The sequence below is a fragment of the Rhamphochromis sp. 'chilingali' genome (assembly GCF_963969265.1).
Source record: "Rhamphochromis sp. 'chilingali' genome assembly, chromosome: 22".
Lineage (NCBI taxonomy): Eukaryota > Metazoa > Chordata > Actinopteri > Cichliformes > Cichlidae > Rhamphochromis > Rhamphochromis sp. 'chilingali'.
The window spans coordinates 11,416,457-11,699,271 of record NC_137950.1 but is presented as its reverse complement, the minus strand read 5'-3'; the positions used below and the strand labels follow the sequence as shown (position 1 = coordinate 11,699,271).

At 41.4% G+C, this 282,815-nt stretch overlaps 17 protein-coding genes and 2 long non-coding RNA genes across 44 annotated transcripts; 10 read left to right on the top strand and 9 right to left on the bottom strand.

Moving 5' to 3' along the window:
• Nucleotides 1-13,259: 13,259 nt before the first annotated feature.
• LOC308391137 (uncharacterized protein) lies at nucleotides 13,260-14,673 on the top strand (the record flags this gene model as incomplete). The annotated part of the gene is made up of 6 exons (XM_080873606.1): nucleotides 13,260-13,390; nucleotides 13,848-13,944; nucleotides 14,064-14,093; nucleotides 14,219-14,272; nucleotides 14,440-14,511; nucleotides 14,639-14,673. Exons 1-6 carry the CDS (start codon nucleotides 13,277-13,279, stop codon nucleotides 14,671-14,673), a joined length of 402 nt encoding a protein of 133 aa, XP_080729732.1. The 5' UTR covers nucleotides 13,260-13,276.
• Nucleotides 14,674-14,678: 5 nt separating this feature from the next.
• On the bottom strand, nucleotides 14,679-20,486 carry kat7b (K(lysine) acetyltransferase 7b). The gene is made up of 14 exons (XM_080871963.1): nucleotides 20,299-20,486; nucleotides 19,214-19,364; nucleotides 18,865-19,113; nucleotides 18,672-18,754; nucleotides 18,198-18,281; nucleotides 17,967-18,065; nucleotides 17,756-17,866; nucleotides 17,301-17,492; nucleotides 16,992-17,081; nucleotides 16,749-16,889; nucleotides 16,550-16,643; nucleotides 16,267-16,413; nucleotides 15,587-15,693; nucleotides 14,679-15,339 (listed from the first exon to the last, which is right to left on the bottom strand). Exons 1-14 carry the CDS (start codon nucleotides 20,314-20,316, stop codon nucleotides 15,238-15,240), a joined length of 1,668 nt encoding a protein of 555 aa, XP_080728089.1. The 5' UTR covers nucleotides 20,317-20,486; the 3' UTR covers nucleotides 14,679-15,237.
• A 1,742-nt stretch (nucleotides 20,487-22,228) lies between these two features.
• On the top strand, nucleotides 22,229-24,083 carry ptges3l (prostaglandin E synthase 3 like). The gene is made up of 7 exons (XM_080873197.1): nucleotides 22,229-22,431; nucleotides 22,541-22,654; nucleotides 22,757-22,823; nucleotides 22,909-23,007; nucleotides 23,396-23,485; nucleotides 23,609-23,671; nucleotides 23,847-24,083. The coding sequence occupies exons 1-7, from the start codon at nucleotides 22,397-22,399 to the stop codon at nucleotides 23,853-23,855; spliced, it is 477 nt and encodes a 158-aa protein (XP_080729323.1). The 5' UTR covers nucleotides 22,229-22,396; the 3' UTR covers nucleotides 23,856-24,083.
• A 598-nt stretch (nucleotides 24,084-24,681) lies between these two features.
• On the top strand, nucleotides 24,682-27,842 carry aarsd1 (alanyl-tRNA synthetase domain containing 1). The gene is made up of 12 exons (XM_080873916.1): nucleotides 24,682-24,801; nucleotides 25,343-25,471; nucleotides 25,623-25,782; nucleotides 25,875-25,932; nucleotides 26,012-26,168; nucleotides 26,254-26,370; nucleotides 26,456-26,586; nucleotides 26,674-26,740; nucleotides 26,910-26,998; nucleotides 27,157-27,211; nucleotides 27,292-27,386; nucleotides 27,469-27,842. The coding sequence occupies exons 1-12, from the start codon at nucleotides 24,763-24,765 to the stop codon at nucleotides 27,605-27,607; spliced, it is 1,236 nt and encodes a 411-aa protein (XP_080730042.1). The 5' UTR covers nucleotides 24,682-24,762; the 3' UTR covers nucleotides 27,608-27,842.
• A 46-nt stretch (nucleotides 27,843-27,888) lies between these two features.
• Nucleotides 27,889-54,996, bottom strand: LOC308391321 (myoferlin-like). Of its 2 annotated transcripts, XM_080873914.1 has the most exons (54): nucleotides 54,739-54,996; nucleotides 54,110-54,165; nucleotides 53,741-53,832; nucleotides 49,736-49,844; nucleotides 49,539-49,632; nucleotides 49,253-49,416; nucleotides 48,775-48,903; nucleotides 48,513-48,575; nucleotides 48,385-48,435; nucleotides 48,265-48,295; nucleotides 47,697-47,812; nucleotides 47,434-47,560; nucleotides 45,637-45,740; nucleotides 45,454-45,522; nucleotides 45,244-45,287; nucleotides 44,529-44,611; nucleotides 44,273-44,311; nucleotides 43,855-43,979; nucleotides 43,633-43,746; nucleotides 42,955-43,132; nucleotides 42,743-42,867; nucleotides 42,477-42,586; nucleotides 41,075-41,267; nucleotides 40,668-40,823; nucleotides 40,428-40,559; nucleotides 40,147-40,310; nucleotides 39,403-39,517; nucleotides 39,124-39,226; nucleotides 38,904-39,046; nucleotides 38,487-38,657; nucleotides 38,174-38,267; nucleotides 37,998-38,075; nucleotides 37,676-37,857; nucleotides 37,167-37,325; nucleotides 36,715-36,813; nucleotides 36,456-36,617; nucleotides 35,596-35,761; nucleotides 34,751-34,827; nucleotides 32,857-32,868; nucleotides 32,655-32,753; nucleotides 32,394-32,522; nucleotides 32,112-32,267; nucleotides 31,934-32,025; nucleotides 31,672-31,842; nucleotides 31,421-31,569; nucleotides 30,590-30,729; nucleotides 30,414-30,502; nucleotides 30,238-30,333; nucleotides 29,946-30,087; nucleotides 29,707-29,806; nucleotides 29,438-29,628; nucleotides 29,033-29,142; nucleotides 28,794-28,941; nucleotides 27,889-28,661 (listed from the first exon to the last, which is right to left on the bottom strand). In XM_080873914.1, exons 1-54 carry the CDS (start codon nucleotides 54,824-54,826, stop codon nucleotides 28,623-28,625), a joined length of 6,168 nt encoding a protein of 2,055 aa, XP_080730040.1. In that variant the 5' UTR covers nucleotides 54,827-54,996; the 3' UTR covers nucleotides 27,889-28,622. The 2 variants fall into 2 exon arrangements, with proteins under 2 accessions (XP_080730040.1, XP_080730041.1); XM_080873915.1 differs by lacking the exon at nucleotides 44,273-44,311.
• Nucleotides 54,997-56,648: 1,652 nt separating this feature from the next.
• LOC308391184 (cilia- and flagella-associated protein 337) lies at nucleotides 56,649-80,087 on the top strand. 5 transcript variants are annotated; one of them, XM_080873661.1, is made up of 19 exons: nucleotides 56,651-57,043; nucleotides 57,964-58,201; nucleotides 58,389-58,535; nucleotides 64,274-64,396; nucleotides 64,475-64,646; nucleotides 64,730-64,776; nucleotides 64,863-65,015; nucleotides 65,162-65,350; nucleotides 66,297-66,488; nucleotides 66,607-67,074; nucleotides 67,180-67,341; nucleotides 69,944-70,128; nucleotides 70,654-70,793; nucleotides 71,498-71,646; nucleotides 71,724-71,938; nucleotides 76,235-76,365; nucleotides 76,914-76,966; nucleotides 77,097-77,215; nucleotides 79,957-80,087. In XM_080873661.1, exons 1-18 carry the CDS (start codon nucleotides 56,973-56,975, stop codon nucleotides 77,184-77,186), a joined length of 2,925 nt encoding a protein of 974 aa, XP_080729787.1. In that variant the 5' UTR covers nucleotides 56,651-56,972; the 3' UTR covers nucleotides 77,187-77,215; nucleotides 79,957-80,087. The 5 variants fall into 5 exon arrangements, with proteins under 5 accessions (XP_080729789.1, XP_080729787.1, XP_080729786.1 ...); XM_080873660.1 differs by lacking the exon at nucleotides 79,957-80,087 and having other exon boundaries at nucleotides 77,097-77,968; XM_080873662.1 differs by lacking the exon at nucleotides 79,957-80,087 and having other exon boundaries at nucleotides 56,652-57,043; nucleotides 67,180-67,329; nucleotides 77,097-77,968.
• Nucleotides 80,088-84,309: 4,222 nt separating this feature from the next.
• On the top strand, nucleotides 84,310-95,563 carry fam20a (FAM20A golgi associated secretory pathway pseudokinase; the record flags this gene model as incomplete). Its single annotated transcript, XM_080873665.1, has 11 exons — nucleotides 84,310-84,683; nucleotides 86,058-86,251; nucleotides 86,676-86,726; nucleotides 87,948-88,026; nucleotides 88,316-88,408; nucleotides 91,043-91,158; nucleotides 91,545-91,725; nucleotides 93,354-93,463; nucleotides 93,583-93,664; nucleotides 93,747-93,806; nucleotides 93,947-95,563. 11 exons carry the CDS (start codon nucleotides 84,310-84,312, stop codon nucleotides 94,215-94,217), a joined length of 1,611 nt encoding a protein of 536 aa, XP_080729791.1. The 3' UTR covers nucleotides 94,218-95,563.
• A 2,879-nt stretch (nucleotides 95,564-98,442) lies between these two features.
• LOC308390930 (cAMP-dependent protein kinase type I-alpha regulatory subunit) lies at nucleotides 98,443-107,551 on the bottom strand. Its single transcript, XM_080873297.1, has 11 exons — nucleotides 107,393-107,551; nucleotides 105,614-105,829; nucleotides 103,397-103,567; nucleotides 103,216-103,307; nucleotides 103,058-103,119; nucleotides 102,912-102,958; nucleotides 102,649-102,807; nucleotides 102,334-102,394; nucleotides 101,972-102,093; nucleotides 100,331-100,412; nucleotides 98,443-99,141 (listed from the first exon to the last, which is right to left on the bottom strand). Exons 2-11 carry the CDS (start codon nucleotides 105,785-105,787, stop codon nucleotides 98,969-98,971), a joined length of 1,143 nt encoding a protein of 380 aa, XP_080729423.1. The 5' UTR covers nucleotides 105,788-105,829; nucleotides 107,393-107,551; the 3' UTR covers nucleotides 98,443-98,968.
• Nucleotides 107,552-109,478: 1,927 nt separating this feature from the next.
• wipi1 (WD repeat domain, phosphoinositide interacting 1) lies at nucleotides 109,479-123,440 on the top strand. Its single transcript, XM_080872517.1, has 12 exons — nucleotides 109,479-109,978; nucleotides 111,028-111,110; nucleotides 113,373-113,542; nucleotides 113,638-113,734; nucleotides 114,920-115,017; nucleotides 115,120-115,212; nucleotides 115,292-115,362; nucleotides 115,906-116,013; nucleotides 117,694-117,858; nucleotides 117,964-118,071; nucleotides 119,837-119,976; nucleotides 120,203-123,440. Exons 1-12 carry the CDS (start codon nucleotides 109,902-109,904, stop codon nucleotides 120,322-120,324), a joined length of 1,332 nt encoding a protein of 443 aa, XP_080728643.1. The 5' UTR covers nucleotides 109,479-109,901; the 3' UTR covers nucleotides 120,325-123,440.
• A 169-nt stretch (nucleotides 123,441-123,609) lies between these two features.
• On the bottom strand, nucleotides 123,610-140,298 carry arsg (arylsulfatase G). 10 transcript variants are annotated; one of them, XM_080872513.1, is made up of 12 exons: nucleotides 140,231-140,298; nucleotides 139,376-139,461; nucleotides 134,045-134,284; nucleotides 129,735-129,970; nucleotides 128,217-128,331; nucleotides 127,867-128,013; nucleotides 126,328-126,539; nucleotides 126,160-126,240; nucleotides 125,963-126,071; nucleotides 125,605-125,725; nucleotides 124,623-124,713; nucleotides 123,610-124,181 (listed from the first exon to the last, which is right to left on the bottom strand). In XM_080872513.1, the coding sequence occupies exons 3-12, from the start codon at nucleotides 134,269-134,271 to the stop codon at nucleotides 123,901-123,903; spliced, it is 1,620 nt and encodes a 539-aa protein (XP_080728639.1). In that variant the 5' UTR covers nucleotides 134,272-134,284; nucleotides 139,376-139,461; nucleotides 140,231-140,298; the 3' UTR covers nucleotides 123,610-123,900. The 10 variants fall into 10 exon arrangements, with proteins under 10 accessions (XP_080728639.1, XP_080728636.1, XP_080728633.1 ...); XM_080872510.1 differs by having other exon boundaries at nucleotides 140,099-140,236; XM_080872507.1 differs by lacking the exon at nucleotides 140,231-140,298 and adding an exon at nucleotides 139,914-140,041.
• On the top strand, nucleotides 136,759-143,640 carry LOC308390466 (monocarboxylate transporter 7-like). 3 transcript variants are annotated; one of them, XM_080872504.1, is made up of 7 exons: nucleotides 136,760-137,048; nucleotides 138,877-139,047; nucleotides 140,460-140,685; nucleotides 140,789-140,932; nucleotides 141,037-141,165; nucleotides 141,387-142,388; nucleotides 142,744-143,640. In XM_080872504.1, the coding sequence occupies exons 3-7, from the start codon at nucleotides 140,463-140,465 to the stop codon at nucleotides 142,932-142,934; spliced, it is 1,689 nt and encodes a 562-aa protein (XP_080728630.1). In that variant the 5' UTR covers nucleotides 136,760-137,048; nucleotides 138,877-139,047; nucleotides 140,460-140,462; the 3' UTR covers nucleotides 142,935-143,640. The 3 variants fall into 3 exon arrangements, with proteins under 3 accessions (XP_080728632.1, XP_080728630.1, XP_080728631.1); XM_080872506.1 differs by lacking the exon at nucleotides 138,877-139,047 and having other exon boundaries at nucleotides 136,759-137,048; XM_080872505.1 differs by lacking the exons at nucleotides 136,760-137,048; nucleotides 138,877-139,047 and adding an exon at nucleotides 140,235-140,374.
• A 21-nt stretch (nucleotides 143,641-143,661) lies between these two features.
• amz2 (archaelysin family metallopeptidase 2) lies at nucleotides 143,662-147,917 on the bottom strand. 2 transcript variants are annotated; one of them, XM_080872519.1, is made up of 7 exons: nucleotides 147,786-147,917; nucleotides 146,974-147,052; nucleotides 146,293-146,466; nucleotides 146,023-146,151; nucleotides 145,649-145,812; nucleotides 145,291-145,467; nucleotides 143,662-144,555 (listed from the first exon to the last, which is right to left on the bottom strand). In XM_080872519.1, the coding sequence occupies exons 2-7, from the start codon at nucleotides 147,050-147,052 to the stop codon at nucleotides 144,400-144,402; spliced, it is 879 nt and encodes a 292-aa protein (XP_080728645.1). In that variant the 5' UTR covers nucleotides 147,786-147,917; the 3' UTR covers nucleotides 143,662-144,399. The 2 variants fall into 2 exon arrangements, with proteins under 2 accessions (XP_080728645.1, XP_080728644.1); XM_080872518.1 differs by having other exon boundaries at nucleotides 143,665-144,555; nucleotides 146,764-147,052.
• On the top strand, nucleotides 147,870-150,119 carry LOC308390470 (protein VCF1). The gene is made up of 3 exons (XM_080872520.1): nucleotides 147,870-148,465; nucleotides 148,846-148,951; nucleotides 149,177-150,119. Exons 1-3 carry the CDS (start codon nucleotides 148,449-148,451, stop codon nucleotides 149,432-149,434), a joined length of 381 nt encoding a protein of 126 aa, XP_080728646.1. The 5' UTR covers nucleotides 147,870-148,448; the 3' UTR covers nucleotides 149,435-150,119.
• Nucleotides 150,120-151,179: 1,060 nt separating this feature from the next.
• Nucleotides 151,180-156,796, bottom strand: tepsin (TEPSIN adaptor related protein complex 4 accessory protein). 3 transcript variants are annotated; one of them, XM_080872501.1, is made up of 13 exons: nucleotides 156,686-156,796; nucleotides 156,316-156,388; nucleotides 155,936-156,027; nucleotides 155,734-155,827; nucleotides 155,573-155,640; nucleotides 155,384-155,465; nucleotides 154,962-155,033; nucleotides 154,693-154,884; nucleotides 154,379-154,562; nucleotides 153,822-153,935; nucleotides 153,402-153,480; nucleotides 153,185-153,319; nucleotides 151,180-153,065 (listed from the first exon to the last, which is right to left on the bottom strand). In XM_080872501.1, exons 1-13 carry the CDS (start codon nucleotides 156,722-156,724, stop codon nucleotides 152,448-152,450), a joined length of 1,842 nt encoding a protein of 613 aa, XP_080728627.1. In that variant the 5' UTR covers nucleotides 156,725-156,796; the 3' UTR covers nucleotides 151,180-152,447. The 3 variants fall into 3 exon arrangements, with proteins under 3 accessions (XP_080728627.1, XP_080728628.1, XP_080728629.1); XM_080872502.1 differs by having other exon boundaries at nucleotides 154,693-154,881; XM_080872503.1 differs by having other exon boundaries at nucleotides 156,316-156,443; nucleotides 156,686-156,771.
• Nucleotides 156,797-156,949: 153 nt separating this feature from the next.
• ndufaf8 (NADH:ubiquinone oxidoreductase complex assembly factor 8) lies at nucleotides 156,950-158,152 on the top strand. Its single transcript, XM_080872646.1, has 3 exons — nucleotides 156,950-157,236; nucleotides 157,759-157,869; nucleotides 157,956-158,152. Exons 1-3 carry the CDS (start codon nucleotides 157,156-157,158, stop codon nucleotides 157,974-157,976), a joined length of 213 nt encoding a protein of 70 aa, XP_080728772.1. The 5' UTR covers nucleotides 156,950-157,155; the 3' UTR covers nucleotides 157,977-158,152.
• A 49-nt stretch (nucleotides 158,153-158,201) lies between these two features.
• Nucleotides 158,202-177,937, bottom strand: slc38a10 (solute carrier family 38 member 10). Of its 4 annotated transcripts, none has more exons than XM_080872643.1 (18): nucleotides 177,739-177,937; nucleotides 177,302-177,551; nucleotides 176,034-176,151; nucleotides 175,565-175,610; nucleotides 175,282-175,375; nucleotides 174,993-175,136; nucleotides 171,947-172,071; nucleotides 168,133-168,235; nucleotides 167,081-167,263; nucleotides 166,621-166,732; nucleotides 165,346-165,452; nucleotides 165,099-165,252; nucleotides 163,190-163,363; nucleotides 162,652-163,113; nucleotides 162,453-162,560; nucleotides 161,043-161,063; nucleotides 160,494-160,634; nucleotides 158,202-160,347 (listed from the first exon to the last, which is right to left on the bottom strand). In XM_080872643.1, the coding sequence occupies exons 2-18, from the start codon at nucleotides 177,389-177,391 to the stop codon at nucleotides 159,077-159,079; spliced, it is 3,453 nt and encodes a 1,150-aa protein (XP_080728769.1). In that variant the 5' UTR covers nucleotides 177,392-177,551; nucleotides 177,739-177,937; the 3' UTR covers nucleotides 158,202-159,076. The 4 variants fall into 4 exon arrangements, with proteins under 4 accessions (XP_080728769.1, XP_080728768.1, XP_080728770.1 ...); XM_080872642.1 differs by lacking the exon at nucleotides 171,947-172,071 and adding an exon at nucleotides 172,810-172,934 and having other exon boundaries at nucleotides 177,739-177,936; XM_080872644.1 differs by lacking the exons at nucleotides 161,043-161,063; nucleotides 171,947-172,071 and adding an exon at nucleotides 172,810-172,934 and having other exon boundaries at nucleotides 177,739-177,936.
• An 11,210-nt stretch (nucleotides 177,938-189,147) lies between these two features.
• On the bottom strand, nucleotides 189,148-196,943 carry LOC308390212. The gene is made up of 2 exons (XR_013970416.1): nucleotides 195,870-196,943; nucleotides 189,148-189,341 (listed from the first exon to the last, which is right to left on the bottom strand). It is a non-coding gene; the product is annotated as an uncharacterized lncRNA (long non-coding RNA).
• A 1,006-nt stretch (nucleotides 196,944-197,949) lies between these two features.
• LOC308391013 lies at nucleotides 197,950-201,135 on the bottom strand. Its single transcript, XR_013970543.1, has 4 exons — nucleotides 201,009-201,135; nucleotides 200,717-200,928; nucleotides 198,355-198,472; nucleotides 197,950-197,973 (listed from the first exon to the last, which is right to left on the bottom strand). It is a non-coding gene; the product is annotated as an uncharacterized lncRNA (long non-coding RNA).
• Nucleotides 201,136-205,221: 4,086 nt separating this feature from the next.
• bahcc1b (BAH domain and coiled-coil containing 1b) lies at nucleotides 205,222-269,119 on the top strand. 4 transcript variants are annotated; one of them, XM_080873068.1, is made up of 29 exons: nucleotides 205,222-205,492; nucleotides 205,605-205,643; nucleotides 216,898-217,231; nucleotides 236,300-236,458; nucleotides 240,250-240,360; nucleotides 240,625-242,622; nucleotides 243,306-243,417; nucleotides 243,984-244,177; nucleotides 244,303-244,443; nucleotides 245,465-245,637; nucleotides 246,251-246,635; nucleotides 247,533-248,453; nucleotides 251,352-251,533; nucleotides 252,810-252,946; nucleotides 253,232-253,336; nucleotides 255,350-255,428; nucleotides 255,581-255,755; nucleotides 255,843-256,010; nucleotides 257,264-257,428; nucleotides 257,978-258,222; nucleotides 259,875-260,037; nucleotides 260,236-260,353; nucleotides 260,811-260,886; nucleotides 260,977-261,085; nucleotides 261,175-261,291; nucleotides 261,909-262,037; nucleotides 262,569-264,010; nucleotides 265,683-265,919; nucleotides 266,400-269,119. In XM_080873068.1, the coding sequence occupies exons 3-29, from the start codon at nucleotides 217,060-217,062 to the stop codon at nucleotides 266,607-266,609; spliced, it is 8,223 nt and encodes a 2,740-aa protein (XP_080729194.1). In that variant the 5' UTR covers nucleotides 205,222-205,492; nucleotides 205,605-205,643; nucleotides 216,898-217,059; the 3' UTR covers nucleotides 266,610-269,119. The 4 variants fall into 4 exon arrangements, with proteins under 4 accessions (XP_080729194.1, XP_080729196.1, XP_080729193.1 ...); XM_080873070.1 differs by lacking the exon at nucleotides 205,605-205,643; XM_080873067.1 differs by lacking the exons at nucleotides 205,222-205,492; nucleotides 205,605-205,643 and adding an exon at nucleotides 212,961-213,166.
• Nucleotides 269,120-282,815: the final 13,696 nt, after the last annotated feature.

The window sequence follows — 282,815 nt, the reverse complement described above, 5'->3', positions numbered from 1 at the left end:
GTCTTCAAGTCTTTAAACACTCATTAATTCTGATCTGTTGTTAAGCTTACTGGGAAATATGTGGGACATGCAACAGAGATCCATGCACAAAAGATATGCAACTACATTCTGTCTAAGACACTGTCAAGGAAACAGTGGGTGGGAAGATGGGAGGATGCATGTGGTGCATGTTTGTGTGTTTGGTTTGTATCTGTGAGTGTAGGAGGTGATTAGTTTGCTTTACTTTTTGACTCTAACTATTTTTGACATTGGTTTGTATTATATATGTGTGTTTGTTGTGAGGGTAAATCTCCACAGAGGAGAGATGGAAAAACATCGGAATGGAAGAGGTTCTTTCCACCACCACCACAGATTGCTTCAACTTTACGGTTATATGTTCACATTGCAGGTATGCTGAACACTGGTAAAACTGGTAACTCAACTCATTACTGGCACTTTAACTTTTTAAAGTCTGACAATGTTTTCAATTTTTTCTGGTTTCATATGTTTCATTTACACTGCTACTTTGAGCACTAAGCTTTGATTTGTTTACGCCCACTGGAGGGACTTCATAGTTTGCATTTACATGACCCTGAAAAGCAAAAACACCATTACAGCTAACTGGCCAATGCTGGATAGTAATTTTTCCAGCAGTTTCAAACAAGCATATTTAGACCACGTCTTGAAAGAAGAGCAACATTTAAGTATTTATAATCCACATACTGGATCTTCCAAAGCATTTCCATAGCTAAAAACAAATTTACTGCCAGAGGAGTGAAGAATCCCACTTCTTACACTGTCACTAAGATAAAAGCAAAGTACAAACAGTCATGCATATTTTCTGTCAGGATGTGTCAATAATGTAAAAGCTAATTAGCTAAGCATAGCTAGTTATCAAATGTTCATCCATTTGTCATTCAGAGTGCTTGGGGTAGTAGTGACAAGATGCCAATATGACCTACTCCTATAATAATAGGATATGATAATACTTATTTCTTATGTAAGTATGACTCACCATTAACAAACTGGGATTCTCTGGAGAAGGAGAGATTTATGCTAGTATAACAGCATTCCTGCATATAATGTAATACTTGTAAATAAACGGTTTGGCTTATAAATGTATCTTATTGAACAACTATTCACCCATTTGAAAAGAAAGGCAGCAGAAGGAAGCCTTGATTTCCTCCTACAGGTAAGTAATCCTATAATAAATCACTGTAACGTAAAATCAAACCATAAACACTGCTTAACACAAACAGTTTTGATTAGGCACAGGTTCCAGTGGTGTTTCTGAGGGATGAAAGATAGTCATGAATTGTTTTACCCTCCATTATGGATGCTACTAAATTGCAATATCTCTCTATAAGAGAAGACAAATACTTGTGTCCTGTTTTTATGGAAAATATTAGTGGTAATTTTACAGAAAGGCAAATAGAGACAATGTCTGCCTTTCTGTAAAAAACAAAATAGAAAAATCTTTGTCACAGAGTACTCATTTACCGCCTAATGCTGGGCCAGTTTCCACACAATGTGCAGATTGTATTGTAACTGATCTCAGAGTGGTGAAAGCTGTGCCAGCAGCAGCTTGTCTAGCACGCTAGTCTCCCATGAATTTCACGTGAAAGACCAGAGGCTTATCCACAAAAACTTGTGTCTCTTTGGTAACCCATCAAATGACAAATATGATAGATTTTAGTGTGTCAGAGTCAAGCTCAGTTCCACAAACATTAGCCAACTACAGTGATACAAAAAATGGCAGTAGTTCAAATAATGAAACTAGAACTTTTATGACCAGATCATGTTTGAGCTCTAAGAAAGGAGATCATTTTTACTTAGGTTTTAATAGGTTTTAATTTGATGCCTTTTAGATTTCACTGGACAAGCACAGCTGACTTTGCTTGCCCTGACACAATGATACTGGTAAATAATATGTAATACTTTTTTGAGTTTGATCATTAGCATTTAACACCTGAAAAGCTTGGCTAAAGGAGCACCACGAAGCTACATCATTAATTTTTCCCAAACACATTTGGCTGTTATGCAAATAGTCTGGGTTTTATCATATACTTTTACTATATTTCCAACTGATATAAAACTGTTTAAAAAAAGCAATCACGTGGATTTCACAGACCAAATTTTATAAGTGATGATATTTCCAATAATTTGAAATCATTACTATACGGAGGTGATACTAAACAGTTAGAAGTACTATTCTTTGGGGTTATTAAACCATATCATGCACAATATCTCTGCAAGAAAGCACAGAGCACTTACTAACAACATAAAATGAACTATGAGAAAAGCAAAACATAAGCGCCTGAGCAGCAAAGGAAGAAAAAATAACAATGACTACCCAGTGTCTGTACTTCAAAAACCCCTTTGTTTGTAGTGGAGAAACTGAATGTTGCCATTCACCTCGGCCATTTTTACCCGGGACAATATTTTATAAGCCCTTCAGAGAGAACCTTTTTGCTTCCTTTTCCTGTGGTTTGGCCTGGGCTGAGCTGTCGGTAGAGGGGAACAGCCAAACCCAAATGTAGATGCTCAACTTGGCAGGCTCTCCATGGAGTGTCCTGACCAGACAAAAGCAGAGAGAGAAATACAGCCATTTATTTATATTCACTGTGGTTTTGCGTGCTGCGTCCTAGACTTCCAGACCCCGGGTGGATATTCCGTCTGAAGACGAAGACAGATGGATAGCTTTCCATTGACATACTTAAAGGAACCTTGAGGATTAATGTCAGATCCATATGTGTTAATCGAGTGTGAGCATTTGATGTGTGGTCCACCCTCATCCACCAATGCCATCCTTTTTTTTTCTAAACAGAATGCTGTAGGTCTATCTTTAAGACAAGCTTATGGCTGACGACAGACTATCCTCTTGCTGTATGATGGTCTATAATAACAGCACTGCAAAAAGTATGAAATTTGAGCATTGTCAGAATCACTGGCTCTTTTTTTTCTGTGAGGGATGACCTCATCACTGTCAGCCTGTATGGAAGCAATTTAGAGGAGCTCCCCTGAATTGCCTGTGTTCATATTTGTCAAACTCCAGTACATCTGGGCTCACTTCCACTTAAGTTACATGCATACTTTACTATTGCGGAGACTGTGTGTATGGATTGGGGGTTATAACAAAAACTGAAAATTCTTCCAAAAGAAACTTTACTCGAGCCTCTCTGACTCACACCTGGGTACTGTGTCTATGTGGGAGAGCCCATAAACGAGGCAACCGTAGCTATTTCTATATAGTCTTAGAAGCTGGAAGGGGGAAAGGGTATATATGTTCACACACAAACACACACACATACACACACAGTGGCTGCGGCTAGCTAGACCTCTCTGGTCAGGAGTCGATGCCAAGACCAAGCCGAACAGTGGAACACTGGGAGTCTTGTGACTGATTTTGGAGCCTCTGGCTCTCTCCCGACCTTGCTTCAAAATACACTGCGGCTTCGAGGAACAGCACTCTCAGCAGTAGGGAGGCCAGGCATGGAAAATTTAGACGCAACAAGAAAGAAGGAGAGAAAAAAGAGGCCGGCAAAATTTATGTGCTCATTCACATTTGCGGCCACGGGCATTTTCTTAATGCTTTTAACACACTTACTGTAAAGAGAAAAGCTCACAGAGGAAATTTCAAATCTGAAAGTGAAAGAATAAAAGTGCACTGTAACAGCAGGCTGGTTTGTGACTTTATCCAAACAATCAAGAGACTCTGTATATGCTGCAATGCGATGACAGGTTTCATAACTAGGCATTTCAAAATGTCATTTTGTATGAATTTTGATTTATCTTTGAATGTTTTATTCCAAAACCAACCATATTTTCTCCAGAAAATATCAACTAATCAAGCTATGAAAACAAAACATTACTTTTCATTTAGAAAAGATTTATATATTTGCCTCTTTGTTAATGTATTTCAGAGAGCAGGTTGACTCGTTACTCGTAAGTCTGCTGATCTAGCAATTGTAAGCATGACACACAGCCGCTGCTCTGACATCTCACCTGACACCAGAGGCATAATAACACCTTGTCTTGCTAATAGTGTGTGTTATTGCTGCTCTACCCTGTAATCTCTTCCCTTTCTGACGCTCGCAATGGCTTGAAATATCAAACTGGCCTGCAGTGAAACAATCCATACAAATGCATGTAAACACAAATAGTATGTCATTCAATGATATAAACACACACGCACACACACATACATGTGAGTGTTTTAGCAGCAAGTGAGCTCATCTGATGAGAGAAGGCCACATATTTTGGTCAACAAGTGACGCCTATTTTGTTTTGTATCCTCGGGAGTGTTATTGTCGTAATCTAACTCTCAGTAGTTATCTGTTTTTTATTTTATTTCAGTATGTATAAAAGCATGTACTCAGATTTGCATGTTGACTAAAGAATCTGCATTAAAAGCACTTCACTTCAAAAGAATAAAACCAAATTTCAATCTTAGATCCAGTATATCTCAGTTGGTTATCTCAACTCACTTTTAAGATATGCAAATGGAAAATGTAGGGAAACAATGTATTTGTATTTGTTTTTTGAGATAATACTAATAATACGTTCTGTTAACAAGGTTGCCAAATTTGTGTGCACATGCCAGCATTTTGAAGCCATTTTCTTTCTTTGGAGCTCATTTAGATCAGATGAATTGTTATCAGGCTGCATTAGCTAGCTTGGTTAGCAAGCTACATCCATAGAACTGTGGGCTAATGCTAAAAAAACTAAAAATTCACTCACCAAAAGAGTTGCCAGGTACACTTATCAGCTCTAACTAGGGAGAAAACAATTTATTTATACATTTTTTGTGCTAGGTGGTTTAGTTCAATGCTGACGTTAGATATTTTAACACAATAGTCAATATGGATTTTGTAAGCCTCAAGTGGCCACTGGCGGAAATACAGTTTTGCTGCTTGGCATATGGTGTTGCATATGGTCTGCAGAAAAACAGACTGTGAGTCACCACAAAGGAAATGCAGCATGATTTTAGACCTGACAAAATAGATAAAGATGATGCTTAATTTTATGAATGATGAGAGCCAAAAATGAAGCCACTGTAGCTGTCTGCATTATAATTTATCAAAGCATAATAGAGTCAGCTAGGGCTAAATGTAGTAAGAGCTACACTTAAAAATACAAACATACTAGTGAGTACACTGAGGCTCAACCAAAACACTCAGTAATTTTGGATAAATTTAAAAGCATGTCAGTGTCTCTTTGGGCACTAACCAGTAAATCTTTGATCACAGCTCAGACATTTTAAAACTCTGTCTGTGTTTTCATGTGTGCTTTACATGTGTAACTGATATGTCACTGCTTTGAAAGAGCACAGGTGAGAAGGCAGCCACAAGAGTGGTGGTGTGGTTGTTAGAAGCACATATCAAAGTTAGTGGGATTTTTTTAATGCCACGGTGAAGACTTCTGTCTTCCTTTCATCATTTTATTAGCTTGATTTGGAGAGTCACTGTGAGCGTCTTCTGTTTTCTCTGTGAAACAAACAAAGGCAAGACTACCTCTTTCATTCACCAGAGCATATCTGACAGGATGTTTGATCATTTGTGTGCGGCCCCATCCTGTCTACCTCAGTGCTAATCCCATTGCTCCGATACACATATTAGTACACAAACCCCACATTCCTCCAGTGGGAATATAAACAGTTAAATACCTGAAAGCCCAGATCACATTTGCTGGTATTTTATTAGGATTTTGTTTTATTAGCCTTGCTCTGTGGGAATTTTACAGTTATTTTAATGGCACCGGCTTTGTGAAACATAGCGTATTAAAATGCAGTGTAAGGCATGTATGGTAGCTATGTATTCATGGAAAAAAATACACCTAGATTTTTTTAAAGGAAAGATGAGTAATACCAAAATCAAACATGTTTTGTCTGCTAGTCACTGACAGTTTACACCTCAACACACCTCAACACACCTCAGCACACTTCAACACCAAGTGAGTTATGATGCACAGGCACGCCTGTGGGTGAGGAAGACAGACAAAGCGAAAGAAGGGGATGAAAAGGAAAAAAAAGACAGTTTACGAACAGAAACTTGGCCCTGAGAAGGGAGAGAAGAGGTGCAGAGAGGGAGGTGGAATAGGAAAGAGGAAAAAGGGGTGGCGAAGCGGGGAAGACATGAGGAGTGAGCGGAGAGCTAAAGGAGGGTAGGAGAGGATGAAGGGAGGAAGGAGGAGGGGTTGCTTCCTGTCGCCATTCCTGCCTGCCCACATAGACAGCCCGAGAAGGAGAGAGAGAGGGAGAGAAAGAGAATATCTGGGCGGACTGCAGGCCACATGACATTCTCTCTGGGTCCCTTGCTTTTCCTCCGCGCCGAGTGATGTGCTCCTTCCCTTCCCGTTCCCTCCCCCTCTCCCTCCCTTCCTCTGCCCTTCAAAGCTTCGACATGTCATCTCCCACCACAAAAACAGAGGTGGGAAGACTCGCTGGCGCTACCGCTGCCTCAGGGTGTCTGGCACTAAAGCTGACTGCAAATACAGCAGGGAGAGGAGGAGGAGTGGGAGGAGTGAAGAGACAGAGAAAGACAGAAGGAGGGAGGGAAAGAGGAAGAAGGAGATGGAGACAGAAAGCTAAAGAGAGAGAGAGAGACTGAGGCAGCAAGCAGGACAGTGTGAATTAAGCAGGACTCATAAAGCCGTGGGCATCAAAGTGTGTGTGTGAAGAGGAGCTGTTATTAAGGTGGAAAGACTGACATGAGTCCTGTCTGTTCTTTGTTTTTTAAAGTGACACTGTGACAACCGTGCTGGCTGCATCTTCTGTCTCGCACACAAACAGAGTGAAGTTTATGAAGAGGGATTTAGGGACACATCTCAAACTATGTGGTGGGAAACCTGTCAGACACAGAGCTGGGACACTTTTCTAGCTGTGTGGTCTCTCCCACTATCAGAACCGCAAAAACACAATGATGCCCTTAAAGGTTAACAAAAAGGATGAATTGTACTAAGGCTAATATGAAATGCATGGAAACCACAGGCTTATAATTGAATGTATCATCCCCAATTCACATGTAATTTCCTCCAGGACGCTGTAATATTTTCTGCGACTCTAAATGCATACTATGAACAGCTGTTCCTTGTGAATAAACGATTCCAGGCCAACTTGCCGCTCGGATACCACGAAATTTGCAGATTGATTTAAGGAGCAATTATGCACTTGGCTTTTGAACCTCTGAGGCTTTGGGAATGAATTGGTGATTGGCTCCCCGACAAAGTAAGCAGATCTGACCAAAAGAGGCCTTGCCATAGGCTGAGAGTGTCAAAGAAGCCACAAGAGCCCAGCAAACAAGAAGACCAGTAACGTTGTTTATTATGGGCCTCTGGAGACCAGTGGGCACTGACCGACCAACTGATGTTGGAGAATGCTAAAGAGAGGCTGGGAAAAGACAACAAATAATCACACTGAGACAGAGGAATCCAACATATAAATGACACAGACAAGTTCAGTACAAGTCTAAAGCCTTAATACTAAAAATGAAGCTATTCTGCATCCAGTTCATGTCAGAGTTAGCATAATTTCCAGTTCTCCCCACTGGTGAATGGGGAAACAGCTAGCATGCTTCAAGCCAGAGCTATATCATGAGCACACCTCTTTGTTTATATGAGTAAAACATGAAAAACATCAATTTTAGAGGTTCTAACATGTAGATTTAGTTGTCTCGGACCGAGTAGAGCTGAGGCTCAAAAATTAGGCTAATAGATACCAACCCAAATGCTAAAACTGCAGTTCATTGTGTGGCCACTTGGGGCTGGTGTCAAGAGAAGACAAATCTCATAGACTCTCATGTTCAAGTTTTACAGTATTAAAAAGTTAAAATGCTATATACATAGCCTGGTGCAAAGCTGTCACCAAATCTATGGCTCACAAGAAAACTTCATAAAAACTCTTCAGAGGTTAATGTTTTTCTAAAGAGCTGTTTAGATAGCTTTTCAGTGTGAATTAGAAGGTATCTGCATACCTGGGTTTATCTTCCTAATGAAGTGTGTTTATGTTAGCAACATCCCTCTGTTGTAGATAAACAGAACCAAGTAAACTGGTTCCCTTGTGTTTAACTAAGAGCTAAATTATACTTTCCACATCTGCAATTCCAATAAGGTCAGCTTGAGTCCAAGTGACATAAAATGTATTATCAATTAAAATCAGTGAAGTATCTGTACTTTCACAATAAGCATACAGATGAGTGTGACATTTATCCTCTCTTCACAGGGCACAATTGACAAAATGTTAGCTTATCCCTTAAGGCAAAGGATGTGTAGTTAAATCCAGTGAACAGAGTAAAACAAACCGATTTTGAATGGAATCTAAATGATTTGACCTACCTCATATGGAAAAGAAATAGTAAAAACTTGTAAGAGACTTGCATAAGATGTGGCCTACTTCATATAGTGAATCATATAAGGCTTATATGATTTACTCATGAAAGTGGCCACTTTCTCATTGCTTTCATATATTGTTTTAGTAAAGTATCCAAAACATACAAGTTTGATTTATATAATTTTTCAAGGGATCTTATATCTGTTTTCACTCTTGTATGCTTTTCATACAAGTTTCACAAAAGACAGATACAAACTTTATAAGATTTATATATATCTTTTCCATATGGGACACATCTGAAAACTAGTATTAAGAACACTTTGTTTCCAACAAAGGTTAATCATTATAATGATCAGAATAACCCAGTTGTGTAATGTCAAAATCAGCTAACATGGCCCACAGAAGTTAGGGGTGGAACTGGTCTAAACCGGTAAGACAACGGCTATGTTCAAGCTCTGCAAAGGAAAAATTTTTTTTTAAAATGTGAGGATTTTCATAATACTAAGGGAATGATGATTTCTTTTTTGATGATTTTATGCGGTAACACTGAAACACCTCTAGTTGTGATTTTGAGGAGCTCCAAAGTAAACAATCAGCTGCTTCCAGCACACGCCTCTCAGAGAGAACATGTTTCTGTCTTTGACAAAATTTCTCCACCTGACATCACTTCCAAAAAAGCGTGACCACTGCGATAAGATGTATGTGTGAGGCAGTGGAATGCCTTTATCATCTATCAAACAGGAAACGGCTCTTTATAATCTGTTTACATTGAAGACTGCTTACTTTTTAAGTTGTGTGAAATGCTGCCATCAATCATGGCAAAGGTATCTGTACTTTTATTTTTTTCCAATTTTTTCAAAAGAAAGTTGAGATGACAGTGCTGGAGCAGCTGGTGTGGTAGAATCAAACACATCTTATGCTTCTTTTGGTTCAATCCCATGACACCAGGCTGTCTCACACTACTGGAGAAAGCTAGAGCCACCACGATCAGCCTGAAGCCCCCAGTCTGAACATGCAAAGGCAGACAGTGGTATTTCATTCTCAGAGAGCGTTGAAGAGCCAAATTTATGCCTCTCTAGAGAAACCACAGTAAAGTGCCACAGGGCACCAAACGAGAAAAACAACTTGGGGAACAAGAGAGTTAAGAGAGGCGTTCAGACTAAGTGAAATAGTGAAATGTTTAATATTATTTATAGTTACGTGTATACTGCTTTGTAATGCCTAACGTATGAGTGGACTCTTTCACACAAAGGTTGTTCCTGTGTGATTCATGAAAATGATGGGCATCAGGTCTGTGTGGGAGTTACTGACAAAACCTGATCTCTCTTATATCTTAACAATATTTTTATATGCACTTGTGTTTTTGCTTTTAGTTGTGCCTTAGTGTGCTCAGAATCTGAGCGAAATATATAGAATAATTAGCATTATTACATAATTTCCTACCGGTGCCAGTTTTGAAACTTTCTGACTCGGAAAGTGTTGAAATGTGTTTCACATTTATCGACACTGCGGCCTGAGCAGATGCCATCACACAAAGTCTCAAGCATTTATTTATGCAAAATGGGTACTTTCGCAGCAGCAAAAGTTTCATGTTTTAATGGATGTGGTTTAATGCCACTTCACAGTGTACAACAACGCACAAGCAGATGTCTTTGTAGTGGTAAAATATTGTTTTCATTAAAAAATGAAAAAGGAAAAAAGACACAAAAAAAGACAAAAAAGAACCACAAAAATTAAAGACAAATCATAACATGTGTGATGATGCCCCTGACCAAAACAATACAATCACATTCTTTCATTTTTGACTATGTCATATAAATAGACAAAAACAAGCCCATGGGGAGGAAAATATACTCATCAAGCCTGGTCTCTCCAGTGAGGTTCTGGTGCTTTGAATTTATGTGTTAGACAACACTGACACCTGCTGGATAAGATGTTCACTGTATACAGGTACACATACGTTTATATAGACGTAACATGACTTCTTCAAATTCATACTTCTGCTTTCTAGTCAAATTGTTCCAAGTCCTAATGTATGATCATGATCATTTTGTAGGAGGTAGTTTGTAATAAACTAACCATCTTAATTCAATGAATTCAGTTTAATTACATCACTTTTTTATGGAGCTACATGCTTCATGAAAAAAATACATTGTGATGTGCAGTACTGTGCAAAAAATTAGAAATAGGTGAAATGATTTATTGAAATATGCAAACATTCATGAAAGTCCAATTTATTTATATAGCACATTTAAAACAATAACTGCCCCTTGAGTTAAGTGCCTTTTTATACTTGAATGAATCATAGATCAGTGTTAAATGGCTTAACAAACAAGCACAAATCATTCCTTTGGAAATGATCAATGCAAGAACTGGACTGAAAATAAGTGAAAAAGCAGCCAAAGTCCAAAGAAAGAGAGAGAGTACCTTTGGAGAAGTCTGAAATGAGGGGCAGCCAAAGACTTTTGCACACTATTGTAGCTCCTACACATATTATACACTATTTTATTCCAGCACAGTGACCATGCTTTGCCACATTTTTTAAAAATGCATTCACTGGTTCATTCAGTTCAACAAAACCCACTTAGTTCCAAATGAATGGACCAACTTGTTAGTATTAAGACGGATTAAGATATGCAGATAAGAACTGTGACAACCATAAAACCACCCCAAGGCAGGAAGAGATAGTATCAGTCCTGATGACTAAAGTTACCACAGCGAGACATCTTACAATACAGTGTCTGTCAGCAGGATATTATGACCCCCAGCTCTAATGAGAGATCCGTAACTGGTGTTGTCAGGTTGCACCACCTTGTTTCATGTATTGGCATTTAGGTATGTGCCTATAGCCTTTTAAAGCCACTTTAAAGTCTATCTGAGCTGTCTCAGAAAGTACCATCCCTATTAAAAGAAGAGCGTGGTGACATGTGAACACCATATGAAACCAGTTATGTAATGGACTCAACAATACAAAAGAGTATGGTTTGCATTAGTTCAGACCACTGATAAATTATCCACAGACACAGCATATTGGTTTCTGTCATGCATAATTTCCCTGCCTGATGTTGATTAGTGTAATACAGTGGATGTGTTTCAGTGCTAATATAAGGAATAGCCCCCTCTGATTACTGCTTGAACTTTTTTGATTATTGAACAATGTTTACACATGTGAGGAAAGTTCTAGCAGTCTTTGTAATGCGGATAAAGAAGTAGATGAAGAGGATTTACTGGGAAATGCTGAATGCACAATTAGAGGCCTGGGTAAACATGACATCAGCATGGTTACTTGCTGTAGAAAGCTCCCACCAGAGACACAGAAGACATTAAAAATGGTTTTCAGAGGCTGCGTAGTACTAACAACAGTGTGTGTGTAAGTTGTAGTTGTATGTCTCTTTTAATATAATGAAAAGATAAGAACAATGAGAACAGTCCTAACCCATATTTTACTTATTTAAAGGTGAAATGGATCACAGGTGAAGTTCAAACTCAGCGCCCCGCAGTGAATCACTGTCAGAGCAGCGCAGATCCTGAAAAGGCCTCTACCACTGCGTCACATGCAGCGTTCTGTCATTACGGGAGCTCTTTGTGACTCAACCATTTCATATGCAAATGCCGTGCCTCTGATTTCTTTTGATTCGCCTCTCCACGTTAGCCGTGGCTTAGACTACGTGCACACGAGGGCTTTTCAGGTGTAATTGCCTTTCAGGGATAATTGTCCTGGGCTCGTCTTCCTACAGAAGCACCTGTGTGTGGATCAAAGCATTTGATGTGTGTGTCAGCTTTGTTTCGAGTGGGTGTCTTTGGAGCACACAGATTGTCAAGTAATTGCCCCTCCAGAAATTTCTATGACCAGAGTGTGTGTGTGTGCGGGGGGGGGGGGGGGGGGGGGGGGGGGGGTCAGCTTTCATTAAAACAGAGCATTTAAATGGCTAAGTAAGTAAAGAGTATCAAAAGGTTTAATAACAGTGTAATTATCTCAGGAGATGGAAAATAAATCACCCTGCTGACATATCGCTTAATGGAAAAGTTACAAATATTGACATTGTCAGCATTTTCCACACATCTGAGGTCACAAATGTCATGTAACACAATTCATACAGTCTTCATTGCGCTTGAATTTCATCTGCGTTTTTGAGATTTCATCCATCACCTTGTCGTGTATGACTTCTGACCATCAGGTGCACTACACAACCTTCAGCGCTTCCACATGTGTTAAATCGTAATAAGTCAACGCACTTTTATTTCAGTCTACTTGACCTTTGAGGTCACCGCTGTGCTCTCCTGCTTAATAAATTCCCAGCTAAACATTCACCAAGTCAACTGGCAACCCAATAAAACCTTCAAAGTAGACGGGTATATTTACAAAGCATCACTCAAAGACCCGACACACCTGCCCTCTTCCTCTGTAATATCAAAGAAGCATGTGAACATCACAAGGTCACAAATGAGCAAGAGGAGAATATTTTTAGACCAACCACAATCTAGACGTCTAATAAAGATGGAAATGAAAGGCGACCTTCTCAAATGTAAATATTTGATATTGAAGAGGTGGGGTTTTTTTCTTAGAATTGACCCCTGCCTGTAAGTTTTTAGATGACGTCTTATAGGTCCAACTATTTCAAAAAAAAAAAAGTTTAATTGTTAATTCAATCACATTTTCTCCCATTTAATGACTACAAAATATGAGGGAAAGAATTTAAAAGCTTGATCTTTTACAAATACTCCAATACAATAAATTAGGGAGTTGTAATAAATTGAATGGTGGCAAGTGAATAGTCCTGTTTAGAGGGGAGGGGTCTATTAGCAGGGGTTTAGAGGTATAAAGGCGCCATGGATGCAGTTCGCACAGACTGAATAATACGAAAACCCATCCTGCCAACATCATCTGTAATGTATTATTAGCTTTGCTGGGATAAACAATATATTTGATTAAAAAGAAGTAGAAGCAGAGCTTTTCTCTTTGAGATAGCAATGGATAACTGGAAGATCCAGCTGGTTATTGTGACTTTTTGTGCTTTGGTGCAAACCTATCAGAGATTCTCGTGCAGTGCAGAAGAGCAGAGAGGACTTCTGAAAGAGTGGAAGGTGAGAAGCACTATTGTTTTTATAATGGGTTGAGCAATGGACAAATTTAAATATCAAAGCATTGAGTTCATTCACTTATTCTGTTCAAGCTTAGGTGAAGAGGAGAAAATCTTAGATGATTGTTGAGATTTCTTGCTTATATACAAGAAAAAAATATACTTTCAAAGAAGTCTGAAAGCTGTGTGTTTTAAAATTCTGCATTTGTTTTTGTTTTTTACAAGAGGCAAAGTTCTGTAAGTAACACATATTATAATGGTGCATAAGTATTTTTAACATTTTTGCAAATAAATCTGTATTTCTTTTTTTTTACTAATTTGAAAGAAGATACAGAAAGAAAACTCAAAATGTTAGACGACCATTGCATTAACAATGCGTTTGCTTGTAGACTCTTGTAGATATACTTTTTAAATATAAAAACTGGTTTACTTTAAATAAAATAGTGAAATGTTTCTTGCAGGATGAATCACTGCAGACAAGCCTGACCAGTCCAATGTCCAGTGTAATAAAAAGATCCAAAGCCCTTCGATTCTACGGACTCATGGGGAAACGCTCAGGTAACCTTAAAACATATCCATGCATAACATAATGTCTCATTTTTGTGCTTATCGCCATTTTTATGTCTCATAATAAGTATTAAAGCCTGTTGCATGACAATAAATTTATCTCTTCACAGATGCAAAAAAACCCTACCAAGTAAAAAGACGTGAGTGGCTTGATCTTATTGAAGCAGAACTCTTATCATACTAATGGTTTTGAAAACTAGTAGTTCCAGAAATTGGAATCTAATATTTAATCACAGCATCATTGCATTGTTTCTTATTCTTATAGGAAATAAAGGAGAAATGTTTGTGGGCCTGATGGGAAGAAGCATCTCCAGTGGTGGTAAGCATAAAATCATCAATAGACCACATGTAAATTGTAGATATTTCAAAATATCAAGGCAGCTTTATTGATATTAAAAATATCAAAGTGCTAATACACATTACACAGCTATGATTCAAAGTACAAGCCGAAAACCATCCTAGTCAAACGTTTCCTGTTTATTACAGAATCTCTACCCAAAGTAAATCGTTCTGCAAAGACCACTGCGATCCATGATTCAGAGAACCCATACAAGCAAGGTACGATTGTACCAGTATAAAAACCTGAGGCTGTTTTGTTTCTATGTGCATTCATATAGTGGTGTTACATTTGTATTTTATATCCTCAGCAAATTAAAAATCTCCTCTTTCCCCTCATCATTGGCAGGTTCAGCAAAGGAATGGATCAGAATCCTGTATTGATGGAATTAGGAAAAAAAAAAAAAAGACATTATGACGAAGATCTATACAATTTTATACCAACCAAAGGCGTGTTGCCATAAATCATACTCATTAAAAGTACACCCTGCTCAATTTCATGTTTCGATTCATGCTAACAGTTACTGTATTAACGCTCAAAAAGAATAACCACCATTGTCAAAAAGCACATTTCTCATAGTAAATAAAAATAACCTCTAAATGCACTCAAATGTAGCTATTCTAACATTAATGTTATCCATCACATTGGACCGTTCATCATTTAACATTCAGCACACAAAGGCAGTTTTAAAGCAAATCCTCGACACTCATTTTTCACAATGCTGACAAAAAGCATTTGACTTGGAACGTATGCTGGTTTGGCTAGAAATGACAGTAAAATATAAAAAGGTGTTTAAAAAATTCACATTACAGACAAGAAGAAATAAACAGGGTCAAAGGGATGAAAGAAAAAAAACACTGATCTTTATTGACAGTTCATAGGTCTAGGCTACTTGTGGCTGGTGAGGCTAGAGGCGAGTGTTTTCAGTAGCCTGAGCTTCTCAGTGTTTATGTCCCTTTGGGAGGGGTCCATTTTAGCGAGCTTGGGTCGATGGTTTTGTTGCTATTGCCTCGCTTGATCTCCTTTGCTTTCCACTCATCAATCAGGTCCTGGGATGAGAAACAGGGTAACGAGCTAGGTTATCACATCTAATTTTTCCAGTAAGATAGAAATAGAAAGAAGGGCCTGGTATAAAACGTGTTTTACAGCATTAACGTAAAATTTTACTTCCAAAATTAATCAAAATATTAGAAATAGACAAGTAAATGATCTCAGTAACCCAAATAATTTGATACAAAAGCAATTATTTCAATAAATAAATACAAGCATAAATAAAATGGAGAGGAGCCAGCTTACCTGACGCTTCAGTACTAAGTGCTTTCCCTTCCAATACTTCAGCATCTGAAGAGACTGCAGGGTGCTCACAATGTCCACCGGGTTGACAGCAGTTTCCTGACTGATCTCTGTGCAGCACGCAAATATTAAAACAAATATTAATTGTATGCATTTGTCTTGTTTATTAAATGCATGAATCTTCTTGTGCGGATTCATTATGCTCTTCCTTTTATCTATCATCGATATACATATTCTGAGATCAGTGTATGTACAAGTAATCTTTAAGGGCCTAAAGCTCAAGCTTCAGACTTCTCTAAACACTCTGGTTTAGGCATTTTTTCCTGCTCTTGACTGTCAATGAGAGGGAATTTCTTTAATATGGTTATCTGAGGCACACAGCTCAGACTTTGAGCGCAGCACTCCCACCCAGCTGCTGCTGCGCAAATCTTTTACTTGCAAGGGACAGCCAAACAGAAAAAAAACATAGCTTAAGAGGTGAGCTAAGAGGGAAAGAAGCTAAACTGTCTTGTTACTAGTCAGAAGATGGACTTTGGGACTTCACCAAGGCCAATATAAGCTAAAATTAAGATTATTTTAAACTGGTAATTGGTAACTGGTAACAAAGTACAGAGCCACTTTCAGCTTTTTTTGTAAACATATAATTTAAGCTGCCAAATTATAGGGTTTGTGCTTTCACTTACCTTTGATGGAGATCTCCTTGCCTTGAAAGTTGTACATGTATCTGAGTAATACCTCCTTCCAGTAACTCCTGTAACTGATGAGGCCCAGATCAGAGAGAGGTCTCTCTGGCGAGCCCACCTTCTCCTCAACTTTTGACAACAGATAACCTAAATAAAGCACAGGACAGTCAGAATGAACGCTTTCAGAAGGAAGAGAGAATTATCTGTATTTCATTATGCAAAAAGACTAAAATGCAATTTAATGATTACATTGAGAATAGAATAAATTAACATATATACATACTAAAGTCAATGAGCATCTTTCCAAAGCCTTGTCTCATGTACTGTGGCATTGTCAGGATACAGGATACATTGTAGTTCAGGAAGGAATTTTTCTCCTTAAAGAAATAAATAGAAGGAAAAAACACTTTTTAGACATTTCTGTTCTGGAACATAAAATCAATCATTGTGTGGGTAAAAACAATAACCTTGTTCTTCTTTACCTTTGAAAAATAGCCTACTAAATGGCAGCCAGTGTTGTCAGCTTCAGTCATGACATAGAAGAGAAAAGGCTCCACGTCATAGTAAAGTGTTTTGTGGTCCAGGAAAAGCTTGGCAAGTAAACACAAGTTCTGACAGTAGATCTGGGGATGATATGGCCCTTGATTACTTTAAAAGTGGCTTATATATTTGATTACAATTTAAAAAGAAAAGAAATGCCAGTGTTCACTAAGTAAGACTCTTACCTTATTCTTTTTGCCATCGACTTCAAACACAGATATAGACCCCTTTCTGTACACCTCATCTCCTGGAGGATGCTTCCACACACATTTGGCCTGAAAAGACAAATTATATACAGTACTTCCAAACCAGTGAGTTCATAAAGATAAATTATTCTTATTTAAAGGCCACCGTGCAGTAAAAATATATAATGTAATAAGAGCAACGGCTGTTTGCCAAAACTGAACTTTAAAAAATGAATGTTTAGAATGTTTTTATAAAAATCATTTCTAAGTGTAGCACGACTCCAATGACTTGGGATTAGGCTCTCTCACCATGTGTCGCCTGAGGATGGTCTGGCTCTTCATGTATTTGAGGCAGAATTCACAGACGTACAGACGACCTAGACGCGCATACTCCTCAGGATAGGGCGAGTGGTACCAGGTGTCCAGCTCGTAGCGACCAAACAAGATAGTCTTGATCATGTTACTGCCCTCGGTGATCTGACCCTGGATGCGCAGCTTCTCCTGCAGGCATGAAGATGGGAAACATTAATGTCCAATGTGTGTGATGAGGTTATCAATCAAAAAACTAGAATGCTAACATACTGACAGTTTAAAAAATAAATAAATAAATAAATAAATAAAACAAAATAGTGACAACTCAGTTTTTAAAGAAAAATAATGTACCTGGAACAATGAAAGGCACCAGTTCTAGCTTCATTTCCTTTTATCTTATTCTAAAATGCTAAAAAGAAAGTACTTATGGAGATGTGAAACCCCATCATTACCAGGTCTTCAGATGCTCGGGCCTGTGCTTTCCTGAACAGCTCCAGGTCATATTCACTGGTGATGTTCTCCAGCAGAGGCTCTCTGGTGTTGCCGTGTGTTTGCCGATGCTCCTGTGGGCCACGAGAAAAGGCAAGCAGGAAATGAAGTAACACGCCAGCTATGAGGTGGAATAAGCTTAGAAATAGCAAAACAAAAGTACTGGTGACGTACCACATGCTTTTCTTTCTGCTCCTTCTGCAGGCCAGAGTTTCGACCCTTCCTTATCTCAGCCACTTGCTCCTTGTATCGAATCTGTTTCGGTGTTGGTGTCTACAAATAAGGATAAATAACCAATTCACTTTCCTGGTATGAGAAATTACTGACAATAGTTAAAATAATAAACAGATAATTAAGCAAAGTGTAAAATTCAATGTCATGCTCTCATTTCTAAAGCAGACCTACCTGGTGACGAGTTGCATGGCGCGAGTTGCTGTCCTCCTGTGCCTTTACCTCCTCCTCTTGTTTCTCACGGCTAATGGCTTTTACCTGACAAATAAATAAATAAATAAATAGATAAATAAATAAAGCATGGATTATATCTCTTCTTGGTCTCTCATTTCTCTCTGATACGGCTCAGGCAGCCAAATACTCATACCAGCCACTTCAACCTACAACATTAATAACATTTGCTGGGAACATCCCTGTTTAAGTGATGAAGTGTTACTTGTGGCTGTTTTTACTGATAGCAAAAGACATTGTGTACTTGTACTACAGCTGAAATTGTCATTTACTACACTCAACCTTTGGAGTATCAGTTATGTCCCAAAGAAAGTTGTACAGTCCAGCCACTGCCAGTGTTTCAGGTTAATAACTGTATAGATAAAGTAAATTCACATAATATTGTAAAGTATTCTGAACATGATTTATAATAATCACCTTGCATTCATCAGCAGAAAGATTGTGGTAAAGAGGACAGCCTGACACAGCAAAATGACGTTCATGCTTTCCTGTGAGGTGACCTAAGAAAAAAGAGAAAAATAAGCATGATGTTTGCTGATATGCCATATTTCCAATGTTCAAATTTTTAATAACACTTTTGACGTTTGGCAAAAAAAGTAATATATTTTACCAAGGGAATTGCACCCCGGGGTTGGACATTTCATGTTGAAATTATAGGTTTCGTGACAGCGGCGGCGTTTAGGTCGGTGGGAGAGATCTTTATCCGAATCTCTGTTGGCTTGGTCCTTGGCCTGGCTCTCATCATGTGAGGCATTGGGACTGGAGATGTCCAACTCTGATTCAGAGGAGGGTGCATTTCCAGTGGGCGTCAGTGGTGGAGATTCATCGTGATCCACAGCTCGCTTTAATTCCTGAGTATCTAAGGGAAAATAAAATAAAAGTAATCTTCAAATCACTGTAAAAGTATATATATACATATGTGTGTGTGTGTGTGCATATGTATAGGCTATGTTGCCAACCCTGAGAGCTTTGGCTAAGGCGAGTAGAGGCTCTGGTGAGGCGCTGTCTCTTGGGCACAGTCCCTTCACTTTCTGAGCTATTGGTCTGTTCTCTTTCAGCAGAGGAGTCAGAGTCTTCAGTTCCATCTGAACCACTCCCAGCCATGTGTCTCTGTCAGGGGAACAAACGGTAAATGAAAGGCACCTTTTACTAAATAATGTCAAATAGAGGTGCGGAAAAAAACAAGCATGGATAACACTGATGGTGTCCACAAGCCAAAAAGACAGAGTTGTTCTGGCGATAGCAACTACAGTTTTACAGAGCAGTTAATTCAGCATTCACAGTATATCTATTCATTGTTGAGTCATAAATCCACCAAATTAAAAGCGTAGCTGAGGTAACACTGTAAAAGTGCTGTTTGTGGACATTTTTCTTTTCGATTTCTGACTGGCTACAATCAAATGATAGCTCTCCATTAGCTGTTTAATTATTATTATCAGCATAAACAGGTCTTAACACCATCTACCCCTTACTAATACCAAAGCAATATATTCCGCCAAACTAGTGTTAAAAACTGGCCAAATACTGTCACACGTGTAGTAATTACCACGACAAAGTAACCAGTCTGCTTAGCACGTCAACTGTTATTGTTGTTAGCTTAGCGTTAACGGTTAGCTCTGCTCTTGGTTTTTAGTATTTGTTTTTTTCCCAGCCAATGTGGCACAACACTGTATTCACAAACAGCAATTTAAGCAGGACTGATCTTGTTTTAGTCTTAGGGCAAAGCCTACATATACATGAACCGCAAAGCGCCGTTACATTTCACCAAACGTGAAGTAAAAGTTTTAGCTTCTTTTAGCTGCTTTTAACTGTACACTGGGTGTTTAATGAGCTCGAACAATACCGACACAAGCTGAATGTGGCAATGCAGTTAAAGTCAGTATGTTTAAATTATTCTGTGCAGATTTATCAGCTGATGCTAACACCGTGTTTTAGCGCGTTACACTGTCAGAATATTGAATGGAATATGGTGGAACCTCCTGGTTAACCATTAGCGCTAACTTAGCTAACGTTACCCTCTTGTGCGACCTACATGCACTCTTACCTGTCTTCTACGAGGCATGTTCTTCTTGATGGCTACTACTTCACGATGGTCTAAAGCAGCAAATGTAAACGTTACGTTTAAAAAATAAACTGTTTAATGATTTATAGATTTTTTACTTTATTAGTTTATATGTACACAGCGTTTAGTAGCTCGAGGTGCATTCCTCGCTCAGACAGAGCGAAGAAATGAATTTCCGGTAACCAGTAGACCAGCAGGGGGCGACTTCCGGATAAAATAAATGTATTACTAATGCCTGTCTAAAATCTGAAGTGGGCTGGGTGGGGGTTAATTTGAAATGCACTGTCGTAGTATCGTGTCTTTTTTTTCTTTAATAAAAATATGACTCCCAAGGAGCCAATCTTTCTTGCCATTTTGAAAAAAGTGCTCTTGTTCAATAGATCCCAAGGCTTTCTCTGGGACATTTTCAGTTCAGTCCTTGTACCTGACCATTTTCAGAGGAATGCTTTTTTGTTTGTTAAATCACTGAAAATTGAGATTTACAGCAGATGAACAGTATCTGAAAAATCATGTGCTTAAGAAAAAGGGGGGGGGGGGGAATCCATCAAGGACCTGACACAAGACCTGATATATCTGTTACTTCAGCGGATCCATTTACTGTTGGCCTCAGAAATTGCTTTAGTGCTGTGGTGGCTGTCAAGAAGTTATTCTTAAGGAATAGTATTGGATAACAGCCTTTATCCAAAGAAGAAGCCTTTAAAAACCCCGGAGAACTCATCCTGAAGGTTACTTTAAGAAGTTACAAGATACAGTAGCTTGACTAGGAGAGTTCAGGCTGTGTTGGAGAATAAAGATGGCCATACCAAATATTGACTTTCAAACTCGTAAAAATTATCCAAGCTGCCTTTTAAACTTGTTGGATTTTTTACCAACTCTGTTTTTGGCCTATCTATGTTTACACATGCTCCAGTCAGTTCCTGCACATAGTTCCAATTTCCTTACCAAAATATAAAAAAAAGGCTGACTCAAGACTTTTAAATTGTATCTATTAAATTTTGCTTTGTCGAATTTACTGACTTTACTGAGCTGTTTCACTTAGAAGAGCCACGTTCTTGTATATTCATATTTTGTTTGGTTAACTTCAATTTGGTCATATCGTTATCATCATATATTGTATTTTATCAACATGTTTACTTATTGAGCCCTGTTATTTCATTTGACTGTATTTTTCCTTTTTTTTTTTTTTTTTACATTATTAAGTTATTGTGTATTTGACACATACTTTATTGAAATATTCTACTTTATTTAAACTTTTATATATATATATATATATATATATATATATATATATATATATATATATATATATATATATATATATATATATATATATATATATATATATATATATATATATATATATATATATATGTAGTGGATGTTCTGGCTGGTCTACCACAGGATTTTTTTTTACTTTTGGAAAATAAATAAAGTATTTTATCTTTATTATATCTACCTTCCTATATATAAAGTTTACATTTACAATTCTACTCTTTAAACAATATTGATGGCCAAAATACTGATTTTAAGTAATTTAATTTTGTTGCATAACTAAGATTTAAACTTAATGAAATGCTGTCAAATGAAATTCACTTGATTATTCATGTATGTGTATGTTGGTAAATGATTCATAAATTCAGCAAAATCAATTTTAAAATTATCAATGTGTCAAGATTTTGTCCAAAATTCTTAAAGTTCCATTGCATCCCTCAGGCAATGTTGGTCAACAACCTCCCAAGTGTTGAAGTGGGTCCCATTAGGTAATTTTCTTGTTGGATTCTTTCTGCCCCCACCTCCATCCTCTTAAACAATCAATTAAAGGTGGCTGAACCACTTTGAGAACCCAGAAAATGCATCTGTTTTCCCGAGTGTTCCACAGTCAGGCTATAAAGGGCACGGAAGGGGCTGTGGCAGGCAAGTCTCCTAGCAGCTGATACCAGATGGTCTATATATAGCTTTTAGGGCCTGGCCGCTGCATCAGGGCACACTACTAACTCAGCTGGACACGTGTGAGTTAGCTTTCTCTTGGTAAAAAGGAATTGTATAGCAACTTCTCTTTTATTTAAAAACAACAACAAGAATGAACAAACCTAAAATTGTCAGACCAGAGGAAAGGTAAGTGCTGCCAAACTCACTGAGCAATAAAGCATGTTTTTTTCCTAAATCTTTCATTATGAAAAGGTTTCAGGTTTGATTCCTAAGCAGTTTCTTGGTGTTTTAACAGCAAGCCAGCACATGCGCTGTGGTTTGACAGGAAGAAATACGTCACCATCAACTTCATGGTTCAGAAACCTAAAGATGTCCAAGTTGATATCCAGCCAGACAAACTGATTCTGTGGTGAGTTTTTAAAGACGTTCCCTCTCTTGAAGTCACATGTGATTCAGTTTAGAAAATGTCTAAAATGGTTTCTTTGACAACCCCATTGCCTCTCTGCAACAGCTGCAAAAACGAAACAGATGATGTGTACTACAACGAGCTGCACTTCTATGACAAAGTCCAGATCCACGTAAGCATCCGCATTATATTCTGTATTCTTCAATGTACAGAAAGCAGGCTGTTAAACGCTCCTTTAACTTGTCATCACTTGAAAGGACTCCAGAGAAAGGGTCTATGACCGCACCATCAATGTCTTGCTAAGGAAGATGAAACCTGATTGTGCTTGGCCTCGTCTTCAGAAAGATCCAGCTAAGGTAAGCACACGTGTTTGTGTCTGTGTCCTTAAACCGATCAGTATCAAGGTATTCTATTCTTCTCATCTGGTATTTACTCAGGTTCATAAAAATAGCATGGCTCATGTTAAGACTGTTTTTATGAGGCTGAAGAATTTTTTTTTTTACCAATGATACTTCCTCACTATTCATTTACCAGTTTCAATCACAAACCCTAAGTTGAAAAAGTCTTAGCTCACTGTTTCCGTCTCATAAAAATGCATTATATAAGCAAAGAGAAGCTTTATATAAGTATTAATAGAGTGCCTGAGGATATTACAACTAACTAAGTAGGATGTTCTGTAATTCTTGCAACTTTACTTTTAGTAAATAATACCTAAAATGGTGCTGTTATGTCTTCATTCCACAGGCCAGTTGGATTTCAGTTGACTTTGATAACTGGAGGGACTGGGAGCACGAAGACGATGAGGGAAAGGAGGAATATGACCGTTATGTGGATGTGAGTGAATTCAGTCTTCTTAGTAATAAGATCAATCAAATTCCAATATTGCTTCTGATCCCAGTGCATGTAATATGCAATACCTTCCATTATTTTTTTGTTTAAATGGCTTTCCTTTTACAGATGATCCGAGAGATGGCTAACAGTGACAAAGGAGAAGCTCCAGATATGGGGGATCTTAGTGATGTAAGTGAAGTGTTCTCCATATAAGTGAGGAGTGTACAATGTAAAATTGGGAATTGCTTCTGCAATAGTCTATATTTAAGTATTCTACAATCAATGCCGACTGAAAATCTGTAACTTATATTGATCATTTTATTGCGGAGACTGACCATTCATCCATTTTTTTCCCTTTCAACAGTCTGACTGATACTTTATCCTCTCTGGTGAAGCCTGCTGTAAATGTATAACTCAGGATACTGAGGACAACAGTTTGTTTACTGAAAGCTGTATTATATGCTAAAAATGGATGTGCTATTGTCCAAAATGCTGTTTTTAAATGTATGATGATATTTTATGTGAGATTATTTATTGCTCTGTAATTGTTTACTGTACACCGGCATGTGATTGATAATAAAAGTTTTATTAAACACAAAATTGCATTATGTTGCTTGAGGTAATAACACTAGCTGAATGAACTGGGGGATATAGAACATGATTGTGTCGGTAACTCCAGAAGATGGCAGTAACGTTGCAGTAAATTTAAAAGTCTCAATCAGTAGCCCAAATTTAGTTTACACTCGTAGTAATGCACTAAAAACACAGCCTCGCTTTTTATACGTAGTCATATTAGTGACCTGTTGCCGGTTAACATAACTAGTTGTAAAAAAAAAACGTTTCCAGCCTTTTGTTGAAATGCTGTCTAATTTGAAATTACCCCATTTCCTCTTAAATCGGTTCATTTCATCACTTTCAACGTTTGGTATGTTGTCTGCGTTCTACTGAGAATCATTTATAGCTGTATCAGATTTAAAAAATCATTGCATTCTGGTTTTATTTACATTTTACAATTCGGGTTGCAATTTATTCGATTTTATAGAGCACATCCTAAGGTTTTCTCTTCCTCCTGTTAAAAAAAAGTGCACTTAAAAGATGATTAAATAATAGTGGCTTAATTAATCTTTTTCGCTTAAGTTAAAAAAGTTATGAAGCGAAAGTCGAAGTCATTAAGTTTGGGCTATTATGGTACCCGTAGGCGTCAGCTGACAGCTGTAGGCTTCACCTCCCCGTGCTCGTGCTACCGGCTGGCGCAGTTTTCCTTTCAAAAACAGGACAAAATGGCTTTTCAGTGTCAGCGAGACTGCTATATGAAAGAGGTGCGAAGCTTTTAAAAGCATCCGAAAAGACCTCCCGGAAATTTATCAGCAGTTCGGTGCAGAAGTGATTAGCATGCCTGCTAACTGATGCACCTGCTAGCTACCTTTGTAACCAGAGCAAGGGCTGGCAACTGATTTATAGGTCGTTTATATATAGTCTACGAGTCGCACTTTTATCTTACATAACCTTAGATTTATTCAGTTTTACTTTGTTAGAGGTTGTAATTGTGTAATTTCCACACTCTATATTTCAGATCGTATCATTTTTCTCCTTTAAAACGCCGCTTAAAAGTAATAAATCACCTTAAATGCTATGCATTTAGAGAATTTAGGATACTGTCTCCTTTTTTAAGTCTTCAGTCTTTGTACTTGCTGTCACATAAATTGTCCTTTACAAAGCCAGACCTTTATAAAGTCTTGTATGAGACTGAAATCTTGCACACACTTAAACAACTGCAGTCCTTTAAGAAGCATGTAATGTTTCTGGTTGTAAATTTTATATGACACGATTATTATCGTTATTTCTCTGGTCCCCTTCCAGTTTGTTACCTCTGTAGTCTCCTGCTGCCCGGCGGAACTAAAACAAGAAGTAAATGGAAAGAAAGAAACTATTAAAGGATTCCACATCAAGCTACAAGATACCATCTTGTTTCCTGAGGGAGGTGGCCAGGTAAGCATGTTCATTTTCTTTTTCTTTCAAGTTCTTACTCCATTATTTAAATGTGTACGTCACATGTTCCTTCATTGCAAATGTTTATGCAAATGCGAGACTGTACAATGTCACTTGCAAAATTTGCATGCTTTACGTTGTCCTCCTGCAGCCAGATGACCATGGATTCCTTGGAGATGTCCCAGTTTTGAGAGTGACAAGGCAGGGACCGGACGCCCTGCATTTTGTGGCCTCACCTCTGGAGGTGGGTCAGGAGGTTCAAGTGAAGGTAGACTGGGAAAGGAGATTTGATCATATGCAGCAGCACTCGGGTAATAATCACCACAGAGACAGGAAAAAACGCCATCGCACATTTTGTTTTACCTGTTGCCTAAGCAGTAATTGTTTTCTTCTTGACTCTTAGGTCAGCATTTGATTACAGCTTTGGCAGACACAATGTTTGGATACAAGACCACATCCTGGTACTTTACCACTGCATATGTTCTTTTCCATGTAGCCACTAAGCCTTGTAGGATTACAGATTTTCTGGGTTTTTATCAGGGAACTGGGTCGTCAAAGAAGCACCATTGAGCTGGACACTCCCTGTGTGAAACCTGGCCAGCTTCAGGAACTGGAAGAATGTGTAAATGAGAAGATCAGAGCTCACATTCCTGTCATGGTTCAGCTTCTCTCTATAGATGACCCAGCTGTGGAGAAGGTACAGATATTGCACTTACTGGTTGTAAAAGAGACCTGTTGCCCTGTGTTAAGTGTATTACACAATATGTATTTGTACAAATCAGGTGAGAAGTCGAGGGCTGCCAGAGGACCACGCAGGACCCATTCGGATCATTGATATAGAGGGCATAGATGCCAACATGTGCTGTGGAACCCACGTCTCCAACCTCGGTCACTTACAGGTACAACATTGACACTTTCACAATTATATTTAGTGTTTGTGCCATTAACCGTTGTGTATCTAATTTCTTTGTATTCAAATTTAAGGTAATAAAGCTGCTGGGAACTGAGAAAGGAAAGAAAAACAAAACCAACCTAATTTTCCTGGCAGGAAAAAGGGTACTAAAGTATGCAGAGAAAAGCTACAACACAGAGCGTTCACTGGTGTCACTTCTAAAGTAAGTTCTAAATCTGAATAGTCAAAATTTAACTTTGAATCATTCAGAAATTTGAAGTGAAAACTCCTTTTGGTCATTTATCATCAGAACGGGACCAGATGAGCACGTTGAGGCAGTCGACAAGTTGCAGAAGTCTGTTAAGCTGCTACAGAAAGTAAGAACAGTTTCTTTCTAGATTACTGTTTGACAGATTTGGTAAAAAAAATGGTATGGTAATAATAAATTAATAATAGTAGAATTAGATTTTTTGACAGGGTAAATATGCTTCAGCTTAAGATATTGCATATAAGGCTCCTCAACTACTACAAAACTGTCTTTGGCAGACTAACCTGAGCCTGCTTCGTGATATGGCGGTTCTCATTGCTCAGAGCTTTAAGAATGATCCTCACAAAGACTTCTTCACCTTCCACAAGTAAGAGGTTCTGCTTAGAGATGTCATTGCACACTGCACTTACCAGTTATCCATTTAAAAAAAACCCTCAGAAATGATCCATTCTTTACAACCTGGTGACGTTTTGGCATCAAGGTGAGTATGTCAATAACAAAACAGTGTTCTTGTTCTTCTTGTAGAAAAGAGGGAGACAATGAGTTTATGAATATCATTGCCAATGAAATAAACACTGAGGTAAGATCACAATTTCACTGCTTTACTGCTAGGCATTACCACGTCAGTATATTTATTTTCAATCCCTACTCTGGTTATAGGAAACACTGGTTTTCCTGACTGTTGGAGAGGAAAAGGGACCTGGTTTGTTTCTGCTGGCTGGACCCAGTGAACTAGTCACTGAGATGGGACCACAGTAAGAGTTTTCATATTTATGTAGCTTCTACTGTTAAAATCTTAATGTAGGTTGGCACTGTATCTGTGTGTTTACTTTCCAGAGTGTTAGAATTGCTCCAAGGGAAGGGAGCAGGGAAGAACGGGCGATTCCAAGGCAAAGCCAACAGCCTGGCACGGAGAGGAGAGGTGGAGGCTTTACTGAAGCAGCGCTGCAATCAACGCAGCTCACAGGAAGAATAAATTTTCATTAGAAAGAAACGTTTTATACTTCCAAAAGGGGAACATTAAGGTTGGCTTACATGGCTGTTTTATACACCCATAATCTGTGGTAATCACTAAATGATGTGTTGGGTTACACATCATGAGAAAGTGACCATTTTGTGAAAATGTATATAATTCAACTTCTGTACAACATGTGCTGTACATATTTCAATATTAAATGTAAAGTGCTGGTTTTATTCAGTCAAAATCCAAATTTTTGAACAATTTATTTTTTTAATCCCATCTTTTATCCAGGAAGGAAATCTCAGAAAGTTGTTTCTGTCTTTGTGGTTGTGGCATTTTCAGTGGGAGAAACGTTTCATCACTTGTTCAAGTGACTTCCAGCTGGACAATTGTCAAAGCTTGGAAGGTACCTAAAGAATGCTCCAGGCGATCCAGGAGGGGAAAAAAGAACAACTGCTGCCTTAGTAAAATCCGTAGTGAGTCCTCAAGTGTGAGGAGTATCAGAACATCTAAGACACATTTTCTCAAAACACAGCATCTCTGTGGCTTTTAAAACCCAAAACACACTACGCCCTAAGGATCAGGTCTCCATTGCGAGATGAGAAAGATGGAATTTTCCACATTGCAATTTTGCAATTTTTGAGCAGTCAAGTAATACAAATACACTTTAAGAAACTTTGAGCTATTAATTGTGATCCCATTTATATATAATATCCACAAATATGGAAACATTTTAATAAAAAGGAATATTCTGTTTAATAAAAGTAATCCCTAAATATCACCCAAACTGGGCTAATGGGAAACACCTTTTCCATATAGTGTCTTAAACAAAACCCTTTCAAAACTAGACTGTAATGGACTGTATTGTCACAGTTCGGTGGTGTAGAAAATGTGTTCATATGTTGAAATAGTGCAAATGTGCAAGCTCCCCATCCCATTTGTTGAAAAAAACTAAAGTTAAAAAAAGGTACAAGTTGAGATAATCTGGCAGTATCTGTGTGGAGTTCGTTGCTCCTGGTGGTCCTTATTGCTAACTTAAGGGTTTCACGATCTTCATTGAGATGTAGTTCTGTAAAATGCAAGAAAGAACAATCAATCACACATTGACAAGTTTCCTATAAGTACAAAGATGATAAGACTGAACAATTTTATAATATGAGAAAACTTTGGTGTCCAGTGGTTCGCTTTTGTCTGTCCTTACCGGTAAAGAATACAACAGGATGGCGATGAAGAGGACCACTATGATGAGGATGATAAGTCCAATAAAGACCCACTTGAACCTTCTCCACACAATGAACTTCATGGTCTTACATGGGTTGGTGAACCAGAAGAAGGATGTTTCTGGGCGACTAGTAGTTGACAGAAAATGTATTTAGTAGACATCTTGCCTGTATACCTTTCAAAATTCAGCCCAGCTAATCTTGTACAGCAGGCTCTTACTTTGGAAGGTCCAGTTTTGGATTCATGTTGGGTTCATCCCGACCTTTTCCTGCAGGTCGCTCGTCTGCATCCACTTCACTCACAATCTCCAGTGTCATCTCCACTTTGCCCTGAAAACCCAACACAAACAGAGTGACAAGACGACAAGGACCTGTGATATTTTTGGAATACTTCAACTAAATTAAGACCAATTTATCTGACAATCTTCTGCAGGTAACACATTTCCAATTTAGGAATTTAGGACTAGTCAATAGAAAATAAAGTAGAAGTATAATGTTGTTGTCCAAAGCTCTTAATCTTTTCTCTTCATGGTACTTTGGGAATATTGTATTTTAACTCTACATTTCCAAATGTCTTGTGGTTCCATCTTATCAAATGAAAACTGAAGTTTCTATTCATACTTACACCCAGGACCTTCTTCCCATCTTGTTCAATAGAGCAAGGCCACCAGCCTCTGACTGACTGCTGAGCAAACAGAGACTTGTTCTGCTCTGCCTTGTGTGGACCTATTTCCACATTATCCATCATATCCAGAGAGCATTTCTCTGGGGTCTTCGCAGGAGCAACCAGGTTACGCAAATCCAGCTCCACAGTACCTGGGATCACAGCACATTGTACTCAGGTTTTATAAAGGTTAGGCATAGACACACAGGTTGGACTTGAAAGTTTCTTACCTAGGTAATCATCCAGTGAGAATTTGTCATTATCCCAAATCTGAACAATCAGTTTGGGAGGAATCCGGAACTCTGTTTTATCAAGACTCCAAAAGTGTTCCTGTTATAAAAAAAGAAGAAGAAGACATTCAAACATGCTTTAACTTAATTCCAACAATACCTGTGTTATTTTTTTTTAAAATGGTATTAAAATAATCTTTGATCTACAGTATGATAAACCAACTGTCAACAAGCCTCACCTTCTTGGATACAAGGCAGAGTTGTTCAGCTGGCAGGTAGTCAAGCCCAAAGACGAATCGCCAGTTAAAGTTACCATCGCCATCCAGAGACCTGTAGTGGACATCAGTCTTCTGCTTGTCCTCCTCCATTCCTGGCATCCAGCTAGCACATAAACAACAAGCATGAATAATCATTGGCCTTTGACAGTAACCCTCTAACACAAAGTGCTGCTACCTCCTAAAGGAAGATTTTGGAGAAAGTAAACAACAATAGATTTGGACAAACAAGGGCTTTGATGCAGAATTAACACACCCTTTCACATAGATGTCGCTCATGCGCTCTCCAGTGATACTGGTCTCATCCAGAGTCACATCTGTGGTGTTCCAGATGACAGCACGCAGGAAATACCTGAATATTTGAACACAGTCATTGTTAGCTCTCAGTGACATCCGCAGCGATGAAGTACTGAAGAGAAACACAGCACTTACTTCTTTGGTTTGCGTGGTGTGATGTCAAAGGGAGGCTCGGGGAGGCCTAAGCTTTTGGGAAAAACATCCACCCACATCTGAAGTTGTCCCTAAACCAATGCAATATATACATTTTACAAAAATAACTGAGCCTGAGTCATTGCAGCCAGAAACAGGTACAGTATGAGATGTCTAACCTGAGAGAGGTTGGGCTGAAAGGTGCTGTAAAGCGTCCTAGTTTCCACATGTTCAGGGACGAGACCCTGTGTTCTGAGCACGTGCAGACAGAGGCGTTCATAAGGTGGACCCAAGTGCTGATGAATTTCCTTGTTGCTCTCTTAATGTAGAAAAAGAAATCGATCACTAGATTGGTATTAAAACAATCTGGTGTTATAGGGGCAAAACAGTTCAGTCACAACAATATTGTATTGTTGTTGCGACCTACGCATCTACTAATCAGAAGGTTGGTGGTTCGATGCCTGCCGTTGCATGGCAAAGTATTCTTGGGCAAGAGGATGAACCCCAATTTCCTCCCAGTACATTCATCGGAGTGTGAAAGTTCGATATAAAGCCCTTAAATGTAGAATAAAGTGCTTGTGTGAATGTGTATGTGATTGGATGAATGAGACATGCTGTACAAAGCACTTTGGTAGCTGAAGTAGGATACTAATGTGCTGTATGATGATCAGTCATTTATCATTTAAACAGTAAGAGATTCAAATGAACTGATTCATCTTCTTGAAATCTGAAAGTTGGAGACACATCTGAATTTCAAAACAATTCTGCTGTTTTAGCTGCATTCAAATAAATTTTGTTTAATTAATAAAACATCTAGTATTAGATGTTTTAGGGAATTAAACTATAACAATATGTAGCAATGTGAAATGTGCTAAAGACAAAACGTACTGTTAATCTTTGCCAAACAATGAGGGCATGTAGACGGGCATAATAGGGCTTAATTGTTGCTCATTTTTCAACACAAAACATCTAAATCACTCATTTATACTATTATACTTCTAACCCCTTACCAAACTGAGCCAGTGTGTATTCTTTTCCATTGAAGGTGAGTGAATTTCCATTATCTTCCGTCCTGGGCTTGGAAAGTCCTTTAAGACGAGCCAGATTCTCAAGAATCTGAGATGGCTTCAGCTGGTCCCGCCACTGGTTGATGCCAGAACTAGATGACAGGACAGTTGGAATTAATATTTCCTCAGCTCTGACTCCATGTTTTCCAAAAAATATTAAAAGGTTTCCCACTCAGGCACATCTGCTTCCTTACATGCAGTAGCTTTGAGGCAAGCCGCAGTATGAATTATATCGAGACAGGAAGCGGTTCTCCAGGTCGATCACTGTCTCGCCGACCTTCTCGTCACGAGTAAGCAGATCATAGTCATAAACAGAGATCTTCAGGTCCTTGTCCTGGGGCAGGAAACACGTCATCTCAAACATCCTAAACAACAAAAAGGACAGTTATAGAAATCTTAAGATGTAATAAATTTTCTATTTATACCTGTTTGAATCCATTGACACATAAGGTTTACCTTCCAAACACAGGGTTGAGGGTGTTGGGTAGGTAGTGGTCTCTGTCATCGATCGTGTTTTTTCCCAGTGATATCTTTATGTATGGATCGCACTGAGCAGAAAAGACAAGAAACGGTACTGACCGTACTATGTTTGACAAGATTTGTATTACTGTAGGTAATGCAGATTAACACTCACACTGCCATTATTGTCTTTGGGCTGGAGGTCCATGCCCCGAACCACATAAATCCTAACCAGACACTCCTGAGGTCCGCTATCTGGGAGTTCTCTGAACTGACGCGGTGGAGGAGCTACACCTGGGTCATCTGGCAAGGGGTACACTTTGAACGAACCCTGCAGGTACAAGAGTAAACCCCACACTCAAACAAAGAAATCAAGTTCACTGTAGTCCCCCCGTTGTAGTTAATTAACGTTTTTCTCTATCTCCAAATATTATTGTTCTAAATGATGTTAGACAACCTTAAACTCTCCAACCACAGTGGGATCATCATCGCCATTGTCGTTCTTGCCTTGCTGGAGTTTGAAGGTGTCGCAGAAATCAGTAAGCCCTTTGAATTCTGGGACATCTTCCAGTTCGCAGTCATAGATCTGAAAATGAACAACACTCACATTCAAGTTGTCTGTAACAACCAAAGAGGAGCGTACGTACTATTTGAAATACATAGACCAAGATGAATGATTAGTTTATGAGTGTTGTGTGAGGAAATGGAGCTGGCTTACTTTGAGGGTATCGTATCCTTTCTTGAGGTAAGGACCACATTTCTCCTGGTCTCCTAGCGAGACGTAGAATTTACTCCACCAATCAACTGTCTCTTTTTCCTAAAGATGGAATTGTCCTGCATTTTAATCTCACTGCATTTGGGAAAAGAAGTTGATTTGTCTGCTATTAAATCTTATTTCATCAACTACTAATAAGTCTTACCTTCTCAGCAACCTTTGGCGATTGAAGATGCACCAAAAACAAAAATAAAAACAAGTCAAAAATATTTATAACAGTAACAAAAAAAGTAAGAAGACAAACATTAAATGGAACAAAACTGAAAAGATAGCAGAAAATCGAAATGCAAAGAAGTTGATAAAGTGCTTTCAGCCACAGTTTGATGACTGACAGTGATTCTGTGAAAGGGTGTAGCAACAACAATGAGCTTTTAACACAGCAGACATTTTGACATATCAAACTGAGATCTAAATGATTCATTTCATTTAGTGTATACCTTAATATTCGACATTGCTGTTTTAATATCTTGTGTTAACTTACTGAATCAATATTGATTTTATTTTTCATATATGCCCTTCATGCTATGCCAGTTTAAAATGTCTGCTGTGAAAAGGGTGCTAATAGCAGGTAGCGTGGCTCTGGTGGTGAGGCCCATTGCCTGCCATGACTGACATCTGTTTTTAAATAAATCAAAGGACTAAATTTTCACGTCATTCATAGATTTCATTTTTCACTAAGTTTCTTTTGTGGTCAGAACAACAATTTATTTATTGGTCAACTGAAAAAAAGACATTTTGGGAAATACAGTATTGTCTAAATGTCTTGAGCCACCCCTCATTTCTGCATATTTTACTTCCAAGGATAATTGTCTGCGCTGTGTCCTTAAAGAAATTTAAGGACACTGGACGAGTGGAATACAAAACAAAACTAGGTGCAATGCCTCTTCTAGTATCCGAAGCCTCATTAGAAATGGTCTCGATGTAAGGATGGCTGTCAAGAAGCCATTCTTAAGGAAGGGAAACAGGGAGAAAACATTTGGTTCAAATCTTTGTCACCACAAACAAGAGAGAGGTACAACAGTGGCTGTCTACAGCCATCTGTAAAACATGGTTTGGAGCTGCATTTAAGCCAGTCAGGTTGAGCATCCTGTCAAAACTGATGGAATTATAAATGCAGAAATATAGCTTCTGATTTTGCTCCCATATAAAATAGCATGTGGAAAGCACTGAATCAGCAACAGCCTCATATATGAATGAGAGGTGGCTTTTGCACAATACTGTACCTTTATTTTCTTGAGTCACACGATTTAGATGCAAACAATCATTATGATTCCACACACGTCTATGTGCTAAATTTGAGTCTACTGCCACCACCCAGTTATCTCTGCATAAAGACTGCTGTTGTTAGTAGTATTTTTTTTACAGATTTAATACTGGCTACTGTTTGAACTGTTGAATGAATTAATAATAGCACTTAGACTGTACCCACGGACAATCCCAGACTAGCTTTTTCTACCTAATTTGAGTCTGAACTTGAGTACTAGCAGTAGCATCACATTTAGCATTTAGAGCAGTTTCATTTTTAAACTCCATGCAGGAAAATATAGGAAAAATAAGGGTATTTCCCAAAGTATCAAACTTTCTTTAAGTAGGAAACTTGTAGGCATGTTCTTTTTGAGGTTTCAGTAGCAGCACTAGCTTCTAAGTTTAGATGCCTGAACATCTATGCTACAATCGATGCTACAATAACAATGTGCTCAATAAAATATGCCAGATAAGACTGCAGTTACTGTGGCAACTCCCCTGTAGATTCATGGCTTTGTGATAGGATTTTTGTTCAGCTTTCTTTAGCTCTGTGATTGTCAGCCATTCAGCATCATTGGAGCCCCGCCTTATGAATTAGAAAGCCATAATAAGTAACCATACATACAAAATGGGAGGTAGGGGATGCCATTTTGTCGACAGCAGCTGACATGCTGTACATAAACTGTAAGCCAGAGTAATCAGAGTAAGTTTGTCAGATTTGACTTGATAGTCAAATTCTGCTCTTAGGTGAACAGAGGAAACGTCTGAGTGTTAGGAAAGGTGGTGGGGCGTACCTGAGCTTCTAGCAGTGGCCTTGTCTCCTCCATGGTGATAGAGACATGTTTGTGAGGCGACGCCATCATCAGAGCCACTGTTAACATTGAGCAGTTACTTTTATCTCTGTGCATAAACTGTATCAGAGTTTGTACCTAGCGTTTCTCTATTAACATACTACAGGCTGTATAAACAACCCTAATTCAAAAAAGATGGGATGCCGGGAATAAAAAAGGATAAATAAAGATTCAGAAATCTCATAAGCCCAATAAAACATATCAAATGGTATAATTTAAGAAAGAAAATTAGTTCCTTTTGAATTTGGTGGCAGCACTGTTCACCACTGTATAGCATCCCATCTTCTTTTAACAAACAGATTGTAAACATCTGGGAACTAAGGAGACCAGTTGCTGAACTTTTGGGAGGGGAATGTGGTCCCACTCTTGTCTGATGTTAGATTCTAGTTGATCAACAGTTCTCAATCTTCTGTGTGGAATTTTTCATTTCATGATGTGTCAAATGTTTTTAACGTCTGGACTGCAGGCAGGCCACATCCAGACCCCAGATTCTTCTCCTAGGAATCCATGCTGTTGTTATAGCTGCAGAAAGTTGCTGCCATCAAAAGTAATTTTTTTTCTGATAAACACTTGATAAGTTTTCTATTTTCTGTTGTGATGAGATTTTGAAATCATCACATTATTTTTCTATTACATGGTTGCACAGTGTCCCAGCTTAAGTGCCTTAAACTTAAATTCCTTCTAATGGCCGTAGGGACCAATTCCTCTGGTCGCAAAGCAAAAGTTAACTGCTAGTTTTTCAACATGACGTTCATTGCAGGTTGCTGCAGTCTATGATCTGCTCTTACTTTTAGATGACATTGCTCCTTCGGCGGTGATGACATATGGATCACATCTGAACTGCTCCAAAGAACTGATAGTGCACTGGCCTACCACGGGCTTCCTGCCAAATGGACGGTGGTCTATTACCTTCAGCACAATTGGAGGCGTGTACATCTCTTCCTTCGGAAGAAGCTGGATGGAGAGTAATGAGGAAATGGAATAAATAATCAGGGTTTAAATCAATAATAAATAATAATTGAATATTAAGTTGAATGATTCGGGTGTTGGTGTTTTTTTAGACTTTTTCAGAGCAAGAGTAAAGTTTCCTTTTTTTGACAAAGCATATAGTTGGTGCTTGATCGGGTGACCTCCCTTAGTTACACTGCAAGAGGTCTAGGCTGCTACGGGCTACCCATGATGCACTGGTTTTCTTCTTCACTCACTGAGTGTTTATACACAACTCTGCATTTAATCATTATTTACTTTTAATCTCTGGCTCTCTGCCATAGTATGTCTTTGTTTTGTCTTCCTCACCTCACCCACGACACATACGGTAATAGCAGATGTGCCTGGTTCTGCCCCAGGTTTCTTCCTGTTAAAAGGGAGTTTTCCCTCTCACGGTTGGAAAAGTGCTTACTAATAGCGGGTCTTCTTATCGTTGGGGTTTTCTCTGTTTTTTCTATTTTATTGTAGGGTCTTTACATTAAAATATAAAGTGTTTTGAAGAAACTGTTGTGCTTTTGGGCTATATAAACAAAACTAAACTGAAATGAATCGAAAAAAGTTTCAAAATTAAAAGTTAATTTAGTTAAATTATTCTTTCTTTCAGACACTTATTTTCCTAATTCTTATGCATAACATAGAGCTTGTGTAGTACTGCCATTACCACTTTGATGAAGAGGACAGAGCTCGGGAAGTTTGGATTCTTCTTCATGTTCTTGATGACGGCCGACTCTACCCTCTGCCCCCCACATTCCACCACGAGGCTGGGTGACGATATTGCTGCCAGTTGGTATGGCTTCATTTTCCTCAGGCCCCATGCAAGAATCTGAAATCAATTATAGATTGGGGAGTTTTAATGAGGTCAAATTCCATGCGTGTCCATCACTTTAGAAGGGAAAGTTATATATAAGGCTGTATTTTACCTCCACAGCAGTCAGCTGCACCACAGGCCGAATGCCCTGAGGTACCATGTAGATGTTCTCTCTCTTTGGGGGAACTAGTGGAAGATCTGAGTCTCCTGACTACAGAGACAGAGGCATTCATTAGGCTTTATTTTTTTCTTGTTATTTTTCCTACAAGATTACACTTGGTTCCATGGGAGTTATAAAGGAATGACGAAAACAACATTACACCTTACATTTCATATAAGAAATGTCAACAGTAATCACCAAAACTACATGGACATGATAAAAGGAGACGAAAAGATGAAAACATTGTTTAAGTTAAGGATTTATTACTCAGTATGTATGTATGACAGACTGCGTGCGACGGAGGTAACACAGTTTTGAGGACGTCTCACAGACCTGAAGGCCCAGAGAACAATTTTTAAACAATGCTATAAAACAGACTATTGTCCACTACTTTCTTTTCAAACCTTGTTTTTAAGAATGAGTTCAGCAGCCACAAGAGCCTCCCCGGCCACCTTCCCCTTCTGGATGATGGGATGCCACAACAGTTTTGGTGTCTGATCCATAGCAGAATTCAGTTTTACTATTGGGGTACAAATACTGCGGCCCAGCATTTCGTCCTTCCCCTGAAACAGAAACTTCCAAGATTACCATGCATATTCTGATATGTGTGCATAATTAAATAAACATGAGTTTTACAGAGGATGTTGTAAGAGTAACAGATGAATGATGTATATTGCTTTAAAGACAATTAAAACTGTGTAAAGGAAGATGTCAAATGTTTTTTCTTATAATTTAAGCTGGAAAAGTAAAAAGTTTCACTGAAGTCAACTTCAGTGTGATTTCAAAATACAGTTTTACTGTAAGTATCTGCACAAAATCATCAATCAGGGATCTTACAACACTGTAAGCACTGAACAAACAGATTCATTGTGCAGAAGACTTCTCTATATACGCTCTATATCCCTCAGCGTACCACTTGGTCACTATCGTAGAACTCCAGGACAACATTGGGAGGGCGGTAAGCAATCTTCTGGGGGTCTCCGTAAATCTCTACATCATTAAAAATCAGAGTCTGGTCCCAGGTTGGGTTCAGAGTTGCTCTTAGCTTCTCTGTTGTCTTACTGACATGCAGGAAGGAGACATGTGCATATGGATCTGTGGTGGAAAAAAAAAGTAGTTTTACCATTTTATTTAACAAAGGGCTTTTGCAGTGATACTTATTTAAGTTCAAATCTAAATCCACTCGAAGTCTTAGGTTTTATATGCATTAAATTTCATTCTTGATTTAATCTTACCAGAGAAACTATCTTTGTCCATGGAGGTCATGTTGCGTGCCTGATGGACGTAGACACGGAGATGGTACATATATGACCCTAAAGAGGAACACAACATGAATGAAGCGGACAGTCAAAAATCCTTCTATGCAAATGCGAAATGCATTCATATGTTCACTTGTATGTGCATCACTCACTGTCAAAGGAGCAGGACACAGTAGGCGTGTTGGCACCAAATAGCTTGGTAGCGTCACCCTTGGAATCTTTCTCGTTCTCCTCTGTGTCAATACCCTGCCAAGAAAACCAGAGAGTTATTACACATTCATATTTCACACGCTCCCAGGAACAAAGAAAACACACACACACATGACAGCTCTGTAGATGGGGTTAATTCATAAGCAAATATTTGGTGACTCAGCAAGATCAGGTTGACTTCCAGCTTTGTATAACATCCCATCCTCTCTGGCTTATTCTCGCACTATTACTACTATGCCATTTTCTCATTCTCACCAATGCTCCCTCCAGCTGGAAGATGGCAGCTGCTCCGAGGCGACTTTCCGGTGCCATTTTTCTCCTCCAGCGCCTTCGCCGAAACGTATCTGATGACCTCTCATTTCTGTGGAATTTCCAGCCAATCAGAGAAGAGAATTCCCAGCCCTCAGGGTTGCCTTGATCCCGTCTCTGCGTGCAAAAAGGGACTTGTAGTTAACAGGTAGAAACATTTGTTCTACCTGGATCTAAGAACTAAATTGAGCATAGCATTAGTTCAGGCAGGCCACCAAGTCAAACACAGCCACAGCCCTGGCAAATTATCTCATGTATGTGTCAATACGCATGGAAGTTGCAACTGTATTTTACAAAATTAGAATCAATTATAAAAGAAATGGCAAAGCAGTACATAGTCCTGCCCTACTGTGCAGTGCTGACCTCCACAGCTGCTCCTCCGGGGACTTTACTCCTCTTGCGGGGTCGAATCAGCCTTCTTCTGCGGTGAACGTGGTACATCTTCTCTGCAGGAACCCAGGACCGAGGCTTGTCATCTGGAGGAATGGTGACTCCATATTCCCAGCCTTTAAACACCAAAAATGTCCTTAGTTATATGGTTTAAATTTTTTTTTAAATTATGCTGTGAGGTGAGTGTCTGCACCTTGATCATCCACAGCTCTGTTGATATCCACAGTCCACTCATCCTCCCAGTTCCAACCTGGGGGACAATCAAACTCTGTAGGGTTGCGACTTTTCTCTCCATTCTGCACAACCAAAAAGAGTCACTTAGTGGTATATATATGCTTATAAATGTATCTATATTAAGAGTGTGGGATTATTATCTATTCCAGGCATTTGGGTGAGTCAGCAGTTAACGTGTATGGTTACATTAATGCCTCGATATTTGTTTATCAAGAAGAAAAGAAAACTGTGTTCTCACCACATCAGTGAAGGGTTCAGAAGCAGCCTTCCAGTCTCCACCTGGGAAGCGGGTCTCATTCTGGAAAACCTCATCCATGAATTCAGTGTGTCCTGCATCAGCTTCTGTTAGCAGACTGAATATGAAATAAGACTAAATATGAAAAGAGAATTCAACAATGAGAATATCTACCGTTGCAAACGTCAGTATCAAAAACACAAAACACGCGGCAACATCAGTGCACTGTAGCGTGTGTGCGTGTGGTGTGAAACACAAGGAAGCGTTTACATAGTTTGTCAAGCAGTGTTTACATGTTGGGAGTTTCCTAACCGATAAGTTAGCCTAACAAACCCTGTGCTCATCTTACTGAAAGTATGTGCTCCATATTATTACTGTTAGACTCACGTCTGACACCCTCCATCAAACAATGTTTGGGAGTTCTGTTTTTCCACTTTACTCTGCTTTTTTTGACAGCTAGAAGTTTGGGTATACAGTGAGAGGCAAAAATCGGCTGGTAACACTTGGAGTGCAGAATGAGTTCGCCTCTGAGTTTACAGATAGGTTAAAAAGATTACGTGAATGACTTCCGTCAGTTTGATACATTTCCATTAATTGACTGCTCTGTGGCATGAGGAGAATGTAAACATGAGAGAGTCCATGTGGCTTATTTCCTTCACACTGCACCACTCAGTGTTTACCAAGGTAAGGTAGTGGTGAAAACATCAAACAAATCCTGCTTAGATGACCAATTCCAATTACACTCACGCTTTCTCTGGATCAATGAACCACTCAGACTCCCACTCCCATCCTCTGGGTGGAATGAAGTACTCCTTTTTTAGCTTTAGTTTGCCGGTTACATCAGAAAACTTATGGCGCCCCACCAGTCCCGTAGTCCCCCACTTCCCGAACACCTGAGCCTGATTTTCGTACTGTAATACACAGGAAGACGGGCTTGGTTTTAGGAGCTGAGAACACTTGTAATAAGACACATGTATTACAATGTAATACTTGTGTGTGAATCCCAGGTATGTGTGGGAGAAACATACCAGTTCGGCAAACACACTGAAGCTTCCCTCGGAGTATGAGCTGAACTTTTTCTCATGTGCAGACAGACCCAGCCACATGTTAACTCTAATCTGAACTGGCACCTTTAAGCCCTTGTTCTTGTCCATGGGGTACTGTGGAGATGGAGAATAAAAAGCATAGAAAAGCAGCTGATTACTACATAACATTCAAACATTTCTTTTATTTATTTATTTAGTCTGTTTTTGACAGTTCATGTGTACCTGTAAATACACAGTCTGTGTCTTGCCGCAATGCTGCCCACAGGCCTGCTCACTGAATGTAGAGTAGAGGATCTGATGAGCTGGGATGCGACTGCAGGCCACTCTTTTCTCACCCCGTAGCATCCAGATGATCACATCAGGCATGCTGATCTGGGGCTGGACACAGTTAGAAAAACCATGTGAACTTATGCAGTGCTTATGGAAAGACTGTGTATCATGCCTTAGCACACAGATTTGTCCAATAATTAGGATGAATGTCTTGTATTCTTTTGACATGTTACTGCATCACGAGGCTTTTGCATGACACAGTGTATATAATCAATGCTGTACAGATTCCTACAAATACTATTTTTCCTACTAATGCAATTTTTTTTTAAATCAAAGAAGCATTTTTGCTGTGTTTATACCTCTTCAGCCAGCGTTTTGAGCTTTTCTACCCAGGACTCCAAATCGGACAAAGTGTCACGGATCTCTCCGGCCTCCTCTCTCATGCGTCTCGCTCCATCTTTGATGCTGGTCAAAGCCCTGTCTCGCAGCTTCTTGATTTGGATGTCCAGAGTTGTCAGGTTGGAGTGGCCCTCGAGCTCAGGTGTTGGGAAACTCAAGGAAAGCAGACACAATCTTACTCATTTCAGCGCGGCCAAAAAAGTTAAATAATTAAGCAGTTAACTCTTCATAACTGAAGCCGGTTCTTTCTCAGCCTACTATCATCTTATATACTCAAAATCCTCTCAAGCAAATATGTGGCATATCTCAACTGTTATGAATTGCTGTCAAATTAAGACAGTGTTTTATGTAAAATCCTTTTCCCCCCCCATTTTTACCTAATATATAAATCATGTACTCTCAATAGTTTGTGTACTTCATGTAGGAATCAGGCCGAGTAGTCATTATACACTGCATGTTTCTTAGGCAGTAGGTCACTCTAGAGTTAAAAAAGGACCATGATCTCTAAACAGTTGCTACACATTAGAGATATGACACAGAGAATTCATTCACAAATTAATCTAAGCTAGTGAGTCTAAAGGGAAACTTTTCAAGTGTATGTATCCATAAAATGTTACAATTTTTTTGAACAACCCTCCATGCTTATGTCTTATGACCAGTACTACCACATATCTAAGAGTGGCTATAGTAGAGGATAAATAAGACTTGAACTAAAAAATGCAATTCAAAACAGGTGAGATAAGTCACAGGTCCTTTGATAAATGGATTTTATACATATATATATATATATATATATATATATATATATATATATATATATATATATATATATATATATATATATATATATATATATATATATATATATATATGTATAGGGAGGGTGAAGGTAACGGTGGTCCCCGTGGTAATCGGAGCACTAGGTGCGGTGACTCCCAAGCTAGGCGAGTGGCTCCAGCAGATCCCGGGAACAACATCGGAGATCTCTGTCCAGAAGAGCACAGTCCTGGGAACAGCTAAGATACTGCGCAGGACCCTCAAGCTCCCAGGCCTCTGGTAGAGGACCCGAGCTTGAAGGATAAACCGCCCGCAGGGGCGTGCTGGGTGTTTTTTTTTTTTTAATATATATATATATATATATATATATATATATATATATATATATATATATACACATACATATATATATATATATATATATATATATATATATATATATATATATATATATATATATATATATATATATATATATATATATATATATATATATATTTATTTATTTAAGGGATCCATCCCGTGAATCACCAGGATGTACTTGTGCTTCATTTATTTGTATTTCTCACAACGTGCTCCATTTACCTTTCTAGGTCTTCAATCAGCTGATTGAGTAACTTCAGCCACACCTCAGCTAGCTGGTTGTCTGAGACTTTTGCCAAGATTGCCGTTTTAAATTCCTCCAAGTTTGATTGCTGCAACAACAAAACAGTGGTGAGGATTATGTTGGATTATGCTCCCACCTCACGGAGTTACAAACACATGTCAAACATTAGCAGAGCCGTTTCAAAGCAGGCTCTGTACAGGCCATGAATCCTAAACTCAACTGAAAGCATTCATTGCAGTATTACCAAGTGGTGAGTAATGTAGAGGATGATGTTGACAGAGTCCAGACGGTGGCTGATGTCCTCCCAGTATGAGGTAACCACAACCACTGGCTTAGTGTTTGCCCAGGGCAGGTAGTAATAATGATTACCTGGAGAAACATTACATGCCATTAAAAATCATGTGGTCATTCAGTGCTTGAGAACATCATGTATTCAGTGCAGATTTCACCACTCACCATCAAATATAGCACAACTATATTGTGTGGTGGAGGCCAGCGGTTTGCAGGTGGTGTCCAGTTTGTTGCCATAATTACCGATGCTGACCTCAAACTGGATTGGTTCTCCAGGTTCCTGAATCATTGAGGCGCTGTGGAAGACTGCACAGAGGCAGTATTTTCTCCTCCTCTGGTATTTCTGATTAAGGAGGAGACGCAGAACAGAGAAAGAGAGGTAGAAAGTTGTTGACTATAGGCTGTATATAAAAGATGGCCATAGCTTCTGGTCTTAAAAACTGAACCCAGCGCTAAAGGTGCCTTAAAAATGCATTCTTCCTAATGGAAAGCAGGGGGTGACTATTGGTTCCAAAAAGAAACCCAATTCTATGTCCATGAGAAGTCTCTGACCAAATTAGTCAGCCTTCCACACGATTCATTGGCTCATTAAACTTTTTTCTAAAGATCTTATGATTTCAATAACTAGCTTATAATCTTGTTGTTTATTTTCTAACTTATGGGCTCATTCAGAATAACATGGAAGATAAAGCAGGGTACGCCTTAAGCCAAGATTGACAAGTCACTCATATAAGGGTGATATCCAAATATGCATCCATCTTTTATATACAGTCTATGGTTTTGACCTATGAAAAAAGTAACAGGAAAAGTGAAAATTGAACCCAGCCACACGACAGCCAATACCTGTACCACCAGGACGTCATCACTGTGGATTTTGTCTACTGCTTTGTCTGCTTTCCCCTCTAGCTTAGTGGACAGCTCGACCAGAATCCTGCCTCTGTACGCCACGCCTTCTCCCTTTACAAGGACAACATAATGAAATCTTAAAAACCCAACAAAGGCGATTGAAGAAAAAGCATGAAAGAGAAATTCATAAGATAGCAGTTATCGTGTCTTCTCCACTACCTTGCCAAAATTGAGATCCTCATAGGGGTCTGGGAAGCCAGTGAACTCTCTGGGGCTGCCATACAAGTTGATATAACAGGGCCCAAACGCAGGCAGGAAGCCCACCTCAGACTCCCCTGAGTTACCTGGAGAGAGAAAATGGCAAAACAGTCAAGCTGATATAGTGAAGCAAAGTCAAGCTAAAGCGAAAGGTTTGATGCCACTAGGTGTTACTAGGTGACTATTGGAGGTGGCGGCTGGAGGCAGTGAATGGTGGGGCAAGCAGGTGCAGAGACTGTGACAGCAAAACATTCAATATGAAAACAGAGCAACGCACAGTTATATTGGCAACAGGGAACAAAGAAAGTTAGACATAATCAACATTGTAGCACGAGCGTCATGCGCTATGACCCATGCAACACAGAGCAAAAAGAGAAACCTTCATAAGACGCCGTTGCCCCATATTCTGGATGTTCCTCTATTCCAGGAGAAGAAAAGGACAAGTCGAGTACCATTTAGAAGGGAACACAATGAGGCACATTGGTATAATGCATTTTTCATACACTCATACAACAACATCTAGATATGTGAGATGAAGAAAAAATCAACTTCTCTGCTGACGTTTTAATTTAAAGCTAAAATGTTACGTCTTGGTCCTGTTTTCTGGGATAAAGTAGACATAAATAAATGATTACCTTCTATCTCTCCACCAGAGGAGGCTATGTTGGCCAGATTCAGGTACGTGGTGCCGATGGCATCATTTCCTGTCAAACGATCCCTGCAGTCACACATAATAACTTCAGGCCCAGTCCACACAAACATGCACACATAGACACATAGCCCGCACTCGTGCGATTAACTGTAAAATGACATGCAAATGTCACAGTGTATCTGCGGTGCTACGCTCTGCTTTGTCCACTACCACTATGAAGTAGGACATTGAACAATGGCTCACGTTTTATTGCTTTTTGTTGGAAGTTTTGGGATGTTTTCTGTTTTTTCTTTCTTTTTTTCACAGTGGACTTTATGGCCCTCTCAGTATATTTTCAACACCTAACAGACTTTTTTCTAACCTTTTCCTCTGGCACTTTTTTTCTATCCAGCCTTCCTGGAGCCGAGTTATCTGACAGTTGCTTTTCTCAGAAACACACAATGATTACCCGAGAGTCAGTGCCAGCCGAGCATGTTATTCAGGGAAGGGTGTGGCTAGCACAGCATTATTCTCTTAAAGCTAGTATTAGGACAAGGATATGCACACACCTGCGTGCACACACACACTGACCACACTACACAAACTTTGTGCAATACTGTTTCAGCCAAAAGCAAGTGCCTCATATTTTCTTTAGTAATAATATAAAAAAAGAAGAAGAACAGAACATTACAGTTAAACCGTAATTGTATTTAACTTACCAATCAAACACCGTTAGTTTGACACGCTCACACATGGAGGGGAACTAGAGACACACGCGCGCGCGCACACACACACACACACACACACACACACACACACACACACACACACACACACACACACACACACACACACACACACAAAAAGCTTAAACACAGTAATTTCTCTGTTACTTTCTGCTATTTAGCTTTTATCTTAAGGAGCACTACCTTGACTTGAAGGTTCAGTACTTCGTTCCACTCTGGGTTGGCATTCGTCTCAATGATTTGTGTGCACAACTGGAGAGGCAGAATAACACGCATCAGCATTTTTTTCTCTATAGGATAAGAATAAAAAATCTAATTTTCTTAATCTAACATTATAGCCCAAAAAAAAGGAGGAAAATCGAGAACCTTTCTGCCAGCAAAGCTAGCCTCCAAAAAGGGATCCACCAGGTTTTTCTTGTTTGCTTCTCCTCCAAAAAGTTCTTTCAAATTCTGGACAAATGCATCATCCACTGTAGCAAGAAAACAGTTGTTAGGTAATAAATATATAATCTTAAATGCTTATATGCTGATTATTATTGGTTTATATGAGAGAGACCCAGACTTCAGTGTAAAACTAGGTTACAGGCTGACCAGAAACTGCATGTTTTTGTAGAATATGAGCTCCAGACAGAGTGAAACTAAGTTCAGACAGAAGGGTGACAGGTTGCCCTCTCAACAGACTTTAGAAAGAGGAGGTTATTGCAAGCTGCACAGGAAGTTTTAGTGCACAGGCATATCAATAAAATCAGACACAGAAAAGAGGAACTGAATAGAAGAAGTGTTGTGTGTAATGAACAGAGATGGGCAGTAACGCGTTACTGTAATCTGATTACTTTTTTCAGGTAACGAGTAAAGTAAGGGATTACTATTGCAAAAACGGTAATTAGATTACCGTTACTTTCCCGTAGGAACGCTGCATTACTGCGTTACTAAAACCGTGATTTTTTTTGCGAGAATGTCTCACGACAGTGACGTAAGCGAGTGCGATGTTCGTGACAACAGCTGTCTGCAGATCAACAATGGATCATATATCAAGTGCGGGAGAGAGTATGAGCGTGCAGCGTTTAAAGCGTGAAAGTACTGACCTTACTTTAAGTTTGATTCCATAAAAAGTGACAAAAACATTAGCGTCCATCGTGCGTGGGAAGAAAACTTCTTTTTACAGCGAAAAAAAACCCCTAAACTTCCAAGCAAGCACCGAGTGCGCTACGACGTAATGGGAAATTCACAGAGAAACTCGCGGATTCTTCCACTGACCGCTGCGGCACACCTGCACCAGGGTAAATCTCCGCCTACCTCACTCCTGCTTTACAGGTGAAAATAGAGCAAAAGGACCGCTAGTCTTTGATTTTATTTATTCTCTGCTGTGTTTTACTTGCATCTATTTGAAAGACTGAGTGTAAACACTTTTTATGTGCTGGAATGTGCAGAAAATAGGTTTAAATATTAAACAAATTTCTTCCAGTCAGAGAATGTTGCATATAATTACATTTTTGCTTGATGCATAAAGTTAAAAGATTAAAACTAATAAAACAAGTTTTAAAAAGGGACTTTTCCATTTGATTACATTTTGTATGATGGATTGTAGAAAAAGTAGAATTGGGCTGAGAGATCTATCGCTTTATCACCTATTCAGGTTGTAAATCGTGTTTTTAAAAAGTAACTAAGTAACTAAGTGATTAATTACTTTTGAAAATAAGGAATCAGTAAAGTAACGGGATTACTTTTTTGGGGAAGTAATCAGTAATTAGTTACTGATTACTTTTTTCAAGTAACTTGACCAACACTGGTAATGAAACTGTGTGTGACGTATGTGACGTCGAGAGGTACATAAATAACCTGGCTTCCTGTTTTCTGTTTGAGACTGGCTGATGTGAGCAGGCGTTTCTGTGTGTGCTCAGTCTCCATATCCCGGGATATGTAAATAAAGATCATTTTTTAAAGTAAAAGACCACTTTTGAGCTGTGTCTTTTTGGCCCTAAGAATCAAAAGAACCGTTTTTAACACAGTGCAAGAAAGAATCAGTCTTAATTTATTTAAGACAATAAAAACATCAGTTTAATAGGGTTAACAAGGAGAACTAAACTTCATTTTATTATGATTTAAATGACCAGTCGGTTTGGTATAAATGCAGAGTGAATGCTGATCTAGATCTGCTCTTACTCTGGGGAATGTCCTCAGCTCTGAACACCTTCAGTGACAGCGTGGCCCATCTAAGAGTCACGCCCGCTGGAAGCAGCAGATTACTCTCTATGTCATCATGGTCATCATTGGACTCTCTCTTTTCCACCTGCAGCGTTTGAGGCAGAACAAAGAAAGAATGCATGAGAGAAAGCGAATCGTGTAAGCAGCCTATTTACATTGTGGAGGAGGAAGCAAAGAGCTGCAGTCAAAGTCCTCTGAGAGCTGCAGCTCATCGGTCATACCGGAGGATCATCGCCAGTCCCGACAACAAAGAGGCTGACTTTCAGGTAGCCTTTAGCCCCAGAGCTGGAGTCATCTAGGTCATTCAAAAGGATCCACTTCCTCATGACACAATGGGCTGTAAAAGGACCACACACATAAAAATACCACATAGGATAAACAGACTTTACTAGGGCACCATCAGGGAGAGTGTGTGGAGAAGTTAAAAAGCACTTCAGACTTTGTAACTTTGAAAAAATCTCAGAAAAAGTAAAAGAAAATTAGTTTTCAGCATTTTAGATGTGGAGACATTAAATAACATAGTGGTTACTAAATCTGGCACAAGCTTTTTGGCCCCTTGTTGGCACCAGTAACACAATACTGACATTTTGCCTACAAAGTTGTAATTGGTCTTAGTTTTTTGTCTTGATTTTGACCTTTAAACTGGTCACTTTGTCTAAGATTTTCTCCTCCACCATGCACCATGCGACACTGACAGCAGCCCACTGCATTATGATCTCCACAAAATAAACTAAAGTACCGTCTGTGTGGATGCAAATGACACTCAAATCTGTGGTTGAACCAGCTTACCTGGCTCATCATAAACATAACCAACGTCCACCTGTTTGAGAGAATAAGATGAGATTAGCCAGACTTGTTTGTCATTTTAGATGTTTCAGCATTTTGTATGGAGGAGAGTAGACCGGGTACCTTGAATTCTCCCATAAGACTGTCAGCCCTCAGTGAACAGGAGTTATACACCTGCAGAGAAGAGTGCAACCATCAGCAGGTGGTATAAATGCTAACAGAGGACTTCAACATTTCCTATTAATACTAACCCGAAAACTAATGTTCTCATCAAACAGATCGGACGGTAACATGTGGACATTGTAGAAGAATATCTGCAAAAAAGGAAAAAGGAAAAAAACATCATACAAGGTTCAAACAAAGCAAAACATTTCACATCTCTGTAGAATCTGGTGTGGCATGTTTGGATAGACTCGACTTTAATTAGTTATAATGAGATTGATAGAATAAGAAAAATATTTTTATCCATATCTGAGTTTTGTGTAGTCACTCTGTGCAAATAAATGGCAGTACCTCATCGAAGAAGGGGTTGTTTCCCCTCTTAATCCTGGTCCTGTGGGTGTGCCCACAAACGTAAACCTTGACTACTGGTTTGATGTTGTTGCCAGGCAACTGACGGGCCTCGATGATCCGGACTCGAATCTGAGAGACAGAATGAGGGAGGATAAATTTACAGGTACACCACACAAGAAGCCTTTTGACTTCAGACCTGCCTTAATTCTTCGTGGTACAGATTTAACAAGGTGCTGAAAATATTCCTCACAGATTTTTGTCTGAGGAATATATATCTTGTCTATAAACAATCTTCTCCCATGAACATAGAATCAATGCACTGTACAAATTTGTACACCACCAACTACATAAATATTTTAGTAACATCTCACTCATGAAGGGCTTAATTTAAAGTTCACGATCCTCGTGTTCTGATCCTCACCAGCACATCCAAAGTTTTTTTCTGCAGTTATTGATCTTTATTGATAATCAAACTGACCTGAAAGTCCTGAGGTTTATTTGCAAGTCGATATCGACTCTGTGCCCTGGCCACACCCCGACGAAGATTAACCGACTGACCACCGGATGGGGACGTCCCTGCAGGGCCGCTTTGGCTCCCATCTGGAAGAGTTCCATTGCCCTCCTCGCCGCCACCACCACCTCCTAAAAAGCACAAAGACAGGGCGATCACAGGTCAAATACCTGACAAACCTCTAAAAAAATGTAATACTCTCAGTAGACACATGCTCTATTGTGCAGTATTACTGGAAATTACATAAACATACCAGCATCCACTGTAGTTTCTCCTGACTGAGGATCATTGGGGTTTGGTACAGCGTTTGCTGGAGCATCATAGCCGACCAAAAGATTGATTGTTGCCTGAAAGGAAATTATTGGCTAGTCTTCTATTTTAAATATATATTTTTTATGAAATTATATTTTGCTTATATTTTTGAGTTCATATCAAAGGATGAAAACTTACTCCAATATTCTGTCCACTTTCACTGACCAGGGGAACATTTTTACACGGCAGTGATCTCGCTTGACCTGAAGCGAGGTCTTTCAAATAGATTTTAGCAGACCCAAGGAATCTATTGGAAAAAAACAAACAGTGTCAGACAGCATACTTTTCAATACATACAACACACACACAACTTGGAGGACTTTGCCGGGTGACCATTCTGTTTCAATGTCCTGATTGAATCGGGCAAAACATGTGCTACCATTTTAGTCGGCAAATTTACCAGTAATCAGATTACACAGATTACACAAAAATTAAAAGCTGCATGTGTGCACAGTGAAGTCTACATTCACACAAAAAGCCATGGAGAAGGTCACCACCCAGAGCTAACAAACCATACTTGTTCAGATGCACAAACACAACACTATGAGCTACCACACACTCAATACTACCAGCCTCTGTTTTAAACAGCAACAACTTTCTGCACCGAGGACGGAAATGAATTAACGCTTCCTATTTGGGAGACCTTTAAAAAGTGGGAGTGATAAAGTTTAAACTTCCAAATAATAATAAATGAATAACACAATACAACTCTACAGTATTAAAATGTGCAAAACACCACTGCCATATGTATCATGCAATGATCGAATAAAACAGGTTTTCTGATAAATCTCATGCGTCTTTGAAGGCATCAAACATCTACTAAAAGTAATATTACTTACAGCATTACCCAATTATTTCATCTCCAAAGTCAAGTAATTATTAACCCGATTAATGTTCCTTGGGAAAAACAGAATTGTTTTCCTCAGTTAACGTGTCCTTTAATGTTTTAAAGAAAACAAATCAAATGAAACTATGTGAGCTGTGAGCTATGTGAGCTATGCCCAAAACACCAGTGTCACACAGTGTATCTCAGCATTTCCAGCATTGTCCTTTCATTGCTTATTGTGTCTGTGTCTGCCTTGGCGCGCAGTCAAAAACTACACTGTTTCCTGTTTATCTTGCTTATTCTTTCACAATTACAAGAAATTTGACAGCAACTACTAAAACTGCAAAACTTGCAACTAAACGTATAAAAGGCCAGAATTTCAAACCCATGTTTTCTCCTCCTGATATAGACAGAGAAAACATTACTGTGTCCAAAAGGAATACAGCTAACCCAATGGAGTGTTATGAACACCGTGTAAGTTGTCTCTCTTTGGGTGGACACTGTCATTTTATTTTGGCAGCATTCCTGGCGGAGGAATTCCTGCAACATAAACTTGCTGCTGACCTACATCTGACACCAAAGGCTACAGCATTTAAACATCTCGTGTGAAAGAGATTTAAATATACTACTATCCATGCACTATAATAGTGTACTCAAAAAACCTCAGCAGTGAGTGTGACATGGTGATACGATGAGCAGTAACTTAACTTGTCGAGATGACTTTAGGACACTGTACAAATACTTGGACAGAATTTATTGTGGGGAGGAGATCCAGTCATTATTCCACATGAGGAAGGAGACCAACACTGGTACTCCCTAGACATTCAGTGACTCATGAAACTGGCATTTAACCTCATATTAAACCAGCCCTTTTTGTGTATTTTATTACACAACAGAATTTAAAGCTCTATCAAATAGTGTTTCCAAGCAGGAAGAGCCTGTGTCAGAGCTTTTCCTTGCATAGCCTGACCAAAATCTCTCGACAAATGAAGGCCATTCAGCGGAGAGTTTGACATGGTTCAGCACATGACTTTGCATATCTGCTGTTTTTAGAACATTCAAATACTAAGTAGTGCCGTACTAACTGTGTTAGCGTCCTCACTGAGCAGTGGGAAAATCATTAGAGCCCTGGTGTAAGTGCAGAGTAGGGAAATTATACCTGGAGTGCCAACTTCCCATTTAAACAAATAACAACCAGCAGACTTTGTGACCATTGTCGAGGCTTGGTGATGTCATGTTCAAAATATTGCTCTCGCCTACATGCAGGATAAAATCTGAACTCATACTGAGTTATTATTGTAATAACTCAGGGTTTTTTTCCACTTTGTCAGGATGTTAAATTTTTCTAAGAATACAAATATACAAGGGTGCCTCTGACACAATGACGTTCTCACTTATATCAGTTCAATCACTATAATTAACTATGTGTTAACGGGAATGAGTGACTTACAGTACAAATAACCTTGAATGTCTGCCACCCACCCTCTGTCAACATTCATTTCCCTTTGCACGACTGCTCGGCTTTGAAATATTGCGGCTCATCTGAGATACATTTGTGACAAGAGTGTGAAAATCACCCATGTTGCACTTAAAAAGCTTAAAAGCCCAGAAATATCTTTCATCGGCAAGTGAAAAGTGGTTTGAAATATTTGCACAGACCAACAGGAAATGAGACTACTTAAGCGTTTGATATGAAAGAATTCCCTCAGCCAAAAACTGTGACAAACTGGAAATCTCTGCATTTCAAATATACAGTCAAATTTTATACGCTTACATTTTAATTTTTTTATTGTCGAGTCATGAACCATTCAGTGATTTCTAAAAGCCTACAGCTCTATTTGAGCCTCAACTGCATAACAGGGGAAATGAAAAGTTCTATCAGGGATGGATGCAAAGCAGGTAAAGGGAGGATAGTTAAGACCACAAGCTTTCAAATGGACTTCAAAGGTAAGTTATTAACCAGAAGCTGTGGAAAACAGTGTCGCAGTTACAACGAAATATGCTGTAGATATTCATTGTCTGCAGGGTATGAACTATGATGGCTGTTGATACTTGGACTCTTTTTTTCTTCAGTTTCATGTTAAAGACTGCATCGCTGTTTGCACTGGGAGACTTTATCCCACAATCTTCTGATTCCTCACAAAATCAAATTAGTCAGGAAGAATGCGTATTTTCCTCCCTCCTGTTGCTACAGCGACAGGGAATACCCATAACAGTATCTGCAAAGCTATCTGAGAAGGACAAATCCTCCTCTGCTTCCACTCTGTAGCTCTTTAGAGAGTGTGTCAGACGGCCAGCTCAGTGGAAAACTTTACTCTGTATGGAGACACATTTGCAAAGCCCCTCCTTCAGTTATGACTGTCCCATGCACAAGGGAAACTTTTACTCAGTTTAGCACATATGTGTGCATAAATCCACAGGAAATCCATCTCAGGACTGACATGTTTCATACAAAACAAGAACTTTTAGCATCATCGGTTTTCTTAGCATAAAAAAGACCTTGATCGTGATAATTAGTGATGTTGGGGAAACATTCCTTGTGGTTGGCCTGAATCAGTCCCATATGGGATTCTGGCTTTAGCTGGAAGTGAAAACCTTTTAGCGTATTTTTGGAGCAGGTTCAGGCTTTTTTTGGCATTACAGCACATCTCACTCAGACAGTATTAAAATAGCTCATACCACTACATCTACTACAACAACTCCACATTAGCTTTGAGAATTTGCTTTGTTCTCTATCACACTGTGCTACACAAATCTCAAAGACGGGGGAAAAAAAGACATCCATTGTTGCACAAGAAGGCATCCCACACAGCTCTGCAAGTCTCAGCATGGCAAGAAGGGTGTAGCAGGCTGAGGGGGTTGGAAAAAACGAACTACATAGCTGCAATATTGAGTTATTATGAACACATCAAACTTCTTTTTGTTTATATTGGTGTGTCCTTGTTCTGACACACACACACACGCACACACAATATGTTGATGCTGTTATGTTGTTCTGATCCTGCTTCTAAGCAACTGGTAGTAGCAGCCTGTGACATGTGCAAATAGCAGGTAGCCCATGCACAGCTCAAGCTATGATGGCTCTGCAGTAAGCGAATAATCAGTTTCTTAAAAGCAACATAAAAGAAAACGGGACACACACCTCTACCTGTGTTGACTAATCTGCTACCTGACTAAACAGGCTCAATTCTTACAAGCTCCTGTTTCAGACAATACTAAGCTTGTATTGTAATTCAGTAAGGTGAGGCAAAGCTTTTCATGACTTGTTGCACAAAGCTGAGAGGGGATCTCAGTTTCCAGGCATGCAGTGTACTTACTTATCTTTCCCAATAGTTTCATAGTCTTTCACAATCACATCGATGAAGGAGCTGGAGTCCAGTGCCTTGCCTTTTAGATCAAATTCAACCAACTACAAGCGAACAAATGTGAGAAAAGCATGCCATCAGATACAGAACCTAAACTGCTGTCATGTCTTAAATAAGCACATTTTATCAAGGAACAACATATATATTACAGATAATCATATATGTGTGTATGTTAGCCATGTGGTGTGTGGGACTGCAATTGCAGTATGGAAAGTTTGCATTAAGTATTGCTACATTCCTGGCAATTCATCTTAAAAAATAATAAAAACAGGTAAAAGGGAGTGAAGTATTGCAGAGTGTTTCTTTGTCTGTGTGATTTACCTCATTCCACACTGGATTCAACTCTTTGTCAATCGATTTTGTTTTCTTCTTGTCATCTGAAAGGGGAACACATTTTTTTTCCTTAATGCTCCCTTTTTATTGAAAAGTTAAGAAAAGTAACATTCACATCTTATTGTTTTAAATCAAATGACACGGTACCTTTATAGCAACAGCAATGCTAGGATCAGTACTGTAAGTCAGTACTGTGTCTGCTCTGTCTTGTGCAGAACTGTCATATATGATTTTAATTCTGTGGCTGAAGCCAACTTTGAGTACAGACTCAAACTTGTCTGTTCACTTCTTTGCCCGAGTTCATTTCACTGTATCACACACATGCAAACAAGTCACTCCCCAGCTATGCGTCAGGAAATTAAATTATTCTTGGATTAAAAAAAAAAAAAAAGCACTTTTGTTTTTTAACATTTGTAATCTGGCCAGTTCATCTGATGAGCTCAGCAGCACCTCTGTACCTCAGCTACCACAAACCAGATGAAAGAATATTAAATTAGATGCCTAAAAAACTTCAAGCCCTGCAACAATCACTATTATAAATTATTAGGCAACATTTACTTTTTACTGAAGACAAGAACACACCCAAACTGTTTTACGTGTAGAGAAAAGAGACCTACCTCTAAAAATCACAGTGGTAATTGGATCAGGAACTCCAAGGGTCTTTTTAGGTAGACCCTTAGCCGACTCTACTACAACCCGCAACATGACACAAAATGAGTTTAAATGAAAAGAAAACTAAACTAATCAGTTTAAAAGAAGAAATGTCCACGCAAGACCGACATCCTCACGGCCCCATCACAGAAGCTGTCAGGGCAGGGCTGACAAAGTCTAGCTCCAGGATTCAGGAACAAGGGCGGATCACGGGTCTATAATTATGCTGAGCAACAGCCTTAACTATTGCTGCCTTCTGTTGGTGTGAGTGGAAAAGAGAAAACGCAGCTGGAAAACGGTTCACTGGGAAATAGTTGTTTCATAGGCTACAAAAGTGTATTCACATTCCTGAAAAAGAAACGGATAATAACTTAAAAAATAAATCTTTAAAAACGTTTCGCAAGTGTCTTTTAAAAAATAAAATAAAATAAAAAAAATCCAGCTCTTATAGCCAAGATCATCATTGCAACCGTGGTTGGCTCCATCTGGTGGCAGTACCCGGATGCACGACCTGGTCTCTCAGCAGTCACTGAAATAGTCACGAAATGTCTATTGGACACGAATTTTCATGCATTTATGGATTTTAACCTAACTGAAAAAAAAATCGGGATCAAACGTGTGAATACGTGAGTAGTTTTCATAGGTCAGTCCATCGTTTTGTTTTGTTTTTCAAATTATGGCTTTAACTACCATATTTGTGTTTTTGAGGTCTAAATTGCTATTTACAAGTTTGTAGTTAATTCTCCATGTCGATGTTTGTGTTAGTTTCAGAATCTTACGTGTGTGTGTGTGTGTGTGTGTGTGTGTGTGTGTGTGTGTGTGTGTGTGTGTGTGTGTGTGTGTGTGTGTGTGTGTGCGTGCGTGTGTGTGTGTGTGTGTGTGTGTGTGTGTGTGTGTGTGTGTGTGTGTGAACATCTTGTTGTTTAAGCCTTGTAGATAAAGGAACTACAAGGCGTACAACTGAAAGTTTCGGAGCGTCCAGGTGGTAGTTATGCAGGTATGCAGTTAGTGGGGTTGGGTTAATTGGTGATTCTTAAATTGGTGTGAATGTGTTAAGCTCCAGTCTCCCTGACAGGATGAGTGAGAGACAATGGATGAGTAGTTCTGGGTAGTTTTTAATAATGTCTACTAACAGTATATCATATTTTAAAATATATATAATACATATACATAATGTTTCCTCTAACAGTTTCTGCCTGTGCAGGTTATTCATTCTGGACACACCAAAACCAAAGTGGGGGTACTTAATAATATAATTATTAACATATGTGTTATCATTTCCACTTGTCCCTTTTTATTTTTACTTTTTACGTGCATTATAAAACACTCAGTGGGTCAGTTTGAGCTTGTTCATTATTATTGACTTCTTGACTGTTATTGACTCTTTTATCAGATGGATAAAAGAAGGTTGCTTTAAATGACATTGCAAGCCTAAAAGGAGATCAAGTTCAAGGACTTGCTCAGCAGACTGTGAAACACTGGGACTTGAGTATATTCATTAAACATAGTAAGACAGCACTTTTGATAGCTCATTATAAGGAAGAGAACTGCTGCTGGTTGCCTGGCAATGATTAAACTACATCAGTTGAAGAACGGTAAGAATAGCTGAAAATATGCCACCATATCATGACTTTTCGCTTTTACCCTCTCTTAATTTTGAATATAGATGTTCCTGATTTAATATCTAGGATTTCTGGACAGTCCTACTTATGGTAGAAACTATATCCCATATACATAGATTCTTGATAAAGCTCAGAAAGCTCAGCCTTTTCTTGGTGGTGAATAACTTTGCTTCTTTAAATGATTAACCCACAGAGGTCTGTGGGGTTTGTGGCTCTGTTGCCCCAAATAGACTTTGGAAATTCTCAGGTCTCCTTGGCAGTCTCTTCAGAGATGTGTTGACTATCTTTTGTCGGTGTGGTCAAACATTTGCGACCGATAGCTTCTGTGGATGTGGACATTCCTTCCCTGTCTGAAGACAACAGGCTTTGTTTGAGGACTGCATGAAAAGCGAGAGGAGTGGACAGAAACAACGGCTGTGCATGGTTAGGCTCAAGGCACAGCCAGGATCGCGGAGTCGACTCAACTCATTTATACAGAAGTCTTGGCTTCTCTCTTCATTTCTTTTTTCATGCTCACCATAAAAGAAGAGTTTAAGGAGGAGTTCAGACTGTGATAAAGGTAGAATCGGGCTATCACTATGGTTACTTTTAGAAACAAAAAAAATTTGTGGACACTTTATGAGAAAGAGGTGCCACACAGCAGGTTTTGGTAAGTTTTTTTTCCCCTTGTTTGGTCTTGGCAAACATAAAATATTATTTTTAATTAGGGATTGCTTTATGTAGAAAATCTGTTTTATAAACTTTGCACATTGATATGGATTTTTGTCACCTCTGGATAGTAGTGCCTGCTAACACATTCTTATATCTGATTCTGTCCTATATTTTCTAATAAGCTAAAAAAAAACAAAAAAAAACAAAACATTTTAACTTTCATTATTTGTACTTCATTCCATTTTTCCACCTTAAACAATTCATGAAAAGTCAATAGAAGCTGAACACTGGTATCAAACGTTCAAATAACTTCTTAAATTCACACATTTCTCCATTCATTTCTCTTCCATCCACTCCACACAGTTTAAACTCAGAGACAACAGCTTCTTTATTACTTAATTATTTTATTGTTCCATTTGCTGATTGTAAGTAATGTGTATGATGTAAAGGACCACTCATGCATGCCCCAATGGACCAGGAAAATACCTCACAATGGTAAGACATGTGACTTATTGTTAGTTTCCCTTAGCAACAGGCCCACACCGGAGGTGCTGGTGGCAGGGAGCGCTTTTCTTAAAAACACATCCCCCTAACTTTACATATTCTTTCATTACTTATTCCCTTTATTTGAAAAAAAAAAAAGTGTGTTATATCAAAACTACCACATGGGAGTGCTGCACTCATTCTGCAGTGAGCTTTTTACTAGCTGTCAGTGATGTAATGGCTTCAATAAAGAATCAGAAATAAAAAATAAAATAGGGGTTAGACACTGAACTTAACAGTTCTTTAATGCTTAAGAAATGATCATGTTTTTATGCTCAGTTAAGCTGGGGTGCTGCCTTATTGGCAATGTCCTCCACATTTTATTCTACTTCTGCTCTTTCGTTTCACTGATCATTGATGTGCTGCTTTCTGCAGTGATCCGGCCTGCGGTGTCAGTCCTGCAGAGAAACTGAGCCCAGAGCACCTACAGCTTCTGAGAAATGCTTTTACCTGTTCAAAGGCTGGACTTGAGACACAGGAACACAAGCTGAAGGGAAGCAATAGAGGTACAAGTGAAGAACGTGGATTGACGTTTGAGGAGTTTTGGGATGTTCTGAAGTCTGTCATCGGCCCAAATATTGAGGACACGTGGTGCAAGAGATTCTTTTATGAGGTAAAAAGTAATAAAGTTTTTTTATAAGTCTTGACAAAACTGGATGCGGGTTATATTGTAATCCACGATTTAAAAAAAAGTTTATAAAACAGCATCCTGTCAGTCTATTACTGGTTTGAAGTGACTGTCCTATTAAAAGACAACAGTGGTGTATTGCTGACTTGACTCTTACATTCTTCATGTCTAGGTAGATATCAGCTGCACTGGACAAATAAAATGGCAGCAGCTGTGTTCCTACTTGCTTTTGGAGTACACTGAGCGACAGCGGGCCTCCAATCCCACAGCTGCTCTGCTGGAGGCCCAGCCTCAGATTAGACACTGCTCTCATAACAAGGTAACTCTGGTGCATCGTGGTCAGATGGTCTGATTTTTAGACAGTTTTTTTTTAAATTACTTACCAGAATTAGGCAACTACCTAGTCAAAATTAACATTTAGAGAATTCAAGTTTCAAAAACCTCCCAAAAGCTGAGTGCAGCAGAAAAAAAAACTGTCTCAAAGCAAAATTGCTATCCAAATACTAAAATGAACAACATTATAATATGACTTAAACAAACTTGGGGAAAAGAAACTCAAATGGATTAGAGTATTTTGTATCTCTAAAGGAGAAACAGTTATAGAGAGTAAATGGTCAGTGACTCCAAGTTAGTATTTGGAAAAGGACATAAAACTTAAAACAATATGTAATCACTTTTTAAGAGTTTAATGGTATATTACAAAATGGAACATTTATATTTTACTACCCAGTAAAAAGAAATACAGAGGAAATGGAATTAACCATTAATAAATGATTTGTACAGTATAAATATATTAAAATCAATGACAACTTACTTAAATTGTAAATTGTTGTTGTATATTTAGACATTCAAATTATCTATCACTATCAGATATTTTAAAAGAAAAGAAAAAATTTTTTACAAAAATATTTATATGATCAATAAATAATTCAAATGGGAAATTGATTTATGGAAATCAATAAACAATAAGCACTCAATAAAAGTCTCTTTTGAAAACATTTTTCAATTAATTAGAAGTAAGATTTTTTTTAAAAGATTTATTTTTGAAAATGTAATTTAAAAGCGGCATACACATATACATTAATAGATATGATACCAAATATACTACTATTATTAATATAGGCTACTTTTTCTAATGTTAATGCTATATTTATTTCCTAAACGTTTGATGCTTTCTAATAGGTTGTTTATACTTTCATGTAAATAAAGTAGAAAATGTATCAAAATATTTTGGCATGCTGTGTATTTGTAGGAGATGAATATACAAGCTTCTTTACAAGAAAATCCAATACAGCAAGTCACTTTTACTTACTTTAAGCTAGTTTAACTAGTTTAGGCAAAATTTATTTGATGAATTAAATTACTACTTTCAATATAAAGATTATCACGCATATAAATAAAAAAAATCAACACTGCAGCACTACAAAGCCTTTGTCTATTTAAAGCTTGTTGGGGTTTGTTTTGTTTTTTTTAAAAAAGGTTTTATGTCCCTTGACAACTGTGTAAACTTTTTCTTCATTTCAGCTAAGCTAACAGTCTCTAGTAAAAATAACAATGGCACAAAGATAAAGTTAGCAACTATAGAGTTAGCAACTATAGAGTTAGCAATGAAAAAAGACAGAGCCATTGTTCATGGAAGATGACCAACAAAGGTAAGAGAATATAATAATGTTGGACTGTATTAATTTATTACCTGACTTCAGAGAAAAGTATTAGGTGGTCATATTTTTTATAGGTTATTTAGCTTGTTAGCCTAGCTTAAAGAGTTCTTCTGTGGCCAAAAATTGTGTCTTAGGGCTCTCTTTGGCTACGTTCACACTGCAGGCGAAAGTACATCAAATCTGACTTTTTTGACCCTATGCGACCCATATCCGATCATGGTATGACAGTGTGAAAAGCACAAATCCGATATTTTTAAAAGTGATCTGGGTCACTTTCGTATGTGGTACTGAATCTGATACATATCTGATGTTTTAGAAAGCCACTGCTGTTTGAACGGTCATGTCGCATTAAATCCGTCTTTTACGTCACCGACACAAGACAGATGTCTTGTTATTATCAGCGCCGGAGAAGACATTGCAAACGTAGATGTTAGTGAAACTGTTGGGAAGACAACGTTGGAGAAACGTGAACATTTTATTTGTACTGTATAATCTGCAGATTCTGACAGAAATCTGCAACTATACTTTGAAGCACCGCTCCTCTCTAAAACCGCAATAAGGATAATTATTAGGCCATTTGTAAATAACAAAATAACTTTATAACTTAAAGCAAAATTAGGAAAAGTAAAGTCTGAAACAAGTCTTTATATTAAGGGCCATCAGTCAAACAATATTGTTTGGTCTGGGTCTAAACAGAGCACGTTGTGTGTGACGCCTTCTTTTGCGCATGCGGGCCGCTTTGTGGGTGTTAGGTGACGGCTGTGTGCAAACAGGAATAGGACCCAAGATGCAGACTCCGGAGACAAACTTAAACCAAAACAGCTTTAATGCTGAACGCAAACATAACATAACTGGGAAAAACTGAAAATAAACTAACACCGGTGGACTGGCAAAACACACAGCAAAATAAACGGTAGATCGCGACACAGAGAAACACAGGGCTTAAATACACAGAGGGAGCAATCAGGGAATGAGTAACAGGAGGGAAACACAGCTGGGACAAATCAGAACTGACGAGACCAAAGAAGCGTAAATTGAACACACTGAGATAAGACAGAGACCTTCAAAGTAAAACAGGAAACACATAACACAGACTCACATGCAGGCACTACAGAGGGAACAGAGACGTGGGACCAGGGCAGACACAAACACTGACTGGATGTGGGGATACAGCAGACAGGGAAGACAGCAACTATGGAACACAGACAGAAAACCAGAACACTAAAACTCTAACCAACCCCACCCAGAGAACCTAAACTAAGAATGATCCTAAAACCCATAAAGCAAAGCTAGAATATAATGAAATAACAAAATCAAAGAACCAAAAACACAAAACACTGGGTCAACGACCCAGGGACCCTAACAGTACCCCCCCCCCCCCCTTAAGGGCTGGCTTCCAGACAGCCCAAACCAGAACACCAAAAACAAAAAAAAGCAACCCAACCAGGGTGGGCGGTGGGGGAAAACAGGACGGAGGGCACAAAACAAATGAAACACATTGAGCCAGAAACAAAAAAAAAGTGCAAACACTGGAGCCCGGAAAGCAACAGAACAAAAAACAGGCTCACGACAGGCGCAGGCGGCCAGGAAAAACAGTTCACAAAAAGTTCAGGGGGCCGGCCCGGAGGCTGACAGCACAATAGTCCAAACCCGGGCAGTTCAGGGGGGCGGCCCGGAGGCTGACGGCCCAAGAGCCCAGAAAACAGTTCAGGGGGCCGGGCAGGCAGGAGACACCGGCGGCGACGGAGTAGGTCAGGAGGCCGACCGGGCGGGAGGCACCGGCGGCGGAGCAGGTCAGGAGGCCGGCCGGGCGGGAGGCACCGGCGGCGACGTAGTTCAGGGGGCCGTCCATGACGGCAATGACGTCCAGTCATCGGCCGGACAGGACATGCAGGACGAGCAGGCCGGACAAGATGTGCAGGACGTGCAGGCCGGACAAGATGTGCAGGACGTGCAGGAACAGACAGCATGGAGACCTCAGGAGCAGACGAAGCTGAACACTTGGAGGCCGGACCAGGCGGAGCTGCAGAGGCTGAGGTCCGATCAGGCGGAGCTGCAGAGGCCGGGGGCCGGACCAGGCGGAGCTGCAGAGGCCGGGGGCCGGACCAGGCGGAGCTGCAGAGGCCGGGGGCCGGACCAGGCGGAGCTGCAGAGGCCGGGGGCCGGACCAGGCGGAGCTGCAGAGGCCGGGGGCCGGACCAGGCGGAGCTGCAGAGGCCGGGGGCCGGACCAGGCGGAGCTGCAGATGCAGGACCAGGCGGAGCTCCAGACTTGGAGGCCAGACCAGACGGAACTGCAGACTCGGAGGCCGGACCAGGCGGTGGAGCCGGTGGTGGCTGAACGGCCTCGCCAGAACCATCAGCAGACACTGGGACGTGCTGGCTGGGTCCTCCCGGACCCCCAGCTGACGAGGCAAGAGGCTGAACGGGCCCCTCGGATCCTCCAGCAGGAAGAGACGGCTGAAGCGATTCCTCGGACCCTCCAGCGGAGACAGGTGGCTGAAGCGGTTCCTCGGACCCTCCAGCAGGAAGAGACGGCTGAACGGGCCCCTCGGACCCTCCAGCGGAGACAGGTGGCTGAACGGGCTCCCCGGGCCCTCCAGCTGACGTGGCGTGAGGCTGAACGGGCTCCTCGGGTCCTCCAGCTGACGAGGCGTGAGGCTGAACGGATGACCGAAGAGAGGAGTGACGGTGGCGTCGCTTCCTTTTAGACGAGGGAACAGGAACCGGTGGAGAAACGGAGACCTCCTCCTCATCCTCCGACCACACAGCTGCCAGAAAAAAGGCAGGCGAACGGACAGGCGAACAAGGTCCCGGCTGGCGTGAGGAAGGGGAGGAAGCCTGCAGTGGCGATGAGGCAGAGTGTGCGTTGCCCTGCGGCAGCGGTGGGGAAAATGTAGTGAGGGAGAGAGCAAGCTCACTAGCCCTGACTTGCTCTCTCCAGGCAGTTATGGTGTTCCCCAAATCAGTGTCCTTAGCAAACTGGCTAAGTCGGGGATTATGCCGAATGAAGGCCTCCACCGCGCTCAGCCCCACTGCCATGGTCCTTAAATCCGGGGACTGGGCGATGCGGTCGAGCAGGCTCACCAGCCGCTCCATCTCGCCGTTGAACTCTGAGAAAAAGGAGTCTGCAGGGTCCATGTTCTGGTCGCGATCTTCTGTTAGGTGACGGCTGTGTGCAAACAGGAATAGGACCCAAGATGCAGACTCCGGAGACAAACTTAAACCAAAACAGCTTTAATGCTGAACGCAAACATAACATAACTGGGGAAAACTGAAAATAAACTAACACCGGTGGACTGGCAAAACACACAGCAAAATAAACGGTAGATCACGACACAGACACAGAGAAACACAGGGCTTAAATACACAGAGGGAGCAATCAGGGAATGAGTAACAGGAGGGAAACACAGCTGGGACAAATCAGAACTGACGAGACCAAAGAAGCGTAAACTGAACACACTGAGATAAGACAGAGACCTTCAAAGTAAAACAGGAAACACATAACACAGACTCACATGCAGGCACTACAGAGGGAACAGAGACGTGGGACCAGGGCAGACACAAACACTGACTGGATGTGGGGATACAGCAGACAGGGAAGACAGCAACTATGGAACACAGACAGAAAACCAGAACACTAAAACTCTAACCAACCCCACCCAGAGAACCTAAACTAAGAATGATCCTAAAACCCATAAAGCAAAGCTAGAATATAATGAAATAACAAAATCAAAGAACCAAAAACACAAAACACTGGGTCAACGACCCAGGGACCCTAACAGTGGGTTCACACTAGAGCGCGTTTGCTGTCACATTTTATTTGTAGTGTGAACAAGCAGACAAAAAAATCGGATTTGATCAAAAAATGGGAATTGAGCTTTAAGACCTGCAGTGTGAATGTAGCCTTTGAGACATTTTGACTGGTTACAGTAGTGAAACACATGATTTGTGATGACTTTCTTGCCTCAGCCATAATGGTTACAGGCTAACTGTGCTGCACTAAATGGCTAAAGAAGCTAAACAGACCTTGGAACTCATTATTTTAATTATTTTCACCTGGCCTGTGAAGATATTCTCATATATTATTATAGTATCATTCGCTACTTTTGGATTTCACCCTGCAGGAGTTAAGCAGGGCAGTTTGCCAAACCTTTTTAATAACTCTAGGGTTCATCAGGGTCTGTTAAATCTAACCAATGTAAGTATAAAAGAGTGCACTCAGCTGCTCCTATAAATTATAATGAATAAAGTGTTCCATTACTATAATAGATGAAAGATGAAGCATCTTAATTTTTCTGCTCTGAGTTATATGTTATTTTTGACAACCATTACTTTTTTCCTCCTGTAACCTTTCTCTAATTGATTACACTTGTCTCATACTTATTGCTCTGCAGCGGGAGCCAACAGTTCGTGTGGTTGCTCTTTCCCATCCTCCTCCACTCCGCTATATTAGCGTCAGTAAGGGGGGTCAGATCACCGCCTGGAACAGCAGCCTACACACCCTCAAAACTTTAGGGGTGAGTGACATCATGTTGCTACTTTAATATCCACGTGGAATTACAGCACACTCACTCACGTTTTTCTATTTAAACCAGCTTGCTGGAGACCCAACAGAGGAAGTGGCAAACACAAGGAGATTCAGGGGTTGGACCACCGATGCGGTGTACATGGGCAACGTCCACAAGATTGCCATAGCAACTGACTGCAGGGACTTGCGCTTTGTTACTATTTCTTCAAACTGTTTGTTGGAGGAAATTCACTTATATGGTACTTTTATTCCTAACAAAAACCAACTAAACCACGTGAAGCCCGGAAATATTGTTAACTCTTTGTCCTATAATTGCTCCCAGGGTTTCGCAGTGTGCCGACCTGTCTGTGTTACTGGTATGATGTGCAGGTAGGACAACTGTTTGTGTGAGATGTTACTGTTTTAGCTGGATGTCTCCATTTGGAAAGCACTAAATGCATCACTTCAATCTAAAGGGTTTTCACTCCAAGAGTCTAGAACAGCCTCCTCTGCTGCTACTGGGGGATGAAAAAGGAGGAGTCCACCTGATGTGGTTCCTAAACTCATCCAAGGGACTTTTTAAGAAACCATCAAAGAGAGACAAAGGTCCACAAAGGATCTTTTTCCAAGTAGGTTTTCCCTCCTCTATTTACTGAATTCTGTTACAGAAGCATGGAAGCAAGAAGCTTTGAAGTGTTGCTGCTTACACTACAACTTTTCCTTAAACATCATTTGGACTCACTGTTTTTTCTTGTTTCACCCTCGTTCCTCACAGGATCTTGGTGAACACAGCGACATGGTGTCCTATCAACACATCCCCAGCATCCACCAGGAACCAATTACCAGAGTAATGTTTGAACCCAGTGCCAATGTCATCATGACATCGTCAGAAAGTAACACCACATCTGTGGTCTTTATGAATGTGTCATTGAAGCAGGAGCCTTACATTTGGAAATTTAACCAGGTAATTAACAAGGTAACAAGGTCAGTTTGATTGATAATACACTCATTGGCCACTTCAAAAATACATTTTTCCAGCACCAGGTTGGACCACTTTTGTGAGCATTATTTATTTATAATATTTCATAATTATTGTAGTACTGAACATGTAATATGTCATCTGCAGTGAAAACAGTTGCTATAGCTTTCATTTTAATGTGGCCTCTACATGCTAGAGTGAGCCAAGCCAGGGTCAACTCCGTTGATGTCAGGAGATAAGCTCATTAACATTACCTGTTTTATTTTGAATACATTTATTTTACCTGAAGAAATTAAATCAAATGTGTTCTTATCCTCCCCTTTGCCTTCTACATTTTAGTTGAATTGTTTTATTTATAAGATCTGGTAACATCACTGACTTCAAATCAACTTCTCATGTTGTGGCTTTTAGACTTTGTTGTGATTTTCATAGTTATCCACTTCTGATCTGGATCAATGTCAGTCAGACCTGTGTGTCACAGCACTGGGGACTGGGTGACACAGACCTACGAGGGCAGGTTGACATGTGAAAATAAACTCTGTTTAAGAGAGAAAGAGTTTTATATAGTATTAAATGTCCTAGTGTGACAGTGTTACAGTGTAGTAAATGCTGTTATAACTGGCCAGTTTTATCTAGAAGAGCAAACACAGCAGTATGCAGAAACAGACAGTGTCACCGGCTGCTGTGAAAGGAGTAAAACTGGGTGGTGATGCTTCCTGTCACTCACAATGGGTTTGTTTGTTTTTTGTTTGTTTTTTTGAAACCCAAGGTTTACTCTCCAAATAACTGTCTGAACATTGTAAAACAAAAATCTCAGTCATGTATCTTTGAAAGGAAAGAAGCATTTACCACCACTTCATTTATATTTTCACCTGCATAAAACACCATCTTCTGTATACTATACGATATTAATGCTTTTGCCTCATGTCAGGGAGCCAAGTGTTTCGACTACAACGCGTCCCTACAGTTGATGGTTACAGGAGGCTCTGACCGAAAAGTCAGACTGTGGTCACAATATGTGACTTCAAGTCCTGTGGCTACACTGCCGGGTCACCACACCACGGTACTAGATGTTGCAATTTACCAACATGTCGGGCAGATCTTCAGCTACTCTAGAGATGCTGTGAGTGAATTAGGATTTACCATAAATGCATACATAATTGTATATTTTATGTGAATATATGCTAGTAGAGCTTGTTTATGTTCGAATTAATGATGATGCATTTGTCTTCTTTTGCCAGGAACTGAGAGTTTGGGACATTTCTACCCATCAGTGTTTGAAAGTTCTCCGTCTGCAGTTTCCCTGTCTGCAACCAGGTCGCATCCCAGAACATGGAAATTTCCCCTTCCTGTTGCTTAGCCCTCCTCTTCCTGATGAGATGCAACCTCATTTAGTGGTGGCCTGCAAAGATTACCTGGCAGTGCTCAATCTGTCAGAAAAGAGAAGAGGAGGAGGTGGTTGGTTGACTGATGAGGAATTCAGGACAGAATTTAAACAGGGTCCATACCTCTCCTGCGCCTTGTACAACCCCACCCTGAGGCAGGTGGTGACTGGACATGCTGACTCATCAGTCTTTCTGTGGGATGTAGAGACAGGAAGGAGGCGGCTTTACATTTTAAATGCTCATGGAGAAGAGGTGCTCTCCTCTATGGCACTGGACTCCTCTCACAGAAGACTAATCACGGGAGCTCGTAATGGCACTATTAAGGTTCAATACATCTTATTACTTATTATTATATAGAGAAAGAAATTTGGCTGTAATGCATCAATGTGTAAAATACTTAAATCAGAGTGTTGGCCACTCCCCAAGCAGGTGTGGAATCTACTAAATGGCCTAAACTTACACAAGCTGGAGCCCGTCACCAACTCTGAAGTCACTGGGTTGACCTGCCTCCATGACAACCATTTACTGGCTGTGGGGTGGAACCAGTGCATCACTCAGTACAGCATTGCAGGAGACAAGGTAAAATCAAGGGTGCGTTAAAGTTATAATCCACACATAAATACAGTTTTAAGGGTTACTGAACACCAGGCTGGAAAACAATGTTTTTCTTCCCGCTCTAGTTTTGCAGAGAAGAAAGAAAACGTATTTTCAGGGAGGATTATAGTTTATCTTTCCATCCTAAAATATCCTAAAATTAAGATTGACTTGGTACTCTGGGTTTTACTATCCTTTTCGGCTCTGTCTTTTATCTAAAAAAAAGCTCCATGGATGCCATTTATACAGTCAACACCCATCCATCCATCCATCCATCCATTTTCTTTACTGTTTCAGGGTCAAAGAGCCTATCTCAGGTGTCATAGGATGAGAGAGGCCAGGTACACCTTGGACAGGTCACCAATCAATCACAAGGCAAACGGCCTGAGACAAGCATTCACAAATGCACCTAAAATTATTATATTCAACGTAACTTATATGTAACGTGTATATTCAACACAGCAAGAAACCAGCTGGCCTGTGGTTTTGACAGGGATAACTGTAAGTTTTCCAAAAGCAGTAATGTCTAATCGTCACAGGAACACGCTGAATTTGTAGGCAAACAGCAGAATGTGAGCTACTGGAACTTTTCTGTTGTGGCTTGCAGTATTGACCAATCAGGTTTGATCAGGCATTGGTTAGGTGCAGATAAACAGTCCTGTAAAGAACAACAAGCACTGAGAGTTTGAAAGAAGAAGGCAGAATGTCCTATATCTTATGCTGCTTGTATGAATATATAGAAACATAGGTAAGGTGTGGTAGATGAAGCACGTAAGACAAACGTCACCCTCATCACCAAAATTCAACTGTACCGCGCACTAGTATTGCCCATTCTTCTCTATGGATCCGAGACCTGGGTCATCCTCAAGCATGACCTTAACAAGCTTGAGGTCTTCCACGTGCGCTGTTTGCATCAGATTATCCGGGTGTCCCCCCGTGACCGTCTCAGCAACAGCACAATGCGTAGTCAATGTCACCATCAGCCCTAGATGGAAGAGCTGATCCAGAAGCGACGACTGCAATGGTTTGGCCACACACTAGGGAATCAAGCATGACGCTCCCAAGAAGACTTGGATCAAGCAAACTGAAGACGATCTTCAACAATGACGTCTAATCCTCAAGCAAGAAAAGGTCAAGGCCAGATCGCAAGTCTTGGAAGTGCATCGCTGACAAAGATGAGAACCCTGCGGCACCCACAGCGACGTATTGGCTTGGTGGACGACCTTCCCTGCCGACCGCCAGCTAGGGACAAAAGAAAAATAGTTGAAGCACGTGAGGGCTTTTCAAGCTCTCAAAACTACTGTGATCTGGATGACTGAGAACCTCCATAGGCAGCAAAAGACACGCTAAAATGTGTTCTCAGAACTATTTTGCTGTAACTTGATAATGATTAACTTTTATATTTGCTTTTTAAATTTACCTGCATTTGTAACACTGACCTTCATCTCCACACTCTTAGTCATCTGACAGTAGCTGCTGGTTCTCAGATTGGAAAGGCAGTGAAAAAAATTCATTAGCTGTGGGTCAAGAAAGAACAACATAACAAAGTATTAAATGCATTACATAAACTTTTGATTGACAGGGGATTCTGGGTAATGCAGTCCACCCAAGAAGCTCAGATATATTAAGATGCTATAAAATTAGTCTCACAGAGTTTTAGCCTTGACATATTTTTTTTTCTTGCTACAAGTTCTTTCCCAGATGTTTAAAGCAGCGTGATGAGTCCTACACAAACAGCTGTCACCATAGTGACTAATCTAGTACAGACTCAGAAAACATTTAAGTGTTTTTTTTAAGAATGCCAACAACAACTTGGCCTTAAGAAGACTGTGGTCCAAATTAGGCTCAGAAAATATTTCCTCCAATAGTAACACTAACTTGTCCCATCATATTCAGTATAATAATTCAGAAGTCTTGTGTTTTCCTGTCAGTAGTGAAGAAAGTCTCTAAAGTCTTTTCAGCGCATAAATACAAACCCACATCCACCTACAGCTATGCATGCTGCTGCACAGGTCTCAGTGTATAAATATATAACAGTCTGCATTTGCACATTATTCTCAAGCTTCAAATTCTTGTGTTACATTTTACCTTTCAACCTTCAGCTGCCATCTGCTCTGTGGCTGGAGTCATCTGTTAAAGCGAACAGTAGTAGCACTGAGTATTTATGCTTCTGCAGCAGATTCTTAATGCTGCTTTTTTCCTTTCCTCTGCCCAGTTACATAATGTTTCTCACTGTAAAGTCCCTCGCTTAAGCAGAACTTAGCTTGTCTGTTTCGTTATATATTTTTTTCATTTCCAAAACCTAGAGGGGCAATCACAAATCAGTAAATTGCACTTATATATATGCATACGTTATATACGCCCCTGGTAAGTTCAAATTCTTCACACAGCCATAATTTGTTTAAAAAAGTCTACTGCAACATGGTACACTTTTTTATGAGCAACCTGGGGAAGTAAGTAGAGCTTCTACAGAAGAGACAGGTTATTTCACCTCATTTATAAACTGTGTTTATAAATGAGGTATATAGTTATCATCATTTCAACCAAAATGCTTGTGCACTAAGCTGTGCTTTATTTTTCTTTTACTCGTGCACTGAAGGACTTGAAGGTGAGAGCAGACATGTCCTGGAAGTCCAGCGGTGTCCACAAATCAGACATCTTGGCTGTGTGTCAGTGCTCCGCTCTGAGCGTTGTTGCTACAGCCAGTTATGATGGAGAGGTAGTGATCTGGAGCATGGAGACACAAGGACCGATGCTCCACCTGCAGAGAGGGACGCAGGCACGGTAAGGAGATGCAGCTCCGAGTGCTGTCTTGCAGTCAGTGAGGGTTTACTATTAAACTTGATGTGTATGACTTGCAGGTTTTGACACAAAACAAATCAGCATGGATCAGTTTACTAATGATTTATCTACTAATTTACATCGTGTTTCTTGTATCCCAGATCAAATTTTGTTGCTGGCGTGGTAAAAAATTATTTATCTTTGGCTCTCTGCAGTCTTTATTGACGATAACACACAATAAAAGCTTAGATTAACAAATGTTTAAATAACATGCAGATTATTATTGAAATATCAAATAGATGTAAAATGTCAGAACTCAAAAAAGGTATTCCTTTTATCATCATGCATGAATGATAAAGGTATAAAAGAATAAGTAATTAAAGTAACGAAGACATAATCAAACTAATTTCTCATAAATTTTCCTGACAGTTAATTAAATGATGAATAAATGAAGTCAAGTATCTTGCATCCTTAGCTGATAGTGACATATTCATGATTGTGGTTTTCTTTCTGCTTGTGTGCGTCCAGGTCAGCTCTCCCCGTGGATAGCATCTTGTTCCTTCAGCATCGAGCTGGCAGGAAACAATTAAGAAACAAGGGTGTCCTAGTGTCATCCCAGGGTGGTTGGCTGTGCTTTTGGAGCATCACTGATGACAATCACAGTTATGGTGAGTGGGATGCACAAGAAAAAGCTTAAAGAAGAGATTGATGTGAGGTCCTTTAAAAAAAAAAAGATGCTGCAGTAGAAAACATTAATCTAAGATAAAAACTCTTAATCATCCGTCACTTCTAATTCTCCTCCTCCCATAAGAAGGATTTACAAACAGCCCTTGCAAGCAGTGACAGTTAGGCTGAACTGTCGACTTGGCTGCCAGCCGGTACCATTCCTGGCAGCCCACAACTATGTCTCTTTCCAGATCCCATCTGTGTTTAGTGGTGTGGGATTCATGCACTGTAACCACTGCATATGGGTACAGGCTTGCATGAGTGCATTTGAGTGAACTGTATGTCTGTATAGATTTATATATGTATCTATGTGTCTGTGCATGCTTCCAGCAGAGAGGGGGATTTGAAATCATGACATAAGAGGAATGCAGGTGACAACTAAAATCTGTTGAAGAGTTTGCAGTTTGTCTCAGAAGTACTTTTGTTATTGAAGTGAAGAAAGAATTCTTGAAAATGGTACAAAAGCAGAATATAAATAGATTTGCTTGCATGCACTTTTGAGTGAACCAGCAGACTTTTTAACTGCCTATAAAGATATATCCAAGCCTATTGTTACAAGAAAATTTATTTTAGATTGTACTTAGTACTTTATGCTTGGATGAGTTTATGAGCACAAGTCTATTTTTTCTGTGTTTTTTCCCTCCAGGTCATTTCTACGCTCCAGAGCAGCCAGGTGAGCGTGTGCTTAGCCTGAACTCAGATCAGTCTAAAAACACCTTTCTGGTCTCAGGTGACACAACAGGCTCACTTCAGATTTGGGACATTTCTTCCTTTGCAGTGGACATCCAACCTGAGGTGTGCTGGGAATAAGATTGCACCTGGTGCACTGCACCTCATATCCCCATATACTTGACATATTTTTCTTCATACAGGCAACTTGTGAACAACCTCCACTGCTGCTGCAATCTTGGAGGGCTCACAAAAGGGCTTTGATATGTGTGGAAGTCCTTGAAGTGTTTGACAGACTGTTTGTCCTGACAGCATCAGTTGATGGTTCTGCTGGACTATGGACAGAGGACGGCAATCATGTGGGGTTTTTTGGGCAAGAGGTGACGTGGAATATCGCTGACCCAGGAACTTATCATAGGTAGGTAAACTGGCTTGTGTCTTCATTAATTATTAAAAAAAACACATAAAGAATTACAGAGAGCATTTTTGGATGATGGTTCTGGATCTGCTATTTGAGTTATTTTGGCTTGCATCCTCTGCAATCTGCCTTGCAACCCACCTCCTCCATTTCATGCTGTTCATGCTGTATCCAACTTAATCAATGTCAGGTCTACCGTGCATTCCCATGCCCCTGCTCATTTCTGCATCTTTCCATGCTTGTGCATGGTATGGTGGAAGGTCCCAGCAGAGGGCCGTACATCCAGATATAAACAGCTGTAGATGGAAATAACATTTTTATTGTGACTAGTGGTCTTGACAGAAATGTGTTTAATACACACAGGGTAAGAGGTCAGTAGAGAGAAAATAAAATTGAGCCAAAACGTCACTCCTTGTTCATTAGAGGCAATAAATGCTAAAAGTGATTGCACACATAATAATTTGAAGCACAATTTTTATTATACATGCCAAGTTTCAAGATGAGGCTTGCAAACATGGCAGTCTTTTGAGATTAGATCACTCAAGAGCAGAGATGGGCAGTAACGCGTTACTTGTAACGCGTTACTGTAATCCGATTACTTTTTCAAGTAACTAGTAAAGTAAGGGATTACTATTGCAAAAACGGTAATTAGATTACCGTTACTTTCCCGTAGGAACGCTGCGTTACTGCGTTACTAAAACCGTGATTTTTTTGCGAGAATGTCTCATGACAGTGACGTAAGCGAGTGCGACGTTCGTGACAACAGCTGTGTGCAGATCAACAATGGATCATATATCGAGTGCGGGAGAGAGTATGAGCGTGCAGCGTTTAAAGCGTGGAAGTACTGACCTTACTTTAAGTTTGATAAAAAGTGACAAAAACATTAGTGTCCGTTGTGCGTGGGAAGAAAACTTCTTTTTACAGCGAAAAAAACCCCTAAACTTCCAAGCAAGCTCCGAGTGCGCTATGACGTAATGGAAAATTCACAGAGAAACTGCCGTATCCTTCCACTGACCGCTGCGGCACACCTGCACCAGGGTAAACCTCCGCCTACCCAACTCCTGCTGTACAGGTGAAAATAGAGCAACAGGACCGCTAGTCTTTGATTTTATTTATTTTCTGCTGTGTTTTACTTGCATCTATTTGAAAGAGTGAGTGTAAACACAAAAAAATATATATTTTATGTGCTGGAATGTGCAGAAAATAGGTTTAAATATTAAACAAATTTCTTCCAGTCAGAGAGTGTTGCATATAATTAAATTTTTGCTTGATGCATAAAGTTAAAAGATTAAAATTAATAAAACTATAAAAGTTTTAAAAAGAGACTTTTCCATTTGATTACATTTTGTATGATGGATTATGCAGAAAAAGTAGAATTGGGCTGAAAGATCTATCGCTTTATCACCTATTCAGGTTGTAAATCGTGTTTTTAAAAAGTAACTAAGTAACTAAGTAATTAATTACTTTTGAAAATAAGTAATCAGTAAAGTAACGGGATTACTTTTGGGGGGAAGTAATCAGTAATTAGTTACTGATTACTTTTTTCAAGTAACTTGACCAACACTGTTCAAGAGTATCAACAACTAGAAGAGTGGCAAATTAAAGCTGCCAGTATCAAACAGAAGACAAGTCCAATAAGTGATAATATCAACAGTGCAGGGTTTGTACCAAATCTAATATAAGTATGAAATGTAAGAAATGTACGTCATGATTGAACATGTTCTCCAAAATAAACTTCCCTCACTGTTCCACAAACATTTGAGTCTTTAATAAAAACTTCATTTTGGTTAAAGGTCATAAACTCTGGCTTGGCTCACATCTTTGCTCTCTGTATTTCTGTCACATGCTGGGTAACATGGACCATGAAGGAGAGAGCTGTCAGGAATAATTTAATTTCAGGGGATGGAAAAAGCACAGTTAAAGTTAAAGACAGAGTCAGCACATGCTTAGAAATATAAATAAATGTCTGCATAAACCTCACGAGGAGCAAAATCATGACAACAGTATTGTTTAACTTATGGAGAGTGTACATTTAATGTCTGTGTGAGGAAGAGAGTGACAGAGCCAAAGTGTAAATAGAGTGCTGCAGGGATGATGTTTTTTTCATTAGTCATTGTTTCATATAAAAAAGGAGACTTTTTTGTAGGTTTTTAAATTTAGAATAAGCTTTATGTGAAGTTTGTGACATTTACAACAAGATCATCTTTATGAATTATCACCAATATTAGGCTATAAATAAGCACATCTGGAGATAAAAAATCTTGGATGCAGTAAAACTTGCAGTTGCTCCAATAGTAGAAACAAACAAGCTCACAGCCTTTTTTTCCACCTTCATAAGATCCAAGGGGTGGGGGTGGGGGGGTTAGGAGTGAGGCCACTTTTAGTGATAAGTAGTGACCACCGACAATATAAAACCTGGATGTAACTTCCAGGTCTGTCTGAAGACCAACTATTAGATGTGGTTGCAAAAAACAGAATCAATGGGAAAATGGACTATTTTGGACAATTTTCTAGAAAGGTTCAGTCACTAATTTTGGGTCACATTGAATAAAAAAACAAAACAAAACCAAAAAAACTTGCTTTGTAAACACAGTACTAGCTTCTTGCCTGTCAATCGTTGTGATTGACAAGCGAGAAAATGGTACTGTGTTTACAAAGCATGCACAGACACATATACCAGGGCCAATGAGCGTGGAGTTCCACAGTTACACCCGCCCTTTCTAATCACGTGTAGAAAACCAACACGGTGACAGAGGAAATGCTCATTATAGCAGTAATTACTAATAATTATTTGCGTATGTGCATTGTGAAATTTTTGTAGCAGCTTGCTACTATAACATTAAGTAATAACTTACCATGAGGCCATCTTTTATATATAGTCAATGACTGTGATGATGTTTAATAGGCCTAATAACATCCATAACCTCATTTAGCCACTTCTTTTTTTTTCTTTTTTTTCTTTTTTAGCAAACTACAGGTTTGGGAAGTGTAAAAGATTTAAAATTGTGTTTGTTTTGTTTTTATAGATTTTATATTATAGAACAAAATTGGAAAATCTCCTACATTTTTATTAAAGACAGACCTTATTTCAGACAGAGAAATTAATAATAATAATAATAATAATAATAATAATAAAATCCCATTAACTTTGATACAACAGAACTTGAAGTGGAAAATAATAACTCAGTTCTGAGTTTTAGCACTCATTCAAGCAGCTTCTTGTCAGTTATACTCTTTATATGGATGGCACTTCACCACTCTCTGCTGCTGCCACTTTGGCTTCAAATTCTGTGGGTGGTTTAATCAGCAACCCACAGAGCACTAGACAACACGCAAGTGTCCTTTAGCATACTCTGGTTGTAAGGGCAGGTTCACAAAGCAGCTTACATGTTTGCTTACCAGGTTTTAACCCAGCAGTATGACCAGGATTTTTCCATTATTCCAGCCCAGCAAGCTCAACGAGGAAGTAATGTAACACACCATACCTCATTCAACCACAGTGCAGGTCATACTATGCATATAGCTGCACAGACTGAGACCTAGGAAACAGTTTTCTTCCATTCGAGTCATCCTAGCTGACTAAACCTTTATAGCCCTAATTAATAGAGTTGGATTTTTAAAATGTAGTTCCCACCTCAGCAATGATTATAAACATGTACAGAAGTGACAACTACTGACATAAGGCACCATCCTTTAGGGCATTTTTACTGTGCAGCCATAAATCAAACACTGGCTCCCTAAATTGTCACTCAGTTATTGTAACTTTGAGAATTCATCTTTTATATCTGACACAGCAAGTGTAAACATCGTAACTTCACAATATAGCAGTTTTTCATGTATGTAACTGCGTCACAGATGGTACCAATTAACTTTTAAAGTATCTTTAGCCTCATTTTACCACTAATGTCAACTGCTTATCACAATAAAAATGCTCTGCCGGCACTTATTAGCTTGTAAAGTTGTGAAGTTGAAATCTTGCATATGTTGAAGTCATTATGTCAGTTTTAACTCATCCACTAAAGCAGCGCACGCACAAACGCACACACAGACACACACACACACAGAAGGAGCACACAGAGTACTCAAATGCTTCACCACAGAGATCGAGAGCAGTAACAGCTCTGGTTTGAATCAAATCTAACAACAAACATCCTCACAGATATCGGCCTCTGTGACAAATCTTCATCCAATAGGATCACTGACCCATGTCTTGTCTATCAGGAGCTTGACGTGCATGAAATTGGCAAACCCATATCTCAAGTAAACACTGGTATTGTTTTGCTCTGACACTCTCAGGAATACACGGAACAATCTGAGAGAAGAGAGGAGGACTAAAGATGAAAATATGGAAGGCAGTGACGTCCAAAATCAAGTACCTGACCCTACTAGCCGTGATCAGACTTCACAGGAAGAATGGTGTTCTGAAGGTAAACACACACACACATACAATCAAGGCCGTTTCCAGTAACATTTGGCTACCCCTTCCAGTAATTAGCCATTTCATCAGATAACCTTCTGCACACATATGTGAGTTTGCACAGCTGCTGCTGACAATGTTCATAAAAAGGGGTTAAACAGTGCAGGTCAGGATGACCTTCTAAGCTAATCTAACCTGATACTCAGATTCTATCATGTCCAATTTCTGCACATTATGAAGAGAAGAGTCAGAGCATTCTTCACATTCTCCTCCTGCAAAGTTTGGAGCTCGGCTCTGGAACATTTGGGCAATGTTCTCCTTTAGACACACAGGCCAGAATGTTTTTTCTTTAAAAAAACCCACAAATACTCAAGGTTGGTGTGTGAGGGTGTGTATCTGCGAGACGTTTCCTACACTTTCCTCTCACAGTCTGCCATTGCTCAGGACTTGCCAAAATAAGCGATTAGCTGTGCTTTTTCTGCACACACACCCAGGCAGACATACACATGTATGCTTTTACCCACTTTTCTTTGTCTTTTGTCATCCATCCTCTTTCAGCTTCATCCACCCAAGCAGGAGTGAATGACCACGAGCAACCTCAGCAACCTATGGTAACCTGGGAGGACAACATCAGCTGCTGCTGAGTGCATTTGTCATATTTAGCTCTATTGTTTAGCTACCCCTCCCTCATGCAAACACAGTTTTTCATCCTCCATCTGTACCTGTCTATGCGTGTCTCAGTATTCATGTGAGGACCTCTGCCAGACAGTAGCTTTGTGTTACGAGAGGAGAGGACTCTTTGAGGACATCGACCACAGCAATCGCTGCTGATTGGCTGTTTCTTGTCTCTTCAGACTCAGGTGGTCCTGCTGGTGAGATTTGTGCTGATTACTTGATCTTATCCCCTCTCTTCTGCTCCTGCTAGCTTCATGAATACCTTATTTTATGTTCTGTTGGTGTCTTGTGTCTGCAGTAAGAAATAACTAATCTTTTTCATCCTTTTTCTATCCACTCTGTCCCAGACAAATGCCAAAAATTCTGCAAATCGAACTTACAAGAATAGTTCCACATTTTTGGAAATTCATTGTTGCCAAATGTTCCATGAGAAGATTAATATTGTCCATTGCTATTCTAAAAATATTAAGCTACAGCAACCAAATAGCTGAACTTTTCATAAAAGCTGTGTGAATTTGGAAGCTCTCTCCAAAGGTAACAAAATGTGCTCAATGAACCAATAATGCTCACTACTTAACACATCAGCTTGGTGATCTGTACCTTGGTTGGGGAATTACTAGAAAACTGCTGGTGTTTTGTTTGAGGGTTTGTTTGTTTTTTTCCAGTCTTTATGGTAAAAATAGTTTGGTATACTAGACTAGAATGAGGACAAATGATGCCCTGTCCAACCATGTCAAAGTCTGTAGTTCTTCAAAGCAGCCAAACCTCATGGTGTGGTGAAAGGCAGCAGTCATAAACAAGAAAGAATACGTGATATAGTTTAAATGCTGGAAATTTTTAAACACTCTCACCTGGAAAACATTCATAGTACTGCATTTGTTTTTGTTTTTAAATGGGACGATGTTCAAAATACAGATATAAAATATGTTCAAACCCTGGGTTCCTATATTTTACAATTATTTGACCATTCACTAATCACTAATCACGCCTGGCTGTTGCTTCTTGTTGTCATGGCAATATGACCACCACCCTCGCCCATGTCACGTGTAGCTTGCTTTTTGGAAAATGAGAATATACACTCATAGGGCATTTTATTAAATACACCTTGCTAGTACTGGGTTGGACTCGTTTTGCCTTCAGAACTGCTGTAATTCAACAGGGTGCTGGAAACATTCCTCTGAGATTTTTGTCCATATCAACATGACAGCATCATGAAAGTGCTGCAGATTTCTTAGCTAAATATCTTTGATGTAAAACTCCTGTTCCACCACATCCTAAAGGTGCTCTGTTGGACTGGATCTGGTAAGTGTGGAAGCCATTTAAGTACAGGGAACTGACTGTCACATTCAAGAAACCAGTTTGAGATGATGTGAACTGACATGACATGTTATCCTGCTGGAAACAGCCTGGAGAAGATGGCTACTCTGTGATCATAAAGAGATGACCGTGTTCAGCAACAATATGGAGGATATTGGACCAAGAGGGGCCAAAAATTTGCCAATATTGATACGAGGCAGGATGAAGTTCTGATCCCACCATCTGAATGTCACAGCAGAAATCAAGACTCATCAGAGTCTCAGCTTCCTCTTCTGTGGTAACATCAGTGATATTTGGTGTAGTCTTCTGCTGCTGTAGCTCATTATGTCGTGTATTCAGGGACGCTCTTCTTACCTTGGTTGTAACAAGTGTTTTTTTGAGTTACTGTTGCTGTCCTATCAGCTTGAAGAAGTCTGGCTATTGTCCTCTGATCCTGCATCAACAGGACATCAAGTGTCGCTAAATGGATATTTTCTCTTTCTTGAAGCATCCTCTGTAAACCTGAGAGATGGTTGTGTTGGAAACTCCCAGTAGATCAGTAGTTTCTGAAACACTCAGAGCAGCCTGTCTGGCACACACAACCATGCCACGTTTATATTCACTTAAATCACCTTTCCTCTCCAGTCTGATGCTCGGTTTGAATTTCAGTATGTTGTCTTGACCATGTCTACATGCTTAAATGCAAAAAGTTGCTGCCATGTGATGACTAGATATTTGTATTAATTTATATTACAGCAGGTGAACAGACAAGGCTTCCAGATCTGAAAAGTAAGGCCAAAGTGGAAGTGGCATAAACGTGCATTTGTTGTCCAGCAGGGGGCGACTCCTCTTCTTTCTAATTGTCTTGAAGTTTATGAAAAAATGCACCCACTGTTCATGTTTCTCTAATTATGTTGTGCTTTCATTTGCTAGTTTCAAGTTGCATTGAACACGATGTGTAAATTATGGTTCCATGTAGAGCAAAACAGACAATAAAATGGGGTATATTATAGATCACAGCTACTGTAGCTTTGTAGTCTAGGTTTCTGGACAACACAGATATACTGGTCAGCACTGGTCAGCACATGCAGCTATAAAAGACTCGATCAATTTTGCAGGAATGCGACAGCTCGGTTTCACCTCCTTTTTAACCGAAGTCAGTCTAAAGTTTTCCAAAAGAGCTTGATTGATGGGAAAGTAAAATGGGACGGAAACAGAAGCAAGAAATGAGTTCTGCTACTCTGTTTAGGATGCATCTGGTGAGAAATTTGTCTTTTCTGATTTTCTTGCTTTTCTCCCTCTGTTGATCTTCTTCATCCTCTCTCGCCCTCTTCTTCTTCTGCCAGCCCTGTCCCTTTCATAAAACTACCACATTGTGCATTTGTGGCCTAGACATGGAGGATGTTTTTTCCTGTAGCTGCCAGTTCAGTTCATGTGGACTGACCATTGAGAGGTCAAGAAGAAGGAGCCCTGCACTGATTAATCTAACGTCTTTATTTGTGATCTGAATTAAGAATGCTGAAAAATGTCTTCCCGATATCGATCTGTGAAGTCTTATATTTGTGTTTTCTGATATTGAAAAGTCTGGTTTTGATTTTTTCTTCTTTTCTTTCACTCATTCCTTCTCCAGGAGGCTTTATTGAAGATTTGCCCACAATCGGCTGTGTGTTTTATCAAAATAAGACTGGCAGCTCAAAGCTCAGCGTGCAGCGTCTGAAAGAAAAAAGTGAGTCAGATGTAGAAAGAGATTCAAACGTGAACATTGTTCCTTTGTGTTCCTTTTATGAAGTTATTTTGAAACAGCAAATTGAATATGTCCTTTTGAATATGCGATGAACTCACTGTGCTGGAAGGATTTTCAGTGTCACTGCACTGTCTCTTCTGCATTTCATATGCTGTATTATTTTTTTTGCCCTTTGTCCCTCGCTTTCAGCTTTCGTCTTATTCCACTTTAATGTTTGCAAACTAATGTCTGTTGTTTGGCCCATTTATTCATAATATACTTCTTTTATATGCAAAAAGAAAAAAATACACATTGGGAAATATCAACACTGTGATGGTGGTGTGCTAGCCTAGCATAGTAGAGTGTAAATTATGTAAATGGATTGCCTGGCTCTGTGCAACAGTATTGAAATTTGCCTAATCAGCACCTCTAAAAGCTCACAATGTGTAACAATGAGAAATAACTTTATGGAGGTTGGGGTGGGATTGTTCTCTTTGCTATTCTTGTTTTTGTTTTTTGAGTGGGTGCAACTTAGAGTCGTCCTCCCAGGAAATGACTATACTCTATTTCCATTTGTGTTTGTATCTATTTCCCATTTTCCTAGCAAAATATGAAGAAATTATGCGCTTTTGTACAGTATAGTGGGATGCTTAGCATTTTGTTACCTTTGGAAAAAGCTGAGCTGTTTCGCTGTAATTCCCCACTTTATGCTAAGCTATAGCAAAAAGAATGATATATAACTATGGAAGGACAGAGAGCTGAAGTAGTTTTAAATGAAGTCTAGCTGTCTGACTTGTTGCAGCTCTTTGCAGATAATTTGAAGCTTCCTGATATGATACTTCTAGGTCATCCAAACAGTCATCTAGACAGGAAAACATCAGAGCCATCGCATCGCTTTATCTCAACAAAAGCCACCCTGTACTTATCATCACAGTTTGGCTAAATTGCAGAAATTGGTGACACAAGACTCAATGTCCTATTTTCATGTGTTTTCTTCATACATTCGATTTTGAAACATCTTTGCACGCACTTTTCCTGTTATTGAAGAACTGGGTTAGTTTAAGTACCGGTATGGATGTTCAAGCGGGGGTGGAGGCATGCTCAGTGCTTCCCGGGGATAAATGCGAACAGACACAGCTTGGACAAACAGGGCAAGTCATCCGCAGAGCATTTTGCCCCCTCCAGCATCTTCAAGTCAACAGTGCATGAGTGAACTCCACCAAATGTGTTGTCAGAAATATCTCCAGCCTGCTCATGAACACAGATGGTTTGATTTTAAGTCATTACAACTTAACGTTCCTGTCTTTTTTATGCGTTGGCATAAAAGCATAAATATGGCTTGAATTTCGTTTTGTTGCCTTGAAAGCTTCCAATAAGACTGTTGCCTTAAAAGTTAAGTACAACCAGGAGAAACTTAAATAGATGATTTAGTCAGTTATGAAAAATGTGACCTCTCCTTGTACTCTTTACGCAAATACGTAATGTAAAAATACAATACTGTGCAAAAGTCTTGAGCCACTCTCATTTGTTTAGGAGGTGTTGCTTTTAGCAATAGTTCTCCAAATGTTCTGAAAGTCTTTTGAAGGTTTTATTTGGACATTGACTGCTTTTTCACTCATTTTCAGTTGAGTCCTAGTACCTGACCATCTTCAGAGTAACATAAAAAAAACTTTTTTTTCCTGACTCTGTAAAAATTGTCAAAGATAAAAAGAGTTTGATCAGTATAAAATAATATTATTACACCAACAAGATGATTTAAAGCATGGTGTGAAGTGTGTTCTTAAAAAATTTGAGGAGACTGGAGAAATGGAGGGCAAAAGAAGTAGTGGCAGAAAACACAAGTCATGTTCTTAAAAAATAGAAAAACAAATCCAGCAAATGCCTGACACAGGCCCTGAGAGATGCATCTGGTCCTTCAGCTGATCCATCTACTGTTCATTGAAGACTCAGCAGAAATGGTCTCAGTGGAAGGGTGGCTGTCAAGAAGCCATTTTTAAGGAAGGAAAACGGGGAGAAAAGGCTGAGGGATGCCAAATTACACAAGAACAGAGTGTCTGCAGCCATCTCTAAGACACAACGGAGGCTCTGTTGTGGTTTGGGGCTCTATCTCAGGCAGTGGTGGAGATGTTAAAATTGATGGAATTATAGAATCGGAAAAGTACCATCAGATTTTGATCCACCATGCAATACCATTTGACTGGCAATGGCTTCGTTTTTCAGCATGACAATGATGCCAAGCACATCACCAGTGAAGAAAAGAAAAGAAACATGACATAAAATACAAGAACGCTTGCCTGAGAGACTTTAGGCTGTGTTGAAGAATAAATGCAGTCATGCCAAATCTTGGCTTTCAATGTTAGAATTGTACAAACTATATTTTTCCCTTAGATATTGTATTCCCATGCAAGTTTGTGTTGCACCTATTTCTCATTTTCCTTGCAAAACATAAAGGAATGAGTGGTTCTAGAAATGGTGGCACAAAACTTTTGCATAGTATTGTGTCTGCTTTTAGACAACAGCATCCCCTTTTCTTTGACTCGTAAAAAAGACCCAAAAAAAAAGGAAACTGTGGTTGTAGTGGCAAAGCTCATCTACAGTCTGGCTAATTGGCAGGTTAAAGCTTCCTGTCACTGATTTCCAACATCAGCAACAGCTTCTCTCGCCCTGCTTTCTCTTCTGAGAGGGTAAAACACCCTGGAGAGCTGCTCCCAGACATCAACACATCACTTTGCCAGAATTCCACACACACACAAACACATACAGCCAAGCAGACGACAGATGTTCCAAAATACCACAACAGTGCCGATGCAGGCTGGGAAAAGCCCTGTGAGGTTTACATTGCTTCACTATAAAGCTGCCTAGGGCTTTTACGGTTGACGTGAGCGACAAGCAGACTTTGTGAGTCAGGAATCAGGAAGACAAAGAATAAGGAAAAGTGTCCTAACACAGTGAGGTATTTGATTTCTTTTCATTTCCTCATTTCAAGTTGTGCAACAACTTCTTTTTTCCCTCCTGCGCTGCCTTTTATGAACGTTTGTATCAGTGTGGTTCAGGGCAAGAGAGGTGAAGGAGTCGTGTGTGGGAACTACAGCAGGAAGGAAAGCGCAGCTGGGAGTTTTTGCCTGGAGCGAGACAGACTGGAGGTCTGTAGCATAAAAGGAGGCAAAAATAGAGGCAACATAAAGAAGAAAAGGAGAGAGAAAGAAACGAGCAAGGAGTGCAGACGATGAAGAGAAGATGAGAGGACGTAATGAGCTTTGACAAGAAGTGAAAGTGGACTTCATGAGGAGGAGTAGGGTGGAGACAAGAAGATAAGATAGGGAAGGGAAACTTTCCTCCACACCCCTCTTGGGGGAAAAAAAGAAAAAGAAAGGATGGCAAGGCAAATAGCACAGTCACGCCACCTTAACTCATTTCTACACCTGTGCATTTTAAACATGTAGATTTAAATCTTCCTGTCAGAAATCACGCAGGAAGGCGGCCAGCTTAAACACACGATAATGAAAACCGGACCTGGACCTGCACACAAGCGCTGGCACTGCCTGAGACCCGCCACGCCAGCTGGACGGGGTTTTATTCAAATCTGTTGTAATAAGCAGAAGTGCGTTGTGTTGCTTCCGAGGACTTTGCTCTCCAACAGTGTGTGAGAGTTGTGCTTTCTGCACCCCCATCTGCACTCGCCACTCTCTCCCTCTGCTAACCTGTAATTTGATGTTTGTGTACATACCTGCACATGCACACCCACATGCTCTACTCTCTCTCTCTCTCTCTCTCTCTCTCTCTCTCGCTCTTGCTTATATGTACACTTGCACACGCTCTCTCTCGCTCTTCCTCTGAGCAGCAGGTCCCTGGAAGCAGCCAGACTGGTCACTGACTGCTGCTAGCACATGCTCGCTCTCAGCTCGGCACTTTCTTCAGTAGCTGCCAAGAGAGGAGGAGGAGGAGGAGGGAAAAGTGAGGCTGGAAGAAACAGACTGAAACACAGATAGAGAACAGAAAGAGAGAGAGAGAGAGACTTGGTGTGACTGCTTGCCTCTGCCTGGCTGACTGTGTGTGTGTGTGTGTGTGTGTGTGTGTGTGTGTGTGTGTGTGTGTGTGTGTGTGTGTGTGTGTGTGTGTGTGTGTGTGTGTGTGTGCGTGTGTGTGCGTGCGAGACTGGAGGGAGACTACAAGTGATGCCTCACACAGTCCCGAGCAGCACATAGCCAGGACTTTGCTCAGCTTTCTTTGCCCCCCCTATACCCCCCTCCTTCTGTTTCAATGATGAGAAGAGATCGCATCTTATTAGCTGTGACCCTCACGGCCGTCTTCTCCGCCGACCTCTACTTCATCCTCTTGCCAAAGATGCGGAGCAAGGGCCTGACATCGGGACACTCCTGCTCATGTGGCCCCAACAAACTCACCCTCCCCCCCAGCCAGGGGGGTCTGGCCACGCCGCAGCTCTCCAACTGGACTTCTGCACCACTCTTGGACGGCACCACGTCTGAGCCTGCGTACGGAGGCTCAAAACTGGTGAGGCTTTTCTCTCACCCTCTATACAACATCCAGACTCCGGCTCTGGGGCCAGAAGAGAGACTGCTGCAGGTGGAACAGCTGATTGACTACTATAGGAGGAAGGTGTCGCACTGGGAAAGGTCAGTTTCTGGTGTCATGTTTCATCATTCTAAATTAAGATAATGTTTGTTGTGACAATAATTCCACTGATTTTGCAATGCGTGACTTGACGGAGTTACTTCACTTTATTGTTAAATTGCGTGTTCGTTTTGGCTCAGAGTTCCCACTGTGGTAGCACGTGTTGAGGCTTGACTGTGGTCAGGAGGCAGGGTCAGTGACACTGGGGCCAAACCCACCCGAGGCACACACACAAACACATATCCATGAACTTGGATGCACTTTGTTCGTGGTGACAGGCATACACCCACAGACAGACATCCGGATCTGTAGACAATTCTGTGCGTCATAAAAACTCCAGTGTCATGTGGGCTGGGTCAGAAAACCCTGACAAACACGTCACTTCTGAGAGCCAGCATCTGGAACGGTTTCTTTATCAGCAAGCTGAACGTGTTTGTACAGGGTTTTCTGACCCAGCCCACATGCCACTTGGAGTTTTTATGCGCGTTGTCTGTCTGTCTGTCTCCCTCAGAGAGATATAGATATTGGGCTCTCACAGTGGAAAATAAGAAGAATTATGAGCAATGGATCTCCCCGCTGTGCTGCCTTACAAATGTGCACTAAAAAAAAGGCAGCTCACAGGCTTGTTATTGCAAAATATTGCAACAGCGTCTAAACATCACATCTACTGCATTCGTTGTGTGCATTCGTGACTTATCTGTTTCCCACAGTGTGTGTTTGGATACACGCTCTGCTGTCTGCACTTGTCCAGCGGCCTGATTACTCTGTGTCACGTCAAATTAAATGAATGAGGTGGTAGGAATGACAGAAAAACAAACTTCTATTCTTAGCGCTTTGCTCCATTATCTCATTTTGTTATCCGGTCTGTGATGGAGTTTGTTTGGGTGGAGAAATGGCAATCCCACTCACTGTGGTCAGCCCTTGTCATGTGGTGCCCCTCTTACCACAGACAGTATTTCTTTTGGTATCAGTTTATTCTTATTCCTACTTGGAGGGGAAAGGGGGCTGGGCAGTTTAGATTTGTTAAAACTCAATTTAGAAACAGTAAAAAGCCTGTATATAAGAGACTAATAAAACTTGGCTGACTATAAATGACTAATGGAGGCAGGAGTAAAGTGGTAAATAGAACAAGTACTTTATAACACAACATGTTTTTCTTTCCTTTGCTTTAAGCATGTCATCTTAGGTTCAGTGTAAGCATCTCTTTAAATCAGCTACTCTGTTGTTTTAAATAACATAGGATTAACAATGGCTTTACAGAAAATTGATGTGTTTACATATGTTAACCATTTATTTAGGGCTCTGATAATAGGGAGTTGACAGCATCCTGTATCCCACAGCTAACATCTGTCCTATGTGTTATTCGTCTTCCTCAGACATATGAAGCTCTACAGTCTGGCAGCGGCTCTGGCTAACATCACTGTGACTAATCATGAGGTGACCTACGACCCTGATACCAGCTGGCTGAAGTTCCACCTGGGAATAAACCGCTATGCTCTGTACTCCCGTGATGACCCTACTGTCCTTCAACTTATCAAGGACATGCAGAGCATGACAGTCATCAGTGCAGGTGAAGGTCAGATGGGATTTGGAGCGTCTAGCTCGATGATGTCAGGGAAAGATTATCGGCTTCCTGTGTTTATGCTGTACTGTCATATCCCTCATGGGGTCTAATTTTGTGAACTGGGTGGAATTTTACATGTAGTGCAGTATAATTGAATAAATATGCAATGAAAAACGCTTCTGTTAATATAGGACAGATGTAGGAAAGATATAATATAATATCAGTACAAGAGCAACCAAACAGCTGATTGTATTGTATTGTAAAGCTCCTTTACAGCACAGGACTCTAATGTTTTTTACAGTAAGGACTGTTCAGCTAGCGTTTTATGCAGATGGCAAATCTAGCACCCATTACTTTTCTGGAATTAGACAGGTACATTCCCTGCACTAAGTGTGCTAATTTATTACCTAACAAGTTCATTGTCTTACAGATTACACTCAAGATGAGAAAGCCCTAAAAGGAGCGTGTGATTGCACCCAAGGTATGACAACGTCATCGCCACCTGTAATGAGCCTTTTATCCATTCGGGGATTTGGGCTTTTATTTTCTTTACCTCATATCTCATGTTGTGCAACCGCATGAGTCTGATTTCTCACTAGCCTCTTTGTTTCTCTTTTTGTTTGTCTGCCTCTCTCTCACTCTGCCTTTTCTGCTTGGCAGTACCATGAGAGACAAACACACTGTTGCCTTTGTGATAGTGAGGATTTTTGGTTTTTCTATTGGCACCAAAATCCAGATTTGTCTTTCTGTATAAGACACTTTGCTCTGGGGGCAAATAAAACCCAGGAATTAGTCTGCGTTCAAAGGCAGAGCTCCTAATTAAGCGTTTGATGTCTTCACGCGCCGAGGGAAGCCAGCGTTTCTTACCACCTACGCTGCCATCTCCTACTTTACTTCTGAGCAGCACGCAAACCAAAGCTACGGATGGATAATTGAAAGTTAGTGACGTGCCAAACAATAGATGCTACTGAGCTGTTCACTAAGTAAGTGCTGTAAAAGTGTCGCAGGTAGAAATGTAAACATTAAGGAGGACAAATAGCTCATTATTGGTTTTATATGTTAAATTTTTCTCCCAGCTACGTTTCTTCTTCTTCCACGCTGACTTGTCTGACCTGTCTCGTCTGTGCTTTGTCAGCATCCCTGCGCAGTGAAGTGCATGGCCACACAAACATCACTCACTGCCAAGAAGAAACAAGCAACAAAACAATCGCTACCCCCCACAGTTTAAATTTAACCTTCTCATTATTTCACTCACCAAAGAGCGACATAATTCATCGGCCACAGAAGCTGTTTGTGCCAGTTGGATTCGCGTTGAGTCATTTCCAGAAATGGTTTTATATTATAAACCTTGCTTGATTGTTAACTATTAAGAACCTGGAGTTTCACTGAGCACTGTGGGGAGGGGGGTGCTTGTATGTGCTGATCTGGACTACTGCTGTGACACAATATGGAGCCAGTCAGAGAAAGCGCAGGGTGCATCCAATTACCTTATTACTCGGGTGAGGCCAGACAATGATTCACATTTTGCAAATCTAAAATCTTAAAATAATGAGTCAGTTTGCATGCTGCTCACTGTTTGCTTTTCCCTGGTCAAAAACATTGAGATAAGTGTGGAGTGGAAGTCATGTAGGGCAAATGTTGTGGTACAAAAAAACGTCTCGATCTTGCACCACACATCATGTTTCTGTGTGTCTTCCCACAGTGGTGAAGCCCAGCGGACATCACCTGAAACTGGCCCTGAAAATGCGCAACCTAGCTAAAGCCATGTTTAAACCAATGAGGTGAGGAAATCTAGTTGGTTATTTTCAGTTGGTGAAATCAATGAAATCACACAAAAACATGAAATGCTGAGTTAGGTAACATAGACTGTGTACTGTAATAGCATGCTATGTCATGTTCTGTGTGAATTTATGTCAGTCAAAAGCCTCGAGTTGGCCACCTGTAATGTCTTGATTATATATTGCAGAGTGTTGGAACTGACAGTTTGATCGCTCTGTGTGCGTGTGCGTGTGTGTGTGTGTGTGTGTGTGTGTGTGTGTGTGTGTGTGTGTGTGTGTGTGTGTGTGTCAGGCAGCAGAGGGACGAGGAGACTCCAGAAGACGTCTTCTATTTCGTTGACCTCCAGAGACACAATGCAGAGATTGCTGCTTTTCATCTGGACAGGTGCAGCCTCATTATCCCTCACTGTTTTCACGTCTTCTCGGTCATTGCTGTTAGACTGGGTAATTTTAGTGTCCTCTCACTGTGGTTATATGACTGCTTGGCTTGCTGGGGGTAATTTTAGTGTTGATTGCACACATGTTATTTTATTGATCTCAGTTACGTCCTTGTATATATAAAGGTACTATGACTGTTTTTGGAGGGAGGACGAATGCGACCAAATGGGAGGAAAAAAAGCTTATTTATCACTTTGATTCATTTTCTTTTTTTCTTAGTCAATTATCCAATTCATTTCTTGAGGGGAACGATAACATCTGATCCAGATTTCATTATAATCCATAAAAATGACCAAAAGCCAGCCCCAGCTTCCTCCCACAGTCAGAAGACTTGCATGTTAGGTTAATTAGTGAGTCTAAATAGCCAGAAGGTATGAATGTGAGTGACAGCTGTGGACAGATAGCCAGTCTATTGCAGTGCCAATACACTGCAATAGACTGGCTATCTGTCTGTGGTGTACCCTGCCTCTAGCTGTATGCCAGCTAGGCTCTGCCACCTCTGTGCCTCTAAATAACTTCAGTGACTGATGTCATCACAGCAGGCAGCATGGTGGTGCGATGATTTGCACTGTTGCCCCACACCAAGAAGTTCCTGGGTTTTAATCCACCATCTGGCCATGGCCTTTTTTGTGTGGACTTTCCACATTCTCACCATGTCTGTGTGGGTACTTCAGCTTCCTCCCACAGTCCAAAGAACATGCTATTAGTGGGGTTAGGTTAATTTGTGGTTCTAAATTGCCCATAGGTGTAAATGTGAGTGTCTGTGTTGGCCAGGATGTACCCCACCTCTTACCTTAAGACAGCTGGGGTAAGCTCCACCTTGGTTTGTGATTGGTTACACTAAGAATGTGAATATAGTAAACAAACAAGCTTAAAATCCGCATGGTTAGATGACAGTATTTGGACACTCAACGATAGACTGTATATAAAAGATGGATGCATGACATCACATTTTTTAACTTCTATTCCAAAGGCTCAATTTTGTTATTATGAAGCCAGAAAAAAATTGCATTTGAGGGAGGTGAAAAAATTCTTAGTTATCCCAAATGCTAGCTAGCTAGGCTAGCAAGCTGCATCCACATACACAAATGTTTGCTAATTAGTGCTAATTAATAAATAGCCTACTTGCATTAAAAATGCTCCAAAAGGTACTGCAAACATGGTCGAGAGATACATTTTAGTTACTTGAATAAGCTAAGAAGCACTTGGCAGATGTGTCTAGCAACTACAACTGCCGGTGTTAACATCAAAGTGTCATGTATCAATTTGTGGCTGGCAGTTTTGCGGACCCAAATTGCAGACATGCAGATGAAAATTAAAGAATTTGCCCCAAGTGACCTTTCACAAAATTCTTATTTTAGATTTTTCCATTTCCATGCTGAAGTTTACATCCTGATGTTAGGATCGGGTCTAAACTTTGTGAAACTCTTTCTAAAATGTATAAAACAAAAATCCTAAAATTGACCAAAAATGAATCCAATTTAATTCAGTTTTTTTCTATAGCGCCAAATCACTACAACAGTCATCTAAAGGCCCTTATGATTTTGTAAGGTCAAGACCCTATAATAATAATCCATTTTTAGATTTATGGATCCATCCATTATGTCTTAGAGAGAAAGTGATGAAATTAAAGAATCCTCAGAGACGATGTGGCAGCATTCTTGTAATAGCGAGATTCAAAAACATCCTTAAAATCCCAAACCGTCTCCAACAATTAAGTCTAAAAAAACAGGTCCCCCTGTGCGAACGAATGTATCATGGAGCCTCGAAAAAGATTGCAACATTTTGGCACACCCTCAGATTTCCCAACTTGCTGATCAGTTCGAACCACAGTGTTTGGACACAGATGAGGACACACTTATCTTTATGCAATTACACATTAGCTGAGGCGAGGTGATTCACTCATCTGAACTAGACGGTATCATTAACAGACCCACACACACACAGTGTTAAGTCACAGACAGAAAACAACTCCAGCACCACGTCAACAGCTCGAACAATTACTGTAATTACTCTCAAACAGTGCCTTTTCTCCTTATCTGCTCATACTTTATCAGTTATTCTTTAAAAAGTGAGAATGTTGTACAACTCCTGTTCCTGTTTTCTTTTTTTAAATTTTAATTTGCTATGTGTGTAATCTGTGGCAGTGTGTTGCCTCTCTCTCTTCGTTGTGTCTCACTTGCCAGAAGCCCTCATCATTATCACTCGCAATCAGGGGCTGGGGAATGCCAACCATTTTAGAAACAGCAATTCGGCATGACACGCTGATTGTTGTTTGATTACTATTTGCGAGACATGACTAAAACTCTGCCTCTGGGGAGTACAAGCTCTCGATAGTTTATATGAACGCAGCCAGCTGGATTACACAGCACGGCGGCTGTCAAGCGGACTCATTCACTGATAAGAATCAGTAAAATCAGTGAAAGTGGAGCGTGGGCTCCTGTGAGATGAGGATTTAAAGTTAGATAAGACTACCATCACCTTTGGAAGGTTTACACTGCATTAATATTTATGCCAGCACGAGCTGTCTCCCTACACGAGTAAAAGGTTTTCCTCTGAATCACATCAATATATTTTCTAGGATCCTAGACTTCCGGAGAGTTCCTCCAGTGGTTGGCAGGCTGGTGAACATCACTAGTGAAGTCCTAAAAGTAACCCAGAATGAAGACCTACGAGCTGTGTTCTTCACCTCCCCGGGTAAAAAAAACCCCCACATCAGTTCCTCAAAGTAATACCTTTAGATTAGACTCAACGGTTATGCCTGTATGTTAAATATAAACTCCTTTACAATAGTTCAAATACTTGATTGACACATGAATAGTGTTTCTCAGTAGCTGTGCATCTGATTGGGAGCTTGTTTATCTCTGCCCTTTGCATATCTTTGCAAACAAGCATGTCTGCGTGAAGCTAAGATGATCCGCGAGTTATTTTTTACTCAGTTTGATGTTTGTTTGTGTTTTTCCTTGCTGTTGATATGGCATCCAGCTAGAGGGAAAGGCAGAGCTGATTGGAAAGCATGTAATCGGAAGTGAACAGAAAAACTCATTTTGCATTCTTCCGTTTTTGTTCTGCTTCCCAAACAGCAAACAACACTTGTTTCTTTGCCAAGTGCCTGTATGTGTGCAAGACAGAATATGCAGCGTGCGGGAGCCCCGACCTGCTGGAGGGCTCCCTGTCCGCCTACCTGCCGGGACTCAGCATTGCTCCCCGCATCTCCATCCCCAGCCCGTGGATCCGTTCCTACACCTTCACCGGACGGGAGGAGTAAGACCTCGTTTTTTTTAATGCAGCACAAAACTGTTTAACTGCCAGCAAGCATTCTGCAAAATGGTGAGCTGGCGGTTGTTGATGGCAGTTGTTCAGCTTGAGGCTGAAGGGATGAATTTTTCAGCAGTTTCAAGACAAGCTGGTTGATGCACGAGCCAAATTCTTAAATGATTTCAGCTTTACTGACACCAGTTATTATGCAGAATGCTTGTAAATTCACTGGTAAACAGTGCATTCAAGTTCATTCTTGGCACACAGTCCACTGTTGCCTGCAAGATTTTAGACTTAAAGTCTGTTTTCCAGTGACCAAGCCTGTCATCAACTTAGGTTAGGCCAAATCTTGCCAACAGAGAACCGGTCCAAACATCACTTTAGTTATGAGAGTCAGTTTCATTTAGTTTATCCAGACAGGAAGCAATAAATTCCACATTTATCAGAAGCTCCTTAACCAACACACTCTTCCTGTCCTGCCTAGATTCCAATCAGTCAGCAATTTTTATGGACGATGATGTACTCTGTCACACTGCAAAGCAGCTAAAACCGCTCCCTTCAACCTGATAACGTTAAAATAATGAGACGCTTGTCTCAGAGTCTTTATCTTAATGCAGTCGAGAATCTGTGGAAGCTCACTGAGGACAAAATTAAGGCTCCATCCTGCAGGAACAGATGTCCTCAAGTCATTCCAAGAAAGTGGTGTCCATCACATCCTGCCGGTTTTTGAAAACTGGAACAATAATAATTTTCTGTATTTTGCTACTAATTGCTGCTGTGGTTACTGTTCTGTGACTCCGATCACAATTCTTTATAAAACTAACCATTTAAGTTTTTAATTCTGATATAGAATATTATAGTTTTGTTCACTTTAAACAGAAATAAGTAGTGGCGGTGGAATTCAGGAAAATATAATAATAATAAGACAACAATATTTCTGCTGTGTATATGCAGTTAATTTAATGGATATTTCTTGCTACTAAAACATGAGTGTCATTTTCCATAAATCAGAGTGCAAGATTTCAAAGACTCTTTTATTTACTATAGCATCCATTATTTTTAAGGCCTCCAAAGTCAGATTGCACAAGTCAAATGAAAACCACTTCCTGTTTTATATCATTAAAACACCTCAGTGACTTTGTCACACAAAATAAATGAGAGGCCTCCTGACTCTGTTATCTGGTTACATCATTGTAATAACATATTAACATTGTACTGTATAATGCATTTTAGAGCATCCTACATCCAGTTGATGCCTTTTAAAGGGAAGATTTTGCTTATTTTTGCAAGACTAACCAGATTCTGCAATTACCACAGGTCTGTAGAGTTATTACCAGTTAATTACATTTGGGGCCTTGTGAAATTAAAAAATGTGGCAAAGCAAGCACTAAACTGTTAAGATGTAAATAAAATAAAATACAGCATCTGTCTACTCAGTTCTGAATGCTTGCAGAGTGTTAAGAAATGAGGGAGGTAACACAGTGTTACACATCAACCCCTTTGTTTTGCTGGAGCATCACATTGAAAGTGAGCAATAAAAAGTTGTGGCTAATTTATTTTAATTGCTTCATTTTCCAAAGAATATTCTCCATCGGCTCCTTTTAATTTCCTCTCGTTTATGCTTCTTTCAAAAGGTGGGAAGTGAATCCTTTCTACTGCGACACAATAAAGCAGCAGTACCCCTATAACTCAGGAAACAGGCTCCTAAACATCATAGACATGTCCATCTTCGACTTTCTCATAGGTATTTCATTACCTCTGCATTATAAACTGTTCATGTAGCGTCAGATATTTTATATTGCGGAAATCTAGCTACACGTGTAGAGATTTGTTCCCCTCGTTAAAGTCACGCCTTCGTTACAGGGAACATGGACAGACACCACTATGAGATTTTTACCAAGTTTGGGGATGAAGGCTTCCTTCTTCACTTGGACAATGCCAGAGGGTGAGACAGAACCGCTGCTGAGCACTAAATGATGCTGCTTTTGTTCGCTGTCGGGGTTTAACGTGTATTGTTTATGCACCAGGTTTGGGAAGCATGCTAAAGATGAGATGTCCATCCTGTCTCCACTGTCCCAGTGCTGCATGTGAGTATGACTCAGTCTATGGAAGTTGTGTACATAAGGGCATAAGTAAAAAAAATTTAATAAAATCTGTGAAGGAATTAAGGAAACTAATTTCTCTTCTCCTGTTGATCGTGTGTTCTGCCCTGTCCTCTTACCCCCAGGATAAAGCAATCCACACTACTAAGGCTGCAGCTCCTGGCCCAATCAGAGTTCAGGCTCAGTGATGTGATGAGGGAGTCCCTGCAGGAAGACTCTTTAAGGCCCATCCTGACAGAGCCCCACCTGTTGGCCCTGGACCGCAGGTTGCACAAGGTCCTCCGAGTGGTCCACCGGTGCGTCCGGAGGCTGGGCAAAGACGAAGTGATCACTGAGGACTTTTTTAAATCCACAGTGACTCCCGAGGCTGCCACAGACGGGACGATGCAAAGGTAACAGAGGATGCGCTCGGCTTCTGGCTGCTCGGGAAGAGACTCGTATAAATAAGACTCGATAAATTTTTAGGAAAAAGCCGTGAGTCTTCATCACAGAAGGAAGGAATCTCTGACACCTTCACATTTTTAAATAAAGACCCTGTTTTTGTTTTTTTTTAATGAAATAAAATGAAGCTTTGTGAGTGGAAACTTACAGCATCTGATATGTAGAGCCACCACTGGATCAGCTTTTTTTTTTTTAATGATTGTTGGTTTACACTGTGGATGTGGAAAGAGAGCTCTGCGTGTCCGTGACATATAATCAGAAAATAAAGTCTTTATGTGATGATTCTGCAAGTTCTGAGGAGAAGTTATCACTTTAGAGCGGCAGACTGTGTGTGTGCGCGCTCAGCCATATGTTTGTGAGAAAAGTGCTACCTATTAAACAGCCACTTAGTTTACTCCACCCTGTTTTCCAGACTTGTAATCCTCCGTCTCATCAGAGTGTTTAAACAGCTTCACAACGTCACCGTCAGCTCCGCCAGGCAAGGATACAGAAACAGCAAACCCAAAACAATTAGCAAATATGCATTTCGTTGCACCACAGTAATAACTCTCACCCAAGCGGACTTGTGTGAGGTTTTCGTCTGAACATGTCAGAGCTTTGACCCGTTCATTCCCTTTGTTCTCCTCCAACTAACCTGATAGTCTGCGTTGCTCTGTGATGTAGAGTAAGATAAATAACCACAACTATTTTTAAGAGACTTTAGAGCCAAGTGGAGTCAGACTTGAGCTTGACAAAGCAGAAAGAGTGGCTGATAAGGATCCTTTACTTAAAACAGGCCCTCGAGCACAGGTAAATCCCTTCATACCGAAGCATTTTTACAATACGCCTTCTCTAAAAGCTTTCAGTGAATGAATGTCTAAAATAAAAGATTTACCAAAGGAAAGCACAGAGAGGATTTGCAAATAACCAGTAGCTAAAGTTTAGAGAAATATAAATGTTGGGTCATAGTGCCAAATACAACAATCTAACTTTAAATGTGCTCAGTTGAATAATATCTGCTAAAGACGGAGTTTTAAAAAGCTTGAGAAAAAAACAAATTTATTATAAACTGGACAAAATTCTCAAATGAGGAATGAAGAATTGTATCTGTTGTTTAAATTGTTTAATTTAGGCTTTTTCTTGTTGAGCAAATCAATGTTGTTTATTTTTCTGTGCAATACCTCCTCCTAGTGTGCAAATTTGATATTACATCTTTTTGAAAATACAGGGACATGGCGGGCAGGTGCTTTTCTTAAACTTTACTATTAGATATTTCGAGGTGTTGAACTGCTGGTTGGGTATTTTATGAAATAAAGGACATTCAAAGCTCTTCTTTGACTGGCTTTTGTTCTGTTCTCTGTGTCAACATGATCCCACACTGCTTCAAAAATGTTGCAACCCATGCTTGAAGGAGGCCGGTCCATGACTGATAGTGCTGCACTGTGTGTTTGGTACGTTTTCCCAGCATCGTATGTTTAAAAATTAAACCACTGGCTATCAGATTCTGATATTGAATGGTGGATCAAAATCTGACAGTACTTTTCTAAGGTCATAATTCCATCAGTTTGGATAGGATCTCCCACACCACTGGCTGATAATGCAGCCACAAACCATGACAGCCTCCACTGCGATGGCTGTAGACACTCACTGTAGTACCTCTCTCCTGACTACTTCCAACACCTTTGAGATAATTTGAACCAAAAATTTTAAAGTTGGATTCATCACTCACATCAGAGCTATTGTCACTGATTTTAGTGCAGCACTTGTGTAGTTTGGGATGCCTCGGCTTTTTCTCTCTTTCTTAAGAACACCTTCTTGACAGCCACACTTCCACTGAGACCATTTCTGATGAGGCTTCAGTGAACAGTATGAGATACATATTTTTCTTCCTATTTCTTATTAGGACACGTGACGTTCAGATACTGTTCATCTGCCGTAGGTAGCTTTTGAGTCAGCAATGCCTTCTTCTGTCCTCTATTTGTCAAGTTTCCTCAATGTTTTAAACACATTTGACACCATGCTGAGATATAGCAAGTTTCTGGGTAAAAGCTCAGCTTGTTGGTGCAAAAATACTATTGTACACCCGTCAAACTGTGTTTTATCTTGGACATTTTTCATTCAGTGAACTAAAGAAATGAGAACAGATTAAAAACAAACAAAAACAGGCTGCTCGTAACAAAATGCCCAGAATCTACAAGATTTTGAAAGTTATGTTATGTTGTGTAGACACGACACTGGCCAATCCTTTTAGTTTCATAGGTCCATGTTAAGTGGCTTAAACAAAACCACTCTTCTGAAAATGGTCAGGTATGAGGACTGGACTGGAAATGAGTGATCAAGCAGCCAAGAAGAACCCTGCACAGTATTGAAAGTCTGCAAAGGAAGAAGTCTGAGACAAAGCAGAGTTTCTTTTTTACTATTTTATTGCTTAAACTGCCATCTGGAACAATCTATACCAAAAGGATAAACATCTTTGCACATACAGGAGGTCAAACTAAATACAGGACAGAATAGAAAAAGAATGGTCCTCTTATAATCTGCAGCTCTCTGTGCTGCAGGCCTAACAAACTCACTGAAGGTCGGGCTAGCAGGAGTGACTGACTTCTACTGTAAGCCCAGGTTAGGTAAGCTAAGGCAAACTGGGACGACTGCAGTGTGGCTAAAAACGTTTTGGACTCAAACCAATGATGCAGCTATTTACACGAAAACAATATTCTGACAGAAAGGTGAAACCCTCACCCCTAACGGAGCCATTTCCCAGATGTGTTGTCAGTGGACACAAATCCACAGGTAAGCCACATCCGCAAGGTTTAACCTGAGGGTTAGGGGCATGATGATCAGATTTAAGCGTGAAGAAACATACACTCACATCCATGAGGTCTTCTCACCAACCTGACTACCCTGCAATCGGCACATAAAACCAAACACACATCTCAGCTGTAAGCGAGTACAAACGCTCTGAATGAGAACCAAAAGAAACATGATTACAGGTCATCTCTGCTAACAGACAGTGATGCAGGAATGTAGAGTCCAGAAGTCAACATCATGTGATTTGGTAAAGGTTTTTTTTTTGTCCGTTTGTTTGTTTTTTTTAAAAAGAAATATTTCATTTTATTATGGCATCTAAATAGTTGTGAAGCAGTTCAGCTAAGGAGTAACAAACCAAATATTCGACAGGGTTCCTGCGTCTGCAGGACTTTTTTTCCTTTCTTTTTTTTTTTTAAATACACACTTCCATTCATACCAGATCACTGGATGCCTAAAACATCATGCCAGGTAAGCATAGAGAACAGGTCACAAGCTACTCTGATGAAAAGACAGCCACCTTTTCAAATAGGCAATAAGCAATGACACTAGTTTTAAATAAATATCCGCTCGCTCTGCCTGTCAACTCGCCTGTGCCGAGCTGTGAAACAGAAATACTTCAGATGTCCTGAAAAGTCCTTTAAAACCGCTTTGTACTCCCCGCTTCGATAAACCTTTAATTATCCCTTTGATCTATTTAAAAAAGTTTTTACCCATGACATTTTACACAATACAATTACATACTGTTTCATCAGTTGACAAGAAGAAGCATTTATTTTTACTTTGTGGCACTGGACACCTAAAATAGAATTTATGGAAAAATAAGTGTTTACAAAAAGACAAAGTTCAACATATTTTTTTTAAACAATCACCATCACTCCAAACCATAAGTTTATCATTTAGTCAATGATAATAATATAACTAGGATCATTTTAACTATACTATAACATTTTGATTACAAACCATAGCAGAAGAGTGACCAAGTTATTTGGTATATACTAAAGAAACTGAATACTGAAATACACTTAATACTCTTTTTTTTTTTGTCTTCCTTTCTTTTTATTTATTTATTTATTTTCCTCAGAGTAGTCAAGGCAGTTCTTGTATGGTCGTCCTATTGATTAAGATGACTACAGGGTGATAACTACTTCCTGTTTGGAACAGAGCACGCATTGCATTCCCACGGCTATGCATCTTTGCATTGAATGACAGTAATCAACATTTGGCACTAGCCTGGTAGCTGCACAATAAAAAATATTTGTTGTACAAGCTCTCTCGAACTAAAAGAGACATTGTTTTCTCGTCGTACCAATCAAACGGTAACCAAAGTCGAGCATTAGATCTTCACGCCCTCTACAGTTTCTCGGTTCTGCTCTCTCTCTGTGTAGTCAAGCTAATTGATGTCCAAAAAAAAAAAAAAAAAAAGCCCGACAACAAAGGAAACTTTTCTTCACTTCAGTCTGCAACAAAAAAATAATAATTTTACTGAAAGCGCAATGTAAAGTCTGATTGTCTGTCTCATCAGTCTGAGAACCTTTCAGATCTCCCGCTTCGTATCGAAAAAAAAAGAAGCTTAATCAGCAAATATATATATATATAACATAAGTTACATGTGGTGTAACTGTGCCTACAAGGTAGCGTACAGCAGCTGGTACAAGCGCTGGTGAATGGCTTAAAAAAAAACAACAAAAAAACAAAAACAGTCACAGCAGCGTGACCGGTGGGAACAATAAAATGATTTGTGTGTGAAATTAAGAGTGGGAATGGGGGAACTGAAATCAGAAGAAGGTGACAGAAAGCAAAAAAAAAAAACTAACAAAAAAAGAAAAGCACTGGTGGACCCCTGGGTCTGAAAGGAGAGAAGAAGAGGTGGAGAGGGTGCGGCGGGGGGCGGAGAAGTGAGTGTGAGGAGAAATGCTCCCTCAGACAGACAGCGACACAAAGCTGTTGTACTGTTGGATGTTGCGTTTGAGGATGTCTGAGCAGGGACCCAGGACACGCTCAAAGCGAGGCCGATCGAGCTTGACGCACTTCAGGGGGCCGCGGGCAACCACGGTGGCGGCGCGGGGGCGGTTCATCAGCAGAGCAATCTCACCTGGGGGAAAAAAAAAACAAGTGTCACAGACTTAAAATTCAAAATTCATGAAAACATCCTTCAGTGTCACACACAGAGACATGTATACAGAAATAGTGTTGGTCATAGTCACAAAGATCTGTTTTTCCACCATTTTTAATGCTCCCTATCTTTTTTTTGTTACTTAAAATAAAAAACTACTGAGTTAATGGCATGACACATACTTACATACATGCATATGGGGCTGCTCGATTATGGCAAAAATGATAATCACGATTATTTTCACTGAAATTGAGATCTCGATTATTTGACGATATTTATTTAACAATAACAATGTATTGAATAATGACTTTAAAAATTGTCAAAAAATAATATAAAATAGTGTGCAAATACTGATAACAGTGCAAATGTTTGCAGTATAAAAAATAAATGAAAAATGTAAAGATCTATGTTTAGTGAACTTTGCAGTGTTGCTCTGTGGTGCAGCTACGACACTGTAGCAAAGTTTACACACTATGTCTACTTGATCCACGACTGACTCCGCGAACACATAATGTTTCCACACCACTGAAGTTTTTTTTTACCTCTCTTTTTAACCAGCAGCAGTCACTTTCCTCTCCAAATAACTTCTGCTTAGCTTTCCGAGCTTCCCTCGGGTCCTCTTAATCAGCTGTCCCCAACCCCCGGGCCTCGGACTAGTACCGGTCCGTGAGTCGTTTGGTACTGGGACGCGAGAGTTGAGGCTCAGGTGTGAAATGTATAGTTTTCAGGGTTTTTATCGGTTTTCAGCGTTATTTTGTTATTGTTTTTATCGTTTACTCGGTTTTCCTTGGTCTTTTCACTTGTGTTATGCATAAATTTTCTTTTTTTCGGTACCTGTACTAATTTTATTTTGTTGTATTTATCCGCGACATCTTAAAGGCTGGTCCATGAAAATATTGTCGGGCATAAACCGGTCCGTGGCGCAAAACAGGTTGGGGACCGCTGCTCTTAATTGTTGTGACACGTGTTCGAAATGCAGAGAGGTGCGCTCGATTTGCCACACGGAGCAGCGCGAGAGTAAAGCACGAGGGAGGGGCTAATAATCGGCTCAGTCATTTTTAATGATCGTTGAAAGCCCAGATCGTAATCGAGATTAAAATTCGATTAATTGAGCAGCCCTACATGCATTTATATGTAAAAGACTCCTATGTAACACTTTAGTTCTTACCAAAGTAGTCTGATGGTCCTAATCTCCCAACTTCCACAAACTCCTCATTCTCTGAGCGACGCTGCAACACAGCTGCAGAGCCCTGAAAACACACAAACATCAGCTTATCATAAAAGTGCTTTTAATACATTGATGAATCAAGACTGCGACTAATGAGGGTTTCAGTTGTTTAAACCAATGCTTATTTTGTTCAGTGGTACATTTTTATAAAAACTACAGTAAAGAAAAAACAAAAACGTTGTAACAACTTCATAACAACCTTAAAGCTAAATATGTTCATGTTGGAATAATGCAGATAAAGAAAAACTAAGCTGGAACTGAAATATTCCACAGTGTGGGATTATTCCATTTTTTCCTGTGAATTAACTTTCTGACACTAACCGATCATCTGTCAATCACATGCATGACCACAAGAGGGAGTGTGTGGAAAACAGAGGTCAACAACTGTAGAGCAGCTTTGCATGATTCAGTTTAAAATTAGTCATATTTATGTTATTTTGTAGCTTTGTGCGGCTCATTAGTTTATGTAAATATGGCAGAAAACCAGGAAAAGCAGGAGCAGACAAGGTCATTCAACTCATTGACAAATGTTTGATAAAGTAGCCATTTACATTTACAGAAATGTAAAATATTGCTTGCTGCCAGCATTACAAGATATAGAAACCAGGTAACCAAAGGAAGCTGAGCAAAAATTCACCTATGATCCTACCCTCTCGCTGCTGGCATGCTGCTAACACTAATGCTAAACATACTGGTGTGCACTACCAGCAGCAAGACATACTTTGGCCAAAAAAAAAAGAAAAGAAAAGAAAAAAAGATTTCAACTGCTGGATATATTTAAAGTGTTGTCTGGGCGTACGCTGCTGTCACACAGCTCTTTCTGAAGAGGAACTGAAGCCTCCATCTCTCTTAAAGTCGTCAGACTTTGATGAAAAAGAAAGCAGTAATTTAACACTGCTGAACACAAAGCTGCTGAAGTTTGTTTGTGTGACTTTAAGATATGAGCACAATTATTGAGTATCGCACTAAAAGCTGTTAAACATCAGAGCTGCACAGGAAGCCAGTGTTTGCCAAAGTTAGTTTGGGTCATTTCTGGAATCTGGTTGCTTAAAATAAAGAAAATATGAAAAAAGTCTGCGTGACACCAAGCAAAGCGTTGAAAATACAGCCCACAACTAACCAAACTAACACTTTCATGTATTCCTGTCACCTTAACAACTGAAAGCTCAGTGAATTACATTAGCCAATCATGTCACAATAGGAAAAGGAAATCCTGTTGTTTCCTAGGGAGGGCTCATGTGACCTAATTAGTACACGCACAGGTCAGAGGTCTGGGGGCAACATAACGATGAGAGACAACCACAGAGTGTAGAAAAAGGACTGATTCATAACCAACAGAGAAGTAGAGAAGTGCGTGTTCATGTCATTTTACGTGTTTCCGTTACATTCAAATGCTGAACAGAAATCCAGCTGAGTGTGTCTTCTCCTGTCCTGCACTTCACACTCATGTACATATTTATCTGTTTCCGTTTCCAGAAAACATTGTGATCAGAAAATATTGAGTTTAAAGACACTAACTACAAGGGGAAACTGCTAACATAGTAATGCACTGCACTGCTGAAATTTAGATTTTAGATTTACCTCTAAGATGATGAAGAACTCATCTCCGGGCTCTCCTTGCACAACAATCTTTTGTCCATCCTCAAACTGGACAGGCTCCAAGGCATCGGCGACTGTCAGACGCTCCCATTTGTCAAGCGACTCTGAGGAAGGAGAGCAGAGCAAAGTTTAATAATGAGACATAATGATGACAGAATAAAAAACAAACCAAAAAAGAAAAAAATCTTCTGAAGGCCTGAACCTGTTACTGTTTTTCTTTTAAAAGTGAGATATTTTTAAAGTTCTTTTCAGGTTATTTTAATCTCAGCAACAGACACAGGTAATGCGCTTCCCTTCCTCTGCTTTAATTTCTGATATGGTTAATTTAAAAACAAGTAACCCACCTAAAATGGAGACTTTTCTGAGGAATTCCTCATACATCTTCCTCTTTCTCAAAGTGCTTCCCTAAAAGAGAAGGACATTTTTTAAAAGTGTAAATGCTTAAAAAGAAAAAAAACAAACAAACATAGTGTCAAGAATATGCTGGTGGATTAGAAGTGTGAACATGAGAACGATGGCACACCTATAAGAAGAAATTAGCTCAATACAACAGCAACAGAAAAAAAGAGCAAACAGTGAATCTACAGTACAAGAATAGATCAAAAACATTTCAACTTCAAGCTTTAGAAACGCTGGTCTGCAGCCGCACATCTCCTCACCATAAGTATTCTCCTGTAGCTGTCTCTGTCGATGCCCCACAGTTTAACGTTGGTCTTGGCTCTGACAGTAGCCGCTCTTGGGGTGCCGTAGATCAGTGCCAGCTCTCCAAAGCTGCCACCTTCCCCTATGCTGGTCACCCATTCATTGTTCACATACACCTACCGGATTGGAAAAGGGACAAACCAAAATAAATACTTGCAAATGTTAAATGTGATTTTAAATGAGTCATTTAACAGAGCTACTTGACAATCCAAACACTCACATCCATCTCTCCTTGGTCGATGACGTAGAAATTGTCACCTTCGTCACCTGAGGGCATAAAGCCGAGTCAGTTAGCATGACAGAAAGCAGTTCTATGATTTTGGTTAATGCTTTTTTGTGATCAATGCTGACAAGCTGTAATCATACCCTGCAGAATAACTGTTTCCCCAGCAATGTAGGTGACTGGAAACATTGCATCAAATATGTCACTAAATAAAGAAAAGAAACAGAGAGGTGAGCCAGTCATCCAAATCATCCCCACGAATATACTTTTTGAAAATTATAAAAAATATTAAGTCTGGTACCTCCGCTCATTGTCATCCAGGTGTGAGAAGAGAACATTCTTTTCAATAGCTTTGGCCAAGGCAGCCATTGTTTTGTAGTCTTTTGGAATGACCTTAGGAATCAAAAAGAAAGCAATGTCAGGATGCTGGCACAAATAGAAATCATATGTGCCATAGCGTCGTATCTGCTGTATGCATTTACCTTTCTGACATATGAGGCAGCATCCTCCTCTGTGTAAACCTCTGCGCTGAAGGCGCCTCTCCGCCGGCGGCCCTTTACCACGGGGTTCATGGGCGGAGACACCTCTTCATCACGAGAGTCTGAACGGGAACTGCTGGCCTTCTGCTGGTTCTGAATCTGCTTGGCCTCCTCCTAAATAGGAGGGACAGGACTGAGTCAGTCAGGGAAACAAGATTTATACAGTCACAACTAATTGTATGATAGAAAGCAACGCATCCTACACTCAGGACTCATGGTAATGTTTTCCTCCAGCATGCATCAGATGGGTGTGTTCCTCTATTGCAGACACTACACTTTTGATTTATATGCAATTTATTTGGACAGCAGTTCACATGAGGTGAAATCAGTTTGTTGCATTTGGTTGAATCTGAGCACACAAAAAGCCACTGTGTACCCCTACACTCATCCTGTTGTTTCTATGAGCAGTGAAATGATCAATACGTTTTATTGTCCCAGTTCCACTGGCAGTCACATGTGCACAAGCCACACTTTCCCCTTTCCATCGTTCTGAGGTCGATTTTTGCTTCATCACTCCATATAACACTGTGAAATCTATGAGTTCCACTCTCGCCCTTTTGTTTTTGTAATCTGGACTGTAGCCTTTATGTTGTGATGATTTCACTGGGTCTGAAAATTTTAATAAATCCTGAGAGGTTTTGGTGCAGCCCATTATCCAGTTGTTCCTGTGTACGTAACAAGATTTTTAACGTTTTTTGTTACAGGCAGTACAACTTTGAAACATATGCATTTCAATAGGAAGTATGTTTCCTGTTTGCACCATGCATGCTGCTGAGACTCTTCAGAAGGAATTCATGAAACCACATTCTTTTTATAACAAACACTAAGTATTTGTATTGCCCAAAACTGAGGCCCCTAGTGTATAGAAACACACAAAAAAAACCAGACAAACAAATTGAGTTTAGAAAACCAACAAAAGTAATTAATATTGTAACTATTTTATGAAATTGTGTTGTCTGGTCTTATTTTAATCATGTGCTGGACAGAAATCTAGACTAGCCATGGAGTTATTTGAAAAAATAAACTAAAAAGAGTCGTCTTTCCCATGCAAATTACATCAACAGTTTCTCTTTTAGATCTAATAGTTTATTTGCATTTGGCTATCATTATTTTGTTACTCTTCATATTGCCAAGACAATTAAACTCATTCTAGGTCGAATAAATCATCTCTAAATCACCTCTGGGCTACTCCTGAGCTCTTTTCAGCAATGAAAACAATGAAATGACACGGCTCAAGAAACACTTTGGAGCCAAGCGTCCGATTACTTTTTAACCTTTTATAATTCAATATTGACAAAAGCCTCATGTGACAGACTGGCGACCTGTCCAGGGTGCACGCTGCCTCCCACCCTGTGGCAGCTGAAATAGTCCACAGCCACACTGCCATGGTGATTTGGATAAGCGAAAGAAAATAGATAAAAAGATGGACGAAAGCCTCAAATGTTCTGAATGTTGAACGTAAATAACTGCAAACCTGAAGAAGAAAAAACTCTGAAACTGTCCATCTATGTATGATCATGACTACAGTTGAAGAAAATAATAATATAAGATAAACAAAATAGTAGCTAAGGTATTATTTCATTTTCCTGTCTCTGGAAGATAAAAATCTGCAAAAGATCTGACAGTAACCAGACTACTAATTAATTGTTTTACTTATTCTCTGTTCCTTCATATGAGCTATTGCTGACTCTGGCTGGCAATATTTTACTAATATTTAGAGTAAACTATAGCATCCACTTCTCAAAGAGTTTTCTGGAAGTCTGTTCTCCAAGTGTGCATGCACATTTGGTGGGTCTAAATATTTTTCCACAAGATGTGCTTTGAAAAAAAGAAAGAAAGAAAAGAAAGGGGAAAAATGTATAATATAGGGCTTGTCTGTTTTCCCCCATTGCATGCTGAAAAAATTAAAAATCAAGAACCAACTGTAAATAGAAAAAGGTCAATGTGGGAGGTTAAGTGCTGTCAGCCTGCTGGACCAATAGCTAATCATTCTGCTTTAAAGTGCTATGAATTTTGGCGTCACTGTAAGTGACACAAATCAGAAGGTAGGTTACAGTAACTGGCAGTAGTACAGTCCAATACAAGGGTATAAGATGCCCACCCATCACTGACAAATGGCTTGCATTTGTCCAAGACACAAACATACATTAGCACACAAACCTTCTCCAGCCTCTCAAAGTACTCCCTGAGGAAAGCCATGGGCCTATCTGGCCTGGAGGTGCACAGCTGGACAATGCAGTCCTTCAGCAGCTGTTGAATGTTGTGTTTCTGCACGTACTGCTCACACTCCCTCAGGCTCCGCTCCTCCTCGCTGCTCGTACTTCCAGATGCCATGACGACAGCCGCAACCCTGCTCTGTGACCTCTAACCTTTGTGCTGAGAGGAAAGGAAAAGAAGCATGGTGTCAGATCATCAGCGCACAACACTGAGGACAGAGAGTGACACGGGGTAAAAGAGCCTGAGCGTCTCAATGTGAACTGGACACACAGAAAAATGTGAGAATGTGAGAAAAATGGAGCCGGAGTGAGAAAGCACAGCATGTTGTTTTTGTCACTATGGAACCCGAGTGCTCCTAATTGTCTGGAGCGAAAAATGGTCATATGATGTGATCACACACAGGCAGACACAACAAAACTAAAACAAGCACACCGTTTTTCTTGGTTTTATTTACACAAAACAGTTCAAGTTTTTTTCCCCCAGACTGAATTAAGCCCTCTATCAATGACAGAGCAGCTGGCTAGGGCTGAAACATTATCATAGACAAGGCCTAAATTTAGACGAATGGTGAAATGTGAAACAGGCCAAAAGCAAGCGCACATGATTGAGGTTTCAACATTTCACGCCACAATACTGGTGCTGAGCAAGACAGCCTGACAGCTCCTTAGATCATCTGATCAGCCTCTGTGATATAAGTTTCTTCAGACAGCTCTGAGCTTGATCTGGCTATGTAGTCTAAATCAGGAAGGCCTCTAAAGTCCTGATGTAACCCATCTCTGCCATTTAGAAGGGTAAATGAGTAAACAAGTCCTGCGGAGTGAGAGTACAATCTATTCTGTGCCTGCAAGTGTATCGTGCATGTGCATCAGTATAATAGGATTCGGATAATTTCTAATCTGACAAGGCCCAGGGGAGATTACTAGCCATGTTATCAAAGATGAAGCTCGCACAGCCGTTATGCACAACTAACTACGCTTGTAGTGGAAACTTGGCAGGCTTGCTTTAATCTAAACCCAGCACAGGAATAACTATGTGGTAAACGATACTGTTTTCGGACCAGGTGGTATAAATTAAGAGCTACGGCAACCTCTACTAGGAAAGCTCTCCTGTCTTATGCAATAAGAAAGTCTTACTTTATTTGAAATGTCGTAAAATAGTTATTTATATTTAAATGTCGATTCTTTGAATCAGCTACTATCCTGCAGCATCGCCTAAAACTAACTATGCAATTAAACAAAACAACAGCGAGGCACAATGACCTTGCTAAACAGCAGACAAATGAGCATAGCTGATGATGGATTGTAATAACGCATTTAATGGTTTAAAAAGTGGCGAAATACCACCGTTAGAGTAAATATGAAGCAGATGCCCTGTCTGTAACACTGTCTAGGTCAGGAAGGCTTCGCGAGAAAGCTGACGGCTGCAGTCAAGTAACTTACACGAGCAGATTAATGCTAATAAAACGAGCAACCCGACATATGAAGAAGCAGCAGAAAACTCCTCAAATGAGCAACACGCGTATCAGAGGATTGCTAAACTACCTTCGGCCTAGTTTATGTATGTCAGGTTTGATGCCTAGCTCGCTAGCTCCGTGCAAAGGCAAAGCGCTCCTCCAATGACGCCATCTTGAGTTCTAGCATAAACAAACGAGAGACGGAGGAAACAAATTTCACCTATACAGAGGTCATATGTTCCGCGAACCAAAACAACACGAATACTCACAAGAAACGGTAAAATCCTGCCGAGCCTTTAAACGGTGACTCGGAATGTAAGATATTTCTCAAAGCGCACCGTTACCAGATCTTCCTCCTCTTTTCGATTTTTTTCCCCGAGCCCTGGACCGCTGCCCCACCGGATACGGCTGAGAACCAATCAACAGCCGTCACTGACGTCAATTCTCTTCGTTCTGACATGTGAGCCGGTAACCCGTGGCAACCTTAAAGGAGACCGCACGGAAATCGTGACGTCAAGGAAAAGGCAAAGAAATTGATTAATATTTGATTTCAAAAAGTGGTCGTGGTGGCAAAAGCAACAACACTACGAACCCCAACTACAAGAACAAGTCTTTCATTTAACTTGTAACGGTAAACAACTTTAAAGAAGTAGTATCAGAAGCTGAAGCAGCTACTCATTAGGGAGAAAAATGTCTCATATGAATGTTATTCGTTATTTTTTACAGATATAGTGTTATACCTTATTGGGTAATTCAGTAATACTGCATGTATCCACAGATGATATTGTGATAGTGATCTATGGTGAGATTAGGGAGCAGGTGGAAAAGAGCACGGAGAGGTGACCATATAATCTGGAGGAAAGGGGAATGAAAGTCAGTGAATAAGAGGACAGGTGTAACAGTGAAGCTGCAAGGAGCAGAGATAGTGAAGGTAGAGTGAGTTTAAATAGCTGGGGTCAACGATCCAAGGCAAAGGACAGTGCACAAGAGAGAAGAAGGGCAGGGTGGGGTGGGTGGAGATGAGTGTCAGGGATGATTTGTGACAGAAGGAGCAAGAGTGAAAGGGAAGGTTACAAGATTTCAGTGAAACCTGCTATGATGCATGATTTTGAGATGGTGACAGTGACAAAAAAGACATGAGACTGAGCTTGATGTGGCAAAGGTGAAGATTTTCAGTGGGAGTGACCTAAATTAAATGCTATTATATGCTGAACATGGAGGTGCTGCTGGGCAGGAAGAAAAGGAAAAGACTTCAGAGGAGGTTCATGGATGCAGTGAAGGAGAGCATACACAGGGTTGGTGTGACAGGACGCTAGGGATAAGGTACAATGGAGGGAAATTTATTTTATTTATTATTTATTTAACAAGATTACTGCATGAATACATTGCCCTGAAATAAAATCAGTGAAATGTTCATACATGTTTGGGTACTGACATCACTTTCAGGTCACATTTGTATATAGGGCTTTGGAGTTGAGGTCACGCAATGCATTGTGGATATAACCCTTATTTCAATGGAACCGTGTGTCACTTTAATGCGGGTTTTTTTTTTTAAATAAGAAATGTATTAATTAATAGGCTTCCTGTTTCTAAACTCTGTTGCTGTTTCTTTTGCAAGACTGGGCTATTTATTCACTATTTCAACATCAGTTAAGTATTTAAAAGTCTGAAACTGATGCCAAGTGTGCCACTGAATTTGAAAGCTATTGCTGTCAAAAAGAAAAAAAATCCCTTATTATCATCTATTAAATTAAAGCAGGAAGTCTGCACTTCAACTTCATCTAGACGTGGCTCACAGAGCCAACAATAATGACTCAGTAATGTATTGCACAAGTTTTTAATTTACATTTTTATTTTTGTAAGCATGACAAACGAACATAGACACGACATAGATGAACAGCCACCGCAAGTAGGAACTGAAAGAGGAAAGACTTTCTTTGGGTCACAGTTTTAGCTTAATAGTAAAAGCTTTAAACTACTTAATCTTTTGTTTGTTTTTATGGTTAATTAGTTGTTTTAAAAACCTGAATTCACGTCAGTGCTTTAAACCGAAACTTTGAAATAGAAATATTTTCGTATACGAATAAATTAAAAATGTTCTTACATAAAAATATTTTTACATAGATATTATAGTAGTATATTTAATTTCATATTACTTTGTTTAAAAAAAAAAGTAAACTATTACCAAAAATTGCGTACTGTAATTTAAGCTGTTTGCGTGTCACTGGGTTTTCATCCAATCAAATCATCAAAACAATTCCTCATGACAAGACTGAAAGCAAAACTGGCCAATCACCAGTTTTTCCTCTTAAACAAGCCGCTCGGTTGATTGATAGCTGTTTGCTAAAACCATTCTTGGATTTTATCAACTTGACCAATAGAAAAGCCAGAGAGGCGTGCAGACGTATGGTTGGAAAGCCAATCACGATGTACCTCAGGGTGACGCATCCTCCCATCAGCTGTTTTTGTTTTCCTGTGTGGACACTGGAAGTTAATAACACAATAATAACAACGGGAGTGTAGCCTCTCCGAAGTAAAACGGTCGTCAGTGAGCTGTTCCTGTTTATCTTTGCTCCCGTTCCGGTTAGCCATAGCAGCTCACGCTCCTGTTTACGATGTGCACCATCTGAGCCAGCCTGCCCGGACATTCCTGTCCCCGAAGAGTGTGAGCGTGGCGCTTACAGTCGGGGAGCAGCAAAAGGGGAAGCGGGTTCCGGCGGTGATCGACCCGGGCCCAAGGCCTCCGACCTCTAGAGGAGGGGGAATTCAGCTGCTGGGATGGAGTCACCGGACTTATCCGACGACCCCGGAGTGCATCGAGGTTTCATCTGTGCCTCGTTTAACCAGGACACCACGTAAGCGACCTGCGAGCTGGGCCCTGCATGAACTCAATCTCCTTGATACACCTGACCGTTGCATAATTATTTTCAGCTGCATTTCTATAATGTGGTTTATTTTCTGATGGGACCTGCAAAGTGAGCGCATGCAAAATGAAGTAACCTTTTTGTGTGCACCATTTAAACTTCTAGACGAGAGTCCCATAGAGCTGGATATGAAGTAGGCCACTGTGTGGCCTATTGCACTTTTGAGTAGTCTTTTAGTATTATAACCAAACTTGTAGTAACACAGTTTAACAGTCTCTTGACAGTCTCTTGCTTACACTCCCAGTCAACGTGCAGTGCTATTTGTTAATAATGAAAATAAAGGAGCTTTAAGAAAAATCTGCTTTACAGTATCTCATACTGAACCAAGAATTCACAAACTCTTGATTTTAATGTGTGTCTCCTTAAACAAACAACTCCTTTGGGTATGCTTCAGGCTAAACAGCCAAATAAGCCTGCTGACCACATTGCTCCTCTCATCTCCAGCTGAGCTAGGAAGGCAGGCATCTTTATGGAAATTAACCGCTTTTAATGGTAATTGCTTTAAGGCTTTGTTGCCTAAGCATGATAATGACTCAGGTGCCAAAGACTTATGCACATAAACAGATGTTTGCCTGAAATTCTTTGTGGCAGGCTTAAGCTGCCCTAAGCCTAACAAAGTAGTTCTGTGATCTGATAACCATGTCCTAACCCTGTTGTCAGTTATGGTCATGCTACTATTGCATCATGGACAATGATGGGTTAGTTATCAGTAGAGCTGTAAGGAAGTCAACTGAGGCCACAGTGTATTATTTTCTTGCTTAGAAAGTAGCTATTACAGCATTGGTATCTATGATCCATTATAACCATTCGCAATGGTTTACAGTATTATACTAGTGACCATATGTGTGTGTTGGTGTATAATACTAAAGACATTATTTTTTTAAGGTATTCCAATGTATCCAACTTAAATTAAAGGCCGATGGTATACTATGTAACTACAGTGTTACTAAAAAAAGTATTTGGGTGTGCTTCCATTGTAGCTCTCTATCAGTGGGCACTAAGACCGGCTACCGGCTCTTCTCAGTCACAGCTGTGGACAAACTGGACTGCATCCATGAAGGGGGTAGGAGTGACACTGTTCTTCACTCTCTTTAATCAGCAAACAAACCAACCTGCATTCTGCCCCCTAAATATGACACGAGTACACAGTGACAGAGGTCTGCACAGCATAGTTTGAGCTGTGGTCATGTTCAACTTAATTTAGGCTGTTCAAGTCATGTTTAGTCTGATGTGCAAGGTAGGTAAACGCAGACGGAGGCACGTCTTTTTTTTTTGTACCAAAAGGCTGCTGCGAAGACTGGCAGCAAGTCTGCTACAGGTCAAACCATTCTCACAGCTCACAAATAGATGGGATACTGTGAATGTACTATGAATGAATTTTGACATGAGGTACTTTCCATAACTTCTCTGAGTAGAAGTACAGGGAGTGCAGAATTATTAGGCAAATGAGTATTTTGTCCACATCATCCTCTTCATGCATGTTGTCTTACTCCAAGCTGTATAGGCTCGAAAGCCTACTACCAATTAAGCATATTAGGTGATGTGCATCTCTGTAATGAGAAGGGGTGTGGTCTAATGACATCAACACCCTATATCAGGTGTGCATAATTATTAGGCAACTTCCTTTCCTTTGGCAAAATGGGTCAAAAGAAGGACTTGACAGGCTCAGAAAATTCAAAAATAGTGAGATATCTTGCAGAGGGATGCAGCAGTCTCAAAATTGCAAAGCTTCTGAAGCGTGATCATCAAACAATCAAGCGTTTCATTCAAGATAGCCAACAGGGTCGCAAGAAGCGTGTGGAAAAACCAAGGAGCAAAATAACTACCCATGAACTGAGAAAAGTCAAGCGTGCAGCTGCCAAGATGCCACTTGCCACCAGTTTGGCCATATTTCAGAGCTGCAACATCACTGGAGTGCCCAAAAGCACAAGGTGTGCAATACTCAGAGACATGGCCAAGGTAAGAAAGGCTGAAAGACGACCACCACTGAACAAGACACACAAGCTGAAACATCAAGACTGGGCCAAGAAATATCTCAAGACTGGTTTTTCTAAGGTTTTATGGACTGATGAAATGAGAGTGAGTCTTGATGGGCCAGATGGATGGGCCCGTGGCTGGATTGGTAAAGGGCGGAGAGCTCCAGTCCAACTCAGACGCCAGCAAGGTGGAGGTGGAGTACTGGTTTGGGCTGGTATCATCAAAGATGAGCTTGTGGGGCCTTTTCGGGTTGAGGATGGAGTCAAGCTCAACTCCCAGTCCTACTGCCAGTTTCTGGAAGACACCTTCTTCAAGCAGTGGTACAGGAAGAAGTCTGCATCCTTCAAGAAAAACATGATTTTCATGCAGGACAATGCTCCATCACACGCGTCCAAGTACTCCACAGTGTGGCTGGCAAGAAAGGGTATAAAAGAAGAAAAACTAATGACATGGCCTCCTCGTTCACCTGATCTGAACCCCATTGAGAACCTGTGGTCCGTCATCAAATGTGAGATTTACAAGGAGGGAAAACAGTACACCTCTCTGAACAGTGTCTGGGAGGCTGTGGTTGCTGCTGCACGCAATGGGCGATCGTGGCTCAAGAGTTGGGAGTTCGCCTTGTAATCTGAAGGTTGCCGGTTCGAGCCCCGGCTTGGACAGTCTCAGTCGTTGTGTCCTTGGGCAAGACACTTCACCCGTTGCCTACTGGTGGTGGTCAGAGGGCCCGGTGGTGCCAGTGTTCGGCAGCCTCGCCTCTGTCAGTGCGCCCCAGGGTGGCTGTGGCTACAATGTAGCTTGCCATCACGTGTGTGTGAATGGGTGGATGACTGGATATGTAAAGCGCTTTGGGGTCCTTAGGGACTAGTAAAGCACTATATAAATACAGGCCATGTTGATGGTGAACAGATCAAAACACTGACAGAATCTATGGATGGCAGGCTTTTGAGTGTCCTTGCAAAGAAAGGTGGCTATATTGGTCGCTGATTTGTTTTTGTTTTGTTTTTAAATGTCAGAAATGTATATTTGTGAATGTGGAGATGTTATATTGGTTTCACTGGTAAAAATAAATAATTGAAATGGGTATATATTTGTTTTTTGTTAAGTTGCCTAATAATTCTGCACAGTAATAGTCACCTGCACACACAGATATCCCCCTAAAATAGCTAAAACTAAAAACAAACTAAAAACTACTTCCAAAAACATTCAGCTTTGATATTAATGAGTTTTTTGGGTTCATTGAGAACATGGTTCAATAATAAAATTATTCCTCAAAAATACAACTTGCCTTATAATTCTGCACTCCCTGTAAGCAAGTATTCAAGAGATTCATCTGTTTTTCTTTCCCCAGTGGAGTGTCCAGATGTCTATATAGTGGAGCGACTGTTTTCCAGCAGCCTAGTGGTTGTGGTCAGTCTGTCCATGCCACGACGAATGAACGTCTATCACTTTAAGAAAGGCACGGAAATTTGTAACTACAGCTACTCCAACAACATCCTCTCTGTCAGGCTCAACAGACAGGTAAAGACAAGAGTGACAGCTTTGCATACCCCTTTATCATCCCAGTTTGTGCTGATAATTACATGTTCTTGTGCTCGTGTCTCTTTCAACATCAGCGGCTCGTGGTGTGCCTCGAAGAGTCGATCTACATCCACAATATCAAAGACATGAAGCTCCTTAAGACGCTGCTCAACACACCCACCAACCCCTCAGGTAGACTACAGCTTTTGGAAGAAATTAAAGCTTTGCCTGCTGAAACATGACAAAAAAAAAACCCAAAACTCCCAACTGTTAGAGAGACAGCCTGATGCCCAGATGTTGCCAAGTTGTTCTGTGGGCTAGAAGACACTGAAGCATTAATAATAGTACAGCACCTTTAAAATCTCTTTAGAAAGTTTTTTAATGAAGGCAAAAGAAGGATGCTTAGAAGGTAAAGCCAGTCTGCAATCGCAAACAATAATAATTAAAAAAAAGAAGATATAATTGATACAAGGAAAAGGGGCATAGAACTGAATGCAAAATGTCAGTAGAAAAAGAACAAAAAGCAAAGTAATATCAAAAAGACAAACAGACACATCGCATAAAACCTGGTCTATAAAAACATGTTTTCAGAAAAGATCTAAGGGAAGTCAATGAAGCTGCGAGCCACAATAGCCGAGAGGCCCTGATGGCAGACACATGGTCACCTTAGAACAGCCAGAAAGGGCTCAGCTGAGATTTTAAGGTTGCCATACTGTTTATGAGGGCTGCATACAGTTCAGATGGGATCAGCATGTCTTTTACGTAGCCTGCCGGAGATTCCAGTTGGCTTTAAAGGTGATTAAGTGATTAAAGAGAGAGTTAGAAGTTACTGTGTGCAGAGAAAATAAATGCAGCTACAATTTGATTTGACATTATGCTATCCAATGCAATGAAATTTATGCATTTTGTGACACTTGAATAATATATGGGAATATTTGGGGGACTGTAAGGAAAAGTAGTATCATATACATGTGTGTTAGCTGTGTATTTAATCATGCAAGTGGAATTTACATTACTTTTTTGACTGGAAGCCACTGTGGATACATTTTCAATTTACAAAACAAGCAGACAACAATCATAAAGTCAGCAAATGGACTCTGCTATATCAATACTGATTAAATGTGACAAGGCGCTTCAGTTCCTGTAACAGTGATAAGAATTTTGCATTTCATAGGCTTTCCAAAGCACTGTGTTTAAAAAAGCATGCAACAGTTGCTTGATCCAATGTATTCACAGGCCTAACACATTATTCTTTATAAGTAATAAGTCAGATTAGATAATGCATGTTAACTCCAATAGGCAAAAAAGCCAAATCAGTGATTATGAAAAGAAAAAAAAAAGATAAAATAGTAAATAATCCTCTTGTCTCCTTTATAGGTCTCTGTGCACTCTCCATCAACCATGGCAACTCCTTCCTGGCGTATCCTGGTAGCGCCACCATGGGAGAGATCACAGTCTATGATGCCAACAATCTGGTGAGGCAACAAAGGAAAGAAATGCAGCTGTTTTCATTTCACCTGGAAACCCCATGGGGGAAAAGAGCAGCCTTGTGTTAAAGAGCATTGTTGCCCCTTTAGAGCACTGTGACGCTGATCCAGGCCCATGACAGTCCCCTGGCAGCTCTCACATTCAACGCCTCCGGCACAAAGCTGGCTAGTGCTTCGGAGAAGGTGAGGGTTTGATTTCCTTTTTCACCTTCCTTCTCTTTTATTACACATCAGTCCCTCCTGACCACGCTTTCCTCCACAGGGTACTGTCATCAGAGTTTTCAGCATCCCTGAAGGACAGAAGCTGTTTGAATTTCGCAGAGGCATGAAAAGGTTATTATTATTCTTTTCACGTAGTTTAGGCATTAAGTACTGACCAGCAGTCAGAATTGAAAAGAAAAAAAATCATTGAACAAACATGATTCATAATGTAGGAAAGAGGTTTAATAAATTTCTCGTGACATGAAGGTGAGCAGTGCAAATAAATCTGGTAATATTCACCACTTACATGTTTTGGTGAGTAAGATACTTTACTGCTCTTCCGCTCAACAGCCAATGATACATGGCTGTGAATGTGCTGAGCAGGTTCCAGTGTCAGTGACTGACTAACAGTAATGTGAGTGGTGGGGTCATGGAAACATTACACTGTAAGATAGCATGGAGGCTGTCATACACAGCGTTTCAACACTCACACTGCTGTGACCGGACTGTGTCCAAAGGTTTGCAGAGTCATTTCTTATCTCAGACAAAAATCCTTAAAGGCAAAGTCGTGCACGGGCTTTAATAATACATCACTGTAATGTTAGTTTTGGATTACTTAAAAGAAATTAAATCTCACTGTTTTGTTTCTCTTTCTATTTCCTGTGTGTGTTCCAGATATGTTAGTATCAGTTCGCTGTCCTTCAGTGCAGATGCACAGTTCCTGTGTGCCTCCAGCAACACTGAGACGGTCCATATCTTTAAACTGGAGCAGCACAGCCCAAGGTTGACTCTCTCTTCCTTTTTCAAGCTTCTTTTTTCAGTTACTCACTATCTAATTTTGAAAAGAAAATTGTGTTGAGAATAATATTAATCCTATTATATAAAGTCATATGTTAATTAATGTAAATATTCACAGTCACTTATTAGGTGCATCTATAAAAGTAGTTGGCACTGGATTGGACCCACTTTTTCTCTTCAGCATTAATTCTTAATGGCAGAATTTCAACAAGGTGTTTCTGTGTGGGGTTTGCATGTTCTCCCTGTGTTTGCGTGGGTTCTCTTCAGACACTCTGTCTTAATCCCACAGTCCAAAGACATGCAGTTAGTGGTTAATTGGTGATTCTAAATTGTGAATGCAAATGGTTTTCTGTCTCTAAGTGTTAGACTGGGGACCCTGTCTCTTGCCCTAACAGCTGCAGCCTTGTATTGGATAACCAGAAGATAATGGATGGATGCTGAAAATATTCCTTAGGTCTTTTGGAGCATATTGACATAATAGTATCACACAGCTGCTGCAGATCTGCCTGCTGGTCAGCTGTAAATCTCCTGTTCATCAGATCCCAAAACGTGTGAGGCTGGAGGCCATTTGAATATAGCAGACTCCCTGTCATGATCAAGAAAGGGATGGCTTGAGCTTTGAGATATAGGCTGTTATTAGACAATGGTGCACCGTGTATAGGGATGTGCATGCTCAGTAACAATACTTTGGTAGGCTGAGTAGCATTTAGATGATGCTCTGTTGTTTCTAAGGGACCCAAAGCTAGCCAACAAAATACTCCTCCACACCATTACATGTGTGGAGGAGTATTTGGCCAACTTTGCCTAAACCATTGATAAAAGGTAGGAGGAATCAATTTTTTCATGTTGTTTATGCCAAATTCTGACCTTACCATCCAAATATTTCAGCAGAAATTGAGACACGTCAGATTATACAATCTTCTATTGTCCAGTTTTGAAATGTAGCCTCAGTTTCGTGTTCTTAGCTGAAGGAAGTGGCACCTAGCGTGGTCTCCTCCTGCTTCATGGTTTGATGTTTTTTTTTGTTCAGAGATGCTCTTCTGCCCACCTTGGTTGTAACAAGGGGTTATTCGAGTTGGTTTTTTTCGTCCTGTCAGCTTGAAGCAGTTTAGTAATTTTCTCCTGACCTTCTGACATCAACAAGGCATTTTCACCCAGAGAACTGCTGCTTACTGGACATTTTCTCTTTTTCAGATTTTCTGGAAATTCTAGAGATGGTAGTGCGAGAAAATCACAGCAGATCAGCAGTTTCTGAGATGCCCATCTGGCACCAACAACCAAGCCTCATTCAAAGTCACTTAAATCATCTTTTTTCCTCTGATGCTCGGTTTGAACTTTAGTAGAACTGGTGTACCTAATAAAGTGGCTGGTGATAACTGATAATAAACCATTATTTAGATGAGTATTATCCTGCTTCACCATTACTATTATTTTATTTTGCACGGGGGACTCACTGACAGTTGAGATGCTTTTGTCTCAAACGTTGCTCTTCCTAACCAGAGTAAATGAATGCCTCGGCCTCTCTGCTGTGTTATTATTAAAAACAGCACTTTTTTCTAACTCTCATTGCTCCATTATATTATAAAACTGTTATCTTTAGTAGTCTTTTATTCATGTTAAATGTTTTCTTTCTCTTTAACTACAAAGCATCTTGTTTGATTCCAGCCAAGAGGAAGAGTCCCCTACATGGTCAGCATATGTGGGGAAAATGTTCACAGCAGCCAGTACCTACTTACCCACTCAGGTATCTGACATGATGAATCAGGACAGAGCCTTTGCCACAGTGCGACTCAACATGTTCGGTCTGAAGAACATTTGTGCCCTCGCTACGTAAGAGAACTACAACTATACAGGTATATTGAAAAAACACAAGTCTGTATCTGTGCAGGTTCATTTATATTGTGTGTGTGTTGTTTTTGTTGATGTTGTTGTCAGGATTCAGAAGCTTCCTCGCCTGCTTGTGGCATCTTCAGATGGGTTTCTTTACATCTATAATGTGGATCCACAGGATGGAGGCGAGTGTGTCCTTGTTCAAAAGCACAGGTGTGTATATCTTAGTGGGATGTACAGGTTATAAATATGGCAGGAAATCCTCATTCTAAATTAAAATGTATACTTATTTTGGTTCCCCTTGACTTACTCTAACTGAAAAGTTAGACATCTTGAGGCAGATAGAAAGGTGAAGATGAAGATGTAATCATTAGAGATGGACCGATCCGATATTACATATCGGTATCGGTCCGATACTGACCTAAATTACTGGATCGGATATCGGAGAAAAATAAAAAATGTAATCCGATCCATTAAATATCACGAAAGCACCTCACAAAACTTGCAACACGCCGTAACTCACCTCAGAACGTTAGCACGTCGGAGCAGTATGCATCACATGATAGAGCGGCTGTGGCATGCGGGACCTGTCGGTGGTCTGGATAGCATTTGGAGCTTCGCTAGCAACCCGGCATTTCATCTCCGACAAAGTTATCCCGAGAGCAGTAAAGCAAGTGTGTAAGTCCATCTCTGAATGTTTGTAAAGCATTCCTGCGTTAAGCTTAACAAACGATATATGGAGCGACTGCCTCTTCTTGCTGCTACTTCAATCATGAAACTGCTTAATGATCAGCTGATCGGCTTTTCTGTCACGAGTCCGTCTCTCTGGTTTGTTTTTAGCCCACTTTGCACCAGAAAGAGGAAACCAGTGGATAAACAACAGCAGCACGTTTAAGCTTGATCAGCTGTTGTTAGAATGTATTTAATATTACTTTCTACACCAGGATCTTTTTCTACGTAGCTGACGGCTGGTAACTGTGCAGGGGCGGATCTAGCAAAGTTTAGCCAGGGGGGCCGATAGGGCATTAACAGGGAAAAGGGGGCACAAAGACATACTTTTCTTTCTTATTCTCATTTAAAATGTCTAGCTTTTAATAAATAATTATCTGACACGCAAAGTTTTAATTTGATGTAAAATGAATAGAAGTCAATTACTGTATATAGTAACTATTAAGTCTAATATATATACCCTAGTAAGCTATAGTACTTTTTCCTTTGGGAAGGTACCATCTGTGCAGTCTGCAATTTTGTTGAAGAAAGATGTTGAATCTATTTAATATTTCTTGAAAAATAATTGATTTCTGTGCATTTTTTTTTCACACTGCATCAAATTAAGGTTGATTACGTCGATTAAGCATCATGAGGTGGCGCGTGAGGGGTGGTTCCCTATTTTTTATTTATTTATCTTTGTTGTTGCTGGGAGTTGGAACCCTATTAGTTAGGTTGCTTAATATTTACGCTAAGTACTCTTTAAAATACCAGAATAGGGAGGATGGTGTAGGTTTAAGTTTATTAGATTGATCAGTATTGCTGAACTATGAAATTTTTTTTTTTTTTGCATACAGGTATAACAGAATAGCTTTAGTGTAGTTGTTGTTTTAAACTTGAGTATGAACTTATACAAAATGCAGCAAGATATTTAAAAAAACAGTTTTGTTGATTAAAAAACACTATATCGGATTCATATCGGTATCGGCAGATATCCAAATTTATGATATCGGTATCGGTATCGGACATAAAAAAGTCGTATCGTGCCATCTCTAGTAATCATGTGCACTATAATCACATGTAGGAGCTGAAAACGCTTGAATGCTATTTTTTTGTATCTGTATGCATTTAAACAGTTGTCCATTTCCTTACTTCCATACTTTTCCATCTTTTGTTGCTGTTTAGAAATCTCACATTGTTGTGCATTCCTGTTGTCGCATTATCTTAGGTGTTAAATCCTATTCAGCCCATTTCTTCCATGCTTCCTCAGGCTCTTTGAGTCCAATGAGGAGCAGGTGGACCAGAAGGAAGAGGAGAACCCCGAGAATGTCCCTCCACAACCACCTAGCCAAACATATGCTGCCACTGTGGCTCTCCCCACGACCGCACCCTCCTCCACCACTCTAATGGGTAAGATTTAAGGCTGACACTTTAAAATGAGCATAGTCAGTATACTTTATGTTTAATGGCTATTAAACACAGCTGTAAATAGTGTGTGTATGTTCAACTCTTAGTATTGTTGTCAAGCGACTCCTGTTTAAATGAAGCTTGTTTCTTTATAGTTAAAACCCTAGCCATCCAAATATGATCAGAAATATTTGAAATTTTAAAATGCTCTTTCTTTGCTTCTTTCCAGGCTACTCCGAAGACGGTGGAGCCCAGAAGGGTGAAGTCATCCCCGAGCACGAATTTGCTGAGGGCCCCGTTTGTCTGGATGATGAGAATGAGTTCCCTCCGGTTGGAAACCAGAATAACTGACCAAATTCCCCAGGGTACCCTCCCTGCCCCTGCCCCTGCACACAAACCAGACTTACCCGTTTCTAGTAGGAAGGTTGGACAAAATATTCCTAATGTGTTGCGACATTGTGGCTTCCCAACCCTCTCACAAGTTACCCTGCACACCTAAAGTTAAATCTTGGAAGGATATTACCTTCTTGTATTTCTGTATTTTGTGCACTCATTGTTATTTGTAAAGGATATAGAAAAAAACACTAAAACAGAGCAGAAGGTCCACTCATCCTAAAGAAAAAAACATCAACAGAACATTTGTTCTTTAAGTCAAAGGCTGTCTGAACCATCCTAATGTTAACTCCCATATACTACCACTAACAACAGTGTTAAACATGTTGAAATAATCACTGTGCACAGCTAGAAATTCTGACTTTTATACTACTGTTGAATATATGTATTGTCCAACGACAAATCATTACTATGGTAGCAACCTAAAGAGCAGGTAAGTAGTATGAGCTGACCGACAATACTTAAGCTCAATAATATCCAGGGGTTAAAATAACAAAAGTGCTCCTATGGCCTCAGTCACACTAGGAAAAAATTGGCAATTGGCAAGTTTTTTTTGGGACCAAATACAAATTGTTGACCAACTGGTCACCCAGAGGTTGAGTGTACAGTGCCCCCAACCTCTGAGCGATTGCTTTTGATTGCAAGGCATTTGCACAGGTCATCTGGGGGGAAGCAACCTGCCTCCAAATTATTTCAGTTATTTCAGATTTCCAAATAATTGCCAGCTTATTTATAAATGCAAATAGAACGCCAAAATGTTGCAGTAAGTTGCTGCAACCCGGAGTCAGTCTGCGTGGATGAGGATCTCGTCTGCACCATCATGTTTATTTCTCCAAGTGAGGATACAATGAATCGCGTCAGTGTCAGTTACAAAGATTTGTGGTGGGCAACTCACTGCAAGCTGCACTGAATTCAATGCTGCAAAGCATGTCTTATGTTCAGACTTTCAGAAGGCTGTAGGAGAACCACATATGAGTATACAGCTTGTCATCCTTTTTACAGTGAGTTACAGTGTTTAATCACATTTCAGCGTTGCCTTTTCTCAGCAGCGTGCACACAGAGCAAGATTCATTTTTCTTTCTTTCTCTTTCTTTCTTTCCCTCGACAGACACTAATACATACATTACATGTGTCTTTCAAAATTGAGCTATCAGTGGGACTGTGCTAGTGTATTATAGCAGTGTCTGAATGTTATAGTATGTTAGGATTAGTTAAATTAATATTTTATGCTTAACAGATGCCTTAATTCAAGGTTTTCTAACTGTGGGATGTGAGACAGCAGCCCTGGTGCATAACTCCAATTCAGGTTCACAAAGTGTACATAGATTTCAGGTATATGAAGGAAGTGTTTTCAGTGAAGTAAATCTCTGGATAAAACCTGGGCTCCGCCTGAACCTCAGTTCTCAGGGCCACACAGTCCCCAGTTATTCATAACAAAATAAGAGATCACCGTTATCCTTTTAAAGTCTGAGCAATGAAATTAAGACAGAAAATTGAGTGTTTATTGACCCTTCTAACGCTTTAAAATTAATTAAATATTAATTTTGATATATGAGTTTTAACTTGTATCATGCTTACCACATCTGTGTTTTTCTTTGCAATTTTTTTCTTAAAAAATGTGTTTTGCAATTTTTTCAGGGGGGAAAGAAATCACACTGATGATGTAAGATTCTCTAAAACTCATGTATCAAGTTTGACACACTAGAAGTTAATGTGTTGTAGCATAAACATGTTGATTCTCCTTCCGCCTTCTCTCACTTTTCTCAACTGTCCCACTGTTTTCAGAGCAGAACGTCCCTGAAACCTGAATTCAAACTGTATCGTGTTGTTATTACATTTCTGGTATCCTCATTTTTGAGCCACACAGTTACGTTGCTCTTGATATAATGTTGGTCATTGATGGAATGAATTAGCTGCAGCTGTTTGTTTATAAATTTATAAAGTTTTCCCAGTCCACTTGTGCTGAGTCCACCCTTGGCTCTGGTAGGACTGACTGAGGACTGAGGTAGACGGCAACAGATTTCAATTAGGGTATTATTGCATACAGCGCTTAAGTGCCAACTTAACCCTGTTTAATCAAAAATTTATAGCAGACTGACTTCGTCTTATTACCGTTTTATCCCAGTTTTATTGCCAAATTAACGCACCAAAGTTGGTTTAAAGACAGCAGCTGAGCATTGCTTCAAAATGATCTGTCTTTGAAGAGACCATTTCAAAGGCAATACCACTGCAAGTTAATTGCATACAGGCATAATTTTTTTTTTCCGCACAGCAGTCTCCAACCGCTGTTTTCCCTAGTGTGACTGGTCCCTGGGAGGTATGCTTAAAACTCACCTAAGATTTTACTTCTTAACAAGCCAAGTGCAATGTTAAGTCTTAGGACATTTATCAGGGCCATTCCTGTGTATGGGGCTCCAGAACATTTCAATCAGTGGTCATAAAAATGTATGATACCTCAGGAGAGACAAGCAGTAGTTCACTCAGAAAGAAATTATACATAGATATTATACAATACACTATTTAAATCACGATACATGCCATAAGTATCATATGACTTGCCGATGCAGCTGTGATACTAATTATGGTAGCAATACACGAGACTGAAAAATCCTGCAGAGTCACAAATGTAACCTGATGAAATATTTTGCTCTGTAGGTGCAGCAGTCGACAGCTAAATGCAAATCCTGGGACGAGCTGTACACGACAAAGCTACAGGTCCATTGTTTTCAGTGCAAGCCTAAAAAACGTGTTATTTACTTAATAATTCTGAATATGTTAACATATACGTCAAGTTATTTTTACATTAATGCATTAAGTATCCTTTTTGTGTAATGTGTTACACATCAACACATAGACTTAACATTCGTAAAATATATGTTAATGGGTTTTTACAGTGTATAATGTGTATATAACATTTCTTTATAGTACTGTTGTAATAAGTAACATAGTAATATGACTTGCCAGAAGGTGGCGCTGTTAGGGCACCTGTGAGCTGCATTGAGCTGTTCAATACTGGACATTTACACCAGAGACTCATTAAATCTTAGAAATGATTTGACCTCTGCAACAAGTTTTGTTTTGTTTGTTTTTTATTTGTAATTATATTATAAATGTTTGAATATTATAATAAAAGCCATCAAATATTCAACAAGATAACAATAAGGATCTATTTTCAGATGTTTGGTCTCCAAAATTTGATTGTCGCAACAAAAGTCTCTGCCCTAAGCCCAATCCTATCCACTAAATTTAGTATGTCTTATGATCTGATATAAGATGTGTTATTTTTCTAAAATTACTGAGAATTACTCCAGCCACTGTTTTACTAACAGGTCAAAGTTCATCCACCTACTTCTCTTTGCCCTCTCATCTTGTTTGTACATGTCCTGTAGCCTCTGGCCATTGAACCCCTTCACTAATGGCTTCTTCTACAAACAAAGTGCTAATCACATTTTTTTAAAGAGTGAGACTTGTTTCTCCAGCTGTGAGCCTGTCTTATCAGCCTCTTGTGTGAGTGTTTACATGTGAATCCCACCCTCAACCCAGCCTGGGGCAACGACAAACAGTCTGTGTCAGGTCACAGCACGGTGCTGCTGACTCGTCTGTCCTGTAATCTGCGATGGACACTGACTTGTCAGTGGCGATGTCCCATAATAGCTTCTCCCTCCTCCGAGCGATCCTCTCCGCTACCACCTGGTATTCAGTTGTCTTGACATCCAAAGGTGTTTCCTCAGCCTCATCACGCTCAAGATCAAATATTAGTGGAGGATCGTGGACCTGCTGCTTTCCTGTTTCTCCACCGCATGCTTCTGCTGCACCTATAAAGAAACAGGAATACATGCATTCCCCATAAGCCCCTTTTCGCCTACATTAAATTGAAGAGTGTTCTGAAACGCTGCTGAGTTACTACTTTAGTTCAGGGTTTAGAATTATTTAAATAAATGCAAAGATTTTTGCAAGATGATGCTTCAGGATGAGAATGAATCTGCTACAATGTAGCCTTTAGGGTTGTTTTTCTCTTTTAAACATCTGTCTGCAGAGCAGGGTCACCAGTCTGGTACCACCATGATGACATTATGTAAACCATCCACCACAGTGGTAGGGCATAACAAGCAGCACTGCAAACATATGTGAATAAACACATCATCAGCATTAGAGAAGTTTGTTTCTCAAGCTGTTTTAATAACATGACATCATGCCCGACTGTAGTGTAATGGATTGTGGATGGTGGGCACGCGTGCCCTCCATTTGACCAGTACCTGTGATGTAGAAAGCTTTGTGTCTCCCACTGCGAACTGTCTGAAGGTCACCAAACCTCCCTGCAGCACCACTGTTAGGGTGGAAGAGAAACTACAGAAAAGAAGGATTGATGTCTGCAGGCAACTCAAAAATACAACATCACTGTGAAAAGTACACTCGCAGGCCACTTGGTAATACAACTTGCTAATACCAGGCTAAACCCTCTTTGGGATTCAGAACTGCCCTAAATCTTCACGGTATAAATAATCAAAGCATTCAATAAGTTGTCAAAACTCTCAGAGATTTTGGTCCACGTCGACACGATAGTGTCAAATAGTGGCCCAGATTTGTCATCTGCATGCCCATGATGCAAACTGCTTGTTTCACCACATCCAAAAGGTGTAAGAGATTGTGAGGTTTGCGACATGGCATTTTATCCTACTTGAATGAGCTATCAGAACATGGGTACATGTGGTCATAAAAGCATGGATATAGTTAGCAACAATACTCAGGTTTTGGCATTTAAACGACTGGTACTCAATTAGTTCTCAGAGAATATAAGAAAGCATCCCTCACACTATTACACTACCAGCAGCAGACTGAACCATGGACACAAGCCAGGATCGTTCAATGCTTTTATTCTATTCAAGCCAAATTCTGACCCCGCATTTAGAGATGCTCTTCTGATAACCCCGGTTGTAATGAGTGGTTATTTGAGTTACTGTTATCTTCCCATCAGCTGGTCATTCTTCTTTGACCTATGTCATCGACAAAGCAGTGTTGACCAAAGAACTGTCGCTCACTGGATATTATCTCCTTTTCCTGGACCATTCTTTGCAAACCCTAGAGATGGTTGTGCAGGAAAATCCCAGCAGATCAGCTGTTTCTTAAATACTCAGACCAGCCTGACTGGCACTAACAACTGCTGAACAGGTGTACGTAGCAAAGTGGCCAGCAAGTGTATACAGCTAAATATAAATTCAAAGTGAATTTTTTTTTCACCTCATGGCCCAACTGTTCACCATGTAGGAGGATATTTGTGGCATCAATGCCATCATAACGTCTGTCAGAAGGGAGTGTTACCCCCGCCAGAGACAGAACAGTTGGGAAGATGTCCATACCACTGCACAAAGAGATAAGGAGTGAGTAAGCACTGTTTTTAATGGCTGGTAAAAGACTGTTGGGTGAGTCAGTAAACAAGGTTCTTCTGTACTCTTTGGCTTTATGACCGTGTAGGGTAGTCATATATTTTATAGGATCTATAAAATTGCTCATCTATATTCACAAATATATTGTATGCATACTGTATACCTATTTAAATGATATAAACTAGCCTGTGCACGCTACTAAAGTGGTGCACCTGAGCAGGGACGAGCTGGTGGTATTTGCAGGAATCCTTCCAGGCCAATAAGCCACTGTAGGCACTCTGTGACCACCCTCCCACGTAGTCTGCTTAGCTGAACCGCCACCTAGTACACAGGCAGAAAAAAATTTAAATATGATGATGCAAAGCAATAAAGTGGACGTTATACTGCTCAGGAAGCTTATTTTATTTACCTTTGCTGGTCTGCCATTTGCCTCTGAAGGGCCCTACGCTTCCTGCATACTGGCATTTCTGTTCCCATGGACCGTTGTCACCTGTAAAGAGTGTGCACACAAGGCAAGACATTCAAGACAGTATTACAGGCTTTGTCAGAATATCAGACATGAATCCAGGTGACCAACCAGTGAACCAGATGAGTGTATTGTCTCTGTCTGTGGCCTCAGAAGCATTCTTTATTGCCCCAACCAGACTATCCAGCTCTCGCAGACTGGCAGCATACACTCCACTATTTGGGTGATTATCAGTGGTAGGGGCATCTGGAGATAGTGGAGGGGCCAAGGGGACGTGCATATGAGCAAGTGCTATGTAGAGCAGATAAGGTTGTCCTCGCTCACTGAAAATACAATTAATAAAAGGAAACTGTGTCAAAAAAATAAGGCTGGCGGATGCTGCATTGAAAAAATAAACTATTGGCTTACAAGCAGATTTGTATTAAAGGTAAATGACCTGACAAACTCTTCATTCACTGACTGCCAAATACTATTTCAGACACTTGTCACAGCAACATAACAGTAATCCTGGACAAACACAGTTATGGGGTACTTGGAGAGCAGCCATCAGCGGTGTATTTCCTGCTGATGATGCCTCAGGATATCTGCCATGCTATTGTGCTGTATTGTGCTTCATTCAAAAGCTCCAAACCAGCTTCTACATCAGAATTACCCATTTTTACTCATGCTTAAACTGAAACAAAACCATGTCTGTCAAAAAACAAGCAGTTCTGTGCTTGCAATTAAATTTTTCCATCCAAAACACAGCATTATCAACTTAAAAGAGCTTCACTGATAAAAAACAAACAAACAAAAAAACCCTTCTATGTCTTTACAGCTCATTACTTACAATCACAGCTACACTCGTTCAAATGATGCAGTCATGTAACATAAAGGCATGTTTTTTGTTATGTTTGTAAATTTAATATAGCATATTTCAAAAATATATACTCTACTGCTCTGTTAGCAGGCTATATTCTGTTATTAACAATTTCCATCAGGAATGGTTCAGAAGTCATAATGCACACCACAGAGCCATACTAAAACATTGTGGTAATGTTCTTTCATTACGATAAACATAGACAACTGTGTAGACTGCAGCAGTTTCTCCTTTTGTCATCCAAGGCAATCAACTACAGATGTCTGCAAGAGCTACCTGGTTTCACCCCCCCACCATGTGTCGACAGAGGATCCACAGTACATGCATATCCTCAGGCAATAAAGCAGCATTTTGAAACACTGTTCAGATCAAGCCGATGATAAAAGCCTCACGTGGAATCATTCAAAGAGAATCATATGCACAGACATAGTAACAGACAACAGTTTCTATTGTTGTGGAAGTAATGCGTGAAACTCTAAATCACATCAGATTTCACTTCTTAACTTTCACACACACGCATATTGTCTAAAGAAAGATGTAACATACCTGGCTGTAGGGAACTAGGGCATTTTTGGCTCTGACTCATGGTTGCAAAATAAGGCTCAGGAAACGCTGTGCTGCTTTAATGTACATTTTTTTACAGCATATTTGCACTACAGTAACCTTTCTAAACTTAACACAGGTAACTCAGGAGGTGCAAATATGTTTTTAGCTCATACAGTTCTGTACTGGGTTCAACCCAGTACTAGGAAGGTGTAAGGTCTGTGTAAATTAGTGCAACCTCATTGTACCTTGCATTGTGTATAATCCGGAGTGCAGCAGACTTGTATTGCTCTGTTAGTGTCCACAGGTCAAGCGGCTGCTCCACAATAGTGCTATTTTCAATCAGAGGAAGGCCGATTCTGGAATAACAACCTCCATGTATGTTCCTCTTCAATCTAGAGCACAAAAGCAATAGATTGTAATAAAACTACATTTCGCTTGGTGAGGCCTTGGAAGAAAGAACTGGCATCCATTCATGGTTGTTATAGTATAGTAAAAAAAAAATACTTCTAATAAATAAATAGCTACTTGCAAAGTATTGCTAGTCACTGTGCAACCTATACTTTCATTATTGTGTGACACTGTCACAGTACTACACCTGATCACTTGTGGTCCATGTGAGTCACAGGGGAGGCACTGGGGCAGGTTATATCCTGGGATATCAGTACATCCCATGTCATTACTGAAGGGAATACCTAAGTAGTAGTCAAAACCTGCACAAGAGATATAGAAAATATTGCAAATATTGATCAAAGTATCAGCATGTTATCACCTTACCATAAAAAAGGTCTTATCTCTCAACTCTCTACACATGTCCTTATGGTAACTAGAGTAGTCAGGTATTTTTCCCTGCACTACCTGTTTATACCTGCCTGAGCACAAGGCTAGTCAGTGCTTTAAAGATGCTGATGTGAAACTTTTGTGGTTGTGGTGCAGGGAAGGGGATGGGACAGGGGCAGTTGTAAGTCTGTCCTGTGTGTTGTCAGGTGCAAATATGTTGTCTCACTAGACACAGCTGGTTGGAGGACGTGATTAGTGACCCTGTGCAGTCTGCTCCCTGCAGTGAGGTTGGGAAATGTTTCACAGATACCAAACAACAAAACTTAAGTGGAAAGATACAGCATTGTGCAACAGGAAAACTGTCTACATTAACCCACTGATCACTGTTTTATGTGAAACACACAAAAAGTATCGAATGCTCAACTGCTAGATAAATTCCTGCACATTAATTTTTTCAGCATTTCTTCTGGCTGTACTGCTGCCGTTTTGCTAACTCTTAGCAGCTCTTAGCAGCTGACTATACACTCTTATACTTCTATAAATTCTCAAAGTATAGAATAGCTTGTGGTTTCCAGTTGAAACATACAATTTACTGTGATTTAGAACAGAGTTTTTGAAACCTTATCAGTACATTTAAATAAAATTGCGTATCAAATTGTGTATCAAAGGTTTACATATTGAAGTGACAAAAGCAAAAGTCTAATATACTGTCATGGTAAAAGAAAGCACAGTGTGTGTCGTTTCAAAGGTTTTAAAGGTAGAATGGTTTAGTTTTGTGATGTTAAATGTGAACAAAGACTTCTGCATTGATGTACCAAAGTATTGCAGAGTGAAATGTGAGGCCATCTGTCTGACAGCTTGTCCAACACATTACAGTGATCCCACATGTAGCAGCATATCCACATCAGAATGACTGACAAAGACAAAATCAAGATGTTATAATGGCCCAGTCAAATTCCAGACCTCAACCTGACTAAAATACTATGTTGGGGCATTAAAAGAGCTGTGCATAAACCTCAGCAACCTTTGAAAGCGAGGGAAGACAACATGGGGGACAAAGTCACACAGAAAATGAATATTTAAAATTATTGCTGCTAAAGGTGATTCTATAAGCTATTAAACCATGGACTACACTTATTTTTTAAACACTGCTTCCACATTTTGGCTCAGTTTTTGTTAAATGAATAATGACACAGTGTAATATATCATTATATTATTTTATTATATTATATTATTATGCTTATATTTTGCACTTAAATAGTTCTTATCTAAAACTAACTGCTATTTTTTCCACTACATGAAGTTGACAGACACTTTGCTTAAATGTCCCACATACCTCTGTTAGTTGGACTGTATAGTCCATTGTGTCCAAGATGCCATTTCCCAATCATGGCAGTGTGATATCCTGCCTTGTGTAGTAGCTGGGGTAAGGTAACTTCAGACAGAGGCAGGCCAGCTAGAGACTTCACCCCGAAGTTGTGAGTCACCCCGTTTCTTAGGCCATAACGACCTGTCAGGATAGCAGCACGGGACGGAGAGCATGTCGAGGCTGGGGAGTGGAAGTCGGTCATTCTAGAGAATTAAAAACATAAAAATATTTTATCGTCATACCATCTTGTGGTTTTGTGTTATTCTTGAATTTTTTAAGTTTCTGTTTAGTTTTCATTATTATTCTAACCACATCAAGCTTCACTTTTTCTTTATTTCACTGTCATTTTAGTGAAATTTTCTTGCAAAATCACTGACTTCTGATTTTATTATTCTATTTCCCAGACTGTGTTCCCTGTTTTGTTTATGTATCTGTGCTTCATAACTTTCATCTTGGTTAATGTGCAGGAGTCTTCTTGTCTCAATATTATCTGACTTTTGGTTGTTGGCAGGTTTACAATGGAGAGTTCTTTTTAGTGTCTAGTTCTAGCTATCCTGCATGGCTTTGTGACTGTATGCATCTCTCATACTGACTCCTCTTGTTATGAACCGTTTCCTTGTGTGTTCTGCTCTGTGTTATCTGTGTAAATACATGATCAAGATGCTTTTATGTCCTGTGTTTCACGTTTTCTGGATTTCTGTTTGTTCCGGTGTTGCCTGATGCCTTCTGTCATGCTTTCTTGTTGTTGTGCTTCCACTTTTGTTCCTTTTCCCATGGTCTGTGTGAGAACTTTGTCTTTAAAAGGACTCACAAATAAAGGCTCCACTTGTAACTTAACTTCCTGCCTCAAAGTCTTCCTCTAACATAATATCCCATATATTTTCTCTATGGACTTCAGGTCAAGCAAACTGGCTTGCTAATCAAACAGTAATAACATGGTCAACAATTTATTTGGTAGTAGTTTTGGCATTGCTGCTGTGACGGCCAAATCCATGGCCACACTCTAAAGTCGGTAACGCTTGTGTATTTTCATTTCTTCATTTGAACACAATAACACATTTTAGTTTCCAATAAGTTTATTGATTGGTTTGGATACATTTGTTCCATTTGCAAGCGCGCACATTTAGGTTATGTATTCATACCAGTTCATTATTTTGTTTGACTTCTGACTAACTACTTACCTGCCATCATCCCTGGGAGTTGCCGGACAAAAGGGGGTGGACATGGTTTGAAACCACTAAATACAAAGAGCGATAATTGGACCGCACCACCACTTCCTGCTGAAGGGGAGAATGTGTATTTTCTTTAATTTAAAAAAAGCTTTTGTATTTGATTAGATATTTGAGTTTAGGGTTCAGTGGTTTTGATTTTCTTCTTTGGTGTTTAGTTTATAAACAAACCACGCAGTACTGCATCATTTTCGTGGTTTATAATTGTGTTTTGTCTAGTTACCCCTCGTGTGTCATAGTGGTCTGATCAGCCATTATATATACCCTTGTGTGTCATTTCCTGTTAGGTCAGTTATGTTTGTTTGGGCAGTTGCTTGGTTTGTTAAATTTGCAGTCTTTGCCTGAGCTTCGATTTGTTTCTTTGATCTCTTTTATGAGCTCAACATTTGGTATTTTTGTAAATATGATTTTTGGGGTTAAATAAATGGAAACCCTATTTTCTATTCATTCCTTTGAGTCCTCCTGCTTTTTCAACTTGGTCCATCACAGTTGCCATGTGCTATGCCTTGTTGGAAAAGGAAATCAGCATCTCCATAAAGAATGTCAATAGATGGAGGGCTCAAAAATGACTAAGCTGATTGTGGATTTCATCAAACACACTGAACCATCCGCCACCAATATGAGAAGATAGTATGGCACTCAAAATCACAGACTCCCACCGGACTTGTATTCTTAATCTCTCTGGTGTTCCTCTAGAGTGCAGGTCCTCGATTTCTAAACACAATATTGACTTTTGTCTAAAAAGAGAATTTTGGGCCACTGAACAACAGTCCGCTTACTTTTCCCCTGAGCTCAGATAAGATTAGACTTAATTAGAAATGCAAAGGTCACAGCTCTTTTTCAGAAGACAGCAATGTGTGCTACCTCTTGATGCACTGACAAAATCTTCACTCCACTCCTTGTAATGCTCTGGAGGTTGGAACCATCCCTGTTGCTTGTACATCTTTTCCTGTGACACTAATTATTAACTAATTGTGGTAGTGTGGTTAATAATAATTACTTATTATTAATCTCTAGCTCAGTTCCAGAGCATGCCTTCATCCTGTGTTGCTCACCTCAAACCCAACCGGCCGTGACAGATGGCTGCCCCTCCATGAGCCTAGCTCTGCTAGAAGTTTCTTCCTGTTAAAAGAGCATTTTTCCATCCCACTGTTGCCAAAGCGCTTACTTAATTGAATTGTCCCCTCCAGTCCACCTTCCATTAATATTCTTTGATACAGTACCCTGTGAACACCAAGCCTTTTTAGCCTTAATGACTGTCAAAGCAGCAGTATTCTCCATCACTGAGTTTACTAGTACTGAACTATACAGTGGGGCAAAAAAGTATTTAGTCAGCCACCGATTGTGCAAGTTCCCCCACTTAAAATGATGACAGAGGTCAGTAATTTGCACCAGAGGTACACTTCAACTGTGAGAGACAGAATGTGAAAAAAAAATCCATGAATTCACATGGTAGGATTTGTAAAGAATTTATCCGTAAATTGGGGTGGAAAATAAGTATTTGGTCACCTCAAACATGGAAAATCTCTGGCTCTCACAGACCTGTAACGTCTTCTGTAAGAAGCTTTTCTGTCCCCACTCGTTACCTGTATGAATGGCACCTGTTTGAACTCATCATCTGTATAAAAGACACCTGTCCACAGCCTCAAACAGTCAGACTCCAAACTCCGCCATGGCCACGACCAAAGAGCTTTCGAAGGACACCAGGAAAAGTATTGTAGACCTGCACCAGACTAGGAAGAGTGAATCTACAATAGGCAAGCAGCTTGGTGTGAAAAAATCAACTGTGGGAGCAATCATCAGAAAATAGAAGACATACAAGACCACTGATAATCTCCCTCGATCTGGGGCTCCACGCAAGATCTCATCCCGTGGGGTCAAAATGATCATGAGAATGGTGAGCAAAGATCCCAGAACCACACAGGGGGACCTGGTGAATGACCTGCAGAGAGCTGGGACCAAAGTAACAAAGGTCACCATCAGTAACACACTACAACGGCAGGGAATCAAATCCCGCAGTGCCAGACGTGTTCCGCTGCTGAAGCCAGTGCATGTCCAGGCCCGTCTGAAGTTTGCCAGAGAGCACATGGATGATACAGCAGAGGATTGGGAGAATGTCATGTGGTCAGATGAAACCAAAGTAGAACTTTTTGGTATAAACTCAACTCGTCGTGTTTGGAGGAAGAAGAATACTGAGTTGCATCCCAAGAACACCATACCTACTGTGAAGCATGGGGGTGGAAACATCATGCTATGGGGCTGTTTTTCTGCCAAGGGGACAGGACGACTGATCCGTGTTAAGGACAGAATGAATGGGGCCATGTATCGTGAGATTTTGAGCCAAAACCTCCTTCCATCAGTGAGAACTTTGAAGATGAAACGAGGCTGGGTCTTCCAACATGACAATGATCCAAAACACACCGCCCGGGCAACAAAGGAGTGGCTCCGTAAGAAGCATTTGAAAGTCCTGGAGTGGCCTAGCCAGTCTCCAGACCTCAACCCCATAGAAAATCTGTGGCGGGAGTTGAAAGTCCGTGTTGCTCGGCGACAGCCCCAAAACATCACTGCTCTCGAGAAGATCTGCATGGAGGAATGGGCCAAAATACCAGCTACTGTGTGTGCAAACCTGGTAAAGACCTATAGTAAACGTTTGACCTCTGTTATTGCCAACAAAGGTTATGTTACAAAGTATTGAGTTGTATTTTTGTTATTGACCAAATACTTATTTGCCACCCTGATTTACGAATAAATTCTTTACAAATCCTACCATGTGAATTCATGGATTTTTTTTTCACATTCTGTCTCTCACAGTTGAAGTGTACCTCTGGTGCAAATTACTGACCTCTGTCATCATTTTAGGTGGGGGAACTTGCACAATCGGTGGCTGACTAAATACTTTTTTGCCCCACTGTATATGCTGGTGTACTGTGCCTCAGATAATAGTATTGAAATACTGACATCAAAAACACCCAAGGGTAGAAACATCCGTCTGATACATAATGAATATAAAATAAGAAAAGGTTCATAGATCTGAATCAAATTCTGTACCGTAGTCCTTGCAGGGCCATCAGGTTGAGGTAAGGTGTGTTGTTTGCCCTCTCTTCGAGCTGATTAGCATCCAGATCACCCCAGCCAATGTCATCTGCCAGTATGATGATGAAATTGGGTTTTTCTTTGGGTTTATCAGCTGTGGGTCCATGCTGGGACACTGTGTGGAGCAGCAGCCCGAATAGCAGCATTGCAGCAGGAGGAAGCTGGGGTGTGCCCTCCGCCATTTTGAATCAAAACCTGCAAAAGATTACTTGCAATTATAACCTTAATTCCCCAAAAAGGGATGCTTTGTAATAATAAAAACAGAAAGCAATGATCTACAAATCTAAAAGCCCATATTCTAATCACAATAGAAAAAATAGAGCAAAGAAAACATAGAAATATTTCACAAAGACTGTTTGTTCACTTTGAATTGTATGGCAGCAACACAGAGACTGAAAAGGAAGGAACAAGACTGAAAATCAATATGCTCGTGATAGCTCCTCCGTCATGGTCGTGGATCTTTTCACTCAGCATTTTCAGTTATGGACTAAGATTTATATTGTTTAGTATTCTGAGTTATTAGTTCTAATTTTTTTATCCATGGATTGTAGATATCAATGGTGTGCTGCTTTGTTTTTATCCTTAGGCTGTAGTTTAGTTCTTGGTTTTAGTTTGTTTACGTTCTCTTCCTTTTTGTTATGTCTCCCTCTGCATTTCCTGACACCTAACACAGAGAAGTCTCCTTTTCTGCGTTCAGTGTTCTCCCGTTTTAGTTACTTCCTGTTTTATTTTGGTAAACTTTGTCCCAGGTGTGTAGCTTTCGGCTTTACTTTCCCAAGTCTTGTTTCCGTGATTGGTCCCAACTATGCTCCCACCTGTTTCCTCTTCTTTGTCGTCGTCTGAATGTCCCCTTGTTTCTTGTCATTTCTTTCCCACTTGGTAGTGTGTTGTCCTTGTTCCACGTCCACTAGTGATTATCGGTTGTTGATTATTAGCTCAGCTTTTGATGTAATAGTTCCATAATAAACCTGCCTCTGGAGCTTATTTTCTATCAAGAGTCCTACATTTTGGTCCACATACTTCCCACCACACTGCCAAATCGTGACAGCCTCAGGAGGAAGTGCATTAAAATCTGCATATGCAGGTTAAAGCTCTACTGTACAAAGTAGAACCAGTGTTTGCACATGATCCAGAAACGCTGCTGTCTGCTCTGGGCAAAAGTGAAATTAAAATGGACTCAGGCAAAGTGAAAAACTGTTCTTTGGTCAGACAAATCAAAATTTGAAATTTTTTTTTGGAAGACATGGACATCAAACAAAGGACTATCTGGCTTGTTATCAGTGCTTGGTTCAAAAACCTGCAACTCTGATGGTACATGGATGCATCAGTTCTTATGGAATTGTCAGCTTACACACTTTAAAAAGCAGCATCACTGCTGAAGGGTATATACAAGTTTTAGAGCAACATCCAGATGACATTTTTTTCAGTGAAGTCTTTGTATATTTGAGCACGATGAAGATAAACCACGCACTGCAACGATTACAGCAGCATGACTTCATAGGAGAAGAGATCAGGTGCTGAAGTGAAGACCTTTCACCAGCTGAAAACATCTGGCACACCATGACAGGAAAAATGTGACAAAAATGACCCAGTACAATGTGACCATATTTCTCTCTCAAATGTCCAGCAGCTGGTCTCCTCAGATTATGAGCTGTTGTTAAAAGAAGACTTGATGCTACAGAATGGTGAAAATGCTAGACATCCCTGTGTATCAACACAGCACATCAATAATACAGCTTTATTAACTATCAGGCATTGACCAGTGCTACTAGTTTTAAATCTGAGTGTTTGTGACTGTTGTGCAGTCTAGGATCAGAGTATTATAAACTAGCATGGACCAAGATGCCGCTATGTTTAAGCTTCTATGGAAAATTACTAACTACATTTCAAGATTTTGCAGAGTAAGCTTACACAGAATAAAGAGATCAGTCGATCCAAATTACCTTAAATCATTTCAAAACCTGTTACATATCCTGTAATAAGAGACGCGATCTCTCTAATCATGCAGGTAGTGTTCCTGTTGCAACCCACTTTTTATCAAAGCAGCCTAGTTTGTTGAGGGCAAATCAGTTAGCCTCTGATCACGACCCGTGCTCAACTTTCTGCTTCATCACACCAGCACGTGTGATGTTTGTCTAGTTCCTAACAGTTTTAAGATGGTGTCAGCATTTGTGGTTAAGAATTAATCAACAAAAAAGCTGAAATTTTATAGGTGCATCAAAAGAGTCGTCAGTAAGCCCACTGGGTCAGATGTCAGTGAGTAAAATCTTTTGGCATAGAGCAGCAGAGTTAGTTCCTTGGACAGTATTTGTTTTTTAAAGAATCCTTAAGAAAAAAACAAGTATTACATTATGTATGAATGGACAATGTAACTGTAGAAGGATACCCTAAAAAGTGCAATCCTTAATTCAGGTAAATGGCAGTCATCACTTTTTAACCAAACAAAGTTTAGGGATTTAAAAAACAAACAAACAACAAATCTGTACTTTTCTGATTTGACAAAACGTTTTTCAAATATTCAAGCCTGAGGTTGGGCACAAACTCCCAGTCTGTCTCTCTCTCTCTGGCCAGCTATTAACTCAGAGCACCGCTCAAACAACACCCCAAGTTAAAGAACTTTGTGTGTGTATGTGTGTTTAGTTTGCCGGGGTACTATGAAGAACTGGCTGCAACCAGATCTCTTTAACCCCTTCTTCCACCCCCCACCCCGTTCTCGTTCATGAATGTCAGCTTTTATCTGATACAGCATGCTTGTACACGTGCTTACATATATGTAATATATGTCAGTGTGGGTGTCTGTGTACACGTGTGTGTCCTTGTGAGAGAAAAAAAACGCCTGTGGAAATATGTGCACCATAAGTTAGCTTAAGTTTGAAAGTTTATTGACGTCGCTCGCGCGCCACTTACGGGACTATAGCAACGAGCAAAGACAGGACCCTCTGAAAGTAGCTTCTTACAGGTGAGACAGCTCACTCCGACTTATTACAGCCATGTCATTACAAACGAATACGTTCGCTTTTAATTAGCTACTTCAAATAATTATCCGGCCAACACGCGACGCACAAATACTTACAAACTATTTGTGAGCACTTATTTAGACGTTATTGCCCAAGGGTATCACGCGCCCCCGCAGACGGACCGGATTGCGTCAGTCGCACGAGAACGGACCGTTGGGGTGGGGCACCCAAAGGTTAACATTACCACCCGCGTCTCTGGCTCTTAATTTAAAGTTATTTCTTTACAGCTAAATATTGTTCAGTGGTCAATTTCCGGCTGTAATTAAACCGTTCTATTTTATGTTATTTAATTTTAAAGCACATATATATCATATTTCTCTATTAATTTGGATCCACACAAAGACGATAAAGGTAGAAAAATTTCAAACGCCTGAAAAAACCCCAAAAGAAAAAAAACAAAACAAGCTGCAGTCTGTGGTTGTCAGTTAGTATTTTTCAACGCCTTAAACATGTCTAAATGTCGATTATATCCTTCGGGATTAGTTTCGTCTTGTGACTACTTTCCTTGATGCATTTGATAATATTTAAGAAACGGATCACTTAGGTTATGAAATGATACTTTTAAAGAGCCGAACCATTTGTGCGTACTGATTAAACATTAGTTAATTTGTTAGTAAATTAGTTAAATGTTGACCTTTAAAAAACAGTTTATTAAAATCAGTTTTATTTATATATCACCAAATCACAAAAACAGCCCCCTTGAGAGGTTTTATATTGTAGTTTACCCTACAATATATATATAATGTATATTATTACAAGAATAACAGAGAGAAAATCCGAACAGTCAGACAGTGGGAAGGAAAAACTCCCTTTTAACAGGAAGAAATCTCTGGCAGAACCAAGCTCAGGGAGGGCAATCCATCTGCCACAACTGGTTGAGGGTGACTCACCAGCTATTTTATTAGGTACACAAGACCAAAAACCAAAAACTATCCCCCACACCATTACAGTACAACCACCACCAATCTTTTATGTTGTTTATGCAAATTCTAACTCTACCATGTGAATCAAGACTTATCTGACCTGGCAAAATTTTTCCAATCTTCTATTGTCCAGTTTGGACATGAGTGACACCCAGTGTGGTCTTCTGCTGCTTTAGCCCATCTGCTTCAAGGTTTGATGTGCTGTTCATCCATAGATGTTTATTTGCATACCTTGGCTCTAACAAGTGGTTACGTTATTGCTGCCTTCCTATCAGCTCAAAGCAGTCTGGCCAATCTAATCTGACCTCTGTAAAGCCCAGAGATGATTGTGTGGGAAAATCCCTGCAGACCAGGCCATCTGGCACTAACAACCATGCCAGGATCAAAGTCAGTTAAATCAACTTTCTTCTCCATTCTGATGCTCAGTGACCATGTCTACAATCCTAAATACACTGAATTTCTGCTATGTGATTGGCTGAGTTAACAGCCAATCACATGTTCTACTGCTTGAGTTAACAAGCAGTTTATCTAATAAAGGGATGTGTAAGCATATGTATAAAATTAAAATGTTAATGGAAGATTCACTGAACAGCTTAGTAAGTGTCACAAAATATATGTTAAAATGTTTTTATTTTATTTTATTAGTCCTTTATTTATCCAGGTAAAAAATCTCATTGAGATTAAAAATCTAATTTTCAAGAGAGACCTGGCATCATGGCAACAACAGTCAAAATGTGATCCATTGATGTGCTTGTGTGTGTTTGCTTTTGCATGTAATAATAAAGAATATGCATGATGACAGACTTTTATCATTCTGGTCATTCACTGATATTTACATGTTTTACAGAAAAGAATACAGAGTAATTGTGTGGCTCAAGAGTTGGGAGTTCGCCTTGCCGGTTCGAGCCCCAGCGTGGACAGTCTCGGTCGTTGTGTCCTTGGGCAAGACACTTCACCCGTTGCCTACTGGTGGTGGTCAGAGGGCCCGGTGGCGCCAGTTTCCGGCAGCCTCGCCTCGGTCAGTGCGCCCCAGGGCGGCTGTGGCTACACACATCACCAGTGTGTGAATGTGTGTGTGAATGGGTGGATGACTGGATGTGTAAAGCGCTTTGGGGTCCTTAGGGACTAGTAATAGTAACTGGCCATTTACCATTTAACTGAAAATTTACAGCAGGTGTACAGAATGCCATAGTTGTTTGTTTGTTTGTTTTTCAACAATATATGACATGTAATATGAGAAGCCTGTATATCAAAAACAGGATTTACACTATGCTTAACATACCAGCACAGCTTATGAAGGCTAGGTTCAGAAATTTTACAAAATCTGGTAGGAGGGGGATACTTACACAACAGGTTTGCAGCTCTGGAGAGTTATGAGGTCAAACAAACCACGCTGGAGATTATAAATCCAAACACAGGTAGGTTGGGAGACCTGGGAATCCCATAAAAAATACTCAGATGCATGGAAAATGTATAATTCCTGCACATAATTTCACAAAGGAGCTGTATTTCTATATCACCTGGTGGTACATTTAAGGATTTAGGATTTAATCTGTCATTATTGCTTCACTTTTTTCTCCCGTTCTTACAAAAATAAAAACATATTTGCTCAGCTTCATTAATAATTGATCAGGGAGAATGGAGAGACTGAACTTCAGCGGCTGTTGCCTTTCCCCCTCCTGACCATCTTTTGTTGCAGCACTGCCAGTGTTTGTACATTAAACAGATGTCCGTAAGAATGTACAGAGAGACTTTATTTAAAAGGCAAGCAGCTAAAGAAAGACCGATATAAAAGAGGGTGTAACACTATATGAACTTCTACTGGAAACACCAGCCAGTTATCAAGTCAGCTGATTTGAGTAATTTGACAAGGATCAGGCTTACCACCTCTTACTCAGACTGTCTGTGATCAGAAGAGGAACACTTCAAAAAGCTGTGACTCAGTCCTCACAGAGCTGAAGCTGGCTTTTGTGCGGCAGGTACCTACAGCACCACAGCAGCGCGTGCGCCCCCTGATGCTGGATCGTTTATTGCTAGAAGAAAAAAAAAGGCAACTCGCTTCTCCTTACATTTACCGCTCAGGCTGCCGAACGAGAGCAATTTCCAGTTTAAGATGAATTTTCCCCGAATGCGTCATTAAAGTATTCCTGCCGGTTTGTGTGAGCGAAACGGAATTGTGGGTTTGATCTGTAATTACTTACAGCGAGTCCCGGCCAGTGTCCTGCGGCTATGGGCGCATTCTCGTTCCGCTCGTGTTGACGCGTCAGAGCGCCTCTACAGTAACAGTCCAGCATTTGTTGCCACCCTACTTTGTGTTTTTGTCTTAATTCGATCATCCATTCAAAGTACGCACATTTGATTTATTATTATTATTACTTTTTTTTAATTGATTACTTTGCAGTTATGCTAATCCGCTGTTTTTCTTTCCAGGGCATGGGATTGAGTGGTTTCTTGGGGCCCAATGTGTACTCGGAGGTCCCCGACGGTGGCTGGGGATGGGTGGTGGCTGTGGCATTTTTCTTGGTGGAGGTGTTCACCTATGGCACCATCAAAAGCTTTGGCATCTTCCTCCAGAACTTGATAGATGAGTTTGGAGAGACCAACAGTCGAGTCTCCTGGATTGTTTCCATTAGTGTGTTTGTCATGGCATTCAATGGTAAGCACATGTGTTGTTGCTATGTGGCTGCAGCTTTAAAAAACTTAACATTACATGCGTACAAAAATAACATTGAAATAATGAGAATCGCTGTACCACTTAGCACCTTTTGCTTCCATGATGACCAACCACTTTGGCTTTCAACTTGTTGTCATGACTGGAGGACTGCTTATTACTTCTGGCACCATCGCCACCATCTTTACCAGCTCCATAAACCAAATCTACATCACCTACGGATTAGTTGCAGGTATTCATTTAGTCACTTTTTCACTACTTTTCCCACTTCAAAAAACTTTGCACACAATGCTGTTATTCTTTGAATTTCTTGTACATATTTATTCAACTGTTCAGGCATGGGTTACTGTCTGACCTTCCTCCCCACGGTGACCATCCTTTCTCAGTATTTCAACCATCGGCGATCTCTGGCCACTGCTGTCGCTTCTACTGGAGAGTCCCTGTCAATGTTTGCTTTGGCACCAGGTGGGATGTTTTTTATAAAGACGCTTTAAAGACAAGTGTGAGTGACAGGGGTTAGAAAAAACGTGATTAATATTCCCAAATAATATCAAGAAAAGATTACAGTTTGCAACAGTTTCAACATCACATTTTCATTTCATAAGCCAGATCTTGAACATTACATACTTAATACTCATGCAGATTTGTTTGTGGACACTCATGGAATGCCTCTTCTTCCCTCTTAGCCTTTGCAGCATTAAGGGACCATATTGGCTGGAGAAATACCATGGCAGTATTAGGAGCTTTGCAAAGCGTCATCATCATCTGTGGCGCATTGCTTCGGCCGATAATTATTAAACCCAATGAGACGCTGAAACCAGAGGCTGACACCTTAACCTTAAAAGATCTGAGCAAACATAATGACTGTACAGAGGGCACAACTTCAGGGGTCTCTGTGACAAACAAGGCATTCTCTGATCAAAATACCTTCTGCAGTTTGACTAACGAGCTAACTACAGGCTCTGTGAGCACTGCAGACTCTGGTGTTCAGTCTCTAAGTGACACTGACAGCGGCAAGCAACAGGAGACATCTTTACCTCACAAAGAAGCAAAGGTGGAGATTGAACGGGAACAACTGGAAGAAAGCAAGGGAGAAATAAAAACATCTGAAAAAGAGGAAAAAACAAGCAGAGATGCAGAAAAACAAGCGATGAAAGAGGAACTAAACAATGCAGCTGACAAAAAGTTATCTGAAAACAATTCCAAACTCTTGGACTTCTCCATCCTCAAAGAGTGCAGCTTCATTTTCTATTCTCTCTTTGGACTGTTTGCCACTCTGGGCTTTTTCGCTCCACAGCTCTACATCATCCAGCTGAGTGAGAGTCGAGGAGTCGAAAAGGACCACGCGACTTACATGCTCTCCACCATAGCCGTGGCTGAAATCTTAGGCCGATTCTCTATTGGATGGATCCTCACACGGAGGCAGTTTAGGAAGAAGAAGCTTTTGGTGCTTTTAGCCTGTGTGATTACACTGACTGTGGTGCTGGTGGGATTTACTTTGGTCACAGAGTTTTACGGCCTAGCTGTGTGCTGTGCTCTCTACGGGTTCTTCCTGGGAACTGTGGTGTGCACCCACATTCCTCTGCTGGCTGAGGATGATGTGGTGGGCATAGAGAGGATGACTTCAGCTGCTGGCGTCTATGTTTTCATCCAGAGCTTTGCTGGGCTGGCAGGACCACCACTTGGAGGTACTGAGGAATGACATATTTACTGGACATAACCTCCAGGATCAACTTTACTACAAATGATACTATATCTTAAAACAATATATATTTTAGTAGTGAAAAACACACATGTTCATTTATGGGATTTATGGGAATCTTATACTTGTAGTTACAACTCATAATCTTGCAAAATACACACAAACCAAAAGTATAAAGTTTGGCTGGATCATCTAGATCAGGATATTTGATTCAGTCCCTGCAGAACATGACAAGACACAATGCAATTGCTTCCAGCCTTTGTTTAAGATGAGTACATAGACCTTTTGACAAGCTGGCTTTTTAGTTCTTACTTCTACCTCTATTCTCCTTTGCTCCTCAGGCATGCTGGTGGACATGACCCATAACTATGGATCAGCCTTCTACTCTTGTGCAGCTGGCATGGCTCTGAGTGCTTTGTTCCTGGGTTTGGTGAAGCCTGCTAAGAGAGGATTTTCCTGTATGAGGAGAAGACGCTCTGAAAGCAATGCAGCCCACAAGGAGGAGAGTGAAGAGCAAACTGAGGAGAACTAGAGATCCAAATGATTTCTCTGACTTTGACACTAAGTGATGTAGAGGGTGTTTTACCTTTTAAGCTGATGTAAAATGAGAGTAATAAAGGGTTCAAGCCATAGAACGGTAGTTAAAGGCTAATGCTGATAAACTGTAACAGCATGAATACACTGAAGAGAAAGACGCTTACTAAGTGCTTAAAATCTGCCTTTGTAGGTCTGGTTTCTGAGAGCAATCTCAAAATTTTTTAGACCACAGTATCTAAGTAATAATTGTGCCTTAATTACCTGATATACCAAACAGTGTTTTTAACAGTGTCAGTACCTTTAAATTATCTTTGAAGAAGCTTCATTTAGTCTTGCACTTAATGGATGGCAGTGACAAAGGGTACACTCAGAGTGATTAAGCGTTAAGGGAGGTGTCTTAGTTTGACAGGAGACTTTAACACTGACGCTCAATAATTACCTCAGTGATCAGTTCAATAACAATAGCCAGACAAAATGTGATGCTAATGTTGCAGCAAGAACAATCAGTTGCACAGATCTTTGTTACACTTGTTATGGGAAATACCTGAAGCTCAGGACAATTTGATTATATGTGTTTTACTTGCAATCAAATCAAACTGTCACTTAGTTAACGGTGCACTGCTATTTAATACGGGATGTCAACCCGCAAACAATTTTTGTATCAAAAACGTGTTTGTTCGTAATAAAGCAACACTGTGAAACAGACAGGTGAACGTGGTTTATTCTCTAAAACCCAGCAGACAAACTGACAACATGTTCATTCACTGAACACAACATTTATTTGAAAACATGCAAATTAATCCCAGAATGCACAGATACACTGACAGAAAAGAAATTTGCTGGCTTAGTCTTCCAAAACCTGTAAACCTATAAATGCTAACATTATATGATAAATCTTATATACATACTACATGTTTAATTGAATTTACATTGTGCAAACACAGGTTTCCAAAGTGCTACCATCACGTCATTAAGTAAAATAGAGTTGTTTAGTGTTTTAGTCTATGATTTTAAGTGCTTTCTAAGCATCACATTGCACTGGGGGCAATATTTTTCAGATTGAAGGAGCTGAAAAATAAACCACTGACCTTCTGATCAGTAGATGACCCACTCAACCACGCAAGATGCCCATTACATATGGTTTTGGGCTTTAATCAGCACAGTTCAGTAGACTGTTTACAGTGGCTAGCCAATACTTAGACTTTTGATACATAAAATCTACTTTGATAATCAAACAGCAACACAAATGTTAAGAACAGAAAAAAATTGGATGGAGGGTGTAAGAAAGCACTCTCAAGTACCTTCATCAAAACACCAAATGACGGAGGAGGTACGGCTTTCTATTACTCCAGTAGTGTTAGACCTGAAGAATAAACATTTTTGGGATTGTAAAAAGTGCTTGTATGACTGAGTGGATGAATGCAATTTATAAAGTGCTCAAATAGAGTAAAAAAGAACTATTATTGATCCTTTTCCAGTATTTCCAAACACCTGCAGACCCAAAGTTTGGATGCATTAAAGGCTTCGGTGGGTTTTGTAAAGTGAGGTGTGGTATGACTGGCTGATGCCTTCACTGATGTTTGAGTCTGATCCTCGTCCATCCAGTGAAGTAAGGCCTGATAAACAGTAAAAAAAAAAAAAAAAAAAAGGTTAACTGATGTTTATTATATTATTTTATATTATTCAAAATATAAATATTATAAAAATATTATAAATATTAAAAATAAATATTATTTATTTTTTATGATTTTTATTTGATGTATTTCTGTGTATCTTTCCATTTTTTATTTTTATATGCATTTTCAATACTGTGTGGGAGATTCTTGCATTCTTGCTTTGACAGTGACTGTTACCAGATGCTTCATAAACAACAAATAAGTGCAGTGTGATGACATTTCCACAAAACGTGGAAAACAAAATAAAGTACGAGAAAAAAAACGCCAAGTTAAAAATCAAGCCGGCACTGTGAAGCAGCCTGTGTGAAATATGTTTTTTACTATCTACTTGCTCAGCGCATTGGGGTCAAAATTCAGTCTGATTTAAAGGCCCACTGTGAACTCAAGCATGTCAGGTAGGCTGAGGACACAGTGCAGCGCATAGATTTAGCTAGAAATCTGAAATAATCAATATTTTTAACCCATGACCCCACATCAAATAAGTACTCAGATGAACTCTCACTATTCCAGCACAGAGTATACAAAGACTATATCTTTGTTAAAATAACAATGGTCTGATAAACTCCAATTAATGTCTTGCTGGTGCTGTATTTATTCAATAACCAAATAGTAAAGAGAGTAAAGGGATTAATATTGTAATTATCTCCTTGTCTTCAGCAATCAATGTGTCATTACCTTGTATCTTTCAGCTATATTGAAGCCGATTGCGAACTGCAGTTTGCGAAGGCAGATGGGACAAAAGTCCAAGGGCCTTCGATCAGACTCATCGAGGTGGTTGGAGCCTTGCATGACACAGCTCAACCACTGGCAATGTGAGATTCCAAACATGTGGCCGATCTCGTGAGTCATTGTCTGGAGCAGAAACACTAAAGTTACAATGAAGACTAAAAACAGACACAAGAGTGAAGGTTTACAAGGGTCTATGGAAATAAGTGCTTTGATAAGACATGTTGATACAAGTGGGCAGATCATGACCACTGGCAAACCAACAATAACTAAATACATTAAGTAAACTGAGATGTTTCTTAGTAACCTTGCAGGATCGAAGCAGCAGAGAGCTAGTGATCGGTGGAGTGTAATAGCCGTCAAACACAGAATAATCCTTCTGCCTTGGCTGAAGATGCTTCTTCAGCCTTCCAGCATAACTTCTCTTATAGAAGTTGTCATCATATCTGGCAAAACTGAAAATGCCCATTCCTGTACACATTTAGGAAAAATTTGAGGAAAGGAAACAGGAAGCTATCTCCCCTCTAATGTATTTCACTTTAGCACTATCTAGTGGCTACTCAGTCACATTGCATCACACACAAAAAAACTAAGCATCTCCTCCCCAATGCTCATGGAACAAATTGCATCAAGACGGATTTGTGTTTGAATAACCTAGTGCTTTGCTTTTAGAAACCTCACCCTCTGTCAGAGAAGCTTGTCCAAAGACAAAGTTCCATGAATCTTTGGGGTAGAGGTCAATCATTGTGATTCCAACAATACAAAAAGCATCTTTTGGTTTCCTCTTCTTCAGAAATTGTAGCAGATCGCCTTTAGTTAAAGAGAAAAACAGTACTGACAAAGAAAATTGCACCAACCCAGATTGACACTGCAAGGAAAATGTCCAAAGTCACTAACTGATATGGAAAAATGTTAAATGTACGTTTTTTGTTTTTATTTTTAAGTCATTACCAGTAAGGATTTGAAGGTTGTAAGAGTTACTGTTGACCCTGAAAGAGCACTTTGTTTCAGACACTGCAACTGCTGGAAGCAACTTCACAGAAAGCCCGTAGAAGAAGGCTTGGCAGTAATCTCGCAGCCACTCCATATACTGGTCTGTCTGGGCAGCAACTTCTCCAAAAGAACCTACAACAAACAAAGTGCAGAATTAAGCCTAAGCAACCAAGTGGCATGCTGAATTTGGAGACCACACCCTTTTGTTGCACACACTAGACATACTTTACCCATTTGTAATGCCCAAAATTAACTGACTATAGTTTTTTCTTTCTCATTTTTTCTTCTCATGCTCTCTATGTCCACTGCTAAGGGCATCAACTGAAAGCTACTGAATCCTGTAAGAAACATTTCACAACTCCCCACACATACTCCGCTAGAACTGAGAGAAATAGAGATTCTGAGTACATGATATGCAGATATGCACACCTATGGTTTGAATATAAATAGTACTCTGGCTTTCATTTGGGGTCTTGCGATAAGGCTTTCTGTAAAAGGCCTCAAAGTCTTTGGGCTCCTCGGGGTGAGCGAGGATCCAGTCAGAGTCAGAGTGCACGGTGAGGAGTTGGAAAAGGGAACCCGGCTGCCCAGCGTGGAATCCTTCCTCCAGAAGGCGCTTTTCTTCTTTTGTGTACTTACTATAAACCTTAGTTAAATACTGAGAATTGGAGACCAAAGCTGTATGGAGTTTCTCTGGAGTGTACTGGATCACCTTCATCTGCAGGAGAAATGCATTGCATTAACTTGAATTACCCTGCAGACAAGACAATGTTTTTTCCCATCTTTTATCCCCCCATCACATAAATTGATTCTTTTTACTCCTTTTACATGGATGTCTTGCTCTCTTTGGATGCATGTGGCAAGGAAAAGTTTGACATTTTGAGAAATGTATTTGTAAATGTTTTTGCTTTCTTGCCGAGAGTTAGATAGGAGGACTGATCCACTCTAGTGTTTTGTGATAAACATTAAGCCACCAAGAGATCAAAGTAAGCTAAACTAAAATTAAAAGGGAGTGACTGCACCTGGCCAAAACAATTACAATTACGGTCCGACTACTTTGGATTCTCTGAAGGGAGGTACTGTGTGTAAAATGGCTGTACTTCCTGAACAGTTATTCTAACTCTTTTGTCAAACCCCTTCAATATAAAAGCTAAATACTTATGCACTAATTGTAGGCTAATTATATCAGGTCAGTCCAGTTCTGTCAGCAGCTAAATAGCGGAGACTGGAAGAAGAGAAAACCATTATCACACATTAATAGCAGCTACATTACATTACAGTAAATATAAACTCACAAGCTAGCTTAATGCTATATGATATTTTCTAAAGAACAGTTAGCAAACGCGTTTTTGCACTTTTGTTCGACACACAATAAAAAAACACTTAAAACACTTAAAAGTACAAATAAGGCAAATGGGTCAATAGGGAAGGATACAATAATGAGAAAATACCTTAACCGACACTTCTATTTGTTCACACCGGAAGCTATATTTACGTCATGTAAACAGAGGGGCGGGGTTAAAGAAAAAAGAAAGCTCGCAGTCGCGATTGTCTTCCAAAAGACTTCGGAGTATCACGTATTGTAGTGCAGACATTAAAATCAGATTTATCGTAAACTTGCCGGTCTGGTTTCTCGTAGCGGACTGTTGCAAACTAAAGAGAACAATTCAACACGCTTATTGGCAAGTAGACGTCATACGAAAGCGGAAGAACTTTCGGTTAGTGCAGCTAAAGTTAGCTAGATAAGTGGCTACTCAAACGGTAGCAGGTAGCAGCTAGCGGGCTAGCTTGCTTCTTTGCTGTCATGACCGGGGCTCCTCGAGATTTCACAGCGTAAACGAGAATACCTAGCAACTTGCTTGTTAGCTTTTATTCGTTCGGCTAAATTTGTGGCCCCGCCGAGACGCTGGCAGAGCGGAGATTTTTTGCTTTCCTGTGGCTACCGGTGCTTCTTCAGCCGGCTGAAGATAGCTCGTTTTACACACCCTGGACTTCCCAGTGAGATGAGAGAGAGCAGCATTGCCAAAGCATTTAAATAAGACATCTTAACCCGGCTGACAAGGAGTGTCAACCTTTCTGTTTGCCAAAAATAAGCATCCGATAAGACTGGAGAAATGCTGACTGACAGCAGGTAAAGACGAGAACATACATTTTCACAATATTTCACAATTATTTATTATAGGATCATCACCATATGGAAAAATACACTGAGTTATTATGTCATTGTAATTCAATGTTATGACTAAGTCACATTTTTCAGGCATCCAAGTTCTAGTCATATAATATAGCTTCATACAGACCCCAGTAAAGCTGTGTAAGTCTGTATGGTCTCATAGTACCAGTGCCACATGCCTGTTCATATAACTGCTTCAGCCTGTGTTGCTATTTTTGGTTCCTCGTCATGTACTCTCTTTCTGATACTCTTGGCTTCCTCCGCCCAATCTGTCTCCCCCTCCCTGCATCATTTCTGTCACACAATCTCTCTGTTCCTTGCATCGCTGTTTTGTACAGGAAAAGGCACCATAGCTGCGACAGCGAGGAAGACCAACAGCTGAGGCCTCAGGCCAAGAGGTCAGGAGGGGGTCCCTCGTTGCTTGTATCAGATTTGGACTCAGAGGTGAGACACATACATAGATTGTGGATTTGCTCCTGATTGTCTATAAAAGTTGACGTCTTTTACCTTATAATGTAAATCTTGCTGCATTTTTGCAGATAGAGCACGTGTCTTGGGATCACATACAGTGCGCCGCTGTCAGAAAGAGCTTAGACCGTCTTTATTCACAGGCTGTGCATCCATCTGTGAAGCTGCTGTTCAGACTCCAACTCTGTTCTGTGTTTGCAGTCTTCCAGCAGTGACAGCAGCAATGGGATCAGCAGTCCAGAGAGAGCAATAGTGGCCACCACCAGACCATGCATACACAGCCAAAACAGCTGCAGGACCCAGGACCCCGTCAGCCCAAAGCCCGAAGTCTCTGCCAGCTCCTTGCCGCACGGTTTCCATGGTGACGGAAGAAGTGTCTCATATGACTACATCAACAGAGTCCTGAGGGAGGCGCACTTCAGCAGTCTGCAGACCAGAGGACGACCAGGGTCGACATGACCGTGACCTCCGGCCCTCGCCCGACCTTGCCTCCTGACCATTTTGTCCCTCACCCATCAGTGTCAACACTGCTGGCATGATGGTGCCTCCCAGAAAGCCTCAATAACACCATGGGGTCAGGTGTAAGGCGATGATGTGTAGGGAATAGGGTTGCAACAGTATGAGATTTTCACTGTCTCTGAAAATATTATGGTATTACAAAGTTCTTATCATTATTATTATTAATAACAACTTTTTTATTGATTGAAATGTATGTGGCATGATAACTTTCAGTTGTCGTACCATCGCACACGACATATTATGAAAACAGCATACAGCTGCAACCCCACTGGGGAGGTTTATGGATCCTGGGCTCATCCCCACCTCGACATGTACCATTTGTCAAGATCATAAGCACATCCGCCTTTCCATGGCCCAGCCACTGTGGTTTTCTGTGCAGTATCGATGTGTACGTGTGGATTTGTGTGTATGTGTGTGTGTATGCATGCACCCCGTGCACTTTATGAAGAGGTCTCCTTCTCTTTACATGCGTGCGTCGATGCGTGGACATTTTCATTGGTGCTAATCACAAGAAAAGTGTGATGATGATGATGATCCAAAGTGCTTGCAGAACTAAATAAAGCTAAGCACTTTACTCTGGAAGTCTTTCTGTTTACTCTTGACTGGGACAGTCGGTCGCTTGTTTCCATCAGAGAAGTGGGAGTTATTGTGATCCCATATGGAGAAGGCCAATGGATTCACTCCTAAGGAGCACGATCAATACAATCCATTAAAGAATATTTTAGGCTTTGTTTTCTCTAACCAAAGCTATAAAGTTAGAGCATTCTACTTTTTGCAGTCACTGGCTAAATGAATCTAAAATGTCTAGGTGTGGTTGGTCAGTGGGTTTAAGAGGATGGAACAGAGATCCTCATAGACTTTTTGGCTGAAATCCAACCTTAGATTAAACCCTGGCTAATTATAGGTCCTTAAGAAGGCACTGTGGAAAGTGCAGGTCAGGCAGCACTCCGCTCGGCACAGCGCTTCTAACAAAAACAGACTCTTTAAAATAATTTAGAACCCAGTGTTTACTTGTTCCACATTTTCCACATTGTGTATCTGTGTGTCATAAGCCGGTCAGCCATACTTGTTTATGGGTGGTTTAATATGACCAGTACACTGTGTTTGGAATAAAATGAAATGTAAAAGTGATTCATATGTAATTTCCCTGAATCATTTGAAATAAAGTGTTGCCAAAAGTGATGTGTGCAAACATGTCGGATAAAAAAAACAAAACAAATCACATCAAGACTGCGTAGTGGTTAGTGCTGTGACAAAAATACAGCATGCTTTATTGTCCTGCATGTTGAACAGCTTGGCTTGTGTTCACTGAACTGAAACACATCAGTGGCGTTCATTATAGTACAATTACGCTGAATTACGATTTAGGCGTGTAGTTTGAACTACATTCCACTGCAATAAATATGTAACTGAAACAATGAAGGCAAACCTTTGCTGAAATGAGAAATCCTTTATGACTGCTTACATATGATCAAACAGTCGAGACATTAGTTATGCACACACAATAACCCAAAAATATTAATTCCCCCAAGTTTTTTTTTTTTAAATCATGCACTCTACAAGTCTCATTTTAGTCAACAGAGCAGACATAATAAATAAATTTCTAAATTTACACTTGGAACATTTACAATGACTTAATAGCTTAGTACCAAAAATAATGGAAGACAACTCTCTTTTGATTTGAGTTCATAAGAAAAGCGACTGTAGTGCAAATTTCAAACAGAGGTTCTCCCCCTCAGAGGTTCAGGCCGTGCTGCAGAGGTGGAAGTTGTTACATAAAAGAAATCCTGAGAAAAAGCAACCACCAGTGTGCCCCGCAAAGCCAAAACACAGTAACTGCGTACTTTATTAGATTTAAATTTAGGCCTACATCTGTCATTTTACTATTTAAACATTATGATTTCACAGAAGTGTCATTTTTAGGGAAAATGGAAAAGTAGCAGGTTGGAGCATTTTTGTTTGCAAATGATGCAGGAACTAAAACTGGTGCTGCTGAAGACTAGCCTCGCTTAGACTTTGGTTTGGACTTTTATTTGATCAGCCTTCCAGATATTGAATAAGCCTTTTCATAAACCATGATTTTTTTTTTTAAAGAAGTATTTATTCATTAGTTCTTTTTCCCCCTCATAACACATGTCAAGGCTGTGCTTTCCTTGCACTATGTAGAAAGGGGACCCATTATGTTTTTTATTTGCTTAAACAGATGGAAGTTTCAAATAATGAGGTCAGTGTTTGCTCAAGTAATTCTTGTAAACTAAAAGCTCAGGCTTCAGATTGATCGAAACATTTTTTTCCTACCCGTCTCTGTATGACATCAGTGAGAGCAGATACCCCTAATGAGACCACCTCAGGTACACAGATCTGGCCATGAGCACAGAAGAGTAAAAGACAGCTCGTTTCTGACGGTGAGGATGAACTGATGAGCTGCACTGAGGCCCAGTATGACATAAATAAATGTGATTTTGAACTGTAATGTCATGCAAAGCTGCACAAGAGTCTTGGATTAAAGATACGGAGGTGGAAAAACAGCTTAAGTTTTCTAAAGTAAATGTTACAAAGATCTCTCATTTCATGTTTTCTGCAGTTATTGTCCTGTAACTTTGTAAGGCAGAGTAAAGACCTCTTATCCAAGACAACTTCAGTCATTAAATACTTTTAAAATACACTGCAGCAGACAAAGACCTGTCTTTAAGAAGACAAACCATCCATAGATGGACATGATCTGCAGGCTCTATTTATGAGTCCCAAATCTCACTCTTGGCCCAATTTGCTGTTTAAAAACAGTTTCTGAAGAGGCACACAGATAAGAAAAGAAACTGAATTAGAATCTGCTATCCACTTACAACTTAACTGGTTGGATCTTGGTTTGGAACATTAAACAGGTTTCCAAAAGGATCAACGCATGATGACATCATTGGTTTAAAGTAGAACAGCTCTAAACGGTTGCCTGCAATCAAAAGTTGAGAAAGGAGAAAGCTGATACTGACTGGCTGCAATTAGATGCAGAGGAACTGCAAACTGAGGGAACATCCTCACTGGTTTTACTGGTGATAGATGAGTTCACTGAACAATCGGACTTATGCACAGCGTCCATCTCCTTTATCCTGTCGCCTATTTTGTCCTCCACCTCTTCATGTGATGTTTCACTGTTACACAGCGGCTTTCCTTTGGTCACCAGCTCCATGCCACTGAACAGAGACAGTCTGCTCTGGGGGTGTGGCTTACTCTGAGGTTCACATGAAGCAAGGGTGCTTTTATCTTGAACAGTCTCGGAATCTTCAGCATGCAGTCTCACCTCGCCTGTCCTTACTGGTTGGACCTGATCTTCTGCTAATTCGTGGCTCTGAGCCAGATCCTGACTAGGAGGGGGAGATGGGTGCTTTGGTGGTTGAGTGACACCTGCAGATGAAGTGTCCGGCTGTTGAAGTTTGAAACTGTCAAACAAGTGTGTTGGCAGTAAATTGCTGCTAGAGGTGTGAAGCTGATTCACTGTTGCCTGATGGCTGTTCACTGCATCCTGCCTGGTAGCATGCAGAGATCCGCCCATCAAAGCCTCAAACTGTCGCAAGATCTAGTCAGAGGAGATATGCAGATTAAAAAAAAAGAAAAAGAAAAAAAAGCACAAATAAGTATTATTGGGTTTACTACTTGTCCTTAAGTAGTAAAGTAGTCTCCCTCTGCTTCGTTTACCTTGGTGGCTTTATTTGCCACCGGTCCTGGAGGGCCCTCGCTCAGCTGGCGAAGTCTGTGCTGTGTGGCTCCAAACATTTGTTCCAGAGAGAGGAGGTCAGAGGTCATCAGGGATGCGACAGCACACAGCGCCCGCTGCAAGAGTAGACAAACAACACTATAATCAGAGTAAAGTTGAAACAAAGAATTCTGATTTTCGATGTCTTCTCATTGTTACCATCTTAATGGTGTAGGAAGGATCTTGAAGCTTGCAAGACAGCAACTCCACCACAACCTCACAGTTAAGAATGGAGCACCTGACAGAGTTAAAAAAAAAAAAAAAAAACAAAGAAAAAAAAAAAGAGAGACTGAAATCGTGCCACAAGTCCCAACAATTTACTGCATCACAGAAACCAAAACAACCAATAAAAAAGCTTAAAATAGAATAGAGTAAAATAGTTGAATTAAATAAAAATAACACAAAAGCAGGAGCACAAAAATGTATAATAAGATGAAAATAGCTCAATTAATAATATTAAAAAAGGCAACTGAATACAATCAGGAGTTTACTAAAAAACTAATTAAAAATGAGAAACCAGCTTGTAGAAAAGAACCAGCCCAGGCTGTTGTGTTTTAAATGGGATTTTGGTGCACTGACTCTTTGATGAAGTGTTGGCTCTCCTCTCTGGAAAGGAAAACTTTGGAGCCTTCAGTCAGTTTATTGATGAGTGCCATCTCCTGACCACAATCCCCTAGCTGCAAGGCCTCCACCCTGGAAACCACACAAAGTATGAGAGGAAAGTAACAAACTTAAAGAAAACACAGGCTTATAATGCTCAGGAACATGGCTTACTGCATAGAAAAACTGACAATCCTGGCAAAAGGTTTATTCTTAGGTGACCAGTAAACAGTAAATTGTACAAACTGCACACAGAACATTTGGAGATTATGCTACAAGCTCCTAAATGTGACTGCACTGGAATAAAAACAGCTGGTTTAACAAACTACAAGCCCTCTTCAAACATGAACAATTTTCTGATGTTTCCTTTTCTCGTGTGTCACACAACAGGAGATTAAATGCACTGTCACTGTACAGGCATTGGGTAAAGTCTGTTTAAAATCCAGTACTTGCTCTCAGCTAATGCATTAAAAAGAAAAAAAAAAAAGGCTCGAGGGCATGATGTGTTAAAAAGGTTAAACTTTTTTGACACTGACCGATCTGATAGGTCCCCACTGCTCTCTCTGCTGGCCCCTGATTGGCTTCCTGTGCCAGCTGACTTGCTGCCCACCGACGCCCTGCTATTGGCAGCGATGTCCTGAGAGGAGTTGTGAGAGGAGCTGTTGCCACTGTCCGTCTCTTCCCAGCCACCTCCTACCTGCCCCGGACACCACTTAGTCACTGGTGAAGTGAAGACACATGAGGAAAACCTTAATTTATAAACATCTGTTCGCTACTAAGGCTTCAGTTGATACTTTTTCCTCAATCTTGCCTCAATAAAATGCGTAATTGTGCCAGCTTCATTTCTGACCTTTCGGTCTACAAGCAGGCAGATTATAGGCACACGCTGGCACGGCCACCTCTATGGGTGCAGAAGGCGCCACCACGGCCCGGTAATGGTTGTCATGGAGACGGATCCCCTGATGCTCAGTAGGGGGAAGGACAGCGCTCGCCACCACCTCAGCTGCTTTCTGAATCTTATCCAGAAGTGAGTCGCTGCCTGCTGCAAGGCACAGGTCCAGAAATTTACACACACAGTAAGTTTGATTTGTATGTACTGTGCAGCTCGGCTTCCCTCACCTGTCCCCTGCTTTCTTGGACTGTATCCAAAACCCTGCATTCCTGATCTGTGGGAAGTGGCCGATCCCATACCTAAAGAGAATGAAACAAATTAACTATTGTACACACAATGCAATTTAATGACTACTTCTTTCATCCCATCTACAGATACCCATTCTCTTCTATTACTTGTTTATTACATGGCGCTAAAGTCAAACCTGATAGCAAAGTGATGTACAATAGTTTGGCATACAGGACGTAGTACATATATTTGGGTCTTTAAGTCTTTAAAGCTTATATCTTTCATCAGGAAAATTATACTTTCTAATTCATTTTTGAGTTATCACTTTCACAAACTTTGGTGTCCACGTCACCCGCCCGCCTGCCCATCTTTGAAAGATGAGTGCCGTTTATGGTCATAATCAATGTGTGTTAGCACTTACCCATTGTAGGGGGGGCAAGGTTAGTTGAAGTGATACTGTTTTTGGAGGGAATGACATCTGTGAAAAGTAAGCGGGCCACTTCCTGTAAATGGATGAACGGCAAAGAATAAAAGTTCTTATTCAAGCCACCTTCCCTTTCTGTGTAACTAACTATATTGAGATGAAAATACAAAACAACCCATGTCGTACCTGTGCTGTATTCCTCACTTTCTCATATAATGCTGTGCCATGGATGGGATCAGGAGGGCCGCTGTAAACTTATCAAATAAAAATTACCCAAAGTGAATATGTATGAACGATGGCAGCAGCAAAATAATGAAAGTTGAACGCACAAATGAGAAAAATCTAACCGGATGCTTGCTGGATGAAGGTGGAGTTCCTTCTGAGTTCTGTGAGGAAATGGTTGGACCCATGACCACAGAGGTGGACAAAAATCTTCAGCACCTGATACACCAGAAGCAAGAACAGAACCCACACTTACTCGTAAACTGCAATCAGCAATGTACAGGTCCTTTAAAGAGACAGAAACAGTAGCAAAAGCAATTCTCTCACCTTCAGTTTGACATGACAGGACTCCACTTGTAGCCTCTCCAGGAGGTATTCCAACAAACACTGACCACAACCTGAAGACTCATGGGAGATTTCTACAGTGTGCTTAGAATTAAGGATATAACACTTCATCACACAGATATTACTACTCCCATGGTTTAGCTGGTATAAACATTTGACTGATAACCCACGTGAGACCTTTTCTTCACACACACAAAAAATATAATTTTAACCTATCCTATCCTAGCCATGCTCAAGGTATGTACCCATCAGTGATTATGTAGAGTCATGGCCACAGCCTACTTATACAGCTCTAAGATGCAAAAGAGGCCAGCAGGAGTAGGAACTTTTTGCAGTCAACAGCAGAAGCAGCTAAAGGATACTTCCAATCTCCTGGAAAAGGTAGCCAGGACAGGGGTTTTCATCATCTGCTGTAGCCTTCATCAGGGTGGGCACCTTGGATAGTTAGACGAAATTGTGGTTTACCACTTCGGTTGACCGCAAACTGACCCTTAAACCAGTGTGCAGCATTAAGTTTTAACGAAACAACCTGACACGTCCAGTGAAAAACAGAAAGTAAAAAGCCAAAAGATGTTTCTTAAGGATGTTAGCTAGCAGGCTAAAAGAAAGCTATGGTTTCGCAAAAGCTAATAGATTTAAATAAGTACGTCAACGTTACGTGACATTTAACATGTTCGTTTCGGCTTCTCTGTGTTCTTTTTTTTTAAAATAACGACTGTCGATATTACTTACTTTCTGAAGAAAGGCTAATCGTTCCATAAATGTTGCCATGATTTAGCAGTCCCAGCTGCGGGTTACTCATCTTCCTTCGAGGTGTACGATGGAAAGGCGGGGCTTGAGGTGACCGCTAGCCAATAACAAAACACTAAGCAGCAATCCTCGACTCTATTGGCGTTCTGGTTAAACCAGGAGTTGGAACATGACGAATCAACCTTCAGAAATGTTTTTTCTGACAAGGAAATGAACGAATCATAGTTCAGATTTTTTTATGGGCGTAAACAGTCGTCAACATGGCGCTGCCCAGGGTTTTCACCGGAGCTCCGTCTGTTAGTTGTATGATAAAAATAATTTCGGTTCTTTTGAGTTGTCAGAGGTTTTAAGAAACTATTTGACACGAAAATATTGCTGCTTCGTTTTTTTTAAAATCGTTGACTTAAAAAATTTACCAGATATTAAAACAAATCTATTTACGCCTGAACAGCATGTCTGGGTCAAATGTCTGGAGTCGCACTAGGGAGAAAATGAGACTTTTCCCGGAACTTTTTGCACAGTGTGCGAACGAGGTAAGTACATGGTGGAAAAATACTGCTTGGTAGATTATCCTTTGAACGGGTTCAACTCTGGAACCTCTCTTCTTCTCATTAGATATGAATAAACTTAGCTGCCTCTCCCATCAAAGCCAGCTGCCATCTCTACAGCAGCTCCCAGTAGGGGACATCCAAAATATTTCCTCATTTAAGCTTTTAACAATATACACGTGCTGCCATGTACTTTATTATCTCAAGATGTAGTTTACAAAAAGACCTACCAGTTAATTATTCTTTAAAGCACACATAAGCACTTGTTTGTATTGTATTATTATTTTTTATTACTAGATTTACCTAGTTAACATTTTAGAGCATGGTTTAGCTTCTGGTGAATTTTTGGCAATAAAGTTAATGTGCCAATTCTTAATAAACAAACAGTGGAAATTAAGTTAATAAAAATGGGTACATTTGTTAATAAAACATTGGTCCAAGTAATGCAGTTATTTATTACATTAACAAATGTGCTTCATGTGACGTTTTAATTTGTGTGTTATTCAGGCAGCAGTGTATGGAAAGTGTGTAGCTGCTACCACAACAGGCACACAGGAGCTGAGGAAGGATCTGTGTGCCAAAGAGTTTGAAGCACTGAAGATCTGCTTTACCAATGCAGTAAGTGCCAGTGTCAGCAACTGTCACACTGAAAGTTCTGTTTAATGTTATCCATTTACCTATTTATATATTTGATTTTATTACAGGCCAAAAAAAGAGCCAGATGAATGGAAATCATCCAGGCTTATCTGGACCAATCTCAAGAAGACCAAGTTGACTGACTTTTGATGCTAAGAAGTTTTTCACGTTGGTGTGGTTGAGATAAGCCATTAAGAACTGCCGTAGTCTTTAACGTGAAAACCTGTGCGTGTCTGTGTGTAAATAAATAAAACCCTGACTTTGATGTTTCGATATATGATCTTTATTAATTTTTATCAGCAAAATGTACAGAAATAACATGCATGTAGAAAAATAGTCACAAAAATAGCCTCTTTTATAAAGCAAAGGTCCAATATGTTGAAGTGCTAGGCAATGAAAGACAATACAGAAGTCCAAAATACCTTCCATTATTATATCTTCAAATAAGATCATTTAGTGGAAGAAAAAGACCAGATATTGAGGGGAAAAAAACACATTTTGTTTGAATAAAATATACGCTGTAGTATGTTAAGTGAAAGGCACTAATAAATCAACCTGGAAGAAATACTAGGAATAAAGATGGAATGATTAGAAACTACAGGTATTGATCCAGGTTGTCTGGTTCGAGCTGCTCTGCTGTCCACAGTTTATGGAAATAGTAAGGCTACTCTATATCTCAAAACTCCAGCGTGTAGTTAAATACCTCATTTTGAAAGCATGAAGCAAAAACACTATCAAAGGGCCTGAAGCCACAGTACATTAAATTTGGGGTAACTGGGTTCTATAAGAAAATACATGGATCACATTTAAAAGCATTTACAACATTTACAAAGACCAAGGAACAACTGAATAACAAAAGGAGTACATGTGACTCAAATACGAATAGCGTCCTTTTCAAAAACACTCCACAGAAAGGTAATTGCATAGATGTATGTACACTTTAAACAATGACCTCTTCAAAATTTTCTCTGGAAACAAAAATAAGTTAATATTTACATTCACTTTTGCTCTTTGATAAAGACTTTGGCTTCCTGGCAGATTACACAGTATCAAGAAAAACAACACAGTCCACTTCTTAACAACTCCAAAGGCAAAAGAGAATGTAAGGCAGCAATATCACGGTCCACAGTATTAGAGGTTCTGCAGGTCTACAGTATGTGTTTGACCGCTAAATAAGAATGTGTGTGTGTTATTTAGCTTCTTCATCCTCTGAGGCCTGTTTAATCTGCCGTGTGTGTAGCCTTGCCCCAGCCAGTAGCTGCCCCTCCAGGGCTGCGTGCAGATCTTGCCCCCCCAGCTCCAGCAGGGGCTCCAACCCTGGAACCCCCCTGGACGCCTCAGTGTCCTCCAGGGGCCCTCTAGCCTCTCCAAGTGACCTACGCCTCCGCTTCAGATCTATCTCTCCCTGCTTCCTAACTTTCTCGTGGGAGCCCTGGGGGTGAACCTCGCCATCTTCCTCCCCTTCTCCGGGTTCTGGCTGAGCAGCAGCTTTCTCTTTGAGGTCTCGTCCTCCTTTCTTCAAAGCCTCACCATCATCTATCTTGCCCCCCTGTGCAGCTTTTCCAGCATTTTGAGCTTCTATGGCCTGCTGCAGCTGAAGCAGCCTCTCCTGAGCCTCCTGCAATGCCTCCTCTTTCTTTGCTTTATCAAGTATTTCATTGTCCGCTTTCTGCAGCTCCTGCTCATATCGCTCTTTTGCAGCTTTGTCGCGTGCAAGTTTCTCTTTTAATGCTTTTTCTTTCTCAAGCTCTTGCTCTCTGATCAGATTCTCTTTTATTTCCCTTTCCAGTCGTTCTTTTTCCAGCCTTTCTCGAACTTCTTTCTCTATCTTTTCCCTCTCCAACTCTTGTTTGGCCACCACTTCCTGTCTTTCCTTTTCTATCCTTTCTTCCTCTAGCCTTTCCTTTTCTTTTCTCTCCATTTCTAGCCGTTCTTTTTCTAATCGTGCCTGAACTTCTTTCTCTATCCTTTCTCTCTCTGATCTTTCCCTCTCTAACTCCTCTTCCCTGGCTAGCTTCTCCTTCATTTCCCTCTCCAGCCGTTCTTTTCCTTGTTTTGCCTGATCTTCTTTGCCTACCATTTCTTTCTTAAGTTTTTCAATTGCCTCTTCTTCTGGTAACTGATCATTCTGAGCTACAGGTTCAAGTTTTTGCTTCCCCAATGGCACTCCCCTCGCCCCGACCTCACTTTCCTTATGTGATTCTCCTGCGAGCGCAACATTTGCATCCTCCTTGTAAGCTGCTGGTACGGCTACTTTTGCAGGGTTAGCTTCAGCACCTTTATCTTCAACCTGAGCTTGATTCTGGGCCAGAGCATGAGCCTCATTTCCTCCAGCCTGTGGAGCTCCAGCTCCCTCCTTGGGCTGCTCCAGTCCAGACTCCTTAGGTTTTGCTGCTCCACCTTCCATCATCTCTGGTTGTCCTTGGATGCCTTTCTCACCATCGCCTTCAGCAGCGCCCCCTTTAAATGCAAAAACATTACATTTAAGTTAAGGGCCACCACTTAAATGTGGCCCTTAACTTAAATGGGCCACATTTAAGTTGTGTTTTCTTTACAAGTTGTCATGACTACAAAAAAAAAAAAAAAAAAAGAAGGTATATACACACCAGCAGGTTGTTTCTGGTGGATTTCCTTGTGTTGTTCTTCTATGACAGCCAATAGTTTTTCCTGTTGGTCCAGAAGCCTTTTCTGTTGTTCTTGTTGCTCCTTAATGACCTGCAGAAGCACCGCGTGGTCCAGCTGACCCTCTACATGGAAACAAACCATTCAAAAACATTTAATTAAAATAAGTAACGACCTGTTCAGAGAACAGGGCATTAGTTAGGAGGCTTAATAAAACTAGGGCCAGACTCTGGGGGTGAGGGGGGCAGACAGGAAACAGTTAATAATCTACTACTTCCAGTTAACACGCTCTTCTAGACTGTAGCCTTAAACAGGCAGGTGTGGACACAGATTATGTTAACAGGCAATGTGAGTGGGTGCTTTTAGTTTACTAGTATTAAGTTTAAATATAAACACACACAAACATAAAACACACACAACTGTATAAGCAATAATTAAAAAAAAAAAAAGATGAGCCATTTTGTAAATGTTTAAAAATTTGAGTGACAGACAGATTGAGATAACCTGAAGAAGAGGCAAGAGGGAGTTCATACCTGCAACCAGCTTTTTTATCACTGCGACAGGAGTCCAGCAGAGACAGAAAGAAAAGATGGAGAAAAAAGGAAGAGAAGGCAAAAGTAAACAACAGAATAACAGAATGAGAAAGTCAACAAAAGCCAAAAAAGAGGATCGAGCTAAGTCAAGAAGTGAGAGGAAACATCTGTACTACTTTTTCTTTTTTAACACCATCAAACAGGGAATAATAGGCAAGAAGGGATCATTAAGATAAAACAAGCGAAGCAGGAGAAAAGAAAGAGGAAGTGGGCTACATAGCAGTCTAAATTAGCCAATAAGAGGAATACTGCACTCTCCCACCCAGAAAACAAAGAGGTTAAATTAAGTGTTTGTTATTTATTTATTTATTTATTTATTGAGCCTTTCCTGTAACCTGACTTCATATTTGGATTTTTTTTTAAAGTCCAGCATTTCATTTTTAAATAAAGTCCTCATATATCACTTAGTTAAAGTTTCACAATTTTACCAGTTTGACATTTTTAATGTTCAAAAACACATTTTTTCACATGCTGATTTTCCTGCAGCAGGAACTCTGAAACAACGTTTTACCTCCAGTCTCTTCAAATCCTGCCTCTGGAAAGCTCAGTCTGCTCTGATTGGTCAGTTGATACCACATTAGCGAATCAACATTGGCTACATACATCCAGTACAGCTCTCTAAGAGCTGGAAACTGCTAAAAACAACAAATCGTCTTCTAAATATAACCAACACCAACACACCTGCTGCCTTAAACACGTCTTAACTTCAGCAAAGTGATTTTGTAAGAAAATATTTGATATTTGAAAATTAGAAGAATATAAATATAAAGATAAATGTACTGGGATTTTCCCATTAATGTTGGGACAATGTTGTGGCCATAAAGGTGATTCACTAGGTCTTCAGCTTGTCAGATGCAGTGAATGCATGGAGACTCTTGTATTGAGTCTTGCTGGAAACAAGAGAACGTCTCGTATGTGTTTCTCATAGCGGAAGCAATTTAAAGTCAGAGTTGGCGGAAGTGGCTCTAGTGGGACAATTAGGGTGCATCTGGATTCCATTCAGGCAGCAGCTCTTTCCATGCTTAGCAAGCTCTGCTACAAACTTAGTATGTCAGTGTTACACAGTGACACAGATAAGGAAAGCCTGGACCACATTTTAGCAAACTATTAATATAAAATAAAAACCCAAGTCTGTGTCTGCACAAATGTGAGGGCCATTCCCCCGACCGAGAGCAGGTCATGGTTTACAAAAAAAACTATCAGCCACTATAAATGCGAGTGCAAATTGATTTAGGCTGATTTTTAAATGTGGACGTGATTAAGGTTTTTCACAACATGCTGAAAAAATTGGCAGCTACTAAATAAATGAATTTAACTTTGAATTTTATTGAACATGTCTACTCCACTTACCTTCCATCTTGTCATCTGCTGCATCTTTGCCTTCAGCAGCTGGAGCCTCTTCTCCAGCAGGGCGATGCTCTCCTTCAGCAGGGCGATGCTCTCCTTCAGCAGGTGGAGCTTAAAGGTCATTACATATCACAAACACTCTCTTAGAACGCCTTTTTCATCATTTTGCTTAACCAACAGTTAAACAGCTTGAAATGCTCACCTTTCTCTGCAGCATCTGCAGCTTTCCCCACTTTATGGACTTGGGCTGCTGCATCCTGATTGGCTTCTGCAGCCTGATTGGCCACTACACCTGCATTATCTGCAAGGGGCTCTTTAACAGCGTTGAGATTCTCACCCTCCTTTAATGGGGCAACTTCCAACTTTTTGCCTGCTTCTGCAACAGGCTTATCAACCAGCTCGTTCGACAAGACTTCACCTCCACCCAGATCCTCTTCTTTTGCAGGTTTTTCATCAACCTTGTCATCTTTGTTTTCCACTTTCAAAGCATTCTCGAAATCTTGCTCGTTGCCTCTTAGAGGGTTTTCTTCAACACCTTCTGCAGCAACAGGTTGTTTGTTTTCATCTTTCAGCTCTGCAATGTTCTTTCTTCTGTCTACCATTACTTTGTCATGAGGAATGGGTGGTTCATGACGATGGGCCTCTCCCTCTGGCACTGCCACACCTGGATAAATAAGAAATGGTAATCCTTACAAGTTCGACATCCAGTTAATGTTCCGATTTTGGTTCAGTTTCCTTACCCGCATCAGGACGATCCAACTGCACCTCCTCGTCCTTCTTCTCCTTCGATAGATCAACTGGTCCTTTAATCTGGGGGGGCTCACCTGGGTCCCGCTCCACAGGCTGCACCACCTCCACAGGCAGATGATTGTCAGGCTTTTCTATCTCCACTGGCTTCTTGTTTGCAGGGTTGTCTGCATGTAGGTGCAAAAAATGGAACGTCTCATTAATGCTACTGTTCTACTGTTTCACTATGGTCAGCTAATCTAATGCCAGATATCATCCCAAGATATCCCCATATTTTCATCACAGTTTTCTGACACAAACAAGACGATAGGTAAACAAAAATTTATGCAGACAAATATATGAGGACAAAATCTGTGATCGAATGTATTGACACTTTCGTCAATGATTAAAAATGAGTTGAAAATTTTCTGGAGAGACGAGATCAAATCAGAACTAATTAAGTTGCGAATAAGGCTGGGACGAGTTTAGTGATCCAATTAGAAGTTCTCTTTTTGGAACAAGGCTAAACAAAAATTTGATCTGCCCCCAGGTAACAGTACAGGTTCTTTTGTTTATTTCCCTGATTATATTCACTTGGGAGGAAAAGAAAACACGACACATAGCCAGATTTCAAAAATAAGAAAAATAAGCTGCTTTGTAAACTGTGTGGAGCAACCATCACCGGTAAAAACATGACAAACTTTACACTTTATCTTTTAGTCGACCGAATCAACTTTAGATTTTAGCCCACTATAGTCTTATGACATTTAGTTGATTAAAAGTCTAAGATTAAAACAGTTAATCTTAGACTTCATTTCTTGGTGCTATAATTCTCATACCAAATGCCATCTGAAAATATGGACATTTTTGGTTTTGGACGTGTACAGCCACTAGGGGGCAGCAAATACTGAAAATGGCAAGACTGGCATCAGTGATGTGTCGAATTAATGAGGGTGACGGGAGAGAGAAATGATATCAGAGTGTGGCAGAAAGAAAACAAGTTTTTATCCTGGCTCTTGTGAGTTTAGTGTGAAGCAAAGCTGGGAGGGAAAAACAAAAATCCACAAATGAGAGTTTCTGGATGGGAGTGAACAAGAAGGAACTGCACAGTAAGAAAAGACCACGAGAGCTGAGGATGATTAACTGTCAGGACTCCCTCCATGCTCTTCTTCTTTCACCCTAAAACTGGAAACATCAGCTCAGAAGGTTTCCTCTGGGTCTCGTCTCCATTTTTTTTTTCATTTATCCCCAAACCCATATCATCATCACCCCACACCCCATTTCCTTTTATACAGCCAGCGCTTGCAGGCATTTTATAGCTGCCATGTGAGATATGCGGGGAGAAAGGGGGTGTAGACAATGTATTTTGGGGGGGAAGAGGTTTGGAGGGGGGTGGCAGGAGAAATGAACAGAGGTAGAGGGGTGGAGAGAAATTGCTGGAGTTTGAAGGGCATCAATCTCGCTTCATCAGTGTCAAGCACTCAACACTGCTTTCAGATATTATCAAGAGGTTATCTCCTCACCCTGCCTGTCTGTCTACCAGTCACTCTGTCTGTCTCCATCTTTTCTTCTCCGAGAGATAAAAGAAAGCCTTTCTTCTGCCGTGGCTTTGTGCTTTTGTTTTAGTCTCACTGGCCCTTTGCTACTGGTTCACATTCTCTTTACAATGCGCCTTCAAGGTGCTGCGAGCAGTCTGTGACTTTAAAAATAAGACAAGAAACAAACATGTCTCTTGTACTGCTGGTGCATTTTAAAGGAAATAATTACATGCAACTCTGCTGTCCAATCTCAGATGCTACAGACAGCTCCGGCTCTGGCCCACTGAGGTAAATGTTTCCATGGCTCATTAGTAAACCACTTTCATTTACAGCCCATCTAGTTCCTAAGTGATTGCCAGCCATTACAGAAACTCGCGATCTTTACCGTGCAGTTCAGGGATGTCTGGTAGTTCTTGCTGGCTGTTCTTGCCAGGTGCAGGAGGAGGAGGTTGGATCCTTGGACCGGGGCTACTGGCCGAAATTGAGAGAGTGGTAAAGGTGCTGATCAGCAGGATGCCCAGACCAACAAAAAGCACCAGCTACAGGACAGGAAGTGGAGAACAACAAATTGTCAGACAAAATATTTTCCCCAAATAAATATACTGGAAAAGTGCAGATTCAAAGCTTCTAACCTGAGCAATGATGCTGTTCTTTTGGATCTTTCTGTAGATGAGAGCAGGACAAATGAAGCAGATGAGGCTGCCCATGGTGGCTCCAGTCAGACCCAGAATAGTTTCCACTAAAGACAGGAAAACCGGTTTAATAAAAAATCTGCGGGCCTGTAGTGCACTAGTTCCAAAACAGAGGTGCTCACCAAATGTTAATGGATAGAGTGCTGAAAGAGTTAGCTTAAATGTCTGAAATGGTTATAACAAACTGGACAAAAGTTAGCTCGACAAGTGGTACAACAACTAAACTAACAGGAAAATGATCTGGAGATCCAAGGTGTGCCTCCCCAGATGTTGCAGTACAATGAAAACTTAATTAAACCAACCTAAACACTGTTAAATCAACATGACACCAACGTTACCAGAGCTGAAGCGTTTCTGTCTGTTTCAGTGCACTGGTTCTGTTTCTTTGTGCCAAAAAAAGACTGGGTGAAAAAAGACTGCTAGAGTCCCAGATCTGGGCTCCTCATTACAAACTGGATTCATAACGGCCCCTCACAGACGCCATCCGTGGCACACTGCTGCTGGCAGCAGCGAGCCGTGGCCACACCCAAGTCACAACGAATGGGCCTACTGGGCGTCAAGCCCGGAAACCCATCGTTCATCTAGAGGACGGACACCATATTGTTTCCCTCAGATTTAGTGCCCATTCCCCCCAGGGTCCTTACCTCCTTTCTCCGCAGTCTATTAGCCTGATTAAATACACAAAGAGCCAATCTGACCGGCTCTGTGTGTGTCTCCGTGTTCACCCAATCAAAACTTTAACAAACAGTGGGTGGACAAAACACAAAATAATGCTAACCTTTACATCTATGCAATTTTGGAGCGTTTTGTGAGAGAGACAAGGACTTAAGGAAGCTGACGGAGAGCCAATACTGGTGTGTACTGGACGTTTGTTTGTGTGCGAGTGTGTGAGAAAGAGTCCGGGAGAATAATAGCCCTATCTTCCTGTCTGCCCATCTAAAAGGAGATAAAAGTAAGGGCCCTGATTTAAGGACTGTGTTAGAGTGTGACAGTCACTGACTCGTAAAGTCACATTCACACACATCGTAAAGCTCCCCAGCTACGCCCACATAAAGGAACACATGCACCTTAAGACCTCCAGCGAGCAGCACACATACACACACCATTTTATTTTAGTCCATGCAATCCACAACCAATTTTTCTCACTCACTCACACACACACACACACACACACACACACACACACACACACACACACACACAAAAAGGACGTACCGTTGGGGATGAGAATGCCCCCCAGCATAGTGCCAAACACAATGCACAGGGTGATCATCTTGAAGCGCAGAGGAGGCATGTAACCCCCAGCGGCAAATGTCCCATCCTTCTGCTGTAAGACAAAAATGGTAAGATAGAAAAAAAAGAGCTAAAGAGGGGATTTAGTGATGTAACAAATCTCACATTTACAAACTGATTACAGATTCAATACATTTATGCTGCGCACAGCAGGGAAACACCTGCTGTTTGTGTTTACACGAAAAACTTCTAAATGCATCTTCAAACTGCATGAAAGAAAGAATGGGAGGTCCTCTTTCACAATCTAATTTGTATCCAAATTCTCATCCCTCTACTATTAACAATTCAGTAAAGTGAGAAAACCATCAAGCAAACAAGCATTAAGACTTTCTTTTTTAAAATGTAGAGGACAAAGGGAGCGTCTGAGTATATCTGAACTCACTTGCTGCTCAAAAAGCATAGTGTTGATGGCCTGGCGGCAGGGCAGGATCATCATGGGAAATCCAACAGCTACAGACATCATAAAACCAACGCGTATCATCTCTGTCACCAGGTTGGATGGAAAGTTCATCAGCACGTTCCCTGCGATGTTCTCTGTAAAGCTGACGTACCCAAAGAAACCCACCTGGAGACAGAACCAAGCATGGTGTTTGGGGAAAAGCAAAAAGAAGGAGGAATTTTTATAGTTTCTGATGCCAATATCAGCCATCAAGACTGTTTTAATATCAGGATAAAGACACATTTCTGCCATAAATAATATAAAATACCAGAAACTCCATCAAGAGTGTGTACTGTAGGATGCTAAGCTCAGAATACACATTGTTGTTGTTTATAATGAGGTCATAAAATCTTGTTGTTTCATGAGTGAGACCTATGACAGACTAAAAGTTGCTCTCTGATTAATCACGCTTACCAACTTACATGCAGGACAATGTCACTGCTCTTTCTCTTCATCATGTTTCCCTCACAGAAGTGACAAAACCATCATGAAAGACTGCAAAAATCTAACATGCTAGTCTTTCTCTCAGGACAAGATACAGTGCAAGTTTTGTCCATAAAGACCAGAGGCAGTATGTACAAGACTGATGTAGCCTCAGTGTCTGAAACATGAAGCCGGTGTGGAAGTGCCTCAAGACCTAATTTTTTTTGTCACATCCGGTTTTAAAAACAGCAAGAGAGCAATGGCTAAAACTCAGCGGGTCTTTGGTAACTAGTGAGTGAAGTTAAGGTAGCTGTTTGCATCTTTTATATACAGTCTATGAATAACTGACTGATTTGCAAGCTCCAGATTCAAATCAATGCCTTACACCATCCAGATTAGTCTGATATTGTGTAATCTAATCCCATTAAAAGACATTAAAAAAAGTGAACTCATGTCATTAGCTTTTTTGGCAGTGACCTGTTAAAATTTTAAGATAAGTAAACTCAGATACTCTTTAATATTACAAAATAGGAGTGATGTGAACACAACTGAGAAAGAGTGGTTCCACTCACTGTGATGTAGAAGATGGTAACAACGTTGAGAGATGAAGTGAAAATGGTGCTCATGCGCTTAACAGACGGCTCATCGAGGCTGTCGTAGGTTGGTAGCACTTGCCTGTAAGAGATAGTAAGCCAAAAAACAAAACAAAAACACCCTGTATACTGCATGGCACAACACTATTGTTGCAATGTGATCTTATACTGTCTGAATTATCAGACATACAAATTCTACAATGCAACAGTTCTAGCAGGGAGATCGAGGAACGTAGTCCTACAGATGTTTCATTTGATTTTTGTCCCCCCAAACAGCTGGCAATATGACAGTCTTCACGGCCACTTACTTCAAATTTAGAAACCGCTCTGTAGCGTTCCTTTATTAAGCAGCCATATGGGGGTCCATTTGCGATGCTCAGTAATCAAATGATGCATCTCTTCCCTCATGTCCTTGTCAATATCCAACTAACACTGGATGGTTTAATCTACACGATTTCATCTTCTTTGTTTAGCCCATTAAAAATATATGAATGCAATGCAATTATCAATAAACATTTGAAATTAATACTTCAATCTTCTACTTAGATGTAATCAAACTACTTTAAAAAGTCATTCGACTCAATCAATCATACAACATCATATAAATGAAGGTTTTTCAACAATTGGAATCTTCATATTGAGAATATGAATCTTAATTCATATTAATATCAATTCATGCTTAAAGTTTTATTTTTTTATTGCAGTCATTTCTCACGATGGCAGTAGATGAAAGTAATGTAATGGGAGTGGTAGTGATGTACGGTATGCACAAGTGTTTGTCTAGATACCACTGCATATGTGTTTGTGTGTGTGAGAGACACAGTATGGGTGACAGTAGTGAAAGCCGGCTGAGGCTGAAATGCTCGTCTATTAACACAGGTGTCGACCTCCTTTCATCATTTCCTGTCCTGTGCTTTAAGGCGAGTGTGGGAGTGTGGAGGGGACCATCGGCACATTAACCAGTGAATTTACAGGCTTTATATATAACTGCAAGTGGCTGGACAGGTTTTAGAGCATTATAAACTTTCCTGGCAGACTCTTTTTACTCGCCTCCTTTTTCTCTCTCCCTCCCTTTCTCTTATACATGTGAGAGGCGAAAGACAGAAGAGAGAGAGAAACCACAACTTTCACTGGCCTTTGTTCTCCCTTTGCCTGACTCTCTGTTCACACACTCGGTTTTATTAGCTAGCATGATGCCATTCCTTGTGCTTGTTTAATGTGGAAACCAGTTAATGTTATAACCAATGTTAAATAAAACGTTATACTGCAAGCGCAGTGCAAAAGCATCTAATGGTTGCTCAATAGACCTGACTCGGAGGCTAGTCCTTAAACACAATGAAATCTCAAATATGATGCAGACTGACTGTGGGAGAAGTGAGTGTGTGGAAGACAGTGTCATTAAATGGGACTGGAAAACACACCAGCAGTAGCATCATAGAAAGATGTTTCTGCCATACATGTTTTTCTTATGTCCCTCTATTATGAGCTAACTGCTCCTCGCTGTTCAGACGCTCAGCCAAAAAACAACAGGGCCAGCTCCCATCCCATCATAATGGTGATGTTAAGTAATGTTTTAACTGAAAGTAAACACATTTCATGAATGTAATAAAAATCCAATGTGCTGAGAGCTGTTTAATCAGCCTGTGAATACATCAGTGTGTCTGTGAGATGGCGGCAGTCCAATGTGTTGATTAGTGGTTTGGCTTAAGCTGCCTGCCGCCTAACGGAGCGCTTGCCTCGCTCAGCCTTACCACAGGCCAAGAAATCGCCATGCCAAATATCACTCAGCACTACTAGTGGGACGACGGAGGAAGCACACATAAACACATACAAGCTCATACTTTCTTCTTGTTGGATCACATGCACACCTCGCTTGCTAATGATCACGCCTGTCTGCCATACCATAATGTTATGTTAGCTTTGTGTGATTACATTAATTAAAAAGTCCTGTTTCACTCCCAAGGCTACAGTCGCCCACTTCTATCACTTACCTCACTCTTTCTCGCACAAAACAAAACCATACACTGCCACCACCCAAACATCTGGCCCCTGATGACCTCACCGTAACACCCTACAGCCCTCTCCAGCACCAAAGATTAACTTGCTCCTGTTAGACATTCATGTCTAACAGGATACTGGTGCAGTGAGCTGAACCACCCGCTCAGCTCACTGCACGCCCAGAGTGGGCACTGAAGCGTAGAGGACAGGACAAAAAGAGGCAGTGACAAAGCATGCAAATGAGTGAAAATGGAGGCAGTAAAGAAGAAGAAGCTGTGATCAGTGAAAATAAACCAGTGAGCATTGTGAACAGCATGCAAACGCTGCGTTGGAAACCTTCCTATTATTTACTGTTAGTAAAGACTGCAGCACAGCATTCATTATATATAAGAGCCCAACCGATAGGACGCTCAAACTTTGCTAGCTCTTTTGACCTAATAAATACATTATTACCATTACATGTAGTGGTATAGCATCACAGCTGGGCACACAGCGGTCTGGAGTCAAACAGGGTCTTTACACTAACACGTTTCTTAATAAAACATTGCTGGGAAGTGAAAAGAACACCTCATTTTCCCCCATCATTTTTCACTTTCGCTAATATTAGGGTTGATATCAGATGTTCACCACATGAATATCAAGGCCAAAAGAATTCACTTTTATCCTTAACCACTTATCCAATTCCGGATCACTGGGGCTCCCCGAGTCTACTCCAGCTGTCATTTGCTAAGAGGCGGGGTACTTTATTTAAAGTGCACTTTAACTAGAGCACCAGACTGCTGTGACTCGATCAGGTGAGTAACAAACTGAAGAAACCTGCGACTTAAAGCACAATAACGGAGTCTCGTGTGGCGTTAGTGTTAGCTGACGAATGCAGAGGAGAGAGGAGGAGCAGCGGCACAAGAAGGCAACAACGCGGAAGCTAAATTAAGAATTAATTCCTCAACAGCTTAACTCTCCCTGTGTGAGCATCGCAGTTTGATTTAGTGGGATTGTTGTGGAACGTGAGTCTCTCTCTGCGTGTAAGAGAGACGTTATCACAGCTACAGAAAAATTCATGGATTATTAAAGTAAGGTGACCACCTCACTTTAAAAATGCATAATATGTGTAGGCAAGAAGAAGCTAGTGATGGATTGCTCACATATATTATCAATTGCTTCTTCTGTATGTCATGATTATCATCAATAGCCATATATTTCAACACCTCTGGTGCATATTTATAGACAGCAGCTAATGCATAGTCAGCTTCAAAAATCCAACATGCCTTCCCTCTCAAAAAGCATCCAGTACTTTGCAGCTTTTGCAAATCTAAACCATCCACTTGATTTTATTTTTTCTTATAAGTGTCCGCTCATCTTCTGTGTCAGATTCCGTCATTTTCTGGCTGAATTAGAAAACACAAAGCGAAAAGTAAGCGCAGATGGTTAAAACTAAAGAAAGCACATCTAAGCAACAAAAGCAGCTTCTTTTTACAAATAGCGATGCCTTATCAACCACCTCCACCACAAATCTGTTTCTCTTTACCCCAAATCCTCCACCGTGGCTTTAAAAAAAAAATGCTGTGAGTATTCATGCACCAATTGTGAAATTTTCTCTACATGCAGCGATAAAACATTTAGTTCCCTGTGTGGAAGAGCGGAAAAGCCCACGTTTTGGGAGTTACACTGCACATATTTATAAGACTAATATCGAATGTTCACTATAGGTCACTGAGCTTCCAACGTCAGAATTCTATTTAGTCGTGGTTGACATTACTTTCATCATGTGATCCTGCACAGGTGGAGGAGTACTTACGACTGGCAGGCGAAGGCCATCCCACAGATGGGGAGACAGCGAAACACACCCTCCCAGCGCACCATATTGATGTGCCCTAGCCACCAGCCGCTGAGCAGCCCATGTTTGAACGAGGACAGCACCATCTGAGGGGAAGGAGGCGGGGGGAAGGGGGAGTTACAGCCCAAACCAAATGGAGAAAAGTTGGGGAAAGAGTGAAAAGAAGAATGGGAACAATACCCTCGCTTATGGCTCACAGACAGATAATGAAAGTAATAAATGGGGAGAGAAAAACCAGAGAAAATGAAGAGCTGGAAATAACAAAGAGACGTGACAGGAAATCCCACACTGAACAAAACCTGCTGTAGTGGAAAAACTGGAGTAATGAAGATGATACAAAATGAATAAAAGCAAAAATCATAAATTTGCAAGAAATAAGAGGCATATGAAAGGAATATGTAGACAAACACTAATTCATAGGTTTTCATCAGCATGTGCTCTGTCTTGCTCCTCACAGCACCTGATAAGATCCCAAAGGAAAACCTGCCACACCCACACAGACCAGGACTGAAGGTGGAGGGCAGCAAAAATGAGCCTGTCACTTCCCTATGTTCTCTGCCTTATTACTACTGCCACCAAAAACACACACACAAACACACAGAGCTCAAATGGCTCAGACCAGATCACAATCAAAGGTGAGATTGTGGATGATTGAAAGAAGGAGGAAGAAGGCTCAGGTAGGTCGGAGGAGGGAGTAAGGAGTGTCACACTGCGGGGGAAACATCGCGCTTCCTTCACTCACCCCCTCTCCGTCCCCACCGCCTTACAGTGGTATGTTATATTTTTGGGGAGGGGGAGGGGGGTGGATTCTATGGTTTACTTACGGGTGACAGCAGAAGGTTGTGGCGATAATAGGCAGGCACTGAATGACCCCCTTGAAGCGCCACAGGTGAACTCGCTCCACCCAGGAGCCCGAGATTATGCCGTAGCGCAGAGACGACAACACTATCTACAGCACCAGAAGCAGAAACAGCAGTGGAAAAGGAGGGGGTGGGAGGGAGCAAACAAAGGGTGCGGAAAGATGAGGAGAGTGGAGTGAAAGAGTGATGGTGGGCAGAAGGACGAGAGAGACAAGACGGGAAAGAAAGAAGTAAAGTAGTACAATGGAGAGAAATGAAAGAGGGGGACAATTAATGGTAGGATGAAAAAGGGAGGGAAGCAGGTACATCACTGTTAGATGGTTAGGGGTCTGGGCCAGGCCGGGCCTGGATCTAAAGCCGGACACACACCACACCACTGTTCCACCTTATCGACATGCCACAGAGCTAGAACTCACATCACACAGAAATAGTACAAACAGCATTTTGAAGTCTGTGGAACCAGTACTGCAGGTCAGTAAAACAGAGCTACCCACACATGCACGCACCAACTGTGTGTGCATATTTAAAGAGCAAATGAGTTGAATCACATGAGCCAGAAAACTGCTGCTGGATGGTTTCTACACTCAAACTTTTCACCTCTGACCACACTTCAGACTAAATGCATCTTGTGCAGGGGGCTGTGTGCAAATGCAAATGGCAGCGTGCTCCTGCGGTTCTATCAGAACGTGCTGCATAAAGCATCATTTCTGGTCCCACCAGAGTGCATGTCTGCATACACGTTTTTGCTTGGATGGGGTGCAGAGAGGTTTTTACGGACCACACGTGCTTCCGTGTGTTGTTGTGTGGGCCAAAATAGTGGCGCGAGCAACAGCGGAGGTTATCGCGAATGGGAGAAACATGAAATAACTTCAAAGATCAAAAAATAAAGTATGCAAAGCACAGATAGTGTCTCAAATGGACACTTTTCATTGTTTTTAACAGTTTGGCTTGTTGTATGCAAGAACTTTGCTTTTCTCTGAGTTGGCCTGATAGACCAACAACAACACAAGCAAGAGTGGCCCACAGACCGGTTGTACCACATTCTCTGTTGTTAAAAGGAGAAAACGTGCATAGCTCCCTGCAGGCCAACAGGCCATCTCCGCCCTGCCAGCGGACTGTGAACGCGCTCTTCCTGCTGAATTTCGCCTTCGTGGCATACAACTGCACTTCTTTTAGAAACTGTTCAAAATTCTGAAATCTGTTGCAAGAAATGTGCTCCGTGCTGCACTGACGCCTATTTAGACTGAACTTCACATGCATGACATGCAGTTACTGTGGCCAGAAGTGAAGTTTGATTTAAACATTGGGCTTGGCCACAGAGCAAAAGTTGTAATTTATGTAACTTCACAAACTTGAAGGTTATATTTTGATTTCTTAAAGGAAACTATGTCCCAGTAGTTACTACCGCAGCCAGCTGATGTGGTGGTGCTGTCAATCAGTGCTGACTAGCTGCTCCAGAAAGATATGCACACACACTGTTTGTCTTTAAAGAAAAAAAAGCATTTTACATGCTGCATAAACAGCCAAAAGTTTAAGTTTGATATATGTAAAATAAATCGGACATATGTGGGAGTTTCTGTTCTACAGTTGAGTTTGATGTTTATTGCAACTGACCATTTATTCTCCACTTACTTTCCATTAACACAACTTTTAATGTCTCCTGTGGCCATTTCCAAGTAGTGCCTTCCCAGGGCAGAGCCTTTTTTCAGTCTATAACGAGCAGCGCAGCAACTGTTCTCTGTCTCAAATGACTTCATGCAGATTTTCTCTTTAAAAATAGGAGCAAGACAATATGGCATTGCACAAGGATGTCACAGCTCTGTACAATGGTGCGCGTAAGAAAGAATTAACAGGGAAGACAACAAAACGACCACTTGGCCAAATAACATTTTGAAAATCAAATAAGCAACCATGGCTAATAAGCTGTGCTGCAACTTACACATGCTTTAAATCTATTTGTACTTTACTTGCTGTACTAACAGACAGGCAACAAAAACAATCTTTTTTAATCTTTTTTACTGATAATTATGCTTCAACTATTTGCTTCTCAAGATCTGCAACTAAAAAGAATTTCTGCTACAGCCTATTCACATGCACTGTGTAAAGTTTAGATGTATGTGTGTGTGTGTGTGTGTCAGTGGGCTAACCGTGAACATGAAGAGGGTGTAGAACATCAGCGCCATAGCTGAGAAGGACTGCAGAGTGGCCATCATGTTCCTCTGCAGACTCAGAGGGAGTACGATGAACAGCGACACTATAATCAGCAACAGCACGCGAAAACTGCCGGTCACCTATACACAACAGAGTGACAAAACAACACACTTGCTTAGTTTCAGTATTTTTCCTGTTTTCACAACATCTTTACAAGTGTTGGTCGCAAAAGCCTAAAATTATGAAAAAGTAGAAGCGAGTAGCAACAAAATCATGATATCAAACCTGTAAACCCAACAGCTGAGCAAAGAAATTTGAGCCCAAATCAGCAATGACAACATAGAAGGCAATACAGGTCCCCAACATCAAACCGATCATGCTGCAGGGACACAAAAAGAGAGAGACAAGAGAAACCTTGTGAAAATGTGTTTTTAAACATGACCTACAATGCATAATCTAAATATCCATTGTAATGGATCCATTGTTTCCACTGAACATCTAAAATGTTCCAGTGATCCAACAACTGTATTACTGATAGGCAGAAACTAAAATTTGTCAATGAACTTGCCTCGTTTCCACCAGTGCTTTTCCTGGTTTCCCGTAAGCGTGGAAGGCTGCGAAGAATAAAAGTGCCATCAGTGTGAGCAACATGCAGTGCACTAAAAATATTCCGTCCTGATAAAACTAACAATCAAACAAGATTAAATGTCCTCATTCATCGTTTGTAACACATATGGAAGCAGCTTAAATATTGTCCTTGTGGGCAGAGATTTGTTTACTTTACTGTTATTGACACTTCTGCACTTGATGTCATCTAACATTGTTATAAGCAAATAACGTTCTGCAAACAGTTATTAACTGTTCGCAGAACTAGTGACAAGTAACAACTTCTTTCGCCACTTTAACCAGGAATCAGCTGTTGCTTAAAATGGGCACCATTCAGGCTTTTCCACAAACATACTGGCGACTGAAAACATTACATAACAGAACAAAATAAATACAAGTAAATATTTCTCTTGTTTGCCACTTTAGCTCACCCAGTCCAGCATAGGTCCTTCGTTTGGTGCTGCTGGCCGTGTGGACCAGAAACATACAAGACTTGTGGGTCATCCATGAACAGAAGAACAGCAGGATAGTTCCCAGCACTATCCCACACTGTGAGAAGACAGATGGAAAGTTAGCAGGCGTGTCCTCAAGCCAATTCAAATGAGATCGTTCTTAAACTTTAAACAATATTTCTTCCTTCAAACTACTTAGAAGCACAATACGGGGGAGGAAACCTTCAGCCAGCTGGAAAACAAGTATACCCTGGAAAAGATTCTGATGCTAGGCCTACAGAAAGGAACAGCCAAAACAAATACAAGCTCCAAACATGTAGTTGTGCTAAAAAGGCATGACAAAGTTAAAAATTTGGGAATAGCTTCGTTGACTAAAAAGAAAAATCATGTAATAAAGCACTAAATGCGATGTGAAGGCATTACATGTTCATAGAAAGTGGAGATATCCTCCAAGATAAATCTGCTAAATCTGCTCCATCCCTGCTGTCATAGGCTGAGAACCTAACATTCGAGGAAACCAGAGTACCCGGAGAGCACTGATGAAACCGAGCACCACTGAGCTCCCCAGAGGGTGAAATCCTTCACATGAAAACACCTCCTAATTTCATATAGTGATAGTGATGATATAAATTCATCTCTCTATGAAAAGTGCTGCTGATGGATGGAGATGCTGCTTACCAAGTGCTCACTGACATTCTGAGGAAGCTGGTGATTCTCACAGTCACTCATTAATATCCCGTCATGCTTATTCACTTTTATATCTCATTTTGTTGTTATTCTTCTACTCTACTACCTTTAAGAGGCAAATAATGTACTTCTTATTCAATCACATAACCCTTTGACATTGATATATATTATATTTGTACTGGTAAAAATGAAGCTACCTGACAGTGAATAACACTGTTAATATGTTAAAATGAGTTTTCCTTTTAAAAATTAGAAGATGAATGCAGTAACAGCAGATCTTTTTCCCAGCAGTCCCTTTCTTATGAAAGATGTATAAGTTACTAATGTTACTAATGATATTAATAAAGGCATTGTTCACTTCAGGTGCTTAGTAACACCTGTTTACCTGTTGTACCTTACTAAAACTTTGTGAAACAAGATTATGACCTAATATGACAAAAAGAGGAGAAAGGGATTTGAGCATTCCCTCTGATCCTGCAAATATTTTAACAGAGAGTGGGGATTTTCGGAGAGACTTAAGGACAAGTCCCGCAAGGTAAGCGTCGCAGCAGCAGACTCACCTGTTTGAAGCAGAAGGGCATGGTGAGCACACTGACTCCAACGATGCTGTTCACCACGTTCATGATGAGACCCGAGTTGGACGCAGTCATCTTTAATCTCCTAAGCGACGCTTCTTGCTCCTTCGGTAAGAAAATGTCAAGCAAAGCCGGACAGCAGCAAGCTGCAGGCGAACGGAGTTATAGGAGTGATGGCAGAAACGGCAGCGCACAGCTGGAACCAAACTCATCCGCCGATTAATGACGTGGCGCTCTGAGAGGAAACACGGAAACAACAGAGCTTAACCCGCGACACACTTCCAGTCTGTCTTCCTTTCAAATGTTACAGTAAAACCGATTCACACCGCCGAGCTCAATGTTTACAATGCGACCGGATAAAAGTATTTTAAGTCACAGGTTGACCCGTTAGTAGTGGCATCACTGTAGTCTCATTAGCTCACCTTTCTCTTCCACTTCTGTTCCTCGCCCTCCGCCTCGCTGTCCTGTTTATGTTATCATTGGTAATTTTGTGACATTAAAGGTCAACTGTCGTCTTTTTGTGTATATAACCTGCGAGTTGATTAAAAAAGGCAGTAAGTTCACCAAGGCTGTTTTTCTAAACGCGTTTCCAGGAAGTACAGATGGCAGCCGAGGAGGTGAGTGAAGACAAGTCAGCCTGCTAGTTTCAGTACTGTGAAAATGCTTGGGCGCCCACTAGTGGTCACTTTGTTATTTTATTTTTTCTTTATTTTTTCCTTAATGGATAGATATCTATCTATCTATCTATCTATCTATCTATCTATCTATCTATCTATCTATCTATCTATCTATCTATCTATCTATCTATCTATCTATCTATCTATCTATCTATCTATCTATCCTATCATATAGTCCTATGATACATTTTTCCAGAGTGCTTTCAATACTATTTTTGTTTCTTTTCCCCTGAGTATTTTGGCATTGTTGTATTTGCACTTTTACTTAACTAAAGAACCTAAATAGTTCTTCCGTCACTGATGAGCTCTGTAACCACAACAGTGCCAACAACAGACACGCTTGAATCCTGTTTTTCCAGAGCCCTCAGATATTCCCGTCAGGAAAGGGAAGCAAGCAACAAAAGCCTAAAAGAGAATAGACCAAACTTGAATGACGTTGGAGAAAATATTCAGCCTTGCACCTGAAACATTGCTGGCAGTATGGGCGGTTTATTTCCGTTAGCTTTAGTGCCTGCCTGGTGCCCTCTCTGATAGATGACTATTGTGTTGTATGACCAGGAAAGAGAAGAAGGAGCCCCAGGTTGGACGGGGGGAGAGGTGGGGGTTTGACCTAAGAGCGCTTCCCCCCCACTCACCAAATTCGGGTGTGCTTCCCCCCGGGGACAAGGGATTTTCAGCAGCAGGGATGTGATGAAGCTTTAAGAGGCGCAGGAGGGGAATTTTGAATTGTAGAGAGGTATGTGTGTGTGTGTGTGTGTGTGTGTGTGTGTGTGTGTGTGTGTGTGTGTGTGTGTGTGTGTGTGTGTGTGTGTGTGTGTGAGAGAGAGAGAGAGAGAGAGAGAGGAATTTCCAGCCTTTCAGTATCACCTTCATCTGAAAACACACTTTTATTTGAATATATTTCTCCATTCTCCTTTAATTGTACTTATTTGTCTATTTTTTCAGCACTTTGTATATTTGCCGTTCATTTTTTAAAATTTAGACGGTCTAATGTTTATTATGTATACATGTGGATGAGTGCGTGCTTGTGTGTTTATGTGTGTGTGTGTGTGTGTGTGCATATGTGTATGATCAGAGAGGTTAAGACAGGAAAACCCTGGCCATTGTGCGCCAGTGACCCCTCAAAATCAATGTGACAGACCGGCTGATTGGCTGGAGGGTCCTGTCTCTCTGCACATAATCCCTCAAGGTAGACCCTCAGCCAGGCCTCCTGCGCTTGTGTGTGCTGTGTGTGTGTGTGCTGTGCATGTGTGCGTGGCAATATCTCTGCTTGTATATGTGTCTTTCTGCACCTAATCCCTCTAGATAGACCAAAGGCCATGGGATGGAGTATTAGTGCAGTTACAGCAGGTCGGTCCTGTGTGTGTGTGTGTGTGTGTGTGTGTGTGTGTGTGTGTGTGTGTGTGTGTGTGTGTGTGTGTGTGTGTGTGTGTGTGTGTGCGAGCGTGTAGGAGATAGAGAGCTTGAGTGTGGGGACTACTTCACAGTAGCCCAATTAGGCTGCAGAGTGCTTATGTATTTCAGTAGGGCGCAGTTATGTGTGGAGGCAGTAGTGGGTTTTAGAGGGAGAAGGGGGGCAAATTTTAGGGCAGATTTGGACGGATAACCCGGTTGGGGTAAAATTAGACGCAGGCCTCTGAATTTGACCTCAGGCCCTCAGCATGACCCCAGGTCACTTAAGGGTCAAGGGGCACAAAGCAGAGCACTGACCCTGCACAGGTCAAGCATGCAGGCGGCTGAAAGGACGCCTTTGTGGGGCCTGGCATGCTCACTATTTCCCATGAGCACCAGGGGGACTGTGTCTGCCCAGGAAACTGGACCAGAGAGTGAGCCAGAAAAAGGTGTGTGCGTGTGTGCATGGAAACCATAATTGATTTGTGTTTATATTTCTGCTTGTTTGCCTTACGATTATCACCAGTGAAGGTCATAGTTAATGCTGATTTCTTATGAAAAAAATGTAAAAATTATTTACCTTTGCATGCTGTGGTATGTGTTTGTTTTTGTGCATTTGTAATAACACAACTCAACTAAACTTCATGTTTTAAGTTTCAGCTGAAGGATCATTTGGTTAAAAGAAACATTTTCAGTTTCTCAGCCAATTAATCCTTTGGGCTTATTCCCTGTTAAATCCAATGGTGCTTTTCTTAGTAGCCAGATGGTTGAAATTTTAGAGTTAAGTGATATTTTACTTGTATTTGAGTTTGTGTCAGAGTGAGAGATGGCTGAGAATTTTTAGGTACGCCTGTGGTTGTTGCTCGTGTACATCTGTTAGCGCCTCCTTATTGAGCGCATGCACGCAGCCTCCAGTCCTGTGTGTGGCCCTCAGAGAGGGAGAGAGAAGCCCTCTGCTCCAGTAATCACATTTAATTACGCACCAGCATTAGACAGCCTATGAATAGGGTTTTTAGGCAGGCCTCTCACACAGAAATTGGCTGCATCCAGCTGAACATTGCCCACCTTTGTCCTGCCCGTCCTACTATATTCTATTAAGACTTTGTCATTTGACCATCATCAAAGCACCATGCTCTAGCACTAACAACTGCACGACTAATGCTACACATTAAAAAAACGGGAAGGTAAAGGGAACAATAGGCGTTTTCTTGGCTGAACGACTAGCGTCTGCCCCATTAATGAAGCAAATGGACCACACATTAGACTTCATCCACAATTACGTAGCACCTAAAATCGCAGATAAAGAACACATAGTCTCAAGAAAATTCTCCATGTCTGCTTATCTGAGGTTTAAGCAAAAATCTGTGGGTGCTTCTTTCAGACACAAGAAGTGGAATTTACTTTGTTAATCTCCAGGAGGAGGGGAGGGGTGGGGTGCGGGGGCTTCCTGCACTGTGAAATCAATTTGAAACCAGAACAATTTTTTTTAAGATGATAGGGGATTTTGTGTTGCAGAGAGGAAGATGCCAAGTCACCATCTGCACCGCTCAGCTCTGTTTGCATGCGTGATGCGTGTTTACGTGTTAATATCGACTTTAATCACTGTGTTTACATGCGGTAAGAATTCTCGGTCGGCGCCTGTAAACATCACAACTCAGACAGTTTGCAGCCTACATTAAACATGTTACTGTCCACTGTGCGAGGCTACTGTAGAATTAATGGAGAAAGTCTGGATAGCAATGCAAATTAAATATCTACGCATTAATACTGATAAACAGCAAGTCACTGTACTTGACTTGAGTCTCGGTCTGTTGCCAGGATCTGCTCATATATGAGCACAATCGTGTTGCATCACGTTGCACTATACCTCATTACCATGCAGGTGTACAACACTGCAGCAACCTGAGGAGAGTCTCCCTCTAATTATGGGCAGCTTTGTGCTGGCACATGCAAAAAACTTATGAGAGTGTAAATGTTAGATACAGATAGTTCATTTAGTAGTACCGTGATGGTTATGTGATTGTTGGGGATGTGTGATGTGGTTTTCAGTGTTTGTGCAGGCAAGAACAATAGGTTCAGACAGTAATTGGCCACCATGACCAAGACTCCTGGAGCCTCTTAATCAGAGCCAGCATTCATCCTCAGGGTGGGTAAAAGATGTTGAAAACCGATGCAAGGTTTTAAAGATTCAGATCTACAGGATTTAAGACATTTTACAGTATGAAACCAGCTGGCAGTGTTACTGGGGCCTATTATAATTTTTTACAGCAATAAACTGTTGTGGTATGGGCACATTGTAAATTAACAGTTTTATGCTGCTACTTTTACTTTACTGTAATTTCATGGGGAAACTTGTTGGTGTATGGCATTAAATCATTTTAGTGCTTCTCTTGTACTCTTTTGTTCTTATCCCCTTTTTGCTGTTTAATATGTTGTTTTTTTAAGATCGAGTTACTATTTTTCCTGATTTTGCATAAATGAGAGAGCAGTTAAACAAGCATCCAGTTGCATCGTCTAATAATCCTTTTACTAAACCAGAGAAACTTCAAATTGTGATCTATATTGCAAGAAAATATAATATTCTAATAAGAGAAGGATGTAAGCACAAATGGCAAGTAAATGTATTCATATAGTCCCTTTCAAGATAGAAATAAAAACCAGAGCATTTATAAAGCAACATTAAGAAATAAACAGTAAAACGAAATTAAAGCTTCAGCTGTTTTTGAAAGAACTACACAATAAATTAAATATTGCACAAAATAATTATAGCTTTGCAACTTTTATATTTAAAAAATCCAACACAAAACATCTCTTTACTCCTTTTTCCCCCCTCAGTGAAACACGCTGTGGTGTTGAAGTAACACGTGGCGCTGCTAATGATCTCGCCACTTTAAATGTTTATGTTGTTAAATTCACTTCTCTTGACAGCAAACGAGACAAATTCTCTACTTGAGCCCCACACACCGTCTCTGAGATAGTGCCCAAACCTGCCATAAATCCAGTGTGTTTTTAAAAGGCCAGACTCATAAAGAGAAGGGGTGACAGAGCAGCACTGATGGGTCAATATTACCCCCCACCTCGTTGCACACACACACACACACACACACACACACACACACACACACACACACACACACACACGCTAAGATGTCACTTGCACGGTTAACGTCCACACATACAGCTTAAGTACACCCACACAGTCACATTTGCATGAAAACACCTTCAGTCAGATTCATATACGAACACTGTATATATATCCAACCAGCCCCCCACACACTCACAGTGCATAGTGAAGCGCATAATGTGCAGTATGTTCACTCCTGTATGTGTGTCTATTAACATGCACACACTGGCCCAGTGTGTTGTGAATGGTGTGTTTGACTGGAACAGAATGACTGTGGGGATTCATGCTGGGTTTCCTCTATTAAACTCTGCAATAAGGCTCACTGTGTATGAGAGTGCTGACGTCCCTGCCCACCTCAGTGATCTACAGCCTGTGTGCGCATGCTAAACTCTCTACCTGTTCCCAATGATCTATGGCTCCGGGGGATTTTATATAGCATATACGAACATTTGTGTGCATTTGTGTGTGTTTAAATCAATGTTTGCGAGTGAGCGTGTCCACATGGGCGTGCAGCTGCATGCTTCACAGACTCCGTTTGCAATGGTTTGGGGTTTGGCACACAGAGGGAGGGAATTCCTTTAGATTCGGACCGAAACAGAGGAGGGTCTCACTGGTGACTCCAAACTGCTCCAAACCTCGGATAGAGGGGGGTGATAATTTACAGTCCGAGTGGGCTGCAACTAAAGGGGACTCAGCAAAGTGGTTGAAACAGGCCGGCCCGTATATCTCCCAGTAATTGACGGCATTTAAGCCGAGTGCAGAGTTCAGAGCCAGGAGAGATGGTGTTACCCCAGGTTCTCTTCAGGTTCCTCCACTCCTCCTTTCTCTCTGGCTGCTTGCGGCTTGCTCGGCAGAAACAAGCTTTTCATTTGAAACGCTCCTTTATGTGGCTCTCTGGTGCCAGCGGCATCATTAGGATTTTAGGAGGGTACTTATCACATGAGCAGCCAGGTCCTTACCCACGAATATGAGGATTATTTTCTGCTTTTTTTTTCCTTTTTTTTTTTTAAGTGCTTTACTGATTTATTACGGACAGCGATAGAATAGACAGGAGTCTGAATGGCCTCAACAAATCTAGTAAACAGCTTTTATGATAGGATCCAGACTAAAAACTTTGCTTGTTAACAAATATGTATGTGAAACCACTATCAATTTAATGGTTGAAGAGTTTATCATCACTGCTTTCAACTCTGTTGACCATTTATAAATCGTACAAAGGACTATTCACTGCAGAATATAGTAGGCTCACTGGGGGGTGGCAATCATGGAAAATATTCAGGGATGATTCCTTTAGAAGCTTTATTTCTGGTTTTGTTTATTTATTGTATTTGATTTATTTATTTTTGCATTTTTTGCTTTTATTTCGATAAATGCAGACAATCTCAGATCCCTGATTACTGCACTAAAATTCACAACAGCAAACCCTTCCACCAAAAAGTCACCTTCTTCTTACTAGCACATGACAAGGGGGAAAAAAGATTAAATAAAGATTAAACTAATAATTAAATAAATACACATTAGGAATGCATGAAAAGGAATGTTTTTTAAAAGGGAATTAAAAAATTGCTGTCTCTGGGTGATTTTAAAAGTTAAACTGGAGGTAATATTTCTTGTAGGAGCAATTCATTAGGTACGCCGTTTACTTTTACTTTCATATCTAAAACTTATATAACAACAAGCTGTTCTAAATGGTTGTTAAGTGTGGTTGTTAGTCTGTTTTGGTTTGGTTTAGTTCGGATCGGTTTGGTTGTCCGTCTCTGTGCGCGTGTGTTAGCCCTGTTAATGGGACCAGTCCAGGATCTGTCCCACCTCTCACTCTATGACAGCTGGGATTGCTTCCAGCCCCTTTGCAGTTCTCCTTCTAGGGTGCTGAGGCCTTAATATGAAAAATCTGAGCAAAGATCGTAGGTCACAGTCAAACTCACAACTCCAGATATGTGTTAACATCCCCAATAACATCACGCCAGGATGGAAAAAGAGTGACTGATGATGCAAATCTTAACTAACAGCTGCTGGGTTTGTTTTTTCTATTTTTTTTGTTCTTTTCTGTCTCTTAATACTTGTGTGTTAATGGATGCGGCTCCTCGCCCTATAAACAGGAAATATCTGTTAAATCCCAGCAAATAAGACACATGCACAGCCATTCATTTGTCAGCACAAACTATGGCCCGAGTCTCACAGTTATGAATGTCATCTCAGTCTTGCCAAAGCACACATCCAAACACCTCAAAACGCACTCACTGAGGTTCGTTTTCAGCATCATAATCTTATTTATTTTATTTTTAATTATTTCTTGCTCTATTTTCAGTATCAAGACTCGGAAGGGCCTACGCACCCTCGTTCAGTCCCCTACATACTTTTCCACATTCCTCCCATTTCTTTCTCTCCCTTGAACGATAGATATACTATCCTCCTTCCCTCTCTCCCTTTTCACATGCCTTCCCCGCCTCTACTTGTTCTCCCTTCCTCTTCCTTTCTTCTGCTCTCATCGAAATTCAGCGGTGTAATTCTCTCTCCGAGGACACCATTGATCTCTCCCTTCCCGCATGTTTGAGAAACACTGGGCGGGCAGAGCTGGGATTTTTAACGTATGAGGGGAGCAGCGAGGAAACGGTGAGAGGAGGAGGACGAACAGGAGAGGGGATGACAGAAGCGAACTAGAGAGGAACAGGAAACAGAAAGAGAAAAGGGGGGAGAGAGGAGAGAGTGAGAGAGAGAGGAGAAAAAGCAGTGGGGGGAGAAGGGGGAGGCAGAAGAGGACTGCCAGGCCCCCCTCCCTCACTCCCTCTATAGTGACTGCAGAAGAAAAGACACGGGCTTTCCTCGTGATCACATCTTCCGCCCCTCTTTTTGAAGCACAGAGAGACGAGAGCAGCTATTTACTGGAGCACACACATAATGGCCACTTTTATTTACTTTCGTCCATTTAGCTTCTGCCAAGGACTCTCTAGTGTGTGGGCCAAAAACAGAAACCCGAGGTGTTTTACAAAGTCCCCCTCCTCCTCCCCCTCCTCCATTTTCTCCTCTATATGCATGTATTTGGGTTCCTTATTTACTTGCTTATAGCTAATTCTTAACCACCCACAAAACAAAACAAAAAATCCAAAGCAGAGGTGATATCCAACCCCTGCTCAACATGTGGCCACATTTATATATGACCTGCCTTCAAATCTCCTTCAGGCCAGGCCACATCCAGACTCACACACACACTCCCCTACTCTGACATCAGAAAGGTCACTAGTACTACCCAGGCGGTGATGGAGCTGACCCTCTGTCCCGAGGCGGGCCGATGACCAACCAGCCTTCAGCAGCAGCAGTCGTCCTCTCTTCTAAGTTCACCGCTGACCTTTAAGAGAGTTTCATTGCTACCAGACCTCAGACAAACTGCAGCTCATCAGGCAGAAATGCGTGATCCCCCTCAGCCTCACGCAAGTCAGACTTTCTGTCTTTACACAGGTTTCGTTTTTGTGTTTGTTTCTTTTCCCCACCTTCATATGGAATTTATTTAATTCCTTTAAACTGAACATTAAGAAATAGCTACAGTTATTTATTTATTTTAGATTTTTGTAAAAGTTTGCTTCTTAGTACACCAAATCTGATCATCTCCTTTTATTTTACACATATACATTTGTTGTATTTATTTATTTTATCTCTGCACATATTGTACATTTTATTCTGTATGTTATTTATTGTGATCACTGCTTGCCTTTCTTTTAGCACCAGCATGGGAGAGTACTCTAATTCTGTTGCACTATTATACAGAGAATAACAATAAAGGGGTAAATATTTAAGGAAATTCCACATTTTTAAAATTTATTTTTAATATAATTTTAATATCAAATTTCTACTAGTCTGAATATTTACAGTAAAATATTTTAGTTCAGGTCAGGAATAAATTATTTGAGCTTTTAGTTACCCTTTTTAAAAAAAATGAGATTTAATAACCAAGGAAGGTGACACTTTTTTATTTTAGTGCATCTACAGACTTAATATTTCAAACGTGTCGTCTTCACTGGTTGAATAATGACGCAAAATAATTTAATATTTCATTTAATTTCTCAACTGCTGAGCTGGGGTAAAGAGTTTTCTTTTAAACGTCTGAACAGCCTTCATTTATTTATTTAGAAGTGGTATAAGCGGTCTTAATACAAAGTGCTCGTTTTGCAGCCTGTAAACTGCCCTCACCCAAAATTACAGGTTTTCTGACCATATTTTCCTCTTGGTTTTGTAACCGGATCGCATCCATTTCTCACTTCTTACTTTTTTCCCCCACTCACTGTGTTCTTTATCACCGAAACTTCATCTGTTGTGTGACTAATCATCCCGCTCTTGTTTTCTCTTTCGCGAAAAAGAGAAGCCACTTTCTCTCAAATGAAGCTCACAAGGGGGCTGATCACAAGACGGAGCAGGTCGTGTGTCTTTCTCTCTTCCTGCCTCGTTGTTCTGTGTGTGTCTGTGTGTGCGTGTGTGTGTCTGCTGACAGTACAGTGACGGATGCCCCTCTTGCCCTGTGCTTGATGCCTTTACTTAGGGGCCTCTGAGCCTCCTGCATTCAAAAACAAATAAGCTGCCACATAAAGATCATCCCTCATTTCTTCTCAAGTCACTCAGAGCCTCGTCCCCCGACACAAACACACACAAAGATGTACCAATCACTAACGTACCAACTTCCTTTTCAAAAGTATCCCGCGTTCTCTGCATTGCATTTGTGAACCAGGCACACACGGCTCAACGCACACACACAAACGCACACATACACACAAGCACACTAGGGGCTAACATCTGTAAGGGATTTGTACAGTGAGATGATACTCAATAATAAATAATGTGAACATTTGAAACTCATTTCAGTCCCCCTCTGTGCGACCCCAAACAAGGTCAGAGAAAAATGTGTGTGTGAGTGTGTTTTGCAGGAGAAAGGCAGAGAGAGAGAGAGACCCCCGCGCGCACGTTTACGCTATATCTGAGTATTATTCATGCATGTCTGCGATATGACGACTCCCAGAATCCCACAGGTGTTCCCAATTCCCAGTTACAGCAGTGACCTCGCCTCGGTGTCCCCACTCTCACCTTTCACCATTTCCTCTCAAAGAACTGGGGGAAAAAGTCATGTATCATGTTTTCTATCAAATCTCACCTCCTCTGCTAACTTTTAATCTTACGGATCCTTTAATTGGTTTACTTAACGAGGTTCAGATGATTCAGGATCAGACCCCTAGCCCCCTTCCCCCCTCACAGTGTGCTTTGGTATGTGGCCAGTAGGGGAGGCTGTGGTCCATCCTATAAGGCTCCACAGAGCACAAAAGCAGCTGATGTTGCTGGTCAGAGGTCAGCAGACAGCCTCTGAGAAGCACCAGGCGTTCCAGTTGAGCTGACTCAGAATTTAACAGGCCAAAGAAACCTGAAGAAAGGCAGAGAAGGGGTGTGAAGTCACTTTACACTAAGAGAGAGGAAGGGACTCCTCATCTGTCCTCCACCTACTCCTCCAGCCTTTGACCTCCTTGTCCTCCCTCCCTTCTTCTTCTTAAAGGACGGCCGCTTGCGTATTTTCTTGTGGCCGTGGAAGCTGGAGGTCTGCTTAAAACTGTGACGAGATCACCTCATCTGACCCCACTCTGAAAACACTCAAGTCATCTACAAGTGATGTCATCTACAACAAGACCTCACCAGCATCCACCACCCTTAAAATGAAGCTCCGATTCAACGTGAGCGTTCATGTGTTTGTTGCACATGTGCGTGTGTGATTGCATAGAGGAATGCAGAAAGGCAGGAACTGAATGTGTGTCTGTGTCCAGTTTCTGGTAGGTGAGGCCGGAGAGGTGGGAGATGACGTGTATGTCAGCTAGGGGTGCAGGGAGATGGAGTAAATCTGACTCTGACACACCTCACCACGTAAACACACAAGGGTAAATGCACACACACCTTCACATCTGGTGTGGTCATCGGTCCACTTCTCAGTGGATGTGTGGATGTGCCCCTCCTCCAACACACACACACACACACACACACACACACACACACACACACACACACACACACACACACATTAATTCTCCCTGTAGTGCTGCTCCTCACCCCTTTCTCTATCACTGGCAAAGTAAACCCACCATGTGAGAATGATGAATGGGCTATTCTGCACCGGAAGCACACGTTGGAAACCTCCTGCCACCCCTGCCCTGCTTCTCTCTCTCTCACACACACACACCTGCACACACACATGCTCCCCCACTTGCTTTCTCTTACCCTCTCGAGTCTGTTATCGTCTCTCCTCCTCTTTCTCCCCTGGTGACCTCACAGGCCTCCTTCCTTCCTGGTCGCCACATCTCTCTGCACACACAAGATCCTGATGTCTGTGTGTGTGTGTGTGTGTGTGTGAGAGAGACTAATACAGAGAGCGTAGTGTCTTGCAGACGGTGTCCAGTGTTGCACACACACCTGCAGGTCATGTGCTTGTTTATTGAGCACTTTGTGCAATTAGATGTCCAAAAAAAAGAACCAAAAAAAAAGAGTTAAAACATACGTTTGCTTTTTAAAATCTTTATTTGAAAACGTTAGCATGACTTATAAATTATTGCAGATAAAACGGAAAATAACAGCATGCAATCCGCGAAACACTATATGAATTTTTGAATTGCAGATTCCCCCCCCCCCCCCCCCCCCCCCCACACACCCCTTTTCATCTGTCTTTTCTTCAGCCATAGACGTCACATTGGTGTGAGGGAGTCTGAAATCAGCCAGGGGAAATGTTGAAACTCCAGGTGGTCGGCAACCAATTAAATAAAGTGTCACTGTGCTTCTTCTTCTTTTTTTTTTTTGAATTGCACACACACTCCTTTTGATGCAGAGACAAAAAGTAAAAAAAAAAAGAAGTTAATGTAAACACACACACACACACACACACACACACACACACACACACACACACACACACACACACACGTATGTATGTGTGTGTGTGTGTGTGTGTGTGTGTGTATATATATATATATATATGTATGTATATATATATATATATATATATATATATATATATATATATATATATATATATATATATATATATATATATATATATATATATATATATATATACACACACACACACACACACATACATACATGTGTGTGTGTGTGTGTGTGTGTGTGTGTGTGTGTGTATATATATACACACACACACACACACACATGTATGTATGTGTGTGTGTGTGTATATATACATACATATATATATATATATATATATATATATATATATATATATATATATATATATATATATATATATATATATATATAAATATATATATATATATATATATAAATTTCCTTCTACAAAACCTCGACCCAATGTGGAGGAAAAAGGGGGGAAAGAAACAAGTTTCATTTGCTGTCGAAACATTTGTAGTGGAATTAAACATATGGATGCCACAGGCAAACTGAGGGCTGGAATATATTAGAGCCGCACAATGTTACACTAACCCTCCAGTATCTTACACCGCTCTGAGAGATTAATGGAATAAAGAGGAGAGAGGAGGTGGGGAGGTAAGGGTGTGGGGGTGGAGAATTGGGGGGAGAAAGAAAAAGAGTGAGTGAGTGTTCGTCTGGCTTTCTCAGGCTACTGCAAAATCAATATTTTGCCATGATACACAGCTCTCTCCTCGCAGCTTTTTGGCTGAATACATCCAGATCTGCCCATCTAAACCTAAATATTAGGTATCCCGTGCCGCAGTCAGACTTCAAAGGCAATTACGCACATCTGTTTGAAATTGTAGTATTTGATTTGTTTATGAATCTGTTCATTTGAGGTTTTCCTTCTTTTTTTTTTTAACAAAATAAAACAGAGGAAAACATACAAATAAAAAATAAATCCCGAGTCACATTGTCTCTGTGCATCTTTTCCACACGCTCCCGCAAAGTGTAAGTGGGTCATCATTCCTCACTTTACAGATAATATTTTGCATCCTGTTCCAACACGTTGGGTCTCATCATGCCAGCATGTTGGTGTCTGTGAAGAAGAAACCCAAGGAGCAAAACGCTGGAGTGGTTTTATTTTATTTTTTCCTATTGTTAAATTAGTGATTTTCAGCACAGCAAGGTAATTGAAGGGAAAGGCTTGTGTGAAAAAATGTCACAGAGAAGAGGAGGAGGAGGAGAAAAAAGGAGGAATGTGCAGATTTGTTCACAAATGAATAGTGTGCTTGTTGTTCTTTATACCTCGAGTAAGGAGAAAATTGAACTGTCTCAAGGGGAGCAGAGCCGGATGTGAAGAGCAGCTCAAATCTCGGGTTTAAAAAGTTTGCGTCATGAATTTAGGACAAAAAGTGTGACGTTTAAAGAAAGAAGAAACAAAAAGAAGTCATTATGGTTTTCACTTCTTCTTCTACTACTACTATAAGCTCCTGTATTTGACAACAGGGAGATCCCACTTGCTGTGATATGAACTATGAATATGAGTCAGACACCGAGTGTTGTGGTTTGACCTCAATGTATTTACTCGCTCGCTGGGAGAATCTGACTAATATCTATCACAGTTCATGCGGGTAGTTTCATAAACTGCTGTGAAATGAAAGTTCACCTATAATATGATACGTATTATATTTTAACATGTGATCTTTTTTGTGGTATTTTCTTCATATTCTGATTAACAGAAGACTGTGAGGCTGCAGAGGAAGTGCTGAAATTTGAATTTCAGTTTTTATCTGATGGCGAAAACAGCTGATTGAAGGGAAACGTGGTGTGGAATTTTACACAACAGCTGGTCAGGGATCAGTCCAAACGATAATTCATCGTTTATTCATCACAGCTGATTTATATAAATGGTCCTTTTAATTGTTTGATCAAAATTAGTCTCTTATTTTATAGTTTAATTTACAGCGTAATTAGAAAAAAGGGGCCACACGTTCCTGCTCATATTTGGTTTCAGTAATAACTGACACACACCTTTTAGAAGATTTCAGTGCCATCTTATAATTATTAACAATCGACCCCGTTCCCGAATAGATAGCCATTCTTTCTATTTCTAGTTCTCCCCGCTGATCCTAAAACTTACCGCACAGTTTGCAGATTTCACGCGAAGGACAGTGAATGCGCCTAAAGAATATTTTTAAATGAGTTCACGTGGTTCACACACAATCCACCTTCCATTCCCCTCTGACTGGGCTCTCCCTGCATTCGTAATTATTGTTTACATCGTTTACTGCTAAACCCCCTTTTTTTTTTGCCATGTACTAATTTCACGCTAGACAGCTGCAAAATTATTCAGCATTCTCACAATATGCAAAAGACGTAAATAAATACATTTTTATTTCCTCTCTCGCTCTCTGGGTAACAATATGCCAGTTCTGGCCCCCATGTAGCAGTTTGACCTTAAACACGCGCTTTTAGGCACAGACCTGGCTATTGGAGCAGGAATTCCCGGACAAAAGGCGCAGACGGCCTTGCCGCCCCCTCCTGGACTAAATTTGGTAAACCTAGTCCCTGCGCATATTTTACACAACCATCCCGCCTATTACCGCAGCTCGTCCAGATCCTACAGTGTGAGAACGACCCGCCAATTTATCATTCATTGCGGCAAATCATGGCGGAGACTGCGTTTAATTGAGTTTGCATTGTATTTCGTTGCTGGGTGCCTTTCTCGCTATAGGGTGTGTGTGTGTGTGGAGCGAGGGGGGTGAGGGGGGATTCTGTCTCAGGCCGTCCCAGTGCAACTGTGGTGGGAGGAGGAGGTGGTGTGTATGGAGAGGAGAGGAGAAGAGAGGGCAACCTTACCCTCCCCCCCCCTCTTTCTCCAAGAAACCCCCCCCCTCACTCCTTTCCTCCCGCACCTCACCCCCTCCTCCTCTCAGCTCCGCCTCTGTCTTACAAAACAATCAACTGGTAGTGAATAATGTGCATTGCTCATGTAAAGCGGAGCAACAGCTGCATATTGACGTATCTAAAATAGATTTTATAAATGTAAATGCACTTACTGATAATCGCAGTGATCGAAAGAAGACGGTTAACAACTGTAAACAAACAAGGCTGAAAAGTTGCCTCCGCGTGTGTCTGATTTCTCCAAAGCAAAGCTGACCATGTAGTGGGATTTTTTTTCTTTCCTCCCAGATGATCAGTTGTTAACATTTCACGTGCTGCCCATTTGACTCAGTTGTAGGCTTCTCCACTTCACGGGCCCACCACTTTGTTAATTTGCCTCTTAATTGTCTGCGATGCAATTACGGCGATACGGATGGGCTGCGTGACGCCCATCAGTGCCGCAGGAGGACCGCGCAGGGCCGCTAAATCAGCTCCTTGACACCCAGAACGTCTCCAGGTTATGCCGACAAAACTTGCTGTTTTTGGACCTCGACCGGCTGTTAAAAAGCACCTCAGCGGGCACACACCCCAGCATGCCCCGCTGCTGCTGCTTGCTCCTTGTGGACCCATCCCACCCTACAAACCCTCCACCCGACTGATAGTGGAGTCTAAAAGAAGAAAAACGGACATTTGCACTACATTCAGTTGAAGCCATCTGGTGCAGACTTCTTTTATTGCATATATTCAAACATACAGTCACGCAAACACACACACACAAAGCTGTGACGTTTGTCTTGCAATTTTTATTATTATTATTATTTTTAATAATTCAGATAGACCCGACCGGGCTACAACAACTACAGTCACACGCACACACACACAAGCATCGCTTTAAGGCACCCAGACTGCGGCTGACAATGTAACCCCCGCCCCCCTCGTTTTAATTACTTTATGAATATTCATTGTGACTCAAAGACAGGAACTGAACGACAAAATAAAAATGATAAAACGCTTAAGTCTTGGAGTTAGTCAGCTGTTTTTTTTTTTCGAATAAACGTCAAATCTGCTCGTGTTCATTCTAGTTTTATGTTTATTTGTTTGTTTCTGTGAGTTTTTATGCGAGAGAGGAGAAAAGCAGTGATATGCTGTATGCAGCCCAAGCAAATTTCCCCATAGCAGAGCAAAACGGGTATTAAGATTTGTATAGTATATTTTTTTTCTCTCATTTCTTTTCTAAATGTACTTGTATATTGTTCACATGTTGAAATAAATTACCAATCAATCAAGATACACGTTACAGCTTCGTGTAATGTAAGTACTGTAACTTTAAAAGAATAAGAATAGAACCAAAACAAGAGCAGAAAAAAATAACCATATTAAAAAAAATTGTAACCTCAAGGTACACACACACACACACACACACACACACACACACACACACACACACACACACACACACACACACACACACACACACACACACAGAAACTTCAGCTCACAACAATAAACAGCCTCAAATCTCGGCTCTGATACAGTAAATTGTTTTTCTTTTTTTGGTCAAGTTTTTTAAATTTATTAACAAAAAGAAATTAAATTAATTTAAAAAGTAAATAAACGTTATACTGGCTTGACTGTAAGCGTGTTACATTGACGTACCTTTACAGCTGCTTCATTTTATGTATTTTTTAAAATATCAACTATTATTATTTTTTCTTTTTATTATATATCTTTACTGTGTTTTTTAAATTCATATTATTAATGCAGGATTTTATTATTATATTTTGTATTATGAATTTAATTAATAATTTAAATGAAAATGGTCAAATATACGCTTTTATTTGAATGATATAGGTAGCTAGGCAAAAGAAAAACATTCACAGTAAATGCTATTATTATTATTATTTTTATAACAATAATAATAATAATAACGATTATTATTATTAGTAATAGTAGTAGTTTAGTTTTATTGGGATTTTGATCACTGTGAGGTCCACTTATCAAACACACTGTGAGGAAAAATGAAAATGAAAATGAAAATGAAAATGAAAAAAAAAAAAAAAAAAAAAAAAATATATATATATATATATATATATATATATATATATGTTTTAAAGTCACCCTTCCACGACTGCTTGCTGTCTGTAATGTTTCCCTCAGTCCCCTTATTTCCCCCCTTCTCCGTGTTGTGTAATAGTTGTTATTGCTATTATCGCCTCATCGTGCTGCCACAGAAGAGCTGCCTGTCCTGCTGCAGTCACTTTGAATTAACTTCACCAACACGGAAACTCCTCACAGCCACAGAAACGCGCAGGTTACTCTTTTTTTTCTTGGTGCAAACTGACTGAATGTCAGCCAAAATCAGCTTAATGCGGATACGTGTTTAAAGGCGTTTTTCATTAGAAGAGACTCCTCAGCCAAACTCTCGGCGCTCGCGTGTGTTGACGGCGAAACAAACGATCGGCGAAGTGCAAACAAAACGCCGCCTTTTGTCAAAAATATTCAAACCCAACTGTAAAAAGTGCGAATAAGATAATAAGGATAATATCGGCGCATTTTAATGAGCGGCTGTTGCACGCGCTCTGATGATTAGGAGAACTAAAAGCGTGTTCTTCAAAGTGAGCAGACCGGTCCACCGTATGTAATTATGTAAAACGGGCTTACTCCTGCAGCCAGCTTGTAATTTTAGATTTTTTTCTTGCTTTTTCTGAGGACTGTAGGCTTTAATAAAAAGATACAACGTGAGATCAGAAGAAGCAGGGCGAGAGGAGAATTCCCTAAAATTAAATCTTTCAATGTGGAAAACAGACACACACACACCAACTCTCTCTCTCTCACACACACACACACACACACACGATGAAATCATCATTGTTTTGGGTGGGAAAATATTACTCTCTCACTGGTGTCAGATTTGGTGAAGGTTGTTGTGCGAGTCCTGCTCTGTTTGATGCAACTAATATCTTAATTCTTTCCTTTTATTTAGTTTGTTTTTGTATTTATACATTTAAAAGCATTATTAATGTATTTAACATGTTTATATTTTTGAGTTAACAGAAAGGTTAGACGCACTCACACACACTCTCTCTCACACACAAAGGATCTCAACATGGCGAATAAACCTCGGCTACAATGATCGATTTATTTGCCGGGTGGGTGAGGGGGTTGTGCCTCATAGTACTTAGTGAAACGGTAATATATTTAATTTAAATTCAGTCATATTTTATATATATTTATAAAGAAAAATTACCGTAAAATTACAGGTTAAATAGACTATAACCGATATAAATATAAAAATATTAAAATATTTTAAAGTCTGCAATAATATTCTATAGCTTTAAACGAGCTCAGGATTTTTTTTTATAAGTTTAAAAAGAGTTATTTTTTTCCATCTATAGCTTATACAGTTAAAGTCTGCTTAACTTTTTGTTTGTTTACGTCAGAAACGAACTGTATGGAAAAGTCAAATTCCACCTAACTCCAGCGCTGATATCACGGCCTTGCTGATTTGCGGCTGCTTGTTGTAAATAACCCCCCTCCCTCCCCAGAATGAAATCTTAAAGCTCCTCACCTTTTGCAAGAATAAAAACAAACAAACAGAGAAAGTGAAAAGAGTAATAGATGGCGTGGTGGAGATTCCGTCCACATTCCTTTGTTTTCTTCAGTCCGTGCTCTCCTTCGTCAGATAAGTGTGTAACATGAGAAGGCAGGACGGGCTGCAGCCCTCCTGCAGCAAAACACACACCTCGTAGGCAAAAGCAGGCTTTTGAAAATGGCGCCCCAGCAAACGCCTCCACCTCCCCTCCCGCCTCCCCTCCCGTCTCCTCTCAGTGTGGAGCGGGGAGGAGGCGAGAGGGGGGCGTGCCATGTGTGCCGTGTTGCGCGCAACGGGGCTGTAGCCTCTGCTCCCTTGTCGGTTATAGAATCTGGATATAAAAAACCGTCCCCGGTAGGCTGTTCGCCCGGCACGGCCGCATACGTTGAGCCCCCCCTCCTCCTCCTTCTTCACGTCGACAGCGAGTCGTCGGAGCAATCAGGGAGGGAGACGCGTCGTGTCATTACGCACCGAATAAAAGCGCACTTTCGGGCATCCGTGGATTTCCAAGCCTTTCCCCACCCCCAACAGCCTACCCTCCCAACCCCTCCTCTCTCCCTCGCTCTCTTTTGAAAATCACAGAGAGGTTTCCCGTTTTCGTCCGCGGCTTTCGTGCGCACACGGGCTTTTCTTCGTCTCCTTCGTCTGTCCGATTAGATCCGTGGCCGCTTTGGCGTGAAAACGAGCCGTCCGCACGCCGCCATTCCTGTTCGCAGGCAAGCTGCTTGTGTAACCGCGCGGTCTAGCCAGCAGCTGAGGCTTCCAGGGGAGAGTTGTGAAGTGGGGATCTTTCTCTCTCTCTCTCTCTGGCTCTCTCTTTCTCTCCCTCCTTCCCTCAACGGCGGAGCAGCAGCGAGGGAGAAGAGAGAGAGAGAAAGGAGGAGGAGGAGAAGGAGGGGGAAGCCCACGCTGATAGCTGGAGGGAGCCCCAGCGCGTTGATCCTCTGTGTGTGCGTGTGTGTTGTGTGCGAGTGCATTATAGTCGTTGCTAGGAAATCCTTTCTGTTAGTGTGTGAGGGAGGACCTGCAAGCAGGATCAGAAGGCAGCTGCAGAAAAAATGAAATCTTTTGCAAAATGAAATAAACTTTCAGTGCTTTTAAATATAGATTTTGGGATTGTTTATGTATTTATTTTAAAAAGCATAAAATCTGGATCTGTTCAGGAATGAGTAGGAGCACATGCAGTGCACGTATGTATTTATAAGAGCAAGCGCGCAGCTTTGTGCGATACACAAACTGATACACGGTGGTGATGAAACAGACGGCTTCATCTATAGTGAAGGAATTGATTCAGGACATTGTTATAAGTGTGTAACAATGCGTGTATGTGTGTGTGTGGTAGTGGTGGTATTTTCAGATAAATCACTCTTGGCTTGCAGAACAGTCAGTCCTCACCTATGTAAACGCACCCCTGAGGGTAACAGATTTATCTGCAAGAGGACCATCCTCCTCCCTCTTTTACCCCCCCCAGCCCACCCCCACCACACACACACACACACACACACACACACACACACACACACACACACACACACAAAGACACAGGCACACATACCCTCCCCTTCACCTCTTTCCCTGTCTTTACCCCTTCTCCCCCCCACAGCATGGAGATGGATGGCCCATGTCCCCTTTGTCTAGATGCAAATGGACTTTAACCCCGAATTAATTGATAACTCCCCAAAAAGGCCTAATAGTGCTCTGCTCACATGATGTGCACACACGCTCACTGGCAGCCACTACCAGCCTTGTTAGACATGTTGAGTCAGTCTCCAGAACATTTACACTAAATACATCAAGTTTTTTTTCTTTTTCTTTTTACAAGCGGGGACTTGATGTAACTTGATGCAAAATGCACACTAACTACCATTAATTGCCAAACTTGTGTTTTTTTTTTCTCCACTGGGATCGCTTTCAAATTTAAACCAAGCCCACCTGGGAGGAGGAGGAAGTAGGGGTGTGGGGTGGTGTGGGAGGGGGGAGTTCAGAAACCACACAACCACTGTGACCAACCTTTTCTCCACTAAAGAAATCCTGCAACCGTGCTCACCGGCAGGTCTCCCCCCTCACCATCCCAACCTTCCTGCAAGACAGAAATATCACATTGTTGTAAATCTATTTTTACTTTATGTGCAGACATCTGAACTTTCAGGCCTGTTATATCCTGTTCAGATTGCACAAGATGAAGTTGCTTGGGTTAAACATGTAGCTCGGTTTGGGAATGTGGGACCTATACATGATCCCCACTCTCTCCCTATTAACTGTGATGCCACGCTGCTCTGCGACATCACCACGGCACTAAAAAATTTATTCCAGCGCCTTGCTTTCTCAGGTCGATCAAGAAAAAGCGTGCGTGTTGGGGGTGGGATGTCAAAAGTGGATGTTTTGTGTATTTAAGAATGAGTGCATGTACAACCACTTCTTAAAATCTTGTGTACGGTAAACCAGCTTGGTGTTTGTATACCTATCAATCCTGAGCACAGGGAACAGTCTGCTTCATGTCAGGAACAGACTGCATTACCACGGATGTAAAAAATCATCTGGGGAAGAGGCCACTTGTTGCTGGAGATGACGATTGTCTGCTGAGAGAAGGGGATTGGGGGGTGATGAGAGAAGGAGAATAATTTCATCCGAGGAAGATGGATGGTTTAATGCATCTGCTTCGTGTACTTTCCTCAACAAGCCACATAAAAATATGTGATTTCATTCACTCGTCATCACAGAGGTCACTTCAGTATCCCTCCAACTGATACTGCTATTACATTACTTGTTTCTATTGCATAGATCAACAATTTTTTTAACCTTTTTGTTGTATATTTGAGAAATGGACAAATGCATGTTGAAACAAAGAGCAAATCGCTTTTTCCCCCTCGTTTTTCTTAGAAGCGTATTTGGTTGAAATACAAGCAAATACAGAACATTCGTAATTGCAGCAACCAGAACACATAAACGATCCAGTTTTTCCAAATGTTGCTCTCTTGCCTCTCACCAGCACACTCATCATCTGAACTTTTCACTCATTCAGCCTCTGGTTTTGCCACATTGGTTCAGTCTCATGATCGGTGGAGGGTGTATACACACATGCAGCTGTTACGGAGAATGATCGCTGCAGTACATGGAGGAGCTTTGTCATGGGCTTTACTTGTGCTTCCTGATACAGCGGAGTAGCATTAAGTTACAGTTGCATTGCAGCAGCACAAAAATGCTAAAATACACAGATTTGTGTTGCTTGTGGTGACCTGAGATTTAACTACCAGGGCATTCAGCGTTTGTGCTTTAAGCTGCAGATGTATGGTATGAACAAAGTCATGTGTTGTCTCAGTGAGTTCCAGTTTTGGAACATCTTAAACTTTAGGACTGGTTCCCATATCTTTTTCATCTGATGTACCCCCGCTGGCCTGTCAGAGTCACTCAGGAATCCCTTTGTCAACATCACATCTAACTTTCAAATGGGTTCATGTGACCCCAGTTGAAACTGGATCTAAGTTACTGTCAGCTTGGCATTTACGCTTATGGATTTCACTCAGTTTACCAGTTATCAATTATGGCAAGTGAACTGTCTCAACCACCACTGGCTTATTATTTCAATCGTCTATCCATAACTTTTAGCTATTTGAACTTCATTTAACAGCTGTTCATCAAAATCACCAGTTTACACACTTACCTTTGTTAAGTACATATGTTCTACTGCATGTAACACAAATATCTAATCAGCCAGTCAAGAGAGAAAATGCCTTGTTAATGCCAGAGATCACAGAAGAATGGCTAGACTGCTATGAGCTGATAGAAGGACAACAGACACTCAAATAACCACTTGTTACAACCAAGGTATGCAGAGTATAAGAGCATCTCTGCAGGAGCAGAAGACCACATAGAGTCTGACGATCCCATTTGCATGTGCTCACCAAAACTGGAGAATAAAAGATTGGAAAAGCATCACTTGGTTTGTTGAATCTTGATTTTTGCTGTGACATTCGACTGATTTCAGGAGCTCAGGCTGCTGCCGATGGTGGAATAGTGTAGGGGATATTTCACTGGCAAACTTTGAGCTCTTTAGTACCAACTGAGCATCAATTAAATGCCAAAGCCCACCTGAATATTGTTGCTGACCATGTCCATCCCTTTATGACCACGATGTATCCATTTTCTGCTTCTCGCAGGATAACACAGCATGTCACAAAGCTCAGATTATCTCAAACTGGTTTTGAACATGACAATGAGTTCACTGTCCTCAAATGGTCTCAGCGTCACCACATCTGAGCTTGTGGATGTCCATTCAACAAATCTACAGGATTTGTGTGATACAATCATGACAGTATGTACCAAAATCTCTGAGGAATGTTTCCACTACCTTGTTGAATCTGGGGCACAAAGAATTAAAGCGTTTCTGAAAACAACCAAGACGTAGCATGGTTTAGCTACTAAAGTGACCACTGAGCATACATTCAGTCAACTAACAATTTCCTCATGCTGTTGGTAAACAATTTCGGCTGTTAGCTAGCTTTTAGTTAAAAATTTCAGGACGCAAGACTGCTAACTAATCGTTTTACTTCATTTAACTTTTCTCCTAATGGTAGTTAGCTGTTTAACTGTTTATGCATACTATTAGCAAATGATTTAACTCTTAATTTAACTCACTGCTTTAATTCTTTGTCTTCTCTTTTGGTGATTTATGTTTGTTTGCTTTGTTTAGTTTTTCTTACATTCCACATATCCATAATTTTTAGTTAACTGTTACAGGTCCACTCATTTTTGTAATTCAACTGTATTCTTTCTTTTTCAGATTAGTTGAAGTAACCTGTCTGTGTACTCCTGGGGATACTTACCCGAGACTGGGAACATCAGCTCGAGGAAGAAATGCACATGAGAAGTCTACATGACGTGTCTATCTGTTAACGTCCAGCTCCCGGACATGTTTGGCTGAAGTCTCTCATATTCTGCTGATGTTTGGTTTTGCTAGCCACATCTGTGCATCTTTAATCAAAGTCACGGTCAGTCTTTGAAGAGAGATATTTCGCTCAGACCGGAGGCCAAAAAGCTACAAAGAAATGAAAGATAAGTATTAACGACAGTGAAAAGAGGGGTAAGATAGCTCAAGCTACAAAAGGGCCGACTCACTTTTACTCTGATTACATCAGAGTTGAGATGACCTGTGACCTTCCAGCTGGACCAAAAATGGATTTTGACACAAACTTGCCTTTTCTTCTCCCAGGCAACAGCCATCCCGGAGATCACATGACTCTCGAGGCCGGCCACGCCAGGCCGCGTGATGCTGCTGCAGATGTGAAGAAGAAGGAGGGGGGGATTATAAAAGGAAGAAAAGAAGTTTTTAGTGAAAGATTGGAAGGGGAACAAGGGCTAGGGGATGACATGGAGAACAAGCGAACACGTCAGCAGACAGTGAGGAGGGGGTAGGGGGTCACAAAGCTAGCTTTGTTTCTGCTCTGGCTGCTACATTAGCAGCTGCAATAAAAAAAGCTTAGAGAGATGAGGATGGATGGACGATGGCATGGAGGGGTGAATGGCCTGGCATGACATTTAAGAGATGTCTCTGTTTGTCACTTCAGCACACTGTGCTTTAATGCTGGAGCATAGAATATGCATACAGGCCAAACTCGTATAAAGACACGGAGACATTCGTGGCAAATTCAAGAGAAAGGGACCACTGTGTGCCCAGTGATGTAACACACTTTTATGACTGATATGCATTACAATATGAGAACAGAGATGAAAGAATTTAGTGCTTTGGCAAGAAGTCATATCCCAGGATGCTTTGCTCTCTTAGCTCACCCGTTTGCAGCCATCCCGGTTATCCAGTTGGCCTCGCCTATGGGGTCACTAGGCCTCTATAAACTTGGGGGCTTTCTTTGCAGTCCTGTGTGTGTGTGTGTGTGTGTGTGTGTGTGTGTGTGTGTGTGTGTGTGTGTGTGTGTGTGTGTGTGTGTGTGCCTCTGGGGCAAACAATCTCCGTTCTCCAAACATCACATGACCATGTAAGCTGTTGAAACCGGCACCGTCTTCAGGTCCGGTGGCACCTTGAAGTGTTTTTCATTTGCCAGAGAGGAGCTGGCCTCAAATGGGAACCAGAGACAGGTTTAATGTCTGATTCTTAACCTACTGCAGCTGTGTCTCACACACATACAAACACACACACACACACAAATATCAGGGGTCCACACACACACGCAGGCGAGCTGTCTCAGAACACGGTTAAGAATGAGCAACTGTATTACACCAGAGCAAATGAGAAGCATCACATCAACGGAGGAAATCTCAAACATTTGTCCACGTTTATCAATACTGCCATATGCGTGCAACATCATGATCGGCTTAAAAGCTTCTTGCAAACACGCGCCAAAAAGCTCCAAAGGGCAACTATTGTCTCCTCTGCAGCTGCTGTATTTTGTAACAAGCATTACAGATGTTTCCTGTGTAAATATGTTTACTGCATAATGACATGCGGTGTGGCTTTTTTAATATATATATATATATATATATATATATATATATATATATATATATATAAGTACAGCACGAAACCATAGAAAGATGTTTTTTGGGTTTTCTTGCACTTTCCTAGCAAAGGAACAGAGGCATGTCACTGCCCGAAGAAATAACTTTGTTCCAGCAGGTGCTAATGTATGTGAAGGAATTCATGAGTGAAAGCCACCTGTGCCACCTGACACCTCTGATAGTATCTTATTAAGGTGTGTTTACCCAACATGAGCAGAGTGTGGAGCAGTGAGAGGGGGTAGAACTAGTTGCACACTAGCTTTGTTTGTGATTGTTTTAATGAGGAAGAGGGGTTTGCGTTTCAGGCTGTAGCCGTTGGTTGAAATATTCTTCTTGTTTTTTTCTGTCAGAGATGACATGGTTGGGAGATATTTAACCGGTTAGTCCGAGTTCAGTTTGTGCATGCACTGCTGGGGCGGCTGAAACGGTGCAATTCGCAACTGTGACAGGAAACAAACAAATGAGTTTCTGTGATGTCTTGTGGAAGAATTGAAGAAGCTGATGTGTGAGATAAAAACACAGACACAATCATTTGAAGTGGCAGAAGTAGAGTGAAAGCACTTTCTTTTCTTTGATGATACAGATATAGGCTTTAGGGTGTAATGCCGTGCAGAAGGAAAGAGAAAAGCTGTGTAAATGTCAGGAACACCTAAATTAAAATAGGATGTAGTTTAGACGAGCTTGTGTTGACTTCTATGCAAATGTAAAATGGAATGAGAATAACTTTCTCCAAACTGCATGACCCACAATGCAACAGCGGGCCGCTGTTGCATTGACAAATGAAGGTCATGTTCCTCAGTGGGTGGGGTATGCTGTGACCTACCCACTTCCCCTTCCCATAAATCCTTTCAGAGCCAGAGCCAAAACCATACTGGAAGGATTTATGTATGTATTGTGTTGCTTTTGGTCTTGAGAATAGTTTATATTTTTCAACACTGTGATGAGGGCAGCAGCGGTTTGGAAGAGTCATAATAGAATTACTTAGCTTGAACTCTGAGTTTGTCAAGTGCATTTGCCTGCTGGGGCTGGTAAAGCATATTTCTTGCTGTTGGGATGGAAACGTCTGATGTCACATTGTCAAAGCGTTTCATTACTTAGACGAGTCCACCAACACCCCCAAAAAATCTAACCAAGAGTTGTCATGTAAATCTTTTTTTTTTCTGCTTTGAGCATGTTCATGTCTTCGCTCGCTATTTTTAGCCTCTCGACTGCAATACTTCACTTTTTGTTCGTTGTGTAACCATTTATATGGCTTGGGTACTTCACGGTTGACGAGATTTAAAATTTCGTAATTGTTGAAAATTCACAACCGTTACTAAAAAGAAAGAAAGAAAAAAAGACAGAGAAAAATGAGCGAATGGAGACTAATTACCGCAGATATTCTGAACTGTAGTTGGGTGAATTGAAATAAATTAAAAGAAACCTGTTCCTCATTTTTGCTGGAGACACTCAGGACCCGCCCTTCGGGGCGTTTGGAGGTCCTCGGCACCCTAGTTTTTGAGGATCCCCTCCTCCCTCCTTCTGTACAAGCCCACGGGGTTCTTGGCCCTGCTTGCGGACGCGGTGATGCAGGGGTTAACGTGGTGACGTGGTGCTCCTGAAGCGGTGACCCGCGGGGCAGCCAGTGTGGTGGATGAGTGAGGTGTGGTGGTGGGGGCTGCTGCACTGGAGGGGGAGAAGAGGAGAAAGCCGTGGCTGAGGTGCTGTCCGTGAAGGACAGGCGACTCCCAGCAAACAAGCGGCACAAACATTAGTTTGCGATCACTTCCAAGCTTCTTCTCCATCCTGCGTCTCACTGGTTTTATGTACGTAGGTGTCCGCTTTATCAGCGAAGCGCCTTTCCTAAAGGGAGCACGGTCTTCGCGTGCGATTTCATTTGAAATCACGTCTCTGTTTCTTTTTTTTCCAGTCCACAGCAGACGCAGCGAAGCAGGCTCGACTTCCTTCCCGTGGAGATAAATTCACTTTTACGCGCAAACTTGTCTGGACCGTTCGGACTTGATCAAAGGCGGCGGAGGCGAACGCGCAGAAATACCGCGGACTCTTTAACGCCCGCGCTAAACGTTTATAGCGCTTTACAATTGAAGCCGTGTGTGTATGGCGGTGTTTTTTTTTTGTTGTTGTTGTTTTGCTTATCTTCAGAAATAAACCTCCCCTCAAAAAAATAAAAATTTAGAAACTCTGGAAAGCGTCTACATACAGAGCAGGTGGTGAATTTAAAAAAAGAAAAGAAAAAGAAGAAAGGTGGGTAAACTGTGACCTCCAGGCGGTAATTAGGCCTACCATTTGCCAAATAACCGCCACTATAAACAAATGGGCCTATCAATTAGATTTCCAGAAAGGACTGATTGCTCCTTTTCATGCCAGACTTGAACTATTCCGCAAATAAAAACAAGGAGTTTGGTGTGGTCTGCCTTCCATTACAGCGCCGTGATAGGCCAAAACATGGTACGCAGATGAACGGTAGACCTAGTTTAGTAGTCTGATCAAACTTGTGGAGTGAGGAGGAAGCACAGGGAGGCCAGTTTGGTGAAAAAACAAAACAAACCCCCTCTTAAAGCTAAATATCAGAAAGTTGCATGTGTGACTGGCCTGCTCTCCTCCTCCTGCTCCACCTTCACGCATAGATCCGGTTCAGCACAATCACAAATGAAAACAAACAGTAGTGGTGAGAAAAAGGTGTGTGTGTGTCAGTGTGTGAGTAAATGTGTGTGAGCTCAAGCTACACCTTTGTTGGTGGGAATGGGAGTGGGAGTATTCCTGGTGCGCGACTCATATAAGCATGCCTGATGATGTCCCGTTGCCCCCTCCCCTGGAAAAAAAAAAACAGAATGCAAGAAAGCTTCTAGTCTCCTGCAGGAGACGAGAGTGCATGGGAAAGAGAGGGAGAGGGAGCAAGGGAGAGTTTCTCCATCAATTTTTTGTTTAATGTCAGCGCTTTAGCTCCATTGTGGGAGCGAGAGGACGCGTCATCCGGGCATAAATTTGCTATTATACAAGCTTCACGGAGACTCACATCCAGAAGATCCTGCCGCTTGTAGACGAGAGAAATCCCTCGGTGGGTAAATTCGGCAAAAAAGAGTTAACATGTAAGTAAATGGGAGGACTGTTTAAGGCTACACAGTTGAATGCGCGTTAAGCTCGATTATTTTTAAGTTTTGGGGAGGAAGAAAGACTCATTTGATTTTCTTTCCTTTTTAGTTTAAAGCTGGGCGCTTTGGGGGAACATCTGTTTATTAGGTAGGTGGTATTTTGTTTTGTGTTTGACGTTATTCAAGGAGTGCTTTCTTAAAATATATATATCTATATATCGATCGCTGTGTTTTCTTGTATTTTCAATGCCATTTTTTAAAAACTAGCCTAAACATTTCTATAAGCGTTTTTTGAGCCGTGGCCCCACAGTCCAGTAGCGTATGCGTACATGAAATTATTTATTTATGTAAATATTTGATTGTACAGCTGTGATTATTTATTTAGATCTAAAAACACACAAAACGTTGCAGAATCGCTTTTGTAGGCTGAAGAATTCCAACAACGGTTTGTCCTAAAACGTGTGATATCTGTCATCAGACACAGATGGATACTTTTAAGAGTATGAAGTTAATGCGAGAAGGTCTGTCAGTTGGGGCCTCACACACACACACACACACACACACACACACACACACACACACACACACACACACACACACACACACACACACACACACACACACACACACACTTCTTCGAGTGACACCCCTTAGCTGGGTGTTATAATTTATCAGGTTTTCTCCTGTTATATTAAGTTACGCGGCAAAACTGTGCACTTACACTGAGCTCTTGTTTATCTGCTTGTCTCACTCTGTCTCTGTTCACACAGCAACACACGCACACACACAATAACACACACAGTAACACACACACGGGCAAAACGTTGGCAGGCAGTTCGTCTGATTTCTGCCTTAGTTTGATAAAGTGGCAGCAAGGGGGGAGGGGGGGTAATTTTGACTGATCCTGGATTTGGAGACTGATGCAGGGATTTCTCTTTCCAGCCCCCCCACCACCACCACAAAGTTTCCACTGCATTATTGCTTTGTACTTGTGCTTTATTTATTTAAAAATAAACGTTCAAAGACGCATCCATTGTTTAGATAATTAACGAAAGATTGTGACCGACGTGATTACGTGAAGTCAAATACAGTGTTCACGCCCGCGTGCAGAGTTCCCAGAGTTCTCAAGCAGAGCCAACACACCGACGCTTTATAGGAAAAGAAAATAAACTTCAGTTTGCAGACACGGGAAGTCTGAACGAAACACTCCCTTTAATTCTGATCGTTTAGACACACACATCTGGAATTTGTCCTAAAAACTAAAATAAAAACTAGTAATTTAGTATTTTATTTTACTAGGATTTTATTTTATTTAATGGCCCAAAATCATCTAAAATTATACAGCAAATTTTTTAGCAGGTGGAATAAAGCTTGCTCCAATTATAATGTAGCCTTTAATTAGTGTTCATTTTGTATGGACCAAAAAAATAACATTATGTACACACACACACACACACACACACACACACACACACACACACACACACACACACACACACACACACACATATATATATATATATATATATATATATATATATATATATATATATATATATATATATATATATACTTTAACTATAATAAATACCTTTATTATAGTTAAAGTTATCTTCACATTATCTTCACATTTTTCAAATTTTGTTTAACTTGTTTAAAGCTCAATCTCTGAACACATATGAGCACACTTCCAAATCGAATTATTGTTGGATGGGTTTTAGATGATCCACAATCTCGTGATTTGTGTAATTATTATCAAATACATTCAAAATGAGACTTCCATTATGGTTTGAGCAACAGACTCCAGGACGTCCTGAGGACTGTATGTTCAAAACTATTCAAAACATCTTCCTCAGAGTTGAAAGATTTCTGAAAGTCTTGTTTCTTCAGTCAGATTGCTGCTGGTGCGTCACCGTGATGGAGTCACGCAAAGTCCTGTGTTGCAAAAGAAGTCCGGTTAAAGGAATCAGTGGCGTTTCTTGAAATGCTGTGTGGCTCGTTGCAGAAAGTGGGTGACCTCTTGACCCCACTGTCCCTCGTGGAGATACTCTGTATTATATGAACATTTTTTGTGAGCAACCAGAGAAATACAAAGGCGTCTTTCATTTTCAACGTCCCGCGAGTGTGTGAGTGCATGTACACGTCTCTGCGGTAGAGGAAGTGCTGTCGACGTCTTAAAAGACAAATACACAAATTAAGAAGGTACCAGGCTGAAGTGGCCCCGCTGCACATCAGACACGCGTTATATTTAATCCACTTATTTGTGTGTATAATAGCAACATCTCCCAAAGTTGCTTACTCCCCCACCTCTCTCTCTCCTCACCCTTTGCTGAGTACAAACTTACAGCGCAAACAGCGCAAAGTCACACACGATATGGCTGTTTATGTTCGTATGGTAATGATAATTAAAGCCTCCACCTGCGTGTTTTGATGGCCCATAAATAGATGCCGGTGCTTTCATCTCATCCGTACAGGCCTGGCGGTGGTTACAGCCGGATATATGGCTCTGTGACAGGCACTAATTTGGTTCCCAAGCCATTCCCTTCTTTTCTAAATGTACTTGTATATTGTTCACATGTTGAAATAAATTACCAATCAATCAATCAATCAAACCATCATTATCATCATCATCATCATCTTCCTCCGCTACGCAGTGTCTCGATCTAAAGGTGTCAGTAGACATACGGCTTTACAGTGTTTCCGTGGAGGAGTGCAACTTTTTTATTTATTTATTTATTTCGCATTTCCTGACTCGTTACAGCAGCATCTGTCCGGCACACAGGGGAGAAAAGGTCACGTTGTTTGTATGTGTCCAGTCAACTTGTGTTTTCACTATGTTTCCTCTGTTGTTTTTGTTTTTTGTTTTTGTGATCAGGTTGATGTCTTAAAATGTGTTGGGAACCAAAAGAGAGAGAGAGCCGCTATAAGATCGGGGAAAAGGAACAGCCCTTTTCTTCTTCTTCTTCCTTTATTTTATAACGCAGTCCCAAAGCTTGGCAGCGCTTCTCTTCTTTTCTCCTCTCATATGACTCTATTGTCTCACGGGGGTTGCACCACCTTGGATTGTCGGGGCGTCTCCCTGGCGAATGACCCCGTTTGGAAATTCTCATCATTAAAGGCCTATCAGAAATATCTGGTGAGAATAAGAAGGGCTGCCCTGAACGATGGGCCTCCCGTGGAGACTGCTCTCCATTTGGACACATGTAAAAACCAACCAGTTCAATGTGTTTCCCGTTGGCTCTTGGGTTATCCTTTTAAAAATAATGTTTCCCATTTAGCAGTTCAGACGTTTATTCGGTTTTATAGGATGGGGGAGAAGGCGACTTAAACGCCCTTTAGCTATCTACTTTTAATGTGCGGAAAATTCCTCCTTACGGTGATGTGACTCGTCACGAGATAGCTAAAGTTGATATATTCAGACAGAGCTAATCTGAAGTGAACTGATAGAGTTGCACAGTCTGGAAGCAACCCCCCCTCCCCACAAAAGTAGAAAAATAAAGTTAAAAAATAAAATAAAATGCTGGGTTGTTAGATGTGACATCCGAGCTTTCGAGCAGAAAAGTGCCTCTGCTGGCCGGGGCTGGACGTCAGGAAAAAGCGGCCGAGCTCGAGCGGTCTCGCCCACTGCTCCCAGTGTGCAAGGGGAGAAAGGGGAGGGCGAGAGAAGGAAAGAAGCAGTGGAAAAGAGGAAGCGAAGAAGGGTAGGTGGAAAGTGTCAGTCAGGAACGCTTCATTGCTCGAGGACAATCCGCGCGCAGGACCGGTCTGTTTCAAGAGCAATCAGTCAATCCGCATTAATTACCCCCCACCCCCCTCCATTCCTCTCCCCCCTCCTTCTAGGGTAGCACACACTGGCACACGGACCAGAGGAGGCTTGGGTGTGCGTGTGTGCGTATTGTGCTTTCTCGTCTCTGTCTCCACACACGCACGCACCGACCCGCACACCCAGCCCCCCACTTCTTTTTAAGTGAAAGAGAACCAATAAAAATCAAGCAGTAAAAGGCTTTTCCTTGTCACTAAATAAATTAAATGCAGATTTCTGTTTTAAGTGGCGGAGCCCTTTGTTGTGAGCTGCGGAGCAGGAGTCTTTATTATTGTCCCTCTTGTCATTAGCGCACAGGACAACACCTTCAGGAGACTGAGCGGGGACATGAAGTCAGTTAATAGTAATAATAATATTAATTATTACTGGCCAGGTATAGTCAGTATAGTCTGCTGCACATGCATTGCCCAGCACGCTGTGTAGTAGGGTTGGATGTAGTACTCGTTTTCCTTCTAATTTTCCTTAAAAAAAACAACAACAACAAACCCCCCCCCCCCCCCCCCCAAAAAAAAAAAAAAAAAAAAAAGCTTTTGGAGTCAGGAAAAGCGTCAACATTGATTTTAATCATTTACTCTAATGGTTAATTAAGATCCAAATTTACGCTGTATTCCGCAGGAGTTTTTGTTGTTTGGCGTGAGATAAAGTAAAACATATTTGGTCTACCTGGTCTTTTAATATATTCCTTCATGCGAGTAATAGAACTCCCTTATTAGAAAAATAATTATTCATTAAAAATAAATATATTAAAAAAATCTATTTCTTCACACTGAGGCCCGGTGAGTAAATACACAGCCTGCATATTTTGATGGACCAACAGCACCAGCTTTCACAATGCTAATTTGTACCTTAATGGACTCTAATGCGTTATAATTTAGAGACGTCTTACTGGCCTCAAAGCACATTTGGGCTATTAAAATAGTCACTTTGAACAACAGTGCGAGTCTTCATAAAATCCAGCTTTGTGCATCTTTTTTGTGTGTGTGTGTGTGTGTGTGTGTGTGTGTGTGTGTGTGTGTGTGTGTGTGTGTGTGTGTGTGTGTGTGTGTGTGTGTGTGGTGGCTGAAGCCTTTTGGAGAGTGCAGGGCTCGGACACGCAGGCTGCTGGGTAAATGGGAAAAGACGGTAACGATTATCTAATTACGGCCGCGATAAATCTGCGCGCTTTGGCGTTATTTGATTTGAATTTTATATGTATCAATTAATTCCTCTCACACGAAAGTGTCGAGATCTTCCCCCCCCCCCTTCCTCGCTCCGCGCGAGTACAGTTTTATAAGCTATCTATCGGCTGCAGACCAGCTTGGCTCACTCCAACCCCCCCCCCCCCCCCCCTTTCCACTCCCCCCACCAATGTTTTGTTTGGGACTGGACCAAAGCAAAGGGAGAGAGTCTCTGTTTTAATGTAAAGGGACATCAGTTGGAACAGCCTGGATATACTTTATAAAGTGCGTGCTCAGTGGTGCCGGTGGTGGAAAAGTTCAGCTAAAAAGCACACAGGCTGGCTGCAAGGATTTGTCTGCAGAATGAAACATGACCCTTTTTTGTGTGTTTTTGTAATAGGACTCGAACATTTAGCCAAAGTAATGACATATATTTAAATATTCTAATTAAAAATGTTTCCATATTTTTATGGAATATTTTATATATAATATTTTATGGAATATTTGAAAACAAAAACCCTCCGACACCCTTTCACAAACAATTTAAAGACCAACTTATTATCGTCACGGACCTACCGTTTATACTCCCGCGTGAACCCGGAAATGTCCACTTAGTTATTGATTAGTTGGCAATAAAAAAAAGAAAAAGTTTTTGGTCAAAACACCGCGTGCGTGCCGCCCAAAATCAAAGCTCGGTTCCGACTATACAGTGGTGTCACCGTTTTAACGTTTAGATGAGAAAATGCTTTTATTCTGTTTATTAAAACTCAAAAGAAAAAAAACCCCACATTCGGCCGTCTTCCCGCTGTCTCCTTTGTAGACAAAACTTTTCTTCCACCATAAAAGAAAGAAGAAGAGCTCCCTCTCGGTAGAGAAATAGTTGCTTTCCGGTTCTTGTTGCCGTCCTCGCCTCCATTTTCTAAAAAAACAAGTTGTTATTGCACCATTCCGCGAATCTATCCCCTACATTTATTACAACGTGTAATTTGCCCCCCTACCTTTTTTTGTTGTTGTTTTTAACCGTATTCCCTTTGATTTAGTCACTCTTGACTCTCCTTTTGCTCTGGGGCCAACGGGGTTCGCCGTGGGGGGCGCCTTGAAACCGCCCCTCCTTATCTCCTTTCATCGTTCAGCACGGGGCCGCCTTGAAACCGCAAGGGCAGTAATTGCTTTTTTCAGGCAGCCCAGTGCGGACTGGCCAGCAGCCAATCAGAGCCTTGTTTACACTCGGTGATTGACGGTGCTCTGGCAACCTGCCAGCCAATCGGGAGCTCCGCAGCACCGAAGCGCCCGAGTTTTAACCCTTTGCCTCCACGTATAAACAAACCCGCGCGGCAATATTAGCCTATAGCAGCTCATATATTTCGACATGGAAACACACAAGCCCCCATATCCTTCCACTTTTAATTGGCTAAATTAGTGAACCGTGTGCAGGGCCAACCCCAAGGACAGTAATGCTTTCAAATTATGCAGTGATTCAATTTGCCTGTGTGTGTGTGTGTGTGTAGCTTATATATATATATATATAGATAAATAAATAGATATAGGTAATATACAGTATACCGTAGCCTATCTTGTGTGTTTACAGCAATCATAACTTTTCCCTAAAACAGATGCAATATTTTTAATCCCCCGCCATATTAACTAAAAGGTGTAAACCTATAACACATTCCTTTATACAGAGCCTGAATTATCCTGCAATGACCATTAAGGACTCCAATAGCATTTCCCCCCCTTTTTAAGCAGACTATTATTATAATATAGCAAATCTGCACTCTACACTGAAACTTCAGGCCTGCTAATGTAGGTCTCGTTGTGACTTTAGTTGCACACACATGCAAAACAGAGCAGGCTTGTTCACTAAAGTACATTCAAATTCTAATAAGGATTTATTTAGCAGATGATCAAAAAAGGAGAGCATAAAAGGGAGATTTCCCTAAAGGAGCGCCAACAACACTACCACGCCATCGCTGTCAGGCAAAATAACAATAATAATAAAACAGCGTTGCAGTCAGACAGACAGCACAGAGGGCTGCAACGGGATCACACGGCATAAAAGGCTAGACGCTGTTTGCTCTCCACCAGCGATCAGAAAGCGCAGGCAGAGCCGGCTCCTTTCCTCTCCGTGCCGCCTGTCTTCTCCGCGCAGTGCGCCGAGGGCTGCAAATCAAACGCCCGCCGTTTTGCTCCGCGGATCCTCCGGCTTCCTCATTGGCTCCGAACGGCAACCAATGGCAGGGCGCATTTACTGTAGAAAGGGGTGTGTGTGTATGTGTGTGTGTGGCGTAGAGGGGGGTGTATAGAAAAGGGTAGGTGGGGGCGGTGGTGGGGGAGCGCCTCACGGGCACGCTTTCACATTGTCGTTCTCAAACCAATAGGCCTGCGAGTCCACCCCTCCCCGCGCACACACCCCTTCAACCTCTCCCTCCTCCTCCTCCCTCCCTCCCTCCCTCCTACCGGCGTGTCTGAGTCTCCGGCTGCATGAACGAGCCTCGATTCACTACAAGCCTGAACTTCTACGATGCGTCTCTCCCATACCTCAACTGACTGCACACCACAGTCTGCAGCAGCATAGGATGTAATCAATCCCACATGTTTCATCTCTGCGACTCCGGGATTTTCACTTTGAATATTTTTCGTACTTTTTCTTTCATTATAAGCCACTCGCCACACGGTGGATGTAACTTGCCAGTGAGTAGGAAATTATTTTACAGTTCTGTTTTTGTCATTTTTGTTTTGTTTTGTTTTGTGTGTGTGTTGTGTGTGTGATTGTAGCCGTTTGAATGCCGTTTTTTTCATGTTCATTTTTTTCAAGTAAGAGAGAATTTTAGTTTACACATTTATTATTATTTTGTCTTTTTTAATCTTTTTTTATTTACATGGAGGTATACCTTGGCTGTTCTCTAAGCGCACCGCTATCCGCTGTCATTCCATTAGAGGCAATAAAACGCGAGATGGTCTGATGTTCTGTGCAGAATATTAATCTGTAGGCATCTCTCATTTGCTAAATACATTAAAGGCGCAGATCTCACGATTCTACTGTAATCTAGAGGAGGGAGGGGAAGGGGGGGGGGATTTATTTCACGTAGCTTTATTTCCACCGTTTCCTGTCCAGTGTGCAGTGCTGAGCTGTGGGCGATATGTGTCACTTCTTGATTTGACCTCTCCTCACAGCCGAGCGTGTGTTTCTAATTCATTCGGGGTGCTGCTCCACACCTTTCTGCTCTTTCAGTGAGCCCATTTTCATACATTTTAAATTGTAGATTATTTCTTTGTTAGTTCTCCATTGTGCAAGTGTGTGTGTTTGTGTGTCTATCTCTGTGTGTGGGAGAGAGCGAGAGAGAGGTAGAGGTTTTTTTTTATTGCAAGCTGCAGTGCTCCCTCGGTGTGAAGGCTGTGTAGACGCCGAGCTGTCTTCGGCTCAGCCGGGCTTGTCTCTCCCGTTTAGCCGGCCTCTGAATATCCGGATTTAGTGCGCCGGTTATGCTTTGCGACTTTACTTTATTGCTAAATTGTTGAGGGAAACCAGTTGCCCTCTGGACCCGGACCACTTCAAAAGGAAATGCCTTTTTAAATTTCTTTTTTTTTTCTTCATTTTTATCCAAAGATTCACGCATTTATGATATAGTAGATTTATGCTCAAACAGCACACACACACACGCACACACGCACAGATAAATAGGCGCATTTTTCTCTCTCTCCTTTTCTTCTTTTTATGCTCGAAGCCTCAATTGCATTAGTTCTGACAAACGCAATTCTTTGCGGATTTGCTGGCTTTTGTGCGAAGTTCATGTGATGTCGTCTTGACCAGCAGTGGTTACTTTTGTAAGGGAAGGGGGGGGATTTTCTTCTGACGACAGTTTGACCCTTTTCGGGGCACTGCTTAGTGGATGTGTGCTTGTGTGTGTGTGTGCTTGTGGAGGTGTGTGTAGAAGGTTTCGGAGGTCTGGGTAGAGTGGAAGGAAGTCTGAACGCCTTTCACGTATGTGGGCTACACACACACACACACACACACACACACACACACACACACACACACACACACACACACACACACACACACACACACACACACACACACACGCTACTGTAGATTCAAATGATGATTTTTTTCTTTCTTCCCAAAACTGTTACGCGCGATCTGCTCACGCCGCTTGTTTGCGTGGCGTGCGATAACACGGGATTTAGACTCAGGTTGTTAAATGTAGTCTGAGTGGCTCTCTGTTGACGTGTAATGTAAATATCCAGGACGTGTGTTTATGGACAGAAAATGTAAAAATGTATAGACAAATGTCAGACGATAGTAGTTTATGATTGATGTCCCGTGGAGAAGGGCCATTGTTTCTCACTGCCTAGGGGACAGGAGAGTCCATTTTGCCTTCCCAGTGAGCTTGCAGCAGCAACAGCAGCAGCAGAAACAGCAGCAGCCTCCGTTTCTCCCCCCATTTATTTTTCTTTTACCCTTATTTCCCCCTGTTACTGTTGACTACATGTGGTCAGAAAAAATAACATCCTGCAGCAAACAAAAAGGAAATTAAATTATTTACATGCCCTCGCACTTTGCGAAAAAATATCCTTATAGGAAGGGTTACGGGGAATGTTTGTACGTATAACACACACACACACACACACACACACACACACACACACACACACACACACACACACACACACACACACACATTTTCACGATTCACGATCACATTTGCTGGGTTTTATCAGAACTGCGAACTTTAGGGAGCCAGGGTGAAAATCCCCTCTAAAAATACAATTCCTGAAAGTTGAGTCCTTGAGCAGCGTGTGTGTGTGTGTGTGTGTGTGTGTGTGTGTGTGTGTGTGTGTGTGTGTGTGTGTGTGTGTGTGTGTGTGACTTAAAGAAGACTTGAATATCCGAGCTTATGAAGGCTGTTCTTATGCACCAGAGCATTTGGTATTTTCTTTGTTCCTCTATCTTGGTTCCTGGGAGGTGCTATCAGCATCTACAGAGCACTAGATGGACGTGCCACGCATTGAAAGGCCTAATAGATGGACTGCTGAGATGTGTTTGTGTGTGTGTACGTGTGTGTGTGTGTGTGTGTGGGGGGGGGGGGGGGGGGGATGGAAATGGAAGCACCCAGAGCTCCCTATGAGCATCGCAGGGAGTCCTATTTAAATAAATGACCTAGGCTATGAGGTATACATATAAACGCGATGATTTCCTAGTCTATTTCACTGTTTATTGCCCACCTCACAACTCTGGCGATGAAGCATAGAGGTGATTTGATTTGTGTTTGTGATTACACTGTATCCTATATATACAGTACGTGTAGCAGAAATGCATGGCTATTGTCAAAAGGCGAGGGCCACTGCTGCTGACTCCGTATGAGTTGATAGAAATGGCTGTTTCAACGCCAGTTTTCCTCAATAAGCAACACAACGGATAATAATCCCGATTTCAACGGTGCAAACTATCAAAAGTCAAACAGCGATGGTGAAGCAACTTTGGTAAACACGTGTATATAAAAAAACAGAGAACGGTAAAGGCGCTCTTGGTTTATAAAACCTATATAAGAAATGTCGATCCAAGTCAGAGATCAACATTTCCTCCACATATGAACCGGATCAGATTCGAATTAAAATCTCAATTTACACCAAAAGATAAACGTATTGACGGTATCCGTCTGAAACCAAAGAGTGATAGGCTATTTGAGTCACCCAAAGGAGAAAAAAAAGAATATGTTTTTTACGCATTCTATACTTGGTGCAGATGGTTTCCTTAACGTTTTAGCGCAAGTGCCCCGAGGTCCAGCCTGTTTATGACCGGCGCTTGTTGAGCCTCAAGACTCAACAACTCCTTCACCGGGAGAGGCTTTATACCGCCGTGAACTCTTGTACTGTATATGCTTCATTTGTTCGTCATTTGCTCCATTCTTTTTTCTTTTTTGCGCTGATAAAGGAAGCTCCCGTGTTCAGGATTTACATTGTGTTTGGTCGCGAGGAGGAGAGGGGGGGGGGGGGGGGGGGGGGGGCTCCTCTGTTGGGGCCAACGATGTAGTGCGGGGTAAATCCACGCAAACTCACTTCACCCACATTTTCATCCACAGTGCAGACTTCACCCACCTTTCCGAGCTGGCGCATATCGGCGTTAGAAAGTTAGTGTGCAGCGCAGAACCAAAGTTGGTCAGTAAATGTGGGGATTTTGTTTTATTTTAGGACGTTTGTTGTGTGTGACATTTGAATAGCTTCTTATTCCTCCTTTTTTTCTTCTTCACTCTCTCTCTCTCTCTCTCTCTCTCTCTCTCTCTCTCTCTTTGTAAACCGTGCTTGTTTGTCTAAACACGAGCAGCGACTGTCTCTCAGTCAAGCCTTTTCTTCAGCGCCACATCCCTGGCTGGCTCGTCATTGTCAGCGCTTTGACTCGTCTCCTGCTCTCTCTTTTGTAGGACATGACGGGGACTCCGTTTCGACCCTGCAAAGCCAAAACCGCGCTCAATGCGAGGCGAGCACGAAGTTCATAAAAAGGGATTATTTGCATCTGGGTGCCTGAAACCTTCGGTGCCTCCGGATTTTACTTTGGGATTTGGGATTTATCGCTTCTCATCGGGATGGAAAGCCGAGATTTCGCTCCTCCGCACCACCTCCTGACGGAGCGGAGCGCCTTGGTTCACAGCGCCGCGTCTCGGATGGCGCCAGGCGGACACGGATCCGTGCAGCACCCCGCTCACTTCCAGCCCGGGAAATATTACTCATCCCACCTTTCCATGGGTCCGCACTCAGGTCAGTTTTGGAAGCAAGGTGTTTTTCCCCACCGTGTAACTACAGAGAAGTGTGGATTAAAAAAACAAAACAAACAAGCAAACAAAAAACCCAAAGAAAATATATACTCTGTGTTTCTCTCTTTCTCTGTCTCTCTTGTCTGAAGCATATGTTCCCCATATTGCAAAATAAAACCTTGGAGCTCTTCAGGGACGAGTTAGAATTTAACGCTGACGGAAAGTGCTCCGACTTTCGGGGGGTGGGGGGAATTTAGGAATTATCTTTTTTAACTTTATTTAATCAACTGTTTATGGCTGTTTGCCGAAATGCAAGAATAAAAAAAAACTGTATATAAAATCACATAAAAGAAAAAGGGTAATGTGTTTTCTTTTTGCAGATAGAATTAACTCTAAATTTACAACTCAGTCCAAGCTCACCTTTGTTGTTGGTGTTGTTGTTTTAAAACTTTAATTCCAGGGTTATTTGGTTTTATTTCTTTTCTTTTTTTTTTCATATCAAGCTGGGATTATTAGTGGCATAATCTTGTCATAGATTTATTTGGATTCATCAATTAGCGAAGTACTAATCGTTGCCAGTTGATGTAATTAATTAGAATTGGGTTATTCCACCGCTTATATTTCCCATTAAACAATAAATTAAAGCTATTAGCCGAGCCAGTTTCTGCGCAGCGCCTCCTCCTCCTTCACGTGTGTGTGTTTTTGAAATTATTTTTTGGTGGTTTTGGTTTATGCTGGGCGCAAACTGGGGGTCGCAGTTGCCGGGTGGAGAGCAGAGGGGGGACTGAGTGAGTGAAGGGGAGCTCTGGCTAATAGAGGTGAGGGTAATACCAGAAAATCCGGTTTCTATATTGAGCGAAGACGTGACGGGGTGCGAATGGGTTGACAGTGCATGCATTAGATTTAACAAGTAGCTTTGGTATCCTGTCTCAATAGGGGTGTGGGGGGGGGGGGGGGGGGGGGGGGGGGGCTGTGTGTGCGTGCAAAGAGAGAAAGAAAAGACTGTCCGAAATCATACTGCGTTTATACCCACGCGCTGGATGAATGTATGCGTGTTACATGAGAAATCTCATTAGTTACCATGTGTGTCAAGAGTGGCCATCCACGTCTCGCGTGTATTTGCTTGTTTTCATGTGTAAAAGGGAAAAAATTGAGGCAAACCGGGTTTTCATTTTTAATTAGTTGCTAAAATACATTTCACATTTCAGGTCAACACGCGTGGATTTTTCCAGAAATCCTACCGTGAATTACTTTTGATATTTCGTGCTCCACCTCCTGGTTCTGTGGTTCTGGTTTCTTCACATGAGAGGAATTTTTTTCAATTATTTTTTTTTTTTTTAATTTAAAATGCAATTTTACGTCAGCTTGGTTTGTTTAATATACTTTTTATTGCACGTGAGCATTTAGGTTTGTAAACTTGGGCTCTTCCTCTGCGTTTTTAAAAATTATTCATATATAAATATATTAATTATATAAACTGACGTAAGGCTGTAACGTGTATGTTTCTTAAAACTTGAACTGATACTGTACGTTATTTATTTATTATTTTAAAAAATATTTTAGTAAAAAAAGTCTAAATGTCAACACATTTTATTGACAACACGTCTAAAAACACGTGTTGTTGCACAAAAGTTATTAAGCTTTGCTTTATTCTCTCATACGTACATTCTTTTCAGTATAATACTTATTAAACAATTCACATAAATATTGATCAACACTTTACCACATTTAAATATATTATAAATGATTCAGTCTCCATGCATTAACTTATATTGATAAAATATTTTCTATATTTTATGACACGCTGAGCTGCCTGCCTGTTTCTGATTTCCACACACAACATTCGAGCAAAAACACGCCCAGCTCATTTTCAAAGCTAATATATCAAATACAAATGTAACCTGCATTGCAGTTTAAATAGCACCTTGACTGATTTTGCTGTGCGCTGACATGCATAATGGCCCAGTGTAAAAATGTTTCTTTAATGTTGAATAAAGGGGGTATAAGCATAGTAATGCAGGGTGATAATGCTATTGAAATATATTCAAGAGGGCCTCTCACTGGGTCTCAAGGTGCATGACACTGTATTGAGATTCCAGATATCCAGACTCTCCATGCATGTCCCTTATGGGGTTTTGACAGACATGATGGGCATAGAGGATTGTTGTTTAGAGATGGGGGGTTGGTGTATGTATGTGTGTTTGCTTGGAGGTTAGGATGCGGGTTACCTTTGTCCTTGCCCCCCTTAGAGATCCAGAAAGCTGTATGCCTGGCCCTAGGCCTCAGCACAGGGGGTAGATGTGATGTGGAGCTGGCCATAGCAGGGACAGGAGGGTGGAGGGGGAGGTTTTGACAAGGGTTTGTTTCAGATCTTTGTGAAGACACCCTCACTATTTCTTTATGTATATATGTATATATATATATATATCTATATATATATATATATATATATATATATATATATATATATATATATATATATATATATATATATATATATATATATACACACACACAGTCTCGCAGTATCAAACTGAGTATATCACTTAAAAAAAATCCTAAATGAAAAAAAAAAAGACTCCCCTCATTCTCCCCTGCTTCTTCATATCCTGGAAAACCTGCAATCCATCAATTTGCTGAAGCCTCTTATTTAGATCAGCATGGTGTCTGCTTGAATATGGTCGCGCTTGACAAGGTGATGGAATGACAGACGCATACCAACGCCATAAGACTCAGCCCACATTTGATAAAACCCCACAATGATATTACACAGGCGTTTAGATTACTGATAGGAGCAGTGGGAAAGCCTTTGTCTCTGTCTGTCTGTCTTGCTCTCTTCCCCTCCCATTTTCACTGCTTTGCTTTTTATTCCAGTCCCCCCTTCTCTTTCTCTTTCTTCCCCTTTCTCTGATGTTAGCCCCTGGGCAGTAGTTGTATATGTGTGTGTGTTTGCGTGTGCGATTAGGGTTAGGTTTAGCCCGCAGAAGCACAGGTGTGCAGTATTATGGAGGGCGTGGCTGCTCTTGTCATTGAACAGGTGTGTTACTTCCCAGACAGCAGACCGTTTTTGTTTACATGATTGTGTACGTGAACGAGTGTGCATTTGTGTGACTAAGTAATGCAGACAGAAGGAGTTTACATTCATGTTGTGTGTGCACACATGCAGCTGCACAAACGCACAAACACATACACACTTTGAAGAACGTTAGTCTTAAGCTGCTTGTTTTTTGTGCTTTAAAACAGCAATAAACCATAACCAAAATGTCATAGACTAGATTATCTCTCTGCCACTTCTCACTTTCTTTTCTCTCGGTTGCTCTCGGTCTTTGCTCTCTTGAGCTCTTTCTTCAGCTTATGCCCCCTTTTCATCCCAGCATTTTCCCTTTCCTTCTCCCCATGTTCGGTGTTGTTAGTGAAACACAAGACCCTGTAGTTAAATTCTGCATATCTCTACTACAAATGCCTGTAGCTGTGCGTGTGTGTGTGTGCACAACCATCCAGTCCATTCATCAGGAGGCTGTCAGTTATATCTCTCTCTTCCCTTGGAAGTTTTTTGTCATAGGCTTTGAACGTTGCGGCAGCACAGATGAGGCACACCCCTTCACCTTACTACCTGCACACACCTTGGCGCACAAACAACCTGCACGGTGATGGAAGGAGACGGCGCGTTTGTGCGCGTACGCATGGGTTTGGTTTCTGTCCATGCTTGTGGAATTAAAGGCCTGTAGTTACTATAGAGTAGTGTGTGTGTGTGTGTGTGTGTGTGTGTGTGTCTAGGGTACTCATTATGTTTAAAGGCAAAGGGAAGCCCCATAGATAGATAAAGAAAGAAAGGCATGTGAAAAAAATAAGGGAAGAAATGATAGATGGATGGAGCCAGGGAGGAGGAAGGAAGAGGAGGAGGAGGAAGGGGGAGGGTAAGGGTGTGAGGGGGGTAGATAGGCTGAATGTTTCCACCTGGTTGGTAATCCAGTCAGATTACCACCGCCTGACAGCACCCACTGGCCATCACCCCCACCGACTCCCCGCCCTGGCGTCTCCTCAGCTTCTCAAGAGTGTGAGTGAATGAAAGCGATAGAGAGGAGATGCTTGCCTGTCCCTGCGAGTGTATGTGTGTGTGTCTGTGTGTAGGATGAGTCAGCAGTGAGCAAGCCCAATCACCCCTTTCCAACACCACCCACCAATCTCCAATCCAACCAATGCAACCCGGGATGTACAGGGGGCACATGTAGGGTGCAGTGTGCAAGACGGCCCCCTGTGAGGAGGAGACAGCTGGTCTAGGCTGCGGCCAGCCGAGCTGCGACTGGATTTGGTGAGGAAGGAGACGAGTGTAAACTGTCGATTCAGTTCAATTAAAAAAAAAACAAAAAAAAAAACTGACTGACCCACTTTGTGTCATCAGCACTACGCTACACCGAGTGACCGTAAGTGCATAAGTGAGTAGGAAACCACTAGGGAAATTTTTCTAAATATATGTATTTTTGTTGGATAATGTACAATTATTTTCCTTTTTATAAATTTCACAACAGAAAATATATTATATGTGTTAAATAAAATCAAAATTAATTTGTGGTGATTTCAGTGCAAACTGGGTGAAAATCTACAATATTTGACTTTGAGTAGAAAAATAAATTCAAGTGTAAAAAACCATTGATTCCAGTTAAAGCTCCCTCAGCATTGCATTTAAACACACTGGACTAGGCTCTGGAGTAATTTTAGTGTGTGTCATCATAACACAGACACACACACGCTACACACATGCTCACCATTTTCTTTTCAAAATTGCATTTTACATACATGATTTTTGGTCTGCCTCAAAATATAGCAAATCCGATTCCCCACCCACATCAGCGCTGTGCACTTATCAAGGCGTGAGATTAAAATATGCAGCAGGGCCAAAGAAATCACTTAAACGAGCCTGACTTTTTGGAAATTTGTTGACACATTAAAAGCATTAAGTCATTAAGTAAGGGCCGGTAAAGTCATTAAAGGCATTTCCATTACAAATGAGACTCTTGTGTATGCTTTGATATTTCAAGCAAACCGTGGCGCGTCATTTAAATATATTCCACAATAAGGTCAAATTGACCTCGGAGTAACTGTGGCTGAGATTTAAGGCGTCTAAAAGGTCACATCAGTAGAAAGGGGAAAAAAATTAAACAAATTAAGGAAAAATCTTTTGATGTTTGAGTTTGGAGTGAAGCTTGCATTTGTTCTGAAGTTGCACTTGCCACTGTGACAGGAAGACTTTTGTCTCATCTCCAACTCTCCTCCAACACGAGAACAGCTGCTTATTGTCGGTAGCAGTGATTTGAAGGGTGTGGGGTGCGTTTGGTTGCGACATCTCCGGGGTGTGAACACACACCACCATCTGATGATTTGATATGTCATGAAGTGAATGGAAAGCGCCAGACTTCCTGTGTCCATGCGCTCTTTTTTTCCTCTTTCTCTGTCACTTGCTCCTCTTTCCTCTTTCTCCTTCTTCTTCTTCTGTTTCTTACTGGCCAGGCCTTTTGCCCCCCCCCTCCCCGGTCTTCCTCACCCCTCTTTAATCGCACGCCCGCCCTCCCCTCTTCCTCCTTCTGCTTCCCCTTCACTATTGCATTTGCTCCTCTCAGCTTCTCGAGTGGTGCTCCAGCCCTCCTTCCTCCTCCTCCTCACAGCCATGGCCCCCTTCACCCCACCCCCTTTTCTCGCTCTCTCTCTCTCTCTCTCTCTCTCTCGCTCTCTCTCCTCTCTTTTCAATCGATCCCCCCACCTCTTATATCCATCTCCCGTCTCTGTCTAACTCCCCACACACCCATCGCCTCCTCGCGTTGTTAGCAGACCTTCTCTCAGCAGTCCTCCTATTTCTGTCTCAATTTCAGCCTGCTTCTTCTCCCTTTTCCACATTGTCTCATTTGTTTCTCCCTTCTCTTCTCTTCCCTTTTCCTTTCCTTCCTCCTCACCTCCTCCCCCCCACCACTTGGACAGTTGTTAACGGGCCCGTCCCGGTGCTACTCGGCCCGTGGCCAACTCACTAAATCAGAAACGTTTGGAGGATTTGGCAAGAGGGAGTGAGAGCTCAGTGAGGCGCCTTTGAAGTCAGAGAAACGAGAGAAAAATGACATTTTAAACAGCCCGCAAAACACAAGGCTAAAACAGCTTCTTACTCTGTACAGGAAGACGGGGGCTTTGTATGTGTGAGTGAGTGTGTGTGTGTGTGTGCACGTGCATAAAAAACAATATAAGTTGTTCGTCGTTGTGGCTCTTATTCGTGACATGACTGCATGAAAAAAGTCACCACATACGTGCAAAGAAAGTGTGCAGATGCTGTAATTCCCAGCTATTTTATGGCCTCTCTCCTCTTCAGAGGGGTCAAGGCAGTTCCCTATTTACGCAACATGACAGGGAGGTGACATCACTTAGCAGGGGGACAGACATGATGTCACAGTCTCAGTGGATCCACAGGTCTGCACCCCCTGAAAAAGCAGTGTTGCAAGCACCACGGCAAGGTAACCCTTATCAGAACGGCTACGGACACCTGAGACAGGCCTCTGCTTTTACCCTGTCTCGGGGTCACATTTTGCCTGACTCATCGTCACTTGAGCTGACTCGTTTGACTCAGCCCGGGCCCTTTCCTCAGCTGTTGTGTTTTGCTTCTCCACTCGATTCATTTCAGCTCTGTTTGGCTCATTCATATTGTAATGGCCTCCATTCAGGCGGGTCTATGTCCAGTTTGTTTTGCTGTCAGGGCTTTAGATGGATGGCGGTGGCCCGAGGTTCATCTGGAGGTGAGGTTAAAGGAGGCAGAGCGGTCGGCCTGCCGCCTGAATGCAGGACCCTTCAGTGTTTTTCAAGAGTCAAACTGCTGCTGTCATACAGATTGAGCAGATTTAGTATTTGGTGTGAAATACAGCTAATGTGCTCCTAAACAGGAAATAGGTACATATTTGTGTGTGTGTGTGTGTGCATGATTGTGAAGGAGGAAGAGAGTAAGAAAAAGAGAGAAGCAGCTGTGTGGAACAGCATGGATCGTTACACAGTGACACACATGAAAGCATTAAGTATATTCAGGAGCCTTTGTTGAATATACATGGAGCTGTGTGCAGCTTTGTGTGTGTGTGTGTGTGTGTGTGTGTGTGTGTGTGTGTGTGTGTGTGTGTGTGTGTGTGTGTGTGTGTGTGTGTGTGTGTGTGATGGGAGAGGGAGTATCCTCTCCCATGCTCTTGCCCGAGCTGAGAGTAGTGAGAAAGAAAACAAGAGTGAGAGAGAGCAAGGAGGAGGGAAAAAAAGATCCGTCATCAGTCATTCATGGCTAATCAGTCTCGTGGGACGTGCACAGTACACACACACACACACACACACACACACACACACACACACACACACACACACACACACACACACACACACACACACACACACACACACACACACACAGTGCCAAGGCCCTAATCCTACAGGGACTGCTCGTGCCTCTGTGTGTGCCTGTCTAAATTTTGGATCCAGGCTGATTAAAAGCAAGCTCTCCCTTTTTTTCCCCTTTTCTTCCCTTTTTTTTTGCACGTTTCTCTCTCTCTACCTCCACTTCCCTCTCCTTCTCTTCCTGTCTCCTCTCCTCTGCATCTTTGATTGCCGGTAAAGTGTCTCTTCTCTTTCTCTCTGTTTTTCTCTCTTGTCTCTTTAATAACCACCTACTGTCTTTTCCGGTCGTTTTGATGTGTGTTTTTGTAATGTTTGGAAGCATGCATGCATGCATAATACAAGGACTTCTTTGTGTGCGGATGCTCACATACGTATGGCTTTTTTTTCTCTTTTTTTGCTTTTTTGCTCTCCATGTGTACGCGTCTGTATGAATGTGTTGCTTTCTCAGAAGCTCCCAGTGCTGGCCTCGCTGCGTTTTATCATTTTGCTTAACTTGTGCAGGCTCTGTCTTTTTTCAAATCAAATAAACGTTAGTGGAACAGATATTAACGTTGCATCCAAAGCTAGACTACAAAATACTCAATACAATTCTGTTCAGAAGGGCAGAAAAGAAAAATTAGAAATAAGACATATATCTTAAATAGTATAATCCTACATATTTCTATATATTTTTATATATATAAAAGAAAGCGTGAGAACAAAGAAGCAGCCCTGTGTTTTCTTTTCAGTTGTGGCATACTGATTTATTTTGCTGCTCGGAAGGCTGCAGTTATGCCAGGATGTTTACCTTTTTTTCTGATAGGGGATTTCTCAACATGCAATGTGACGTTGAGTTTGGCGTGAAAATTCTTCTTTTAAGTCTGTGCAGTTTTGGGCATTCAGGGAAACAGTGAAGCGCTGAAGACACGACATGGCTTATAGCCTGGATTTATCTTTTTCTTTTTTTATTGTGATGTGAGAAATTATTCAGTGTTTTCTTGCAAAGAGGATTTTTTTTGCACCATCTTAAAAACAATTTAGCAAAATGAGCATTTTTTTTTATTATTATTATTCTTTTAAAAACAGCATTGTTCATTTGGTTTCCTTTTACTAAAGCGTTATAGGCATTTCTGTCAAAACAAGGTAATATCAATTCATCACCTTAACACTATGCACAGTGATGCTCTGTCATTCTCAAAGGTCCAGTCTGGTCTAGGAAAAAACCCAAGTATTGCTAAAAAAAACCCCTCAAAATTCCATGTATAACAGCTAAGAAATAATTAATTGGAGCAATCCAATAGCCGAGTGCTCAGGGGACATCCCAACTGAACATGCACCCCCCTGAGCATTGGATTCCTGGTTAATAATCCCAGTGGGATGACTATTTCCTGGATGTCATACCTGTACTCTCTCTTCTGCATATTCAGTTTTTTTCTTAAAACAAACAAGCAAATCATAAAAAAAGGTTTTTATTATTCACAGATTTGTTGCAAATTCTACCTGAACAAAACTGCATTATTTGGGTGAACAGCAATAGGCATGTCTACATTATCCCAGAACAATAAATAACAGTATTTTTTCAGATCTAACTATCAGTTTCATTGTAGATTATCAGAAAAATCCATGGTAGTCTAAAACCTTAAGGTATGTCATTTAAGATCAGGTAAGACAGAATAAAGTCCAAATTTAGGGTGAAATGTAACCTAATAAATTTGACATTTTTGTTTTACAATTAACAAATTAAGACTTGAACTCTTTCAGCTCTGTGTTTCATTAAAATGTTGATGATTGATGGGCAGATGTTATTCATTTAATCTGCACATCTGCGAGTTATTATTTGCTGTTGTGGAGAGACACATTTAAAAAGTGCACTTTAAATCTGTGTACATTTTAATCTCATAACATTTCAAGCGTGTTTTTCCTGACGTTGGGGATCTTTATTGGTTATTGTTATTTTTAGAGATTTGTCTGTGATACGTTCATAAATAACGTATGAAAGCTGAAGTGATTGGACTCTTGATAAGGATTTTTCGTTTTTAAATATCTGAATCGTTTTTAAGCAAATGCCAAATATTGGCACGTAAGGATTTTCTGCTTCTTTTTGCATTACCAATTAAATTTGAAGCTTGAAGGTTTTGGCTGCTGGTTGGAGAAAGCAAACAAAACAGTTTTCCCACAGTACGAGACAAATCAAAAAAATCTGGCAACCTAATTGATGACAATAATAATCAATAGACTCTCTAATCTGAGGTTTCTTCCCTTTGGTTTTTTTCTACCTTCATGAGTGTCTTCATCTTTCCTTATGTTTATATTTCCCCCCTCCCCCTCTTCCTCTTCATTTCTTCTCTGTGGATCGCTCTAATAATCTTTTATTCCTGTGTAAATATTACAGCAATGAGGGAATATAAAGAATGGAAAAGCCGTGCTGAAATAAGGTCAGACTGGGTTATTCTCACCTGCTTTCTCTCTCTCTCTGTGTCGCTCACTCTCTCCCTCGCAGACTCCCACCCTTCTCGCTCGCCCCATCCTCTCCTCTTCCTATCTTGTTGTCTCTCTCCCTCTCTCTCCCTCGCATTTGCCGTCTGCTGATCCCGCTCCTCTCTCGGCATTCAGTCTCCTCTCTCCCTCTCTCACACACAAACACACACTGACTTTCTGACGCCCACACACACACATGCGTGCATTCATTCAGTATACTTTGCAGACACGAGCGTACGCACATGCACATATACACACAATGACACCTGCACGTCGAGTCGTTGAGGGTCTAATTTAAGTAAAGTGCTTCTCTAGGAACCACAACCCCTCAACTCATGATGATGGAGGGTGATACGGCACACCAGAGTCGAACACACACACACACACACACACACACACACACACACACACACACACACACACACACACACACACACACACACACACACACACACACACACACACACAGTTGCGCAGACACATTTCCTCCAGTGATACTGGGATATGAGTCTCAGTGGTGTAGGACTGAGGAGAGCTCTGCAGATGGCTTGCAAGTAGCATATTTCAAAAAATAATGTGATACTTGATCCCTGCCGGGAAATTCACCTTTTTCTGGGCTGCTGGCAAGATCTGACTTTAGGGTCAGTCAAAGCACTGGCGGTAGCAGGTAGGGATTCAGTGTCTCGCCAAAGGACACTTCAGTAGGGTGGATGCTTGCTGACATGGATGTGGTTAAATCTGGGTCTGCTGGTTAAAGGATGCTGTCTTCCCCTCTGCAGCCGTCCTCCTGCTTCGCTTCTGCTGCGTAGGTGTGTTTGTTTCCACTGGAGTCTGTGCTAACTTTAGATGAAGCGGGATTGTGCTGCACTCCTGCTACAAATCTCAGGCTGCGATCTGTAACCTTCATAGTAACATAAATAGATTCAAGTCTTAACTTCAGCCTAAGATAAAAGGAAGAGTATTTGACATGGCTTACATTTATTTCTACATCACTTAAAATAACTAGAAGCTTTTCCTTCTCTTAAGTATTTTTTTTCCACATTTAAAACCAGCTGTATACTTTGAAGTAAGATTTTGTTACCGATTTTAGATCACACTTGCTAGTATTTCCTGTAAATTAGAAATTTCTTTTTTTGATTGGGGACAGAGCTGTGGTATATTATGAATTCTTTAATGATCACAAGCAAGTGTAGATACCACAATCAGGGTTATTTACACATCCTCTGGAAGATATTAAGCAATAAAAGCTTGCACGTGGAGTCATGTGTGTATCTGGCTTCCTAAAAATGTTAAGTCGATAAACTAAATATATATATAAATATATTTTTCTGCAAAAGAAATGCTCTGCTCTCATCAGCAGCTCATTATTTGTCCTTATATATAAATAAAGGTATACTAAACAGCCAAAACAATAAGCGCAAAGAGGCTAAAAGGGGAGTTTTGAGCCTCCCCTTTCATCTACAAGCCGCATAGGATGCATTGTTAATGTACAATACTGAGTGCTTCAGAGGATCTAATACAATCTAAATACTGACCTGTTGCCTCGCACAGCTTTGACACATTGTTTACTTAAGGTTGGGTTTCAATCATATTTGTAATCATAAATTACTGTTGATAAGTAACAGGGCTGCGGCACCAAACCACAAGTGTTTATTAAGGGCAGCGTCTTAATGTGTTTTATAAGGAGTGAGTATAAAGCGCTAGGTGTCAGAATTTAATTGTGTCTTAACTTCAGCAGATCGCATGATTGGATATGACTTGATACGAAGAAACACACTCTGCTCTCAGCTCACGGTGCTGTGTTTTCTGTTAGACTCACTCTTCCTGGCGTCTTGACCCCCAGGTGTATTTAATCCGCACACAGGTCCATGCAGCTTCGAATCATTATAGCCTGTGTATGTGAATGTGTGTGTGTGTTTGCTGTGGCTGGAGGCTGAATGGACCACAGAGGCGTGGCACGGGCATGTCAGACTGGATGACGACCAAATCTTCCAGAACAGGCTTCTTCACTCTATACCAGAGCTGCAAAACCACTGTGGTGGTAACTGTGGGGAGTTGGGGGTGGGTTGGTGCTACATACACATCCCTGTACACGCGCGCGCACGCACACATGCGGAATTGCATTATTGACCCTCACCGCGGGCTTCCCTGAAATATCAGCAACCTTATGCTTTTGATTAGTGTATGTCTGCATGTGCCTGCACATACCATTTGTGTTTCATTCTGACCCAGGCAGCAGACCAGTCTCATATGACCCCTGTTCTCCAAATTCCCATGTTTTCCTTGGTAAAACCTGGAAAAACTTACTCTGACAGCCCCGCCGCCAAACCCTCCCCATCCACCCTGCTTCCTAAGAATCTCTCCCGTTGTGAGTTCCTGTTCTTCGAAGCCATATATGGTCCTTCCTGCAGCCGCGGGTGGGTGGGTGTGTGGCGTCCAGAAAGTCTGTGGTCAAAAGCAGGAACATTTTCCTCTTTTCTCAAAGTTTAGCGGTGCGTTTGTGGACTATGTTCGCCAATGGAAAAATCGGAACAACTCCAGAGTGTGTGCATGTGTGTGTATGTGTGTGTGTGGGGGCTGGAGCCGGGGTGGGGTAGGCAAGGTGCAACGTTTTCTTCTCATTTTTCATTTAATTCTTCCAGCTTTTGATTTCATTTAATCTTCATGGAGCAACAGCCAGCAGATTCGGTGCTTTTTCTTTTAGGATACTTGCTGTTGTTGGATGTTTAAGTACACACGTGTAGGTGCTGTGAGATAGGAATGTTGCTACAGCAGTGAATGTTCAAAGATGGTAGCAGAGAGAACGTGTGTGTATCCACGTGTGTGTGTGTGTCTGTGCGTGCGTGTGCGTGGATGGCGAGGCTCTAGTCCGCAGCCTGGGAGTCAGGCTTTGAGCAGTGCTGTTCATAGTCTGCTGATTTATGCGCCTCACAGGGAAATCTCTCATTTGTAGCTCTTTCATCTCATTTTTCCCCTCCACTCTTTCTCTCTCTCTTTCCCTTTCTCTTCCTCTGTCCTTTCTCTTCTTCCCTACGTAATGTGATTCAGTGCAGCTGCTCGTCCCAGGCGACATGCCATGCTTTGCTTGCACACCCTACTCTCTCTAACATGAATGAGTCAAGAGGAATCGTTGATGAATAATAAGATAGAGCAGAAGGAAAATGCTATCTGGATCTAGTCGAGCAAAAGAACTCCTTTTCTCCCCTGAACATATTCTTTGTAAGCACCGCTTGGGCGCTTACTCACACATTGAATGTGTTTGTGTCCCCAGTGCCATAATGCTTTTATGGACCTGTGTGCGTGTGTGTGTGTGTGTGTGTGTGTGTGTGTGTGTGTGTGTGTGTGTGTGTGTGTGTGTGTGTGTCTAAGCGCCTTCCACGAATGCCTTGTTTGAGTAGCCCTGTCACTTGTGCAATTCCGTGGTGTCAAAACAGATCAAAAAGGTCTGGCTTGACTCCTGGCCCTAGACACACAGACACACACACACTTAGATATACACACACATGCACATGCACACACACAGACTGAAGGCTCAGTGCCAGGGCCCTTGGTGGTTGGAGGCTTATGAAAGGGTCGGACTGACGAGAGGTTGCCAAGTGTACGGCAATAAGCGTAACAGCCAAGCTAACGAGAGTCAGAACCTCTGACACACGCGCGCACACACACACACACACACACAAACAGACACACACAGAGTGCAGTTTCAGACTCTCGAGTTCTTTCTGCGAGTGACAGTATGTGTGTGTGTAGATGTGCATGTAGGAGAGAGTTCAGTATATCAGTGGGAGCACAGAGGCTTTTGTTAATTGGCAAATGTGACGATACAACACAAGAGGCTATTGATCTTCCATCGGATGGAGATTGATTTAACTCATCATCCTTCCAGGTGTGTGTGTGTGTGTGCATGTATCGATCACCAGCAGTCCATTCAGTGAGATGCAACAAAGAATATACCTCCATCACTTTATCTGTGTTTGCTTCTTTTACCACAGGACTTTTTTTTTCTTAACCACTTGCAACAAATCTACCTTCCTCTTCCCCTCTCTCGCTTCTCTTCTTCATCTCCCTCTTCTTCCTCTTTCGAAGAGTGAGAAATCTTGGAATGTTCTGTCCTGTTTCATGCTTTTTTTGTTGTTTTTTTCACAGTAAACTTCATCAAGCGCTCTTCAGTAGCTGCCGAAGCACACAAAAGAGGCTGCAGAGTTATATCTTTTCTCACTTTTAAGCATTTTCAGCTGAATTGACACATTATATTGCATATAGTGTAACTTAATTGGTTTAACAAATGCCAAAGCAGATCTTTTTATAACGTAAAAAAGAGAAAATAACCTTGATGTTTTGGCCGCATTCCTTCATCAGACACTTGCTTTGGAATTCTCCATGAAAGGCTCTATGATGTTATTGTTTCTAAACATGACTGCCAAGGTTTTTAAGTAGGCCTGATTGGTTGATCCTTGATTAAAGCAGTCACGAGTTCACCTTTTTTATTTCCGAAAAAAAAAGGGCATTTTCATTACATTCCTCTTGGTAGCGTTTAAAGGTTCCCCCCCTTAAATAGGCCCATACGATCACTCTCACTAGCAACTGTGTTCTCATTTTTAAGTTCCGTTTCTGTCATTCTTTATGTTTATATATATATATATATATATATATATATATATATATATATGTGTGTGTGTGTGTGTGTGTGTGTGTGTGTGTGTAATTTAATTTTTTGGGCCCCATGTTATCCACGAGAATACCAGAAATATGCCAAGCCACAAAAACCTGCCCAGAAAAGTAAGGCGCATATCCAGCCCCTTTTTTTCTAAAACAGTGTTTAAGTGTTTTTGAGTGGATTTTCCCCTCAGCAAATCACATTACAGTCAATCATGAATAAACTAAAGCAGATTTTGCTCACTGTAAGTACAACTGCCTGTATTACTGTGAATCGAAGCTGATTTTTATTACTTTGGATAGTCAACATCGGAGGATTCGCTGGCTGTGTGTTTATACACTTTTCCAAGTTACAATGCCAACTCGGAAAAAAATGGGAGGGATACGAATATGTTTTCTACTTTAATTACTGCCATGGAGACTTCATGTAGCTATCTACTTGGTTGGGAACTTCTATATGTGGCAAATAACACATGCAAACACAGAGATAGGTGATATACAATCCTAGTATCACTGGGGGTCACAATGAATATTTGAATAAATGGATATTTGCAGCTGATCAGAAGATTAAAAGCACTGATGAGTAGCGTCTACGCTCCTTCATCGGCTGAGGCTAATTCAGCATATTTGCATTTGTCTATTGGTGTTTCTGCTGAGAAAAAAGGGGAAACTCCAAGTGGATGCAGTGGTGACAGATGGAAAGGGAATGTGTGGATCAGGATAAAACAAAGGCGGAAACGCAGGCCAGGAGGAGAGGAAGAAGGGGAGGAGAAAAGAAAAACAGGGACAGAAATGAGGTTTATGTTAGTGGCTGGCCTCTGAGATGATTTTCCATATCAGCAGGCCAGAGAGACAGAGTGGGCAAATATGATTTTCTCCTCAACTCAACCAACAGAAAACAGCCAGAGAGGGTCAGGAGTCAGGTGACAGGAAAAGGGAAAAAGGGGGGAAAAGACGAGAAAAATGAAAGTAATGAGTAAATGGAAAAAAGATGGAGAGATGGGGGAAGGGCAGAGATCTGATAGGGGTTAGACATTAAAGAACAGCTGTGGGAAGAAAGTCAGGAAGGAATGCAAAGTATTTACATTGCTAAACTTAAATCACAGCACTACTATTTGAAATAGTCGCCTAAGCTTCTTTTTCATTCAATGCAATTTTATTTTGTGGCCAAGATTTGTGTTTCTTTTTAAAAACCCCATTGCTCATGTGAAAGTTGTCTTTCTTTTCTATTGTCTGTTGCACTAGACTTGATACAGGTAGCGTTATGTGTGCATCAGTGTGTATTTGACGTGTCAGTGTCAGTATACGTTTGTGCGAGAGTCTGCATTGCCAGGGGCCTTGAGAGCAGCCTTACACGAGCTGTGTTTTATTATGACTGGCTGAAAAGGCCGCTGATCTACATTTGTACAAGAGAGGATTTGGAGGGAGGAGGGGTGGGGGGGAGAAAAAGAAAACACTGCAACGATCTGCTGTGAGAGAGGAGAGCGTGCGCGAGAGGAGGGGGGAAGAGAATAGGGGAAGATGGAAAATGAAAGTCTCGAGTGTCTTTGTCGTTTCCTACAAATTTATTATGACTACAGAGGCTGCGGATATCAAAAGCAAAAGATGGAAAGATTTCGACATTTAAATATTCTGGCTTGTGTGTGTGTTTGTCTTGATCACTGTGTGTGTGTGCGTGTGTGTTCTGATGCTTGGGATCCAGCTGTATAAATAGACACACACACACACACACACACACACACACACACACACACACACACACACACACACACACACACACACACACAGATTTGTCTTTTAATACTCGCTGCTACCCCATCTTGCTCTTGACTTATCCCAGTACCCTCCCTCTTGCATATGTGTGTGTGTGTCAGAGACAGATTGGCAGACAGCTAAAGGCACTTGTGGTTGTGGTTGTTAGGGCATCGGGACGTCGTTGAGGTGAAGGTACTGTACGCGTGTGTTCCTGTGTGTGTGTGTGTGTGTGTGACTCAGATGTGGACTGTTGTGGTAATTGCCTCTGATGCGACGCAGCGTTTATGAGTAACGACCCAACCCACCACCTCTCTCTCGCCCTCTCTTTTTCTCTCTCTCTCAATCCCGTGACTAATTACCTGATTCCCTGTGGATTTGTTTCCTCCTTCCCCTACAACTGTTCAGTTTGTTCCACTAAATGAGAGCATGCTGATGAGCCAAACTGAACTGAGTCTTCTTGCTCAGTTTGCCGAAACTGTTACAGCATGAGATTAGACTTGCACTCAGTTCCGTGCAAGAGCTGAACTTGGTTGTGACCCCGTGTGATGGTTTATGAATGATCAAATCTTTTGAAGGTGCAGAGCAGGCCCAGCCGACCAAATATGTGACCGCAAGAGCAGACTCGTGCTAAGACATGAGATCGAGTTCTATAAATACTGTACCTCTGGTTTGTCTCTTGTTGATTCTTTTACTAGTGTAGGAAACTTGAGTTTAGGAATCTCTTGGGAAGTTGGATTTGCATCTTTGTTCGATTTTTCTGCGAGGAGTTGCAGTGAGTCGGCGACATGTCATTTCAGCAGTTTTTGCAAACCGGTGTTTTACTTGTAACTACCTAATGACTTCTATCCCGCCACTTTATCCCTTTAACACTGATTCTATGCTGGACTCGTTGCCAACCGTCGACTTACAGCTCAGTACATGATAACGGGATTCTCACGTTACGTCAGCAGTGCACACACGTGGCAAAGATGGAATTATGCCTTAGCTTGTAGGCAGCTATTCAACAGGGGAAGGCTCAGGTAATTGCGAGGTTAATTTGTTTATGCTAGCACATATAACACCACCTCACGATGATTCGAGTCAGCTAACCAGTTTTTTTTAAATGTTATATCTTAAAATTCTCGTTCATGTTTGTACTTGAATGGTGCTTGTTCTGATCACAAGTGGTGAATGTAGCTTAGCTAAAAATTTAAGCTAAGCTACAAGCTAACCTAAGTGCCTCAAACTAGCTTGCTTCTAATGGCCACCAGGAGTTGACTGTATAGAAGTTCATGAGAATATGAATTTGCTGCTCACGTGATCTCTTAACTTAGTACACACTTTGTGGATGAGTTTATGATCTTGGTTGCTAGTTTTAAGTTTTACTGAATACAACGCAATGTGCGGTTTGTAAATTATGTCCCCTCTTAGAGTCAGAAAGGAGGACAAAGCAGCATGTGCTTTAGGGTGGCTGTCTTATGCTTGACCTGTCTTTATGCAATGAACGTGCAACGTCCTTTGGTTTCTCAGTCGCATCCCACCTCGTTTGTCAGATCTGATCTCAGAAGAACAAGAGAATGCGTCAATATTTCTCACTGTACTTCACTCACCAGCGGCTAAGTCCACTTTCTATTTGCAGCCTATGGTTCTGATTCACACAGGAACAACCAGTGGAAACGCTACATTACCACATCTTCTATGTTGACCACGTGATGCACATCTACACCAAAAAAAAGCTTTGGCATAATAGGAACAGGCGTAAATAAATTAATACATTCACACAGTTGTGTGATTATTTTACCCCAATCATACGTGGTGAGATAAGAAGTCAGACCGCACTACAAGCCATGGTTATTGTGGTGCCTTTATTTGCATATTTTGTAGAGACTTTAGCATGTATGTTTGTGTTCGTGTTGTAATTAAATGTATATATTTAGCACTTTGGGCTAAAAAAGATCAGAAGTAATATTAACACAGTTTGCAGGGCTCAACTCTCGGGGTTTGTATTTGAGTAAAAGATTTAGGGGGTAAGAAAATGTTTAGGTGTCACATCAGGGGGCTGGTTTTTCATGCAAGGTCAGCTTAAATTCAGTAAGTGGGGCTTCACAGTCACTTGTGTTAGGCGTTAACGCTTTTTAAAAATTCTCTCCACCAGTGGGAATTAGGCACAACACCACTTCAACCTTGCAATCTTTTATTTTATATCTCGTCTTTCACTCTGCTACATGATAGCTATTTGAAGAATAACAGCTAAAATTGCCTCCCGGTGGCCCGAGTAGTTCAGCTGTCTCGGTTTGTCATTTGATGCTAATTCTGGCTAAGACCTGGCATCAAAGTAATGAAAATCATCTAAGGTTAAAGGTATCATCTTTGATTAAAAAAAATAGTTTAATGTCACATTCATGCCTGAGACCCCCATTCTATACCCATGAAGATCAAAATGGAATTCCTGAAGGTTTTTAGTGATTGTAGTTTTAAAGAAAAAAAAAAAGATCTGTGTGTCACATGGTAAGAGGAAAAAATAATCAAAATTGGAGGACTTCCATCTGCAGTGCGAATGTAGCCTGAGGGGATTAATTTCTCCTGGGCAGGTCAAAAATGAGTGTTATTATTATTTTTCTCAGCAGTAGTCAGTGATATTAATATGTCTGCAACAAACTACATCTCTTTCTTGGCACAAGGTAAAATCAAAGGCGTTCTCAAGTGATTTACAGTCGCGTGTGCTCATTGGCACCATAGCAGAGTCCCCATGACTCCCCTTCCCCCATTTATTCCCCTATCATTTCTCTAACCTCCAGGCCCTCTCTGTGTCCCTCAGGTGCCTCCTTCATGGGTTCATTCCTGGCTAGCAGCCTCGGGTCCCCGTCCTCCCACCCCACTCACCCCTCAGGACCTGCTGCCTCCCCTTCTTCCCCCTCCTTCAGGTCTGGACCCCATTCAAGCGCTTCCCCTATCTGGTACCCACATTCGCATGAAGGTAAGTTTCACACACACACACACACACACACACACACACACACACACACACACACACACACACACACACACACACACACACACACACATGCACACACAGGAAGCAGCGCAGAGAACTTGGGTCTCTGGTTAATCCAGGGTCTTGGTTTGGGATTAGATTGTGATGGAGCCATTAAGTGGTTTAACCAACACTGAGCCAAGGCCAAACACGTGCAGCAGTGATGCCTTAGATGATGCTACTTATGGAAACACACACACACTTCTTGTTCTGTTTGATAGCAAGCATGCGGTTTTGTGTTTGTGGCTGCTTTCTAGTTCACCATGTTCAAGCACCGTGTCAAAAACTGATGAGCAACCAAAATATTTCCCTTCTCTCTGGCCCCAACCCATAAAACAGGCCTCACATGCACGCTCAAACCTCAACACAGCGTAAAAATAATGTTACAATCAGAAATTATTTAATAAAATTCTTCAGGCTTTCACCCCTCCTCTCTTTTAGGAGGGTGACCCCACCCCCGGTAAACACACATAATCACACACTGAAACTCACCCCCATTTCCAGCATCCTCTCCCTTTCCACAACCCCTCCCCCTTCTGACCGCAGCCCCACCCTCAGGGCCCCTTCTGGGCTAACCGACCTCCAACGGCCCCCTTCCTGATCAGACACACACACACAAAATGTGCGCATCCACACGCATCATGTCCTCTTTTCGACTGTTAACCATTTGTGGTGAAAGACTGAGCTTGACTTAGTTATCTGTCCCTTTCAGGTATGTGTATGCATGCTGTTCCTGTGTGTGTGTGTGTGTGTGTGTGTGTGTGTGTGTGTGTGTGTGTGTGTGTGTGTGTGTGTGTGTGTGTGTGTGAGAGAGAGACAGAGAGAGAAAACGAGACAGAAAGAGCGAGGATTTCTCTTTTTGACAGTGAGATGGGTCAAAGAGATAACTTCAACAGAAAGACAGTTTCCGCCACAGGCTGCGTTTCTTAACTGACTGAAAACGGCCAGAATCAGGATTTCACGTTTCACTACCTTTTCACTAACTGATCGCTGGTAAACAGTAACACACACAGTGATGTCCCCTCACACCACTGCAGATGAATTAAACAAACAGCCAGTGCTGATGTCGATATCATAAAAAGCAGTGACATTTAACCAGCTATCTGACACATGCAATTATAATTTTTTCACTGCATTTGAACACTTTTAGCACGTGCATTTAATGAAAACAATAGACTGTGTACCATTCGGGTATGGCTGTTCTACTATCCTGATCTTGTCGTTGCTGAGTCATGGATTTCAAAGCCCATTGTGTATGTAGTACACCTGCACTATTCCTGCCAAGACAAGTCAAAACGCCTACTGTAAAAAAAAAAAAAAAAAAAAGGCCTCCTCTGACTCACTTTACCTGCCAGTGATGCCACTAACTACTTGAGCAAACAATAGCAAGCTCATACATTTGTCACTTTAATTGCCTCTAACCCTTACCTTTAATCACTCTGAACCAGGAGAGTAAAGAAAGCAAGCTCGGCAAAGCAAAAAACATCCCCTTCCCTTCCTTCTCACACCCTGCTGGCGACCAAGTGTACAAACACCGAAATTTAATTTGGACAAACATGCCGCCTGTCACTCACGCTGGTGGTACACTTCTCCACTCTGCCCTGAGTTTATGTTTTAAACACTAGACAAACTCGCAAGAGCTGGGTTTTTACCTTAAGGAACTTCTCCCGGTGCCTCTAAAGACTTTTGTCTGTAACGACTGCCTCACTCTCAGCTCGTCTAGCTGCGAAAGGACTGCAGTTGAGCCCTAAAAGTGAGCCCCGTGTGAGCTTCTGTCTTAGTTCAGATTCATAGAAAGAGTCAGAGGCAGGACCTGAACGGAGCAGCAGTGAAAGGAGGCTAAGAATGTGTGTGCGTATCAGACGTATTTTGTGTGTGTGTGTGGCTCAGCTTTGATGTTTGAGCACACACACTTACGCAGGAGTGCACGCACCCACATGCACAAACACGCGCACACACACTACAAATGATTGTTTTTAAGAATTCAAGCCAGGGAGCTCCGGTAGGCGGTCTGCCAGCTGGCCGGAGTCCAGAGAGTGGAGCGTAGCCAGCACGGAGAGAAGAAACCTGGCCGATACACACACACACACACACACACACACACACACACAAAACTGACACACATAAAGTCACAGATGAGACATATTACCTCACACCCACACCAATACACACAGACACTATTATAGCCCCTTGTGCGCTTGTTTTCTCCTCTCCACATCTATCCTTGTTTTTTTCTGTCATTTCTCACAAGCTCATCTCCTTACTTCCCCTTCCACGTCCTCTCATCTTCACCATCTATAAGTCCTCCACTTCCCTTTGACACCCCCCCCCCCCCCCCCCACCCCACACACACACACACACATTCCCCTCTCCTCTCACCATACGCCTCACAGCAGCACCAGATTGGGGGGCTTTTCATATCGACAGCTCTGTTTGTCTGGTGTCTTTTTTTTGTCTCCCTGTTCATTCAGTTGCTCACCTTTCCTCCCTCCCTTTTTTCCTTTCCTCTTGCTTTTTATTCCTCATCTAATTTTTTGCCACTCTGCCCCTCTGCTGTCTTTATTCCCTTCGCTCTTGTTTCTCATCCCTCCCACCCCTCCTGAGTTTTATCACTCGTCATTACCCGGGGGATTGCCCTTAGATGGCTGATAGAGCCTTTTGGCTAATTGTTGCCATTTAGATTCACTGGTTGTTAACCAGTCAGAGTAATCACACACACGCAAACACACACACACAGGCACACACATACACACACGGGTATGACACATTTGTGCATTTACACTGCAGCGTGAACACAGAAAGCCCCCTCCTCCTGACACACACACACACACACACATGCTGGAAGCAGTGAGGGGGTGTTGGTGGTTTTGCAGTGTGACTGTGGAATGCGTAGGATGAGTTTTTATGGAGTGCTGTTTACTTTGGCCACCGCCGTTAAACTTTTAACGGCTGCCAATTAACAGGCCGGCAAGGACACTCTGTGGGGCATGAAACCAGCTGCTGGAGAACACACACGCATACGCAAACAATCCCAAGCCATTTTTCTCTCCACAGTGCTGAGACGTGCACCTCTTGTATGGTGTGTGTGCGCGCACGTTCATGTACCTATATGGGATTGTGGTTATTTTTGTGTGTTTTCTTTTGTTTCTCCCCTCCAATAACACCCTTCCCCAACCATATACACACACCCACAGTGCTGTTCACCCATCAATGCATCCAGCCACCCCCCTATCAACACAACCTCCAAGACCTCCTCTATCCCACGATGCAGTTCAACGTCCTTGAAGACGAGGAACAGAGTGAAACGACCATTTACCTCCCACTGACCTCATGGGAGGACCCCGTGTGTGTGTGTGTCTGTGTGTCTGTGTGCGAGTGTGTGTTTTAAAGAGGGGGTGGGCTGTTCAAATGCTTCATAATGTTTGTCTTGGGTTTGGGAGAAAGAGCAAATTCCACCCAGTAAAATGCTGCAAACACTTGGCAGTAGCTGTCGGCTGTGGTTTTTGTCACCACTTTGTCCACTGTAAATAATGTCAACTCATCTGGCATGTTTGTGCGAAAGTGCATTTATGGTGAAAGTAGCACTAACTGGACATGTTTTTTTTTTCCTGCATTTTCCAAAATGGCCCCGTTCCATGATAGATTGTAGAGATAAACTGTTTGTTTAGAGGGCTGCTGAATGTCAACGCTGCAAAGAAACATCAATTCTTTCGTGCTCTGCCTCCCACTGACAGGGTACCCCAGCTATTCAGGAAGTCTAGCGTCTCCTTTTCTCCCCATGAGTCCCCTGGATCACCATAGCAACAGCCTCTATGGACAGCACCGCTTCTATGAAACTCAAAAAGGTAGGTGTGTGTGTGTGTGTGTGTGTGTGTGTGTGTGTGTGTGTGTGTGTGTGTGTGTGTGTGTTTTCATAAAAAAATAGCTTTTTATATACAGGGCATCCCTAAAATGCTTAATCAGCATCACCACAGGAATAAGAACACCTAGACACTCAGAGTCCAGTTATTCAACATGGCAGTTTCTTGTCTCTTTTATGCAGAAATCATTGTAGGAACACATTTTCAACCCTAAAGATCTATTTTATCCTCTATATCTTGTGCTTTTAGATCACTTCTACCTGAGAGGCCTTCCTCCTCAGCCACCTCTTCTCTCCACCAGTCACAGCCTTCCTCCATTGTCCAGGACCGCTTCGGGACACCCACTTGGCTCTTGCAGCCGGGAGACAGACAGCGGGGGAGTTGGTGGCAAGAGCACCAAGGATATTGGCGAGAAAAGCATTTCGTCTGTGTCAAAGGAAAAGGAGCGATCGAGCAGCAAGGAGAGGCACCAGGAGAGCAAAGACAAACTTAGTCATCACCATCTTCATCAAATGAGCCCTGCTACCACTCCGTCTGGCCACCACCAACAAGCTTTCCCCCACCCCGCCCTTCTTCCTCACCTCAACCTCCAGGGAAGGGAGGAAGACCACAGACATGCTGCAGAGCGGTATAAAGAGTACAGAGACAGTGACTCGGGCAGTCAGGGAGTGAAACATATGAGTGCCTGCAAATTGTCCATTGGCTCGGGGGCAGAGGCTGGCTCTCGAGGAAAGGCGGGAGCACTAAGTAGCTGCGGTGGTGGTGCGGGTAGACCTCTATCTGGAGGCAGCAGAAGGTGCTCAAAAGATGGACCTATAAATGGAGAGATGAGGATCAGCGAATCCTCGACTTCCTCATCTGAATGTATGAGACGGGGGACGGCTGCAGCGACAGCAATCTTGGCATCTCCAACTCCCCACTCAGTGGCTTCCTACTCTATGCCTCCCCCTCCTCCGCCGCCACCACCTCCTCATGCCTTGCATATGGGATCCACGGTTGCGGGAGGGTGGTTACACCATGCCCATCATCATCCTCATCCTGAGTTTTACTGCTCTCCCGCTCCTCTCACACTTACGCCCTCCAAAGATCCAGTATCCACACCTGGCAGGGAGGCAAAGGTCATTGGCCCGACTTATGTGCCCTCAGTGGGGCCATTGGGGGACCTGGGCACTCCAGACTGTCGTGGAGCAGGAGGAGGTGGGAGAAAGGCAGATGATAAAAGTGGAGAAGGATCTCATGAAAGTTTCTCTCATCACCTTAGTCAACTTAGTAGCTGCCAGAAGAAGGAAAAATCGCAGCAATACCAGCAGCAGCTGGGATACGGCAAGGCTGACAAACCTCCTGACTGGAGTATGCAGACGCAACACTTCCACAAACAAGGCTCCAACGTCAATTCTCAGTCAGAACTGAGGTCTTGCAGCCTTGAAACTTCTTCGTCCTTCAGAGATGTTGAGGTTGTGGACGACGTTTACCGACCCTCGCTTCCGGCAGATGCCCAGGAGAAAAAGTCAGGTGAACAGGGCTTATCAAAAAATTGCCCCGATGCTAGCACTTCTCCCTTGGGGGACTGTTCCCACTCAGTTTCTGATGGGAAGATTGGACCGGGAGCAACACCTTCAAGGGAGGGACAAAAGGTTGCAAGGATAAGGCACCAACAGCACAGTAGCCACGGAGCGTGTGCAGAAGACAGGGGGAAAGACGGAACTCAGACAGCACTTTCATGGGGGGCACGAGGGGACCACCAAGAGGACCAGAGAAAAGGTTCGGTTGGTAAAGGTGAAGTAAAAGGGCTGAGCAACAAAGCTCCACACAATGATCCCAACCAGCTACATTCGCAACTGCCTCCACCTCTGTCCTCCTCATCTGCCGACAGTGAAGGCAGTGCCATGAAGAACCTAATGAACTACAGCTCCCAGCAGCCTTTGCTTCTGCCACAGAGGAGCCCCTTTGGAGGTCTAGGCTGCCTCGAGCAGGGTGGAGACAGATCAGAGAAGGGAGACAGAGGAGGAGCTAAAAGCAGCACCTCCCAGCAGGACCCTCCCAAACAGTCACTCCCTCCTCGCCGAAGCTCCGCTAACGAGGGGCAGAAAAGTGACAGAGGTGGAAAGGAGGCAGGGGAAGCAGGAGAGGGGGAAGTTCGACAGCCTCCAGTGGGTATTGCAGTCGCAGTAGCCAGGCCCCCCCATCGTTCCCCAGACAGCACCCCTGGCCACAGCAGGCAAGGCAGGGTACTGCACAGCATGAAAGGTCAGACATCATTTGTGCTCTGTGCACTGAAAATTTCAACATGAGGCTACATTAATGGAGAATATCAACAATTAAACACACAAGAACAGCTGATGGTGTTCTTGATTCACTTTGACATCTGATATATTTAGAATGACTCCAAAACCCTTCCACACTACTTATCATTTAGCACGTTCAAGAAGAAATTTATTACAAAATAATTTCAGGCAGCAGTCCCCAATCCCCGGGCCACGGACCGGTACCAGTCCATGAGTTGTTTGGTACTGGGACGTGAGAGTTGAGGCTCAGGTGTGAAATTGATGGTTTTCAGGATTTTTTTCAGTTTTTAGCGTTAACTCAGTTTCCCTAGGTCTTTTCCCGTGTGTTATGAATAAATCTTCTTCTTTTTTGGTACCGGTAATGGTTTTATTTTGTTGTATTTATCCACGACACCTTAAAGGCCGGACATAAACCAGTCCGTGGTGCAAATAAGGCTGGGGACCGCTGCTTTAAGATATATTTTGACATAGAATATATGGGATACATTAAAAGTTAGCAAAATCCATGTAATCTATGTAGACCATGTACTGTCTTTTGCTGTGCATTTATTTCCTATACCTGGTTGGAAATTGTTTACATCATTTGATTGTACATAAAAGTGCCGATAAGTTATATGTTTCTGGTGCTGTATTTGTGTAATTCAGGGGTGTCACGCCCTGTGTATCCTCTTGGTCGGGAGGCTGAGGAGAGGAAGAGGATCAATGAGGATCAGATCGGTCTTCATCACCTGGACAGAGACAGAGAAATGATCATCAGGTACTCTTAAACACATATTAACACACACACACGCATGCACACACAAACACATACGCACACGTTCACACACTAGCATCTGTTCATTTTTGCTCTTATCTGATAAGCTGTAGTTCTTTTATTCTCGGCTTCTCTCTTCCAGTCTGAAGCTGCGCATCTCTTCTCTCTCATCCCCTCACTCCATTTACTCTTCTCACCCTTTGATGTGGTATTTCTGTACACCCTCACTCTCTCGCTCTCTCTCACTTCTCTTCTCTCTCTTTCTACCTAAGATGAGATGTGGTGCATTAATGTTACGGGGACTAATATGGATGTCTCTGAAGTATTGGGCTCTTATTATGTAGTCATATCAAGGGAAGAAAACATATAATGAGAACTCATAGACCAGGCACAAGGTGATGTCTGTTCCTCTTGCCGTCACATTTCCTTTTTCTCGATGATTATAATGGCGGTAGTGGTAATGAAGATGACAAGGATGAAGATAATGATCATAATGACAGTGATGATGGTGACAATAAGAGGGATAATTAAGATAATGACAAAGTTCATACCGCCTACTGCCACGACAGGGAAAACAAGGATTGCATGGAGTTCGCCAGGATCCACCCTTCCAGCAGCTGCCACGGGGATCTGACCTCTCACCTCTTGGTCCCCGGAGGAGCGAGCCAGTTGGGGGCTGATCCCGCTGCACATGCTCACCCAGCTCACCGCCACTGGATGCAGAGAACAGGAAGTCCATCCCTCTGGATGGGGCATTCATACAGTGAGTAGAGATCTAACTTTATACCTTCAGCTTGTTCTGTTCTTTTGATGCCCTCCAATAGACGGCATAAAGTTATTTCTTTATTTTTTGTTGCAATTCCAAGTTGCTATATTTTTACATTATAGGTCTGAGTCACGTGGGAATGACTCCAGGGTTTCCTCCAGGTCTTCCCAGCACTCTGCAGCCTGTCTTGGGGTCACTTACCCAAGACCCTAACTCCCCACTAATGGTTCTTCCAACAGAACCAGGGCCTCATCACCACCTTGGTATGCTAAGCATCCTCATACACACATACTCCTCCCCCCCCTTTTCATTTGTATCATCAAAGCCTCTGCCATTTCTCTCCCAGAGTTTTAGTATCATTGGCTAATCATAATATAATGCTCAACTAAGTCCTTCTGTCAGTGGGACCATGTTTTATAGCTTCGTTAATGGGAGCAGCTATTCTGCTGCCCCCCCCTCTGCGTGTGCCCGGCATTATGCAAACCATTTTAACTGGCGTTTCATCTCTCTTGTGGTGGAGCACTGATGTGTTTGGACTGGACTTTGTGCTTTCTGTGTGTGTGCTTTCTGTGTGTGTGTTTAAAGTTGTGTTCACGTCTGAAACAATACGATATGTGAAGGGTTTTATTGGGCACCTCAGCCATTGCTGGAGAGACAAAAGTGTTTGTCTTTGTGTGTGTGTGGTGAGTGTGTGTGTCAGCGCTGCTTTGCAAACAGGCTGTGAAATTTAATTATCTCCCGCCTCCCTTGCCTCGCTCCGTGAGAGTTCCTGTGGAGAGGGGAAGTGCATCCACTGAACCCTTCCCCTGGGAAACATTAGCCCACTCAGGCTAATCTCACAGAACAAAGGTTCCCAGCGACAAGGCAGCCAAGGAGGGATGTGTGTGTGTGTGTGTGTGTGTGTGTGTGTGTGTGTGTGTGTGTGTGTGTGTGTGTGTGTGTGTGTGTGTGTGTGTGTGTGTGTGTGTGTGTGTATACTCATATGTGTGTTCACATTCATATGTGCTAAGGGAGAGGATGTGATGAAACTATGTGTTTCCCTGTAAAGAAAACCTGCATAGAAAGCGTTAAAAGTGGTGATTACAGGTTGTTAAGCATGCATTCACTATTCAGTGATTGTGTCTGAGGCCAAAACACAGCTCATTCGGGCTACAAATGGTCTATTTTCAGTCTTGCAACAACATCCATCAATGTCTTTCTTCATACTTTTTACATTGTTTTTTTTTTTCTTTAAATCAAAAGAAAACACTCAGCCGTTTCTCTCATTTACAATATCTACTCTAGATGTTCTGGAGCCCTCGGGTCTGTGGCCTCCTGTTTATGGAGGCAGAGGCCCCCCTCCTCACCTGCAGCATCACCCAGTTTACTCCCGCCCCTCCTTTCTACGGCAACAGGAGCTGTACGCCCTGCAGCAGCAGCGAGCCATGGAGCATATCCAACGCCAATCTTTAGGACAAGTAAGACCAGTATAAACCAGAAACCTATGACAATGAGTTATTATTGTGAAACTGTGGACAAATGAGAATTGGGAAATACGCTGAAGTTGCGCAATGGCACTTCTTCCTCGTTTCAGCTGTTATGACTACAATACGCGACCACTACTGAATTGTTTGAAGATCTCTCAGTGCAGATATCCTGACTTCTTAACACTGAAAGAAAAACATATGCAAAAATTACACTCAGCAATATTTACTTAAGCCAATGACTTCCTCTTTTGTTGGAGAATGGTTTTACTGATAAAGACACATTGATGTGTTGCTTTTACGCTTTCACATTTGCCAGATCATTTGGCAATCAAGCGATGTGGTCATTTCTACAGTTCTTCTTCCCCCCCCCCCCCCCCCCTGCTTTTCTGTCATGTTTTTTTTTTTTTTTTTTCAGAATTAATGTTTGTGTTTAGATGCAATTTGGCTTGTCTTATACAACTGCATTTCCTGCTGTCATACAGTCGTAACTGGCCATGAAGATCAAAGTGTTAAATTAGCATCGTGTAACACATTTAAAATGTATTCATCCAATCATTGTAAGGATTACTTCTCAATCGCTTGTTCTCCGTTTCTTCTCTCATAGAGAAAACATGATGATAGCACCATCACCCTGGAAGATTCAACTCATCAATCTCCACCATCCAGGACTCCCTCTTCTTCTTCTTCATCCACGTCCACTGCCTCCTCCCATGCAGCCAAACCCTTCTCTCACACCCCACCTCCACCCAAGACATCCACACCATCTCCGGGAATGTGCCCCACTAGCCGTCAGTCACCCTGCTACCACTCCCCATCCACGCTTCCGCACCCGCCAAATCCTCTGACTCCTGCACCGAGCCCTGCTGCAGCAGCTCCCCGGTCCCCAGCCCTCAGCCCTGCTCCTTCACACCTCTCTAAAGGACTGGAGAGGGGCAGTGACAGAGGAGAGGGACAGCCACCTCAGGACTACCCACAATCCCTCGAGCCAGGTTTGTGTGTGCAGAAGCTCCCGTAGGCTCGTTAATGAATCCACTGTCTGAACTGAAAAATCTGTGCCAGCAGGCTGGACCATCAGATAGCATAAAGATGGCGAAACAGGACACAGAGACAGACAGAGCATAAGAGAAAAAGAAAGAGGGAGAGTGATGGAGGCCGCTGCTGCTGAAATGCAGCACTGGGCTTTGAAGTGTGGTATTCTTTTGATTTTGCAGAAATTGTTTGAAGCATGGCTGGTCCCTTACTCAGTGTGTCCTTGAGTGTATGTGTGCACTTTTTTTTTCTGTGCGAGCCAAAGAGGGACAGCGGGCAGGCAAGCCATTAAGGTCAGAAAAGAGCATATGGGCACTCTGTCCATGTATGTATGTGTGTGACCTGCCAGTGTGCATATGTGTGTCAGTGAAGGTCAGTGAAATCTTCAGATAGAGCCTCCTTATCCTTCAGGGGTCCTTGAGAAGAACACGCGGAAGGATACGCATTCATCTGGCTGCGTTGTCAGGGGGGCGGAGGGATATCATCAATAATAAGAGAGCAGGGGTGACAGGGCTGGCGCTGCAATCACAGGAAAACGGCAGGGTGTCATCAATATCCCACCTAGATCTATATACTTACACTTCTACACCCACACACACACATGCTGTATAATACACACCACTGTGGGCACATTGTGTTTTCAGCACCTTGCTGTTAATGTATTATGCCAACTGTAATCACTGGCTTCATCCTATCTACCTGAACGGAATTGCAATGAATTTAAAGAACAAGAAACTACAAATATTTCTATTTGTTGCAGATAAATACATTTTGTTTTCCCCTATTTCAGGCTGATTTACAGGCTTTAATGACAAAGAAACTATTTGACCAGTGCGCTCTCTCCCTTTCTCCCCCAGACTTGCCACCTGTTTATACTTACCCTCCAATCACCATGGGTTACAAGGCCGGGCCCTCGCCTCCAGAGGCTCGACTGGCTGAGCAACCTATGTTGGAGGATGAGCCGGCAGAGCCTGACACTAAGTCCCTCCCACACCAGTGCCACATCAAGCCTCTCACTGTTGAAGTTGAAGAGCTGGGGAAGGAAGACAATGAGAGGGTCTGTGAAGTGGTGGAATCCCAGTGTGCACTTACAGAGGAGGCGAAGCAGGAAACAAAAGGCTGCTCGGTCTCTCAGCCTCAAAGTGAGATTTCTGGATTGCCGCCATGCCCTTTCCCAGCTCCAGTCCCAGATCCAGCCTGCCCAGCCACAGCCACAGGCAAAACCCTAAAAGTAGAGCTCTCCCTGGGTTGCCCGGGCCAGCAGGCTGGCCTGGAGGAGCCCCAGCTACCCAAAGAGAAGGAGAATGATAGGGAGGATGGAAAAGAGGACATCGAGGGGGATGAGGGGGAGAAAATTCATCCCAAACCAACAGAATGTACAGTCTCTGTGCCTGAAGAGCCTGGAAAAGTCCAGGCAGAGGAGGATGGGCACAAAGAAGGAGAGAATGTAGAGGTAGTGGAGGATGAGGAGGATGATGAGGGGGATGGGAGAAGACCAAGTGAGGGCTTGGTGAAATTAACGTGTAGCTCTCCCGCTCCTACCACATCCGCCGACCCGATCGTCCCTCCAACGGCAAGTACAGCAGCTCAGCTCCAAGGGGCCTACATGTGGAGCCTGGAGCTCCTAATCGCTGCAGCTCTGTGTGCCACCAGAGATGCCTTGTACCCACCTGTACCTGTTGACCAGGCCCCATGCCCTTCACCCAACCACGGCATGGAGATGCTGGGGGAACTGGCTGAGCTTGAGATCCAGCAGAGGAGCAGGGCGAGCAAAGCAGGTGAGAAGAAATTCATTTGAGAACGCATCGTCTGTCTGTGTGGTCTAATCTGCTTACACATCTACAGACATTGGTCCAATTCGAAACCTATGAAATGAAACCAAAATAGTTCTAAACAGCCCCAATAATTAGGTCTGCCTTTCTTACATTATCTTCTTATAGTAAAAAAAAGACCTAAAAAAAGACTACAATGCCCTTGAAATTGAGATCAAGGAAAAAGAAAAGAAAAAAACTGTCACCATGCTTTTCTTCTTGCTATACAATCACACACACTTACAGTGAACACATGAGAGAGCTTTGGGAGATGTGTGCAATCCAGATGTGTCTCATGTCACACACACCAACACACATGCACAGACACAAAAAATTTCCCACTAACTATCCTGCTTCCTTCCTCAGCTCTGTTTCTCCGCTCCTGCCTATAGACCAAATTTTTTCCCTCTGGGAAGGATGCTTATGTGTATATGCCAGTGTGTGTGCATGCACGTGAAAGTATGTGTGCATTTTGAGGGGACCCAGAGATGGACAAGCTAAGCTTTAGAAACAAGCCAGGACGCACGCACACACACACACACACACACACACACACACACACACACACACACACACACACACACACACACACACACTCTGCCCAGTGTGTCCCCCAGGCTCTGGCGTCTTGCTTTGCTAATTAGACCCTTTCCTTTAAAACACTTCTCCTGTAAGCGCTCCTATTTTCCTCTCGTCCCTCTGAGAGAAAGTGTTTTTATTTATGCCAGCATCTGTGTGTGTGTGCGATTTGTACGTGGCGTGCACGCGGCTGTGTGTGTGTGTGTGTGTAAGCTGTTAAGTAATCCCAGATGAATCCCTGCTCTCCTCCATCAGAGTCTACGTGTCTCTCCACCAGGCTGCTTGCTCCCTGCCTGCGCCTCCTCCCGCCTCTCCTCCCTCTTTGTTACCCCCCCAACACACGTCTCCTTTTTCTTTTTTCTTTCTTTCTTTTTCTTTTTTTTTTATTAAACCAATGTAATCTTGTGTGTAAATCCTGCCTCTGCAAGCCTTGTTGACGGAATTAATAAGTGTAAAAATCATAAGTCGCTCAGCTGCTGTCTGTGCATGTGTGTGTGTCAGAGATACAGCGCGACTGTGCATTTGTTTACATGTGCATGCACGTGGTTAGCATGTGTAATAGGTGTGAAATCAATAAGCCCTGTTGTGGCGTGGAAAACGTTCTTCAAGTTGCAACACATTTATTTAACCCCCCCCTCCCGCTCTGACCTCATCGCCGAGAATGTTATTAATACCGCTGATGGCGTTTTTGTCATTGTGAATGCGTTGGGGGAGATGAAACCGATCCCAGACAGATGCGTTTATGGCGTTCCTTGATGCAGAAGGATATCTCAGCTGTTCACTGGAGATCACAATTACAGATTAAGGAATCAAGAGATGTGCCCCCACCCCTTCTCTTCTTCATGAATTATCGCCATTACTTCTATTTACACGTAGACAGAGGAGGTATTTGTGTAATTTATTCCTTCGCATTTCCTTTATTTTGAAATTTCACACCAATAAATTCCTTAATGGTCTCTAATGATGACTAGGTCCACAGCAGCTGTAATGGTTTTTAATTTTCCTCTACTGTTTTTGTTTTTCCCCTTGAAATCCCCTGTGCCGCCTCTTATTACACCCTTCACCCCCGTTAGAGACACGGTATGGTATTATTACTGTGCAACGATGAGTGTGTGTGTGCGTGCATATGTGTGTCTGTGCGCTGTAGGCGGAAGGTATCTATCGATTGTGGCCATCCTCCAGGATACTAAACTAGGTGTGGTGATGTCAGTAGTGATGTCATCCTGTCAGGGTAATCGGAGCATGCCATTGGCTCAGAGGTCTGACAGATGAGATGGCATTGACCTCTGCGAGCCGGGACAGGACAAAGCCACATCTCTCAGCTCCTTCCCGCTTGCTCTGTCGCTCTCCGAGGAGTTACCTGTCAATCTCACATCCGTTTGTTCACGCACGCTCTCGTTTCTCTCTTCACAGACAAAGACTGCCCTCCTTTCTTTCGTCGCTATTTGCCGTGTTTTTCTGTCTCCATCTTCCACTCCCTCACACACATACACACACTCACACAGGTCTTAATGATGTCAGGTGTCAGTGAATGGGCCTTGCGGCTCCAGTACACAGTGGGAGTGAATGAGGAAGACCTCTCCTCACCTGCCTCTCTTCTCCTTTCCTCGTCTCCTTCTTTTCTCTCCTCGTCTTCTTCTCTAAGGGGAAATTGGATTCTGTCCATGTCCATAATGAGGAGATGTAGGAGAATAAATAGATAGCTCAATAAACAATTTGCCTCTTATTGCTTCTCCTCCCCTTTACTCCCCATCCCTCCCTCCCTTTTTCTCACCGCATCCCACAGTCCTTCTTCTCCTCCTTCTCTTACCATCTCTCCAATTCTCCCTCACATAGCCTCACGCAGTTTGCCCATGTCTGCATAGCTCAGCGAAAATGCTGTAGGGTGCCTGTGTGTATTCTAAATGAGTGTTTTTTTATTTGCGTGTGTGTGTGTGTGTGTGTGTGTGTGTGTGTGTGTGTGTGAATGTGTGTGGACCGTCTCATGAATATTCCGTTTCATCTGCCGCTGCCGTGACAATGACAGAGTTAATGACAGTGACAGATGTAGAGATCGTTCCCTACAACCCCCCCTCCCATGCGTGTGTGTCTGTGTGTACGATTAGGCATGAACACCAGTATACATCAAATAAACTACACAGCTAATATCATAAATATCACCACTTTTCAAGACGCCGTTTCATCGCCCGAGAAATAAATCCTTTCAGCACACGGCGTGTTTTATAACCAGGTGTCAGCCGCTGCGTGATGTACCAATCTAAATCGAAACAATCCGTCTCCGCGCAGGTGAGGAGGACATGCCGACCTTTGACCTCCACAGTCTGGCGACTCTGGTGGCCGCCCGTGCCCTGGAAGTCGGAGGGGGACGGGTAGATGTGGATGCGGATGGTGCCGTGGACCAGCAGTGTCCAATCAGGAAGAGGGTGAACCTGCGCAGGAAGTGCAGCTGGACGCCTCGGCACGAGCCGGTGAGGCACGGGTGTATTTTGTGTTTGTGCATGAGGACGTAAATCAGTGAGGATTCAAAATGTGGCTCAATGGAGTGCTGAACAGTTTGAACAGAAATGAATTGTTTTATACTTGTTGTAAATAAAACCAAAACAATTTAAAAAAAAAATCTAATTTCTGAACTGAACAGCTAAGAAATCATAAAGGAAAAAGCCTGTTGGTTATTATCAGGGATACAAATGAGAAATAGACTAATTTCTAAGAGTTTAAATAATAAGATTAAAGCAAACATGCCAGTAAATTCAACATAAAACATGTAAAATGAACATTTTTACTACATCATGACTTAATGTGTTTTATTTGGCTCTTTTTTCCCCCAGTTTTCCACCATGTAGGTACCCAGTATTTCTTAAATTATTTACAGCATAATTTATTTACACTCTCCTAAAAGAAATTCCCTTTTATTCTCTTATTTCCCCATATCTACTTTTAAGCACTGGTGGGAATCGATGAGTGTTTTGCATGCACTGAGCCATACAATAAAATGACACATAAATTCCATAAATTCAGTGGAAAATCACACTATAAAATGAATGCATTGTGTAGTGTAGCAAACGAACACTAAAACACGGGTGCAATAAATATAATCTATCATAAGAAACAAAAAGCAGTGTGGATTAAAACCAATACACTGTGTGTTCACTGAATAACTGAGCAAAACGTGTTAGTGATCAAATAAAATGGATGGATAAAATTTAGAAAAAAACTCTTTTAGTTTGATCTGTGTTGAAATTCAAAATAAAACATTTTCATATTTTTTTGTAATGTTCAAGTAAAGATGACACAAGTGCTTCCTGTGTGGTGGAGCTTTACATTTCTTATTAAATTCAAAAAACTTCAAAACAAGATCCGGCTTCACCAATGCTATCAGGCGTTTGATTTTAAGACTTCAATAAGCGCACATTTATCCTACAGATTATTAGATAACTACTTGGCGAAACCTTTTTAACGTTTACAGATTGATTTTACTTATGTTAATATTTGTTATCTGCGACAGAAAGTGCCTAGGGAACTACATCAGCCTATTAGAAATCTGCCAGTAAGAGCAGAAGTTGTTGATTTGCTAAAATTAACTGCTTCACACAAACGTGTGAGCGTTTGGTTACAGGAAAGTCCTCAGCAAGCTGGCCAAACACAAGCTGGCTACATATCCAATGACTGCTGTGCTGAAGTTGGTGTTCAGCATTTAAATTCCTCTGCTCTGTGTGTGTGTGTCCGTGTTTGTGTGTGTGTCAGGTGTGCCCAGTGAAGGGCTCCATGGAGACCATGGGAGGGGAGGAGCTGGCCATGCGTGTCCAGCTGGCTGAGCTACAGCGCCGCTACAAAGAAAAACAGAGAGAACTGGCCAAACTACAGAGGAAACACGACCACCAGTGAGCAGAGACAACACACACACACACACACACACACACACACACACACACACACACACACACACACACACACACACACACACACTTATTTTGTCTAGTCTGAATTCTGCATTCCAATATTCACTCTTCTGCTTTCATGCTGCATCTGCGTGCTCATATTTAATGCAGTTTGACCTGTAGCCGATACAAGCTTCTTCCTGATTTCTCCCGCTGTCCGGATTGCATCTTTAATCTCCCTCTCCGTACCACTCCACCTCCTCTTCCTCCTCCTTCCTCTTTCTGCAGGAAAGAGGAGACATCTCGAAGCCCTGCTCGCCGGGGGCCCGGCCGCCCCCGTAAGCGCAAGTCCACCCCCGGCCCAGCTGCTGCAGAGAGCTCCAAAAGACTCAGGTCAGTCCTCTGATATTGCGTTGGTATAATCAGTGTGATTGGCAAGCCCAGCTCATTCATCCTGATTTCTGTTTGTGTTTTTAGTGAAAGGCATGGTTGATTTTCAAGAAGTTCTTCTTCAGCTGAATTGATTCAAATGCTCTCTAGCTGATGATTTGCTTGATTGGGCACTGGAAGGAGATGCTCACACACACACACACACACACACACACACACACACGCACGCACGCACGCACGCACGCACGCACGCACACACACACACACACACACTGATGCACACACAGACACACACATACACAGTGGGGGTTATGTGATGGGAGCTGTAAGCTGGGTGTGATTTTTAATGAGAGAAGGTAATGGAGATGAGGGCTTCATTAATCACCATTAATCACTTTTAATCATATTTATCACTTGTATTGATTATGTCCTGATTCCATGCGAACCTCCAGCATATATTAATACAGCTGGACAAAGTTCTGATGTACAGTTATTACAGTGATAAATGACTCCACGCCACCCCCACCAGCTGCAACACGCAACCACACATTATTTAACACCTCACACATGCAAACCTCCACACTGACTCACATTCACGGACACACGCACGTGTGCTAGTGCGTGCAAGCAGCCGGGATTCAGCAGTGATAAATGTGTTTTCTCACGATGCCCCACCTCTGTTAGCATGTGCACCCCTCGCCTTGATAAAATGATTAGAGAAACTCGAGGTTTGTCACGGTTACCATGATTAGAAAGCGCTAATGAAAATGACAATGAAAGCCTTTAGTCATACATGCCAGTGCACTACACACACACACACGCAGAGAACTTGTTTAATTAGTAGAGCTGCGTGCTCCGTGCCTGAGCAGCATTTCTGTTGTTATTAACAAGCAATGTATCATTTGTTTATGCTTTCATCTTCTAATGAGAGTTGGGGTGTGGGTGAAATAAAACTGAAAGAAAGCGAGATGAAGAGGAATGGTAGCTCTTCTAAAGTGTGCTGACTTGTTCTCTTGATATCTGGAATATGAAGCATATATGGTGAAAGGTGTGCGGATAGCCAGCTTGGATTTTATAGGTGAACCTAGCTTATCGTCTCACCTCTTGTCAGTTGCTCTTGAAGTGATTGGGCTACATAAAAAATTGTTAAAAGCACTTAAAGATGGTTTAAAGAACCTAGCAACCACCTTGCTGTTTTGTGCCGTGTACTCCCGAACACTAATTTGACTGAATCTCGGGTTAAACGTCAGTCATTCAGGGGAATGAAACAGACAAAGGTGATCTGGATAGTTAGAATCTTCCTCTCCTCTGCTCTGCTCTCCTGGGAGCAGAGATGCTGAGAGCCAAACCTTCCCTCTCTGGGAATATAGGATTCACCTGCCTCAGACACCAGCTGCTAACTGTTGTGTGCCTATGTGTGTGTATATGAATGTTAATGTGTGTGTGTGTGGGGACTGCCTGTGGTGGTGCGAGAGAGCATGCGGGCAATGAAGGAAGGACAGAAAGAGGGAGAGAGAGGGAGGAAGGGAGGAGTAGTGTTCAATAGAGGTTAGTGTTTATCGATTGAGCCCTGAAGCTCCGGTCAACGGACAGACTCCCCCGAGACTGCTTCATTTCTCTCTCTCTGTGTCTTTCCCTCCCCCCTCAACCATTCTCCTCCACCCACTGTCTCTCTCTATCTCTCCCTCTTCTTGGCTCTCTTCACGACAGATAATTTCTTACCCTTTTTTAGTCTCGCGATCCGAATATTCCCGTGTTTGCCGTCAGACCGCGCCGAGGCTGTCTCTTACCTCATCAAAGTTACGAGACAGACAAGATGAGTGGGAAGAGAGCGAGACAATGACTGAGCTTCAACACAGATAGAAGGGACGCTAAGAAGAAAAAAGCAAAAAAAAAAAAAGGGAAATGCAGAGATGCAGAGAATAAAGACGTGTGATTAAGCTGATTCTTTGTTTTCACATAGGATAAATTCTCATTCAGCTGCGTCCCTGCTGTGTTTTTATGTTTTTTTTTCAGGGCTGGACTGAATGTACTGGAGGAAAAAGCCAGGAATTCAATGTCCAATCACAACTTCAAAAGCCTCAGCACTGCACAGGTCAGCCGCTCGCTGCTTCTCACGGTTCATCCGCACACACAAACACACACGCTGAGAACTATTTCCTCCTGCTCCTGTTTTTTTTTTCTTTTTCTAGATATTTCAATTAGCAGAAAGGAATGAGTCAATAATTAGTTGTTCCCTGACTGCAGATGAAAGCTCGTTGTAAGCACAGAGGTCGACCCAGCGCCCTGAGCTCCAGGCTGGCCAGGCGGGTGACCCAGCTGAAGCAGAAGGCTGCAGCCCAGCGTGGTTCACAGTCAGCAGATATGCTGCACAGCAGCGAGAAAGACGCATCCAAGAGTCACTGCAGACAAGGCGGAAAAGGTGGGGGAGAGAGAGGGTGCATAAAAACACTTGTTCACTAGGCAGCACCTCGAAACTCAGCTCAGCCCTTTTCTGCTTATCTCTTAGACCTGCAGCAATCCCACAGCGCCGCTCAAACCGGGAAGAGGAAGAGAGGTCGAAAGCCCAAAGTTCCCTTGGACATCAACCCTAACAGACCTCACCACAAGGACAGCCGAGTTACTGAGAAGCATGAAATAGATGATGAGAAGAGTGACAGCGAGAGCTCAGAGCATGGTGAGGTTTTTTTCTTGATATACAGTCTGGTTGTGTCGCCTTGCCAATTAACCAAAAAAGGATCATGCAGCTGATGCTTTGGCCGTAAAATTTTACAGCCTTTTTTGGTCAATGGAATGCACACATTTTGCTGATAAGAGCTTTATGACAAAACTACAGTTTCAGAAGTTTGGAAAAGCTCACTGACAGTTTCACATGCGAGTCAAGCGGCGCTTATTTGGTGTGTGGGTCAAAGGACACCAACCAGATCTTGTGAGATTTTGCTGTGTGTGTGTGTGTGTGTGTGTGTGTGTGTGTGTGTGTGTGTGTGTGTGTGTGTGTGTGTGTGGAGCATCTGAGAGTGAGATGTCTGCCGTCATCAGGGGTGTCCTCTCACTTCCCAGCTCGTCTGTCACACTGTTAAAACAGTTAACGACTTGCCACGGGCATGCGACACGGCCCTCCGCCCTCATCGGCATATGGTAATGTGAGCCTGCCCTGGCCTCCCTGTTCAGAATGTCACACCCAGCTCCTCCCATCTCTCCTTAACCTCTCCAACCTTGTGAAAATGGCCACACTGAAGTGCCTCGACTTGAGGATACACAATGACACCCGTCCTGACTTTTAACGGCTCGCCAGAGAGATGGGTGCGCCATGAAACCAACATAACATGGAGGAAAACACTAGAATTTCACTGACCCCGTGGCCTTATTGGCATGAAGAATTTGTGGTTCAGTTAAGTGTGTGTGTGTCTGTGTGTGTGTCTATCTGTGTGTGTGTCTATCTGTGCGTGTGTGTGTGTTTGCCAGTGTTTGTATGTGTGTCAGGGAAAGCGTTGAAGAGAATGCCATGTAAGTGACAAGTGTGTCAGATGTGTCAACACCCGACGCGACCCCTGCAGCCAGCGAGACACAGCTGCCATTAACAATCTGTGTATGTGTGTGTGTTGTGTGTGTGTGTGTCAACATTTGCTCCCTGTCACAGCAGTTAAGTAACAAGCAGGGCATTATTGTTTAGCTATTAAGGAAGGTTTGCTCATTGAGAGTTAATTTGTGACAAAATGCCCGACTTTTATAGACCCTCATAGAAATTTGACTTGTTTGGCATTTGAACATGCGCGCATTTAGCAGCAGGCCCAAAATGTTAAGGAATCTCGAAAGCTCGCTGTCGATGCATCTCATCGAGTGAGTCCTTGGCTGTTAACAGAGTTTACATATAAATGACTTGAAGCGCTCTGACTCTCATACTGATGTCGTGATTTCACAATTTCACAGAGGAAGATGCCAGCTATGACAGCGAAGACGGAGCCGGTGACATCAAGATTAGCTCATCCTCTAAAGAAGCTCCTGCAAACCCTGCTGGGGGCATATCTTTTTCATCACAGTCCTCCAAGCTGCAAACAAACCAGAAAGCCAGGAGTAGGAGACCAGGACCTCTTGGTGAGATGTTTATACATATCTTTAGATTTCCAGGAGACAGATTTCCTTTCTTCCGTTTTTCTGGTTGTGTTTATTTTCTGAATGGACACTTTTCCATAAGAAAAATTCCATGAATAGAGACTGGGTACACCAGGCATTTACATATCATGTTATCTGTTTGAACTGCACACTGTTGTGTTAATGAAAAGGCATGCACAAGGATTATAACATATTGTGTCAGTAACAGGAAAAACTGACAGAAACTTTCCTCTCCTAAGTCAACAGGTTTGAATGGCAACGTTCACTTGAGTAGTTTTTGGCTGTTAACGGTCATGCAAATTGTGATGTTGCTCCCATATTCAGAGGAAAACATTATTTTCTCTTCAGATGTCCGGCGAAGCTGAAGAGTTGCAATCTATTTTGCATGTCGTCTCCTCCTCTTTTCCCTTCACACGCATGTTTCTAAAATGTATCTTTTTTCACAAAGAACCATAACCCGATCATATCAACTTGATATCAGTTTTAACACGCTATCTTTAATTTACATGATGCTTTCGTCTCCATCCTCAGGCATGGGGATCTTACCCACCACGGACCAAAGGAGAGCACCCCTCAGGCCAGGCCTCGCCAACACAGAGAGGAGTCGTGCAGATCACCTGCCGACCAACAGAGCATCTCCCCTCAGCTGGGGCGTATTGCCAGTGGGCTGCAGTTTTGGCGACAGCCATGAAAACCACAGAGCTCTGACTGAGGCGAAGAGGATCAGCAAGAAAGATGAGAGGAAGACCTCTGCAGGACAGAGCTTTCGTGGAAAGGTGGGACATTGGATAGCGACGTGTAAACTGACATTCAAACCTCGGATCCCCCCACTCAACTGCCACACCTGTGCATCTCTGTGGCAATGATCAGAGGAAAGAGAGGGCACTGATAAAAAGCATCACTTCTGAAATTTTTTTTTACAACTTACTTTGCATGACCGCTTCTGATAACGTTTGTTATTTGCTCCCTTGCACGGAATAGGAACTGTACTTTGAAAGAAATCATGCAATATTTGTAATTAATATGATGCTCTGAGGACAGTGCAAATAAATGCTCTCCCAAAGTTTATTTATTTAAGGGAGAGAGAGTTTATGTGCTCTACAACTATTTGTCTCCCCTGATCACTACACAAAGTAGTAGGATTCGAGAACGGAAAGGTGAGATACAATAGCCACATTTAGAAGCTTGGTGGAAAGGTTTTATAGTGAGCATTGAGCTGTTACAGAGTCCTAAACAAGGCAGAAATAAAACATGATTTTTGAGTAACAAAGCAGAAGGGGAACTGGTTACCGTGAGTAAAAGAGGGCAGGTGACTCAGAGGGTTACTCCCTTTGGCTACTGCATGCAAAGTAAAGCTGAGAAAGAGAGAAGAAGAATTAGGAAAAGCCCTCGCCGCAAGTTCACTCCTTGCTTGTTTAGGTGTGAGCCACACCCTGCCAGGAAGTCTTGAAAATCCCGTAGATTAACACTGACAGCGCCTACCAATAACTCCTGCTCCCATACGGGCAGATGCTTAACATCAGCTATAAATCAGTCACTGTGGCAAATGCATCGTTTGCTGTCGTTATAGGTGCATGTTTGCAGGCGCGCCGGCTGTGCTAACAGACCGCTGGCCTCATTTTATCTGTGCGAGCAGCGGTTGGCGAGACACTCGCATTTCGCTTTAATGTGAGATGCCCTCAGGTTGCTTTAGTCTTTGAGTCATTGCAAGGGAATGTCCAAAAACACATAACTCCAAACCAAACAGAGGAATATAAAGATAATCATTGGCCTTAATGCTTCACACACCCATGCGTGCTGGCACACAAACACACACATATCACCGGCGTTAAAAGGAAATAGTCACCCATGCCCTCTGGTGACGAAACTTCTGTTAATAAAATATATGATCTCTTGATGTGGAAAACCTAACACACACGTCAAATATTATGAACGCTCTTCTTCGGAAAGCCTAAATACAAGCAGAAACCTGTTGGGCGAGCTTACTTACTTCGTCAGTCATCTGTCATCTTTGGATAAACTAGCTGAAACCGGTCTGGAGATGGGTAGTATCTGGTGTGCGTTTATGTTCGTACGCGATGGTGAGAACGTCCACCTCAGGTCAAGAGTCCTCCATCAATAAGGTGGATGTGCAATATGTGCCGCCTGTGCACAAACAATGGCAAGTGTAAAAACTAAAAATTTAAATAAAAATAAACCAAGAAAAACAAAACAAAACAAACAACATCCTTGAGGCTTTAATGATGTATCACATTACAAAAGACATTGACGCCTGGGGTTACTTTCCAATGATGCATTAACCACATCAGTTACATCAGACTGAAACGACTCTTTTAGTTGTCTGCAGGTCCTGTGTACTGATAATTAGTTTGTGTACTACCACATCCTGCTTTCTGACCACTGATGTAATGTCCGGTTTCTCTTTTAGGAAAAGGGTTATGCCGTGAGCAGACTTCTGCAAAGCTTCGCAGCTGATGATGGCTTTCGCTTGGATGAAGAGAGTAGCTTCTCTGAGGGAGAGGAGGATGAAGAAGAGGAGGCCAAAAAGCTGCTGGTTCATCTTCCTCCCAACATGCCTTCCAGAATACCTGGTAAGTATAAACGCTGACATATAACTTAGTATTACACAGAATCACAGGCTTGCTTTACCACACACAAATGCTCCGTGTCTGCTCCTGCGTCCATCTCCTCACGTTACACCGAAACTGACGAGCTCACTCAGTGCATGCTCAAATTTTGTATATTTCAGCTTTTTTCTTCTTCAATCCATCTTTCTACTCCCTCCATAGCTCTGCCAAACTGTGTGTTAAGTAAAGAGATGTTGGTAGATGGACTGAAGATCCTCATCTCCAAGGAGGACGAGCTGCTGTATGCCGCCTGTGTCCAAACTTTGGACCTGCCTGATATGTAAGACCCCATTTTCCTGTTAGTAGTGCATAAGGCATTTCCACTTTCTGTTTTTTTGTTTTTATCACAAATGTGCTTGTCAATGCAACAATGTGACATATCAATCCCTCAAATACAGGTATCTTTATTTGAGGGATTGATAAATTGTTTATTAATCATGAGATCTGGAGTGTTTTTCGAGAGGCGAAAACTGCGGAATTTATCACCAAGAAGGCATTTAGCAGCAAGAGTGTTGTGTGATTTTCAAAACACTCGAAAACCGAGCATATTTAAATGCCTGGCAGCTGTGAGAATCCTGACAAACAAGTTGCTGAGATAATTGCAAAGCCTTAGGACAAAACCCCTTTTCTTGGTTCCCAGAAGACTGCTTTGAAATGTAACAATAAAAACTGCTAAAAATTGGAACTCATAAATTAAAATTACAGTTTTTTTTCAATGTTTTAATTTTTTTTTTTAGATTTAGTGTTGTAATTGAAGGGGAACGAGGTAATCGCCCCAGGATATACTCGCTGGAGCAACTGCTACAGGAAGCAGTAAGTGAGACCCCTTAGCCTGTATAACGTTTGCAGGTTTGTGATGACCTTCATCTGAAAAGTTTTGCAATTTTTTTCTCTCTTTACCAGGTGCTGGATGTGAGGCCACAGACCGAGGCCATCCTGACTGCAGGGACGCGAATGTGTGCCTACTGGAGTGAGCGCTCCCGTTGCCTCTACCCTGGCTACGTCCACCGAGGTGAGTTACACATGCCAATCGCCTCACTCTGCACGCAATAACAAATCTTTCCAGCAACCCATGTTCTCCCTACTGTGTTGGGCAATTAGGAGGTCCAGGTGAGGAGGAGAAGGACGGCAGTGTGATGGTGGAGTTTGATGATGGTGACAGAGGAAGGATCTCCCTTGTGAACATCAGGCTTCTGCCCCCCGGATACCAAATTCGCTGTGAGTATGGCTTTGACTATAGGAGTTATTGAAAAAAGAAGCAGTGCACAAGTGTATTACATATATATATATATATATATATATATATATATATATATATATATATATATATATATATATATATATAAACATATAAACAAACAGAAGAAGACGGCCGTAGTGATCGATGTAGCGGTTCCGAATGACAGCAATATCAGGAAGAAGGAACACGAGAAGCTGGAGAAATACCAAGGGCTCAGAGAAGAGCTCGAGAGGATGTGGAGGGTGAAGGTAACGGTGGTCCCCGTGGTAATCGGAGCACTAGGTGCGGTGACTCCCAAGCTAGGCGAGTGGCTCCAGCAGATCCCGGGAACAACATCGGAGATCTCTGTCCAGAAGAGCGCAGTCCTGGGAACAGCTAAGATACTGCGCAGGACCCTCAAGCTCCCAGGCCTCTGGTAGAGGACCCGAGCTTGAAGGATAAACCGCCTGCAGGGGCGTGCTGGGTGTTTTTATATATATATATATATATATATATATATATATATATATATATATATATATATATATATATATATATATATATATATATGTATATATGTATATGTATAAATCACTTATCAACCCTTTTCTGTCAGGTGCTGAACCCTCTCCAGCGCTTCTGATCTCTCCTGGACGACGAGGTCGACGAAGCTCCACCCAGGAGAAGAAAGACACAGAAAAACCACCCAATGAGTCAGAAGGAAGGCCTCAGGAAAAAAGACCAGGTAGGAGAAAAGGAACGAAGGCTTAGTTGAATCTGTAGGGACTGAATATCTCTTAGGCTTTAACATATATACTGCCTGAGAAGTGCAGATCCACATGCATACATGCGAAGCAAAGCCTCTTACTGTTCCAACTATCAGCTAATAATCAGGAGCTCAGAGTGCAGGTTCAATACCCAAAGACTCATAAATTTACATTCCTAGTTAGCCACCTGTCATTTTGCCTAAGTGTAGACTATCTACATAAATCATGATTTCATCAAATGTCGTCGGTGTCCTTTGTGAAGTTAAGCAACAAACAAGTAACTGATCTCAAAGTAAGAGTGACAATAAAACTGGGAGGAGAGACAGGTTTACCAGGTTTGTTGTAGTTTGAGTAATGGATATGTTGAAACTTAGGCAGGTGAAGATGAAGGAGATAAAGATATTAAGTTTCACTAAAGCCCTTACTTCCACAATTAATCATAGTTTGTTCGTTAGACCTGACATTTTCTACTGATATTAACTTCCCTCTGGTGCTGGCTCCTTTTACAGTTGGTAGACCGAAGAAAATACATTCGGTGCCTAAGACTACCAGCACACCGACATCAGTGACTGACACCATAACAAAAGGCAGCTCTTCCATGCTGAACTGGTGCGTTCCCAGGAAGAGACCGCCAGTGGATTTCTTCCTTTTCAATGGGACGTCCCGTAAGACCCAGAAAAAGATCAGAGAGCGAGACTTGGGGTTATTTCATCGGCCTTCCTCCCACTCTTTGGCTCCACCAACCCCTATCAAAGGCATCTTTGGCTCTCCTTTTGAAGTTGACTCATTCAGTAGTATTGCTAATGGGTACTCTACCTTTGGAAGTGGTGGAAACTCTGGATCTGGGAGACCAGTTAACGCAGTAGCCTCCATGGGGCTCCGGGACTCCTCGTCTTCTTCTTGCTCCTCGTCTGTCACCATGGGTATGACAGCTGGGAGCCGGAAGCCAGCGAGTGAACGTGACAGGAAACACTTTCTTGTGAAGTTAGACCACGAAGGAGTGACCTCTCCTAAAACAAAGAATGGCAAAGCCTTGCTTCGACTAGGGGGGGCTGCAGTGAGAATAGGGAAGAGCCACGCCTCCACAGGGGCACCGCTGCGATACATCCAACCCTCCCTGCTGGTGAAAGATGGCAAGAAGGGAGGAGGGGAAAGAGACAGTGGCGGGGCCCGCTCTAAGGCTCCTGTAAAAGGCGTTCCACATCTGAGAAAGGATCTTCTATCGGCTGGTCTCGGAGTTCAAGGCGGAGATTACAGTTTGGACTACCCGAGTGACTGTCCAAGCTCTTACTCGGAGCTGGATGAGGATGATGAGGATGACGGTCAAGACCCTGACACACGAAGAAGAACTGTCTCGTCCCATCGGGGTGGTCGTTTTCTGTCTCGTCACGCCATCTGTTTCTCATCATCTTCCTCCTCCTCTTCCTCTTCCGGCTCCATCTCCTCTTCATCCCTCTGTTCCTCCGACAATGACTCCTCCTACTCCTCTGATGAAGAGTCCTCCTCCGTGCTGCTGCGCCGTGCACTGCTCCAACAGGACAAACAAAAGCACAGACAGAGCATGAACTCTGATCTCCTGAGCCCTGATCTTGCCACCTCCAACTCCTCTCCATCTTCTTCATCTCCAGCTCATGGCTATGTGACAAAAGCCAACATGGCCATGAGCTCAAAGATGAGAGCCGACAGAGTAGAAGACAGAAAGGACTACGTATCAAAAGGAAGTATGATGAGTAACAGCAGCAGCACAGCTAAGAACCAGTTAAAGAGGAAGGATGGTCCCAATACCCACCATCACAGTCAAAGCAGTGCTGGCCGCCAGCAGCTGAAACCTGCCTCTAAGGACCCGGCAACAGCTAAGAAGCAGAGGATGTCTTCACCCGAGCCCCTGCCCAACATGGCTCCTCTACTGCCTGGACGCCAGCTCTGGAAATGGTCCGGCAACCCCACACAGGTAAGAAGATTTGTGTAGTATTTGACTACTTTTTATCAGTGTTTAACAAGGCTTAAGAGATGGCTATTTGTGAGTAATCAGTGTTTATTGATTAGTCTATTGTGTTCCCAGACTGTTTTTTGGCACTGTTTCAGCTTTTTTGTCATTGTGAGAATTTCCGAGCAGCTTTGATTTCTAATTACGTTCTCATAACTAAGTCATTTGTTTCATAATGCAAATATATTATTTTGCTTTTATTGCTTTTACAAAATCAGCTGATCTAAACCTGCTGGCTCAGTCCATATGTGTCTGTGAGTCCTGCTGGAAAATCGTATACGGTGCTATTTAACCTGCATAAGGCTCATACATTTGTTCTGCAAGTAGCTTGGCAACCGACCTCTAGCCGAGATCCTATATTTCACGATGTTCTTGGTGTTTCTGACTTCAGCTTTGTCTGTTGTCACTGATGCTTGCTCAGTTCTGCTGCTTTTCCAGCATTTTGACCTTCCATATAAGCAAATGAAAGGCCAGAGTCACACCACCAAAATAAACCTCATCAGTCAACCATATATTGACTAAAGGGGTCTTGCCAGACTTGTCGAGTATCAGTATCCTACTTAAGTCCTCCGATCTAAGTAGGTTACTGATTGTTGCTCCAGTTTCTGCCGTGTCATACCTTGATTACACACGGTAAATGCGATGATCAAATATGGTCTATCTCAGATTGCGTATTCTGCTTCAGACTTTGTACACATTAGCAATCTATCTTAGTTGGTGTGCTTAATCTGTGAAATTGTTATCCAGTTTATTAAGTTGCAGTCCCGAGATAACAGAACAAAACCTTTTGAACAACCGCTGCCATTCTCTTCTTTCATCCTATCACGCTGTTTGCTTAGTAAACACCACTACATCTGTCGTCTGAGACGTGCAGCTCGAAAAGAAACTGACCCTTCGGTCAGTAAATCAAAAGGTGCAGCACAAATATAGGTACATTACTCAACTTGTGCATAAGATTCAGTATTATTGCTTTATCAAAGAGGTTTACTGGTGTTATTGTAAATGTTAGGTGCTGGAAATCATCCACTAAAAGTATGTTAGATGAATACATTATGGTGGCCCTGAGAAAAACACACACTAGTAAATAGAAAATGTAAAAAAAAACAAAACAAAAAAAAACACAAAAGCTTACAAAAACCTTAAAAATGTGGAGTTGACCGAGCATAGAATTAATTCAAGTTGAGCTCAATGGTTTGAATGGTGCATTTCATTTGCTTTTGTCTGTTTGCAGCTGGTGTGCATCTGCAAGCCACCTTGCAGCCCATCTGTATCCTAGCTTTTCCTTTCGTGTTGTATTTGACTTTATCATTGTTGTCACTGATGTCATTGATTCTTCTTTTTCTTACTGCCACTTTTCCCACATCCAGCTTCGGATGGTCCCAAAACAAAGCCACGTTGCCAAATATAGATTATTGAAGATAGAAATATCTATACCTTAAGATTATACTAAAAAAATGAAGCTGACTGGGCTGGGTTTTTTTCTCTTTTCTTTTTTTTTTCTTTTTTTCTTTTGTGTTGCACAGATTTTGTTGGATTGGTAAATTATACTGAACCTTGCCCTAGTCTGCTCTGGTGATGAAACAAACTGTAGAAACTGTCTAAATCAACTGAGTGCTGTTTTCTCTTTCCTTCACAGAGGAGAGGTCTGAAGGGTAAAGCCCGCAAGCTTTTCTACAAGGCCATTGTGCGGGGCAAAGAAACAGTGCGTGTCGGGGACTGCGCTGTGTTCTTGTCACCCGGCCGGCCCCAGCTGCCCTATGTGGGCAGAGTGGAGAGCCTCTGGGAGTCATGGAGCTCCAGTATGGTGGTCAGGGTCAAGTGGTTCTACCACCCAGAGGAGACTCGCCTGGGGAAGCGACACCGTGACGGCAAGGTAAAAAGTGGGAAGTGCATGCAGAATTTCTGGAAGGGAAATGGCCAAATTAACAAGACTGTGAAGTTTTCATGAGCATATATTACTTCTTTTTATTCCGTACCCCCAGATGATTGAACTTCCACTTAGATCATAAAGCTATTAATATTTGCAGATCTCTAAAAACTAAGCGTACGGTGACTCAAGATTAATCTAAGCTTTACATAGTCGTGCATTTTATATTTCTGGAAAAGAAATGGTTTATTTGGAATAAAGAAGAAAAAGCAAGATGTTTAGACTGAGCAGGAGCATATATTGTATGAGCAAAGACAAAACTACCATGAACACTTTCAAAACCTCAAATTTTCTCATTGAAAACCCCACAATCAAAAAGGTATTTGTAGGAGTGAAAACACTACAACAACAAAAACACACAACAAAAAGCATGAAAATCTGTTTAAATATGACATTATTCTATTCTTCCGATTGTCTCTCTTCCAGAATGCCTTGTATCAGTCGAGCCACGAGGATGAGAACGATGTGCAGACAATTTCCCATCGGTGTCAGGTGGTCAGTAAGGCTGAGTATGATCACCTGATGCGCGAACACAAGCCGGGTACCACGGCTAATGACCTCTTCTATCTGGCCGGAACTTATGAACCAACTACAGGCCAGCTGGTCAGTGCAGATGGCATGGCTATTGTGTCCTAGCACCACCAGCTAGGAAGAAATCAGAAAACTGACCTTGTCTCCGGAGTTTCTAGGATGGTTCTTCAGAAGACAACAGGGGGACAAAGACAAATCAGGACAAAGAACGGAGGGCTTTGGTTACTGATTTACACGAGAAAAGGCGCTAGCCCGCCAGATAAAGCCTGGCAACACTGGCACTTAAGAGGAGACTGGTTTGTTCCGAGGAAAAATCTGATCGACGTCAAATTTAACCACTTTATCAGAGCATCTTGTAATTGTGGCGAGATCGCTGCAAAACAAGTAGAAAAACCAAGGACATGAGCACTTTGGAGTGTAGTATTTCTGGAGGCATAACGGAGACTTGGCTTCCTGAAACAAAGAGAGCAGCAGAGAGCGTCTGCTAAGGAGAGACATGCTGTAAACCACACTGGTTTGGATGGTTTTAATGGTCTTATACTGGTAGTGTAACTACAACGCGGAGATTGAAAGATATCCAACAGGACCAATAAACACTGTAGTTTGGACTGTGTGTTTAAATGTGCGTATTTGTGTTTGCAGAGTGGCTGCGATGACCCTGTTTGACATATAATTAGCTCTAAGTAAATAGTGCTTTAGCGTGTGTTTATACTGTACGTGTGTGCGCGTGTGCGTGCGTGTGTGTATGTGTGTGTGTGTGTGGTCATGGACGGGTGTGCTCATACAGCAAAGATGTCGACGTCATGGCACACGGGTGGGCATGCCTCTGAATATTAATCAGCCCAGTACTATTAAACGTGCAGTTTTCAGTCTTTGCGACTGAAACACAACATTAAATTTTTTTGCTCTTTTCAAGCCATACACATCAATACCTCTCTCTCTCGCATGCCCCTGCTCGGGTGCGGAGACACATGTACAGGTAGTTGGATTGTTTATTTGAACTGTGCGTGCATGTTGGGTGTGCGTTCATATGTGTGCGTGAGAGCGCGCCTGCGCTTTGTACAGCATTATGGGAAGGATTACATGATGTAAATAGTATATATTTGTTTTTATTTCTTGTTTTTCTTTTTGCAGAGAAGATTATTTTATTTAGATTTTTTTAGGGTGTGTGGGTGAGTCTGGGGTGGGCGGGGGGTGGGGAGGGATGTCAGCCTCTAGCAGAGGTTTCTTCGCTCTCAATGCACTGAACAGTATCAGATGTTTGGATTGGACATCAGACTGTATGACTGATGTGATGACTTTGTGGTTGTAGCCTCTGCTTTAGGCAAAGGGTAAATATGTAGAAAGGGTATTTGGGAAATTTTTTTTATAATGTAATCAGACAAAAAAGCTCTTTTTACTTGTGTCCAGTTCTTTCTTTCTTTTTTCTCTTTATATTTTACTCCGTTAGGTTAAGAATGTGCATTTCCTTGTTTTGTTTTGTTTTTCATTTGTATTTAATTTTTTTTTTTTACAAATACTGGAAAAAGCAAGCTGACTTTCTGCTGTTCTGCGATCCTGAAAGAATCTTCTGTATCTATTCTAGCCTGTATTATAAAATGTAGATATTTATCCGGCAGCAAAAAGAAACATACCAAAGCACCTGTGAGTTTACGCTTCACCACATTAGAAGAAGGAGGAAAAAAGGAAGAAAGAAACAATTTTATGAAAGACGCTCAATCAAATCTGAATCTGGGACCTCTGCAATCACCGAGGTATTCGACAGAGTTCCCTCTTGTTGTCCGCTCGCGTACATCCGGCGTTGCTATGACGGCCCCTGTTGCAGCAACATTGTCTGCACACCGCCCGGCTGATGCACTTGAGGTCTCAATGGCAACCAGAAATGGCGTCACGTGACTGTGAAGGACAATCAGAGCCAATCAATCGGACAATGCCGAGGGACAAAAAAAACAAAAAAAACAAGGATCCAATCATGACTTATGCTTCTTGTCACTTTTATTCCTGCTTTGCCAAAAAATGTCTATATGTGTGTGTGTGTGGGTGTGTGTGGGCGTGTGTGTGTTGTCTTTTGTCTTTTTATGTTTGTTTGTTTTCGTCATTTACCATTCTGTTCTTGTTTATGCAAGCCTGTGCTGGCTGTCTGTGTGTCGGATGTAAAGGGGGAAGAACATGAATGCAACCCCCCCCCCCCCTCCTTTTTTTTTTTAACTGACTTTTAACAACATTGTTCCTGTTACACTGCAAAGCAAAAGCTTTAAATGGAAACTAATGTGAAACTCAGTTTGGAAATATTACTTTTATGGGTCTTTAATTTTAAAAAAAATGAAAAAAGAGAGATTTAAAGCTTTTCTTTAAGAAACACTGGATTCAGTTCTAAACATCACATTTTGACAGAAGCAACTTTTGTTTTTGTTCTTTCTTTTTATAGACCCACTGGAACCTGTTTTGTATGGTTGAGATTGCCTACTAAAATATATTATGTGATTTCAGTCATGCTATGGAAATATAACTTAAATATTTCCTCATGTACAAAAAGAAAAAAAAATATTTATCTTAATTTTATTGCCTTTTTTGTGTTTCATTAAAAAAAAAAGAAGAATTCTTACAAAATAAAAGCATGTCAGTTGTTTCTTTCCCCACTCCACGCCCTCCCTCCACCTTACTGTTGGCTGTGAGCTCGTTGAATACCTCCCAGTGATCATCAATGCCGATCATTTGTCTGCTGTAAGAAAATGGACCGCAGAAGAAAGCAAGAATGAGGAGGCGAGTAGGTGGGGGAACACGAGAGGAGGAAGCAATTTGAAACTATAGCTGTAGCCGATAGAGGAGGAAGAATGGGGAGAGAAAGGGCAACTGTATCTTAGGGTGTTTCATGAGAGACGACGGGATAAAGTCTCTGCAGGCTCTACAGGTGGGTCAGGTATTCAGAATAATAAAAAAACAGAACAGGATCATTAAGAGAACAAAGGGAGGATATCAGATTTCAGCTGGCAAAGATTTCAAATCTGCACTCTGCATTTTTGTGCTAGCACACAGCTCATGTGAGAGTCTATAAACCACTATAAATAAATTATGTCAGTGCATTCCTGCACTGCATGGGTTTTCTGCTAGTGTGTGTGTGTATTACCCAAGAACAGTTGAGATTATATCCCCCCTGCAGGCTGTGGACTGCCTGGGCCAAAGTTTGCAAATTTGCTGGTGCTTTATTCAAGACTTCCTGCAACATATTCACACCTTTTGTATTGCATTGAGCCTTTTGTTATGCCGCTCACGGCAAACTTCTACTTTACCTTTGACCTCAAATTACAATCCAGTTGCCTTGTGGCCCCTTGCATTGCCTTGAACATCGGTCATAAACTTTTTCTACTCTGAGCTGTGGTTTGTTTTTTTGTTTTTTTTAAATGGCAGCCCCTCCTTCACAGTTTTTTCCATTTTAAAACTCGGGCCAGCGTCTGTTTTGCTTGTCAATACCTAACAACTTTACTCATGGTCCTTGGCCATACATACACACATTCAAATAGGGGCCAGTGGTATGTGTGCATATTTGCGTTTCTTTTGTCTTTTGCATTTAGCTGTTTCGGCAGTTTGACTTGTTATTACAAAGATATGAAACAGTACTCCCACCACACACACACACATGCTCCCTTTCTGCTTACTGTTGGTCTTTTACATCCTCCTCATCGGCCACTCAATCAACCGACGCCTTCAAAACACACACACGTTAAGTGCAGTCTTTGACTCCTTATCAGCAGGTTTGCACTGGGCTTATCTGGTTGACATTGTTAAACTACTTTACCCAGAATGCTGCAGGAGATAGGGCCACAATGGGAGGCTCGGGTGCCCTTTGGGTTAATGAGAGAGGGCTTTCACATTGTTAGAGCAAACATGCTGAAAGCTGATTTGTGTGTGTGTGTGTGTGTGTGTGTGTGTGTGTGTGTGTGTGTGTGTGTGTGTGTGTGTGTGTGTGTGTGTGCGCGCGCGCGCGTGCGTGTGCGTGTGTGTGTGTGCGCGAGCGCGTGTGCAATGGGTCAAGGTGTCATAGAAAGGTGTGGCAGTTTTCGTTGCATATCTCTGTTTTCAGGTGTAGGTTTGTGCAAAGGCACAACATCTGAAGCATGCTCACCTCAGCAATCCACTGAGTTGAGAAACAGCGAAATTTGGCAGACTGATACAGGAAAAGTGTGTACCTAAGATGCATATGTGTGTATGCATGTGTGTGTGATGCCAGGAGGTGGGGGATGGGTGGGTCCAATCCAGAGAAAGCCCTCTATTTAGATATAGCCCGAGCATGTCACCAGAGTGAATGAATGGCTGTCAGCTGCAGCGGGATGCTGCATGTGTGTGCAGATAGTTGGTACGTGTATGTGTGCGTGAAGTTTTATATGCGTGTGCGAGCTTGTGTATATTCAGGTCACTCAGTGTGGGAGTAAGGAGATCAGCGGCTTCTCTGCATCACCTCATCCATCGTTCATCTGAGCCACAGAGAGCTCGTCACAATGATCCATCTTACTATCTGTGTGTGTGTGTGTGTGTGTGTGTGTGTGTGTGTGTGTGTGTGTGTGTGTGTGTGTGTGTGTGTGTGTGTGTGTGTGTGTGTGTGTGTGTGTGTGATACTGTAGATGTCCCTATAGCCAGCCTGACTCATTTGTAGTTGTGCAACGTATTCTGTGGAAACAGATGGAAGGCTTACATAAATCATGGATTCTTGGCAGTGTGGAAGTCATGTCCATGTCTTCTTACATTACAACACCAACAAGCGTCCACTGTTCCATTTCCCCCAGTTTTATGACTTGACTCTGGACCATTACATGGAATATTTAAAGGAAAACATTAGGCTTGTACTTTCTTCTGAATTCCCACAGATAACTGGCCAAGTGTCAATGATACGGCCATGTTTTCAGCTTAACATATGAGTAAAAATATTTGACAGGTTTAAGGCAGTAAATATCAGGATTTGGTGTCAGTTCCTCAGAGAACTGGGCATTAATTTTATAGCTGCCATTCTGCATTACTGTTCGGGGATCATAATAAACAGTGTATTCTGTACACAAAATACACTGTTTTTATACTTTTAAGACTTTTAAGACATCTACACTTGGCCATTAGATTATTCTATCATCATTAGATCATTAAAGTAGACCTAATGTGGCTCGGTTCTCTAGCTTCCTTTAGTCCAAAAACAGCTAGAAAAAGTCTTTAATTAACGCTTTTGAATGCTGCTAAAAGTGTTGTTCAAACAAAGGTTTTCTTTCTTTTTGCAGGTTCAAGTCGAGTTAAATGTGGTATGACAGGTAAGTGTTCATTGTTCTCTCAGGTTGCAGGCACCGGACGGTTGCGGTTGCTTTCATGGGTAGAACTGCAAATATTTTCTGCAGATACTTGCTGGGAATGATTCCCTTTTCTTCAACAGGCTCGTGTTTCTTTGTTAGGGAGAGGAGGGGTCAGTAAAGTTTAACCAAAAGCAGAATCCCCAAACGGGTCAGGAACGTACGAGTTAGCGAACAACACGGTGTTAAACTAAGAGACCAATATTACTGAATTAGAACACTGAGTAGCAGTGAAAGTGAAAGAAGCAGAACCTGAGGATAGAGAAGAACCATGACAAGATTGGTAACCTGTCCATGCTGTACTCTTCCTTTAACCTTGTGAAATTTTGGCTCCAGCCTCTCTGTAACCGTGAACTGGATAAGAAGATAGATGGATATGTATTGTTATAACAGTTGGCCCTGCTATTAAACATGGTCAAAATGTTAAATAAAGATGTCAGTACAACTACAATAAATTCCTGTGAGCCAAAAGTGGAAGGTTCCTACTGCTCTAAATATACTGTTATACTGAGAGTGTATCTCCTCGATATGGTAATCTCGAGCACAGAGCTCTGCCTGTGAGCTCAGAGCCCCACTCACCTGCTGTTCCTTTCTTCTGCCCTTCAAAATCAGGAGGTTTTCCAATTTAGAAACTTAGGAGAACGTTAGCTTAAAGCAGTGATGTCAAACAAAAGGCCGGGTAGCCAGACTTGGCCCACCAAACACTCGAATCTGGATGATTCAACAGCTTTGGAAAATTTGAAGGAAGACGTACATTTTGGACATTTACCTGTATTTTCACAAGGTTTACAACTTTTCTACTAATTAATATCTCCTCCATGGGAATTCATCTCCTTCATACACCAAAGTAAATGAGAACTAAACAATGAAATGACAGAGAGGTCCGATTTGAATGATTTTTACTATGGGTTCACTTAATAACAAAGAAAATAAAAGAAAGAAAGGATATTATCTTTCAATTATTAAATAAAATACACATTTATCACAGAACAGTCTTAGTTAATGATGATCTAACAGAACTTCTTCTGTTATTTTTACTAATTTATTTCTTAAAACTAAAGCCAGAACAGTCATGCTGACAGACGTATTTCGTTTACTACAGCAGCTTTCCTTTTCTTTGTAGAAAAACTGACATGTATTGTTTAAATATCAATTCTTTCATATTAAAACACCTCAAGGGTTAAATGTGTGGCTAAACTTCTTTACACTTACAGAAAGGGGAGTTTCACTGGTCCAGCCCACTTCTAATCAAAGTGGGCTGTATGTGGCCCAGGATGTAAAATGCCTGGCTTAAAGTGACAAAAGCTAACACATTCGTGTTAACACATATTGTTTAAAAGAGGATGAACTGAAGGGCTGCGCCAAAGATCAGGTTTGTTTTGAACTGCGAATCGTGTAAAAGATAGAAAAGGTAGAGTCCAAGAATAAAATCTGCAGCTGGTAATGAGAGACAGCATGAAGAGCTGACGTATCAAAGCTGCCACTGGTGAGAAAAGCATATTTTACACATGTTTGTCTTGCTGTTTGTCAAAGCTGTGGTTTGTCAAAGCAATCATTGTTACATGTGGCATATTAAAGGCTGACGTCTTTAAATATATTTTGTTTTCTTCTTTGTCTGAATGATAAAGGTAACAAGAAAAAATAAATTACTCCTAAAATAATGTTTATGGGGTGATTCAATGGTGCAATGCAAAACGCATTAAAGCAACTGTTATTTATTTGAGCACAATATGAGTTAATTGAGAAAATTCTGCTCAAAATAACTGCATTAAAATGACCAATTTAATCAATTTGTATTTTCTGATACACCGTTCCATGTCAAGGTAAAATCCTTTATCATTACAAACATTGTGTACACAGTGAAGCAGGGAAAAGAGTGACAAGAGTAGAAAGAAGAGAACAGTGACGAAAGGAGAAGAAAAAAGAGGAAAGAGGGGCTGAGGAAGAGGCGAGGATCAGGATGATTTTGCAGCCAGGATGCTGTCTCAGGGTGACATAGTGCCAAACTTCTTTCATGATGTCCTTATTTCACTATTAAACCACAGGAAAAGTAATGGTTTTCTTTCTGTAATGAAGCTAAAACAGACTCCACACACATACACGCACACGCTGTACATTGCTTAGACTAGTTCTGGCGGTTATCACTGATGCTGGTATTTGATATTTGGAATAGTAGAGGAGACTTGGCTGACTTGTGGCCGCCTGCCCCGACAATCAGAATAGGTCAAACATCTTGTAAAGTCTTAGTGGACACAGCAACCCGATCTGCAGACACCTGATAGCAGCAGTGCGGGAATGTGTGTGTGATATTTATGATAGGATCTTGATGCAGGCAAGAATTTACACGTATCTGTGTGTGTTTGTGAAAGAGAGGCACACTCGATTGCCAAACCTGCCAACTCTACCCCAGCGACAGCAGGAGAAAAGATATATACAGTGTATTTATATTAAACAACTAGTGTAAACCCACCCACCCACATGCACACACACACACGCACATATACATATCGCAAACAGGCCTGTATGTTCTTTCCTCTTGATCTGTTGTCAGCTACACTGTGGGGGTCATCAAAATACCTGTAACATTACACCTATCTGGATGTAACACGTACAGTAAATTAAAGCGAAACCTGAACTGTGTGGCAGTGTTGGAGGATTTATCACCTCACATGCTTCTATCACCACTTGAAATGTGAATTGATGCAACAGGCAGACAGTCGGGTCCCATTTCCTAACATTTCATCGGGTTTTTTTAAAACAATATTCCATATTAAATGGATACTATATCACAGGATCACTGTAACAGTTTTCATCGACGTGTGGCGTGCTCACAAGTCCATATCGCTTCTGTGTGAAACTGTTTCTTAAAAGGCCACTTGTTTTATGTCATATGTCAGGATATCTGGGGAATTATGGGAGGTTAAATTATATGCTGCTGTTGTTCTGTGTGTAAATTTAGACTGATGAGAAAACTGCTGTAGCTTTAAGTTGTGTATGGAAATACATTTTTTAAAAGTTCAAGAGAAAGTGAGTCTCTGGAGTTTCTTATGGTCATTAGGGTATTCACAGATCGGTTGGCAAGCGCTTGATGGCTGACGCCTTTTAAAATAATTTGCAAAAAGGTTGAAGAACTAAAAACTTTCCTGTCTCTCCTTTGGTTGATACTAGATTGCTGCAATCACCCTTAATTACATAAAAGATGCTGATTTGTCTGTAGACACTACTCACCATCGTCACTTTCCAAGAAGCTAGCATGTTTTTTGGTCACTAGCAGTTTGCATGCTAGTAGCTGTGCCTTAACAGAGCAAAAGGCCCAGCTTTGGAGTTGTACTCTTCACAATTACACTATAGCTTAGAGACTAGTTTGCAAATGTTTGCAGACTAGTCTGCATCTTCCATACAAACTACTCTTGCAGTTTTAAGGTGGTTTTTGGTGCCGCACCAGATAACTCTTTGCAACCAGTTTCACAGTACCAACTGCCAGCAACTACTCATGAACCATTAGCAGGTTACACACTTTTCCGCACTGACAACACTGATTGTTGTCTATACCTACATGTCTGAGGCTTTAGCAACTGATTTTAAAATGACTGCCAGCAGCTTTCACAAACCACTCGCGCCCCACTGGGAAATGTCTATTCTTCCCTTATGATGAGTGAGCATACTGGTTGGCCAGGATCAACAGGCCCAACCACTGATCCATTTTCCTAACTCCTTAACCAGCTTAGTGTTTGTGGGAGTGCTAGAGTTTGTCTAACTCCAAACCTAACAAATTATTTTAGTTAATGAGGTTCAGAGGTGATGGGGTAGAATTTAAGACAAGCTACTTATTCAACCCTCTAGTCTTTAAGCTAAAGGCCCCCTGGGTGCTGCTTTGTATTTAGAAGAATGACTGAGGCATCTGTCGTCTTAATAGTTTTTATTATTAATAATATTTTTTATTATCTTCTCCTGTAAAAAACGCAGAAAACATGCTTCCTAATATACGTAACTTACAACAGGCTTCCTCTGTTGACTAGCTTGAAAAGCTGCCTGCAGTTACTTATAGAAGTCAGCTTGTCATTCTCATCCCACGTAGGAAAGAAAAAACACATTTTGAAAACCAAGGCAATTTTTTTCGTGCTCTCTCTTTTTAAGAAGCTCTAATTACTGAGACACAAAAATAATATCACCAGATATCTGGTAAAATGTGAAAGGCAATTTGGGGTAGATTCTTTTTTTCTTTCCAATTTACACATATGGGAGATTTGAAAGCAATTAAGAACACATAGAAACTCTGTAGTTATTAGAAATCCCAAGATGAGCCAGGTACAAATATTGATAATAATAATAAACAGAGATGGTGTCTAGATGTAGTTACCATGGTGATAAGTGACTGAAAATGAATAAACAATTTAGATTTTAATTGGTAAATGTAATAATTTGTGCACTGGAATTAGCCCTGATGGGTCTGCTTCATATTTTTAAAAAAACCACACACTCTGAATATATGAAAGGCTGAGAGATGCACGAAGAGTAAGAGTCATAAAAGACAACTGCCTTTGTGTGTTTTAAAACTCACGCTTGTGGTCCCCAAAGATGAGATCTGTTCTTCTCTGTCTGTATAAATGACAATTCATCAACTGACAACAATCCTGAGAGATTAAGACGCCACACTGAGTGAGCAGGGCCGAACCACCAGGAACATACAGTACAAAATCAATGGAACAGTTAAGCCTCCTATATGTCAGACAACAGGAATCAAGACAGGCCCCGGAAACCCTGCTTATATTTTGGTCTTTTTGTTATCCGTGTTGACTCAGCAAAGTGTGTGTGCGTGCGTGAGTGTTTGCATGACAATGGGAGACTGAGGAGGATTATGTGAGAATTATGTGTGTGTGTTTGAGGAAGCTGTATGGAGAATTTGTGGTTGCGTTCTTGCAGTAGTGAAAGTAAAAAGTATGTGTGTGAATAAGACTGAAGGTTTTGGATTAGTGTGTGTGTGTGTGTGTGTGTGTGTGTGTGTGTGTGTGTGTGTGTGTGTGTGTGTGTGTGTGTGTGTGTGTGTGTGTACCCCTGGCAGCTGTTTGCCCCACCCAGAGCGGTCTTGGCAGTGTCTCCTTGCAGTAACTGCTCCCACATGTCAGCACAGTCAGGGCACTCTCCTCAGGTGCCAGAGTTTCAAGTGTATGTGTGCCTGTGCGTGACTATGTGAGAGAAAGCAATAGAAAAACAAAGACTGATCTGATTCCTAGCCTGTCCATTTTATACACTTGTGTGCTATATGAATAAAACATCAAATATTATCCGGAGAACTTCCAGGTTAGGCAAGGTACGGCTATGTTTGTGTCAGGGCCACATGGGCCAAGAGACCACTTAGTGACCATCTGGCAACCACCAGTCATGAGGGAAAAATGGGTATTTCCCCAGACAGTTGCAAGTAGTTGCTGGAGTTTGCTGGCAGTTGCTGTGAAATCAATCAATCAATTAATTGATAAAGGCTTATTCAAATATGCCTGTGCATTCTGGCACAGTTTTTAGGCGGTTTTTCTGAAAGCTTGCTCACAGTTGTTAGCATGAAATTGACCACTTAGGCTACGTTCACACTGCAGGCGAAAGCGCATTTTTTTGACCCTATGTGACCCATATCTGATCATGGTATGACAGTGTGAACGGCACAAATCCGATATTTTCAAATCCGATCTGGATCACTTTTGTATGTGGTACTGAATCCGATACATATCCGATGTTTTAGAAAGCGACTGCTGTTTGAACGGTCAAGTCGCATTACATCCGTCTTTTACGTCACTGACACAAGACAGACGCCAATTATCAGCGCCGGAGAAGCGCCTGAGAAGACATTGTGAACGCTTCCTGGCCATCCAGTGTAGATGTCAGTGAAACTGTTGGGAAGACAACGTTGGAGAAACGTGAACATTTTATTTGTACTGTATAATCTGCAGATTCTGACAGAAATCTGCAACTATCCTTTGAAGCACCGCTCCGCTCTAAAACAGCAATAAGGATCATTATTTGGCCATTTGTAAATAACAAAATAACTTTATAACTTAAAGCAAAACTGGGAAACGTAAAGTCAGAAACAGTCAAACAATACTGTTTGGTCTGGGTCTAAACAGAGTGCGTTGTGTGTGACGTCTTCTTTTGCGCATGCGGGCCGCTTTGTGGGTTCACACTAGAGCGCGTTTGCTGTCACATTTTATTTGTAGTGTGAACAAGCAGACAAAAAAATCTGATTTGATCAAAAAATCGGAATTGAGCATTAAGACCTGCAGTGTGAACGTAACCTTAGAGATACATATTGTGTATTCTGTGCTGCAATGAAAACTTTGCTTGCTTTGGTGCTTTGTAACCCATAGTTTGCATTTAGGGCGGCTCAGTTGCAAACCTTTGCCGACTACTCGCTAAGTGGTAAAGAAAAGCAAACCAAAAATGGAGACCTCTCACCTGCAAAGTAAAAATTGCATAATTTAAAATACCTCTGTTTGAGCAGTAAGGTAGAACTTTCAGTTTGAAGTTGATTTTTTCCATGTCCAATCTATGTTTCACTTTTTCAACTTTCACTACAACCTTCAACTGGGTGGCTGTAGCTCAGGAGGTAGAGCTGGTCACCTACTGATCGGAAGGTTGGTGGTTCGATCCCTGGCTCCTCCAGTCTGCATGTCATGTATCCTTGGGCAAGATACTAACCCCAACTTGCTCTCCGATGCATCCATCGGAGTATGAATGTGTGTGAATGTACTTAGAAAGCACTATGTATAGATAAAGTGCTTGTGAGAATGGGTGTGATTGGGTGAATGAGACATGTTGTATAGAGCGCTTTGAGTACTCTGGGAGAGTAGAAAAGCGCTATATAAGAATCAGTCCATTTACTACAGCTCAGAGAGTAAAGGGACAAGCATTCGCAGGCAAGCCGTCATCGTTCCCAGAAACTAGAAGCAACTGTTAGCAATCAAAAAGAGGCGCAGACACAGGACACAGCATCGGGTGGGTTATCAAAATAAAGAAACCTGCGCAGACTAAACACTTTGATTCAGAGGTGCATAGTGTAGGCCTATACCCATGGTTACATTACAGTTGGATATGATTACCTCAAGACCTCAGGGTATGGTAATGTTCGGATTAGATTGGGGTAAATGTTAAAATATTAATGTTACAATAAGATAACATGAGAAAGATAAGAAGTTCTTTATTTATCCCAAAAGTCGGGAAGTACCGGAAATTACCGCATATTACCTTATAATTAGGATATGGTAATATAGAGTTTAATTAAAAGTAAATTTTGTTTTTATGTTTTAAAGTCTCCTTTCTGGAGGAAATGTTTGCATCAAAACAATAAATGATATGTATGAACATTGGCACAAGTCTGTCTTTGTCACTGCTGTCTGAACTACTCCGAGTCCTGTCAGTCTTTATTTATCTAGCTATACTTGCATGTGTGTAAGCCTAAGTGTGTGTTTGGGAGCATGCATATGGTAGTACAGCCCCCTGTGTGTTATTCATGACACGTTTCCATTGGCTCAAAGAAAACATTTCATCTCTAAACGTCCCTTTATCTTCTCCTGAGGTGTGTGTTCGAGTGCCTGTGTGTGTTTTTGCATAATGTGTCTCTGGTTCTGTAAGTTTTCTTCAAGTAAGCATAAACGTGTGATACCTACACGCACATCACAGGCCTCACAGTCGTGGGCTTTGTCTTTCGGTGTGTGTGCTGATGAGCGTGCATGAGTCAGTGTTTGCGTGCCGATGCCTCTTCACCCTTTCATCTCATGAAGTGTTCATCGGTCTGTCCTTCATCAATCACACCATACGGCAGATCACTCATCAGCCTGGTGTCCTGCTTTAAAACGATAAGATCTCTATCCACATAATCTGTCTGTACACGCACGCACACACACACAGCTGCGCACTCACGTGACGCCGACTGTGATCATAGAGAGTTTCGAAGGTATTCTTGCTAACACGGTAGGAGGCCCGCCGTTCGGCACCTACACATTATTACCCCTCCTAATAAACACACACCCTACAGCTCAATGTTAGTCACCAGTGCACACATACACAAATGTTCACACACACACACACACACACACACACACACACACACACACACACACACACACACACACACACACACACACACACACACACACACACACACACAGTTTCCATGGTGACGGATAGGCAGCCATGCAGAATGAGTGCATATTCCCTTGGGACATCTCCTTTGTCCATCTTTCCATCGCTCTCCTTTAGTGATGACAAGATGTCTCCTCCGTGTCTCTCATTTTTTTTCCCCTCTTCAGTCTCTGTTCATTATGCATAATGCATGTGTTTCGATTCATAAGCCACACTTCATATAGCCCATCCAGTGAGTAACAGCAGAGGTGGTCTTTGTTCCCAAACTCTTTCCTCCAGATTTGCCCATTGTATTGCTCAAAACTCTTATTCAACAAATGCAACTGAGACGTTAAGGTAGCTTGTCCTGTAACCTTGACGGTGTTGCAATAAGTGCTGCTTGAAGCAGTTTGAGTGGCAGCTCCTCATTATGAGTAACTCTAGTATGGATGGAGGGAGGGGAGGAGAGGGGGAGAGAGCGGATTGGTTGTTCTGTCAGTGGTTGTGAAAAGAGGCATTGGTTGTGTTAAAGGTGAAGACTACCCCTCGATGTCCTGTGTGTCACAGCAATCAGCATATTGAGGACATAGATGGACACAGGAAAAGTTATCTTTCTTGCAAAGTCAGTATTTTGGACAACAAGTGCAATTCTCAGTGTCTCTTTTTTGAAGGGTTTGGTATAAAATATTGCGAGTGGGTACTCAGAAGATGAACATGCACAGTTGTTTGAGAGGGCATGGTGCAGCATGGTGTGAATCACCCACCAGATGTCATGTCGGAGCCTCATTTCATGTGACCATGTGACAATAAGAACTGAATTCACCAAGCAAAGGGTGAGAGAGGCAAAGGGTTATGGCTGACACCACGGGGGATAGAAGGCAGGGGAGCTGGAAAACTTGGCTGAAAGGCTGAGAGGCATGGGAAGCAGATGAAGCCACTCAAGAGGGGGTCCCAGAAGTATGGAGAGCTGGCTGCAATGGTGAAAGCAATGCTGGGCAGGAGTCTGGCAATGGAGACAAAATCCCTCAGCAGACCGGCCAGGATCCTGAGCACTCCAGCTCACTCTTTGGAGCAAGCAAGACAGCGGTTGGATCTGGCTTAGAAACTAAAGAGGAGCCGGCCTCACGTCAATCAACCTTTGAACAGGCTTGGACCTGGTGACTATGAGAGATGCTGGCAGCAGCCATCCCAGCTAAAGGATAGTTATCAGCTGACCCACAAGCAGAAAACATGTTGTCAGTGGTGTTCAGCAGTAAGACCTCCTTGGTGCTGGGAAGCAGTGAAGCTGAAACACCAGTAGAAAGGACCCAAATACACAGCTAATGCTAATGAGGAAGTGATAGGCAATCACAATGCAGGCAAAGACAAGTGAAAGATGCACAAGACAAATTGATTATAAAAATAAAACAGGAAGTCAAAGGAAGAAGTCACACAAAGCACACACTGGAAAACAGACGCAGCATGGGCAGGGAAACACGGGAGACATGGGGAAAAGGTCAACACTAAGAAACACAGGGCAAAAGCCAACGATTACCTTATAAAAGTTAAGTGCTAAAGCCAAAAAATACACACTGCTTGTAATATTAAAACATCTGAGCTCTGTAATTCTGAGAAGCCACAACAAAACAGTAGCCACCACCGCAGTCCCCTGTACACACACACGAGACCGACTTGTTCTGCCCCATGAGCACAATACGTTAAAAGCATCATCATAGCCAGGTGACTTCAGCTCTGTCATCTGGTATATATTTAACATCCTCTAGGTGTTAATTTAAAACAGTTTCTTATGGGTTTTGATATTCAAAGTGTGTGTATGCTGTTTTTCTTGGACCTCTCTTCACTGCCAGCAGAGATGTTTTATTGAAACAGTGTAACAAACTTACTCATCAGAGCAAAACGCAGTGATTTAAATGCTCAGGCAAACCATATGCGCCATGTGTGCAAATGAAAAACCATTGGTGCAGAAATAAATGTCTCTGCCTCTGTCATTTTTAGACACTTGAATACTCTGAGGCACTACACGATTCTTAGACACTTAATTCAAACCTTAAACATAAAAGCACGTGTTGCATTTTTTCCCCACATCTAAGCTCAACATGGCATCATTGCACATCCTGTTAACTAGATAACAATGACAATGATAGAAAAGAACTTTTCTAACCTAAAAAACATAAATCTTGACAATAAACTGACATGAGTGACATTACTTATTAAATATTTTCATCACTTTTATCTTCTACAACTAAAATAGCCATAGTTTGATTCTCTATGATTGAAGTTGGGGTTGTCAAATATTTGAAAACTATTCATATTGTTCGATATTCATTATTCAAATTCAATAAATAAAGTATGAGTTTGCAAAGAAAATTTACAAAAATTGTGACGTGACAAACTGAGCCCAAAAGATTAAAATGTTCTATAAATCAAGACTTACCTTCATAATAAGACATTTTAATGCAGCTGATATCATTTGGTGTCAATTTTCAGCATGACAGATTCATGTAAACAGGCACATTTTAAATCAAACTATTAGTTTTCAAACACGGAAGTAAAGTAGTCTGGTTTCTGAACCTAGAGCTTCAATCACAGAGGCCTAGACTGGTCACCACCCCATGGCAACCTCCAGTTGCTAAGGGAAAATTTCTATTTCCTGACCAGTTGACAAGTGTTTGTTGGAAGTTGTTGGCTGGTAAAAATCAGTTGTAAACAGGGTGCTGCACCAAAAACCTCTTTGTAATTGCTGTGGTTGCTAAAAGATGGCTGCGCTGCTTTGAGAAAAGTTGACAAGTGTTTGCAAACAAGTTGGTGTCAACTGGAAGGAGGTTTTCAGTCCTGCACTGTATACCTCATTGCAACCAATTTCAACCGGTCACCA

What these genes read in the sequence shown, in the direction of transcription:
- kat7b (XM_080871963.1), bottom strand. An exon ending in CCCGGGGTGCAATTCCCTTG is followed by an intron (nt 18,755 to 18,864) that starts GTAAAATATATT and finishes CTTTTTTCTTAG; the next exon opens with GTCACCTCACAGGAAAGCAT. An exon ending in ACTTAGTACTGAAGCGTCAG is followed by an intron (nt 15,340 to 15,586) that starts GTAAGCTGGCTC and finishes TTCTCATCCCAG; the next exon opens with GACCTGATTGATGAGTGGAA.
- ptges3l (XM_080873197.1), top strand. Translation starts at nt 22,397, where the DNA reads ATGAACAAACCTAAAATTGTCAGACCAGAGGAAAG. An exon ending in ATTGTCAGACCAGAGGAAAG is followed by an intron (nt 22,432 to 22,540) that starts GTAAGTGCTGCC and finishes GTGTTTTAACAG; the next exon opens with CAAGCCAGCACATGCGCTGT. An exon ending in TTCAGAAAGATCCAGCTAAG is followed by an intron (nt 23,008 to 23,395) that starts GTAAGCACACGT and finishes TTCATTCCACAG; the next exon opens with GCCAGTTGGATTTCAGTTGA.
- aarsd1 (XM_080873916.1), top strand. Translation starts at nt 24,763, where the DNA reads ATGGCTTTTCAGTGTCAGCGAGACTGCTATATGAAAGAG. An exon ending in CCAACCTCGGTCACTTACAG is followed by an intron (nt 26,371 to 26,455) that starts GTACAACATTGA and finishes TTCAAATTTAAG; the next exon opens with GTAATAAAGCTGCTGGGAAC. An exon ending in GTCACTGAGATGGGACCACA is followed by an intron (nt 27,387 to 27,468) that starts GTAAGAGTTTTC and finishes TTTACTTTCCAG; the next exon opens with AGTGTTAGAATTGCTCCAAG.
- LOC308391321 (XM_080873914.1), bottom strand. Translation starts at nt 54,826, where the DNA reads ATGTTGCGGGTTGTAGTAGAGTCGGCTAAGGGTCTACCTAAAAAGACC. An exon ending in TACCACTGTGATTTTTAGAG is followed by an intron (nt 54,166 to 54,738) that starts GTAGGTCTCTTT and finishes TTCCCCTTTCAG; the next exon opens with ATGACAAGAAGAAAACAAAA. An exon ending in GGACAAAGATAGTTTCTCTG is followed by an intron (nt 37,858 to 37,997) that starts GTAAGATTAAAT and finishes TTTCCACCACAG; the next exon opens with ATCCATATGCACATGTCTCC.
- LOC308391184 (XM_080873661.1), top strand. Translation starts at nt 56,973, where the DNA reads ATGGTTACTTTTAGAAACAAAAAAAATTTGTGGACACTTTATGAGAAA. An exon ending in GTTACTGGTATGATGTGCAG is followed by an intron (nt 64,777 to 64,862) that starts GTAGGACAACTG and finishes TTCAATCTAAAG; the next exon opens with GGTTTTCACTCCAAGAGTCT. An exon ending in ACATTTGGAAATTTAACCAG is followed by an intron (nt 65,351 to 66,296) that starts GTAATTAACAAG and finishes GCCTCATGTCAG; the next exon opens with GGAGCCAAGTGTTTCGACTA.
- LOC308390930 (XM_080873297.1), bottom strand. Translation starts at nt 105,787, where the DNA reads ATGGCATCTGGAAGTACGAGCAGCGAGGAGGAGCGGAGCCTGAGGGAG. An exon ending in CTGGATGACAATGAGCGGAG is followed by an intron (nt 103,120 to 103,215) that starts GTACCAGACTTA and finishes TTCTTTATTTAG; the next exon opens with TGACATATTTGATGCAATGT. An exon ending in CAGAAAAGTCTCCATTTTAG is followed by an intron (nt 102,094 to 102,333) that starts GTGGGTTACTTG and finishes CTCCTTCCTCAG; the next exon opens with AGTCGCTTGACAAATGGGAG.
- wipi1 (XM_080872517.1), top strand. Translation starts at nt 109,902, where the DNA reads ATGGAGTCACCGGACTTATCCGACGACCCCGGAGTGCATCGAGGTTTC. An exon ending in CACACCCACCAACCCCTCAG is followed by an intron (nt 113,735 to 114,919) that starts GTAGACTACAGC and finishes TCTCCTTTATAG; the next exon opens with GTCTCTGTGCACTCTCCATC. An exon ending in TGGCTAGTGCTTCGGAGAAG is followed by an intron (nt 115,213 to 115,291) that starts GTGAGGGTTTGA and finishes TTTCCTCCACAG; the next exon opens with GGTACTGTCATCAGAGTTTT.
- arsg (XM_080872513.1), bottom strand. Translation starts at nt 134,271, where the DNA reads ATGGCGGAGGGCACACCCCAGCTTCCTCCTGCTGCAATGCTGCTATTC. An exon ending in TACACTCATCTGGTTCACTG is followed by an intron (nt 126,241 to 126,327) that starts GTTGGTCACCTG and finishes CACTCTTTACAG; the next exon opens with GTGACAACGGTCCATGGGAA. An exon ending in CAAATGGCAGACCAGCAAAG is followed by an intron (nt 126,072 to 126,159) that starts GTAAATAAAATA and finishes CCTGTGTACTAG; the next exon opens with GTGGCGGTTCAGCTAAGCAG.
- LOC308390466 (XM_080872506.1), top strand. Translation starts at nt 140,463, where the DNA reads ATGGGATTGAGTGGTTTCTTGGGGCCCAATGTGTACTCGGAGGTCCCC. An exon ending in CACCTACGGATTAGTTGCAG is followed by an intron (nt 140,933 to 141,036) that starts GTATTCATTTAG and finishes TCAACTGTTCAG; the next exon opens with GCATGGGTTACTGTCTGACC. An exon ending in GGCAGGACCACCACTTGGAG is followed by an intron (nt 142,389 to 142,743) that starts GTACTGAGGAAT and finishes TTTGCTCCTCAG; the next exon opens with GCATGCTGGTGGACATGACC.
- amz2 (XM_080872518.1), bottom strand. Translation starts at nt 147,052, where the DNA reads ATGAAGGTGATCCAGTACACTCCAGAGAAACTCCATACAGCTTTGGTC. An exon ending in TATTTATATTCAAACCATAG is followed by an intron (nt 146,467 to 146,763) that starts GTGTGCATATCT and finishes TGTTTGTTGTAG; the next exon opens with GTTCTTTTGGAGAAGTTGCT. An exon ending in CAACCTTCAAATCCTTACTG is followed by an intron (nt 146,152 to 146,292) that starts GTAATGACTTAA and finishes CTTTAACTAAAG; the next exon opens with GCGATCTGCTACAATTTCTG.
- LOC308390470 (XM_080872520.1), top strand. An exon ending in TATCAGATTTGGACTCAGAG is followed by an intron (nt 148,952 to 149,176) that starts GTGAGACACATA and finishes CTGTGTTTGCAG; the next exon opens with TCTTCCAGCAGTGACAGCAG.
- tepsin (XM_080872501.1), bottom strand. Translation starts at nt 156,724, where the DNA reads ATGGCAACATTTATGGAACGATTAGCCTTTCTTCAGAAA. An exon ending in AGTGGGGACCTATCAGATCG is followed by an intron (nt 153,936 to 154,378) that starts GTCAGTGTCAAA and finishes TGTGGTTTCCAG; the next exon opens with GGTGGAGGCCTTGCAGCTAG. An exon ending in TGGCAAATAAAGCCACCAAG is followed by an intron (nt 153,066 to 153,184) that starts GTAAACGAAGCA and finishes TCCTCTGACTAG; the next exon opens with ATCTTGCGACAGTTTGAGGC.
- ndufaf8 (XM_080872646.1), top strand. Translation starts at nt 157,156, where the DNA reads ATGTCTGGGTCAAATGTCTGGAGTCGCACTAGGGAGAAAATGAGACTT. An exon ending in TTGCACAGTGTGCGAACGAG is followed by an intron (nt 157,237 to 157,758) that starts GTAAGTACATGG and finishes TGTGTTATTCAG; the next exon opens with GCAGCAGTGTATGGAAAGTG. An exon ending in AGATCTGCTTTACCAATGCA is followed by an intron (nt 157,870 to 157,955) that starts GTAAGTGCCAGT and finishes ATTTTATTACAG; the next exon opens with GCCAAAAAAAGAGCCAGATG.
- slc38a10 (XM_080872643.1), bottom strand. Translation starts at nt 177,391, where the DNA reads ATGACTGCGTCCAACTCGGGTCTCATCATGAACGTGGTGAACAGCATC. An exon ending in CTCAGCTGTTGGGTTTACAG is followed by an intron (nt 175,137 to 175,281) that starts GTTTGATATCAT and finishes TGTTGTGTATAG; the next exon opens with GTGACCGGCAGTTTTCGCGT. An exon ending in ATGGCCTTCGCCTGCCAGTC is followed by an intron (nt 168,236 to 171,946) that starts GTAAGTACTCCT and finishes TATCTCTTACAG; the next exon opens with GCAAGTGCTACCAACCTACG.
- bahcc1b (XM_080873070.1), top strand. Translation starts at nt 217,060, where the DNA reads ATGGAAAGCCGAGATTTCGCTCCTCCGCACCACCTCCTGACGGAGCGG. An exon ending in GACAGAGAAATGATCATCAG is followed by an intron (nt 243,418 to 243,983) that starts GTACTCTTAAAC and finishes CTGCCACGACAG; the next exon opens with GGAAAACAAGGATTGCATGG. An exon ending in CTGGATGGGGCATTCATACA is followed by an intron (nt 244,178 to 244,302) that starts GTGAGTAGAGAT and finishes TTTACATTATAG; the next exon opens with GTCTGAGTCACGTGGGAATG.